This window comes from Pelodiscus sinensis, chromosome 5, assembly GCF_052426305.1.
Source record: "Pelodiscus sinensis isolate ZL-2025 chromosome 5, ASM5242630v1, whole genome shotgun sequence".
NCBI classification, from domain to species: Eukaryota; Metazoa; Chordata; order Testudines; family Trionychidae; genus Pelodiscus; species Pelodiscus sinensis.
This window is the reverse complement of record NC_143056.1, coordinates 7,786,951-8,075,308: the sequence shown is the minus strand read 5'-3', so window position 1 is coordinate 8,075,308 and position 288,358 is coordinate 7,786,951. Positions and strand designations below refer to the sequence as shown.

At 44.9% G+C, this 288,358-nt stretch overlaps 2 protein-coding genes across 12 annotated transcripts; both read left to right on the top strand.

The window, feature by feature from the left end:
• The first annotated feature begins 36,165 nt into the window (after positions 1-36,165).
• DDHD1 (DDHD domain containing 1) lies at positions 36,166-120,234 on the top strand. 5 transcript variants are annotated; one of them, XM_075926219.2, is made up of 14 exons: positions 36,166-36,814; positions 49,428-49,601; positions 58,694-58,795; positions 66,625-66,753; positions 68,726-68,873; positions 83,442-83,548; positions 83,841-83,947; positions 98,973-99,235; positions 105,902-105,977; positions 111,435-111,584; positions 114,949-115,201; positions 117,122-117,316; positions 118,475-118,516; positions 119,209-120,234. In XM_075926219.2, the coding sequence occupies exons 1-14, from the start codon at positions 36,235-36,237 to the stop codon at positions 119,388-119,390; spliced, it is 2,508 nt and encodes an 835-aa protein (XP_075782334.1). In that variant the 5' UTR covers positions 36,166-36,234; the 3' UTR covers positions 119,391-120,234. The 5 variants fall into 5 exon arrangements, with proteins under 5 accessions (XP_075782334.1, XP_075782338.1, XP_075782336.1 ...); XM_075926223.2 differs by lacking the exons at positions 118,475-118,516; positions 119,209-120,234 and adding an exon at positions 118,331-118,468; XM_075926221.2 differs by lacking the exon at positions 58,694-58,795 and having other exon boundaries at positions 36,167-36,814.
• Positions 120,235-161,162: 40,928 nt separating this feature from the next.
• On the top strand, positions 161,163-285,000 carry FERMT2 (FERM domain containing kindlin 2). Of its 7 annotated transcripts, none has more exons than XM_006116318.5 (17): positions 161,163-161,311; positions 175,735-175,903; positions 222,724-222,957; positions 247,808-247,942; positions 262,256-262,288; positions 262,716-262,941; positions 263,040-263,142; positions 263,552-263,659; positions 268,136-268,270; positions 269,442-269,491; positions 273,411-273,535; positions 275,058-275,164; positions 275,431-275,652; positions 278,985-279,005; positions 279,620-279,744; positions 280,337-280,478; positions 283,683-285,000. In XM_006116318.5, exons 2-17 carry the CDS (start codon positions 175,747-175,749, stop codon positions 283,854-283,856), a joined length of 2,097 nt encoding a protein of 698 aa, XP_006116380.2. In that variant the 5' UTR covers positions 161,163-161,311; positions 175,735-175,746; the 3' UTR covers positions 283,857-285,000. The 7 variants fall into 7 exon arrangements, with proteins under 7 accessions (XP_006116380.2, XP_075782333.2, XP_025037114.2 ...); XM_075926218.2 differs by lacking the exon at positions 161,163-161,311 and adding an exon at positions 173,961-174,121; XM_025181328.3 differs by lacking the exon at positions 161,163-161,311 and adding an exon at positions 175,131-175,149.
• Positions 285,001-288,358: the final 3,358 nt, after the last annotated feature.

Sequence of the window (288,358 nt, the reverse complement as noted above, 5' to 3'; positions counted from 1 at the left end):
CTCAGGCAGACTCCCCGGCTTGCCCCACCTCCGCACGCCGCTCAGAAAAATGGCCATGTGGCCATTTGTGTGTGTCAAACTGTGAGCAGGGGGAGGGGATAGCAGTGCTTCATGGCGGCTCCCACCCCCAGCACAATCCCATTGGCTGGTTTCTGGCCAATGGGAGCTGCCTGCTTCAAGAACAGGCTGCTCACGAAGCGCCCCTTCCGCCTCCGCCCAGGCTCTGCAGCCTGTGCGTGAGCAGGGCAGGCTCCTGCCTGAGAAACATGTTGGGCTGCTGGCCGGGAGTTGCCTAGATAAGTCTCCTGGCCAGAGCCTGCCTCTGGCACCCCAGCCCCTTCCTCCTCCCCACCCTCTGCCCCCTCACTCCTGCCCTTCTACCCCACATAAACCAAACCCTCTGCCCCCTCTCTTAAGCCCATAACCCCTGCACCCCAATCTCCTGCCTTGGGTCACAATCCAAACCCTTGCACCCCAGGTCACAACTGCCTCCTTCACCCAAACTCCCTCCCAGACCTCACAGGCCCTCCTGCACCCCAGTCCTTTACCCCAAGCTCCCTTCTGCACCCAACCTCCAGCTCAGACCCTGCACCTCCTCCATTAATCTCATGAAAAAGTGAAGCCACTCTTCAAAAATCTTGGAGTGGCCCCATATAAAAAATTATTGCCCACCCCTGCTGTAGACCCTGGGATATCTCTCCCCTTAGCCTAATCCAACATCTCCATTGCCTCTGACTGGTGTTACTGTGCAGAACAACTGCGAACCCTCAAATTCCCAATACTGTTAAACAAATGGGAGATAGTAAAGAATAAAATTGTCAGGCACGTAGAAGAACATAATTTGCTGGACAAAAGTCAACATGGTTTCTGGAACTCCTTGCCAGAGGAGGCTGTGAAGGCTAGGACTGTAACAGAGTTTAAAGAGAAGCTAGATAATTTCATGGAGGTTAGGTCCATAAAAGGCTATTAGCCAGGGGATAAAATGGTGTCCCTGGCCTCTGTCTGTCAGAGGCTGGAGAGGGATGGCAGGAGACAAATCGCTTGATCACTGTCTTTGGTCCACCCCCTCCGGGGCACCTGGTGCTGGCCATTGTCAGCAGACAGGATATTGGGTTAGATGGACCTTTGGTCTGACCCAGTATGGCCGTTCTTATGTTCTTATGATAAGCAAGCTGTATTCCTCTCACTGAAGCAAGGAACTGTGCAAAGATAATCTCTGCTGCAGCCACGGGTTCATAGGAGCTGAAATGCAGTGGATCCCATAAAGTCCCATGTGAGTAATTGCTGTGGAAACTCTCGGGCCCACACAGCCACCATTCCCCCGAAAACGTGAATCAAGATGATTCCTACTAGTCCTGCAAGATATTTTGTGTGATAAGAGTTTTAGAATTCTGGGTCAGCCTTTTTAATTTATACATCAGTACAAGTCCCATCCAGCCAACCCATCTCAATTTTCAAACAAGGGGCAGACACATTACCCGTGTAAGTTCCTTACTCAGTTCATCACGTCTTCCTAGGAAAATGAGCATGCACTAGCCCTTGTGACTTGAGCAAATTTCCCAAGCACGTTAGACAAACTCTCTGTCAATCATAAAACATTAAAATAAAGGTAACTACTGAAATCCAAGTTTAAGTGGCAGGCATTAGGTTCAGCAATAGTTACCTGAAGAAAGTTAAAAAGCAAACCTGCATTCTAAATCCTAAATTTTTAGTCCAAGCAAGTGTTGAACCAAACACCTTTTCTTGCCCTGACAAATGGTACAAGCAGGTGCCAGTTTCGATGTCCCTTCCCCCTCTTTTATATTTTCCTCCAGCGTGCTGGAAAGATCTTTGCTGTGATGTGAGGATCAGTCAGTCCCCACTGGTCAAGCCGTGTCCGTTGTGCATCTGCCTTCTCTCAGGAGCCTCTATTCTCTTCTTGATGGGAACTGATGACCCATTCATGTTGTCCGCCTGCTGAGGGCTGCTCCTTTGTTGTACCTCAGACTCTGGCGTGGAAGTTCCAGATCTCACAACTTACCTCAGTACCACACACAACAATGCTTCACAATGTCACATTCCATGATAGTGCAGACAGGGCAACAGGATACTCATGCTCAGCAGATCACATCTTACTCAATGATACCTCACAAGCTTGGGCCGTAAGTAAAGGCCCAACTTTGGGAAGTAAGTCCTAGTCCCGCCCCTTCCACTGAAGGCCCCCCCCCTTCTGTGCCCACCAGAACCCCCATTGTGGTTGCTGGCCCCTGCCCTGCACCCCCAGTTTCCTCCATTATGGTTGTTGGCTCCCCCTGCTCAAGGCTAGCGCATCCCCCCCAATGCTGGACAGCTGTGCAGCCCCAACTCCCCACCCCCCGGCTCTCAGAACCAGGCAGTCCCAGCTTCCCCTGAATCCTGCTCCGGTCCACAGAGCAGCCAGACAGCCAGTTGGCCCCAACTTCACCCAGAGCCCCAAACTTCTCAGCTGGATGGAGCATGATGGGCAGGGCCACCCAGATCTCTTTGGGAAGGCAATGCCTTCTCTTGCCTATATTATTCACCACTCATGCTCACAAGGCATACTTTGTTCAAAACACATAGTCTCACAGTGATTAATAGGTGGGCTCCGGAGTGTGACTTTGAGGTACAGTGTGTCATGGCATTGTTTGGCTTCCTAGTCTTTGACCCTGCAAGCCGATCTGCTCTGGCCAACACCTGTGCCCGTTCCAGTCCCATTGACCTCAAGGGGGCTCCATGTAGGCATGACAGTCCAGGAAAGTGAAACGGCTTTCCAGATGAGGTAAGTCTGTGTGGTAGGGACCATCTCTTCCTCTTGTGTATGTGGACAGCGTCCAGCATATTTTGGATTCTCTTAAGTCATAAATAATAAGAAAAATACCAACCCAAAACTTAGTCGTGAACTGGGCTTGAATCCCAAAAACCCTAAACGGGATCCAGCACTGCAGCTTCAGCCCACGTCAAGTTAAAATATTTGAAGAATTCTTCCAAAGGCATCAACTCCAGTCCAGGGCTCGTGGATATCAATGGAAAGATGCACACTGACTTCTGTGGTCTTTGGATCAGGCCTCACAATAGCAGCTGTATACTATTACCTAAGAGACTCAGGAATTTTCTGAGCTGGCCCACACTTCAGTTTTTAACTTGGTTCAGACCTTTGTAAACAATTGACTCTGGATCAGCGAAAAGAAGCTAAAAGACTGTCCTGAAGCCAACGTCTAGGCATGTTCACCACATCCTATATAAAGAGCCTATCCTATTAAGAAAGAGGGAAGCTTGATTTGATATATAAGTTTGCCTGGAGCTATTGTAGAGGTCATTTCACACTATGGATCGATGCAAGAGCTACTCGCTGTATTGCACTGATTTTTCACCTTGTTCCAATGCACACAACTCTTGACCCTTTAGACTGCACAATCTTCCCAGTGCTTCTGTTTTCTCTGCCAGTATGGCCCAGAAACAGCACCTGCACAATCTCTCTGTGAAGGTTTTATTCTTTTATCTTCAGAAGCAACGGTAATGTGGGTCCGTGCCTGGGATCCTGGCAACATGAGTTTACTCCTGACTCTGACCTGCTTTGTGATCTAGGATGAGTCATCTTACTTTCCAGTACTTTTGATTCCCCTTCCACTCTTTGCTTTATCTACTTACTGTGAGTGCCTTGGGGCAGAAACCATCTGCTCCACAGCACCTAATGCAGAGGGGTCCACATTTCAGTTGAGACTTCTAGGTGCTACTGTGACGCTCACATTATATGAAAGAAGAAAGGGAAATGGAGCAAGTGTTTGAAAATCTTTTTTAAGTAGATTCTGAAACTTCTGGTAATAATCTGAACTTTTGGCTTGATGACAAAACCTTCAAAGCTTTGCACATCTCCTAGAAACACATTCATAGCTCAAATGCTTTCTTCCTTAAAGCTCTCCAAACAGGCTTCTTTGGCAAATAGTTCCCATCATACTCACCCTCCCTTTGGAGGGCTATCGGGCCTCCTCGTGTGCATTGCTGTATCCATTTTTGCAATAAGTTGTAGGTATGCTCAATGGGTTTCAACTGCATTCATGTTATAGATCCTGGGCTACTGCTATTAATATAATTGACACCAAATTCTATAAGTTAAATACTTGCAAAAACCAGGCATTAAGGATATGTCCTATGCTAGGAATTACCAAAGACTGACAGTGAAAATTAAAGATCCTATAGATCGCTCAAGAGCACAGTGCAATGTGCAAATAACAAAACATTTGCCATCATGTAAGTAATAATATTCCTGTGCTGCACAGTTATATGCTTTTATATAGAGCCGTGGTCCCCAACCCAGTGCCCACGGGCGCCATGGCGCCTGCCGGGCCCTTTACATGTGCCTGCGAAGCAATCTGGGCTGGCCCCGCCCCCGGGCGTGCGGCAGGTGCCAGCCCCGGGCGCATGGCCGGCCCCGGCCCTGGGTGCGCCGCGCGTGCCGGTGCCGACCCTGACCCCCGCCCCCGGGTGCCCAAGCCCCGACCCCCACGCGTGCCCTTGCCGGCCCTGGCCCCCCCGGCCCCGGCCCCGGCCCCAGCCCCAGCCCCGGGGGTGCCGCGTGGAACCTGGGCAGCCCCTGCCCGGGATCGCGGCACATGCCGGTGCCGACCTCGGGCGTGCGGCGCATGCTTGGCCACGCCCCCAGTCACGTGGCCTGTGAGCAGCCCCGCCCCCATACGCACAGCGTATGAGCGGCCCTGCCCCCAGGCGCCCGGCAGCCCCAAAATGTTGGGGACCACTGATATAGAGAGAAATAGATATAAAATATAGAACTTAATGTTTCTTATTTTTTCTCTACTGATATTAATTCCTGCTCTAAACCCCAATTTTCCCTTTGAGATCACACATTATCAATAGAAATGTGATCATTTACACTTACAGCACTGTTCAGCTGAGGATTTCAAAGAGCTTTCCAAACATTTAGGCTCTCATCATGCATATACTTTCACAGGTGCCTGACTTTGGTCAGGTCTGTGCTAGGGGGCAATGTCAAACTAAGGTATGCAACTCCAGCTACGTGAATAGCATAGGTGGATTCGACGTACCTTAGTTTGAGTTCCAACAGAGTCTCCATCGGAAGGGGGGAGGAGCAATGGGAGAAACTCTCCTCTATATTCCCCTTACTCTTCTCACTCCAATGGAATATCAGAGTTGACAGGAACGTGATCAGTGGTCGATTTAGTGGGTCTTTACTAGACCTGTTAAATCCAACCCAGGTGGATTGATCCCCACAGTGATGATCTCCCCCTAAGTGTAGACAAGGCCATTGTTTGCATAAATAGTCCCATTCACTTCAACTGGGACTGCTCCCATGCATTAAGTTATTAAACTTTTGCAGGACTGCAGCCCAAATAAATATATCTTCGTATGTTCTTGTATATTCTTTCCCTTCAATATAGGATCACTTTACTGAAATGCAGTCACTTCTGTCATTGATTGGAACACTCCACAGAAATAGCAATTTAACAGCAAATGAAGAATCCCATTTCTAATGGAATCACGGGGTCCACTGTTAATAGCACAAGAGGGGCTGGCTAGAGATCCTCTGCATAATTTGGTGTCAGATCAGGACAGATCAAAACGTTTTTAGACCAGATGCACAACTATGTTTGTATCCACAGGGATTAAATACATTATAGCATTTATTTGATACTGATTGGTCAAGAAATGGTTAGAGGAGTGCAGATAGTCAGATGTTTTGTAGCTCATTCTAACTGAACAGAAAAAAAATTGTTCAGAGCTGAAATATTGCAAGTTCTTATTCCCAGGTGTGGATTCTTGTCTTGTGCTATTTCAAACTGAATTGGCAAATTATTTACTTTTCTGCAATCGCTACTGTGTATGTAAAAGAATTGTCAGACTCCAACTGCCACCTGGTGGTCAGATAAATCTTATTAATACCTTAAACTTTATTTCTACTATCTTATAGATCACCTTCATTAGAGAATCCTGCTAATATAATATTTTCCTTGGATTATTAATGGCCAGAATCTTAGGAAACTATTTTAATGGGATGGTCGGGGGGGGGGGGGGAGATACACATTCAGTAGCTTATAATCACAGATAGAAAAAAATCACATTGTAAATCCTTTGATCCTTTTCACCAGTGCATTCAGTGTCAGAAACAGTATTTTTAACCAACAGAAGTAGGAAATTCTTAAATCTATTTTTTTACATATATCTGGAAACACTGCAGTGGATTTGAAACAGAATTCAATAGCAAGGTTTAATAAGTTTAAACCAGCTGATTCTGAGAATTGTCCTTCTCGGCTTCTTATCTAGTAAACAGCTTTCCAGTCCTATGGGATTGTAAGCAGAAGGTTAGACACCATAAATTACTGCTTCTTGGAGCAGCTAGACCTGGAACCCACAAAGGGAGAGGCAATTCTTTATTTAGCCCTAAGTGGAACACAGGATCTAATCCAAGAGGTGAATAAAGCAGAGATGCTCTGTAATAGCAACCATAGTATAACATAAATTTAACATCCTTGTCAGGGAAAGAGGTCACACTATACCACAGTAGCATTTAAGAAAGGGGGGGGTATACAAAAAAGAAGCTAAATGGAAATTAAAAGGTACAAATCATGGAAGTGAAAAGCCTGCAAGCAACATGGTTACTTTTAAAATACACCACCATAGGGTCTCATATTAGATTTTAAAAAGAACATAGTAAGAAGACCAAAAAAGTGCCACCATGGCTCAACTACAAAACAAGACACGATTAGAGGCACAAATGCATCCTGTAAAAACTGGAAGTCAGATCCTACTGAGGAAAATAGAAAGGAGCATAAACACTGGCAAGTCACTGGTGAATTTCTGTGGCTTGGGCTATGCTGAAGGTCAGATTAGATTGTCCTGGGCTACATCTAGACTATAGGTTTCTTTTGGAAGAAGCTTTTTTCGGAAGAGTTCTTCCACACTGCAAAAGTGCATCGAAAAAGTGATCTGCTTTTTCAAAAGAGAGAGTCCAGACAGAATGGACGCTCTCTCACATATAAGCGGTGATTGCTATGGATGGAATGGCCACCAGGGTACCTGTTGTTTTTCCTCTTTCCTCTTCTTGCGAAAGGACTCCCTCTTCCCCGTCCACACATGCCTTTTTGCGAAAGAGTTCTTTCACAAAAAGGCTTCTTCCTCGTAAAATGAGGATTACCAAGTGTGGAAAAAACCTTCTGTTCTTTCAATTTGCAGTGTGGACATAACTCAAGTTTAGTCGGAAAAACAGCTGTTTTTCCAACAAAACTCTGTAGTCGAGACATACCTCATGAGATTACGTCTAGACTACAGGCTTCTTGCGCAAGAAACTTTTTTTGGAAGAGATCTTCCGAAAAACCTTCTTGAGAAAGAGAGCGTCCACACTGCAAAAGCGCATCGAAAAAGCAATCTGCTTTTTCGAAAGATAGCATCCAGGCAGTCTGGACACTATCTCACGTGTAAGCAGTGATTGCTATGAACAGAATGGCCACCAGAGCACCTGTGCTTTTTCCTCTTCCCTCTTCTTCTGAAAAAAACCTCCCTCTTCCCCATCCACACATACCTTTTTGCGAAAGAGTTCTTTCACAAAAAGGCGTTCTTCCTCATAAAATGAGGATTACCAATACCATAAAAACCCCTCTGTTCTTTCGATTTACTTGCAAAAGAACACAATTGCAGTGTGGACGTTCCTCAAGTTTTGTCGGAAAAACTGATGTTTTTCTGACAAAACTCTGTAGTGTCGACATATCAAAATGGTGCTTTAGGGCTTAAAATATATGAATCACAGTTATCATAGAATCAGAGAAGTGTAGGACTGGAAGGGACAATGAGAGGTCTTTCTAGGCCAGTCCTCTGACAGATTTTTTACCTGCTCTTAAAATCCTCCAATGATGGAGATTCCCCCAACTTCCCTAGGCAATTTATTCCAGTGATTAACCTGACAGGAAGTTTGTTCTAATATCCAGCCTAAACTTCCCTTGCTGTAATTTGAGACCATTGCTTCTTGTCCTATCCTTAGAGGTTAAGAACAACAATTTTTCTCCCTCCTCCTCATAACAATCTCTTATTTATTTGAAAACTGCTATCATGTTACCATGTCCCCTCTCAGCCTTCTGTTTTTTCCCAGCTTTCCTCATAGATCTTGTTTTCTAGACCTTCAATCATTTTTGTTGGTCTTTTCCAGATTTCTCCAATTTGTTCACATCTTTTCTGAAATGTGGCACCCAGAATTGGACATGATACTCCAGTTGAGGCCTAATCATCAAGGAACAGAGTGGAAGAACTACTTCTCATATCTTACTTATGATACTCCTATGAATATATCCCAGAATGATTAATTGGTTTTTTGTGAGGGTGGGGGCTTGCATCAGTGTTAAGCTGCTTACTCGTATTTAGCTTGTGACCCTAACTCCTTTTCTGCAGTATTTCTTCCTGGGCTGTCACTTCCCGTTTTGTCTGTGTGAAACCGATTGTTCCTTCCTCAGCAGAGTACTTAGCCTTCATCCTTATTGAATTTCATCCTGTTTACCTCAGACCATTTCTCCAGTTTGTCCACATCATTTTGAATGTTAATCCTCCCCTCCAAAGCACTTGCAACCCCTCCCAGCTTGGTATCATCCCCAAACTTTATAAGTGAACTCTCTATGCCATTATGAAGATACTGAACAGAACCAGACCCAAATCTGATCCCTTCAGGACTCCACTCAAGACTGTGTCAAAAGCCTTACTGAAGTCAAAATAAATTACATCTACCTCTTCCTCTCTATCCCCGAGGTGTATTACCCTGTCAAAGACGGTTATTAACTATACTAGCTTATTTGAGGAAAAATCATCACTAGTTTCACAATAAGATATAGTGTATGACTACTGAATTGTTTTAAAATCTTTCACAGAACCAGGATAAATATGGACATGCCAACAATAAAAATCAGGTAACATAGGCACATCACACCTTTTTGAGGAGGTAAACAGAAGGAGTGCCCTGCATAATTCTGTGCTAAATCATCACTAGTATTTCTGTAGGTACTGGATTTCCAACGTGTGCACAGCAGTTCCCATGGATTTCAGCTGGAGTTGTGGGGGCTCACTAGACCTGCTGACTAGGTTCCATGGTGGTCTAGAAGAACAGCATCACACCACTGACGGTGCCATCGCTCGGCTAGACACCTATGCACACGTTAAGTAAGCACTGCTCAAATCAGGCCCTGTTTGTATGCAGAGAAAGGTCGGCCTTGCACCACAAAGCTTGCAATGTTGTTTCATAGCAAGATACACTGGGTGAGAAGATAAATCAGTCAGCGGCGGGGAGATAACAAGGCAAGAAGCATGATTTCACCTAGACGAACAGTGTCGATAACATAGCTCACCACCTACGTAGCCATTGTTAACAGGGAATATTCCACAGGCAGCTGTGTTTTCAGACATAATTGCCATTGCATTAATTAGCATCTGTTGTCTCACGCATTGTAACCTACCACTCCGTTTTCCAGCCTTGACAAGTTCATTGAGTTGAGTTTTAGTGCCCTGCATTAGCTGCAGGGCTCTTTAACTGACTCATCCTCATAGACAGATATTCTCTCCAACTCCAGAATAAAAAAGGCTGAGATTGTCTCTCTACGGCAGGGGTGGGGAACTGTTTTTGGGTCGGGGGGGGGGCACTGACCAACAGAAAAATCAGTTGGGGGCCATGCATAAGTGAGAAGCAACCAAACCAACCCTCACTGACATGGCTCCTGACTGAGAAGCAGAAAAATGCTCCCCACATTCGCCTCGCACACCAGAGCCTGGAGGGGTCCAGTCTAATAGATTTTGTGTGCTACAGTCCCACAGTCGGGGGAAGAGCAGAGCACCAGTGTGGGCTCCCCGATGCTGGGGGGAGCCCTGAGCCTCAGGGACCGGATCCAGCCCCCAGGCCTTAGGTTCCCCACCCCTGCTCTAAAGCAGCAAGGAAAACAGGATTCGATGGCCCCATACAGACAGCTACACGTAATGGAAGCTCTTGCAGAGGTGTGTGTGTTGCCATGGAAAGCCAATTCAAAGTAAAAAGCCCAGATCCTATTTAGGCATCAAGGGCCTGATCCAAAGCCCATTGAAGTCAATGGAATGGTTCTCATTGTCCTCCCCGCACTTTGGCTCAGGCTCCCGGAGTTAGGTGCCAGACTCTCAGAAGTGCTCAGAAGAATGAGTGCTGGGCTTTTCTGAAAGCCTGGCCATCAGCAACCCAAGGGGGAATAGTGAATGGGACGGGGCATGGAGAAACTGGCCCGGAGCTCTTTTGAAATTGACCAAATTCTGGCTTCAGTTATCAGTGGGAGAATTGCAGGGCTGCCATTTAGAGGAGGTTGGGAGGGAGGATCCACGCCCCCCCCCCAATTTTGTACCAGGGGGTCCACTCACCCTAGCCCCAGCAAGGGCTCTTAACTGCAACACAGCCCAAGTGTGATGTGCGATGAATTTGGAAGCAGCCCAGCCCTTGGGGGAAGGGAGTTTGTTTATAAACAGAGGCAGGGCGACTAAGATAACAAAAGGCCCTCTTGTTAAAATAAACGAAGGTGTGACAGGTTGAATCACAGACCCCGTTGGGGTTGTCCTCTCCCCCATGTGCTGATCATGCCACTGACACTCAACTTCTTGCTCTCTGGGGCTCCCTACCACCCTGCCATCCTGTCCTACTCGGCCAGATCCTCTGAACTCCACTGAGCAAAAGTACAGAGTTAGAGCAACCATTCCCTGGAGAGCAAAACACACACTGAACCATTTCAGCTCCGGGAGAGGAACCCAACCTCCAAAACCCCAAATACAACCCTCTTACTTTGTCTTCAACTGTTTTTCCCCTTACACTTGCTTCCCATGGGGTCTTACCTACCAACTCCCTGCGTTTACTCAAGTCTGCCTTCTTGAATTCCACTGTCTTTATTTTGCTCTTCTCCCTCCTACCATTCCTTAGAATCGTGAACGCTAACATTTCACGGTCACTTTCACCCAAGCTGCCTTCCGCTTTCAAATTCGCATTCAGGTCTTCCCCGTTTGTCAAAATCAAATCCAGAACAGCCTCTTTCCTAGTAGCTTTCTCCCCCTTCTGAAATAAAAATTGCCTGCAGGACATTCCAAGAACTCGATGGATAATCTGTGCCCTGCTGTGGTTTTTTTCCCCAACAAATGTCTGGTGGAAATAAAGGATGCTAGAAACATAAATGTCACTTAAAATGATGGTGTGTACTTCACATTGGTTCCCCTGTTGACCTGCAATCATTGTATTTGTTTGCAGGGCATATAGGAGCCTAGAATCATAGAACACTAGAACTGGAAGGGACCTTGAGAGGTCATCAAGTCCAGTCCCCTGCCCTCATGGCAGGACCAAGCATGATGCTCACGCCAGTTCTTTGATGATTTTTGGAGAGAGGTGCATACACTTTTCAGGCCGTAAGATCTGCATGGGTGGATCCATGTGCTCATGCTGAGCTTGCTACAAGATTCACACACACACACCCATCAGCGCACTGCCGTGGACATTGGTGAGTTAGCTGTAGCCTTCCAAAAGAATATTCATAAAAGTCCTGCGAAGTTTCCTCTCCCACTTATTTTGCAGGAAGCACTCAGCACTTTGCAGAATTTCTTTCATGTCGTACAAAAAGAAGGAACATACCCTCTTCCCTGACATTTGGTGAAACAATATTCTTCATGGGCTTATAAAGTACAAAGGCCAGACCCAAGGCATATGATCATAACGCTTTTCATTAAATTGGCTGAGGTCTGATGAGTTTTACCCAAAGCAAAAGATTTAATCTGTGGTCACTGACCTTGGGGAAATTAGCTGTCTGAGCCATGCTGTTCTCTAATTGAAAATGAGCATTGTTCTGTGTGTAGAGCAAAGATCAGGAGGCTGTTTCAGGCCCTCATAATTTATATATGAATCTCACTCTTTCCCGCTTTGCGGATGATGGCCATAAGCCATTGACTGAGTTACAAAAAATGATTCCAGTGATGGAAAAACAGTAAGAGCTCAAGTGCCTTCTCCTCCTCTTCTTGTCATCCAGATTCCAAAAAAGGAGTCCTGAATTATAGCTTGGGCATGAGAATTTTATGTGCAAGTGTAACCCACACCTGGTGTTACTATAAAAAGAGACTAAGAGATCCCAAAAGCTTAAATTTAGTTCACCAACGTCTCAGTTTGTGCCTCTGATCATCAGATCTGCACCATATGCTGAGTCTGAACCATCTCTCCATTTGCTTATAGGAAATCCGCCGTTGGGGACTCTTCCTCTGCTTTGGATCTCTGCTAGGCAGGCGGCTCACTGATTAACCAGTCAGTTAACTCACAAGTTGAATGACAGTTCAGAAGAACTACGTAAAAGAATCAATGGACACAAATCTGATATTAGGAATGGCAACCTACAAAAACCTGTAAGGGATCACTTCAATCTTCCTGGACACACAATTGCAGATCTAAAGGTAGCCATCCTGCAGCAAAAAAACTTCAGGACCAGACTACAAAGAGAAACTGCTGAGCTACAGTTCATCTTCAAGTTTGACACAATCAACTCTGGATTAAACAAAGACTGTGAATGGCTCGCTAACTACAAAAGCAGCTTCTGCTCTCTTGGAATTCACACCTCCAGATCAGCTGCTAGAAGTGGCCTCATCCTCCTTGATTGGGTCCACCTCCTCATCTCCAGCCTGATCCTGGCCTGCATATTTATACCTGCCTCTGGAAATTTCCACTACATGCATCTGACGAAGTGGGTCTTTGCCCACGAAAGCTTATGCTCCTACACTTCAGTTAATCTATAAGGTGCCACAGGACTCCTCGCCGCTAGTTCAGAAGATTCTCTTTCAAGTCTAGTGTTAAAAAGTCTTTGAAGTAGGGTGCAGGTAGTCAAGTCATTGACAAAGTAGGTTGATTACAAAAATCTTGGGATTTTTTGCTCTGCAAAAGCTGTCAAATTCCAAAAAGACTCATGTACGCCAGTTACTTCAACATCAGTAACTTTTTATCAACTAACACTCCATATTTATCGAACACACAAGAGCAGCTGACTTTTCTGTATTTATGTTCACACAGCTTGCCCATTGTTCTCTTTGACCTGCTCATGTGCCCCTGCTCTGGATAAGGAGTCCCCTGTGTGCATGGCTCTTCCCTTGCCCCATGTGGAAGGTATAGGGAGCCAGGCAACATGATCCTTCTTCTCTGGGCAGCCAGCCAGATGGAGGATGGTAGGGCCAGGGCAAAAGTAAGCAGACGAGGAGCAAGACTGCAGAGCGACATGCAACATCACCCACACTAGCAACTCCTCCACCTGCAAAAATAACCTCCCCGGGTAAAAGTAATACTTTCCCTTTCTTATGTAGCTACCTCCCTGGTGGGGACCCCTTCTTTCCCTTTTAAGAAGGATTGCAGGGATACATGCTGACTAGAAATGTCCTGGCATTGCCGCTTCAGTGGAGTCGCATTGCCAGAACTCAGAAGAAGCAAACAAGTCACTTGAGATGTGGGTTTACAGACTTCCTGTACAAAGTTGGGCAAGTCACTTAGGTCCAGATCCTCAAAGGTATTTAGGCACCCCATTCCCACTGAAAGCAATGGAGGATGAGCACCTAAATACCTTGGAGAATCTGGTCTCTCTGGGCCTTAGTGCCTCCTGTCTCTGAAATGGAGGCTAGCACTTCCCACCCTGTTCTAATGTACTTAGCTTTGGGGCAGTGACTGTCTCCTGTTTATGTGTTTGTACTGCACCTGGCACAATAGGGCCTGATCTTGGATGGGGACTCTACATTAATAATAATAAATCTAACATCTGTCCACGTGTCCTGAAGATTCACTGAGAAGTTTTGCATTCTCTGGATTTATTAGCTACTCCTGGCAGAACCTGCTGGGCAGTCACAAAAGAGGGAAAAGGGCATTTGAAATAAATTAGTCCTGCCCCTTGCCAATCGGATCATTGTACAAGCGCAGGACCGCAGTTTAAAAACTATTAAATGCTATTAGGATTTCATCCATTACACCAACAGCAATATGGAATGAAACATTGGAGAGATGCAGGTTCCAAGATTTGCTCTATAGAGCAGACGACTTCAGTTCATTAAAATAGTCTCTGTTACTTGTTCACATTGCTCTGGACTTAAAGAAACAACATGCCACCTGGGGGTGCCTTCCCTCTTCCTTTCATGTATCAGAATCCAGTCCAGAGACATTCTGGAGAAAGATAAAATCCAGACTGCTTGAGATGCAGGGGAGAGAAGCAAAATTATTCCCTTCATGAACAAAACCCCCAAACTGACCTTTCTGATCGATGTCAGCCCAAACACTTTCAAACACAGGTTCTCATGGCAGCTATCTTTGCTCTTTGAGATTATGCCAGTGATAGATGAAGGTCGGGCGAGCTCTGGCATCTCCCCGGCAAGGAATGCTAAGTATTTTGAAAAGGCTCATCTTGAAGACTAAGCACCTGTCTCTTTGTGCCTAACCTCAGGTTTGTTGGCTTGCCGAGGAAACGCGGGCCAAGATGTTGAACCCAATTTAAGACATTGTGAAGGGGGGTGTTATTCAGAGGAAGGATGCCCAGCGCTGTCTAAAAAAAACAGGCCCCTTTAAGGTGTTTCAAGGTGAGCCCCCAAATCAGTAGTTACTCTGCAAATTGTGGCAGATTTTTGTTTGTTTGTTTTACAATTTACACTGTGCTAGCCTCTAGAAAGGGTAAAGCACTTTCTGAACTGTAAGACAGTCCCAAGTCCCCGAAGAGCTCTTGTTCTAGGAGCAGACGTGATGCAACTTGAAAGAGCTGTGGCAGGTGGGGTGGAAGGAGAAGCAGATGTAGGAAGCTTACCAGTATAAGGTCTTACTGTTAGTATGGACCAAGACTGACATATGCTCCTTACACTGCATACTGAGAGTGGCCCCATTTATGTCTACATATCTGACTGTGTGAAGTTAAGCATGAGTGTGACTCCTTGCTGGATCAGGACCTCGGTTGTAAGGTGAATTGTGAATATTATTGTGAATATTGTGACTATTACTGCTTCTTCTTCTGATACCAATGACATCAGTGAGGTCTCTGCTGAGCAGTAGGAGATTTTCATAAGATGCCTACATCTAATGCCAGTGTTATAATTGACATGCTAAGTACTGTGAGTATTGAGAAGCTTAATAACATGAAAAATCTGCATTTAGATGGCCTTATTCTCTTTTCACATTGATTTTTACATCCATGTAACACCAAGGCTACGTCTACACTGGCCCCAAATTCCGGAAAAGGGATGCAAAGCAGGTAAGTCAGAATAGGGAAATCCGCGGGGGATTTAAATATCCCCCGCGGATTTAAATAAACATGTCCGCCGCTTTTTTCCCGGCTTGGGGAAAAGCCGGAAAAAAGCGTCTAGACTGGCGCGATCCTCCGGAATAAAGCCCTTTTAGGTAGGAATAAGAGATCCTCCGGAAAAGGGCTTTATTCCGGAGGATCGCACCAGTCTAGATGTTTTTTTCCGGCTTTTCCCCAAGCCGGAAAAAAAGCGGCTGACATGTTTATTTAAATCAGCGGGGGATATTTAAATCCCCCGCGGATTTCCCTATTTTGACTTACCTGCTTTGCATCCCTTTTCCAGAATTTGGGGCCAGTGTAGACGTAGCCCAAGAGTGTGTCTACACAGCACCCTAAACTTGAAATAAGATACAGGCAGTCCCCGGGTTACGTACAAGATAGGGACTGTAGGTTTGTTCTTATGTTGAATCTGTATGTAAGTCGGAACTGACATCCAGATTCAGCCGCTGCTGAAACTGACCAGTGGCTGACTACAGGAAGCCCGAGGCAGAGCTGCTCTGCCCCGGGCTTCCTGGAATCAGCCTCTGATCAGTTTCAGCAGCGGCTGAATCTGGACGCCAGTTCTGACTTACATACAGATTCAACTTAAGAACCCCAGGCGTCCCCAAGTCAGCTGCTGCTGAAACTGATCAGCGCTGATTCCAGGAAGCCTGGGGCAGAGCAACTCTGCCTCGGGCTTCCTGTAGTCAGTGCTGGTCAGTTTCAGCAGCGGCTGACTTGGGGACGCCTGGGGCAGAGCAGCTGGGGTGCTGCTGGGTTGCTCCAGTAGCGCCGCTCCTCGGCACTACTGGACCAATCCATCAGCACTCCAGCTGCTCTGCCCCAGGCGTCCTGATTCGCCCGCTGCTGAAACTGACCAGCAGCGGCTGAATCAGGACGCCTGGGGCAGAGCAGCTGGGGTGCTGCCGGGTTGGTCCAGTAATGCCCAAAGCGGCACTGCGGGACCAACCGGCAGCGCCCCAGCTGCTCCACCACAGGCATCCGGAGAAAAGCCTGGACTGCTGGGGAGGGGACGTACTAGCTGCGCCTCCCCCCCCCCCCCCCCAGCAGACCAGGGAGACACGGGCGGGGGACCGAGAAGCACCGCGGTCCCGCCGCCCGGGTCCTCCGCGGGTTTTGCTCTGCGTCTCCCTGGTCTGCTGGAGACCAGCAGACCAGGGAGACGGGGAGCAAAGCGGAGCAAAGCCGCGGAGCATGCCGGCAGCAGGACAGCTGCGGCGCGTCTGGGCTGTCCGCTGCCCGCGTGCTCCGTGGCTTTGCTCCCCGTCTCCCTGGTCTGCAGACCAGGGAGATGGGCAGCAAACCCCGTTCGTAACTGCGGATCCGACATAAGTCGGATCCGCGTAACTCGGGGACTGCCTGTATGCAATTTGCACTATGCAAATTGCGTATCTTATTTCGAAATAGCTTATTTTGAAATTTGGCACATCTACACAGTGCCAAATTTCAAAATAATGCACTATTTCAAGCCATTCCTTATCCCTCATGCAATAAGGTTTACCGGGATGGCAAAGTAGTGTGCCCATTATTTTGAAAAATATTTCGAAATAATGGGCGGCTTGTGTAGATGCAGCTTGTGTAGACAAGGGGTATCCCGAAATAGCCATGCTGTGTAAACGTACCCCAAGATTTCATTTATTTCTATTGGCATGAGTGAAATCAGCAGTCCCTTTGACCTGAGCTATTAGCCCGTATTTGGGGTTTTGTAGATTGTTTCTCTTAGAAGGAGAAACTGATGATAGTGTTTCTTTGATTCAGTCTTGTTTATTGAAAAAGAACGTACAAAGTCCTGTTTCCCTGAACACAACAGGAATCAAGCATCAGGAAAAAGCTTCTTTGTTCATAGTTACAAGCCCTTTTCCAGCTAGTACTCTACCACAAAACCTCTTCCCCTCAGCTTTCTCTCAGGGCCACAGTGCCAGTACAACTCTTGCTATTTTCCTTGGCTTTCTGTTGTGTCTTTTGCCTGCTTCTGGGTGTGTCTGCTCACACAGCTACACCTTTTAAAATGTGGCTGTAAAAGTCTAATTCTAAGCTTGCATTAAGATCCCATGCCTTCCCCTTCCATGGAAAATTACCTGGTCAGACATTACCAGCCGAGGTGGTCATATGTCTTCCTAAGACTAACCACTGCTGGTAACCTGAGACTAAAGATGGCTTTATGTTGGCCATTTGCACAGGAGTGAATCTGAACTTAATGAATAAAAAAAATCTTGTAGAAGATTTCACTTCCAACCGCCATCCAGCTCCTCCAGAATGTATAACCATGACTCAGCTGTGTCCAAAAGTAGTGGGAATCACAGAATCATAGAACACTAGAACTGGAAGGGATCGCGAAAGGTCATCAAGTCCAATCCTCTGCCCTCACGGCAGGACCCAGTACCGTCTAGACCAGGAGTTTCCAAACTTTTTGACACAGGGACCTGTAAATCCATTCACGAGCTTTTGGAGGACCGGTAACATTCATTTGCATATTTGCATATTCAATAAGCAAATGATGAATATTCAAATAAGTTGTTTCTGGTCCTCCCGAAGACCCCAGTGCCAGTGTTAGCAAAGCTTTTGATATGGTCACCCACAATATTCTTGCCAGCAAGTAAAGGGAATATGGATTGGATAAATGGACTGTAAGATGGATAGAAAGCTGGCTAGACCAGGGTTTCCTAAACTTTTTACTTTAGTTGGAACCCGTTTTTTTCAGTACTCTCTTTTGTAGCCCAAAAATATAAACGCATATAAAAAAAAGAATGAAAAATGAATAAATTTTCAGTGTTTCACCCGGCTGCATCCTCCATCCAGCCACATGAGCACTTCAGGCGGTGGGAGCAGGAGCAGACTGGGGGTAGGGTATCTGGCTAAAAGGGAGGGTGCAAGGAAGGGGAGGGTTGCCAGCTGTCCGGTTTTGTACTGGACAGTCCGGTATTTTAAGGTTTTGTCTGGGAAAGAAATTGAGAAATTACCAGACATATAAAATGCCTGGTATTTTCTAATTAGGTACTTTTTATTATAATTAGGTGTATTAATCCTTAGCTGCCTGGCTGGTGGATGTGCTCACGCTGTCTGAGTGTGTCTACCTGCCAGGCAGTTCGCAACTACTCCAGGGAGGGTATTTGGGGGGGGGGAGGGGGCAAAATGGAATCCCCGGCCAGACTCACTCATCTGCCAGAGTCTGCATGTGCCCAGGTCAGTTCCACTCCCCCCCCCCCGCTTTCTCTTCCCAATCTCCCCAGTCCAGCCCTGCTTCCAGCAGCCAGTTCCCCCCGCCACCCACCAATCTCCTCCTCCCCCCCGACTAGCCCTCCCCCCCCCCCCCCCGTCCAGCCCTGCTTCCAGCAGCTGATTCTCCCGTCGTCCTCCTGATCTCCCCCGGCCAGCTCCCCCTCCCCCATGCAGCCCTGGTTCCGCTGCCTGCCCTCTCCGATCTTTACCGCTGGACAGCCCCACAACCCCCAGCCCTGCTTCTGTTCCCCGCCCGCCTACCCCCCCATCTCTATGGAACGGCTCCACTACCCCCAACCCTGCTTCTGCCGCCCTCCCCCCAACCCCGCTTCCACTGCACGCCCGCCCGCCCACATGCCCGGATCTCCACCAGGACAGCCCCTCTGTCCCCAGCACTGCTTCCCGGCAGCCGGTTCCTCCCCCTCTCCTCCCAGCCCGCCCCGATCTGCTCCCCTCCCAGCAGCCATGCTAAGGCCTAGTATTTTTTTTCCGCAGCCCGATACTGGGCTGCGGCCCATAGTTTGGGAAACGCTGGTCTAGACTATCCCTGACAGAAGTCTATTCAACCTGCTCTTAAATATCTCCAGAGATGGAGATTCCACAACCTCCCTGGGCAATTTATTCCAGCGTTTCACCACCCTGACAGTTAGGAAGTTTTTCCTAATGTCCAACCTAAACCTTCCTTGCTGCAGTTTCACCAGATTGCTTCTTGTCCTATCCTCAGAGGCCAAGGAGAACAATTTTTCTCCCTCCTCCTTGTGACACCCTTTTAGATACCTGAAAACTGCTCTCATGTCCCCTCTCAGTCGTCTTCTTTCCAAACTAAACAAGCCCAATTCTTTCAGTCTTCCTTCATAGGTCATGTTCTCTAGACCTTTAATCATTCTTGTTGCTCTTCTCTAGACTTTCTCCAATTTCTCCACATCTTTCTTGAAATGTGGTGCCCAGAACTGGATACAATACTCCAACTGAGGCCTAATCAGCGCAGAGTAGAGTGGAAGAATGACTTCTTGTGTCTTGCTCACAGCCAGTTGCAACACCTTCCAGCTTCGTATCATCTGCAAACTTAATAAGCATACTCTCTATGCCAATATCTAAATTGTTGATGAAGATATTGAACAGAACCAGTCCCAAAATAGACCCCTGCGAAACCCCACTTGTTATGCCCTTCTAGCAGGATTGTGAGCCATTAATAACTACTCTCTGGGAACATTTATCCAGCCAGTTATGCACCTATCTTATAGTAGTCCCATCTAAGTTGAATTTGCCTAGTTTACTGATAAGAAGATCCTGTGACACCGTATCAAATGCCTTACTAAAGTCTATGTATAACACGTCCACTAATTCTCCTTTTTCCACAAGACTCGTTATCCTATCAAAGAAAGATATCAGATTGGTTTGACATGATTTGTTCTTTACAAATCCATGCTGGCTGTTACCTATCACCTTATTATCTTCCAGATGTTTGCAGATGAATTCCTTAATTACTTGCTCCATTATTTTTCCTGGCACAGAAGTTAAACTGACTGGGATGTAGTTTCCTGGGTTGTTCTTATTTCCCTTTTTATAAATGGGCACTTTATTTGCCCTTTTCCAGTCATCTGGAATCTCCCCTGTCTTCCATGATTTTTCAAAGATGATAGCTAGAGGCTCAGCTACCTCATCTCTCAGCTTCTTGAGTATTCTAGGATGCATTTCATCAGGCCCTGGTGACTTGCGGACATCTAACTTTTCTACGTGATTTTTAACTGTACTTTTTTTATTTTATCTTCTAAACCTACCCCTTCCCACTAGTATTCTCTATGATAGGCATTCCTTCATCATCAGACTTTTTGGTGAAGACCAAAACAAAGAAGTCGTTAAGCACCTCTGCAATTTCCAAGTTTCCTGTTATTGTTTCTCCCTCCTCACTGAGCAATGGGCCTAGCCTGTCCTTGGTCTTCCTCTTGCTTCTAACATATTTATAGAAAATCTTCTTGTTTCCCTTTATTTATTATTATTATTCTTTTCTTGTTATCCCTTTATTATAAATAAATACACTTGATGTGTCCAAGGGAGGAGATGTTGGAAACACCAACATGTCTTACCATCCAGCAGCAGTATATCAGTGGTAGTTTGGATTATATTTTTATGTCGAAGGTTAAATGCGAACAGCTGACAGGTAAAGAGCATGCTTCACAATTAGGCAACTATACACTGCTGAAGAGATGTGGAGAGGAAACCCTTCTGATGTAGTTTTAGCCTTAGTAGATTTTCATTCCATAAGAGAAATTGGCAGAGGGGGTTTCCAAAAAGGCAGATGTTTTTTTCTGATTGCCGCTTTGTACCTGATTCTCAGAAACTTCATTAGCTCACATGGATACCAGTGGTACAGTAAAAGTTAATGTAATTTACAAAGGTTTAATCTCTGAGGCCCTTCCTTAGATTTTATTGCCCAGCACTTTATTATTTGTAATAACTCTATGCCATAAATACAGAGGATTTGTCCTGTTTGATGCATATCTGGTCTAGTGCTAAGGTAAATTAGAAGCGACCTGATTAAATCCCACAATGGAGACAGTCCAAGGTAGCTAAAATAGTCAACAAAGAGCAGAACGGGAGTATTCTGGATTTTGTAGAAATTAATAGTTTGGGTTTAAAGCATATAAGTGTTATTATTATAATGTATTATAATTATAACTCAGCTCAAAGCCAGGTCCTCACAGTCACCTGACCTACGAAATAGCTCCAGGCAAACTGACAATGTAGTGTGCCCTTGAGCATTATAATAATATAATATAACACATCTGCATACACCCTCCTTTGCATTTTGATGTGCTGTAATTAGACTTCTTATGTTAACCAATAAATATGAATGATTGTTTTAATCATAAAACATTCCCAGTTTGCCAGTGTCTGATAAACAAAAATCATCCCAAATGTTACTTACATATCATTAGGTGCTACTGAAGAAAGGTTTTGAAAAAGGTTGGGTAAAAACCTGCAGATGCATGCAAGAGTTGGTGTCCAGTGTTCCCTGTGTACTTGGGCAGGCACTCAAGAGAGATTCAAATGCCACCCAACTGATCAGCAGAGTAACCATAGCGGGCAGCATGTGTTTATATTAGTGGTGCACATCTGCACATGCCTGAGTGAGCATAACAAAATTTATTCCACACACAAATGGAAAAATTAGAGGGAACATTGTTGGTGTCCCCAATTTTCTAATGTAGGGTCCTAGTTCACCAAGATATTTAAGGACAGGCCTTGTTGACAAGCATATGAGTAGTCCTATTGAAGTCAGCGGGATGATTCCCATGCTTAATGTTAGGCACATTCTTAAGCCAGAAATCCATTCTTGGTAACTGATTAACTGAAAGCAATGAAGACACAGGAGAAGACAGACTAATCTCCTACAGTGGATGGCATTCTGACCCCATTGCAATGGATGGCAAAACTCCCTTCGGCTACATCTGCACTGCCAGTTTTTGCGGCAGAAAATATGCTAATGAGGGGCTCATTTGCATGAGTTGTGATCTCATTTGCATATTTTCTACTGATCCGTTTTTGCACTAGTGGTTATTGCACAAAAACAAGCAGTGTGGACATTTTCTTTTTGCTCAAAACCAGCTTTTTCCACAAGATCCTTATGCCTCAAAAAAGGAGGTATACCAATCTTGTGGGAAAAGGAGGTTTTACGCAAAAAGAAAACATCTGCACTGCTGGTTTCTGTGCAAAAACTCTGTCACATTACCGAATTGGAGGGAAGCAGCCAGATCGCTGCTGCACCCCTAGGTGGGGGTGTTGGCCCCAGAAATCTGTATGAAAGGGAGCCATGTGGGTTATTGAATGGGAGCTTGTTGTTTTCTAATCCTGTATACACTGTTTATGTGAGTATATAATGTCTGTGTGTGTAGATCTGTAATCTGTGTAGAAACTGAAGATTTCCCTGCATGTGGTTAAGCATTGGGCAGGGCTGAGCCTGTGGAGCCTGTGGACATGCTAATTACCTGTGGAACAATGGTTCTCAATGGGCCAAAGACACACCCAAAGAATGGGGGCTGTCCTGAGAGCAGCCAGCAGGGAACACAGAGAGGCTGAGGACCAGGTGACCTGCTACATACTAGAAGAGGCCAGGAAGGAGTATAAAGAGGCCATGTGGTCGATGCCATTTTGTTCTCAGCTCAGCACTTCATCCCAGAGGCAGCACTGCAGGGATTGAAGAGCCCGGAAGACCTGTGAACCCATCCTGATCGTAGGATGTGCAATAAGGACTTTTAACCAGCAGCTGCAACATCTCTGCTAGAGCCTGCATCGAGGACTGGGAGATTCGGTGCATGTAACGTACTGTACTTTAATAACCTTACTCTCATGCTTTTCTTTCTTGTAATAATAAACCTTTAGATATAGATTCTAAAGGATTTGCCCAGCGTGATTTGTGGGTAAGATCCAGAGGGTAAATTGACCAGGGATCTGTGGCTGGTTTCTTGGAACCGGGCAGAACTTGTTCGGGATAGGTGGGATTGGGTGCTAGGACCCCCCACCCGTGTATAGGCCTGGGGCCATCTGGGGCACGGATATTGCTGGGGTGTCGGAGGGGTTTTGCTCGGGAGGCTTCAGGCAGGCTGCTGAAGCGCTCTGTGGGACTGGTTTGTGGCCTATTTGGAGAGGTCACCAGTCTGGGGGGGCTGTAAGGAGCCCCGGATTTGAGCAATTCGACCTGAGCGGATGCCCTCAGCTGTGCCCAGACACGGCCCGGTCCTTCACAAACTCCCAGCGTAAAAAACAGATTGGCAGAAAATATGCAAATGAGATTGCAACTCGTGCAAATGAGTCCCTCATTAACATATTTTCTGCCACAAAAACTGGCAGTGTAGACATAGCCTTCGATATCAGACAGGCCAGTACCTTATTGATCGTGGTTTTTGATCCTTTTACAGTGCCAAACATTTCAGGTCCTGGGACTCGCGCAACAGTTGCTGGAGTCATACCTGAAGAATTATCTGTCTCCCCTCAGAATGCTGATTCTTCAGCCATGATTCCGGGAGGTGGCTCTGAAAAGTCTCTTCACTCATGGCTTCATTTCATTCCCAAAATACCCGGCATTTCTGATCTCTGAGACAGCCCCTGAAGCTGCAGAACCTACATTCAGCTCAGGCCCTCTCTAAGGGTACATCTACACTGCACGCTTATTTCGAAATAAGCAATTCTGAAATAGAACATCTACACTGCAGGAAAGCCTCAAAATTAGTCTGAGGCAGGCTCCCCTAATGTAGACGTGCTATCTCGATTTAGAGCCCCAGGAGGCAATGGGGAGGAATAACTTAGAATGGCCCTGAGGAGGGACTATTTTGAAATCGCAACAGTGGAGTGGCTACACACACCTTATTTTGAAATAGCTATTTTGGAAGAGGCGTTATTCCTTGCAGATTGAGGTTTACAGATCTCGGAATAAGCCGCCCATTATTTCAAAATTATTTTGAAATAACGGAATGGCTGTGTAGATGCTCGCATAGTTATTTCGAAATAACACTAGTTATATTGAAATAACGGTGCAGTGTAGTCGCACCCTAAATGAGTAATTTGGGGCGCTCATTTTGTTTCTTTATCATCTTTGCCAGCTCCAGCCTTTAGGTTTCTGCCACTGAGAATGTTCTGTCATGTTCTTCCCACATCGAGTCGATGAAAGAAGTGGTGGCTGTTTCCCTTTCCCCTCCCCTCTTTCCCACCATCTGCGTAGCTAGGCACTGTACAAATTCACCAGTGGATATGGAGAAGCTGGTGTACAAACCAAGCCCCCACAATCCTAGAATCCTAGAGCTGGAAGAGACCTCAGGGGGTCATCAAGTCCAGCCTCCTGCCCAAGGCAGGGCCAATCCCAACTCAACCAACCCAGGCAGGGCTTTGTCAAGCTGAGACTTAAAAACCTCTAGGGATAGAGATTCCACCAGCTCCCTAGGTAACCCATCCCAGTGCTTTACCACCCTCCTAGGGAAATAGTTTTTCCTAATATCCAACCTAGACCTCTCCCACTGTAACTTGAGACCATTGCTCCTTGTTCTGCCATCCACCACCGCTGTGAACAGCCTCTCTCCATCCTCTTTGGAACCTCCCTTCAGGAAGTTGAAGGCTGCTATCAAATTCCCCCCTCACTCTTCTCTTCTGCAAATTAAACGAACCCAAATCCCTGAGCCTCTCCTCATAAGTCATGCGCTCCAGCCCCCTAATCATTTTGGTTGCCCTCCGCTGGACCCTCTCCAATGTGTCCACATCCTTTCTGTAGTTGGGTGCCCAGAACTGGACACAGTACTCCAGATGCGGCCTCACCAAAGCCGAATAAAGGGGAATAATCACTTCTCTGAATCTGCTGACAATGCTCCTCTTAATGCAACCTAATATGCCATTAGCCTTCTTGGCTACGAGGCCTCCCTGTTGACTCATAGGGTATGTCTACACTACCCCTTGTGGTGTACCGGTAGTTTGGAATAGGAATCCTAGTTCGAACTACCTAGTTCGAGCCCCGTGTAGCCGCGCTGCACGGGGTTCGAACCAGCGGGGTTTTAAAAATGGCGGATCCCCGCTTATGCAAATGAAGCCCGGGAAATTCAAATCCCGGGCTTCATTTGCAAGTGCAGTATGCCTACATTACCCTCCTAGTTCGAACTAGGAGGATAGTGTAGACATACCCACATATAGCTTCTTGTCCACTGTAATCCCCAGGTCCTTTTCTGCAGAACTGCTATTTAGCCATTCGGTCCCCAGCTTGTAACAATGCTTGGGATTCTTCCATCCCAAGTGCAGGTCTCTACACTTGTCCTTGTTGAATGACATTCAGGGTATGTCTAGACTACATGCCTCTGACGACAGAGGCATGTAGATTTGGCTACCCGGCATAGGAAAATGAAGCCGCAATTTAAATAATCACGGCTTCATTTAAATTTCAATGGCTGCTGCGCTGAGCTGATCAGCTGTTTGTTGGCTCAGCACAGTAGTCTGGACACTCCGCGGTCAACATCAAAGGCATTTGTCGACCTCCCAGGTATGCCTCCTGGGATGAGGTTTACCTGGAAGGTCGACAAATGCCTTTGATGTCGACCGCGGAGCGTCCAGACTACCGCACTGAGTTGACAAACAGCTGATCGGCTCAGCGTGGCAGCCATTTAAATTTAAATGAAGCGGCAATTATTTAAATCACCGCTTTATTTCCCTATGCCGGGTAGCCTAATCTACATGCCTCTGTCGCCAGAGGCATGTAGTCTAGACGTACCCTCATAGCCTTAATTGCAGGCATGTTCTAAGCACGCCTACTGGATCAGAACTCCCCCCAGTACATGCCTGGTCACACTGGTGGGAATAGACTGAGGCGCTCTTCCAAGTGGGGTCCCATCTGATACTGGTGAAAATCATCTCCAATTTTGTCTCCCTCATGGATGGGAGACAAACCACCCAAAAAGGACTGGCCTACAAACGGACAATTGGCCTATTTGTGGATCCTTCTGGGGTGTAGGTGGCTTATTGGGAAGCAGCAGTGCATGTGCTCAGAGGCAGAAACGTAAGCGCTGAGGGAGTTCAGGAAGGTGTTCTGTGAATCACAGAGGAGCTGAAGTCTGGGGGAGGGAGGTGTAATGTTCGATACTTATGTACAGGAACGGGGCCTAGAGCTAGAGCCTGACAGGGTAGAAGATTCCTTTTGGTTTGTATCTTTGGAGGGTTTGTTTTCCCCAGGAAGAGATTTGAGATCACCTGGCTGGAAGGTTCAGCTGACAGAACGGCCTGATAGGCCACAGGGTGTGTGTATGTAGGAGAGGGGTAGCAAACTGAGGCAGAACACTCACAAGGCCATGTTGTGCTGCAAAGGGAGTGTTGCGGTCTGTGCCCCATCACAGCCACGTGTGGTTTCAATAAAGGGAGAGGGAGGCATTCTGTGTCAAAAACACGTATGTACTAGCAAGTTTGGTTACAGTCCCTGCATGCAGTCTACACATTTCGTCCAACTTTTAATGCTTCTCTGGAAAATTTCCAAAAATATACGCTCTTTGTTAAGTTCTGGAGGGGGAGGATATACAGGGTGGTGGGCGAGAGCTGTGGTCATGTACAACTACACATTTCCCCCTTCCTGCTACAGCCTTTGGGTACGTCTACACTACAGCGCTAGTTCGAACTAACTTAGTTCGAATTAGTTAATTCGAACTAAGCTAGTTCGAACTAACGCATCTAGAACTAAAAACTAGTTCGAACTAGCGTTTTGCTAGTTCGAACTAGTAAGTCCACATTGAGTGGACTCTGAACAGGGCTTAAGGATGGCCGGAAGCAGTGCCGGCAGGGCATAAAAGGAGGACTTAGAGCATGGAGATGCTGTCTCAGGCTAGCCGAGGGCTGCGCTTAAAGGGTCCCGACCCCCACCCCGGACACACAGTTCTAAGGGGTGCCCCGCTTGCAAAGAAGTTCTGGCTTGGAGTGCCCTGAGTGCCCACACTGGGCACATCACACCACTCGGCCATCAGCCCGGCTGCACTTGCCGCAGGCTGCCATCTGGGGAGAGGGAGTAATTGGGGGGCTGCAGGAGAGCTTCCACCCCCAGAAGCCCGCAGAGCCAGCCCAGTCCTCCCCATCGGGGGCTCGTACCCCATTCCTCCCTCACCTCCTTCCACTTACCCTTCCCTAGCCCCCCTTCTTATTGATGTACAAAATAAAGATAACGTTTCTTCCAACATTGACTCTGTCTTTATTGAAAAAAACTGGGGGAGACTGGGAAAAGGAGGTGGGAGAGGGGAAGAGAGAGGCTGGGAGAGGGGAGGGCAACTAACATGATCAGGGGTTGGGAACAGGTCCCAGATGAAGAAAGGCTACAGAGACTGGGACTGTTCAGCTTAGAAAAGAGGAGACGGAGAGGGGACAGGATAGAGGTCTCTAAAAGCAGGGGTTGGGTGGAGAGGGTGCATTCAGAAAAGTTCTTCCTGAGTTCCCATAAAGAAGGACTAGAGGACACCAAAGGAAAGGAATGGGTAGCAGGCTTGAAACTAGTAAGAGAAAGTTGTTCTTCTTGACAAAGCAAATAGTTAACCTGTGGAACTCCTTGCTGCAGGAGGCTGTGAAGGCTAGAACTAGAACAGAGTTTAAAGGGAAGTGAGATAAAGTCATGGAGGTTGGGGCTATGGAGTCCTATTAGCCAGAGGGTAGGAGTGGTGTCCCTGCCCAAAGTTTGTGGAAGGCTGGAGAGGGATGGCACGAGACAAATGGCTTGGTCATTGTCTTCGGTCCATCCCCTCCAGGGTCCCTAGGGTTGGCCGCTGTCGGCAGACAGGCTACTGGGCTAGATGGACCTTTGGTCTGACCCAGGACGGCCATTGTAAGCTCAGGGCTCAGTGTCGGGGGTCTCAGTGGACCCCCTTGATTTTCATGCACACCTGGTCCTGGGTGGCCAGGCTGGCAGCTCTCCTGCCCTAGACGGCCACTTTCCTGTGCCTAGTGCGGAGATCGTGGACGAGTTCCACGATGTCCGCACTAGCCCAGGAAGGTGCCCGCCTCTTGCGGTCCAGGGCAAGCTCCCGGGAGCCGCCAGCCTGGTCCCGGCAAGAGGGGGTGGGCTGGGGGGCATCGGGTGGGTGGCTCTGTGCCGTGCCAGGTGCAGGGTCTGCTAGCTGGGTGCTGGCAGGCTTGCACCTGGCACGGGCACCGTAGCCAGCCCGTGCCCCTTTAAGGGGTCCGGGGCTGGGAGGGGGGCATAGAGTTTCCCTGGTGTTGGCCAGAGTGGCCACCAGGGAAACCTGGGGAGGGCTAGCCTCCCACTAGTTCGAACTAAAGGGCTACACAGCCCTTAGTTCGAACTAGCTAGTTCGAACTAGGCGTTAGTCCTCGTAAAATGAGGTTTACCTAGTTCGAACTAAGCGCTCCGCTAGTTCGATTCAAATTCGAACTAGCGGAGCGCTAGTGTAGCACCTATTAAAGTTAGTTCGAACTAACGTCCGTTAGTTCGAACTAACTTTGTAGTGTAGACATACCCTTAGTCAGCAATCTGTGGACAAGTTCCTGTCTGAGGACACACATATGGGAATACTGACCATGTGTAAAGTTAAGAACATGCATAGATCTTGCAGGATCAGGGTCTAAAAGGGTAAATATTTATGCCAGGATTTGTGATTTTGTTTTCCCATCTTTATTTGCTACGGAATAGCAGCATGAGAGCACATATAACGTACACAAAACACAGTTAGCGATAGCATATGACATTATGTAAATGATCCTCTAATTGCCCTGTTCTTTCCTTTAAATGAGGAACCCTAGAACTATTCTTCTTTTGCTGTTTGCAGCAGAGAGGAAAAGAATTTCAAGCCAAACCTTTAAAAGAACATTTCAGCTCCAGTGAAAGCACTGCGGACCTTGATGTAACAACTATTAGGAATTATCTACTAAAACACCAGGGAAAACACAAGCTTCACAGCTTTGCCAATAGCACAAAACTCTCTCACAGCACGAATATGTGCAACAATGTCTTTTAAAACGTCTAGGCAGGTTAAAATTCCCTCTGCAGAGGTTTCCTGCTGTAAGCAAAGTTCTGCAGCTTTTTCAGAGCTTTGCCTAATTTGGTGAACAGTGTTCAAGAGGGTTCTAATTAATAATGCCCTCAATACCTGAAATATATCTGGATAGGTGTGATGCTGAAAAGGCAGAAGTGTTGGATAAATATTTCCCATCTGCATTTGGAACAAGGTTGGGCGGTGTACCTGTGTGGGTAGAATGATGATGAAATACTTCATCTTCAAAGGGTAACTAAGGAGGATATGAAACAGGAGCGCAAAGTTAAACATTTTGAAATCCGGAGGTCTAGATAACTTGCACTCAAAAAGTTTTAAAGGAGTTGACTCCCTAGCTAGACAATTCATTTTAAATAGAACTTGAAAAAGAGGGAAATTCCAGAAGACTAGAAGAAAGCTAGCGTCACCCCTCCTGTTGGCGAGCCCAGTGTGAGGTCATTCAGCATAGGGGAAACTTGTGACATCTTACACCACTGTGGGGGTGGGGGGAGGCTAAGCCTGAGGCTGCTTGGTGTGCTCTGCGTTGTGTATGTGTGAGCGCGCCTCAGACCAGACCCACTCCGACAAATCACCAGGAACAGGCTTTATTCTGTAAAAAACATAGAAGAAGAAAACAGTTCAGCAGCGCCTTCTCTCAGCATGCAGCCTGTGTGCTGCTTCTAGCACAGTCCTTGCTGAGACCCTACTGGGGGCAGGAACCAAGAAGTTCTCCCAACATGTGGCAGTTTGTAGTCCACAACTTGTAGTTCCCAGGGCTGCTGCTGAAACACACTGGACCCTGGGGCTACACACCCCTTAATTCGAACTAGTAAGTTCGAACTAGGCTTAGTCCTCGTACAATGAGGTTTTCCTAGTTCGAACTAAGCGCTCCGCTAGTTTGAATTAAGTTTGAACTAGCGGAGCACTTGTGTAGCGCCTATCAAAGTTAATTCGAACGAACGTCCGTTAGTTGGAATTAACTTTGTAGTGTAGACATATCCTGGATGAATAAACAAGGGTCTATTGAGCAGCCAAGAGGTGATATTACTCCTGTATTCATGGCACTGGTGATCCTGCACGTGGAATTCTGAGAACATTTCTTGAGACCACACTTTTTTCATTGTATTCCTTTGGTCATGCCAATTCTCTTCCAGAATATGAGCTGAGGAAGTGGGTCTGGCTCACAAAAGCTCATCAGCTATTAAAACATCTTGTTAGTCTTTAAAGTGCTACATGGTTTTTCCTTTTGTTTTAGCAAGATCAGACTAACATGGCTACCTCTCTATTACTTTTGAAAAGTTATTGAAATTCAGGCAGGGTCCAGAGATGACTTGAGGTCATGCATCCTAAGGTGTCTTTAGTGTTTAATTACATTTATCCACTCTCCTGCGTACCTTCTTTCATGCTGCCTTTTCTGTTAGAAACAGTTCCCTTTTTCTCAGCTCCTAAATGCATTGTCTGTACAAGAAATCAAAAAGTCTTCCAGGAAACTCTCCTAGATTGGTCTCCTCTTATGCAGATCTCTGCACTCTCTTGTACCTGAATTTGTAACTTGTTTGGATTTCATTGTAAGTTTGTATCTTATTCTGAATTTTGGAAAGCTCTGGGTAAATACAGGTAGTCCCCGGGTTACATGGATCCGACTTGCATCGGATTCCTACTTACAAACGGGGTGAGGCAACCCTGCCCTAGCTGCTTCCCCCCAGCAGACCAGGGAGACGTGAAGCTAGCACCCCCCCCCCCCCCCAGCAGACTAGGGAGACGCGGAGACGCTTTTCTCAGCAGACACCTCAGCTTGAGAATAAAGGACTGAGGGAAGTGAGGTGTGGGAGAATAAAACTGAGCTCTGGAGAAATGTTTGGCTAGAGTTTCCCCTACAATATGTACCAGTTCCAACTTACATACAAATTCAACTTAAGAACAAACCTACTGTCCCTATCTTGTACGTAGCCCGGGGACTGCCTGTATACAGTGCTATATAAATAATATGTAATGATAAATAAATACTGTCATGTATAAGTGTGTACATGTACATGTATTATATGGATATAATTTATATAAAATCCTTTCTCTACTTTTTAATGATTCCCTTTACTAAAATGTTCTCATGGTTTCTTTGCTAACAGAATGTTGGGAATCATTAAGAAAGGGATAGCTAATAAGACAGAAAATATTATATTGCCACTATGTAAATTCATGGCATGCCAATATCTTGAATACTGTGTGCGGATGTGATCTCCCCATTTCAAAAAAAGATGTATTGGAATTGAAAAAGATACAGAAAAGAGTAACAAAAATGATTAGGGGTATGGAACAGAATGTATTATGTGGAGAGATTAATGAGACTGGGATTTTTCATCTTGGAAAGGAGATTACTAAGGGGGAACTATGAGAGAAGACTATAAAATCATGATTGGTGTGCAGAAGGCAAATAAGGAAGTGTTACTTCTTCTCATAACACAAGAATTAGCAGTCACCAAATAAAATTAATAGGCAGCAGGTTTAAAAGAAACAAAAAGAAGTATTTATTCACACAATGCACAGTCGATCCATGGAACTCCTTGCCAGATGATGTTGTGAAGACCAAGGCTACAACAAGGTTCAGAAAAGAACTAGATATATTCATGGAGGAGACGTCCATCAATGGGTATTAGCCAGGATGGGCAGGGATGGGGTCCCTAGCCTGTTTGCTGGAGGCTGGGAGGGGATAGCAGAGGATGGATCACTTGGGATGTGTCTACACTGCAACGCTACTTCGGGATACCGGAGTAGCCCGAAATAGCTATCCTGCATCTTCACAGCAAGACTGTTATTTCGGGCTCACTATTCAAACCCTTGTAAATCTCATTCTATGAGGAGTAAGGGATGTTTTGGAATAGCACTTTGAAATAAATAATGAAATAAGCTATTTCAATATAGCATCAAAATAAGATACTCAATTTGCATAGCTCAAAATGTGTATCTTATTTCGAGTTACTGTGCAGTGTAGATGCACCCTTGGTGATTGCCTATTCTGTTCATTCCCCTGGAGCACCTGGCATTGGCCACTAACAGAAGACAGGATATTGGGCTAGATGGACCTTTTGTCTGACCCAGTATGGCCATTCTTATGTTCCACCTAGCCCCTTGATTATATCAATGGGCATCATGTTGTATGATAGCACCTTTGAGGTGCTCAGTACCTGTGTGAAATGAAAAATCTTTTCCCTCATAAAACGAGCAAACTCTCAGCCTGAGTTAACTGTCTGCCCTATTCTTTGTGGGCTACCCCTCAATCCAAGTGAACTGTGGCTTGGTATATGGTGAGATACCTTCGTGGCCTGCTCTCTGCTGTGGGGCAGATCGATCCAAGTTATGCAACTTAGCTGTGTGAATAGCGTAGCTATTCCATTTGTTGTGGTGTCTTTGCTATGTGTGTCAAAGGGAGAACATCTCCCGTTGACTTCCCTTTCACTTCTCAGGGTGATGGAGTATGTAAATCAATGAGAGAGTGCTCTTCCATTGATTTAGTGTGTCTTCACCAGACCCGGTAAATCAATGCTGTGAGCGTCAACCACTGGGAAACATACACATATCCTGTGTTTCGTTCCACACCAAGTTCTCCTAGTTCACTAGGTTGATGCCGCCCTTTTTAAGATGTCCTTTCAGAATGTCCACTTCCCTCTGTGAGCCTTTCTTCTGCCTTATACCAGAGTACGCAAGAATAAGGTAATGATGATTTATCTGAGATTTCTTCCCAGCACATGCTCAGGTTCCTGCCTTAATGATCATGACTGCCTATTTATCCCATAAAGGCCCATGGAAAGTGGGACTCTACTTGGAGTGGACTACAGGTCCAATCCACCCTATTCTTTGTTGCATGTAGCCAATTCCTGGGCAATGTAGACTACGAGAAGACCATGGCTAAAGGGCAGTTGAATGTCACCCCTGACTGCTATGGCCTCGCTCATAATCTAACACTGGAGGGATTGTGCACTTTACGTTCTATTCCAGGCATTGCCACTGACTTATGGTCCCAATGTGTTACTTGTCTGTGCCTCTGTTTCCCCATCTGTAAAATGAGAATGATCTGGCACAGAATTGCTGTAAGACAAAATTCACTAATGTTAGTCAAGTGCTCAGAGATCTTTGGGTAGATTGTGCTGTAGGCATGCAAAGCATTATTAATGAATTCAAGGAGTGTCATTTTGGTACAATAATTGTAATGATTAAGGAAAACAATACATACAGGAACACAGTTTTTAAAAACCCTCCAGCATTAGATTAATCTTATCTTTCTACATGTCTGCAAAGTAACTAACATGTTTGGCGCTTTATTACTAATACAGCTTGAAACTGGCTGACAGCAGTAGGATTCAGTTCCTCTGGGGCAAGATTTTACCCTCTCTCGTGTAATCCCTCCTCCTGTCCAGAAGATGGACATGGAGGAGAGAGATGGTGCCAGTTTTATTTGCTTAGACCTGGAAAGATTTTATTTTTAATCAGCAAATATTGGTAAATATCTATTTCACCAAATGCACCCGAACAGAAAAAATATTTTCATTGATAATTATCAACATTTATAGATAAATAAGGTAAAAAATATGCTGCGTGAGAATTTACAAGAGTTTAGTTTAAGGATATTTACTCCAGTTTGACATCCATATTGATAATTTGTGCTCTAATGGTTATAAAACTAACTTTTTGAATCCTAAAACCTACTGTAATTAAATAATTGTCTGATCTGCCTATTATGTCCTGCAACTGTGAAAAAATAAACAAAAATGTTTAAAAATGTTTAGTAATAGACGAGTGATACTATTCATCAAAATTACAAAAATAATTTTAAAAGATTGAATTCTGCCAACCTTATGTTTAACGGATTATCTTTGATTCACAGTGTCAAGTAAATGCTCCCCTCCTCTGACAGGCACATACCCAGCTAAGCTGGTACCAATTCCCCAATTCCCAGTTAAACAGAAAGGCTACGTCTAGACTGGCCCCTTCTCCGGAAGAGGCATGCAAAGCAGGCAAGTCAGAATAGGGAAATCTGCGGGGGATTTAAATATCCCCCGTGGGATTTAAATAAACATGGCTGCCGCTTTTTTTCCGGCTTGGGGAAAAGCCCGAAAAGAGCGTCTAGACTGGCGCGATCCTCCGGAATAAAGCCCTTTTCCGGAGGATCTCTTATTCCTACTTGCAAGTAGGCGCGATCCTCCTTGCAAGTAGGAATAAGAGATCCTCCGGAAAAGGGCTTTATTCCGGAGGATCGCGCCAGTCTAGACGCTCTTTTCCGGCTTTTCCCCAAGCCGGAAAAAAGCGGCGGCCATGTTTATTTAAATCCCGCGGGGGATATTTAAATCCCCCGCGGATTTCCCTATTCTGACTTGCCTGCTTTGCATGCCTCTTCCGGAGAAGGGGCCAGTCTAGACGTAGCCAATGATTGGGGGTATCAGACAAATGACTGTTACTTGTTCCCGTGTATCATGGGAGGGACATATCACGGGGTGGGAAGTCATAGAGATGGCTTATATTTGCTGCACCTCCCACCCCAAGCCGTTAAGCAGTAAGATGGAGGATATCAAGAGGCAGTAGGGTGGATGGGAAGGGGTCATACACGTTGCTTGTAACCCTCCACCCCAGCAGGTTAGGCAGTAGGATAGCTCACATATGTAGGTGGCCTGTTATTTGGTTCCCTTGTTAGGCAACAGGCTTCATAGCCAGTACTTCCCGCCGTACCACAATTAGAAATAACGTGGATGGAGGCATGAGTGTGTGGGTGCCCACTAATGCCCACCCGTTAGGTAGTAGGGATATGGGACAGTCGCTGGGCTTCCCCTCCTTAGGGCATATGTACCCTGCAGGGCTAAAGCAGAAATTAGTTATGCAATGTCAGCTATGTCAATTGCATAGCTTAAGTCGAAATAGCTTATTTCGGTTTTTGGCGCTGTCTACACAGCGGGAAGTCCAAGGTACAGCTCCCTGCCCCCAACTTCCCTTACTCCTCATTTCGGCTCAACATTATTTCAAAATTATATTGAAATAACTGCATGCAGTGAAGACGCGGACTATGTTATTTTGGAGTAACACTGCTGTGTAGAAGTACCCTTAAGCAGTAGGTGGATGGGGGGTGAGGTCAGAAGTCCAGTCCCTTTCCTAGGCAGTAGCTGGATGGGAAGTGTCACAGGATAAGTCCCTGCCATTGGGAAGTAGGTGCTTGGAGGGGTCACATGCAGGGAACGGTGGTCACATGGCTGGTCCCCCATCCTGTTAGGCAGTAGGTACAGGGGTAGAGGGGTCACATGGCTAGAGGCAAGGGGGGGTCACATGGCTAGTGCCCCCATCAGGTAATAGGTGCAGGGGGAGGATCACACAGCCAGTCCCCCCATCAGGCAGTGAGCATGGGGAAGTGGGGGTCACTTGCCCCCCGTCAGGCAGTGAGCACAGGGAGGGGGGGTCACTCTCCCTCAGGCAGTGAGCGCAGGGAGGGGGGTCACTCCCCCCTCAGGCAGTGAGCGCAGGGAGGGGGGGTCACTCTCCCCCTCAGGCAGTGAGCGCGAGGGGGGATCACTGCCCCCCTCAGGCAGTGAGCGCAGGGAGGGGGGTCACTGCCCCCCCCGTCAGGCTGTGAGCGTATGGAAGTGGGGGTCACTCCCCCCCTCAGGCAGTGAGCGCGGGGGGGGGGGTCACTCTCCCTCAGGCAGTGAGCGTATGGAAGTGGGGGTCACTCCCCCCTCAGGCAGTAAGCACAGGGAGGGGGGTCACTGCCCCCCCCCCGTCAGCCTGTGAGCATAGGGAAGTGGGGGTCACTCCCCCCTCAGGCAGTGAGCGCAGGGAGGGGGGGTCACTCCCCCTCAGGCAGTGAGCGCAGGGGGGGGGGTCACTCCCCCCTCAGGCAGTGAGCGCGGGGAGGGGGGGTCACTCCCCCTCAGGCAGTGAGCGCAGGGAGGGGGGGTCACTCCCCCCCCCCCCAGGCAGTGAGCGCGGGGAGGGGGGGGTCACTCCCCCCTCAGGAGGGAGCGCGGGGGCGGGGGTCACTGCCCCCCCCCCGGCAGGCAAGGAACGCGGGGGGGGTCACTCCCCCCTCAGGCAGTGAACGCGAGGGGGGGGGTCACATGGCCGCCGCACCGCCCCCGCGCGCGTGACGCCGCCGCCGCGCGCCGCCCCGCTGGGCTGGAGCCGGCTGCGGCAGGCGGGCCGGCTGGACGCGGGGCCGGGGGGCGCTGCCGGCGCGCGGCATGGAGTCCCCCGAGCCCGGCCCCTGGCCGCCGGGCAGCGACGCCGGCTACGGCTGCTGCTACGAGCACGCGGGCCGGGGCGAGGCGGGGCCGCCGCGGGGCGCCGAGCCCCCCCCGCCGCCGCTCTCCTCCTCCTCCTCCGAGGGCGAGCCCGGCCGCCGCCGCGAGCCCAGCCTGAGCGACGAGGCGGGCGGCGGCTACGAGTTCGACTCGGCCGAGTCCGGCACGTCGCTGCGCTACTCCACGGGCGGCGAGGGCAGCGAGGGCGGCGGGCTGAGCAGCGAGAGCGGCGGCAGCGGCTTCTCCCTGGCGGCCGGCGCGCTGCCCGAGCGCAAGCGGCCGCGCTCGGCGGGCGGGCGGGCGCGCTACGAGGTGGTGCGCGAGCTGGGGCCCGAGGAGGTGCGCTGGCTCTACCGCGAGGACAAGAAGAGCTGGAAGCCCTTCATCGGCTACGACTCGCTGCGCCTCGAGCGGGCCTACCGCGCCCTGGGGCCCGCCGCCGGCCCGCCCGTCTGCGTGCGCGGCGGCCTCTACGAGGTGGAGCTCAGCAGCGCCGAGTGCTACCCGGTCTACTGGCAGCGTGAGTGCGGGCCGCCCGCCCCCGGGGGGGAGCCCCCCTCTCGCCCGGCCCCCCGTGGGGGGTGTCCCCCCTCCTTCCCCGCCCCGGCCCCCCGTGGGGGGTGTCCCCCCTCCTTCCCCGCCCCGGCCCCCCGTGGGGGGTGTCCCCCCTCTCGCCCGCCCGGCCCCCCCGTGGGGGGAGCCCCCCTCTCGCCCGGCCCCCCGTGGGGGGTGTCCCCCCTCCCTTCCCCGCCCCGGCCCCCCGTGGGGGGTGTCCCCCCTCCTTCCCGGCCCCCCGTGGGGGGAGCCCCCCTTCCTTCCCCGCCCCGGCCCCCCGTGGGGGGTGTCCCCGCTCTCGCCCGGCCCCCCTTGGGGGGTGCCCCCCTTCCCCGCCCCGGCCTCCCTTGGGGGTGTCCCCCTCCCGGCCCCCGTGGGGTGTGTCCCCCTCCTTCCCCGCCCCGGCCCCCGTGGGGGTGTCCCCCTCCTTCCCCGCCCCGGCCCCCCCCCTTAGGGTGTGTTCCCCCTTCCCGCCCGGGTCTCGGCCCCCCCATTGGTTACTCCCCCCTGGGCTGGGCTCCCTTGGTGTCCATCCCCCCCTTCCTGGCCAGGCACCAGCCGTTGACCTCTCCCCCATCCCCCTCCCCCTCCCCCTGCAGACCTGGCACTGGCTCCTCCCCTGGGCTGGACACCAGCTCTTCTCTCCTTCCCCCCCCCCCCTTTTCTCCTGCCCCCGAGCCGAGCACCTGATCTCTCTCCCTGCCCCCGGCCTAGCATCTGCTCCCCTCCTTCGTCCCACCCCCTCTGGGCCGGGCACCTGCCCGTGTCCTTCTCAGGCCCCACCCGGGAGGTGGGGACTGGACCTTCACTCAGGTGCCCTCTGGTCTCCTCTTTTGTCCCTCTCAGGCCCCATCTGGGGAGGAGCGGACACTGGGACCTCCACCCTCCCCCAGTCTTCCTCGCCCCCCCCTTGTGGCTGGGTGGGTACGTGCCCCTCATTTACCTTCCCCCCTCGAGTCCCTTACCGTGGGGGTGGGCACCTCCCTTGCCCAAGGAGTGGGCAGCTGTCCCTCCCCCTGTTGCCCTCAGGCCTCACTTGGGGAGGGCACCTGCCCCTCCTTTGTTCCCCTTAGGCCTCAAGGGGGGGTGGGCACCTCCTCCTCCCCTCAGGTCCCCCTTGGGTCTAGGTGGACACTCATATCTCACCCCCTTGGGTCTGCAACAGGGACCTGGCCACCTCTTTGTCCCCATGAGGCTATGCCTGGATTATAGCAGGCATCTATGCCTGCCTCCTTTGTCCCGCTTAGGACCAGCTTGGGGTGAAATGGACCTGCTTTCTCCCACTTTGTCCTCAGGCCCTGCCCAGGGAGGTACCTGCCACTCCACTTCTTATTCCCCTCAAACTGTACCCCGGGGGGGGGAGCAGTCATTTACTGCTCCCTTTATCCCCTGCTCTCCTCAGTCCCCATCAGGGTGGTGCACCTGCCCTGTTAGCCCCTGGGAATGCTCAGGCACCCATTTCCCTATTGTCCTCCTCACTCCTTACCTAGCGGCCAACACCTACTCTGGAGAGCTTCCTGAGAGAAGAAAAAGCAGGCACCTGATCTCTCTTGCCCCCCTCCCCCAAACCCCACCTGGGCAGGAACATGGAGGAGGGAGGCTGACTCATTTGTATTCATGGAGGCACCCTCAATCTCACACATCCTGGACAGTACAGAATTAGGAGGGAGACTTGATACTCCTGTCTTTGCCCCCACATGTCCCCCACCCTTTGAATCATGGCAGGAGTGACATAGATGGAGAGGTAGGGTAAATCCCCTGCAAACTGGGGAAATTGCCTGTTTTCGCTTTCCCCTTTATTCCCTGCAGTGAGTGTACATAGGCAGTGCAGGTCATTTGAGGAGAAGGGTTAATCTGTTCTTTCAGATCATCCCCCCTCCACAGACACAGAGCTGTAGTGGACGAAGCACAACATAGGAGGCATTGCTTTCAATACCTACACATCCTTACTCATAGTGGAATTAGCGAAGGAGTATGGAGTATGTATAATTTATTTGGGAACTGGGAGACTCGTCCTTTCTGCTCCCCTACATTCTGGGCCTCCCCAACCTGGGTTGATAACACAAGAATGGCCATACTGGGTCAGACCAAAGGTCCATCTAGCCCAGTATACTGTCATCCGACAGTGACCAATGCCAGGTGCCCCAAAGGGAATGAAAAGAACTGGTCATTTATCAAGTAACCCCTCTCCTGTCATCCATTTCCAGCCTCTGACAGAGACTAGGGACACCACTCCTACCCATCCTGGCTAAAACTTGGAGGTAGTGTGGCTTGCACATGTATTCTGATACTAGTGGTATAGACAGCACCTTAGGCTTCCTAGCCTGAAGTCCAGCCCAAGATGCAATTTCAAAGGGCTATCTATACATTTATTTTTAGAGTGTTAGTACAAGCCCTGATAGCCCTATGTCTGTTGGGAGGCATTCTCCAAAATGCTGTCTAGAAAGTTATACCAGGGGATGAGAAGACCTTAAAGATCACTCATATTCTCTGTTTTGTCACCCTGCAACAAGTAGAGAAGACTTTCTCTTGTTTACTCTCCCCACCTACCACAACTTTAACACTTGCAACATCACAGGAGAGTGGGTGATGGACACAGTTGGCCACTGGTTGCAGGGAAGAGACTATGCAAGTCATCCTGCTGGGATTAGGGAAAACTGTTCTCTTCCACCTAGCAGCTGTTCCAGCAGTCAGGACAGGATCAAATGAGCACAGTTGTGAGGTGGGGCAGGGATTGCTTCCTGTTGTAGGGCAAGAGACAGTATATATCAGCAGTTGAAAGATTTAATTTCTTGATCCTGTGCCTTTTTGGAAGCTGATTCAGTCTAATTAAGTCTGAGCAGCAGATGTTTTAAATAATAACATGCTGCTCAGAAAGAGAGGGATTTCTGAGGTTTGAAAGAAGAGATTCCCAGAGGCCAGCACCTAAAGCAACACTGTACAAAAGAGAAAATAAGCTTTATAGTAATGAGAAGGTTAAGAATGGCGGATGCGCTCCTGTCCACAGAAAATGAACTGAAACACAATTCTTGGCCTTACCACACTGAAATAAGGGTAGGAGTTTGGATAAAGAGCACCTGGTGTTTCAGGGACCTTCTTCTGATCATCTGTTACTCTAGCTACCCCTTTTTACTCTCACATTTCCTCCAGTCTTTGCCCCAGTATGGCCTCTTGTCTTCCTGCTATTTCTGAGTCCTTAATTGTCTCTCACAAGCGATACAGCCTATCCACTTCCAGCAGGCCTGTATTACTTGGCTATATGGTGCACTAATGCCTACTGCTCTTCTCTGCTGCCAGGCTCCTGCAGGGAGCTGAGAGCTTGGTTGGTACTGCTGAGCTGCTAGTGGGGAGCTGAGAACATGGACAGAAGCTGGGCTTGCAGCTGGAGATCCCCTTCTGCCACCAGGTGCCAGCCTCAGCTGAGCCCAGTGCAAGGTTCACAGCAGGAATCCTGTCAGCCTTTCTTATCAATTTCATGGCTCCAAGATCAAGAACACATATAAGATCAAGAACACATATTCCTGCGCATCCAGAAATATAATCTACGCTATCATGTGCCGAAAGTGTCCGTCTGCTATGTACATTGGACAAACATCTCAGACACTTCGCCAAAGGATTAATGCCCACAAAACAGATATCAGACAAGATCACAAAGAGAAAACAGTTTCTTGCCACTTTAACCAGAAAGGACACTCTCTAAATGACTTAGCCACCTGCATTCTGCTACAAAGACCTTTTACATCTGCACTTGAAAGGGAATCCTCTGAACTGTCATTCATGTTAAAATTCGACACTTACCAACAGGGACTTAACAAGTCTTTGAACTTTCTCACCCATTACCAAGACAGTTTCCCCAATTATCACCTGTAATACCATTGACTCACAAACATCCCACTCTCCCTACCTTTAATATCAGCAATTCACAGACACTTACCTTCCTTCCTCCCCCTTCCCACCCCCCCGCATCCCCCTTCTGTTCTGCAATGTGATTTGTCCTTTTCATATTTGTTCATTTTTTTAAATTCTATCCTTTGGTATATATGGTTGTGACTACTTTCTTCCACTATTTGATCTGAGGAAGTGGGTCTGGCCCACGAAAGCTCATCATCTAATAAACCATCTTGTTAGTCTTTAAAGTGCTATATTGTCCTGCATTTTGCTTCATGGCTCCAAGGGGAGCCCTGAAATTGATAAGAATGACAGCTGATGTAAGTAGAGCAGTATCCACACAGATATTGCATTGCCCTAAATACACTGACATAAAAGTCCCACACCTCTCGTGGAGACAGAGTTATGCCACTGTAGTGGGGCACTTATATTGGCTTGAACCAGGCTGTAATGTAGACACTGACATAATTAGGTCTACATAAGATGTCTATGTCGACCTAATTCTGTAGTGTAGACCAGAGACTATTGTAATGAACACTGACAATTTATTAACTAATACATGAAATTTATAGCCCAAGTGACAGGAAGGACTTGATTAAAACTTTGCTTGCTAAAATATTTCTTCATTAGAAGTCTTCAGATATCCTACATCCATCTGAGAAGTCTGTTATAACATCAGAACCACCAGATTGAGTTACAGTTTGACCAGATTAATATTGAGACTGTTATCTTTACCCTGTGAGTGGAGATTTATTTAATGAATATTGCAAACCCAGCAAGTGTGTCATCCAATCAGTAAAGTTATTGGAGGAATCCTTTAGATAATTATGTAATTTGATGTTTCATTCCTTTTCTTCCATTGACATGTCCGTGAATATTTGATTACACATAGAAATAATTCATATGCCTCTTCCATCTGAGTTCTGTGGTGATTAGATCATTCAATCCATTCTCTTGCCAATGCAAGATTTTTCCTACAATTCATTTTTCTATTGCTTTGCTCAGTTTAATTTTCAAAAATCACAAGCAATGTACTTTCTGCCCGTTCCTTTGCAAGTCAGTTTGTTCTACAGCCTAATCATAGTGGTGACTGGATGGTTTATCTCTGATACTCAGCCTAATTTCCCTATTCTTAATTTCATCCCGTTTCATGTTCACACCCATCAAATATTTATAGATTGGCATTTTTTCTTTACCTTTGCTCCCCTTTGGTAATCATTTTGTAGTGTAGGCCCTGTTACACATTCCATTTTTTAATGTCATAAATCAGTCCTGCTGATAACTCTAGTTCTCAGAATGTTCTTTAGTTTGAATTCTAATTTCAGGTTGCTTGTCAGGGTTGCACATTCTGTGAACAGATATCTATCTAGCAATAGAAATTTATGACTTGAGACAAGAATTGTGTCGTGTCAGGAGAAAACCAATATATTATTTTTTTCCCCGCCCCTTTGGACATTGCCTACTTGAGCATGAGAATGCGGCTTATATTTTAGGAGGGAATACTTTTACTTCCCTTAAAGTAGACCTACAAAGAAGAAACCTATTGGCATTGTTCCTTTTCCCCTCCCCCCCCAGATGTATAATGTATGGCAGGGGCCCCAAATCTTAATTATTATGAGAGAGAGAGAGAACGAGAGAGAACTTATTTTGAGCTTCTCTTTTTCTATGAGAAATGTAGGTTTCATCTCCCTTGTCTTTCCTGGAAGATTGTATGGACGTCACAAATGCCAAGGAGAAGCCTGTGGAATTAAGAAAACATTATTTTAATGAGTGAATAAAAATTTCTGTTTTATTTTGTTAATATTTGTTTGCCTCAAGTACCTAAACAAATAATTCATTGAGGGAGGCAGTGTAGGTTAAAGATCCCTGCATTTTCATTTAAGGCCTTTGAAAATTTGCTTATAGCCTAATTTTCATGATGGCATAGTGATTTAAACTGCAAATGTAGGAGAGATGCAAATAACATTAAGTTCTTTGTTGCTGGAGTTAATATTTGAAATTATTAATAGGGGAAACCACCAAACACTAATTTAACCATACATTTTTATCAAATTCAAAGACTGAGTACTTACAGGCAGTCCCCGAATTACGCGGATCTGACTTACGTCGGATCCGCAGTTACGAACGGGGCTTTTCTCGCCCCGGAGGACACGGACTGCAGGACCTCGAGGTCCCGCTGCCCGTGTACTCCGGGGCGAGAAAAGCTGCTCCGCGTCTCCCTGGTCTGCAGACCAGGAAGACGCGGAGCAAAGCCACGGAGGGGCTCGGGCAGCGGGGCAGCCCAGGCACGCCTGGGCTGTCCCGCTGCCGGCTTCCCTCGAGGCTTTGCAAAGCCGCGGAGGGGCTGGGGCTGCGGGGCAGCTCAGGCTTCTGGTCAGTTTCAGCAGCGGCTGAATCTGGAAGCCAGTTCCAACTTACATACAAATTCAACTTAAGAACAAACCTACAGTCCCTATCTTGTACGTAACCCGGGGACTGCCTGTATACAATTGCCTAAATAATAAGCTATTTACTATAACCAAACAGTAACAACATTTAGAACCATTTGATTTAGACACTTAACAAATGGGCTAAACATGGGGGCCCTTAGACCCATATTGGTAGACTCCAATATGGTTAGACAGGTATTAGTAATGAATTGTTTAAGAGCTTACTTTTTATACCCTTTCACAAACAAGTGATGTCACTGCCAATTATTGACTTCAGCTAAACCCTAATTTGTGACAGTTCATCCTTATTTCCAGCTTAATCTTTATTAAATTTATCACCTCCTTATTCCTAATGGCGTTCCTTCACTTGCTGTCTAACAGTTTTCCCGTTGCCTGTGAGTTCCCATATGCTTTAACACAGGTGTGTGGGCTAAGTAAGGAACTAATTTTAAGACAGATTATTTGTTTTATTTAAAACCATCTGCAGTCATCCCTATCAATCAGAGGCCTTTTAGAAACACAGCCTTATCTTCTTATTCTTTGAGCCAGGCATCCTCCATACTTTATTCCTCTGCTCCTATCACTTATTTTCAAGGACTTCCTTCTACTTGCTAGTCAGAGCTTTCTTTATAACACACATTTTTCTTAACCAAATTTAAGCTAACTTTAATTCCTTTATTTTATATTCTTCCTAAAGAAGTATTGAAACCTGACTGTATAGCTGCAGCCAGTAATAATACTTAATCCTTACAACTCCATTGGCTACAACTCTTGTTCCCGCCTTTTTCTTTCGTATGTAACTGCAGAAGTAATTATTTGTGAATTTTTCTGTTAAAAATAAAATTGAAATGTGTTCACTAAAATTTTAAATTTCAGGAATATTGTCAAGTAGAAGTTCATATTTAAAAACAAAAATCCCAATCCTTTTTCTTACCTGTAACCAGGGAAACCTGGGAGGTTGGGGCCGAAATACGGTTGGGACCCCTTTAATTGCCATGTGCACCAAGAGGGCTTCTGTTGGGCACTGCTTCCTTAATTAGAAAATACCTGCACAACGCGAGTGCTCCCAGGGTCAGGGGAAAGTGGTGAGTGCTCCCAAAAAAAGGTGACGGTATGCCATACCGGTGTGTACCGTCACAAAACAAGCACTGCCTATAGCTAACACCTTGGGTCATAAGATTGGCCATATTGGGTCATACCAATAGTCCATCCAGGCCTGTATCGTGTTTCTGACAGTGGCCAGTACCATATGCTTCTGAGGATTATGAACAGAAAAGGGCAATTTTAAGAGATCCATCCCCTGTTGTTCAGTCTCAGATTTTGGCAGTTAGAAGTTTAGTGAAAAATCTTGGGCGTGGAATAGGGATGTTAAGGTGCTGTCAATTGGCTAATCAAGTAGTCAATAGAATTTTTATTGAATACTTGATTAGTTATTTGGGGAAAGCAGCCCGGCTTAGCCCTGGCTCATGCCAGATCTGGGACCTACCCCTGCTGCAGCGCTGCATTTTAAATGTAGTAAGAGCTGGACTGCCCACCCGGCTCTTAGTACATTTTAACAGCAGAGCCGCAGCAGGGGTAGGACCCAGACTCGGCATTGAGCAGGGCTGCTTGCCTGGCTGGAGCAGCCTCTGTCCGTGGCCAGCCCTCTGAGACAGAGGCAGCAAACGGGGAGGGAGGGGGAGTAGTCGGCTAGATTAACTGATAAACCCAGGCTTATCCGTTAGCCGACTATTCACGTCCCTATCATGGGATTGCTTTCTCGTCTCTTGTCCAACAGAAAGTACTTGCTCTTGGTATTAGCAGGAAAAGGTCATTAGAGACTTAGGATGAATGGTTTTGGTGGAGTGTAAGGGGCTGAAATCTGATTGAAAGGTTTCTAGGATAGTACTGAAAGAGAGGAATTCCAGACAGTTATTGCAGACAGTGCATTCAGTGAACTTGGAGATGGGGCAATAGTTGAAAGACAAAGGGGAAGCAGCATGGAGGAGGGAGCAGGGGAGGCTGCTGTAAAGCATCCTCTGTCTTCAGTAGGCCCAGGCTTTGTGGGATGCCAGGGCAGCCTCGTCTGCAGGAAGCTGTGCTCCACTGTGGACACAGAGACTGCTGCCATCCCACTCTGCTGCCTCTATATCAGAGGCAACAGCGTGGGGCGGCAGGAAACCTGTTTTTAAACCGGCTCCTCTCGTGTACTGGCTCCCACCTGCCACCTTGTACGGCTGCCTCTGGTACAGAGGCAGCAGCGTGGGATGATAGGGGACTCCCCAGGAGTGCGGCCAGGAGCGCACTGGTTGGCAGCCCCACCTCGAGGATTATCAAATAATCGTGTAACCGCTACGTGTTGATGAGGTTACACCGTTATTCAATGAATTGATATCTAAAATCCCTAGTGGAGATGAGAAGTGAAGAGGAATTGCAGTTTGGGCAGAATTTGTCCTCCAGTTTTAACTGGATGCAGTATTCAATTCCTGCCTTAAAGTGTTGTGTATACATGCAGTCTCATGCGCTTCCAGTGACCTTAATGAATTTTGCACTCATACTGATAATGGAGTAAATCCTTTGGAAAGGAAAAGTTGTTTTTAAATACATATGGGGTACATCTAGACTACATGCCTCTGGCGACAGAGGCATGTAGATTAGACTACCGAGCATAGGAAAATGAAGCGGCAATTTAAATAATCGCCGCTTTATTTAAATTTAAATGGCTGCCACGCTGAGCCAATCATCTGTTTGTCGGCTCAGCACGGTAAACAGCTGATCGGCTCAGCACAGCAGCCATTTAAATGAAGCGGCGATTATTTAAATCGCCGCTTCATTTTCCTATGCCGGGTAGTCTAGACGTACCCATAAATACTATTTTAAAAATCTTTTCCTTTCATAAGGACTTATGAGCCATTCAGATTGGTGTCCATAGGCCTTTATCCCTTCATTCATACTAACTATTGATTAGTCATCATTCTACCACTGATTTGATGTTTCCTGGGTTTATTTTGCTTTTTATTCTTTTAATCTCCGTGGTGGCAGGTTTGTTTAGTCCTAATTGCTAGAAATGCCTGCCTTAATTGTCAGCCGCAGCTCTTTGGTTTTGGTATATGGCTCTGTGATTTTAAAAATTGATTGTTGTGTAATGATTTAAAAACAACTATATATCAAAACAGAGCTCTTACTGGTACATTAAAACGAACGTGCTCCCTGCAGAGAGAGCTTTCTTACAACTCCTCCCAGAAACACATCTGCTGTCTATGAAATTAGGTAACTTTTTTGTGCAGTTTAATTTCTTTTGTTTAGGGGAAAAAACAGCTTTAGACTAATACAGTTTGTGAATAATTGGAACAAAATACTTTCTGGTTTATGTTTCTCTTTTTTCTTCCACTTGTCATTCAAATTTATTTTTAAAGTTTGTGTGTGCATATATACTGTATTTTTGAGAGAGTTTGTCTGTTTGTCCAAGATCTCTTAAACAGTAAGAACTAAGATCACCAAATTCATTGTACAGCTTCCTCTTGTTGTAACTTAAAGCAAGGTGAGGGTTTGATCAGGAAAATGGGATGCCTCTGGAATTGGATTGCTCATCATAAAACCATTCAGAAAAGTGCCAGAATTGCCAGGCAGATGAAAGTGGATGGCTGGGGGTGCCCCCCCTTGTTCAGGACTGCCCCCGTCTTAAGCCTCCCACCCCCCAAACGTCGCCTCCCCAATTTGTAGAGAAACATTGCTAGCTGTTCCCCTTTTTCAGGGAACTTGGGGAAAGCACACACTTCGCTGCATTCCTCAGTCTGGCTGCGGAGTGCCTTTGGCAGACATACCTGGATCTGGTCCAGCTAGAGGTCATGCACCCCTCCTCTGACTGTGCCCGCTGTAGCTGCAGTGATCATGAAGAGGTACTTCTCACATGGCCCCAAGCTGCTGTGGTGAGAGAGGACTGGGGTAGTCATCTCTCCACAGGACAGCCTGCATACTGAACCCCTTGTCGCCAGACCCACCTTTAAATGAAGGAAAACAAAAATTAAGGACCCAAATAACGCTGAAATGAAAGTTTTGGGATTTCACCATCCGTTGGTAGAAGCTGTAACAATTTTTTTTTTCATTTTTTTTTTTGTGCATATCCTAATTTGAGTGCAATATACAAATACATTTCTATATGTTTTATGGCTTTTTGAGGCAAGACAAGTCCATTATGATTAGCTATATCCCCACTACTAAGGCACAAACCACAGTTAAAGTAGAATTAGATATATCCCTGCTACCAAGGCATTGCTGGGATTTGGCTCTAGGAACTCTTGCATTCAGAGCCAGGGCATAGCTCTATGGACTTATAGCCACCCACAAGACCATTAGAACCTATCAGAAAAATCTTTCTATATATAGACATTTTTTGGAATTTTGCTATTTTCCTCATTTTTTATATTCCTGTAGTTAAACAACCAGGTTCCTTTGGGGGAGGAGGGGGATCAGGGGAACCTTGAAGTGAGAAAAGCTTGCATTGTGTGGAACCTGAAGCTGTCTGTGGTGAGGAATTGGGACTTAAAGGCTTGCTGCTCCCTTACAAGGCTACTTGCAGTTGTCCTAGTCACTAGCGGGCTCTGTGATGTCAACAATTCAGGCACCTTAGGGGGTTTCTCTTGTTGTTGTTTGAGCATCTGACAACACCAGGTGAAGGAAGCTAGGTTCCTCCCAGGCCACCTTCTATAACCCTCCATTCAGGGTACTCTGGAAGCAGTTTCTCCCTTTGTTGCCCCTGCCATGAAAAAGTTTTTCAAATAGCTTTTCCAATGTATGCGCTCTATAGTAATTCTGTTAGAATGCTGGAAAGACCTAGCCTTCTTGGTTCTCCCATTCACCCATAAGAATTATACCCATATGCTGTTCATGTATTGTTAGCTGGAAAGCTTTAAAAAAAAAAAACAGCCCCAACCTAAGGGGTGCTTTTGTAAATAAGAAGGGGAAAAAAGAACAAAGAATAAAATATAATCTGTAGAAAACATTACTACTGTAGAAAACATTACTACTGTTGGTTAGAACTTATAATGACAAAGGTTAAAACTTAGTGGTGATAATTTTACTGTTCTTGTCTGTGCCTCCTTTTGTTTGTTTTTTTCATTTCGCCCCAGCTGTTGACAGTCTGTCCAGAGAAGACCTGATTTCTCCAGTCCTTCCCCAAAAATCTCTTTACAAGGAGGGCCTAGCTCTTTTCAATAGTGAGCCAAGTTCATTGTTGGTCTTTTTCTGAAGAACTTGTGATTGTCTGGAGTTTAGCTCCCATTCATACAGAATATGTCCAAATTTGTTTAATTGTAGCTCTGGCCTGGGCAAAATATAGCTCACGAACCGGATCTGGCATGCCAAGTTCCCAGATCAGGCCCATGGACACAGCGGGAAGCCCCAGACAGGTTCTCCTGCTTGCCCCTCATACCACTCAGAAAAGCAGCTGTGGAGCTGTTTCTCTTTCAAAACTGTGATCCCAGAAGGGAGGGAAGAAGGCTTCATTTGCGATGTGCTTTGAGGCATGGATGTGCTCTTGCAGAAGAAATTTTTGTGCAAAAACGTTTGCGCAAAAGGCTTCTTGCACAAGAAGCATGTAGTATAGATGTAGCCTAGGATAAAAACTGTTCACCCAGTATGTAAAATTATCCTTCATTTTGGTGTAGGGGAGAAGGATGTGCTTTTGCTTCCCATTTCTCTACCAACTCCCTTGTCTTCCACAAAACACTTCACAGGTGATGCCCCTAACTATAGTGTCCCAGTTTTTCACTTTGACAATATTAGCTTGCAGAAAGGAAAGAGTTGCAAATTGCTACCTGCAGGTCTTTCACTTACATTGGGCAACAACCACTTCTACCTATGATACACTTGGATGCAACTTTCAGCATAGACCACTGATATTTTGTGTGCGAACTAGGAAGATGAATGTCCAACTATTCATTTTGTAAATACAAATAGGTTCATGCAGATTTAGAGGTTGGAGCGAGACTAAAAAATTGGCCCTTAATGAGAATTCAGTTTTATATTTTAAAAGAATTTCTGGCTTCCTTACTGAGGAAATCCCTAAAAGTTACTGTGTAAACTGGACCATTTTAAAAATACTGACTTGGGCCCCAAAGAAAAAAAAATACTTTTTAGTAATAAGTCAACAGCAATTACCAATTATGGATTCCAACAATGGACTTAGATTGTCATCAGAATGAAACAAAATTGTAATTCTTTTACTTATTTAGTGCCATTTCTGGTATGTTGAATACTAAATCCCTCCTGTTTCCCTTTTAGAAACGGATAAAATCCCTGTAATGCGTGGGCAGTGGTTTATTGATGGTACATGGCAACCATTAGAAGAAGAAGAAAGTAATCTAATAGAACAAGAACACCTCAATTGTTTCAGAGGCCAACAAATGCAAGAGAACTTTGATATGGAAGTATCAAAACCTGTAGATGGGAAAGAGGGTAAGTTACTGCTGGACTGTTTTATTTATTTGTATTACTGTGGTTATAAAAAGATTTCTATAAATATGAATGTTTAGTATATTCTGCAATCTTTTTAATATTGCATGGTGACTAGCAATTATTCGCTCTGGTTGCATTTTTCAGTATAGCTTGATGGTTCTAGGATTTATCACTGAATCTCAAAAACTCACAGCATTCCGTGTAAAACTAAACTCATGGGCGACTTTCTTGTCTTCTCCCCGTTTTCCCTTGTTTCATGTTATGACTTTTTATTATATCTGAAGGTCTCATTTTAGTTTCAAGTTTTCTGTCCATGGGTCAGGAAAAGAGCTGATGACCTCAGTCTAAACTGGCTCTAAAAGTCACACAAATTCCCATAATTCTGCCCTGAAGGACCAATCATTTTCACAGATCATACATTTCGTTTTTCGTTCTGGATTAGTCTAGAACTTCAGAGTAGTTGAAGTTGCAGTAAATTCGGTATATATTTTAATGACCAGGCTAAGAATATGGAACTGATGTTTCTCAAGTATGCGAATCAAAATCATTTCACGTTTTTAAGGTCACCCCACTGAAATTAGAGGTGTTGAACTAGTTACCATGGGCATTAGAATCAGTACTAATCAGTACAGAATAAGTACAGCACAACAAATTCAGTATTCTTAATTTACTAGTTTTTGTCCTTGCTTGTAACTACTTGTCAAGTTCTCACTAAACCAATAACTGCAGTTACAAGGACTTCAAAATACAAATTACAGTAAACTTCTGATAATCCGGCACCTTTAGGACCCAGGGGGTGCTGGATTATCAGATATGCCGGACTATCAGAAGGGGGGGCTATGAGGGGTCTGGAGTGGGGTGGGAGGGGATGCCACCCCAGACCCTTCATAGCCCCCCCTTATGATAGTCCAGCTCTGCTCCAGGCGTCCCAGGATGCCTGCAATAGAGCAGCTGGGGTGCTGCCGGGTTGGTCCCGCAGCGCCGAGGGGCGGCGCTACGGCACCAACCCAGCAGCACTCCAGCTGCTTATGGGGACCCCTGGGGCAGAGCAGCTGGGGTCCTGCCGGGTTGGTCCCGCAGCGCCATCCTTTGGCGCTGCGGGACCAACCCGGCAGCACTTCAGCTGCTCTGCTCCCGGCTTCCCCAATTCAGCTGCTGGTCAGTTTCAGCAGCAGCTGAATGGGGGAAGCCTGTCCAGCTGAATGGGGGAAGCCTGTCCGGTGCCGGACCATCAGGAGTCCCGGAGCATTGGATGCCAGACTAATGGAGTTTTACGGTAATTAGGGCTTTAGTATATTTTTTTATTAGAATAACTTTACTGTTAAACTTTTTTTTAAATACACATTTGAAAAGCTTTGGACATAAATTAAAGCATTCCTCTCAGGAGTTAGTTGGGAAGGTATATTGTGTGTGTGAATTTAATGAATGTTTTGTATATGTCTGCTACAGTTGATAACTAGGGTCGCTAGATGGTTTCAACAAAAGTACCGGACGCACTTGACATTACATCACAATCAACATTACATCTTATTTAGAAAATATGGGACATTTATATTTTCTCAATTTGTTTCCTGAACAGAAAGCTCAAATACTGGACTGTCCGGTTCAAAACCGGACACCTGGCAACCCTATTGATAACAATAGTGTACTACACTAAGCAATATTTTATCCTCTCAAGGCTTGTATGTAGCTCTCATTAACACTAACTGATGGTAAACTAGACGTCTTAATTATCACTCACTGCTAGGGTTGCCAACTGTCTAATTGCACAAAACTGAACACCATTGCCCTGCCCCCGCTCCACCCTTTCTCCGAGTCCCTGCCTCCTGCTAACTCCATCCACCCTCCCTTTGTTGCTTGCTGTACTCCATCCTCACTCGCTCGCTCATTTTCACCAGCCTGGGGCTGGGATTTGGGGTGTGGGAAAGCATGAGGGGTGTGGGTTCTGGAATTAGGCCAGAAATGAATGAGAGGTTCATGGAGCTGGGGTTCGGGATTGTGGGTTCGGGGGGGTGGAGATAGGTCCCAGAATCTGACATGTCTCTTGGATCTTAGGTGAAGGCGCAGCAGGTGGCTCTGCATGCTGTCTTGGCCTGCAGACTCTGCCCCTACAGCTCCCATTGGCTGTGATTCCCAGCCATGGGTGCTGCAGAGCTAGTGCTTGAAGCAGGGGCAGTGTGCAGAGCTCCCTTTGCCCTGACTCTGCCTAGGAGCTGAGGGACAAGTCACGTGGTGACAGGTAGACAGCTTGCCAGCCCTGCCAATTGTACATTTAATGGCCTGGTCAGCAGTGCTGACCGGAGCTACCAGGGTCCCTTTTCAACCAGGTGTTCTTGTCAGAAACCTGATACCCAACAACCCTACTCATAGCTACGCTATTTATTGAAAGCACTGTAGAAATGTGATACTAACATGCAAAACAGTAAGAAACATCCTAAAATCGCAGCAAAAGTGTAATAGAAGAAAACCAAAAAGAATGATAAGACTTAATTATTTTCACACATATACATCCGAGTATTAACATGTATTTAAAAAATAACCTCTGTTATCTAAAAAGCACATTGTATACCAGACTTCAGTAATCCAGATGGCTGAGGCTAGCATACAATCATGTGCAGCAGGTGGCTACAGGCTGAAGCATTTCAAGGCAGAAGTCCTTCTCTATCCCTGTAGACAGGAAGAAGTTTAGTTCCTTTTAACTGTGTTTGTTTAGCGCCCTCACCCCAATTTGGCCTGAAAACCCTGGGACAGCCTGTGCGATCCTTTAGCCTAGTGATTGAGGCACCTTCTCACTGTCATTTCATTTGCTCTTCTGTTGCCGTTGTCCAGCTGATCCTCTTCAGAAAATGAACCAATAGTTTATCGAATGTTTAACTCACTCCATTCTACTGCAGTCCCACAGTGCTATACTTGCAGACGAGTCACACTTAAGTATGTGCCAAGTGATGCTGCTCCCCCTCTTCAGACATGAATCGTCCACCCCAGTAAATGCTAGTCCCCAAAAATGTCAGTGCTAAGGGGAGAAAATGCATTTGTATTTGCTGTGCTGCCGAAAAGCGCCATATGCACCAGTGGTGAATGGCGTAATAGCTAGTCCAAGTGCCACTCTCCGCATATCTGGTTTTTTTCTTAGTTCTGTGGTTCCCCATCAGGGAAATGTCCTTCCCTTTAGGCAAAGGAAGCCTGACTCAAGTTATCCTTTGCCTAGTTCTCATCCTGGATCCCAATCCTTCATCAGGGAAAATAAGCAGCATTTATGCAGGTATGTCAATGGTTGGTCCTGGGCAAGTAAGAATTGCCTTGCTAAATCAGGTTTAGCTGGATATCCTGTGTCCTGCAGTAACCAGTACTGGATACTTTAAAAGAAGGTGCAGGTAACCCTCTAATGGAATAACCTGCCCATGGAAGGATTGCCTTCTTTTTTTAAATCCTCATAAATTAGAATCACAGACATATCGGACAGTAAGGAACTTCAGTAAGTCACCTGGTCCAGCCCCATGTATCAAGGCAGGACTAAGTATTATCTAGACCATCCTTGACAGATGTTTGGCTAAACTGGTTTTTAAAAACCTCCAGTGACAGTCCACAAACTTACTAGATAATTTGTTCCAGGTATTTAACTAGCTTTCCAGCTAGGAAGCTTTTCCTAATGGCTAACCTAAATCTTGCTTAAAAAAAAGTCTGCCTCTACTTCAATTAACTAACTATATACCACAAATCAAGCACAAATTATCTTACTGTATAGTAGCTTTATTTGAAATAGAGATTGATATTTGGCCATATGGCTAGGGTAGCCAACCCTCCTGGTTTTGCTGTGAGACTCCCAGAATCAGGCTCTGTCACCCGGAGGCTACAGAAGCCAAACCAGGAGATTTCATGCTGCAAATGGCGCAGTGGGGAAAAGGTAGACCCCCTGCTTGCTCTGTCTCTGTGCTGCTCCTAGAAGCAGCTGGTATGTCCCTGCAGCCTGGGGAGGGTGTGGAGAGGGAGACACAGGTCTCCAAGCTCTATCCTCCCCCAATACCATCTCAACTGCTGACGACCAGAAACTATGGCCAGTGGTGAGAGCAGCCATGGAACTCCCTGGTCTGCTCCCCAGGGGCTTCTGGGAGTGGCACAGGGCCAGGGCAGGTAGGGGACCTTCTTAAGCCCCACTTCACTGCCAGCTGGGAGCCATCCAAAGTAATCACAACCTAACTGGAGCCTGTACTCCTCATCCCCTTCTGCACTCCAACCTCCTACCCCAGCCCGGTGCAAGTGAGCAAGAATGGGGGACAGAAATGACGGGGGTGGGGAGGACGGAGGAAGAGTGGGCAGGGCCTTGGAAAGAGGGTGAGGCAAAAGTGTTTGGGTTTGTGTGATTAGACATTTGGCAACCCTTTATACAGAGATCCTTAAAACATGACTGTTTAAAACACTTCCAATGACTGTTGAAAACCTCCAAAACTGTGCATAAGTTCTGTTTTGTTAAACAGAAATATGGTGATTGTTAGTTTGACTTTTTGGTGGTATTTTAAAGAGACAATGTTAAATTTTAAGGCTCCCAAATTAACTTTTAAAATTTTGGTTTTGGATAGTCCATGTAACTCTGTAAGGCTTTTTTCCCTCCATATAGGATTTATTCATTCTTGTACTATAGATTGAACCGAGAAATTATAAATATCTCTAACCCAGCATTCATGAACCCAGCAGTTGTAAATTCCTATGAGCATAGGCTGGAAGATGAATCACTGTGGATTAAGGATGCGGTTCTTAGTTACAATCTTCCAGGAATTTGTGATGCATCACTTTTTAAGTTAAAGAAAAAATCTTGGGTGTGTCTGTAAATAATTTGTTTATATCTGATAGTAATAGTAATGTAGCCGTGTTAGTCTGGTGTAGCTGAAGTAAAATGCAGGACTATGTAGCACTTTAAAGACTAACAAGATGGTTTATTAGATGATGTTTGATCTATTTGATCTCAGGAAGTGGGTCTGGCCCACGAAAACTCATCATCTAATAAACCATCTTGTTAGTCTTTAAAGTGCTACATAGTCCTGCATTTTGCTTTATATCTGATTGTTTTCTAGAAAAACTGGCTTTTTTAAAGGACCTACACATGCTTTTCTTGTACTGTATATACCCTGTAACTATATTTATAGACCTACTGTGTAATAAGTCAAGTATATGCCAAAATTCTTGAGGGAGGCTGAAATGAAAAATTTTTAAATTTCACATTTGTTATTTATTCTGTGCAGCAATACTTAATTGAAAAAAATGCTTTCAAAATCAGTACAAAAATCTGTAAGGTCTTAAGTCGCTGATAACATGCAGATGGACTTTAACTACATTTCTACACAATGAATTCAGAAATCACTTTTTTCTTTACATGCTAGCCAGGGCTAGAGTTAAAGTTTAGGGTTTTTTATGTAATAGATGACGTAAAATGAGTGCAGAGAGCTGAGTTCTTTAGTGCAGTGGGTTCTCAAAGTTTGGTCCCTGGACCACTAGTGGTCCATGTTCGCCTCCCAGGTGGTCCATGATTTGAGCTCAGCTCTGAACCCAAAAAATGTTCCCCACCCTTGCCATAAATAAAGAAAACATTTAAACCTTTTTTGTTGGACATTAAATACAGTAAAATATTCATTTAAATGAAGTTTGATAAACTAACAGGAGAAAGTTAAAACTCGATGACCTTTCAAGGTCCCTTCCAGTTCTAGTGTTCTATGATTCAATGAAAACGCTTAATCTGTTTAATTTTAAATTTAAGTATTTCGCTAGCCACATCACTAGCAAAATGGCTTGGGCATAATTATGTAATTAACAGTCACTTTGCATTAGCAGCTGGTGGTATGTGGAAAGATTTGCCAGGTGTCCATGGGCCAAAAAGTTTGAGAACCACTGCTTTTGTGGTATACATGCAGCCGTCTACAGCTCTTGTAGGAGAAAGAGAAGCCTGAATTCAGGCCCTGGCAGGTTTTAAAAAGTAAATCTATTGTTGGAAAGCTCAGTGTGGTGCTAATATCAGATCTTAAAAAGAAAAAAAACACATTTCTTTCTTTGCAAGAGTGGTGGTGTCTGACCTGAGGGTTGAACATATTTCAAGTCTGGGATTACAATCAGTATTTTGGCAGAAATTCTTTGTTCTGTTTTTGTGCCTCGGGTTTCACAAAGGGCACTGAGAATGGGTTTAGCTCTTGCTACAGATATCCTGGGTGCAGGGGAATCCCTGGGAGCCATAGAGTTGCTGTATTCCAAGAACTGCAGGATAGGTCATGTCAAGGATTGACATTGGGGTGTATTGGCTGGAGGGAGGGAATGGGGAGAATCACTGTACAGTGGCATGCTCCAGCTGGGCTCAGCTGGCAAATGGTCCCTTAGAAACGGTAGCCAGCTGGCACAAGTTAAAGCTGCTACTCTCTCCTCTGCCCTGCATTTGAGCAGCTGCCCTGTGAAGGCGTCACATACAAAAGGGAAAGGACTGCAGCTGCCAAGTATATTCCTGACTCAGACCAGACTACTTGTGGGGCAGCCGCAGAAGTGATGGGAGTCAGTTGACAAGATGATGTCCCTTGTGTGCCTCCAATGGAGCAGAGGTCCCCAAACTGAGGGGCATAGAGAAACATTTAAGGAGGTACAGCAGGATCCCTGCCAGCTCTGCTGTGGCCCTAGTACCTTGCCTTGCCCCAGCCTTCCCCTCTGGGCCTGCCCTCAACCTAGCCTCCTTTCCTAGCCCCAGATCTGTCATTTGCTCAACTGCAACCTCACCCCTGTCCATGTGTTGTGTCCCTCCCCCGCCCTCCAAGCTGCAGTCCCAGCACCAAGCATGGAGTCTGGGGGATGGACAAGGGTAAGGGAGTCACAATCCCTGAAAATTTGAGGACCACTGATGTAGAGACAGGTAATTCAAACATATTTCAAAATGCTGGGCCTGGTTCAGATAAAACATTTTCCATTTATAATTAAATAAAAATTGTGTTCACCCTCCCCAGCCACAAGGTTGGACACCACTGTTCTAAAACATTTCACTTAACCATTCAATATTAATTGCTTTTGTGGCACTGTCTGTGATCTTTTAATAGATGGTGTTTCATGCGTATTCACATTTACTTAGAAAGTAGGGAGGCTAGAAGTTGACCTTGAAAACAAACAGAGTACAAAGTAAATACCCTTATATTGGATCAAAGGTGCAGAAAATCATTCTGAGGCTATCATTTAAATTAATTGTGAAATATACTATATTTGAAATTGAATGAATTTCGTGTTAGAAACCTGCACTTACTATGTATTTGGTTTTGTTATGCGCTTGCATGTTTAAAATGCAGCTGTACTCCCATAACTAACTCTCTAAAAATTGCATTCTGGGCTACCTGGGTGGTTTGCCTCAGTGGCTGCAGATTAATCAGGTCAGGAACTTTTTTTTTTTTTTTTTTTTTTTTGAAAGGAGGATTTTTTTGTTTACTTGCTAGCCTAGCAAATTCAACCTGGGAAAGTAAAACCAGGTTTTTCTGGCTAGTATGTGATCACCAGGCATTGACCGATTCTGTAGATCAAATTCTTTCTTCAGTTGCAAGAATACAGCCTTTATGAGCTTGATTCTCTACTCTGATAAATCAGCATTATATCTCTAACTCTCCAAGTGGTGCCTCTCCTCCCAGTTTATACTGGTCTACATGAAAGGAGGAATCAGGCCCATTGTTGTCCGTGGAGTTGTGGTAGTTGGAGTGTAGAGATTTTTGTTAATTCAGGGACTAAAATAGAGAATCCATTTCATTCTCTCAGAAATTAATCACACATTCTTAGACATTGGCTTTCTGGAACTAAAAGGGGGCTGACTAAAAGAGAGATTTCTTTAAGGCTTGTCCATGGTAGCTGGGTTGTAAATTCTAGAGCACAGTAGCATCTATCACATTTAGTAGCCCATGTGGATCCTGCTGGTGCTCACTATAAATTTCTTAGTGTATGTTAATTAGTCCCGCTGCAAGCAGTACTAAGTTAATACGCAGTAGGGAACTTTTAGTGTGTGCTAGCAAAGTGCATATAGACTAGTTTGTGTGTTATGCCTCAGCTAGCATTGGCTAAGGTACCATGTAGGCAGGCCCTTAGTCACTAAAGAATCAGTACATACAGAACAGTTGTGCTGAGTCAGAAGATGCCATTTGTACACAGTCACTTTTTGGGAAAGAGACTCATTTTCAGACTAGCTGCTGGAAACCCCAAATAAATGCAACAAGCAGTTAATCAAAAGTAACCTTTAAGGTACCTGTTGTTTGCCTGTTTGACCGGTGTGCGAGAGCAGTTTGTTCCAGATCATCGAACTTTCTACCCAGTGAGGTACCAGAACTTTCATTCCTCTCACAATGTCCCTTCCATAACTGAACAGCGCATGTGCCTCCCTGTGGGGGCAAGGTAACTCCATCAAATGTTGCAAAATAGTCCTAAGGCTTGCTTTTCAATAGTCGTGCTTTAAATTCTGGAAGGAATAAAATGAAACCCTTACGAAAATGATGGACTTGCCTTACCACTGTGGGGAAGTTCTAATGCTGTTCAGGAATGGAGGGGATATCTCAAGCATCATGGATGCTGGGCTGTCTTAAGCGGTTTATAGGGCGATCTAATGGACCAAGGAAACTAGGATATTCCAGCTTAACTAACTTCTGATCACCATGTCCTCGTACTACTGAGAGAGGCACCCAGTAGCTGTCCTTTAAAGTTACTAACTTGTTTAATGTTTGCAGGTTGCCTTTAAGATTCCTGCACACTATTCATTGCACAAACATACTAAATTTTGGTTTTGCTCATGCCAATACAAGGACACACTGATTGAGATTGATAATCGCATTGTGGCATGGTTTGTCTTTTCCTGATGATAGATGTGCCATACCCAGGATAACACAAGTGTTTTATGAGAACTGAAGAAATAACATTTGGCTAACATGAACTGACATTTTTGCTACAAAATCTGTTTTTAAAAAAGAAAATATATGCTTGCAGTATTTTTGAGTAATATTTGCCTGATCTGACCATTCATTTTAGTGATGATAATACTAATGAAAAGAGAAATGATACCCCTTTTTAAATTTTACTTTGAAGCTCAGTGTTTTTACTTTTAGTTGCCTACCACCTCCCTCCCTTCTCCCTCCCTTCTCTGTTCAAATGGAGAGGATATAAGGAGAGTACAGATGCTACATGTCTTAAACGAAAGCGTTCCCAAGGTACAGTAACTGTAGATTTTTTTTCTTGTAGTTTCCTTCTAGCTTAGGAAGCTTTAAATTATAGCTTGTATATTCCAGTGAAATGTGTTAGATTTCTGTGCATCCATTTCTTCTACCACACCTATGTCATCTTCCCTCGGAAAGGGAGGAAAAATATTTGGACTATTCATAGAAAAGTAGAAGCATTGTGACTCTTAGAGAAAAGTAGAAACTAACTATATTTGTGCTAGCACTTTGTTATAATGTTTGTGACAGTCATGAAAAATATAAACATTTGCAGCATTGTTGGTGTATATAGTGCTTTTTACTCATTAAGACAGAGTCACTGCACCAAAGAGCTTAGTCACAATTGGATGAAACCTAGAGATGAATTATGTCAGAAAAAATAGGAGCTAAAGAAAATAAAGGTGGACATTAGATAGGATTGCTTTTTTGTATAATATGCATCATGTTTTTCTCATTTTCTTTAAATCATTGTAAATTGCTTTGATGCTTTAAAATATAGGTTTCTCTGTAGGTTTTTTAACTTCATTGCACTGTGTGAATTTTTCCCTTTTATTTAAATATTTTGCAATGAGAGTCAGCACTGACATGAAGTGAGGCTTCTGGCAATTGAAAGAGAAGGGGGATGCTGTTGCTCTAGGGATCAGGAAATTATTCCTCAGAAAAAGAAACTTGGACTTCAACTAATTGAACCCCCATGAGGTAAAATGAATGCACTTCATAAACAGGATGGGTCCTTGAAAACTGTACTGATTAGGGATAGGTTTTCAAGTCCCGTTCAGCATTGGCCCAGCTCTGTTCCCTTTTAAGCCAATGGTAAACTTCAGACGACTGCATGGGGAGAAGAATTAGCCTTATACTTGTTGATTTTGAAAAGCTGCCCTAAAACCTACAATTTAAATGTGGATGGTACTGTAAAGTTATTGTTGTTTTCTGCATGACCTGGACATAGAAGTGTTTAAGTATGTCTGACCCAAGAGACTATCATTTGTCACATAAAATATTGCAAAATCTAACTTCTTTAATGGCATTTTTCCTTAAGTCCAAAATGCAAATCTATGAAAGCAAACTGTTAATATTTAGCTCTCATATACTACTCTTTATTGATAGAACTCAAAAGCCCTTTACAGAGTTCAACAAGGATTCCCATATATGGGGATAAGAGTTGACCTTTCTAACTTCACAAAGTCTTTTGGGATTACTTGCAGTATGTAAAGTAAAGCATGAGTAAATCTTTGTTGGACTGGGTCCCTAATCATTTAATAGTTGTACTTTTGTCCTGAATTTTTAACCTGTGTACTAGAAATAAAGTGCTAATAGTAAAACTGAGTTTACCCAAACATGTGCCATTGTAATCTTCAACAGATACTAATTAAAAGTTGCTGTTAAAGTGGCATGTTATGACACTAACAAATTGATATGCTGAGGAATAAAATGAGGTACAATATAAATATGAGAACAATGTAGAACAGCCCAATTTACTTAAGAATGATAGTCTTTTTTAGGTTAAATAGCAAAGCTTTTTTTTTAAATGCTGCATTTTAGACCTGCAGAGATTTTTAGCTTCAACTTTATGTATCAAGACTTCAGATTGTCCAGACGAATGATCAGATTTTACCTCTAGTGGAACTCATGCTGCTGTCTCTGGGAATTCATGCATGAAGAGCAGAATTTGGTTCTAAATTTCATAATGCATCTCCATCTCCTTCAACATATTGCATGTGGTTGGTGATGAAGCCTGTTACTATTATCCACAAAAATCCCAAAATGAATTATTTTTATAAGAAATATATAGTATGTGAGCATGTAGAGATAAAGATTAAAAATCACTTTGTTAAAGGGTCCTCCTATATCTGATCAAAGAGGGTTTCTTTCTTGCAACAGTTGTTACATGAATTGCTACAGCACTTCAGGAGTTTATCTGGATTGAATTTTGTAGATTTCATTGCCGAAATAAAAACTCTACACCAGGAGTTGGCAACCTACAGCACACTTGCCATGATTGGCGCACGAGCTGATTTCCATTGGTGCACAAGCCTCCCCGCCACATCCAGACGTCGACCCCGTCAAGTAGTGAAATGTCCTGGAAAGCCCTGCCGGACATTTCACTGCTCGATGGGGACCCCAGCTTGCGGTGAAGTGTATCCATGCACTGCCATTACGCCCCCAGCGCGGCACAGCAGTAACAGCCTCCCCGTCCCCCCAGGAGGGACTGTAGGTGGTTCCATCAGAGCTTTGCTGGCAGGCAGCTGGGCTGGTTTCCAGTGGCACACAGTTTCTGGCCACCACACCACCCACTGCCCCCAGCCGTGTGCTGCGCGGCCCCCTCACTCCCCATGTACTGCCTCCACCACATGGGGCCTGCACTTTGGCTGCGCCGCCACCTCCCATGTGCAGGAGGCCACTTGTTCTTTATTACAGCAGCCACTGCTGCCAGGGGAAGGGACGGCCAGGCCTGAGGCAAAATGCGCCAAGGAACCGCTCTTGGACACCTTACAGCTGCCACCTGAGCCCTGGCAGGAGTTGCACAGAGCCCAGCTGGGGCACTGCGGGATCGTGTGCTGCCACTCTCTCTCCCCTGCCCCTCTCTGGCCTAAGGGAAGGCCCAAACCTTAGTCCTCCTGTGTCCCTTCCCATTGCCAAATGGGGCTGGAGCACCAGAGGAGTGAGGTGTCTTAGTTGGGGGCCACATCAGTGAGGGTTGGGGGTGGGGTTGCAGGAGTTTTTTTGCTTCTCACTTGTGTGGTTCCCAACTGATTTTTCTGTGGGTCAGTGGCCCCCAACCCAAAAAAGTTCCCCGCCCCTGCCATAAATAAAGAGAACATTGAAACTTTTTGTGTTGGACATAAATTAATATTTTACTTTATTTAAAATGACATTGGATAAACTAACATGGGAAAGTTAAAACGCTTAGTGTGTTTAAAAATGAAACCTTTCTCCCTAGCTGCAGCACTAGCAAAATGGCTCGGGCGTAATTATGTAATGAACAATGAGTTTCCATTAGCAACTGGTGGTCTGCAGAAAGGTTTGCATTGAATCAGATAGTCCACAAGGTGCGTGTGTGGTGGAGAGAGCCTTTCCTTCCCCTCTTCCCAGGAGGGTGGCACGGCTTGGGGCCAGAGAGTTAAATCTTGGCATGCCTCTTCAGAGAGGTTGCTGACTGCTGCTCTCCACTTAGGGCCTGGCTAGAAAGTCAAAGATGAACGGATGCTTTTCAAATATTTATTTGTAAAGGTATTTTCTGTAAGGGAACATAGTGCGTTCACATGTGATGGACTCCTACAATTCTAGTGAATATTAGTGGTCGTGCTACTTGCTGCTCATGGTGAAAACAGGCCTCAACCTTTAACATCATTGTTTTTACATACCGTGCTAAATATGCAGAGACATTTTGTTGCGCTTCTTGCTTTTTTACAATAGATGTGTATGTGACTCTTGGTTTCTCTTTGACAGTTGGGAAGAAACAAGGTGCCATTCAGTCTATACATTTTTGCAGAATAATGTAGTAGTAAATGTTGGGGGGGCTCATTCTCCCCATGTAGAAATAACCCAACTAATGTTAGTGGAAATGTGTGAAGTTTCTGTGGAATCCTTCCATTAAGAGAGCAGTTTTTATCCTAGGAAGAGGTCAAGGATTCTGCAAGCCCAAGTCACCATTTCTCCAAAAGCAAGAGACTTCCACAACACAGGCCTTGCCACTGCCCTGTTGCCTGACCCACACCCCAACTTGGTACACTGCCTAAACATAATGGTGTGTTTATATAAGGGTCATGTTTCCAAGTTGATCCCGAGCTTCTTCGGAGACTCATTTCAGCGTGATGTTCCATAGCATGAACCTTAGAAGCAGTGTCAGCGATCGCAGACTTGGCACGCAATAAATATGATTGTGGATTTTGGGAGGGAAGAATTCCACAGGGATATCTCAGAATATTGTCTGTCTCTGTCCCCAGCCCTCCTAACCTCCTGATCCTACTCAGAGCCACAAGTGCACGCACAGGGAATTCTGTGATGTCATGGTGAAGAATGACATGGCACCTCCTTTCCCTTCTCCATTCCAAATAGAGCATCCTGGACACAGTGCCATCTCTGCTCTTAGAAACAAAATGAGCATGGAATCTTTGAGATTACAGTGGCCAACTTTAAATGGAAGTATCATTCATTAATCTACTGAATGACTGAATAAAGTGGCCTTTTGCACATGCTAACGGTCATCTTAAATCCACGTACCTTCTCTTCATTTTTTTTCTGCCTCACTTTAGCATCAGATTAAAACTTCTCTGTGCTTTGGAGCCAATAATCCAGAGTAACTATGTAGTTTCACTTAATTGTTGCCAAAGCAGTTTTGTGCCATGGGTATGTTTTCATCCTCTTAATTAATTGCTAACCTTTCACTGATTTGATTTCTCAGACAGCGTGAGACCAAAAGTTAAGCAGCAGGAACGGGCATGAATGCTCATTCTTGTGAATCTGTTTTGTAATATAATTGACTTAAATGCTAAACTGCAGCCGTGGAGGCAGAATAGTTTTTAAGCTTACCCAGAATGAATTCTTGAAAGCTGAAAGAAATCCTCCTCAGTGACCTCAAATAGGAAATCGAGGATACCTCTTCCCCTGGCATAAAAAACCTGCTTTGCCTACGTTTAGGCCAGGCTTTTTATTGAGGACTGGTGATATTGCTAAATCAGACTTGTTTGGCTCAGGGTCATTGCTCTTTCCTCTCCTGAAAATGGATCTTCCTGCCTTAGGGTTTGTCTAGACTGGAATTATCTTTGATTTCACCCATTAGTGTACCTACTCAATAGTCTAAATCCCTGGGATAGACAAAGAAATCAAAGACTTTCATGTGGTAACCTCACTACCAGTTCTCTATTTTCTTATGTAACCCCTAATCTGGGTTGAAACCTCATCTTTGTTCCTATCCTGTTTTCTTGGGATGGGGGGGAATCAATTTAAATTTGTGCAAGAAAGCTTGTTTATAGAACTCGTTTTTTATTGCAGTCTGTCCATATGGGTGAAAGGTCTAAGGCCCCTCCCACAGTCAGGATCTGGCCCTCCACATATTGGCCTCTGGACAGGGGCCAGAGGAAATAGTCCCAGAGCTCATCAGGGCACTCAGGCAGTCTGCCTGCCTGCCTGCCATGGTCCCAGACACATCACTCGCAGAAGTGCCATAGCTGGAGGCTGCTAGCAAGTATCTCTCTGTGTACCCTTTGGGTAGAGGAGGGGCAGCAGGTCTTCATGTCTCCACCCGAAGCACCATCCTCACAGCTCCCATTGGCCAGAAACCAGCCAGTGAGAGCTGTGGGGAGATGCGGGGGTGCAGGAAGATCCGCTACTCTCCTTCCTCCAAGGGACGTGCAGAGATACACTTGCCGGCAGCTTTGAGCAGTGAGGGGCCACCATGGTATGCAGGTGGCCCTTGTGTTGCTGACCAGCAGTCACTTATGGTAAGCAAAAATTATTGCCCACCCTTGGTCAAAGGCCTTCCTAGACAACTTTCCACGTCCTTGTTTGTTTACATCCCATTTCTAAAGCATTTCGAAAACGTTTGTCACCCCATTCCCTAAAGTAAGGAAATAATTTGGAGTCTGTGCCATCTACTGGGTATGTGGAGTCTGGCTCCACCTACTGGATCAGTGTTTTACTGGCGCACTCTCCATCTCAAGCTCATGTTGACACTCCTTGTCCTCCTGTCCCTCTTGTGCGGACGCTGCTTTTCTCTCCCCCTTCCCCTCCCCCTCCTCCTCCTAGCTTCTCTTGCTCTAATTGTTGATCTGCCTATGATCTCTGCTGCAGTGCTGCATTCAGTCCAGATGGCAGACGGCTGTTGCCTCTGTCAGCCTCTTCCCTGTTCTCCTTTCGTGTTTCCAAGATTTCCTCTTCCTGCTGGTCTCTGCCAGTGGGCTGAATGTTCTTTCTCTAGTCCTCAGAGCAAGTCGTGACTAGACGTGTCTTTTTTTTTCCTTCAGGGTTGAGTTGCCTTCCTCTGTATATCTCAATTAGCTGGCTTTGTTGAGGTGTCCATAACTCATTTTACCATCTCTCTTTTCTCTCTTCCTTTCCTGAGAAGACAGATTTTTCTCTCTGCTATTTCTTTCTACACTTCTTGCTTTTGCTGCTGTTAGCACTTCACTGGGAATTCCCCAATGTCGTAGCTGCCACTGTATATGTCTGTTTCAGGATTAGCTACATCCTCACCATCCCTCAGCCTTCATCAAAGTTTTGGGCTTCCTGGCCACCTCTCTCAGATGGAGAGGCCTCTCTTTCCTTCCAGGCTTAGGGTGCAGTCCCTCTGTACCTCATTGTGATTTCCCCAGCAGGCCTAGTCCAGCAACCATGGTTGACCTTTCCCCATGGGCTGCAGCAGTGTGTGTGAATTACCAACCAGCTTTCATAATGCAAACTACATTTATTCTTAGGGCAAAAGCATTACAGAGGAAGCATATGGGAACTTTGTTTTCTGTACATTTAAAAAGCATACCAGGACTCGCCCATCTCATGGGGTGCTCATAATAATCCTAACCATTTCCACCCTTTCAGTAAAGGTTGGGGTCTCCTTAGGACCCAAAATCCTGTCTGTGTGTTGAATCAAAAAGAAGATCCTGTGTGATCCTGTTTAGGCTCAGAATTTTATATCTAATGTCCTTCCTTTGAATGTCTCTGAAAAGAACTGTTGGAACCAGTATATGCAGACCACCCCTGGAGGTGGTACTCTTCTGGGGCTGTTTGTTATCCTAGGGATTAAAGCAATCCCCCCTCCACACCCTGGTAACTCTTCTCCACATCCCACAGAATAGCCTACAATCACTGGCCCATGAAGATACATAACTGTTCATAACGTAATAAGGTATGGCTCTAAAGTCATTGCATATAGCTGTAATATCGGTTGCAGTTAGCGCTCAACGTTCAGTGCTAGTAATGGATCCATGAAATAATGTTCATTATTACTACTATTTATTATTTGTATTATCCCATTTTAATCCAGCCCACTGCCCACCCCACTGGGACTCTTCAGCATGGAGCAGCCCTGGCTCTCTGTGCTGAGGGGGAGGCTTCGCGTGCTGCTCCTGCCCCCAGCACAATCTCTCAGCCTCAGAGAGGCACATGGAGCAGCCAGCCACTTTGAGCTTGGTGCTGCAGCAGGCAGGGAGCCTGCTTGAGGGTCCTGCAGGGTTGCTGGCCAGGAGCCACCTCCATAGAAAAGTGCAGCCTTTGACCACTTTCCAAAATCTTGGCGTGGACTCTCATAAAAAAAAAAAAAAATTTCCCATCCCTGCCATAGCACCTAAGAGCTGTAAAAACGGTGAAAAAATATGGCATGAGTATAAAGGCTTACCTAAGGCTTGAGTTGATATGGGCACAATTGTACACCTACCACTGCATTGTTTTGGGACATGAATATATCACGGCTCCCTGATGTCTCAGTGGTGCGGCTATCAGCCAACACTTTCTTCTTGTAGGTATAGATCTTAATTTTTGTGTTTGCTCCTGGAAAGCTTTGTAGCATTCGTGTGTGTGCGCGTACATGCTAAGTGTATTCTTCATTAGGGAGACTCTACTCTACTCTTCCTCACCCCACCCCCAAAATAAAAGGGAGTGGGGGGATTTCTAAGAGGAACTGCCCAATTTTCACAGCTTGGTAGATCCACAATATATTTCAAGGTAAGAAGAAATAACTTTATATATGAATGCAAACAGAAACCTAGTGTTCAGACGTGCCTTTGTGCATCTCTCTCTTATCTGGCTTTTGAAAGCCAAATTTTTGGGTGTAGTTTTTTATATATATATATAATTTTAAATTCAAGGTTTATTCCTTTTTGCTGCAGCTGTTCACAGTTTAAAGTTGAGTCGCAACCACGTGGACTGGCACAACGTAGATGAAGTATATCTTTACAGCGATGCAACAACATCTAAAATTGCAAGAACTGTTACGCAGAAATTGGGATTTTCCAAAGGTAATACTTCTCAGAATTTGTAAATAATTTTGTAACTATTAATGCCTTAATTTTTTTTTATTATTATTTTTTTTTTTTACTTAATGCTGTGAGAAGAACATTCCAGGTTCCATCCATTATCAAGTTTGAAATTTTTGATACATAGTTAATTTTTGTCATTGCAGTTTTATGAGGGAATAATTCTAAGGTCTTATTACATTGCCAGGAACATTTGTAATGAAGTATAAAACAGATTTACAAGCACCTTATTACCAAATAACTGATATGGTTTCATATAACATTAAAAAGAACCTTAAGATTGCAAAGTAAAGCATTCACAAGTTAAAGAAAAGAATGAATGTTTTCTGTGCAACCTTAATTTGACACCCTCCCCCATGTAGGTACTACAGTGGTCTTTCATTACATGATTACATACTGTTTTCTTTCTGACTGGACTCCTGACTCATTCACTGCACAGAATGTCCCTGCTGTAGGGATGTGTAAGTTCTAGAGCAAAGGAGGCTGATGTCCATAGGACTCTGACTCATTTTGTTGCTGTAATTGAAAGATGTGTGTTAAATGAGACAGGAGATTCACCAAGTGAAAGGTGAAGGCAGGTGATTGCTGCCCTGGATAGTTGGATTCTTTTCCTGCCCCAGCGGGTTCTTTTATTATTCTGGGCAAGTTGCCTAAACCAAAATGTGCACAGGTGGCCACCATGTGTCCTTATTTTCTGAATGTCTGGGGTCTGTTTTACAAAAGAAGTGAATGGAGCTTGGCCCTGAACACAAAAAGTACTACAAAATGCTAAGAACACTGCAAAATCAGAGCCTAAGCATCTCCAATTGGGCAACCAAAACTAGTTGATAGTTTTGGCTTTCCTTTCTGTGCCTCAGTCCTCCAAGTATAACATAGGGATAGGAAACGTTCAGATCACATCAGATGTGATTTTGTGTAGAAAAGGCCTAGCAAAAATGGAGATTACAGGTTGAACCACTTGAGTGTCCAGTGCCGAACCAGAGAATTTGCTGAACTACGGGAGGTCATTTAAGTGTAAATTACTGCTAAATAACAGCACAGAGCACTGAGAGCCAGGACTAGAGGCTGTAAACAAACTTTATGGGACCATAGGATACTTGGCCACACCCATGATAAGTGGACATCTGGCTAACTAAAATCATGATGGACCACGGATGTTGCCAGTCTAGAGAGGTTCAGTATGTATTCTGAAAATAACACGCTGCATTGGAACTAATCCTTTCTGCTTATTGATATCTGCTACCCAAAACAGGACATGGATCTTCCAAAAGCTGGGGGCGAGATAGCCCTGACTTATTCAGCTGGAAGTATAATTCAGGCATTTTTTCAGATAGACTGAGTTTGCAGAGTTCCTGGCTAGAGCTGTGTGGAGGAGACATTTGTTTCACAAAGGATTTCAGGATTCCAATTCAGAACAAACCTTAAACATTTTGAAATTTTCAGCTCCGTTCATGGATGAAGGAGGGACTTGTGTATCAGTCATGGTGATGATACTTTCTTGCCCATTGTTCAGAAAAGATTTTGCCAAGAATCTTTACGTATACTGACCACTGAAGATGTGTTGTAGAACTAGAGGAAACGTAATGATTAACTTTTTATATGCTTAAGTTATCTGTATTACAAAATGAATAGTGCATTATTCAGCTGCTTTACATTTGTTTTCCAAAACAGCTGTGAAATTAGCAAAATCCTCACTGGCAATGACATGAGTAACTAATCAGTGTCATGGAAATTGTGTATCCAGATCTGTTAGGCCACTTTGAAAATCTGTGTATTGTGTGTGCTGATTTTTGAAAATGTTTTATTTGCAAAATATCATTTGCAATCTTCCAGTTTGAAGCAGGTTCCTCTTCTACTAGTCCCGCCTCTTGTAGTGTATATAGAGGTGTCATACTTCATGAAATAAAACTGTGATCCAGAATAATGTGGGGTTTTTTTGTTTTTGTTCCTACAGCTTCAAGTAGTGGGACCAGGCTTCATAGAGGCTATGTAGAAGAAGCTACATTAGAAGACAAGCCATCGCAAACTACTCACATTGTGTTTGTTGTGCATGGTATTGGGCAGAAAATGGACCAAGGAAGGATAATCAAAAACACAGCTATGTGAGTACTTTATTATATGTGCAATAGCAATTCTAACATTAATATGAGGCTCTAATAGACATATCAGGACTCTGCTGACATAAATCAAGTAGTTTATAAATGACAGCCGAGCATTCAGTGTCATTTTCCCTGGGGCCATCTCAGATGTGCTTTTCTCTGGGGCCATTTATTTTAATACTGTGGATGTGCAAATGTTCACTGCACTTTTTAAACTTTAGTGCCTAGTTAGAGCAGTGCCTGGGAGAAGCCCAAGATTTTAAGGTTATGTCTGCACTACAACCTATGTCAGTATAACTTATGTTGCTCAGGGATGTGAATATCTCTCCCCCTCCCCCCGAGTGACATAAGTTATGATGACATAAGTGGTCAACAGTGCTGTGTTGACAGTGGAGCGTTTTCCCAGCAAAATATAACTTAAGCCATTTATGGAGGTGGTTGGTTTATGCTGATAGGAGAGCTATTTCCCACTGGCATAAAGTGTATTCACTAGACACATTTCACTGGTGCTGCACTGTTCGTAGAGACATGGCCTGTTTAGTCCTGGGGGAAGGGCAGAGGATTTCTAGAACTGGAGGTTACCGGCTTACTTGGTCAGGTAAGGAGAGAGGTTCCCTTGCTTCATATCAGCAGGAGTATCATTGTGTCCTTGACTGGCAGAATAGTAGGTGAGCTTGAAGGGATCTTGGCGTGGAGAAGGAGTATAAGGAATCAGTCTGGGTGTTGTCGCTGACATTAGAGGGCCAAGATTATTCTGCGTAGAGATGTGCTGGAATGGGAAGCGCTTATCCAAAGCTCACTAATGACAGCCAGACCTTTCCTTAAGCATCTTTTGATGAAACTGGTGAGGGAATGTTATGAATTTGTGGAGATGTTGAAGTGTATGTACACACGCTCATTGACAGTCAGACTTGCTGTGGTCAGTGGTAGCCGATTTCATGACTCTTCCCTGGTCTATGAAGGCTGGGCCTAAAATCATCTATTGTGAATGGGTTATCAGCATTTTGTCTCTTCAAAAAGTGTACTTGACTGTTCAAGCATGTTGTGCCTCATCTATTCTAAAAGTGAAAGTGCAGTTTTGTATTAGTCTGATGTGGCAGCTCAGTATAATACTGAGGGATCCATGTGAGAAATGAGTAGAGGAGTCTTTTTAAGGGAAGAGTGTAAGATTGGTTTGCTTATTAAAGGTTTCATTTAGTTTGGTAATAAAAATGTAATAGCAGAAGCCTCAGAACTTGTTTTCCTGGCCAGTCTAATAATTTAGCTGAGATTCCCAGACATAATTTTGTAATCAAGCTTGAGCTCATGGGCTCTGGGAAGATCTTTGGAGAAGCTAGGTTTCCGCTATGTTCAAGGGCTGTTGGGCATGAGGGAGAGACATGTTTGGGACTCAGAAAACTGATGCATGGAATTTCAGTTTGGGGGGCTCTTTGCTAGACAACATAAAAAAATGTTGTGGAGTCTTAGTGTTGGGTAAAATCACATTTATTTTAATAATTTCATTTCATAGAAAGATAAGGCTAGAAGGGACCTCGAGAGGAGTCCAACCCTCTGCACTTAAGCAGGATTAAAGTACACCAAGGGACTAGCTCTGACAGGTGTTTAACCAGTTTTTAAACTTTTAATGACGATTTAGAATATGGACATGATAGTTATGGTTTAGTGAAAAGCATGAACCCACACAGATAGGAGTTTTTGTCATTATCGTTTTTCTGAGTGAGCTTGTTCAAGAACATTGTAATCATCTGGCTTCATCCATGTAGCCATTAACGAGGCATACAATGGATATTTGTGCTGACATTTTTGCACAAATGAGTCACCTTGGTTTGTGCTCGATTAGAAACACAAAGGTAGGTGAAATCAGGTATTGCCTACTGTAAAAAGACGAAGTAGACAAAGAAATATTGTAAGAGTGTCCGGGTTTTAAAGACAAAAGTGTGGAGGAGGGTGGTGATAAAGGGGAAATAGTCCAATATCCCTTCCTTTTAAATGGGTGTGGCTCAAAAGGAATCTCTGTCTGCAGCCATGCTCTGTGCACACTATAGGCAGACAACAGGCCTGTTAGAACAGCACAGAGGGTTGTCACTCTGAGTGGCGATCTTCCCTTTGCTGCATGAAACGTGGAGCTCATCATCCATCTCAGACCTGGCTGGCGGTGGCCCCTCTGTAGAGTTCGGGGTACGTTATAGAGATAGGGTGCAGGAGCGGGTAGGTCAGTGGCCAAGCCTTTACCAGAGAGTACACACACACTGTTTCTCTACAGCCCTGCAGATAATCACCAACAAGCCTAATACGACCTCAGATTGTATCATTTCCCATAAGTCTTCCCTCGGGAGCATCCCAAATATGCTGCAACTATAAAAGGACTCTGTGGAGATGGTTCCAATGAAATTAGGGAGGAGATGTTCCTTGGGTCCACCACAAACATTTTTGGTCCCCACAGGATTGTTTCTTTGGGTGGTAGCTGGGTTGCTCCCCCCCCCTTTTTTTTAAAGAGCCAGGGAGAAAGGTACCACCCCATCTTTTTTTGAATGGGTTGATGTTGGCGATCTCCACAAGGAGATTTCTTCCTCAAGAGCATCCTTCTATGAGTTTTGCCATTGTGGGAGCTGGAGGATGATCTTGGCAGAAATATAAATTATAACTTCTGCTTATATCTGGTATGCCTTTCTATAAATCTCCTCTATTTTTATTTTTAAGTCAGATTCAATCTACACCTCTGCTCATGGTTTAAAAAAAGCAGCCTTACTGCTCAGGTTTTTTTGAATTTCTGTTTTTAAAAGTTTCGAGTTTTTTTCACACTGATCTATTTAGAGGATGTTTTAGCTGTAGATTATGGATGGGTCAAGGCTCCTGTAGTGTGCTCTATTTTCAAGTCACTGACTCTGACAGTAGTTACCATTGCTTGGTTAGGTGGTGTTCATTGCAAAGGTCAAAAGAAAATTCAACTTTATAAAGTTGGTTTTAAAAGTTATGTATGTATTGCAGTAAAATATGGAGTGCAATCTTGTCTTTGTTTTGTGAGTTGCTCAAAGGCAATGCTGATGGGAGTCATCTTGAAAATGGCTAGATAGGTTATAGATCACAGAATCCTACAACTGGAAGAGACCTCGAGAGGTCATTGAGTCCAGTCCCCTGCCCTCATGGCAGGACCAAGCACTGTCTAGAAAGTCACTGTCAATGGAAAGCAGTTCCAAATAAAATAGTCTTCTGAAAGATATGTGGCATGATGTATCTGTTAACTTTTTTTCTCGCTGTAATATTTAAACACGTTTCTTATCTAAATGTAGCACAGTAGCTAACACAACAAGCTGTTACTGTCAAAGCTGATATTAGCTACAAAACTAATGTAAGAAAGGACAATATTTTGTGCTCAGGTAGAATAATTATTCACTTAAACAAAATATTGCAATATGTTCTGTCTGGGTAGCATAGAAGATTAGATTTTTATTGCTTATGTAGGAAAATGTTAAAGGTTTCTGATTTCATAAAGATAGTTATTGGCATAATTTTATTATGTGGTTTGCATGGTAACACTGGATTACACTGCAAAGATGTGAGACTGTAAAGATGTTCTTTAATATTGTCTTTCTGGAAAATTCATCCCACCTGTTTTTGGATCTCCTAAGATTCCCTGTGACCCAACCTTTCTCTTCCTGGGATTTTAATCTTGAAAAATCCTAAATAAGGAAAATAAATCTGTTATCCTGTTAATTTGCCTACACAACTTTTTGGGCCTCTTTGGATGGATATTTTTGTGTTTTGTTCTTTTAGATTAGTACCTGCTCATAGTGTTCAGTTTTGCTGAAGCTGACAATGGCTCTTGCTCTTTTAGGGTAGTAGTTTTTTCCCTTGGGCCTATTAACTGGCATTTTTCCCCCTCAGGAAAAATTGTATTTTATCTTGATTATTTCTAATTTTTGCAGGTTGCTTCATTCCCGAATTTAACTTTTTCAGAATTTTGATGACCTTTTTTTGTCTACATTTGGCAATTTTACTGAGAGAACTATTCTGGAATAAATTTTCCAGAATTGTTATTTTGGTAGATTTCCAGGTGTTAATTACTTGGATCAAAGAGACATTGTGTACCTGGTATGTTTTTCTTCTATCCCTTGAAACAACTTAAGTACATCAAGGATGCTGTCAGTTTTAAATTTTCATTTTGGCTTGACAGGACTTCTGATAGTTGTCTGTCTTTCATAAGGACAACTCGACCTTCACTGGTAGCTTCATTTAAATTTCCCTTTTTAACTGAGATATTCAGATAGTTAATGGTGTTTTAAGGTTCTCAACTGGGGATTGTCTTGCAGACTCAATGAAGTGAAATGTTTGGTACTTAAGCTCTAGTAAAGCTAATCAGGATCTAATTGTCAGTAAAGTGGAAAAAATGATAGCAGATGAGAAAAGCCTCTTAACTAGTTAAAAGTTCTTCCAGTTCATCTTAGAATGTCCACTGCAGCTGGTACTGAACAGTGTTTCCCACATAATTTTAAATGCTTTCATGAAATTGTATATTAGATATCTAATGCATAACTGCATGATATAAACTAGGGATGTCGATGAGTAGTCAACTAGACGATTAACCGACCAGCCTAGGCTCATCGATTAATTTTGTCTACTACTCGCATTTCCAGACCCCCTTACAGAGGCAGCAAGAGGGGGGAACAGAAGCCGGTGCTGGGGAAACCAGCTTAAAAGCTAGTTCCCCCGCAACACCAGCTCTTTGGTGGTGCCTACCCCCACGCACGCTGTTGACTCTTAGAAGCAGTAGTGCAGGGGAGCTGCTGCGAGGCCCACTGTCCTCTCAGCAGCAGCCCTTGTCCGCGGGGGGTCCGAGCTCCCCATGGACAGAGGGAGCTGGTTTTTAAACTGGCTCCCCTGCCATCCACACTGCTGCCTCTGATACAGAGGCAGAAGCACAGGTTGGCAGGGGGCTCCCTGGTTGCGGGGCTAGGAGCACACTCACTGCCAGCCTCACCCCCTGGGCCTATTGAATAATCGCGTACCTGCAAAGATTTCATGCAGTTACACAGCTATTCAAATACCCGCTATCTAACATCCCTAATATAAACCAAGAAGGAGCAGGGGCATTTTAAGTTACATATATTTTCCGCATTACATTTTAGCCACATTAATTCAGTTTATCCTACACTGTCCGTTTCTGTCCACTACTGAAAAGTATTCTTTAACTGATGTGTGAGAGGAACCTGATGTACTGCATGAAGAATCTCTGAGGAAGTATTGGAGCAAACTTACTTGATTAAATAATGAATGACTAGGTTTCAAACTTTTTGGAAAGTGGAGCTTTCTATGCAAAATCTGCTTTTTAATGTTTTGGTTTTGAAAGAACTGCCAAAAGTGAAAAAATATTCCTGGTCAGTAATTTCATTTCTCACAATGAAAGCTTCGTTAATCTGGACAGTCTATATTAAGGATAATTTCCCTGAGTGGTTAGAATTTTACAGGATGTGTATTAGACAGTAAATCCTGAGGAGACCAAAACACATTGGGGGAGAAAATTTACTAATAAAATAAACTGGATATAGTCGGCTTCCACTCTCCCTTTATTTCTTGTTGTAGTCAGATGCCTCTCATGCTGTCACTTGGACTCATGGTGCACGTCTACACTGCAGGAAAGACTGATGCTGCTACTGTTGATCTTCCGGGGTTTTATTTAGCGGGTCTAGTGAAGACATGCTAAATTGAACTCAGAGGGCACCTCCATTTGCACCAGTGTTCTTGCTCCTCAGGAGGAGTAAAGGAAGCCAACAGGGTTATTTGCTTCCATCGACCTCCTGCTGTGTAGACAGTGATTTAAGATGCGTTGATTCCACCTACCCATTTAATGTAGCTGAAGTTGCATATCTTAGGTTGACTTCTGCTCCAGGGTAGATCAAGCCATGGAGAGCCACAGTTCAGTCCCAGTGGAAACCTACAAGAGAAAATTTCAGAATGCCTTGGAAGGTTGCTTAGATAGGATTCAGATTGTGTTCTCTGCGCCCAATCATCCACATTCACTTGTAGGACTTAGAGTAGAAGCTTTTCTGGACATTACAAGTAGGTTGATTAGATCTCTAGAATATCTATATTGCTGAGGACTTATGCCTTCAAAATGTTAAATTTCATCTCTGCAAACTGAGGTGATCAAATGGCCTTTAATGAAGGACACTTTTGAAGATTAGTAGAATCAGTGATGGTCATCGCCACTTCTCTCATTCTGAAAATTACTTAGACCTATCAAGAAGCCTTTGTCTCCAGCAAAGTAAATGCTTATTGATGTGTCTACTAAAATACTTTTTTAAAAATCCTTTCTGTTAGAGTCATTGAAAACGGCATCTGGTGACCAGAACAGATTTCTTCAGATGGTAGAACAAGAACTAGAAATGTTCACTTGCATTTTTTTATAAAGTTATTTTTATTAGTAGTAGTGTTGGTTTTGGATTAGGGTAGTGGCTGGAGTCCACACACCAACTTTGCTAGTCACTGTGCAGACGTGTCGCAGACAGGCATCTCCTGTCCCCAAAAGCTTGCAATCTAAATGTAAGATGAGAGAACAGGTGAACACCACAAACAGAAGGGGGGAGCACAAGGTCAATGAGACTATTCTGATCCTCATGCAAGTTAGCCTAGCTGCGTGAGTCCAAGCTCCCCTGTCCCCTTAGATTCCGAGTTCAAGTGATCAGCCCAAAATGCTGCCCTTCCTGCGGTGTCTACATTGTTGACTTTAGTGTGCAAACTCCAGTGGAGCTAGCTGCAAATCTGTCTGCTGGGGTAGGGTGGTGCGCGCACCCAAATGAGCCAGGTATTTCACTTCCTTGGCCTTTTCTAGCATTCCTTTCTCCACCAGCCAGTCAGCCAGATAGTGGAAACACAACCAAGAACAGTAGAAGTCTAAAGAATGTGCTGGGCCCATGATGGTCATCTCTCTTCCCGCAGAAACACCTCCCCAAGGTTTTATTAACCAAGGTTTGAGTCACATTAGCATTTATACTTCTTGCGGAATTAATTACTGGTTTTGCTGTTCTATCTATACTTACATGTGCAGGTTTCATTCTGAAGAAAAAATAGAAGACTTTATGGTCCTTGATAGATGAAGCTTTCTCTAAGCCCTGTGCATTAATATACATGCACAACATTCCTACAAAGGATGTTTTATTCCCACTTTACAGATGAGTAAAATGAAGTACCCAGAGGTTAATAATTTACTCCTGTCACCCTATGGCCAAGCCGAGAATGCAACCTTAGGTCATGTCTACACGGCCTCTTCATTGCACTGTAACTTCTTCACTAAGGTTGGGAACTCCCCCCACCCTCCTCACACACACACTTCTCCCCCCCAGCGCATCAAGTTATAGTGCTGTAAAATGCTAGTTTAAACAAGCTCCCAGTGCTGTTAGTGACTCCCTTTGTTTAGGTGGTTTACATAGAGGGCTTGAATGAAAGTGCACTGTAATTTTATTCAGGATCAGAGGGGTAGCCGTGTTAGTCTAGATCTGCAAAAGTGACAAAGTATAAGCTTTCGTGAGCAAAGACCCACTTTGTCAGATGCACGTAGTGGAAATGTCCAGAGGCAGGTATAAATATGCGGGCAAGAATAAGGCTAGAGACAACAAGGTTAATTCAGTCAGGGATGTGTCCCAAAATATTTATTTTCAGTACGCCATTTCATATACATAAAATAATATCTGTGTAGCAAAATGTCTCAAGTTTTGCATTGCATCCATTTTTAATATTCTTTTGTCTTTGTATATAAAATCTTAAATAAAATAATCACTTCCACCTAATTTGACTTACAAGATGCTTAACCAGATCATTTGTAATTGGAAAAAGAAAATGTTTACCTGTTTTTGGATCAGTTTCTGTCGCTTCATTCTGGTATTATCAATTCAGTCCCTTGCTACAGAAAAGTACTATCTAATAAAAAAGTGTAAAATTCTCAAGTCAGTTGAACCAGAAGGAGCAAAAAGAAGCCTTATGATAAACAAATTATTCATTTGTTCATTTTATAAACCTTGTGTTATGCATCCTGATGTACACCCCTGTCTGTCTAAGGCAGGGATGGGCAATAATTTTTGGACGAGGGCCACTTCACAAATTTTTGAAGTGGTCACAGGCTGTCCCAGAAGGGGCCAAATAGCAGGAGTTGAAAGGGCTTGTGCCTTCCCTGCGGCTCCCTTAGCTGGAGATGGGAGCTGCGAGCACTTTCAATTCCTGCTTTTAAAAGGACTTGTTGATAGCACATTGCCTGGGACCTGGTTCACAGGAGCCTTTTTAACTGCTTCTATTTAAACGGCTCGCGCCTTCTCTAGGGCTGTTGCCTGCCAATCACAAGGAAAGTATGAGCCCTTTAAATAGAAGCAGTTGAAAGGGCTCGCGTGTCCCTGACTCCCAGGCAACGGGTTAGCGTGGGGCTAGGAGCTGCGAGCCCTTTCAATTGCATCTATGTAAGGGGCTTGCACCTGATGGGTGGCTGCCAGGCAAAGCATGAGGGAGCGGTGCCTGGAACAACCCCACGGGCTGGATCAGAGCCGTATGCAGGCTGGATCCAACCCACTAAGTGGCTTTTTCCCACCCCTGCTCCAAGGAAATTTTTTTTTATTTTTGTCAAAATTAAAGAGGGAAGCTCCTTTATGCAGATGAACCCTTCATTGAACCCTTGCATTGACTGCTTAGGCTATTTACTAAGCAGTTTCAGTATATGAGAGAACTGTATGTCCAGAAGCTTTAGCTGGCACTGCTGCTGTGGGACAGCGAGAGTAGGGATTGGGTCCACTTTCAGGACCTTTTGAAAGTCTGTGTATTTGTGGCTGTTTTTGCCCTCGTGCTGTAAACATTGAGATGGATAGCACATGAATGCTTACTGGATGGCAAAAATAACAAAACAATACATCGTAGCTGGTTGTAAATTGACTTGCAATGTTTTTAGTGGCTTAAATGTTTAGTCACACGCATATGGCCAATGTGTAATCTAGCTGGGAAAAATATTTACACCCGTTCAGAGGAACTTGATTGCAACATGATCTGAAATGGTGAAAGTCGAAATTAAAAAAAAAAAAGCAAACTAGAAATTCAGGATATTTTTATATAAAATGAAAGATTTGAGAAGTTATAAATGAAGAAATTGTAGTTTTTGCTTAGTTTCTTTTTTCCATGTTCCTTTTGTATATATATATATATTTTTAACTGACAGGATGATGTTTATCATTCCTAAAATTTAAACCCAACTCTTCTGCAGTGACTGAGGCACTGGCTAGCCTTATCCAGAATTGGAATTATCTGGACCACTGACTTCTGGTGAAGTTTTCAAATGTGCATAAATCCTTTTGAAGATACGTCTCTAAAGACTTGTCTATACTACAGTTACAGCTGTAGCGTAGACTCTTTGTGGTTCAATAGAAGGGGCTTTCCATTAATGTAGTTAATCAGTAGTTAATCAAGAGGCAGTAGCAAGTTTGATAGAAAAATTGTTCCACCAGCCTAGCCATGTCTATCCTGGGGATTTGCTCAGTCTAAGTATGGAGTTCAGGTTATGGAATTTTTCACAGCCCTGAGTGATGTAGCTAGGTTGATCTAGTTCTTAAGTTGTAGACCAGATCTAAATCTTGTTTAAAAATGAAACTTAGGTGCTTTAGTAAGCTTTGCCTTTAACACAAGTTTGGACTTGTGTTAATAGTGACTGGACAATGTCTATACAGCCTTAAGGTGATATTAATTTTTAAAAATCCAGAAATAAATATCAAACTAGAAAATGTGCTTTGTTGGTATCCTTGAGAAAAATGAAAAAAGTAATAGTGTGGGGGGGTGTTGGTTTTTTTTGGTGACCGCTGACAGAGTTGCTCGCGTGGACTTGTTTCACCAAATTTGGGTGTGTCTGTAATGGAGACTAACTAGGAAATCCTCTTCATCAGCTTGCCCAAGGGTTGTTTTAGTAATATGCCAAACCCTTCCAAACAGGAATAGAATCCTGCGCACAACTTGGGCCTCTGGAAACTCAGTATTCCATGATGCGAAGGTTCCAATTTGCCTAGAGTATGCCCCATTGCTTCTGAAAAGAAAGAAGAGATCCACGGATACATGAAATGAGATTGACTTTTGTGGCCCCATAACCTTCCAAGCATTGGGTGAATTTTATCAGACAACTAAACATCTTTAAAAACCCAGCAAAGGTTAGTAACATAATTGGTCAAAAGAAGCCTGCAGAATCTGACGACATATCATCCCAGTCTTAAAGGGCTCTGATGTACTTTTTAAATTAAGACTTTATTCCTGTTTATAATTGTATTGCTTTTTATATTTGCAACTGCTACCATTGTGTGATTCCTTTACCTTCTGCTACTGTTAGGACCCAGTTATTTCACAAAGGTGTTACTCTGCTATCCTAATTTCTTGTACTTATTGTGTGGAATTCTGTGCGTTATGCATGTTTGATGCTTCTGTGCTTTATCCCATTGTTTGAAACTAGGAGCTGATTGCATCCTATCTGTTTAATATTGATGTTAGTATTCCTGAACTTATTGTTAGTAGGGCACTAACTAACTGTTCAGTTTCTTGGAGGAGGCGAGAACTTCTCTAGTCTCTACTGAAGGAGTGTTTCCAAGAATTTGTCTTTAGATTTTAAGATTTTTAACTTTCCATATGTCTTGTGCTGTCTGGTGAACTTTTTGTTTAGTCAAGTGTATTTTCTTTTGATTTGGTTACTTAGATATCTCAATAAAGGTATTATAAATATATTTATTGAATTTCTTGCATTGTCTTGGTAATCTTGAAAATGGAAATTCTGTGGGGCTAAAGTTAGTCTTCCAAATAAGATTATTTGGAGACGTCTTGTGAGCAATAGCATAGTATGCTTATCTGCTAGTGTTAGCTCAGTTTGTAGTTGAGGTGTTTGTGGTCATTCTGTATCTCCTTCTTTCTCCTTCCCTTAAGAATGTCCCCAGGAAATCTGAGAATTTCCTTTCTTCTCTTGCTCTATTTACCCCCACTGCATTATTCTTTTGGCATCATATCAGAGACATCCTTCAGAGGAGGAACTAATGGAGCTTCCTTCAGAGCCTGTGGAGTACCACTTTGAACAATGTAGCACTTTAAAGACTAACGAGATGGTTTATATGGTTGTGACTACTTTCTTCCACTATTTGATCTGAGGAAGTGGGTCTGGCCCATGAAAGCTCATCATCTAATAAACCATCTTGTTAGTCTTTAAAGTGCTACATTGTCCTGCATTTTGCTTCAGCTACCCCAGACTAACACGGCTACATCTCTATCACTTTGAACAAACATTCTTGCTGAGTAGATTACTTTATTTCCTTTGTGAGCTGAGCATACTGCTGTTCTTCTTAAGTACTTACCTTCCGGTAGGGCTGAGGACCATCCAATAGGTGCGAGGATCAAGATGCTAAGAGTACAATGGGGTTCCTGGTTATTTATGTCTTTAGGTCAGCCCAACAGTTTGTAAATGAGTACAGAAAAGGCAGTTTCCCTTCCTTTTCATTCCCTCCCTCCAGAAACCGAAATAAAAATCCTTTCAGTCCAAATGAAATAAAATTGTTATATCAAGTTTATGGAATAATTAGCTTCAATCCCTATTGAAGTGAAAAGCTTTATAATTTCTGAGAAGTGTAGTATATACATTTTGGAGTGTGAATTTGTTGGGTTTTTTAATGTGTCCAAATATTAATATGTTGGTAGAGAATATATTTTTCAAAGCGCTCACATATTACCTACTTTACCCTCATAACCTCTCAGTGAGGTGGGTGAGTATTACTTGTATTTTACAAGTAGGGAAACTGAAGCAGAGAGATGGAAGTGACTTGCCCGAGGTTGTGTAGAATCTCTCCATAAACCTCAGAGAGCTTTGAATCAAGCAGCATGTAGTGAGTGAATGGCAGAGCTGGAATAGAATTTGGGATTACCTGGTTTCCTGCTCCATGTTCATTCCAGTGGATGCAGTTGCTTCTAAATCTATAAGAGCAGCATACCAATAACTCTGTAGGTATGCCTGCAAAGCAAAAGTGACAAACATCCATTATACCTTTATATTCAGGATAAGCAAGGTAGGTACATCAGAGAACCTAAGGGGGGAAAAAAATTCACATCATTCATCTGAACCAGTGTTTCCTGTGTTGGGAACCCTAGTGGAGATAGGATTCCAGCAGCTTCTGGCTTTATTGCTGCTGGTTAATTGATGTGCTACTTTTTTTAAAAAAAGAAGAAACACACAAACAAACCTACCCAAACTGGAAACTGACAGACTTGTCTATGCTCGCTTGAATTCTAATACTGCATCAGTTGGACTAGTGGTAACACCAGTGAGTTGTTTTTCTGAAAATTGCCTAGTTGTAGTCAAGTCTATAATAATGGTTCTGCTCCAGCTAAAGGCACTGAAAGGAGTTTGCTTTAAAACAAATATACATGTGGGAACACTGAACTAAGCCTCATTTCCTCTTTTCAGAACAAACTAATGCCTGGAAATGGCTTTTTCTAGTTCTGGACTACTATACTCTTAAAACCTGTTTTTTGTGTGTTTTTACTTTTTTTTTTTTTTAAGGAACACCATCAACATAAATCACACATCTTTCTGAATTTTAACCTGCTAGTTTTCTCAAGAATGCCTAAGATTACTATAACTAAAAGAGAGTAAACAATATAGATTCCTTTACTTATTTGCTTGTGCATTGTATAGCATTATATATATATTTTACTGTCATCTTTTATAGGTGATTATCCAGCTTCCCTTTTTTCTTGAGAGTCTTTCACACAGCAGCAGAGGGGGAGACTTTTTTAAAGTAAATTATTATAAAAGCCCTAAAAATGGCATGAGCCAGACACAACTTAGTACTTGAAAATACTTTTCCAAAACTAAATACATTTGGGTTTTTCTATGCTCAAATATGCCCTAAAGAAAAGGAAGCTTTAAAGGAAAGTTAGTCTATTGCCACCAGTTTGAATATTAATAAACACTTGTGTTGCTTGCTTTGAGGCCTTTCAAGCCTTCACTTCTCAATTGACAGTCTAACTCTTCAAATTACACGTCATATTGTAAAAATCTAAATTAGCTGCTTTATGTATGAGACAAATCACTTGGGTGAAATCCAGGGACCATTGAAATCAATGGCTTTGACTTCATTTGAGGCCTGGATTTCACCAGTGGGCCTGATCCAAAACCCATTCGAAGTTAATGAGAAAGCTCCCTCTGACTTTGGAGTCTGGGTCAGCTTTAATATAATTCAATAGTAATATCAAAGACTTCATCTCGTGGTAAATAATATGCAAAGTTTTCCATTATACAAAAATTCAGTATCTCAGTACAGGTTTCAGAGGGGTAGCCAGGTTAGTCTGTTTCAGCAAAAACAACAAGGAGTCTGGTGGCACCTTAAAGACTAACAAATTTATTAGGACATAAGCTTTTGTGAATTGCAGCTCACTTTGTCAGCAACATGATCATATAAGAACTTCCAGACTGGGTCAGAACAACGGTCCATCTAGCCCAGTATCCTGTCTGCCCACAGAGGCCAATACCAGATTCCCCAGAGGGAGGGGAAACAACAGATAATCATCAGTGATTCCTCTCATGTCACCCATTTCCAGACAAACAGAGGCTAGGAACACCATTCCCACCCATCCAGGCTAATAGCTATTGATAGACCTAACCTCCAGGAATCTATCTAACTCTTTTTTTTTGAGCCCTGTTAAAGTCCTAGCCTTTGTCACATCCTCTGTCAAGGAGTTCCACAGGTTGACTGTGCACTGAGTGAAGAAAAACTTCCTTTTGTTTGTTTTAAACCTGCTGCCTGTTAATTTAATTTGGTGACCCCCTGGTTCTAATATTGTGGGAATAAGTAAATAACTTTTCCTTATTCACTTTTTCCACTTTTTTTATGGGTGAGATTCATACATACATACAGAGATGGAAGTGTTATCTCAGTGTTAATGAGCCTAATTCAATCAGGGTGAATGTGGCCCACTTCCAACAATGACCTGCACTCAGTTACAGACTTGAAGTTCCAATTCTTAAGCAAAAAACCTTCAAAAACAGACTGCAGAGTGAAACTACTGAGCTGGAATTCATATGCAAATTTGACACCTTGAGAATGGGTCTGACTAGAAATGGGATGGCTCTCATTACATAAATAACCTCTTCCCTCCCCATAGTTATTCTCACCTTCTTATCACTGTTGTAAGTGGGCCATATCCACCCTGATTAGTCTCATTAATACTGTTACAACATTCCTATCTCTGTAATATGTAGTATGTATCTCTGCCATCTTATTCTTTCACAGCATGCGTCTGATGAAGTGAGTTGCAACTCAGGAAAGCTTATGCCCTAATAAATGTGGTAGTCTTTAAGGTGCCACTGGACTCCTTGTTGTTTTAGCTTAGTACAGTACATTTTAAGGTGACATGGTATTTAAAAATAACAGCATGAGATTTCTATTAAAATGTATACTGTAATAATTGAAAAGTAGCTATGAGAACTTTGATTCACATACATAAAGTAACTTAAATTGAAATATTGTAATTTTTATTTGATGTAATATGTACCTTAGCAAACATACATATTTTATTTTTTAGGATGCGAGATACTGCAAGAAAAATAGAAGAGAAGTACTTTTGCAATCTTGCCACACATGTTGAGTTTCTGCCTGTTGAATGGAGATCAAAACTTACTCTTGATGGAGGTACAGTACCTGAAAATGAAACTTTTAGGCATGCACAAGTGTTAACAAAATGGTGATTTATATTGGAAAATGTTGTCTTTGGTTCAAATATGGGAGAAGTGAACACTTAGGTTGATTTTAAGTGTTAATTTTAGTACTTAATTCCTTTTAAATGTATTGTTAGTAATATTTTTATAATAGTATTCTCAGAAGTATGTAGCCATAGTATAAATGTTTTCACATGTTGTTTCTCCATTTACCTTGTACACTTTTATCATGCTTTTGAGTCTAACACTTGAGTCTCTCTTTTTAGACACTGTTGATTCCATAACTCCTGATAAAGTACGTGGGTTAAGGGACATGTTGAACAGCAGTGCAATGGATATAATGTATTACACAAGTCCTCTTTATAGAGATGAAGTAAGTGTGTTTTATGTATTTTACCCTAGAGCAAGACAAGTAATGGCTGAAATGAAACTGCACTTCAGAATTTAAAGAAAATTTCACACCTTCTAAAAGGGGAAGGCTCATTCTTGGGTATCCATGAACTGTTAAAGACTCATTAAATATGATGATATTTGTCTTCAGTTTAGTTAGTATTAATAATACCCAGAATTTTGGTAGGACCTTTGCAACATAAAGGGGGTTTCTAGTTTAACACATGTTGCAACAATGTGGTAACAAAACAATAAACGGAATGATGAGGATGCTTGCAGGTTCCAGCAGTAAGAGTATGGCTCAGCACTATGTGGTAAGACAGAAACCTTGATGCATTTTTGTAGGTGTCGTGGCAGGTTCCGTTCCTTTGAATATTTTCAAACTAGATACAGTAAAACATGTGCTATATGGCACTTAACTATCTGGAAGACTTTAGAAACCGGCAAATTTCCTAGGGCAGTGTTTCCCAAATAGTGCTCCGTTCAGCAAAGTGGAACTAAGGATTTCACGAAAAAATTCTACTCCCCCACCATCTGCAGAGCCCGTAGGCAGCTCCCATTGGCAGTGCGCGGCTCTGGCCGCTCCACCACCCACTGCGGCTGCCCCAGCACGGCGTGGCCCACTCCCCATCCTGCAGGACGGCCCCTGTCCCATGGGGGTCTCTGGAGCCACGCAGCCTCCGCCTCCTCCTCCACGTGTGCAGGCAGCAGCTTTTACAGTGGCCGCTGCTGAGAGGGGAAGGGGTGGCCAGGTCTGAGGTGCCAAGTAGCCGCTCTTGGCCTTCGGCGTTTTTAAACATCCACCTGTGTGGAACTCGGCTTGGGTTCTGCTGCCCTCCACAGGGCACGCTTGGGCTCTGCTCCCCCCACCCCAGGGAGCACTCAGGCTCGCTGCCCCCTGTGCACTGCCACGCTCTCTCCTCCACACTTCTTCCCAGCCTGCTGGGGAAGTGGCAGATTATGGTCTGGTGGGGAAGGTTGGGGGTTTCTACACACACCCGTGCCCTGCCAGCGGGAAGCCTGACTTGGTGCTGCAGCTGCATGGGCGGTGTGGGGGGAGCAGGAGTGGAAGCCAGGTAAGCATCCCCCCTCATGCCCAGATTCCGCATCCTCCTTCACTCCCCCCCTCTCACCAAGACCCCGTATTCCCAACATGCTCTGACACCCTACCCCAAGATCTCTCCTGTACCTTCCTTCCTGGCCAGACACCCTACCCCAAGTCCTCTCTTGTACCCTCCCTCCTGGCCTGACACCCTTCTCCAAGCTGGGCTGGGCAGCTGGGCCCCTCAGATAACCAGAACACCCTAATCCCTGAGCATGCCAAATAACACAGGTTTTACTGCATCTGTTTTAGCAAAGAAGCTTCTAGTTAGACTTGCAAAATCACTTACATGATCATAGAATAATAGGACTGGAAGGGACCTCGAGAGGTCATCGAGTCCAGCCCCCCGCCCTCAAGGCAGGCCCAAGCTCCGTCTACACCATCCCTGACAGATGTCTATCTAACCTGTTCTTAAATATCTCCAGAGAGGGAGATTCCACCACCTCCCTTGGCAATTTATTCCAATAATTGACCACCCTGACAGTTAGGAATTTTTTCCTAATGTCCAATCTAAACCTCCCCTGCTGCACTTTAAGCCCATTATTCCTTGTCCTGTCCTCAGAAACCAAGAGGAACAAATTTTCTCCTTCCTCCTTGTGACACCCTTTTAGATATTTGAAAACCGCTATCATGTCCCCCCTTAATCTTCTTTTTTCCAAACTAAACAAGCCCAGTTCATGAAGCCTGGCTTCATAGGTCATGTTCTCTAGACCTTTAATCATTCTTGTCGCTCTTCTCTGTACCCTTTCCAATTTCTCCACATCTTTCTTGAAATGTGGCGCCCAGAACTGGACACAGTACTCCAGCTGAGGCCTAACTAGTGCAGAGTAGAGCGGCAGAATGACTTCACGAGTTTTGCTTACAACACACCTGTTGATACAACCTAGAATCATATTTGCTTTTTTTGCAACAGCATCACACTGTTGACTCATATTCAACTTGTGGTCCACTATGACCCCTACATCCCTTTCCGCCATGCTCCTTCCTAGACAGTCGCTTCCCATCTTGTATGTATGGAACTGATTGTTCCTTCCTAAGTGGAGCACTTTGCATTTTTCTTTATTAAACCTCATCCTGTTTACCTCTGACCATTTCTCTAACTTGCTACGGTTATTTTGAATTATGTCCCTATCCTCCAAAGAAGTTGCAACCCCACCCAGTTTGGTATCATCTGCAAACTTAATAAGCGTACTCTCTATCCCAATATCTACATCATTGATGAAGATATTGAACAGTACGGGTCCCAAAACAGACCCTTGAGGAACTCCACTTGTTATCCCTTTCCAGCAGGATTTAGCACCGTTAACAACAACTCTCTGACTACGGTTATCCAGCCGGTTATGCACCCACCTTATCATGGCCCTATCTAAGTTATATTTGCCTAGTTTATCAATAAGAATATCATGTGAGACCGTATCAAATGCCTTACTAAAGTCTAGGTATATGACATCCACCGCTTCTCCCTTATCCACAAGGCTCGTTATCCTATCAAAGAAAGCTATCAGATTAGTTTGGTATGACTTGTTCTTCACAAACCCATGCTGGCTATTCCCTAGCACTTTATTACCTTCCAAGTGTTTGCATATGATTTCCTTAATTACCTGCTCCATTATCTTCACTGGGACAAACTGACCGGTCTGTAGTTTCCTGGGTTGTTCTTATTCCCCTTTTTATAGATGGGCACAATATTTGCCCCTTTTCCAGTCTTCTGGTATCTCCCGTCTGCCATGATTTTTCAAAGATCATAGCTAAAGGCTCAGATACCTCCTCTATCAGCTCCTTGAGTATCCTGGGATGCATTTCATCAGGACCTGGTGACTTGCTGACATCTAACTTTCCTAAGTGATTTTTAACTTGTTCTTTGTGTATCCTATCTTCTAAACTTTTACCCTCTCTCTGCTTGTATTCACTACGTTAGGCACACCTCCAGACTTCTCGGTGAAGACCGAAACAAAGAAATCATTGAGCATCTCTGCCATTTCCAAGTTTCCTGTACTGCTTCTCCCTCCTCACTAAGCAGTGGGCCTACCCTGTCTTTGGTCTTCCTCTTGCTTTTAATGTATTTATAAAAGGTCGTCTTGTTTCCCTTTATGCCTGTAGCTAGTTTGATCTCATTTTGTGCCTTTGCCTTTCTAATCTTGCCCCTGCATTCCCGTGTTGCTTGCCTATATTCATCCTTTGTTATTTGTCCTAGTTTCCATTTTTTTATATGACTCCTTTTTTATTTTGAGATCATGCAAGATCTCCTTGTTAAGTCAAGCTGGTCTTTTGCCATATTTTCTATCTTTCCTACACAGCGGAATTGTTTGCTTTTGGGCCCTTAACAACGTCCCTTTGAAATACTTCCAACTCTCCTCAGTTGTTTTTCCCTTCGGTCTTGCTTCCCATCGGACCTTACCTACAAGTTCTCTGAGCTTATCAAAATCTGCCTTCCTGAAATCCATTACCTCAATTGTGCTGGTCTCCCTTCTACCTTTCCTTAAGATCATGAACTCTGTTATTTCATGATCACTGTCCCCTATACTGTCTTCCACTTTCAAGTTCTCAACTAGTTCCTCCCTATTTGTTAAAACCAAATCCAGAACAGCTTCTCCTCTGGTAGCTTTTTCAACCTTCTGAAACAGAAAGTTGTCTCCAATGCAGTCCAGAAACTTATTGGATAGCCTGTGCCCCGCTGTGTTAGTTTCCCAACATATGTCTGGATAGTTGAAGTCCCCCATCACCACCAAATCTTGGGCTTTGGATAGTTTTGTTAATTGTTTAAAAAGGCCTCATCCACCTCTTCCACCTGGCTAGGTGGCCTGTAGTAGACTCCTGGCATGATATCACCCTCGTTTTTTACCCCTTTTAGCTTAACCCAGAGATTCTCTACACAGCTATCTCCTACGTTCATCTCCACTTCAGTCCAAGTGTGTACATTTTTAATATACAAGGCAACCCCTCCTCCCTTTTTTCCCTGTCTGTCCTTCCTGAGCAAGCCGTACCCTTCCATACCAACATTCCAATCATGCGTCCCATCCCACCAGGTTTCTGTAATACCAATGATATCATAGTTGTATTTATTGGTTAGCAATTCCAGTTCTTTCTGCTTATTACCCATACTTCTCACATTTGTATATAGGCATCTAAGATACTGATTTGATCTTGCCTCCCTGTTGTGCCCTGACCCTCCTTTCTCCTTGCCATTATAGGCCATAGTCGCCCCCATTTCCAACCCATCTCCCAGTCCCACACATTCAGCACTTCTCCTGTACAATGATGATTTCCTGTACAATGTGCTGTGGTATGTGATGGGGCAAGGTAAGTTTTCAGTGATAAATATGATCTTACAAAAAGCTGTCAGTGTGGTAAAGACACATTAAATCATTTTTCAAAATCCTAAATCTTGTAATATGTTGAGTGCAGTTTGTTTATGTGGAGCTTGCTTCAGTCTGATTTAACTTTTTAGGATTAGAATGTATAGATCTTTGTCCCATGAAAAGAATCAGAAAGGTAACTAGTTGCCACTTGTCTGTATTTAAATGTATTTTATTTTAAGCCACTGTTAGCAAAAGCATTTTGGGGAGAAACATTTCTGTCCTTTGTTATGCATTCTCATGCTGCACTGTGCCGTAGGCTAGGGATGTTAACTAGCAATTAATTTACTAGTCAAGTAGTCGATGGAATTTCAATCAACTAGTTGATAGGCACTTCCACATTCCGCCTTTGAAATGTACAAGAGCTCTAAGAGCTCCCTCCTCCCTGTTTCAAAGGGATGGCGCCGCACAGAACCCAGGATCAGCTGTGTGGCACTACCCCTTGGAAACGCTGCCTCTATCTACTGGATAGAGGCAGCAAGAGGGGGGAAGCGACTAGTCGATATCCGATAAGCATTTGCCTATTGGATAGTCAACTAGTCCTATATCCTTACTTCTGAGACACTCAAGATAAAACTTCCTAATTTATTCTTTGTTACATTTAAAGTATTTTTTTAAAGAAATTGTGTAGCTCTCATTTATATTATATTGCACTTGACCTGTAATGACAGGAAAGTGCCTTCTTTTTACTCGTTTTCAGTAAACTTGTAGTGCAGTGGTCTCCAACCTTTTTACACCCAAGATCACTTTTTAAATGACAGACCAAGCCAAGATCTACCGCCCCGCCCCTTTCTTGAAGCCCTGCCCTCTCTATTCTCCTCCTCTCCATCACTTTCTTTCCCCAATCCTTATACTGCTACTTTAAAAAAAATTCCCACTATTCTTCGCAGCTACTCACCTGTGCTGTTGCTCGGTGAGTAGCTGCTCCTCAAATGAGGAAATCTAATGTAAATGTACTGCGCAGGTGCGCAGTTCAGAGAGGGCTCGAGCTACTCTTAGAGCCTCCGAGATCTACCGGTAGATCGCAATCTACTGGTTGGTGACCACGGTTGTAGTGCATAGTATTAAATAGTATCAAGCTGAGCACTTTGTTGAAATAACCGTATTTTTGTAAATGTTTTACTACATTACTGTTTTGTGGTGGCTTGTTCAGAATACTTATTCTATCTTAAATTGGTCTCCTTGTTGCATTTTTCTCTTTTCTTTGTATTTATGTGGGCATTTCCTGTTGGGAAGTACTGTTCCTGTTTGCCTGTAACATTGAGTGGTTTCTCTTCAAGCACCTCACACTTATAATGCTTTTCATCCAAAAATCTCATTACGCCCCTGTGAAGTAGATTAAGCAATGAGTAGGGATCAGTTCAGCCATGTCCGCGTAGGAATACAGCAGTTATTTACCTAGCAAACCTATATAAACATTCAGAACTGAGTGAAACCGGTGTAACTGCTGGTTCATAACTTTTGACCCTTCTGTAAGCAAACTGGTCAAATGGATTCATGGCCAGTAGCCACCATTTTATTTCCGCTCTCTTCTCACTTATTGGAACAAGTCATGTCTCATAGGATATGACTACACTGCAGAGTGCATTTGGGAGCATGGGCACATGGGGGGGAGGGATTAACTGCAGCATATGTAGACAAGGACTTCAGTGCAAACTATGCTAGCTCACCCTGGATCTTCATAGGAAGGGACTTTGAGAGGTAATCAAGCCCCCCAGTCTCTTCCACTCATGACAGGACCAAGCACCATCTAGCTCATCCCATAGCTACATTGTCTAACCTGCTTTTTAAAAATCTACAATGATGGAAATTCCACAACCTCCCTGGGCAAAGATTTTCTTAAAGTCCATTGGAAACCTCCCATATTGTAATTTGAGCCCATTGCTTCGTGTCCGATCATCATAGGTTAATGAGTACGTTTTTCTCTCTCCTCCTTGTAACAACCTTTTAGGTACTTGAAAATTGTTAAAGTCCCCTCTCAGTCTTCTGTTGTCCAGGCAAAACAAACCCAATTCTTTCAGTCTTCCCTCATAGATCATATTTTCTAGACCCTTAAATCATGTTTGTTGCTCTTCTCCGGACTTTCTCAATTTGTCCACCTCTTTCCTGAAATGTGTCATCGGAACTGGATACAGTACTCCAGGTGAGGCCTATTTCCATTTTTTATGACACTTCTGCTAATACAACCCAGAATGATTTTTGGGTGTGGTGTGTTGTGTGGGCATGGGTTTTTTTTTGTGTGCAACAGTTGTACACTGCTGACTCCTGTTTAGCTTGTGATCCACTGTGACCCCCAGATCTCCTTCTGCAATACTCTTTTTTTAGTTAGTCATTTCCCATTTTGTATGTGTGCAGCTGTTTGTACCTTTCTAAGTGTTGTATTTTGTATTTGTCGTGATTGAATTCCTTCCTGTTTACCTCAGACCATTTCTCCAGTTTCTCCAGATCATTTTGAATTGTGATCCTATCCCAAAGACTTGCAACCCTTCCCAGATTGGTATTATCTGCAAACTTTGAAAACATTGATGAAACTATTGAACAGAACCATACTGAGAACTGATCCCCACTCCCTCCATTATGCCCTTCCAGAATGACTGTGAACCATTGATAACTACTCTTGGAAATGGTTATCCAGCAAGTTATGCACCCACAGTATAGAATCTCTATCGGGATTGTGTTTCTCAAGTTTCCTTTTGAGAAAGTCATTTGAGACTATCAAAAACCTCACTAAAGTCTAGATATACCACATCTAATGCTTCCTCCCTATCTGCAAGATTTGCTGCCCTGTCAAAGAAATCCATGCTGTTTTATCACTTATCTTTCAGATGGTTGCAAATTGATTCCGTAATTATTTGCTTCATTATCTTTTTGGGTACACAAGTTAAGCTGAGTGGTCTGTAATACCCTGGGTTGTCCTTATTTGCCTTTCTGTATATGGACACTGTATTTGTCCTTTTCCAGTCTTCTGGATTTTCTCACATCTTCCATGACTTTTCAAAGATAATAGCTAATGGTTCAGATATCTTTTCAGTCAGCTCCTTACATACTCCAGGATGCATTTCATCAGGCTCTGGTGACTTGACATGTAATTTAAGTAATTTTTAACTTGTCCTTTCTGTATTTTAGCTTCTGATCCTACCCCATTTTCACTGGCATTCACTGTTAGGTATCCAAACACCACCAATCTTTGTGGTGAAAATAAAGCAGTCATTAATCAGCTCTGACATTTTCCCTATTCATTGAGTAACAGTCCCTACCCTGTGTCATGTTCTTGGATTTTAATGTGAGCAAGCATTGTTGCATCCACTTGTGTATGTTGGCCCCAAACTTCTGTGCAAAGTGGGCCAAGTGAGATGTCTAATGAAAGCTTATGCATAACTGATTCTGTCTATCCTATTCTTATACTTGTATGATTTTTCCATGTAAAGATATGAGTATGGACTCTTTACTTATAGTTATATGGTTCCTGTCTGGGATACAGTAGTAGGTGCTGACCACCTATTGTGAGGAGTGGCTGTTCAGTGGATAGCTATGCTAAACAGCGATACTACATGAACAATGGCTCCCAGGGTTGCCAATTGACACCTGTGGAATTTGGCTAGGAACTTGCAGACCAGCAGGTACACAGCATGGCTGCTTACCTAAAGGAACATGGACAGGTCATGTGATCATCTCCAGTTTGGGAGGTGCCGTCACTCAGGAGAACAATGGATTTCCTTCCATATGGGCAAGATGATAAAAGGATCCTGAGGGTTCCTTCGTCTTTGTCTTCAATCCTGCTCTTGACTTCAGAAGCACCCTTGCAATGAACAGAGTGCCAGGAAAGATTTGTTGACCCATCCTAAGGTAGGATGTACTCCTGAGACTTTTAAGCTAGCAGTTTATTACGTCTCTGCTAAAAGCCTGCATCAAGAACTTGGTGATTGATGTATGGAATGTGCTTTCTTTAACAATCCTGCTCTCCACCATTTCGTTCTTTTTATTAATGAACCTTTTAGGAGTTTAGTGGAGGAGTTTAGATTCTAAAGGACTGGCCCAGCAGCCTCTTTTGGATAAGATCCAAGGTATCAATTGACCTAGGTCCTTTGGGACTGGGAGAACCTGTTCGGCGTTGGTGAGATTGGGTTTTATAACCTTTCATCTGTATATCTTTAGGAGTGGTGCTGGTTGTGGCACAAGCAAAGTTGGGGTGTCTCAGAGGATTTACTTGTGCAACTTCTTGCTGGCCAGAGTGGCAGCTGAAGGGCTGTTGTGTGTGACTGGTTTGGAGTCTTATAGCAGTGGTTCCCAACTTTTTTGATACCAGGGACTGGCAAACCCATTCACAAACTTTTGGTGGAACAGTAACATTTTATTTGCATATTCAATATGCAAATAAAATGTTACTGGTCTGCCAAAAGCCCCAGCCTTCCACAGTTTCCCAGTGCCAGACCTAACTCCTAGAGCCACCCCACTCCTCCACTGTCCCCCAGCACAAGTCACTGACCCCAGAATCCCCTGCATCCAACCCCCCCCCAGTGCCAGCCTCCCGCCCTCAGAGTCCCCTACCGCCAGCTCCCCCACCCCGCCAGCTTCCTGTTTCCAGAACCCCACTGCACCCAACCCCTCCAGAAACTCCCCCAGTGCCAGGCCCCAATATTAGCTCCATCCCGAGAGCCCACCTAGTGGCAGCCCTGCTCCCCATAGCTCCCCCACTGCTAGCCTGCCCCCAGAGCTCTTCAGCATTAGCCCCTCCCCTGGAGCTCCCAGTGGCCTGCCCTGCTCCCCTCACCTAGCCCTGAGCTGCCTCCCAGAGGCCAGCTGAGCACTGCTGTCCTGGTAGCAGCTGCCCTAAGGCTGCTGTGCCGGGCTCCCTGCAGCCCTCCCGCCATGCAGCGAACTGCTTTTCCGTATCTAGGACCCCACTCCTGTCCTGCCAACCCTGGCAACAGCCCAGCCACCGACATGCGCACAGGTTCAGCAGTGTCCATGGCACAAGTGACAGGCGGGCACACGTTTCTGGTGGCTCAATTGTTCCTCCTCAGGCCATTAACAGTTGACACAGGGTCACTCAGCCCATGTGCATCTCGGGCTCGTAACACCCACCTGACAGCCATGTGGTACTAGCCTCCCCTGACACCAGCTGGTTTGAGTCGCGGAGCCCAGCTCCGCCCGCACAACTCTGATCAGTGCTGCTGGCTGTGGCACCCCTGGGACGTTGGGAAGTGGCCAGACACGCGGGGCGAGCTAGAGCCAGTAGGGGATACCCTGCAGGGGAAGCCGGGCCTAGCCGGAAATCATGGACACCCAGAACGCACGGGAGAGCCTGTATTAACAGGCTGTACTGCTTGAACACACTCTCTTACCTTTTCTAATCACAGCATCATCCTTGCTCCAAGCAGTCTTACACTTTGGCAGCTAGATGGCAGCTGTGATCAACTCTGGGGCCTGAAACATTTCACCAAAATGTTTCTTACTGCCACACAAGCACATTTACCTGTGGCGTACAGAACTTGGAGGACATCTTGAGCCTTTGCAGTTTTGAATCCAGTTGGTACAGTATAGGAAGCAGCCATCCCATTTGTGCACTGGTCTCTGCTTGGAGACTATTTAGTTCCTTCGCCACTGGGCCCATGACCATTCTGCCAAGAAGGCCAGCTCCGTTGGATTCTGCCTGTAGAATAGTTAATAGACTCAGTTAATTAAGTTAAATACAGCATGGTCAGGGTTAATTAAGTTAAATACAGCATGGTCAGGGTGGTGTGTTTTTTAACAAAGAAAAGTATAAAGCAAAGAACCACTACTTACGTGTTATTTTTGAGTGCTGCAAACACATCTCTGATGCTCTGGCCCTCAGCAGTTAACCGTACCAGGTAAGCAAGAAACAGAGGGATCCTTTCTTTAAGAAACCCAAACAACTAAAATACTTGAATTGTATTGTTTTCTGTGTTACAGAAACACTCACAGGCACCCGTCAAAAGCAAGGCTTTGTTATTCTAGGTACCGTACCAATACATAGGAATATGTGGTCCCTGCCCTGGAAGAACTTAGTTAAATTTGAAACAGCCTGTGGTTTAGATTTTTTTTTTTTTTTAAGACACATCAATTTGGGGATTTTTTGCCTCTAAGTATTTAACGTTTCTGTGGCTGAAGAATGAGAGCAGCACTTCACAGAATATTGCTTTAAAAAGAGAAAAGCATCAAAGAAGCCAAATACAAAAATGATACATAGACGACTACAGAACGGTGCTCAGTTTTGTTTCCCATTTTCATGAGAATTAATATTTAAGCATATTTAAACTTTTTTTAAATCAATTATGAGGAAAAGGTTAATTGGTTGGGTTTATTTAACGTCCTTAGATAAGAGTTAATAGTAAGTGAAATGGAAATAATTATAGATTCCAAGGCCAGAAAGGAACACTGTTGTCATAGGTTAATGTTCTGTTTATTAGTAGCTGTAGTTAATTGTAATTAATTTTTTTAAATTGGTCTCTGAAAGGAAAGTCAAGGAGAATTAAAACAGTACTTTTGATATTTCACATGAAAAAATAAGGCCATTGATTTAAGAAGTATAGGAGTTTGTACTGACTGCATTTTATAGAGAGGAAGATGAGGTGTACAAGAAAAAATAATTGATTTCATGAAATTAAAATACATTTAACAAGATGAAGAATTTTCTCAGACCAACCTGTTCTTTTGCTCGCCGAATATTTTGTTTCAAGATTGAGAGCTAGTGAGGGTTAAATTAGATTCTTAATTTGTGGCATACACTGATTCCCACCCAATCGTTTCCTAGCTGGGACGTAATATGTAAGCTGCTTTTTCTTTTCTTTTCACGTACTAAACACTGAAAAATTCAGTTACATAATCCCAATGCTGATAGAGAACCTTGTAGTCAGAGGAAAGACAATGGTGCTTTACAGATGCAATTAGAGGAAGTTTGTTTTAATTATAGCTGCAAAATATTTGGTTACCTAGTTAATTCATGACACTAATAATAATGGTGACTGGAAATATTACTGCTTAGTTGTAGTAGTAGTAACTTCTACTGTGCAAATAGGTTAGGTATACAGTGATTTACGGTTTAGAAACAATCTCCGTCAGCTGATCTGGTTGAATTACAACCTTGTAATCTAGTCATGAGGCTTCTCTTTTGCTTCTGAAATTACAGCTGCTCAGAAATCTGTGTGCAGAGTTTCTGTCTACCATACATATATTTTGGCACATTAGTTTAACTCCTCCAGTCACAGTATGCTTTTAAAACTAGATAGAAACATCATTTCAGGTTGAATAGCTTGGTACTTCAGATGTGTGTGGCAGGAATATCCCTATTCTACCCCAAAATCTGTAGAAAATGACAACATTCATGAGCCACATTATTAATTTCTCAAGTCACTTAGCAATGCCAATGTCTACGAAAAAAAGGGGTTACCAATAATATTTTTCTTTTTTCACAGAAGATCTCTGCCTTCCCAGAAAAATAATATTATATTTAGGAATGGTGGGATGTGAGCACAGAACTGTTAGGAAGTCCTAATTCCAGCTGAGACTTTTTTTTTCTGTGCCCTGGGATAATTCCCTCTGAATCAGTTTCTTTATATGCACTACTATTATTTTGTTTTCAGTAATATCCAAAACGTGTTAAACTCGGTGCAAACATCAGAATAGGCAGTGACCTGACCTAATCCCAAAGAGCTTACTTTGGAATTGAGATAATACCTACTTCACAAGGCTGTTGTAAGGCTTCGTTAGTTGTTTGTATAATGCTTTGAAGTTGAGGATGTTAAATAATTGTCTGCAAGTGAAACATGGTGCAGATATTTGTAACACCAGCTGCGATTCATATTTATATGCAGTAGTGATTCAGAGAACATAGCATTTGAAAAATGTAAGTTAAAAATGCTTTATTTCTTTCTGATGGTTTAGAATCACATTTCTGTTCTTTCTGGTCAGGATGGGCAGGGCTGGCATTTCATTGAGATAAAGTAATTTAAGACAGGACACTGGTAAATACTGGCTTTAACCAGGAAACAGAAAAATAATTTCTCCAAATTTGGATACATCCATTCAAAACTGAGGATTAGGCTCCATCTGTCCACTACATCAAAGTTGGTCTTCTGTTCTAGAAAGCTGCATGGCCAGATGGACCTAAAGTGATGAACGCTGAATGCTTCTGGTAGCTTACTGCTTCAAGCCCACAACTCTGCGTTGTTGTAGATTTTCATATAAGCAAATGCTTTTGACTTTTGTTTCAATAATATTGAAACCTGAAATGAGTCCTTGAGAAAATACCAAACCTAAATGTATATTGCATAGAGTAGTATTACACCCAGTGCAGTTTTACATTAGTCCACAAATCTGCTGCCTTATTGAACACCAATTTGAATGTGAAACTAAAACTAGGTGTAATATACTATGAATTAACCAACAGTTTTTAAAACAGGAATTGGTTTGAACTAGGACTAGCTAGTTTTACACAGAGCAGAGAAAATATGATTTACGTGAGAAAAACCACATCTGGTATGTACTAGGCCATCTTTGGCGGTGGGGGGAGGTGTTCTATGCTTGCTCATGTTCTTTGCCACCCTTTAAGTCCTGGAAATATCACTCCAGTTACTCACTGGCTTGGGTTTTAAGTAGGACTGCTTTTGTTTTGGTCTCAATCCTTAACCTCAGTGGTTGTCAGTTTTTTTGCCATGGTAAGTTTTCTCCATGAATCTTGTCTTTGTGATTCATGTATGCACACATGGGATTTGAGAGTGGATTAGAAGTTTCTGATAGTATATTGTTCCTGTGTTAGTTCAACCTATCACTTTAAGAATACTCAGCAAGTTAGCCGGATTAGTCTGTAACTTTAAGAACAACAAGTAGTCCTGCGGCACCTTAGAGACTAACAAAAATATTTAGTATCATGAGCTTTCATGGGCAAAACCCACTTCATCAGATGAGTCAGAGAGGAATAACGGAAACCCAGAATTTATAACAGAAAAGGAAGTGGGGGGGGGGGGAGTACCTGTCAGTTGTAGGACCAGTGCTAATGAGGCTAATTCAGTGGGTTGGAAGTGTCCCATATTTAGCTTTTCATGTAAAAATAAGGTGTTATAAGGCCAGCCTTCTCTGCATTTAATGCAACATCCAGTTAATGTCTTTGTTCAAGCCCCAGGAAATAGTGTCAAATTTGCAGATGGGGGGGGGGGGTCAGTTCTGCATTCTCTCTGTCTGTCTGTCTCTCTCTCTCTGTCTGTCTGTCTCTCTCTCTGTAACTGACTAGTGAAATTCCTCTGTAGAGGAATGGCTACTTGTAAATCCATGGTTGAGTGCCCAGGCAGGTTAAAATGTTCCCTTATTGCAGTGGTCTCCAATCTTTTTAAGCATGAGATCACTTTTTGAATTTAAGTGCAATACAGGATCTACCTCAACCCCAAATACACTGGCCCTGCCTCCTTTGTACCCCTTCTCCAAGGTCCCACCCCTGCTCATTCCATCCTCCCTCCCTCGCTTTCACCAGGCTGGGGCAGAGGGTTGGGGTTCAGGCTCTGGTCTTGGATTAAGGGATGTGGAGTGAGAGAGGGGTCTAAGCTGAGCTTGGGGCAGGGAGTTGCGGTGGCAGAGGGGGCTCTAGGTGCAGGCTCTGGAAGGGAGTTTGGGTGCTGGGGTGCTCAGGGCTAGGGCAGGGGCTTGAGATGCAGGAGGGGGTTCATGACTAGGGTAGGGGTCTGGGATGTGGGCATCAGCCAGGCCCTTCTTACCTCAGGTGGCTCCTGGGGGGTAGTGCAGTGGGGCTAAGGCAGGCCCTGTCCTGGCCCAGCACCGCTCCCCAAAGCAGCCAGCAAACTGCATCCCAAGTCCTGTTGTGCCCTCTCTCTGCTCTGTGGAGATAGGATACAGGGTGGGAGAGGAGGGGGCACTGTGACATTAGCGCCCTCCTCTTCCTTCCCTGCTCTGCCCTTCCCTTCACAGAACAGTAGGAGGCTTCTGAGGGGACAGCTCCAAGACAAAGGGCAGGAGATGCAAAGTAGTCTTGGGGGTGGGCAGCTGAAGTGCTGGGCTCGATAACCTCTTGGCCAAACCAGTTAGGATCACCTGTCAGACTCCAAGATCTACTGGTAGAGTCCGATCTACTGGTGGTGGACCACTGCCCTACAGGTTTGTATGTTACCATTTCTGATGTCTTATTTGTCTCCATTTATCCTTTGTCGTAGAGACTGTCCAGTTTGGCCAATATACATGGCAGAGGGGCATTGCTGGCACTTGAGGGAATATATGACATTAGAGGATGTGCAGTTGTATGAGCTCCTGAGGTTGTGGCAGGCAGGAGCTGATAAGTGTAGGGAGGCAGCTTTTAAGTCCATATCGAAGGCAGCAGCGCTGGGGGAGCTGGCTTTTAAGCCTACGTGTACCAGCTCCCACGGAGCTGCATACTCTCCCTCCGCCCTGTGTGTAAATATGTAATGGCTGAAAAATTCAGCGGTTACACATTTACCAATATAAACGCATTTTAACATCCCTAGCAGGAAGAGGGAGGTTAATAATGATGAAATCCTAATACAATGTTTTCTCTCTTAAAACAGCTAGTAAAAGGCCTTCAACAGGAGCTGAACCGGTTATATATGCTGTTCTGTTCTCGAAATCCAGAGTTTGAAGAGAAAGGAGGGAAAGTCTCAATTGTGTCACATTCCCTTGGATGTGTAATCACTTACGACATAATGACTGGCTGGAATCCAGTTAGACTCTATGAACAATTGCTGCAGAAGGAAGAGGAGGATCTTGAAGACCGTTGGATGAGCTATGAGGAGCAACATTTGATTGAAGAACTTTACATAACTAAGCAACGGTAATGTATTCCAGATTCTCATTATTAAGGAGAAATCTGCATCCCTAAATGAAACGAGTTTTCCAGAGCTTACCATTACTTTTTACAGAACTGCCTGGCACGGCTACTCCTGTGCTGGCATTGAATTAAAATGGTAAGTGGAATTCTCTAACCACAGGACCAGACACATTAGTGAAGCTGTCAAAGGTAAGGATAGCTGGGATCAGTGACTGGAATTCTGAGCCCGTATCCTGCGCACTGTACAGGATTCAGACTGCTCGCCAGCAGGATCATCTTTTCATTGCCAGCTGATCAATGTGGGAACCACTTCCAGCAAGGGACAATAATGCAAGACCCTCCAAAAAAAGACGTTATTGACAATACTGTACCCCAGCAAGGTAACTAGATGTGTGCTGAAGCTGAGACTGCACACTACCCATAGGTGGGGAATGAGCCGTGATACAATGTGGAGTTGTAATTGGTATTGGAATCTTAGCTGGGCATGAACTGAGTTTCTAGAATTTAGGTTTTTTTATATTTTAAGGACACTAAGTATTCTAAACCTATTCAGGTTTAGGGAGAGGTCGAGGAATAAAGGTGGTTCTTTGAGCAATTGTACTTGTCCCTTCTACTTAGGTGCATGAACGCTCTGGTGCAGTGTCAGTTTTTCCAAAGCCGTACCTGTGAGCTGGTATAAGTGCCTTCTGCTGCCTTGTGCTGTATGCAGCCATAAAGAGCATGTCCTTCCTTTTTCCCCATGATGGTTATTGGAGCTCCTTTTTTTGTCCGTGCAAGTGTTTTCTTTTGCTCGCTGTAGTTATTGTCGTTAACACTCATTGTTATAGAGCAGTTTAGCTTAGTTTAGTTTAGATTTTGGTTTCTGGAAGTTGTTTGTTTGATCGCAGCTCCTATCTGAGCACCCATCTTGATATTAGAGTCATTTTTCATTCTTTTGGGTTGAAACCCTGCCGCTCACGTACCAGTTAGTGACCTGCTTCCAGCTGTCTTGAGTACTTGGGGGGAGGCTCATGTTAGTGGTAGGTGCAGTATTTGCAAGGTGGTTAAGCACTGATCCCAAAAGGACAGGACAGCTAGACTAAAGTACATGCTTAAGTTGGAATTGGAGCTTCATCCTCCATTGGAGCCTTCTTGCACAGTCCAGGTATCAAGTGCCTCTGCATCAGGCAGCAGTGCTCTTCCGGCCTTGGTTTTATCGAGAGACCGATCAATTTCACTGGTGCCAAAGAAGGAAGAACATTGGACACCTTAAGATCGGAGGTGCAGAAATTGAGCTTCTTCCAGGAACTCAAAGGTACACCTCAAAAGAAGGCATTCTCCAGAACAAGCCTCAGAATGGCAGTTTATTGGCTCTGGAGCCCAGTTCAGGACCAGCTCACCTCAGGTTCTAATGCCACAAGACCGGAATACTTTCCCAGCACCGTCCACTATTGAGGTGTCGGTCAGTACCGCCTTCCCTGGCCATTCAAGAGTCTTGCTTGGCTTTGGCACTAATGGTTACAGCTTCAGCTCCCCACCATGAAGAACTGTCTGATTCGTCTATGATACTGACTAAATGGTTCCCTCAGAGGGAAAGCCACAGACGAGCTCTTTTAACCCAGTCTCCATAATCAGAGCCTAGCTCTGGTACTGAGTGGACAGTTCCTGCATGGTCTGAAGCAGTGGGTTCTTCGGATTCCAAAGTAGGTTTTTATGTGTCTTAGTTTGGACATGTCCAGTAACCTGCATGCAGTGCCTGCCTACTCTGATTTCAGCCTCTGTTACAGCAGCGTGCAGACCACAAGGGATCGTTGCCCACAATTGGGAGTCAGGGCTTTAGTTGGCTTTCAGGGAACCCATGGGAGTTTCTCTCTAGTTAAGAATGGCCTCACATCCTTCCCACACTACCTCCTTGGCCCAGTCTTGTTGGTGAGGCCAGCCATGTGCGGGAACAAGATTCCTGAGTTTTTCTGAGAAGAGTTGAAACAAGATCAGTCCTAAAGGTCATTGGTATGTTCTTCCTCATCCCATATGAGGTTAACATGGTGGAACCTGTTTCCATGCCACTGGATGACTACAAAGCTCATCAGAATTTGTTGCGAGCGACGCATTTGGTTCTAGGCATCCATCTGGAGAAGGCCCAGGAAAAGTACAACAGGCTAGTGGACATTTTTAACATCAGAAGGCCATCAAGAATAGCTTTGCCTATTAATGAGTCTGTTCTGGCTCCTAGTCAGATTATTTGGAAGACCCCATCATCCCTGCTACCTACTTGCAAAAATAGCAGAGAAGAGCTACTACGTCCCCTCTCAGTTGCCTAGGAAGGTTGTGGAATCTCCATCTCTGGAGATATTTAAGAGCAGGTTAGATAGACCTCTGTCAGGGATGATCTAGATGGTATTGGGTCCTGGCATGAGGGCAGGGGACTGGACCTTTCGAGGTCCCTTCCAGTTCTAATGTTCTATGATTCATGTGTTTGAATATTTTTACAGTCCTGTCCCTCAAGGCTCCCCAGTAATATCTGCAACTCAAAAGGGGGAGGCAGGGCCACCAGGCAGTAACACCAAAATAACAAGATGATTGAGAAACTAGACTTGTATGGAAGGATTTATTCCACAGAAGGATTACACCTTCGTATTGCAAACCAGCAAGCTGTGCAGGGGCACTGGGATTTTACCTGATGGGATACAATTTTGAAGTGTAAGGATGAGCTTCCAGACAATATGAAACAAGAATTTTAGGTGCTGGTGGAGGAGAGCAAGTTGATTTCTAGAACAGTTCTTCAGGTTGGTCGTGATGCAACAGGCCCTGCTACTCACTGCCTGGCTTCCATCATCATCCATATGATGGTCTTCATGGATGCTATCCTCTGATCTCCTGCCAGAGCTTCAACAAACAATCCAGCACTTCCATTTGAGGGGTCATCGCTCTACTCGGAGTAACTCTGAAGTGCCTGAGGATTTATACTCAACAAAAAGGAAGGTCCTGTTCTGTTCTCAGACCCAGTAATTTCTGGGAGTTGTAGTTCAACCCAAGGCGTCATTGTAAAAGTCCACCCTTACCTTCTATGCTTGCTGCTGGTTTGTCAAGGCTTATTACATTCTCCTAGCACACATTTTGATGAGTTAGTCAAGAGCAGAGTACCAAGTCCAATAGGGCCATCTTTGCCTTCTCCAATGTTTTTGTAAGTTGCCTCTCCTGCTTCCTTCATGCTTGGGCCCATGTCACCATGGATCAGTGTGTTCTAAGTATGCTGGAAGTGGTGTGCACCCTTCAGTTTCTTTGTCCCTTCTTCTTATCCCCTTTCCTTCCCCATCCTTCTTCTGGGACCTCTTTCTCAAAGCAGTGTTGTTGTAAGAGAGACAGTTGCTTTTTCTTGTGGAGGGTCTAGAGGAGGTCCTTCTGTTGCTCTGAGGAAAGTGGTTTTACTCCTAAAACTTCCTGATCCTGAAAGGAAAGCGGAGATGGTCTCAGACCTATTTTAGATCGGAGAGAATTAAACCAATTCCTAAAGAGGTTGATATGCTGGATGGTGACTGTAACTTCTGTTGTTTCTTCTCTTGAGCCAGGGATAAGTTTCCCTTGATGTAAAGGATGCTTACTATCAGTGGTTCCCAGTATGTGTTCACAGTGCTGGCTTGTGGTGTGTTGGATGACACCTATGTGTTTAGATAGCGTGACAGTGGTCTCAGCCTTCCTCCATTTCTCCCACTGTCTGTATGACTGGCTCGTAAAAGGGTGCTCCCAGTTATAAATGTTTTCCAATGTAGACATTGTCTGTCAAGACAAATAACGGACTGCTCCAATAGACATGGAATAGCTATTTCAGGATACTTCCGATGTCCCAAAATAGCTCCCCAGTTTCAAGAGCTGCCCCATCCCCAGCAGAATCCCATAGGATGGTTTCTGGCAGAGACCAGCCAATGCGAGCTGCTTGTTGGAGTAACAGGCAGCCAAGAAGAACCACACCCCCTTCCTTGACTCAGTAATTCATGAAGCACTTGGCCAGGCAAACAGGCTGGCTGGCTGGCTGGGAAACATTTTAAACTCTGTAGGCAGGCAAGCTAGTTTGGCAGCTGGCAGGTAAGTCTCTTGGCCACAGCCTGCTTCTGACACTCCAGCCCCAACTCTCTGGTCCCCCCCACCCCACCCCTCAACATACCCAAATCCTCTGTCCCCCTCTTATGCCCATACCCCCTCCAAGATCTGGCACCCCAATCTCCTGCCCCGATCACAATCCCCTTCAATCCTAGGTCACATCCCATACCCCTGTACTCCAGTCCCCTGCCCTAGGACACAACCCCCTCCTTCACCCAAACTCCCTCCCAGACTCCATTCTTCCTCCTGCACCCCAATCCCTTATCCCCAGCTCCCCTCTGCTCCTAGCTTCCATCCCAGACCCCAGACTCCTCTGTTAATATCATGGAAGAGTGCAGCCCTCTACCACTTTCCCAAATCTTGGAGTGACACCACCCTCCTCCCCAAATTATTGCCCACCCCGATCTAATGGAAGGATACTCTGTCTTTACACAGCGGCTAACCAAGGTTCCCTGTAAGCTGCATGGTAGCACAGACCTGCAGCTGCTTAATGAGCAGTAATAGTGGCCTTGTGAAAATTGTTGTACCCCAATTACTTTGTTTTTCTTGTTGATTCTATTCTTAAATGTTCTAAATTTCTGTAAAGTTCTGTAAGTGATTACAGCATAAGATACCTCTCAATGAGTATGAGTGGAGATAAACGTTCAGTTTCTTTGCTATGACTAAGTCATATTCTTGAAATCTTGTGGACTGCTGAAAATGTTGCTTTTCAGTAAGCTCCAGTGCCCAATGCCCATTTTTTGTTAGTATTATGCAGCAGAATAGGTGTGTTCCACATTTTATTCATGAAATGTACTTTACCGAATAGAAGAAATGACTTGATTTAATTTTCAAAGAACATGAGATACTGTTGTTCTGCTTTGAATTGAGCAAAGCTGGTGGGCATGAGCGCTGCTTAGCAAAACAAGGGACCAGTTAAATGCCCCAATGATAGCGGAAACAATGGACTACACTGAATGCAGGTACGGGCAGAATTTGGCATGAAACCCAAGAGGTTTCCACGGGGGATCTGATTAACACAGGATGAGGGATTCATGACTAATTCACTCAGAGGGGTGTCCCCTTGGGGTTGCCACTCGGTGTGTTCCAGTCATGCCACTGAGCCTCTCTACCTGCTTTGTGGGGTGCCTCAACACCCTGTCCAACCGCGCCAGAAACTCTGGTCTCCCCCAACCAAGGCACAGAGTTGGAGAAACAGTCTCAGCGGAGCAATGCTGACAACGAATTAGCTCTGGGAGGGCTCAGCTATAATTCTGTTGACAGCAACCAGGAACACAACCTCCAAAAGGGACCAAAACCCCAAATGAACCTGTCTTCTCTGTATGAAACTTTTATATATAGAGTAACACTCATTAGGTTGACCCTCTTTATCAGTGAAAGAGAGAGATGCACAGTGGTTGCTCCCTCCAGGGAACAATTATTTACACTTGGCTTAATAATAAACAAGAGTTTTTATTATGTATAAAAAGTAGTATTTAAATGATTTAAAGTGAAAACAGACAGATCAAAGCAAATTATTAAGCCAAAATAAACAAACGCCAGCTAATTATAATACACAAGATAAATTATTTCAATGGAAATTCCTCACCCTTGTACTTATTCCAGGTAAAATCCTTCAAGACAAAGTTGATATTTTTCTCTGGCCTTGGTCAACAGTTTTTTAGAGTTCTTTAAACCTCCTTGTTTTCGGGTTTCCTCATGTGTATCCACTTAAAGTAAGGAGACAATTTCAAAAGCCAGCAGAAGACAATGGACTGCTTTGCAGTCCTTAAATAAACTTTCCCTAGAGTGGGAATACTTTATTTTATGTCCCCGTTCCCATGCAAAAATACCAGATTCAAGATGAATTCGAGCATCAGGTGGCATGGCCACATGTCTTTGTAGGACCAGCCACAGTTTGGACATACTGGAAAAACAGACCCATTTACAGATCATTGTCTTGACCACTTGGCCATTAAGTTTCCTTAAGTACTACTAATGGCTTTCACTAGAAGACTTAGATTAATAGTACACTTCATATTTCTAACTTAACATACAAGAATGAATACAGGCACAGAAATACAATATACACATTCATCAGATCATTACTTTAAAAATGATGTATTACATGGTATATTTTGCCTAAAGCGTCTTCAAGTTGTGCATATTCCTATTCATAAGCCAATTTTCATAAAGCATGAGGGGAACCCGTGATAGGATTGTTTTGATTGCAGCAGTGAGTCTGGAGGGGGGGATGGGGGTGAGAGAAGCAGCAAAACACCCACAGAGGCCGATAGAGAAGGAAGCCAAAACACAATGCAAGGATGTATGTGTTACATTACCCGGAGAAGAGCAAGAACTTTTGGGTAAAGCACTGGCTGAAAAAGGGTTGGGACTGGGCAAAGAAACTGTCTAATGTTGCTTGATTCTTACTGCGCGCAAGGAAACAGAATGTGGTGCATATTCTTTGGAAATATATAGGACTATATCAAACAAATATCTGGACTCCTACATCAATTTCTTCTCCTAATGGAAACAGCCATTACAACCTCAAAAATTGGCTAACTGCTTTTTCTACACACCATGCCTAATGAAGACACTCCTTTTTTCTAGATTGAGAGAGATAGAAGAAAGGTTAAATGAATTAAAGGCATCAACCATATCCAAAACACCTGCCTTAAAATTTAAGGTATGTATGGTAAAGGTGGATTTTTAACGAATGAATGAATGTTTATTGCATTTGCTGTAAAGTTTTGCTTTCAATACACTCTATCCAAGCTTCTTTTCTGCTTGTACTGAGGTAATTTTTATAGATTATAATTTAGTAGTTGCATATCAGTATAAATATACATTCACATATTTTTGTTCTTTAAAGTGTATAATATATTTATATCTAAAATATATTCTGTATACGAGTTATATTACTATTATTTGTTTGTTTATACCATGTGTGGTGGTGAAATCCTTTTTGTCATGTACTTTTGACACTTACCTATACCCTGCCCACTAATCATTTTGCCCTGGGACTGCTTCTAACATACCAAACCTTTCAACAACTTCAAACCTGGCTGAATTTCCTCCAGTTATGGAATTTTCCCCCAGATTACACTGGCCTGCTGAGACACAGGACAAACAGTTTTTAATAATATGTTTAGACAGATATTTTATAAGGCAGTAGAGTCAATTACTGGATTTTTATGCTGTTGGAAAGAGGAGATTCCCAGCTTTCCAATTTGGCTGCACAAAACTTTCTAACTGCCTTATAGTGTCTTGAGATATTGTACCTTAGAAGTATGGCATTATATATAAAAGAAAATTAGCTCATTTTTCAGTGTTTTAAAAATTATAATTTTTTCTTCCTTCTGCTTTTGTCTCTGCTTTTGTACTCTTTGGCCTAGGTTTTCAAAGACATGTAGGCATTTTATTTAGGCTTAGCAGATTTAGGAGCCTCATTTTTTTTTCAAAGGGGATTTAGGTACATAGGAGACTAAAGCCCATCCACCGTTGCTTTAAGTTCCGGAATAAGTGAGGTTTTCAGTATTGGGCAGAGCAGTGTATAAACAGCTTTAAAAATCTGTGCTTAATAAAATGTCAATATCAGCTGATAGAAAAAAAGAAAAAAATACTTACCAGTAATTCAGTTGTCCTAACTCTCTTCTCTTCACCATCATTTTAAAAAAAACACACAAATTACATCATGCTATTATCTCTACCATGTTGGAAGCAAGAGGTAGACTGATACTCTTCACCTTTCAATTCTGTACAAAGACCCTTCATGCACCTATGTTTAGTCTGAAAGTTTTCAGAATAAGAGCCCTTAATGAAAGGTGCGAAGTGAGGGGAGGAGGAGAAGGAAAGAGGAGAGAAATATGACAAACCAAATTACTCTTGAGTAATTTTCCCTTGTCATACATCCTCTCTATTCCTCATCCTGCTCAATCTTCCATAGACTGTTAAATAGTCTATCAAAGCATTTTTATACCATTGCTTGTCACTAGTTTCAGAGTACCTTCATTCTGATGGAGATCAGTTTGAGGAGGAAAGGCTTACCTTTAAATATGAGAGCAAGATGCTTCTCCTAAAGCAAGTTTTCACAGGATGCTTCTACTGAAACTTCTTACAACTTCACAGTGGCATATAAGTCCAGATGGTTGTATGTGATTATCGTGGCAACAAGTAACAAATGTGTAGATATCATCCATCAAAGTCTTGGCTCTTTCTACTCAGACAGGGCATTCCTTTATTCTCTCGTTTATCCCTAAGTTATTGGACTTGATGTGGTAATGACTGAATGAAATACTTCGGCCTGTCCAAAGAAGATAGGCCGCACATCAGAGTAGATGATCATAATGGTCACATCTAGCCTTCATAGATGATTGAATGGGTCTGTATTACTTCATCGAAAATAAATGGCCACAACGACTTTATTGCCCTCTGTAGGACCTGAAAAACAGAGTGCCTAAGATCAGGGAAAGTCAGTAGTCCTACTTGAGAGACGTAGAGGCTTCCATGACCTTGAGCAAATAGATCCGATTCTCTGTCAAGACAAATTCAAGAAGAACTTCAGAAGCTACACTGACTAGTGATTAATGTAAAAGGAAGCAGTGCATATAACGGCTCCTTTTGGGAGGAAAAACCTGAAGATTTGAAGGGTCTTTGGTTAGTGCCACTAACTCATCATCCTGGCCGTGGTTATGTTCACCAAAGTAGGGTCTTTGAAGTTAAGAACTTTAGACTTTTTTCCCGCAGGTAACCCTAATGAGGGATTCACAGAAACACTCAGGGCAAGGAGTAGTAGGTCTTACTGAGGGACCAGAAGTTGAATACCAGAACTCTACTAGTATCTCACCACACACACAAAGTTTAAAGATGCAGTCTCGTTTTGGCCTTGTCTGTGGAACAACAGGTATGGAAAAGGAAGAGGAGGCTAAGGAAGACCTCTCTGTTTCTTATCTGAAGAATGTTAACAGTGCTGGGAAGGGTATGGTGCTAGCCACCCTATGGCATTGGAGCATGTCAGTGGTCATTTTTGCTTCAGTGGTCAAAGATAACAGCATGATAGACTGATTTTTTCCTTTAAGAAGTGAAAGAGAGGAGGGGCATACCACGATTACTTCCTGATCCCAAACTGCTGATTAGTTAAACTCTGTTTTTGTTAACACCATTACCCAAGCTATTTCAAAATTCCATGGCACTTTTCACAGACATTGTTATGGTCAGTTAACCGTGGCTGCCTGAGCTAATTTCAAGATACTAAAACTCAACTTCTCTGTAGCAGCAGCATCTCTCCAAAGATGATAATGGTATGGAAAAGACACCGATAAATTGCTAGTGCAAGTGAAATGCAGCCATATCTGAAAAGACTGCATTTGCTTCAGACTTCTTGTAGCAACACTCTGCCGCAATTCAGAACAGAACTGCCTAGTTAGTTGCCTATGTAGTACTAATCTGCTAGCTTTGGCCCGTCATTTCTTGTCCTCCATAGTTGCATGGTGTTTCTGATGCCGTTGAAGGACAATGAGGCTACACTCTAGAGCTAGCTGCAGTTTCGTGCTCAACTGAAATTTTCCTCAGTAAAGTTCTTTGTGATCCTTCTGGATGAAAGGAAATAGATAAACATAAGATGCAGTTCTGGTTACCCTCCCATTTTAACTTCACCTATAAATATGCCCGTCTGTCCCCTATACTTGCACACATTCTGTTATTGAAAATGTATTATTGTCACACCTTCATTTTCTCCTTCAGCTGCTCTTCTAGTCTGGAAGAATTACACAAAGTCTTGAGTGTTTTTGTGGCGATTTGGGTTTTGTTGCTAAAGTAGCTTAGCTCTGCTTCTTGTGTATCACACTTCCCCAGTAATTTTGTTTGTCTTCTGAATCACAGCTGATGTTATAATCGATCTTTGGAGCACAACATTAAAAATAGGCATTGCTTTTCTGTTAAACTATGCCATTGAAAACTGGCTGCTGTATTTCACATAAATAGGTAATATCCCCACTGCTGCTTCAACCTCTGGCCTAACAAAATTAATTCTACCATGTTTTTAAAGACTGTGGCCTCCTGACCTTAATAAATCATCATATGGTAACTTTCCAAATAAATTACATGCTTGATCATGAAAAGCTCTTTTTTTGATTCTGTGGAGATTCACTTTGGGGTATTAATCATAACCATTACATGGGATGCTATCTACAATTGATTGTGTCTTCAGTCTATACATATAACCTAGCTGAAACACCATGTCAAAAAGACTTCTTCCTGTAGAAGACTATATAGTAAAGAACACTGATCCAAGAAGGAAGCTCCTGCCCACCTGGACAGTGATGAATTATTAATGGGCTTGAAGGAACAGGAAAAGCTTTCCTGTGTCTTGTAACCACTGGATCCATTTACCTTTTGAAATCCTTGTCTAGTCTGCGTTTCATCTATACTAAGTTTCCTGAAAACTCCTTTAAGTATCAGCTATCCAGTATCCCATGAGTTACAGCAGCTTTCATGAGTCCTTTTTCTGGACAGGAAACAGGAATTGCACAGACCCTGAATGTAGGTGCGGCAGATTGGCAGGGTTGAAGCTTACTTATATGATTAAAGGATTATGGAATTATATCTTCCTGTATTTCATGATCACTGCATTTTTATTGTTGCTGTTGAAGATGAAGTGAAGCCGTCATCCAATTAAGAAATACAGGATTTTATGAAAAACACTTAAGAGCTGTTCTGTAATTGACTGGAGCAGTAATGTTTTGTGGTTTGCAAGACGGCTGGCATTGTTGTAGAAATAAAGTCCTTGTATTAAATGGCATTTGAAAAGAACATTCTTGTTGAAGAAAAAACCTTGTTCAGAAGTGTTACCAAAGCCTATTTAGAGGAGGAAGAATTTTTTAAACATTGCTGGAGTCTGGTGAATGAAATGGACCATTATTTGCCATGTCTCGCTCCATGTGATGCCTTAGCATATAACAATTACTCCAAGAATCCAAGCGTTCAGCATATTCACTTAATAAAAATGCAGCCATGTCTTTTGTCCACTCAGTGGTATTGCCCTCATAATGATTCTGTTGTAATGCGCTGCCAGCTTATCGGGAAAGTTACAGTGAAGTTCTGATAAATGAATTTTTCTAATAAGAAAATATACTAAAGGTTGAAAAGTAATTTTGACTTGTGAAAATATATTTGACTACAGAGTTTTACATTTGATGTTTCTAGGGGACTGGATGTCTGAGGATTGGTAAAGGGATACGAAGCCATTCACCTCTAGGTCACTGTTGAATCCCGGCCCAGGTTGGTAGTGACCAAAAGTCGTTACCACTGATGCATGTTCAGTGACCTGTGTCAGACAAGTTAGCAGTCTCAGCCCAGTTTTCAGGGGACAGGTTTGCAAGTTTAAATTACTAGTGGAGACTGAACTAACCTCTCAATGTCAGAGGCAGTCCCTCCAAAACAAGATCGTAGTAGATTGGGTCCATAAGAGGGGAGCTTGGAAAACTACTGTCTCTATTCTGTACGTAACGATTCCCAGTCTTTGTCATACTGGCACCTTTTCACGAGAACCAAAACATTCACTCAACCTAAGATGTTTTTAAGAGATTTTGCATAACACTGGTGGGGTGTGGGGGTGTGTGTGTGTATGTGCGTGTGAATACAACAAACGTAATGTAGATAGCTTTTGATTTTCAATATAACTTGCTTTTCTGCTTCCTTGATGGTCTGTGTACCAGAAACAGACATAGAGCACTTAAAGTGAAGTTAAGTAGTTGTGGTAAAGCTTCCTGCAATTTCATGAGAAATCAGACTTCAGCATTACAACCTTTATAACTTTTCTTTAATATCTTCCAAAATCAGCTCCCTCATTCCACCCCTGTAACACTTATATGCCTCTTTCAGCTGCAGTATCATACTGAACTGAGAGAGTATGCAGTTCCCCAAATTTGTCTTGCATTGTGCAGTAACATGTAAATTTTTTATGTTTAAGGGAGATGGAAAGTTTGCCTGTATTGTATTGTAGACTGTCACTTTTACTACTACTACTTCATAACATGTTTCTGAAGTCCCTCGGTTGAGACATTGAGAGTTAAACCAAACCTCACTCTGCATTAGAAAGCTGCATTTACTCCATCTATTAATATAAAATGAAATGTCTCCTTAGGTTGAGAATTTCTTCTGTATGGGATCTCCATTAGCAGTGTTTTTGGCATTGCGTGGCATCCGTCCAGGAAACAGTGGAAGTCAGGATCACATTCTGCCCAGAACTATTTGTAACCGGTTGCTAAACATTTTTCATCCAACAGATCCAGTGGTGAGTTTTTATTGCAGTTACAAGCTTTTACCTCAAGACTCTTTTTAAATAAAGTTTACTGAAGGACAATAAACAACAATATGTAAGACGCGATCTTCAGAGTACTTACATCAACATAGGTATGTTTCTGCGTGCAACATGGTTTTGCAGAACAGCTTTCTGCCAGTCGTCTTCCAATATCTTGAGGCTTTTTTCATTCCAAAATAAATTAATACTAGAAAATGCAATAATGTCTTATGCAGTACTTATCCTTCTTTTGGAAATAGTTTACTCAGTAACAGAATGATATTTTATGCATAATTTGAACACCACTAACTCACTAGTCAGTAATGCTTAGTCTTAGTAGGATTCGATTTCAGTGAAATTGACAAAAAAAAAAGTTTGTCAATAACCTTCAGCATATCTACAAGGATCGAGTGTCTCTGGCCTTGCATCCCCCCTTGCACCTTGTTCCCTTTGACTATGCAGCGAGCCCTCTGCAGCCCAGCTGTCAGTACTACGAACCCACTACAGCCCTGGTATCAGTGCTACCCTAATCCCATTCCTTTCCTCCCATTTAATTTCTAGCAACTGTACAAATAAAAAGGGTTAAAATCCAAAAACATCTTAATCAAAATATATTTTAATTGTCAAAAGTAGAAAAAATGGAATACAGCCAAGCCTACTAATGATAGAATGTTACATTCCCAGAGAAGCTGTGCTTTCCAGTTAAAAACTCTGGTACTTCTGTGATAAAACTTGTCTTTGTCTCATTAGTGTGTTGCTAGCAGTTTTTGTTGTTTTTAATTTTCTCTGGTGCTAAATAATATCTCGCTGCAATGGAGCTGCACTGATGTATATCCTCTAAGGACCTGAGCCCACATCTCTAATTTACTAGATAGTAAAATGTCCAGTGGAATTTGTGCTGTCAAAAAAAAGTTCAATCAGTTTGTAATTGACCCTCTTATAAGTTGTAACATTTTTTACCTCGAATGAGAAGGTGCAAAACCTTGAAAGTAGGAATAAGGGATCTTCCGGAAAAGGGCTTATTTTCTGGAAAATTGCATCTACACTGGCGCTTTTCTCCGGCAAAAACCCCGAGCCGGAAAAAAGCGGCAGCCGTGTAAATGCAAATGCCGCGGGGGATATTTAAATCCCCCGCGGATTTGCAATTCCGAAGTGTCTCATTAGCGTCCCTTTTCCGGAAAGGGATGCCAATGTAGACACAGAGTGTTATTACTATGAAAATTCCACTGCCATGCAACAGTACAATTTCAGTTGAGGAGAAAAGGTGGATGAGGTAGCATCTTTTATTGGACCAACTTGTGTGAGTGAGCAAGACAAGCTTTCAAGCTACACAGAGCTCTTCTTCAGGTCTGGGAAAGGTCAACAGCTGGACAGAATGGAACAGAAAGTTTAGCATAAATCGTTAACCCATATTTTAAGGCACCATTCAAAGTGAAATGGCCTGGTAACACCACTGTAACTGTAGGACAATAGAGTGTCCTGCTGGAGTGGTAGAACACATGTAATAGGCCACTCAAATACCCGAGAACCTGCTTCAATACAGAAATAAAACCCCTTTCTACTGCGCAACCCTGGTTGTCACCATTACCCACACTGGCATCCTCCAACTACAATCCAGACTCAATGGTGACCCCATCCTGAATGAAATCTTTCCTGGGCTCATTTTTCTGGCCTTAAGCAACCTCCCTTCCTCCACTCAATCTCTAAGCTCCTCCCCACAGACCAAGACACAATAATGCAAAGCAGCACCAGATCCTGCCAGATCAGATGCAAAACTTGCAGCTCTCTAAAACCCCACAACATGACTTTGAGATCAAGGAGTCCTGCACATGCCTGTCACAACTTGTAGGGTACCTCATTGTCACAGAGTCCACTCCTCCTGGCTCTCTGGCCATCAGCTCCTTCCAGGTGCTGTGCTCTCTTCTGGCTGTCTCTCCACACATACAGCTCCAAATGCTGCTCCTTCATAACATGATTCTCCAGCCAAGTCACTTATACGTGCTTCCCTTTCCGGGGTACCGCAGTCTTTCTTCAGCAATCCTACCACTGACCACTAGTGCCACTTCCTCAGTATCTATCGGGGAACCCAGGCCTGCCGTTTCCTCTGGCTTCCAGCTCAAGGACCCTCTAGCCAGCAGCCAAAGTCTGTTCTCTCTTGGACTTTCCTGCTGCTCCCTGACCCCTCTCCATACCATCTGGCACATCCCTCTCTCTGCGTTCGCCAGCCTCCCTCCGGCCAGGGATTAACTATGGGTTACCTGTCCCTGCAGCCTCCAAACACTCCACCCTTCTCCATGGGAAAGACCACAGCCTCTTCCAGCAACCCCTTTCTGCTAGCAGCTCCCTGGCTTTATAGAAGCTCCACCTGTTTCCACACATGTGAATTTCCCCTACTTGGGACTTTCTCCTCATCCTTAATTTTCCTAGCTTCTTGCTACTCTCTCACATGAACCACCACAGGAAAATGGGAAAAGACAAAAAAAACCTGTGGGTGAATGCTTTTCAAAGAATATAATCACTCTGGCTCTGACCTCTGTCCTCATTCTCAAAAGAAATCCACACAGCACTTGCAAAAGATGTGCTTGGAGTTCGGTGGTGAGGTACAAGGAGATGCCAGAAAAGTGGTAAAACTTACTGTCACCTGTACTGTCCAGAAATGGCTTCTGTTGAAAATACATGTAATCAGACTTCTATCTTGCTCATCAGACTTTCAAAGCTTGCTACTTAAATGGTATCTACAATTTCCGCATTTGCACAGTACGGAGGTTTATTCAGATTGGATGAGCAAAATTAAGTAGCCAGTTTTAATGGATTGATGTGAAACGCAGAATGAGTTTATCCATATGGAAAGGATAAGTCTTTCCTGTATGGGAATGACTTATTATTAACCTTTTCACTTCTGAAGGAATATAGTACTAACAGTGCTGCAGAGGAATGTACTGGGATATGTTCATAAGCAACGAGGCAACTAGTCAGTTTTCCAGGAAAGTGAAAATATATCTATTCTACTGGCTATCTTCAGCATTAGTCAGTTTCTGGCTGTTGATTTGCTGTGACTTTCAGATTAACAAGATTTCTTTTCTTAACAGTGTGACAGGAATTGGGAGCAAGGAACTCCTCCTGAGTTCTAATTCAGACTGTCCCACTCACTTTATTGCCTCGGGCAAGTTACTTTAATTTCTGTGTGCACCTCTTCTGTGAAATGAGGTTGCTGCGGTTGATCCATTCATCCATAGGGGACTTATGAGGAGTCGTCGTTAGTGCTTGCTCAGTACTTTGAGGATGAAGAGCACTAGATATTGGTAAGTCTAGTTTTCAGTGTCTCACTGCTCAGGACTTTCCTGAATTTATCTTGCAGGCCTACAGACTAGAACCTTTAATTTTGAAGCACTACAGCAACATTTCCCCTGTCCAGATCCACTGGTACAACACTGCAAACCCTCTACCTTATGAGCACATGAAGCCAAGCTTTCTCAACCCTACAAAAGAACCTACCTCAGTCACCGAGAATGAAACCATCCCAACCATACCAAGCCCAGCTACTTCTCCGGTCATGGTTCGACGCCATTATGGGGAGTCGATAACAAATATAGGCAAAGCCAGTATATTAGGTAACTGCTCATTCTTTTCATATGTATGTAACTTTTTGCAATTAGGCTTCATGCAATAACATGTTGATTGTCTGTAGAGCCTTATTTTCATACAAAGCTTCATTTTTTCCTTTGTGATATTGAAGGGGTAACAATAAATATTCGGTAGTGATCTTTCACCAGTTCTTCAACGGCACATGTGCCGTGAACTTAACACAAATAAACTTTTATTTAAGGCAATGGGACAAATATATACATTACAGCCATAGCCAAACCAGAGGCACCCGTGGCCCTAGCAAGGGACTGTCGTGACCGGGAGAGAGGCACCTTCTCAAAGATCACCCCCCCTACTGTCCCAGCAACATGGACCAGCCATAACTGTGGGAGAGGTGCTCCTCTCCCCAGCCCAAGCCAGCCTCACCGGAGCGGTTTCTCACCTAGCCCAGAGCTGCTGCAGTGTAAGGACAGGAGGAAGCCCCCTCTCCTGGGTGAGCCTGTACCCCAAATCCCTCAGCCCCACCCCAGAACCTGCACCTTAGCCAGAGCCCTCATTCCCTCACCCCAAGTATGAGCCCCTCTCACACTCCAAACCCCTCGGCCCCACCCCCACCACAGATAGTCCATGTGCAGAATGAGATGTGCACCAGCGCAGAGATGAGATTTTGCCCATCCTATTGATGCACATAACTAAATTTATTCCGCACATAGACAGAAATTAGAGGGAACACAGTTGGTGAGTGGCAGTAAGGTCCTTAGTAATGAGAAATGTTCAGATTCCATTCAACGTCATATAACGTGTCTTTCCATATTGAAAACTCTAACCTCAATCTTTTCCTGTCCCTTTGTTGTTTAGCATCCATAATCCAGCTTATGCACTGGCTTCACTTTAAACATATGAGCAAACTTTTTCTTTTGATGGGCTATTCATGTGCTTAAACTTAAGTATGTGCTAAAGTGTTTTGCTCAGTGTGGGCCTATGCTGTTTGGGTTTATTCTAAAATAACTTGAAAGAAGTTTAAACAGAGTAGCTTGCTATAGAGTTTCTTCCCCTTCTGAGCAAGTAAAATCTTTATTTCCTATCTTCTTCAAGAATTTGTCTGATTTATATAATGTTTCTAAGGAAGATCTGACACATCTCACTGTGGGGAGGTCTACACCACAGGACACTGTTGACCTAAGACACACAACTCCACTACATGAATACATAGGTGGTGTCGACATACCTTAGGTCGTGTTTCCAAGGAGGTGTGAATGAGAGAAACTCTCTCATCGACTCCCCTTATGCTTCTCTTTCTGGTGGAGTACCAGAGTCGATGAGAGTATGATTAGCGGTCAATTTAGTGGATCTTTACTAGACCCGCTAAAACAACTTGGGGGAATCAATCACTGCAGCTCCCTTCTGCCAGAAAGTGTAGACCTGTTCTGCATAGCTTTTTTTCTCCCCATGTTAAGTATTTAAGTTTGTTTTACTCTGAAAGGAGCTTTTTAACATAGCCACAAGATGGCAGCAAAGTCAGGAGAAGTATCTCTAGAAATGGTACAAGCAAGAAATTGAAGAAAGACGTGTCACAATGTGATTCTTCTTTCAGACAAAAAGATACTATATTGTAAAGTACCGAAGATCAGTGTGTGGCAATACGAATGAGATCTTAAAAGAATGTGTCTGCAGAACAGGAACTAAAATAGACCTTTTCAGCACTGTATTTCTTTTGTTTTGGTTTCCCTAACTACAGTTTTTTAATTATCTTGTTGTATGCTAGAGTTGAGTCTCATGCTGCAAAATATCCACTTAATTTAAATAGGCTGTTGTTCCCACCCTGGAAAAACAGGAATCGTGTTTTTCTTTCTCCATCATTCAGCTGTAATTAATGGTTGTCACAGTCACTTCAATTTGTGGTATTTAACACTAACGGTGCCTGTCCTGTTTTGTACTGAATACAGGAGCTGCTAGTATTGGGAAGGGCCTTGGAGGGATGTTGTTCTCAAGATTTGGACGATCTAGTGCACCCACATCACAAACATCTGAGTCTGGAAAAGAGGGATCAGAAGGCGAAGAAAAGAAGCCAGTTGTCTGCCAGTCAGCTGTTGGAACTCCGACCTTCCCACATAGCAGCTCTGGCTTCCTTGACCCTACACGTTAGTGCACCTTTAAATTCAGTAACTAGCTTTAACTTCCTTCTTCTCTCTTAGAAATGGAGGCTCTTTTTAAAGTTGACTTTGGATACATGTAAAGTGGGGTGGATGGACATGGAAATGTTTGTGCTATAATAACAAACATATATATGCTCCTGTTTCCTGGGCAGCTTTAAGGTATTAAAAGTGGAGTTCATTCCCATTCATTAAATATTTTTCAGCTATTTCTAGAGTTAAATTTTTTAGCTCTGTTGTTTTGTTTTTTTTAATTTATTTAGCACTTAGTGGTATATTTTGTAATCCAGTGATCTCTAAAATATAATTGTAAAAAATCAACATCAAAGCAGAGTAGTCTAATTTACTCTTTACAGTAGGATACATCTCCAGTATGTGTCCAGCACTGACACACATTTTTGGTCATGTACAAAATACAGAGAAAAATAGTCCTTGCGCCCAATAGAGCTGGTCCAAATACAGGACAAAATTTTAATAAAAGTTTGCATAAAAATGAGAGCACTTCCAGTGACAAAAGTCAAAACATTGATAAAATTAATTTCAAAGCTTTTCAGTCACTGTGTTTTCAAGGCATCAAAAATCTGATTTATTCGAATGTGAACTTCTAACAACTTTTCAGTGACTTATTTCATCTTCTTTGACTTCACACTCTGAGGTGTTTGCCCTAGATTAATATGCACAACATTGTCCTGTCCAATCAAGTTCAAAGAGATGACTTTAAATAATTGTAGGAAGTCCAACCTCTGGATATGCAGTCAGTTGCCTCGCTCTGACAATTTTAATGTTGGAATTGAGTTTTGTTTTTTCCTTATGTGAAAAAAGTGTGTGTTATGGTCAACATGGCCTTGGTTTGGGCCCATGCATCTTAAATTATCTCAGTGATAATGGTTGAGTCATGAGTATAAGCCGTGCTGCATCTTGTGATAGTGTCACGGGGTACATCACAGCTTCCTGATCAGAGCTAATTTCGACAGAAATCTGAGTGACTCTTCCTTCATATAGGGCAGAGGTGCAGTTTTAAACTTACAGAAGATATGGAGGAGTAACAGTGATTTTGGTTCAGTCTTCGTGGGGGGTCCTTTTGAGGAAACTCAGCAATTTAAACCTCACCACCCAAACCCCACATCTGCCTGTTGTTTACCATAGATGGAGAATCCCACAGCATATCCCAGCAGAGCTGCAAAAAGGGTGACTAAGTCCTTACTGAAGTGTTCCTTCTAAAAGACCTGCTGCTAGGGGTGTGAGTGTTGAACTGGTTGGCGCTGAAGCAGCTATCCTCCTGCCTAGGGTTGGGGGCTGCTCGTGGCAGACAGAAGCTGCTCCAGCATCCTGGTCGGAGTGCGTGTGCATGCTCGCGTATGCCACAATTAATTACAAAACAAAGATACACTCTAAACCAGGTGTGGGGGACTTCAGGCCCAGGGGCCAGATGCAGCCCTCGGCTTGACTGTATCCGGCCCCCATGTCTCAAGGTCCATCCCCCCCAGCATTGGGGGGAACCCACACTAGTGCTTCAGCCCCCTGCCACCACCCGGGGTTGGAGCACACAAAGTCTTTTAGGCTGGGCTCCCCTACACTCTGGTGTGCAAGGGGGATATGGGGAGTATCTTTCTCTCTCTGCCACGGCCACAGTGAGGGTATTTTTTCCACTTCTCACTTGTGTGGAGCCCCCGACTGATTTGGGGGGGGGAGCAGTGGCCCCTGTCCCAAAAAAGGTTCCCCACCCTGCTCTAAACCCTTAGTTTGTACATTCTATCTACAGGAAAGTAGAACCAAAACCCAACAATGATAGAAGAATTAACGTGGGGGGAGGGGTTCTTTTGACACAGTATTGGATCTAGTAACACTGCCTGTTTTGTTCTGTTTCGTTTTGTTTCTAGTGGAACTGGAGCACAGGATTGATTTTGAGCTCAGGGAAGGTCTTGTGGAGAGCCGATACTGGTCTGCGGTAACATCGCACACTGCATATTGGTCATCCATGGATGTCGCTCTCTTTCTTCTAACCTTCATGTATAAACAGGACCAAGAAGATGCTGACAAATCAAATTTAGACCCTGTTTGAATGTTGGGGTGGTTTTTTTTATTATTTTGAGGGGGGTGGGAATTTTACAACAAATGGCACAAAACTGCTATTTTACTGTTAAAACGTAGTCTCTAAGGCATGGAAGCTTCAGGTTTAAGAGCATGTTTGGATTTTTCCCTGCTTCTAAACAACAAAAATTGATTTGTAATTAAAAGCACTTTAGTTTTAAACATTTGCCGTGCTAATTAGACCTTAAAATAAATTTTAAGTCTCATGATTTTGATTTAATAAACAACCGAAACAATGTGTAGCATCATATAAGCACTGTTGGCATAATGTGCTTTGGTGATATATGTGCTAATGACCATAATTGCTGTTTAGTTCATTAAAATATAAACATTAGTCAACTAAGACTAAACTAACTTTCATTAACAAAACACATGCCAGATGCAAACCTAAAACTGCCATGTTCCTATGTTTTATGTACCAGTAAATAATAAATGTTGGTGTCATTTTTCTAGGACTTTATTCAAATCTACAGTATTACCCACAGTTCCATTGAAAGACCATTCTTACTACTGACTTCAAGGGTGTACTACACATAACTTGTTTAGCAACTGCTGAAAAAGCATGAAACAAATATTTGAAATACTGTAATTATAATTTATTATTACCTCTAACTAATTGTTTCATTTATTCCAGTGTACAAAACATTACTTTTTTACTGGTTTCTTTTAATTTAAGAACCACATTTATTTTCTACAGTGTTAAGACTTTTTCTCAGATATGCATATCTTTGTACTATTCAAATGAATATATGGATACTGTGGCACACTTTAGGTATTTTTTTCATGAAAAATAAATCTTTGTGGTTTCACACAAATGACACTAGTTACATTCTTCTCCAAAGGTAAGTAATCTCTTTCATAAGTCCCTGCGTATAGACTTAATTTGCAGTAGCCCATTGTATTACATTTACTGCTACTGAAACCGTGCTCTAATGTATTAAGAAAAAAGAATGCAACTTAAGACAAATTTGGTGAGCTCAAAAGCTTTGCCTAATTGATATCAGAAGCAGACCGAGTGATACCTTTTATTAAAAGCCAAACGAAAGAGTTCTGCAAGTGTTTCATTTTATGAAACTCAGACCCCCAACATGTGATTTCAGTAAAGATTGCAATTGTAGTTGGATCCAATTTCCAAGGAGCTAGGAGAAGACTTTCATGATGAAAGAAAATTTTCAAATGAATCACTCAGTCAATTCTGGGACCATAAACTAGCATTTTAAGGCTTTGGGGCAGTAGTATTAAATATATAGCATGTGTACGGATTATGTGTTTCTGACCTGCATAACGTATTTAGAAAATGCAAGTTATAAGCTTTCATTTTTTATTTAAAAAAAAAGTTTGTGGTGGTTGTGAACAGACACAAAACCCAGTGTAAAAAGATGCAGTTAATGTTGTCTTGAACCTGGAGACAGCCTGAAGTACTAGGTATGTATATCTTGACCTTTGTAAGGCTTTTGATACTGTCTTACATGACCTCCTCATAAACAAACTAGGGAAATGCAAGATAGAAGGATCCTACTATAAGATGGGTGCTTGACTGCTTGGCAAACCATGCTCAGAGAGTAGTAACCATTGATTCACAATCAAGCTGCAAGGACATACCAACTGGGGTCCTGCAGGGATCAGCTCGGGGTCCAGTTCTGTTCAATGTCGTCTTCAGTGATTTAGGTAATGGCATAGAGAGTGCACTGATAAAAGCTGGGAGCATTTGCAAGTGCTTTGGAAGATAGGATTAAAATTCAAAATGATCTGGACAAACTGGAGAAATGGTCTGAAATAAATAAGATGAAATTAAATAAGGACACATTCAAGCAGTTCCTTCCTAAATGGAGCAATCAGTTGCACACATGCAAAATGGGAAATGACAGCCTAGGAAGGAATACTGAGGAAAGGGAACTAAGGGTCATAGTGGACTACAAGCTGAAAATGAGTCAGCAATATATGTGTTGCAGAAAAACAAAACACCATTCTGGGTTGTATTAGCAGGAGTGTGGTAAGCAAGACACAAGAAGTAATTCTTCTGCTCTATCCTGCACTGATTACACTTCAGCTTGAGTATTTTGTCCAATTCTGGACACCACATTTCAGGAAAGATTGAATACATTAGAGGTAGTGCAGAGAAGAGCAACACAGATTATTAAAGCTCTAGAAAACATGACCTATGAGGCAAGATTTGAAGAAAATAAGGTTTATTTTGTCTCGTGAAGAGAAGCCTTAAGAGGGGGGACAAAATTTAAGTTAATAAAAGGTTGTTTCAGGGAAGAGAGAGACATTTTTCTTCTTAACCTCTGTGGATAGGGCAAGAAGCAATGGACTTAAATTGCAGTCAGGGCAGTTTAGATTGGATATCAAGAAAAACTTCCTAACTCTCAGGATGCTTAAGCACTGGATTAAATTGCCTAACGAGGTTGTGGAATCTCCTTCATTGGACATTTTTAGAAACAGGCTAGACAAATACCTGTCAGGAAGGGTCTAGAAAATATTGAGTCCTGTCATGAGTGCAAGGGACTGGATTTGAATCCTTTCCAGTCCTACAATTCTATGAAACAATGTGAGTTGTGCCAACTGTGTCCCATCCTTCCCTTTAATCTGTCTTGGGTATTAATTCTGAAGACACTTTGGTGTGAGCATTAAATGTTCCATTGCTACTTTATTGGTGGAATTGGGAATGGAAGCCCACAGACTGGAATTAGGAATTTGGAAATAGCTACAGAGAAGATGGTGAGAAGAGTCGCACAGACAGTAATTAAAAATAGAACTGGCTGGGATAATTTAGTTGGGCTTGGTCCTGCTTTGGGCTGGGGGCTGGACTCAACCTCCTGAGGTCTCTTCCAGCCCTAGGATTCTATACCTAGGCCCCCATGGACCAATGTCTTTGGCACCAGCTAGGCTCTTTGTGAGCCTTCTCAGTGTCCATGTGCTTTTGATCAGATATTTGACAGCAGGGCCTGTTCAGCCCAGACATACATTCCAGCCATCCTCATGCCCCACATTGAGGATCTATAGAGTAGTGCAGGCAAACCACCCTCAGTTCCTTCTCAGATGCCTTAGCCTGAGTTGCCTAGCATGCCTGCTTCCTTCTTAACCTTTAGCTTAGCCTTAGGCCTTTCTAGTATTCATGTCATTATTTCATTTTTCCTATTTTGTGTATAGTTTTATAGTTCCTTAACTTTATTTGATGTTGTTTTCTTCTGTTAATTTTTTCCCTTTCTGCTGTCTGGGGTTGTCCTTGGGGATCATTGGCATCATTGCTGCCGTATGCTAGGGTTTCTGGGATTGAAGTACTTTTTCATCTCCTGGGAATCTCTCCTGGTCACTCAGGTACATTCCTGGTCCTTTGGTGTCTGGGTGAGAAACATTCTAGCTTAAATAGAACATCTGATCACCTTTTAAGAGTAGAGCTAGAGGGGGAAAGAGATTAGGTTTCATCTCTTTACGATGCAGCGCTGGCTTTGCCCTGCCTTGGATCCGGGCTAAGATATGCCCCCTCTACATCAGCCTCTGAGAGAGCTCTATACTCCATTTGCCCAGATCTTTGCAGGATGAGTTGGAAGGCAGCCATTAACATTCTACGAAGAATGTTAGTTCTCATAAAAAGCTTACTTCAAAGCCATCTGTTTTCTAAGAAACTAACCAAATTGAAGATCTCATATCCTGTACAAGACTCCAGACGTATCCAGTATGGAGGCGCTCTTCTAAAACGTCAAAGTCAATACCATGGAAGCAAAGCCAAACCCGAAAGAGACTTTTAACACTGCATCAATAAATATAGCAATCTGGGCAGATTTCCCTACCTCCAGTACTCAAACAGGTGTTGCAGACTACTTTGGTACATCTGAAACAATCAACAACCATGGTACCGATAATATCCACTAGGTGGAGCCATTGAGGCAAGCAGCATCCTCAATAACATCTTAGACGCCTCAGACAATCTCAATGCAAATCCACCTAGCTACCTCAGGGATTTAGATTTTTTTTTGTTACTTGTTTGTCTCAGATGAGTCAGTCGCCTTTGCTAAAGGGAGCAAAGCGGCCCTTGGTTCTAAGGTCTTGTGGGTCACTAAGAATGGATTTTTTTCCTTGGTACCATCTACTTTATATTCTGACCCAGGATGATAGCTACTTTTGCTCCCATTCTGTGTGATCCTTCTCTTGGGTCTTGGAATCATTGTGGATAGTTCTCTGAGAACATCAACTCAATGTGCAGGGTCAGTCAAAACAGAATGTTGGAACTCATTAAGAAAAGGATGGATAAGACAGACTATTACACTGCTTCAGTATAAATCTGATGCACCCACATCTTTAATACTGCATACAGATCTGGTCACCCCAAGTCAAAAAAAGATGCATTCAAATTGGAAAAGGTACAGAGAAGAACAAAAATGATTAGTAGTCCTGTGGCACCTTAGAGACTAACAAATATATAAGATCATGAGCTTTCGTGAGTAGAACCCACTTCATGACATGAGTTGGAGTGGAAATAGCAGAAACCAAGATACATATAACATAAAAGAATTACCTGTCAATTGTAAGATCAGTGTTAATGAGGGTAACTAACTGGGCTGGATGGGATGTATCCCATTCATAGCTTTTGATGTGAAAATGTGGGTGTTAAAAGCAGGGGAAATTGGCTTTGTAACACATTAACCAGTTAATGCCTTTATTCAAGCCCAGGTTAACAGTACTGAATTTTTAGATGAAATTCTGGCTCTGCAGTCTCTCTCTGAGGGTATATCTAGACTGCATCCCTCTGTCAGTGGAGGGATGCAGATTAGGCAGGTCGACATTGCAAATGAGGCAGGGATTTAAATATCCCGTGCCTAATTTGCATAAAAATGGCCACCACGTTTTGCTGACTTGGCACTTTGTCGTCAAAAAGCAGCAGTCTAGAGGGGGATCTGTCGAGAAAGAAAGCCTTTTTCAACAGATCCCTTATACCTCCTTGCATAAGGGATCTGTCGAAAAAGGCTTGCTTTCTTTCTCAACAGATTCCCCTCTAGACTGCTGCTTTTTGCCGACAAAGTGCCAAGTCAGCAAAACGTGGTGGCCATTTTTATGCAAATGAGGCACGGGATATTTAAATCCCTGCCTCATTTGCAATGTCGACCTGCCTAATCTGCATCCCTCCGCTGACAGAGGGATGCAATCTAGACATATCCTGAGAGGTGAAATTCTTTTGTAGAAGAATGGCTAACTTTAAATCCATGATTGAGTGACTGGACAGGTTAAAATGTTCCCCTAAAGTTTGTGCGTTACCATTCCTGATGTGTGATTTGTGTCTATCCTTTGCACAGAGACTGCCCAGTTTGGCCATGGCTGGCACTTGATGGCATATATCACATTAGAGGATGTGCAGTTGTATGAGCCCCTGATAATGTGCCTTTTGTGATTAAATCCTGTGATGGTGTTGCTTGTATAGTTATGTGGACAGAATTGGCAATAGAGTTTGTTGCAGGGGTAGGTTCCTAGGTGAGTGTATCTGAGGTGTGATGTGTGACTGCTGGAAAGGATTTGCTTCAAGTTGGAGAGTTGTCTGTAGGCGAGGATTGGCCCGTCTCCCAAGGCATTCCATATAAGAAGAGATTTAAAAGACTGGGACTTTTCAGCTTAGAAAAGAGATGACTATGATATAGGCCTTTAAAAACATGACTGCTGTGGAGAAAGTAAATAAATCTAGATAGTCGCCAAATGAAATTGAGAGGCAGCAGATTTAAAAAAAAGGAATTGTTTCCTCACAGAATGCACAGTCAACCTGTGGAACTCCTTGCAAGAGGATGTTATGAAAGCCAAGACTGTAACAGGGTTCGAAAAAAGGATTACATAAATTCATGGAGGGATCAGTCCATCAGCTATTAATGAGGATGGGCAGTGCTGGTCCCTACCCTCAGTTTTGTCAGAGGCTAGGAATGAGTGACGAGATGGATCATTTCATGGCTCCCTGTTCTGTTCATTCTCTCCAAAGCACCTGTCATTGGTCACTGTCAGAAGACCGGATATTGGGCTAGATGGACCTTTGATCTGACTATTCAGGTTCCTGTAGCTGTGTATGGTTCTTCTTACATCATAAGGACACTTTCCTTGACATGTTTCCAGAGAAATCTAAGGGCAAGACAAGCTTACATCTCTTCTTACTCACATGAGCAGCATTGGATGACAACTTCTTTATCTGATTACCCTTCAGTAACATGGTCCAAGATATAGCTGGAATGTCGTATCATCCAACTGCTAGTGCTTCTCCTACTAGAGAGGAGTTTGATTTTGCAAAGTGCATCTTCTAGTAGTTTTCTTCAGAAATTGAGATGTAGAAAATCTTTTGGGCTGCACATCTAGCTCTCTAACAATATATGACAGTTTTTAGCAACCTGTTGTTGTGTGCTCTGTCAGTTTCATATGGCTCTGGCTGCAAGACTTTCACCACTGTCATGGCTGTTAAGTCAGTTTTCCTGGTATTCCGGTTAAATATTTTCTTTTACACAGTTCCTTCCCTTTCTCCTAGATCAACCTTCTTGGGCCACACTAAGCAATTCATCTTCTTTGGTTATTTTCTGCCTTTATTGCCTATATATCTAACCTCAACATCCTTTATTTTTATCCTGTTAGTTGCAAAGTCGTCCAATTAGGTTAGTCCTTATTTCTGGTTCCTTTAATGAAGAGGTTAAACAAAAAAAGGCCTAATGCTCACATTTTTGTTACTCTCCCAATCTTGATGTCTTCCTCTCTTGCGAGACATTGTCCTTTTGTTGGTTCCTTTGGTCATCAGTCAGTGTGACTGCCCAAATCCAAACCAATTTGAATTTATTTGTCCAGTAAGAATTCATGACACCATATGAAATTATTTTCTAAAGTCAGGTATAATATGTATTTATTGGAATTTTTTTCCACTGAATTTGTAACTGTTATAGAGCTGGAAGAGACCTCGAGAGGTCATCAAGTCCAGCCCCCTGTCCAAGGCTATCAAGCAAGCAGTCAAGTTTCTATTTTTTTCTGATTCCAATAATTGCTAGACACTTGCATTTATTTTTATCTCCCCTCAGCATTGCTTTATTTAATTAGGATTTACTTTAATTTATGTGATGTTAATTTACAAATCTTCCCATTTTCTCCCTTCAGTTACTGTATTTCTATGATTTACTGTCACTAGTTCCATAAGCTCATTACATACTTGCCTAAAGACCCCATGGTGATGTATCCAGACCTTCTGAGTTAATTTTTCCAGGTATTACCCTACCAAGTGCACTCCTTATCAACAGCTATATTGAGCAAATTCTTGTTCCTTGTTGAACCTGTCTTCTCTGCCTTTCTTGTGAAAGATTTTTTTTAAGCAATTCAATCTCATCCATGTTAGTATCTTTTAGATAGCTTATTGAATGGCTCTATTTTTTTCTCTGTCTCATCCTTCACTTGATGAATTTGTAAAAAGCCCTTTTTTTCCTGAGCATTAAACTTTTATTTTTAGTTTCTCTCCTTCAGTGTACATGTCCACTACAAGTTACAACTGGCCTTTTGGTTCTTAAATTAGTCTCTCCTAGTGTCTTTGTCTGCTTCTTGTGTCTTGATTTGTCCACTGGAATTGTAGCTTGTATTACGGTAGTATCATTTTAAGGATGTCCTCTGTCTTCAAAATTCATGGAATCAAATAGTTCACAGCTACATATGTGCTAGATTCCTTATTTCCTAAAACTAATTGTGTATTATATGAAACCTATTCCCTGAAGCCCTGATTCAGCAAAGCACTTAGGGATGTGCTTAACTTTAAACATAAATTTAGATATTTTGCTCAGGTGGGACCTATATGTTTGTGTGGAATTCAAGAAGCTAGAGGGATTAAACGTCCCTTTGACACTCATTCTCAGTCAAAATTCTGTCCTTTTGGCAAGCAGCAGATCTGGAATGGTATCTCCTTAGCCTGGAGTCTTTGCCCTTTTTGAAAGCTTCAGAGGGGTAGCTGAGTTAGTCTGTAACAGGAAAAACTTAAACAACTAATAGACTAGTAGCACCTTGAAGACTAACCAAGCATGTAGCTGGTATCATGAGCGTTTGTGGCCACAACCCACTTCTTCAGATAACTGGAGTATTAGAAATCCAGGTCCAAGAATAAATAAGGAGGGGGTGGAGGGGGGAGAGAGTGAGTAGATGGTCAAAGTAGTTACAAGAGGCTGATAAGAACAATTAGCACCTCCATTGTTTAGTTGGTTGGTTAAGTCATTAGGATGTGGAAGGTAGTGTGGGAGCCAGCCGATGTCTCTGTTCATTCCATTCACATAACAATTAAACTTGTGAAGTTAAGTTCCAGCTGTTCCCTGTGTATTTGGCTTGTGGAATTGGCCTGAAACAGCACTGTGACTTGGAGATCCATTAATGAATGCCCAGGCAGGTTCAAGTGTTTTCCAACAGGTTTCCATGTGTTGCCTTTACAGGTATCTGATTTGTGTCCATTCATTCTTTCCTGTAGCGACTGTCCAGTTTGGCCAATATACATGGCAATGGGGAATTGCTGGCATTTGATGGCATTGATCACATTAGTGGATGTGCAGTTAAATGAGCCTCTGATGTAGTGGCTGATATTGTTGGATCCAGTGATGAAATTGCTTGTGTAGATGTGTGGGCAGAGTTGGCACCAGGGCTGACTGCAGGGGTGGGTTCCTGGATGACTGTGATGGAGGTCTGTAGCGTGATTACTGGAAGGAATTTGTTTGAGGTTAGGGCGTTGTCTGTAGGTGCCCCCTTTCCCTTATTTATTCTTAGATCTGGACTTCTAATACTCCAGTCATCTGAAGAAGTGGGTTGTGCCCACGAAAGCTCATGATAGCATCTACATGTTTTGTTAGTCTTTAAGGTGCTACTAGACTATTTGTTTAAGTTTTTCCTTTTTTGAGGTTTTGTACTTAATTTATAAATCTAATTGTTTCGTATTGAGCTGTACTTGCTGCAAGTACAATGACGAAGCCATTTAAAAATACAAAAAAATCTGACACTGACAAAGCCTCAACAATCTGTTTCTCTGCCAAGAATTGGTACTCCAAACGTGAGGAGAGAAATATCTGGACAAACAAGTTTGTAGCAACCTCTGAAGGTCAATGAACTCTGTTGCTTTCAGGAAGTAAATGCCAGAATAAAAATCTTTCTCTGAGAGCAATTTGCTCTCCCTCCCTCCGTATTTGTAGACACTTTGGTAAGAGTAAGAGTCAGTGAGTCTCTTGCAAATATGAGTTAGTCCCATGTGTGATCTCTTGTGATTCTGAGTTTCTCAATAGTTTATCTAGAAAGGGGCTTCTATTTTTGTTCTCCGGTTTTGTGGTTGTCAACCACAAATGGATTAACATCTCTTAATTTCTTAACTTCTCTCTTCATTTCTTTAATTTCATTTTGCTGCTCTTGATGTCATTATGAAATTGTATTTCTTTGGCCATAAATTTGAAAACTTTTCAGTATTACCTTATCTACAGGTAGCAGCTATTAATGGTAACATTCCAGGTGTGTGAATTCTTCCTTCAGTTCATTACATTTATTTTTTTAGGTCTTGTGCCTCCATTCAACAGGGAGAAATTGGCTGCCAATCTGAATATTTGAAGGCACTGTGGGTGAAAGTGATAATAAAATAGATTTCCTGGTTTTAAGGAAAAGGAGTGAGATGCACAGGGTCAGAATTTAGAGAGCTTGGTAGCTAAAGTTCCACGGGAAGAAAAGCCAAGAGGAAAATTTCAGGAAAGTTTGGCAGTTTCTCAGAGGCAATATTAAAACCACAACAGCAAACTATCCAGATGCAAAGGAAAGATGAGAATAATAAGAGGCAGCCCATACAATGCTATCAGGAGCTCTTTAATGACATGAAAATCAGAAACGGAATCCCACCAAAAGTGGAAATATGGACAAATTGCTAAAGAGGAGTGCAACCGAATAGTGCAAGTCTATAAGGACAAAATCAGAACAGTTAAGGCACAAAATGAGCTATGCCTGGCAAGGGACATAAGAGGAGAAGAAAAGGTTCTAAACATACATTAGGAGCAAAATGAAAGGTGAACAAAAACTAACCTCCCAGGGTAACAGACCCTTTGGTTTTTTTGTACATCCGTATTGAGCCTGCCATTTGCGCCACCTGAATACTGCTCTCCTGGTTTGGAGAGTAGTTGCCACACTCAGCTTGAGACAGAGCTGAATTCATCTGCTCTTCTTATTAGTGACTTGAGTTCATCACCAATCTCCCAATTCACCTGTGCTAGTGTGCAGAGCCCCGCCAGACCCTCAACAAGATTTATTCCTGTTAAGTCTGCTGGGAGAGCTGTGACAGGTAAAGCTAACTTACTACATCTCCATTTGACCGATTTTTCCCATTTTCAGACAGGAAAAGTGGCACCAAATCAAAGAGGAGGAATCCCTCTCTGGCAGACAAGCATGTGGCACCACATCTGATCTCTTGACATCTTGTCTACAGCAACTCACCTGCTTCCGGACAAGAGCGCTGCTTGCTTTTTTCCCATGCACGGAGTGATTGATACTTCCCACTCGTAAGAACGCCGTTTTTGGCTTCCTGATGGTGCTAGTGAGAGAGTAAACACAAGAGCCCATCAATGCACTTGTCTCATTGTCCACTTGATTGCAGGTCCAGACCAGCTTAAACAGGCTACTTTCTGGGCTCAAACTATGCAACAGCTTGGCCTGATTTCCTTCCCGGGTTGTGACGATGGGGTACTGCTGCAGACATTAACTCATGTGATAGCCGAATACCCGACTCGTCACCGGGAGGGCAGTTTACAATGCCTGGCCTCGCTTGATTCATTTCCTGTCCTCTGGTTACGGCATCTGCATGCTGTGCTCTTAATATCTACCAATGAAAAGAAAAAGCTGCCGCTTCAGTATTTAAACGAGTCACCTTGCAAGAGTGAAGCCCAGGAATTGGTTTGGCAAGTGAAGCCCAGGAAACAGTTTGGCAAGTCAATCCAAACATATGTTGTCAGTAACCTTTTGGCCACCGCACCCCACCATGGAGCTTGCTTTTTCCAAACATTTCATGGCAATGTTTACACTTCATGCAAAATCCTTATTGCTATTTTTTCATATTCCTGTCTGTAGTGCCGAAGTGCCTTAACATCAGTCCAACTGTGTGTATAGGCATCTGGAGGAAAAAAATGCTTTTTCTTTATCAATCAAGGTGTCTCAAATTTGAGACCAGCACTTTCTTGGGACGAGCCAGAGCTAGAAATTACTCTACGAAGCCACTGCATCAGAGGCTAATACAACAGCACATCCTCTAATATGATCGATGCCATCAAGTGCCAGTAATGCTCCTCTGTCATGGATATTGGCCAAACTGGACAGACTCTACGACAAAGAATAAATGGACACAAGTCAGGAATGGTAACACACAGAAACCTGTAGGGCTGTGGTTACCGACCAGTAGATCTTGGAGCCTCTGATGGGTGATCCTGACTGGTTTGGCTGGGAGACTATCAAGCGCTGGCACTTCAGCTGCCCCTCCTACTGCTGTCCAGCTGCTCCTGCCCGGAGCCTCAGAGCTGCTCTGAGAGTTTCCTGTTTGTTGTGCAGGGTGGGGGAAACAGAAGCAGGGGGGTACTGATGTGTCTCTATCCCCCTCTCCTGTACCCCATATTCACAGAGGAAGGAGGGCGGGGCCTCAGCAAATGGGTAGAGCAGGGGTAGATCCTAGACTGATTTAAATTCAAAAAGTGATCTTGTGCTTAAAAAGGTAGGAGACCACTGCTGTAGGGCAACATTTTAACCTGTCTGGGCTATCACTAATTGATTTAAAAGTGGACATTCTTCCACGAAGGGATTTCACAAGCCAACTACAGCGAGTGCACCATTGAGCTTCATATGCAAATTTGACATGGTCTTCCTGGGCCTGAACAAAGACATTAACTGGATGGCCCATTATAAAACCAGCCTTCCTTACATTTAACACATCATCAACATCAAAAGCTAAGTATGGGTCACTTCCAGCTCACTCAATTAGCTACAGCCGCACTGCCACGACATATGACAGCTCCTTTCTCCCTTCTTTTTCTGTTATGAATTCTGGGTCCCCCTTTTTTCTCCACTCAAGTTCATCTGAGGAAGTAGGTTTTTGCCCCTGAAAGCTCATGATACTGAATATTTTTGTTAGTCTTTAAGGTGCTACAAGTCTACTCACTTCTATGAAACCACTGAAAAAAGCCTGCACTCTCAGGAGAGCGCTTGGATTTTTAGCTCGGTTGTTTCACATAATGCAGGAATTTAGTCACTCACTAGTCCAGGGGTGGGCAATAATTTTTGACTGGGGGCCACTTCAAAAAATTTTGAAGTGGCCCTGGGCTGCCCCGAAGGGGCGGGGCCTAAAAGGAAAGGGTGGGGCCAGGATGCTTCCAGGCTTCCCCACCCACAGACCATGATTCGTCTGGGGGTAGGGGAGCCCCTTCCCCCCCCTTCCCACTAAGCACCCATGACCCTAGCAGGGCGGGAAGAGGCTTTGCATGCTCCCCCACCCTCAGGCCAATTAGGGCTGGGGCAGGGGAAGCACACGAAGTTTGCGGATTACACTGAGCTAGGGGGAGAGGTAGACACACTGGAGGGCAGGGATAGGGTCCAGAGTGACCTGGACAGATCAGAGGATTGGGCCAAAAGAAATCTGATAGGGTTCAACAAGGACAAGTGCAGAGTCCTGCACTTGGGACAGAAGAATCCCAAGCATTGTTACAGGCTAGGGACCAACTAGCTAAGTAGCAGTTGGGCAGAAAAGGACCTGGGAATTACAGTGGATGAGAAGCTGGATATGAGTCAACAGTGTGGCCTTGTAGCCAAGAAGGCGAATGGAATATTAGATTACATTAGGAGGAGCATTGCCAGCAGATCTAGAGAAGTGATTATTCCCCTCTATTTGGCTCTGGTGAGCCACATCTGGAGTTTTGCATCCAGTTCCAGGCCCCTCACTATAGAAAGGACGTGGATGTTTGGAGAGGGTCCAGTAGCAGGCAACCAAAATTTCTCCACATCTTTCTTGTGTCTAGAACTGGACACAGTACTCCAATGGAGGCCTTATCAGTGCAGAGTAGAGCGGAAGAATGACGTCTCGTGTCTTGGTAACACACGCAAACCTGTAGGGGAATATTTTAACCTGCCTGGGCACTCAAGCATGGATTTAGAAGTAGCCATTCTTCTACCAAGGAATTTCGCCACCAATGACAGAGAGAGACTGCAGGACTGAAATTCATCTACGAATGTGACATTGTTACCCTGGGTTCGAATAAAGACAACTGGTTAAAGCATTACAAAGCCTTTGATGTTTGCATTTTCACAGCAAAAGCTATGAATGGGACGCATCTCATCCAGCCCACTTCTTTTCTCTTACATATATCTTGAGTGGAGTGGAAATAACAATCCATCTGATGAAGTGGGTCTTACCCCTGAAAACTCATGAACCTATATACAGTAAAACTCCAATAGTCCAGCATCCGATAGTCCGGCATCAAAATGGCAAGAGCTAGTCACTGAGCTTTGGCAAAAAATGAGTCACAAGGTAACAGCGGCAGCTGCTGAACTGAGCGAAAAGGATAAAAAAGGGTTAAAAAAACTAAAACATTACAGTATACTGTATACAGTATGTACAATAAAAAGGGTTAAGAACACTTTATATACAGTATATACTGTATACAGTATATACATTACCAGCTTGTAGTACCTCCTGATACTCCGGCATATCTGATAATCCGGCACCACCTGGTCCCATAGGTTCTGGATTATCAGAAGTCTACTGTATTTTTGTCAGTTTCTTAAGGTGCCACAGGACTACTCATTGTTTTTAAAGTTATTGACTAACACATGACCCCTCCGAGATTTTTTTAAAAACCCATAGTTAACCTCTGCGTCCAATACCCAACTTGCTGTAATGTGCGCAGAAGGATACCTTATCTAAAGAATGTTGACGGTATTTCTCCTTATTAACACACCCTTTCCATTCAGGATTTATGTTTCGGTTGATCAGAAGTTGCAGTTGGGTTCCTTTGTTCATGACACACAATGGTAGGACAAGACAGGAGTTGTTACCAAAGTGTTGCCCCGGGCAGCACTAGTTTCCAGTTATGAGACGTTCCTGCTTTCTGTTTAAGGTTTTTGGTTTTTTAATTTGCAAATAAACTTCAACTAGTGGGCAGTATCCCCAGAGAAGTTCATGCGTTCAATGCAATAGAGAGAGTGGGGGGTGATAAAATAAAAATGTTATTTCTAAAGAGGTTTATGCTGTGCTGCTGCCAAAAAAATCAACGTGGGTCTTAACAGTGGGAGTTGAGCCATTCCTAGCATAGGTTTGTGGCACCAAAGTGAAGGGTGCCATGTACCAACACTGCTCACTCAGTTCTGAAACAAGTCTGAAGCCCAGGCTGGCTGCACCAGTGACACTAAAGCACAGTTTACATCAGAAGTAGCGTCTACGGCCAATAGGTTGGGTCAGATTGACTACCCTCGTGTAGCTACTGCCTAGTGTCCACAAGGCCTTAGTCTTAAATCAGGGAAAGTAGGAAGACTAGCTGTGCTGCAGAGGGAGGGGAGTTCTGACTTTATCACTTGTGAAAGGGACAGAATTTGAGGTGTCTGTTTTAAAAACTAGGAGGGGAAAAGTCTGATTTAAATAATGGCAAACTAGTATCTGGACTCCTAGGGTGGCCAATCAAGTCCATTTAAAATTTGTCTTAAGTTTAATCAGTGAAAAAAAATGAAAATGTCATTTACCACTGGAGCAATTTAATGGGAGCAGGAGGTAAATCTTCAGTGTGTGTCCCACCAGGTTGCTTTGGTCAGAGGTCTGGATGTGATACAAATGGGCACCAAGAGTAACAAGTGCAGCCCTTCCCCCTCCAAGTAGGATAAATGGTGAGCTTCCACAGTGTAGATCTCAGGGAGAAATTTGCTTCACCTATAAATGGGCTCAAGTGTCACATGACACCTGTCACCTGATTTCTGCTGAAGTCAATGGCACAGCTGCTAACCCGTAAGAAGTGTCTGTGCAGGAGCATGGCTCTTGAAATTAGGTCTTAGTTCTAGACCCTTGTAGGGCAGCAGCTCCTCCTCTTTCCTGCCAATGGGCTAGAAGTGCTGGCTTTGTCTCGTCCTCCTCACCCCATGAAAGCAGTGGATTGGCTGGGAAAGGGGTGGGATCACATCATGGCCAGTGTTTCCCAATTGGTGCCCCAGGGTTCCCCGAAGACCCAGCACTTCCTTGCTCCCGCTTAAAGAGACAGAGCTGCAGCAGGGCTTTTTTTTTTTTCCCCTCTCTCTCCCCTTAACCAAACGTGGCAGGGCCCTAGGGGTTCCATGGCCAAATAAAATTGGGAAACACTGCTCCAGGCCGATGCAGCCAAGCTGTCTGGACACTCCAAGTGAGCGCACCCATTCTGGAGAGGTCTTTGAGGGCAGCTCACCATGAAGGAACTGGGGGAGGCACAACCCCACAGCATCCCCCATGGAACTGGGTGGGGACTTGGGCCCTCCACTATGGTTTTTCCTACTTGAGGGATTGTCTCGTCCCCATCCCTCGTTCATTTTATTTTCTGCCCCCTCAGGCTTTTTTCTGCAGGGAAATTGGACCAAAATTCCATGCAATGACCACCTGAACCTTAACGCCTTTCTTTGGCATCGTGGAAACGTAGCTCAGAGGGGCTGAGGCCACAAGGGAGCCTTATGGTCCGGTCTCACTGCATAGCAGAGGCCTGAGTCCTGCAGTACTGCGTAGCTCGCTACCGAGCACTGGCTTTCGTTTACGAGTGAGCAGGCCAAAGAGGCATTACACGATTGGCACTGCTTAAGATTTTGTGGTTGCAAACATAAGGACTATATGACATTTCTTTTCAATGCATTTTGATCCTGGAATGCCATGCCAATCCTGATGTATGCAAATTTATGCTGATCTATTCATAGTAGTGCAGTGTATATGGTATTTCCTCCTGCTGTGCGTCATCAAGGATTTGAAGACCATTTCCAGCCACATGGGGAAAATAATCCTCAATGTAAAGTTTTGCAATAAATATTTTTGTCAAACTTGGATTTGTTGCACAATTTATACTTGTTAGCATTTTAGATATATCGTTTACAGTTCATCCTACATTGTGAAACTTCATATGGAAAACACTATCTGGATGGGAGACATGTTTCCAGCTAGTAAAAAGTCTTATTTTTTTCTTAATGGATTTAATGTGTATGTAAAAAGTATGAATATTTCTACATAATTGAGGTAGTGTTGAAAAGCAGAGGTTTATTGAATACATACATATCTAAAGCATGTGCTATATATACTGACTTTTATCTGCTCCAGGTTATTGTATTAATTAACCTGTTAAAACAATTATCTCTGATTCACTTTAGAGAGACCCATGCGAACTATGCTTTTTCTTCAGGGTTGGGTATAATATAATGGGTGAGTCATGAGTTTTCACTCTGGCCCTATTTTTGGACGGGCAAATGTTGTTCAATGTATTGTCTGATAGCTTATGCTTTTTTCATTAAGTTAAAGAGCACAACCTTTTTTTTGGCTTTCCCCACCCAATGGTTGACTCACACCCAAAGCATGTTTCTGATCAGGAGGTCCTGTGATTTTTTTTCCCCTGACATAAGGTTTTTCTGTTTTCATGTGTATAATAAGCGTTGAGAATTGTTCGCTTAACCTCAAATGTTTTAGGTCCCAGGGCCAGGGACTCTCCTGGGAAACAGACTTCCTTTTGCGGAGCAGAAAGTTGTGTAACTAATTCTTGTTCTCTGAAGTACGTTCTAGAAATCCACCCTGTCCTCCTCTGGAATTACTTTTCAGTAGCTGGTACCGACTCTGATTTTCTCCCACACACTTCAAGTAGTACACAGGGGTCTTTTTTCTCTGCAGCCCAGGAGATCTGTGTCCTTTGGTTCCCAAATTCCGGCATGTAAACATGGTGTTCAGTCCATTTACAGCAGTCCTTTAGAAGGTGGTAAAGCCAACCAATGATGTTCGGGAAACCAGCTGCTGGCTTGACTAAAGAATTGTAGAGAAACAGTAGCCCATTTTCAGGGATATTTTTGAGGAATTAATTTCACCTTCTGCTTGTAGCTCCACAGAAGTCTCTGGGCTTCGACATTTGTCTTAGTCAGCTGGGAAATGAGGAACATAGAACATACTGTGCTAAATTAAATGATTAACCCATCTAGTTTGGCACCCTGTCAGCAGCAGTACCAGGGCTTGAGAGAAAGAGGGAACCACATTCCACAGCGTCCTGTTAAGCAAACAATAAATCTTCTAGCCCAGGGCTGGGCAATAATTTTTGCTGGGGGGGGCGGCCACCCCAAGAATTTGGGAAGTGGTCAAGGGCCACACTTATCCATGATATCAGTGATGGAGGTTGGGTGCAGAACAGGGATGTTAGACATCAGGCAGTTGAATAGTCACGTAATGGCACGAAGTCGTGGGGGTTACTCGACTATTAGCCCCTGCCACCCTGCACTGCTGCCCCTCTATCAGAGGCAGCAGCGTGAGGTGGCAGGCGGGAGCCAGTCCGCTAGAGGAGCCAGTTTAAAAACCAGCTCCCTGTAGAGACCAGCTGCCTGCCGCCCCGCTCTGCTGCCTCTGATACAGAGGCAGCAGCGTGGAATGGCAGCAGCCCCTGTCCGTGGGGGTCTGAGCTCCCCCAAGAACACAGTCTGCTGTGGCTTGGCAGCAGCCCTTGTCCGTGGGGAGTCCCAGTTCCCCACGGCCAGAGGTTGCTCCTCCCATGGAGCAGCCTCATCCACAGGGAACTAAACATCCCCACGGACAAGGGCTGCCGCCGTGAAGCAACTCCTGCTCGCGGCGGGCCCAGACTCGCCGCAGATAGAGGCTTTTCCATTGAATGCGGAGCAGCCTCTGTCCGTGGAGAGCTCGGGCCCGCCGCATGCAGAGACTTCTTTGTGGCAGCCTCCCCACCCCCACCCTATGCTGCTGCTTTTAAGCCGGCTCCCCCCAACACTGGATCCTGCTTCCCCCCTGCTTTGCTGCCTCTGATACAGAGGTAGCGAGGGGAGGGGGAATGCAAGTAGTCGGCTTGATTAACTGATAAGCTTCGGCTTAGCGGTTAATCGTTTAGTGAACTACTCGTTGACATCCCTAGTGGAGAAGGGAGTTTGGGGTAAGGGATTGGGGTGCAGGAGGGAGTGTGGGATCTCAGAGGGAGTTTGGGTGAAGGAGGGGGTTGTGACTTGGGGCAAGGGATTGGGGTGCAGGGTCTGGGAGGGGGGATTGGTGTAGAAGAGGATTCTGACCAGGAGGAGGGGGTGCAACAGGGAATTCAGGGTCTGAGAGGAGGTGCGGGTCAAAAGGTGGGAGAAAAGTATTATTCCCTTTTTACAGATAAGGAACTGAGGCATCACAAAATGACTTGACTAAGGTCACACAGAGAATCTGTGGCAGAACCAGAAAGTGAACTCTGGTTTCCCGAGTCCCGGCCCAGTGCCTTAAACACAAAGCCATCCTTCTACCCCGGATGCCTTGGATCTGTTCAAAGTGCTCTGCCTTCTACTAGAACTGGCCAAGAGCCCAGATTTGTTTTGCAGGAAATTCTGCTATTTTTTCATGCTCCAAAACCAGAAAGCGTGCAAAAAATCCTAGAATTTCCCACACAACAAAATTCAGGAGAGGGAAAGATCCATTTGGGATGGATCAAAATGTTTTATCTCTATTTGGGCGATTTAAAACGTGGCAAAGTCCTTTGAAATGACATTTCACTGAAATCTACAGGTTTTTCAAAATGTTCCAGAACTGGCCCAAATGACATGGTCGTCCAAGTCCTCCACACATTCCCGATTAGCCTTGCTTCTAATAAGAACTTGTTTCTCTTTGTTCTTGTACCAAGAGACTTGAGTGGAGGGCTGGAGCGGTTCTCACCAGCTCCTTTGTGATGTTGCATATTTCCTATTCCCTCTAACTTTTTTTGTCTTTTTTGGGCCCAGGTCTAGACTAGAAAGTTTTAGAAAAAAAATCAGCCAGCACCTACCTCCTGACAATGTGATTCCAGTGAAGCACATTCCTGTGTTGAGGCAGGGTATGTCAGCAGAAGACATGCAGCATTATGAATAGGCATCCCTTCCTGGCACGATGCATCTCTGAGCTTGGAGAAAGAGGTACAGTTGCTGTCTGGAAGCTTGGATTGCTATAGCTCCGTGTGAGGGTGACCAGACGTCCTGTTTTGGCTGGGACCAGTGTTCCCTGTGAGCTGAGCACTTGGGTGGCCACCCAGCTGATTAGCAAAGCACCCATAGCCACCTGCAGCTGATAGCTTGTGTTTCTGCTGGTAGTGTACATCAGCACGTGCTTTGGTGCATATAACAAAATTTATTCTGCACATAGAAAAAATTAGAGGGCAATACTGATGGGACAGTCTCCTTTTTAAGCCCAGTCCCAGACATCTTGGCTGGTTGTCCCCCCCCTCCCACCAAAAAAATGGGCATTTATCCCCTTTGCTCTTGCTCATCAGTTAACAAGAGCGAATGAAACAAATGCCCAGTTTGCCAGAATTGGGGTGTGCCTGCAGAGGAATGCTCGGGAGGGTGCCAAGCCGCGACAAGAAGCGCTGGGCAGCACGATTCATGCTGTTCCCCCTGGGGCGCAGGGCGAGCGGAGACTCCGAGTGGTTTGGGCCGACCCTCAGGCCAGCTCTGAGTGGGGCAGGGTTCAACCGAGCGGCATCGCCTGGCAGCTCAGGCCAGCCCCACGCCGTGGCCCATTTCTACTCTGGGAACCACAGCCGGCCTAGCCAGTGGGCCGGCAGGCAGGTGGTGGTAAATCTGGGGCAGAGGGGTCGCCACCCCGGCGCGAGGGGACCGAGCAGGCCCTGCTGTCGGAGGCTGTCCTAATGGATGGTTTCACGAAGCTGGGCTACCCTACCTGTGCTGAGGCAATAGATGGGACCCGCATCCCCCCTGTCCTGGTCCCGTCCAGTCAGAAACACGGGTCAGACGCCAACAGTCCCGTGGCTGCCTGCGAGAGCGGGGCCGGTGTTGGGTGGGGGAGAAACAGGGGGGCAAATGCCTCCCCAGATTGGCCTGCTGGGGCAGGGACGGGGGCGCTCCCTCCCTCCCTCTCTCTCAGGCCACGGCCGCACTGGCTGGGCCGCTGGGGTCTCGCCCCGCACACAGCAGAGCGGCTGGCATGAGAAGTGGATGGTCCCAGCCCTTCCGCTCCCTGCCTGGGCGCAGCTGCCAGGGCCAGAGGCCAAGTGAGCTAGAAAGGTGCCCAGCGCAGCAGCCGGGCTGCCTGGGGGAGGTTGCAGTGACGGGCCATCCCCTACCCCAGCCTCCTCCTTCCTCCTCACAGGTACCTGGGCCCGGGGGCAGGGGCAGAATTCAGCAGAGGCAGGCCCTTGCAGGAGAGGGTGCAGGGGTGAGGCCGGGGGGGAGGGGCGTCCAGTTTCCCGAAATGGGAAAGTTGGCAGCCCCACAAAGTGGGCATTTGAAATGGGAGGTCGACCCCTGGGCAGCTGAGTCCAAGACTTCAACCAGCCAGGGCACCGCTGAAGGGACAGGTGCATTGTGGGTTTGTTTTTGGAAGATGCTGCCAGAATGCTACGGCTAGAGGGCTTATGGCGCTCGGGGAGGGGGATAACGATGCAGCAAAGGGGGAAGGGTTGGTTGGCCGGACACAAAATGAAGCATTTCTGGGGAATTGAACCTTTAGGCCGGGGGCTGCTCTCCGAGGGCTCAGACATCGAGCCGTCCCTCTCGCGGGGCAGGAGAAATGCCCAGCTCCCTTCTTCAGCAGCTGGATTCCAGCTGCAGCCGCCTGTTCTTGACTGCGATTATGCCACGCGGCTCTGACACGTCCAGCCGGCTCTCCAAGGCCACGGTCCGTGGTTTTGCCGGTGATCACAAGTTCTTCCAAAGCAAGCCCGTTCCTTTAAGGCCAAAAGTGTCACAGGGAAAGCCAAGAATGTGCAATAAACTGCTCTACACGCTAACTTAAACCATCCCTTGGTCGGGGATCAGGCCTCTGGAGCCCTGACAGGCCAAACCCCTTCCAAATCCTCAGCAAGCCTTGAGGTTCTCCCTTGGACAAAAGGCCCTGTCCTTTTGCTGGAGCAGAAGGGAGTCTGCTTAACCTTTGCCTTTACATCTCAAGCTCTTCCTTTCATTTGCCTCTCGCCTCTCTTCTAGGACTGCCCTGGATTAGTCTAGGGGTGGTACATCTCTGAAGCTGTTTATAGTCTCAGCAACCTGCCAAAAGCATCCCCCGCCCCATGTACAGCCCCCTCCTTTTTAGCTCCTGCGCTCTACATGTGGCGGTGATTCACAAACCTCACATGAGCAAAATTGCAGTTGTTGATTGTCTGTTTTCTGGACGTCCCCCGCTTCCCCCTCCACAGATCAGAAGAGCAGAATGGGCCTTTGTGTTCATCTCATGCATGACACGGGCCCTGGGGCTTCCCTGAATGGATTCCTGCCTCAGGTCCAATAACTGGAGTAGAACGAGAGCAGATCTTTTAGAAAAAACATCCCAGCTGGGTTTACAAAAGTCCACTGATAAAAATCTACATTAACCCTAAGTTGTTCCAGGGGTTAATGATACTCACCGTGCATATTTTTCTGTTTTTTTGAGGTAACAACTACACCAAATACCCGATCCACCAAACCTTTTCTTTTTCCACGTAAACTGCTGTCATCCATGGGCCTACGCTAGTGCGGCTGGAAGTCTCCTGACACAGAAAATAAAATTCAAAGCTTCCCCACCCAAAATTTGGCCAAAACTACCACTATGAAGGGAGATAGAAATGTAGCCGTGTTAGTCTGGGGTAGTTGAAGCAAAATGCAGGACAATGTAGCACTTTAAAGACTAACAAGATGGTTTATTAGATGATGAGCTTTCGTGGGCCAGACCTACTTCCTCAGATCAAATAGTGGAAGAAAATAGTCACAACCATATATACCAAAGGATACAATTTAAAAAAATGAACACATATGAAAAGGACAAATCACATTTCAGAACAGGAGGGGGATGCGGGGGGGGGGGGGGGAGGCAAGGAAGGTAAGTGTCTGTGAATTGATGATATTAGAGGTGGGGAGAGTGGGATGTTTGTGAGTTAATGGTATTAGAGGTGATAATTGGGGAAACTGTCTTGGTAATGGGTGAGATAGTTCAAGTGTTTGTTAAGTCCTTGTTGGCAAGTGTCGAATTTTAACATGAATGACAGTTCAGAGGATTCCCTTTCAAGTGCAGATGTAAAAGGTCTTTGTAGCAGAATGCAGGTGGTCAAGTCATTGAGAGAGTGTCCTTTCTGGTTAAAATGGCAAGAAACTGTTTTCTCTTTGTGATCTTGTCTGATATCTGTGAAGGGAAGATCTGATATTTCAGCTTCATGTTAGGAGAAAATATTCTGGTGGTGAAATCTGTTGAACTCTCTTTTGTAACCATCTCCCCAGAGACACAATGCAGCCTGAGATTGTGTGCCTTCCCTTTTGTGATTCTTCCACCAAGACGTGACGTGGGTGCGTCTACACAGCCGCGTTATTTCAGAATAACAATGCGAGCATCTGCACCGCAATTCCGTTATTTCGATATAAATTCGAAATAATGGGCGGCGTATTCCGACTTCAGTCAACCTCATTCCATGAGGAATAACGCCTCTTCTGGAATAGCTATTGCGGAATAGCAGTAGTGTGGACGCTTCACTGCTGCTATTTCGAAACCACTGCTCCTCGGGGCCATGCAAAGAAATTACTCCCCAGTGCTTCCTGGGGTTCTAAATCAAGGTAGCGCGTCCACGTTAAGGGAGCCTGCCTCAGTCTAATGTTGAGGGTTCCCTGTAGTGTAGACGCTCTATTTCAAAATAAGCGTGCAGTGTAGACGCACCATAGAAAATAGTCTTTCCCAAGAGTTGTCCAGTCTCCTGCCCTTGACTCTCATGTCTGGCTTCCTTTTCCATGCTCCTGTTGACAGACCAGGGCTCCTGAGTCTAGTCCCCAGGCAGGGCCGGCCTTACCACGAGGCGAACTGAGGCGGCCGCCTCAGGTGCCAGACTGTGGGGTGGGGGGGACACTAGGACCCAGAGAATTAAGACCTTTCAAAGTTTTGGCCCAAGCGAGGGGGCGTCATTTGAGCTCCCCGCCTCAGGTGCCAAAACGTTGTGGGCCGGGGGCGACATCAAACAGCCTGTGGAAGAGGAAGAGGTTTTCATCGGAGCAGCCGGGCCTAGAGAAGGCCTGTTCTGCAGACTGTCGCTTGCCTTTGCCAGACGGCACATCAGTCTTGCCTAAGACATGGGGCCACCGTGCTGAGCCACTTACAGGCACTGGGCCCGCTATCCTGTGAGGCCTGTGCTCTAGCTCTTCCGTTCAAAAGCTGTGGAGTTCCTGCAGCTGCAACAGCTCCCGACAGCCCACAGTGGGTGGAGCTGTAGAAAACATCAGAAAAAACTCCATGTGCTGTCCCATTCCCCGGGGCCTGGTCGGTGAGTGGGAGCTGCCTGTGCCCACCTACCGGAGAATTGTTATTTCCTAGCACTGTTCCTTCTTCCTGTCCTCATTAGCCTCTGCACCAGGAGGAAAGATGCCCTCTGAGGTGATGGCACTCGGCCTCAGGATGGTGAGCTCAACCCAGCTACGCCCCGTAGGCACATCGCTTTCTCTCGGTGGGCCTTACTTTCCCATCTGTAAAATGGGGATAATCATCCTTTCTCCGATGCTTCCTTTGGTGTATGGAGCTTGAGAGTTCCTTAGGGCAGGGACTGTCTCTCATTATGTGTACGTACAGCACCTTGCACGCTGGATCCCGGTCTTGGCTGCAGTGTCTGAGTGTGACACGCTCACGCATGGTCATAACGTGTCATTTCTTTCTTGCAGATTTCCTCTCCTCCGAAGGCTTCGCTCGGTGATCCCGTGGTGCGGCATCTCTCATTCGGGTCTTGCTCTTTGCAGCTGTTCCACCCAACACCTTCCGTCCACCAGACACAGTCAGCTGGTATGTGACACGATTTCCTCCTTCCACCCCTCCTGCCCACCTGATTTGTGTGGAACCTGTTTCCTCTTTCGCTGTCAGGGAGGCGGCTTCCTTTACTAAACTGTCTGGCCCTACAGCCTCTTGGCTATAACTCGGATCCTTTGTGTAATAATCCCTGTGTCACTATCTAAGGATTTTTCTGTATGTGCGTAGCCAGAAAATCCTGGCATTCCTCTTGTGTGCACACCAGCCATCCTGCTACTTGAGCACTCTCCTCCAATGTTACCTTTAAATAACACTTGCTTCTAGCTGGTCGTCACCGTTTAAAGTTATTGTCTGATCTTTTTTTAAGTCCATCAACTGGTTCTGTGGGCCCATGCCCTAGAAGGGGGATTTGTTTCTTATCAGTTCACAAATGCTAGTTGCTCTGAGTTTTACATTTTATCAGCCCATCTCCATTTGTCTGCCAGTCTCTTTTCTCAGTTTATTATTTCATCCAATTTCTAATATCCTTACTCTAGTTTATTAGGGCACATCTTCACTACAGGCTGGATTGATGGGTAGTGATCAATCCAGTAGGGGTTGATTTATCGTGTCTAGTATAGAAAACAAAAGGAAGTTTTTCTTCACTCAGCGCACAGTCAACCTGTGGAACTCCTTGCCAGAGGATGCGGTGAAGGCTAGAACTTTAACAGGGTTCAAAAAAGAGCTAGATAGATTCATGGAGGTTAGGTCCATCAATGACTTTTAGCCAGGATAGATAGGAATGGTGTACCTAGCCTTTGTTTCTCTGGAGGTGGATGACGGGAGGGATCACATGAGGATTACCTGTTGTGATCCCTCCCTCTGAGGCACCTGGTGCTGGCCACTGTCGGCAGACAGGACACTGGGCTAGATGGACCTTTGGTCTGACCCAGTCTGGCTGTTCTTATGAAGCAATAAATTGACTGCCAAGTGCTCTCCCATCTATGCGAGCACGCCACCAGAATAAGAAGCATGTGTAAGTGGTGTTGACGGGAAAGCATTACCGCAGTGAAGACACAGCAGCAAGCAGACCTAAGTACAGGCAGTCCCCGACTTACGTGGATCCAACTTACGAACGGGGCTTTTCTCGCCCCGGAGCTCACGGGCGGCGGGTCGCCACCTGTGTCCTCAGGGGCGAGAAAAGCTTCTCCCGGTCTCCCTGGTCTGCTGGGGGGGTCCAGCAAAGCCGCTGGACCCCCCCCCCCCAGCAGACCAGGGACACCTGAGCAAAGCCGACCAGGCTTTTGTTGCGGGACGCCTCGGGTAGAGCAGCTGTGGTGCTGCCGGGTTGGTCCTGTGGGAACCTACCGGGCAGCGCCCCAGCTGTTCTGTCCCAGGCTCCAGATTCAGCAGCTGTTGAAACTGATGAGGCTGATTCCAGGAAGCTGGGGGCAGAGCAACTCTGCCTCGGGTTTCCTGTAGTCAGCCCCTGGTCAGTTTCAGTGGCAGCAGCTGAATCTGGAGCCAGTTCCGACTTACATACAAATTCAACTTAAGAACAAATCTGCAGTCCCTATCTTGTACGTAACCCGGGGACTGCCTGTACATCGACTTCAGCCACATTATCCACGTAGCTGAAGTTGCGTAACTTAGGTTGACAGCCTGCAGGAGTGTAGGTTCCCCACTCCTGACTTAAAGGCCCTGGCTACTGCCACTTCTGAGGTAGCAGCTGGGAGCTCTGGACCCTTTTGAATTTCTGGGCTACAGGGCAATTCACACACACACACACACACACACACACACACACACACACTCACTCACTCATTCACTCCCACTCCCCCACACGTGCGTGGCCCACACAAAAAATCCCCCCGCCCCACATACACACTCACTCACTCCCCTGCCCTCCCCACACACACAATCCCCCGCCCCACACGTGTACGCCCACACAAAAAATGCCTCCGCCACACACACACACACACACACACACACACACACACACACTCCTGCCCCACACGTGCGTGCCCACACAAAAAATCCCTCCGCACACACACACACACACACACACACACACACACACACACACACTCCCGCCCCACACGTGCGTGCCCACACAAAAAATCCCTCCGCCCCACACACACACACACACACACACACACACACTCCCGCCCCACACACGCATGCCCACACAAAAAATCCCTCCGCCCCACACACACACACACACACACACTCCTGCCCCACACGTGCGTGCCCACACAAAAAATCCCTCCGCCCCACACACACACACACACACACACACACACTCCCGCCCCACACACGCATGCCCACACAAAAAATCCCTCCGCCCCACACACACACTCCTGCCCCACACGTGCGTGCCCACACAAAAAATCCCTCCGCCCCACACACACACACACACACTCCTGCCCCACACACGCATGCCCACACAAAAAATCCCTCCGCCCCACACACACACTCCTGCCCCACACACGCATGCCCACACAAAAAATCCCTCCGCCCCACACACACACTCCTGCCCCACACACGCATGCCCACACAAAAAATCCCTCCGCCCCACACACACACACACACTCCCGCCCCACACACGCATGCCCACACAAAAAATCCCTCCGCCCCCCCCACACACACACACACACACACACACACTCCCGCCCCACACACGCGTGCCCACACAAAAAACCCCCCCCCTCCCCCCCACACACACTTATGGATATGATACAGCATCTGAGGAAGAGCTCAGCACCCCGTGGCCAGCCAGCTGCCAGGGGAGGACTAGCAAAAGCTCTGTACCAAGCCAAAGGTCCCTGGAGCACAGTTGCAAGATGGCCGCCTTTGGAGTTATGAGGGGCTTGTTTCCTTGACCCTTGATGAGCGGACTAGTCTAGAACTGTGACAGAGAGAAATTCTTCCCCCTCTCACTTCCTCCCCCTCCTTTACTATCGGTGTCCGTGTGTATTACCATCGCCCCTGCCAGGCCAAGTCACAGACCGTTGTGCTAGGAGCTGTACAAACAAAGACCAAAAAACCCCTCCTGCTCCGAAGGGTTTGGAATCTGCAGCCTCCTCTCTCACTGCTGAGCTAAAAAATTTTTTTCCTGCTTGTGGCATTGTTCTAGTGGCACCCGCGTTCCTGCATTCCCGCTGAGAATGCTTCATGGTACATCTCCTACTCTGCTCCCCTCGCTGCCAGGCGTTCGGGGGGCGGGTGGAACGTTCCCTTTGGGGGTGGGCTGGAAGCCAGAGATTTATTCAGCACGTTTCGTGGCCATCATTTCGGATTGAGAGAGCCCCCAGCAGCCCGGAGTGAGAACGCTGTGTGACACTGAATTCCGTTCTCTTCCGAAGGAGTGAAATCACCGGAGAAGGCAGCCCGGCGTGCCTAGAAACAGACCCGAGTTGGCAAGGGCTCCGGGATGTGTAGGAAGGATGGTCCAGTGGTTAGGAAGCTCACCTGGGCTTTGAGTAACCCGGGGTCACTTCCCTGCTCTGCCAGACTTTCCTGTGTGACCCTGGGCAAATCACACAGCCTCTTTGTGCCCAGTTCCCCATCTATACAATGGGGCCCTTCCTTACCTCCCAGTAGGGCCGGATTAAGGAATGGGCTAGCCAGGCAGCTGCCCAGGGCACCAACCTATAGGGGGTGCCTGATGGCAGCTATAAGGGGCGTACAGCGCCCCCTATAGCTGCCATCAGGCGCCACATGCCTGGCTCCTGGATCGTGGGCTCCAGCAGCTCCCAGTAGTGGCCGCCCGGGGCAGGGGCCACGTTAACTCCCACACAGTCGGCCAGCAGCGCCCTTCCCCCCGCAGCCTCGGGGCCCTGCACTCGGCCCGCCCCAGGTTGCGCGCCAATGGCAGTAGCCCAGGGCCCGTGCGTCCTGCCGCCGCCAGCTCTGCACGCCCTCCCCCACGCACCAGATTGGGGCGGGGCTGCACATGCGCCCTCCCCCACATGCCAGATGGGGGCGGGGCTGCGCGTGCGCCCTCTCCCACGCGCCAGATGGGGGCGGGGCTGCGCGTGCACCCTCTCCCACGCGCCAGATGGGGGCGGGACTGCACATGCGCCCTCTCCCACGCGCCAGATGGGGGCGGGGCTGCACATGCGCCCTCTCCCACGCGCCAGATGGGGGCGGGGCTGCACATGCTCCCTCTCCCACGCGCCAGATGGGGGCGGGGCTGCATATGCGCCCTCCCCCACATGCCAGATGGGGGCGGGGCTGCGCGTGCGCCCTCTCCCACGCGCCAGATGGGGGCAGGGCTGCACATGTGCCCTCCCCCACATGCCAGATGGGGGCGGGGCTGCGCATGCGCCCTCCCCCACACGCCAGATGGGGGTGGGGCTGCGCGTGCGCCCTCCCCCACATGCCAGATGGGGGCGGGGCTGCGCGTGCGCCCTCCCCCACATGCCAGATGGGGGCGGGGCTGCGCATGCGCCCTCCCCCACACGCCAGATGGGGGCGGGGCTGCGCATGCGCCCTCCCCCACATGCCAGATGGGGGCGGGGCTGCACATGCGCCCTCCCCCAACCCGGGGCACAATTAAACTGTCTGCCCGGGGCGCCGGAATGGCTGGGTCCGGCCCTCCCTCCCAGGGCTCTGGTGAGGCTGAACACCATAAAGACGACAGTGGTGGGGGCTGTTATAAGCACACGTGGTGCTAACAAATAGCTCGCAGGCTTATATCCTCTGCAGTGGGGCGGCTCTTCAGCATGGGGACCAGTTTATTCAAGAGGAACTTTGAGGCTGATACCAACAATGGGGGTGTGATTTGGGGCAGAAAGGCGAAGGGGTCAGTTTAAAGCTTGCTGAAGGCTGACAGGAAAACGGGAGAGAGACGGTGCTGATGGTGCAGTGATACGTGGGTGTCTGGCGTCTGAGGCGGGGGAGGGCGGGGCCTTTCCAAACCGCCGGCCTGGCCCCGCCCACACTCCACCCCCAGAACGCCTCTGCTGTAGGCATTCTGGGGATGGAGGGTCGATGCCCCCAGGGCCTGCCCGTTTGGTGCTGGAGAGCCTGGGCCGGGCCCTCTTGCCTCTCTCGGCACTTCAGAGCTACAGGTGCCAGGCCGGGAAGGGCCACACAGCGCACCCTGCTGGGGAGGCTGGGAAGAGGGCGCATCCACCCACGCCCCTCCCCATGGTTGAAAGGGGGGAGCACGTGTGTGGCATGCTGCCCTGCTTCCCCATGGGGGTGGGGGGGGAGAAGGGGCGGGTTCTCAGCAGAAGGGGCGGGGCTGGAGGTGGGGATGGGGCCTTGCCTCCCCCAGCCTTGCCTTCACCGACCGCCCGTGCTGTTATGACGGAAACTGCTAAGCATCTCTAGGAAAATACCTGGGATCGATCTTTCAGCAGGGCCTACGTCCCATTTTCAAAGTGGCGGTTGGCGCCTCAGCCCTTCTGTGCTTTCTGACGTGCCTACGTCCGTTGTGGGACTTGGACTCCGAAGTCACGGGGCGGCGCTTGTGAACATGTTGCCCTGGGGGGATAGGCCTAGTTGAGCAGCACTCGTTTGGCGAGGGCTGGAGGTTGGGCTACGCTAGGTCCAGGATGAAAGGAAGGGATGACGGGATGGCTCCGGGGGCTGGTAGTGAGCCTTTCCCCTGCGGTCCACAGGTCTCCTCCTTGGCTGCTCTGACGGGGCCTGTCCAAAAGGGGACACGAGTTCCAGAGTAAGCGACAGGGGTGGGGGGTTACAAACAGTCGTCAGCAGCTGGGCTCTCTGCAGAAAAGGTGAGGATGGAGAACGAGTCCTAACCCGAGCGGTCTGATCCCTTCCAGCGCTTTGGCACGCAGGGTTGATTGAGGGCACCGATCACCTTTCCTGTGCCCGACCGTCATTCACTCGTCTTCGTGCCGTGGCCGTGCCGGAGGTATGTGGCCTGGATTTTCTCCAGCAATGCGGGCACCCTCTCCGACCCCCTGGCGGAATGTGCTGCTCTTATCGTCAGCAGCAAAACATCTGAAGCCCGTCTCTGCTCTCCCAGCGGCTTCGTTCCCCTCCTTCGCATTTTTCAGCTGCTTTTGGGCTCGGCCCTCCTGGGGCGCGCTGTGTACAGACGGAGGCGGGCGCTTAGCAGCAGCGTGGAGAAGCTGGGATGCAGGAGAGCAGCGGTGAGGAAACAACCGCTACTGTGCCAGGGTGGATACAGACAGTTTGAGCAGGGGTGAGGAGCCTTTTCCTTCTGAGGGGCCACTGGCTCCCCTCCCCCGCCCCGAAAAAATAAATTGTGGGCCACACACAGCCCTGCATGGGAGTGGGGGTGTCGAGGCTTCCCCTAGGCTCCGGCATGGACCAAAGGTTTGGGGTGTGAGGGAGTGAGGACTCCGAAGGGGGTATAGGCTTTGGGGTGGAGGTGGGGATGAGGGGTTTGGGATGTAGGAGGGGGCTCCAGCTGGACCCAGGGGGTTTGGAATGCAGGAGGGGGCTCAGGGCGGGGGGGTGTAGGTGCGGGATCTGGGTTGGAGTTAGGGGCTGGGGCAGGCTCAGGGTTGGGGCGGCGGGTGGGGGCGCATGCTCTAGGAGGGAGTTTGGGTGTAGAAGGGGGCTCTGGGCGGTGGCAGAGGGTTAGGATGTGGGAGGAGGTTTGGGCTCAGGGCTGGGGCTGAGGGTACGGACTCTGAGAGGGAATTAGGGTGCAGGAGGGAGCTCAGGGCTGGGATTGGGGTGCAGGGCACTTACCTCAGGCAGCTCACAGTCGTGGTGCAGCAGGGCGAAGGCAGACTCCCGGTCTGGCCCAGCCCCATGCTGCTCCCAGACGCTGGTGGTGTGTCTTTGTGGCGAGGAGGCAGGGGGAGCAGGTGGCACGGCACGCTGCCCTCACTTGTAGGTGCCAGCCCCACAGCTCCCATTGGCCATGTTTCCTGGCCAATAGGAGCTGTGGGGGCAGTGCCTACAGGCAAGGGCCGCCAGCCAGTTCTCACAGATCCGCCCCAGTAGGGGGAATGAAAGCTCTGTCTTGTGGGCGGGATGAAATGAAGCTGGGGGGCAGGTCTGGCCCACAGGTCGCCCACAGGTTCCTCCTCGCTGGTTTAGAACGATGGAGGCTCCATAGCGAGTGCCAGGCTGCACAGAGACCCGTTCCGCACTGAGGACATTTGGAAAGAGAAGCTCCGCCCCTGGGCGAGTGATTGTGAACGTAGCCCAACCCTGCAGACCTTCCTGCCGACCGCAGCGTCTATGTCACTGACCCGGATTTTCCTAACGTTGTTGGCGTGTCATTAGCTGGGACCTTTCTGGAGCCACAGCCTGCAAAAACTGGCATGCAAATAACAGTGTTCAGGCTGGTCCATGGAAAGGTGCGGTGGGATGGGGGAATTTGTACTAGGTACAGCACTGGCATGGCCAGGTACCTCTGAGCCATCCTCTTCCAGCCCCACCAAAACAGGGTGTGTGGGGCAGTCCCTAGCTGGATATGTTCAAATAGCCCTCAGTCTGTTCTTGGCTACCCTCTGGCTGTGGCCCGTTCCCCCTTCCTGCTATTGGATGAGCACCAATGTAGCACACAGCCACCTGAACTTCATCAGCCCGTTCACGTTCAGGTGATGGAACGTTCAGGTCAGCTGAGGATCCAGGCCTAGCTCTTGGCTGTGCTCCAGACAGATCTCCCCTCTACGGCCGTTCCTGATCCAGGATGTCCTAGGCCACAGGTGTGCTGGCCAAGGTAGCAGTGCTTTTCTTCAGACGTGGTCACTGTGACAGCTCTGAGCATGCTCCTGGGTGCTGTGAGCTGGGAGCCCAGGCTAGCAAGCTGCTCTGTAAATACAGGATATTGAGTTCTAGGGAGAAAATGAGGATCTGCACCTACACGGAGCCCTCTCTTGGCTGGCTCTGTTCCTTCTGGTGCATTAGTACTTGGAAAAGCACTGGGCTGCGCTCTTAAAAGCCCGATTCCTACTGTGGCCTTTCACGAGAGCACACTCGGCCTTGCCAAATGCCTGCACTTACAAGAACAGCTGTTTGAGTTTCCTCAAACTCATAAATTCAAGAGCAGCTGGGGAGTGGATCCATCAGCAAGAGATTCCATCTGACTGCAGGCAGGGGGACAAAAGCATCACGACCAAAATCTCGTCCACAATCCTGAAACTGTATCCAGCAGGATTATGAGTGCATCGTGTAGCATGCCCGCCCCGAGGTTGTGGGACTTCAGCAGCATGTCTTGTAGATCTAAACTGCCAGGAGAAATGTTCCATTTTCCTTTTACTGGGCCCAAATTACAGATGGGCAGAGCTTGACAAATGGCGGTGACATCTATTCGCCAGCCTCACACTGCGCATGCGCAAGACCCGCATTGTGCATGCATGTGCCACCGGTGAACGGGGTGACCGGCTGAAATCTACTCGCCATGGGCAAGTAGAAACAGCGATTTGTCGCGCCCTGCAGATGGGACAAGAGCTTTTCAATACTGCCTGCACTTTCGGAGCTAAAACAAAACGTCCAAACCAATTTCTGAGTGAGTTTCATTCCAGGATGTTTGTGTAAAATGCAGCCAGGTAAGGTTGGCTAGTTTAGATCAAATACAGGCTTTGTTTTTGCCACAAAGGGAAGATGGGTTGTGACCATTCACAGCAGCTTATAGACCTATTCTGGCCCAGTGTGAATAAAAACGTCCTCAGGGGTTTGATTGAAATGGCAGTACAAAGTGACATGTGTTACAATGTGAAAAAGTCCCCTTCAGCAGTGAAAAGACAGATGCATTCCCGGTATGGTCCGTTCCCATCCGTCCCAGTTTTCTCATGCCCTGGCTGGGAACAAAAAGTGAAGCTGTCCCAGTCAATGCTGCCCTGCAAGCTGACCGAAGGGCATGTGTTAATTAGCATAGAGCAGTGAACAGTAAATTAATTGTCTTGAAGTCCCCATTTCAGAAGATACACAAGGTTGATTTGAGTAATGCAGGAGAGAATTGTCTGTAATGATTTTTACCCTTGTCCTACAGATTTAAAGAGACAAGCTAAGTGTATATTAATTACCCTGGTTAGCAATCATTTTGTGTATTCTTAAAATCATAAGGAGGAAAGTTGGTTAAATGACTACTTAAAAGTTAAAGTATATTATTTGATCGATCTTTGTAGGTATCGGCTCTACGGCATAACAAGTCCCACTGTGTGTTAGCAATGGAGTGGAAGAGATTAAATAGACCCAGAGTGGATAAAAATAGATGATTTTAAAAAATGGATTTTAATTGAAATCAGATTGTTTTGATTTTATCTAAATGATGGGGGGGGAGGGCAATTTAAAAAGAAACCTGTTTAAAATTGAATCTGAATTTAATAAAAAAAAAGGTTTATATTGTAGTTGTAAATGTGAAATATGTTTTGATAAGAGATGTTTGAATCCAACATATTTAAAAACAGTGTGTAGAGCTGTGGCACCTGAGAGACCAACAAAAATGTATAGAATTATGAGCTTTTGTGGATAAAACCCCCTTCATCAGATGAGTTGGAGTGGAAATTACAGAATCCAAGATATATATAACGGGTACATGGTAAAATGCTTTTGTTCTTATGTATATCCCGGATTATATTATTTCCACTCCAACTCATCTGATGAAGTAAGTTTTACCCACAAAAGCTCATGATTCTGTATATTTTTGTTAGTCTCTAAGGTGCCACATGACTACTTGTTTATAAATTTACAGACTAAAACAGCTACCCCCTGAGACTTTTCAAAATATTTAAGGTTGTTTTGGTTAACAAAAATAAAATTGATATGCTGTTTGTGTATTTAAATTCTAATGACCATCCTAATGCAGTTAGACACAAATTGTGACAAAACGTTCATTATCTAGTAAATACAGGCAGTCCCCGGGTTACGTACAAGATAGGGACTGTAGGCTTGTTCTTAAGTTGAATCTGTATGTAAGTCGGAACTGGTGTCCAGATTCAGCCGCTGCTCAAACTGACCGCCAGTTCTGACTTACATACAGAATCAACTTAAGAACCCCAAGCGTCCCCAAGTCAGCTGCTGCTGAAACTGATCAGCAGCTGATTCCAGGAAGCCCGGGGCAGAGCAACTCTGCCTGGGGCTTCCTGTAGTCAGCGCTGGTCAGTTTCAGCAGCGGCTAAATCAGGACGCCTGTGGCAGAGCAGCTGGGGTGCTCCTGGGTTGGACCAGTAGCGCCCAGAGCGGCGCTGCGGGACCAACCGGCAGCACCCCAGCTGCTCTGCCACAGGCGTCCGGAGAAAAGCCTAGTCTGCTGGGGGCGGCGGGGGCGTACTAGCTGCGCCCCCCCCCCCCACCCCAGCAGACCAGGAAGACACGGGCGGCGGACCTAGACACACCGCGGTCCCGCCGCCTGGGTCCTCCGTGGCTTTGCTCCCCGTCTCCCTGGTCTGCTGGAGACCAGCAGACCAGGGAGACGGGGAGCAAAGCCTCTGAGGACGCCGGCAGCGGGACAGCTGCGGGGCGTCTGGGCTGTCCCGCTGCCGGCTTCCCCCGCGGCTTTGCAAAGCCTCGGGGAAGCCAGCAGCGGAGCAGCCCAGGCTGCCCGAGCCCCCCCACAGCTTTGCAAAGCCACGGGGAAGCCGGCAGCGGAGCAGCCCAGGCACGCCTGGGGTTCCCCGCTGCCCGAGCCCCCCCCTCGGCTTTGCAAAGCTGTGGGGAAGCCGGCAGCAGAGCAGTCCAGGCGCGCCTGGGCTGCCTTGCTGCCCGAGCCCCCTCCCCCCCCCCCGCAGCTTTGCAAAGCCTCAGGGAGGGGGGGGGCTCGGGCAGCCCAGGCGCCCCTGGGCTGCCCGAGCCCCTCTGCGGCTTTGCTCTGCATCTTCCTGGTCTGCAGACCAGGAAGACGCAGAGAAAGCCCCAGAGTACACGGGCGGCAGGACCGCGAGGTCCCGCAGTCCATGTACTCTGGGGCAGCCCCGTTCGTATCTGCGGATCCGACATAAGTCAGATCCACGTAAGTCGGGGACTGCCTGTATACAATCTATAATTCACCAGTTTTAACATAAGAATAATGTTAAAATTAATGTACAATTAATAAGAATCTGAAAATGTTATGCCACATAACTATACATTTATTTAAGCAATTATTAGTGAAGGTCCTATGGATCAAAATATTGTACCAAATCTACTAAATTGACATGTTTTAATGGTTATATGAATCAAATATCCCTTTCTTTAGAAAACAAATATCCGAAGTACAAATGGAAACACTGAATAAAATTGATTATTTAAATTGAGGTTTTCCCCTTGGTGATGTAAATATTTAAATTACCTTTATTGAAATCAATCCATTCTGATTTTAAAAGCATTGGAACAGAATGAGAGGCACAATGTTATTTTTCTTTTACAGACTCTTGTGGTTTTTTTATGGAACATTTCCATAGTCTCTTTGTGACTCATAAACCTCCTCACAGGACCTAATAAAGGATAGTTAATCAGCTGGTGCACTGACACTTCAGCGGTTTATTGGAGTGCATTCTGAAAGGCAGCTGTAAAGCAGATTGGCCCTTGCCACACTTGGATTACTACAAGGCTATCGATGCTCTCTGGAATCCAGAAGGCCTTGCTAAAGGGGATGAAGTTTTCCTTGTGTATTCAGACCCCTCCCCCAGCTGGTGATGCTACTACAGATATGCAAAGTCAGGCAATAGAGCCCCCAAAATGCACTCTCGTTCCTGAAAGAAGACACGTTGCATTTTAACGGCCAGACCCTCAGCTGGCATAAAGCAGAGCCAGCTCTGTTGATTCTGACGGAGCAATAAGACTGTAAGAACAGCCACATTGGGTCAGACCAAAGGTCCATCTAGCCCACTATCCTGTCTGCTGACAGTGACCAATGCCAGATGCCCCAGAGGGAGCGAACAGAACAGGGAATCATCAAATGATCCCTCTCCTGTCACCCATTTCCAGTCTCTGACAAACAGAGGCTAGGGACATCATTCCCACCCATCCTGGCTAATAGCTATTGATGGACCTAACCTCTGTGAATTTATCTAGTTCTTTTTTGAACCCTGTTAAAGTCCTGGTCTTCACCGCATCCTCTGGCAAGGAGTTCCACAGGTTGACTGTGCACAGCACGAAGAAAAACTTCTTTTCCTTTGTTTTAAACCTTCTACCTCTTGTTGATTTATACCTGCTGAAGCAGCACTTAAATACTTACCTCTGCACTTGCTCACTTCTATGGTACCAGTTGAGACTATGGAAACTGCTCTCTGTTCTAAGGAGCTATTCCCCCACTTCCCCACCTCCTGCCAAGCTGTTCTGAGGGGATGGACCAATGACATACGTTCGCTGCCGCACCGGTCAGAGCCACCCTTACCCCTCTGCAGAATATGCAGCTTCATAGGGCACCTGAAAATGTAGGGCACCACTGGGTCCTAATGCCCCCCATCTGCCTCTTTCTATTCCTGCTCTGTGGCCCTGCTTCCTCTGCAGAGGACCCGCTTAACTTAAAAGTGCCAGAGCCTGCCAGAGCTATGAGCAGGCTGAAGCGTATAAAATCACATCCCGGAAAAATCATCCGCCCTTCCCCCCTCCTGCTGCCGTCGGGCACGGGGACACCCGTTTAAAAGTACTGCATGGGGCCCCATAGGTCCTAAGGACGGCCCTGTGACCGGTCCTCCCAGTGGCATGCCAAGGCAGAGGGGCGTTGCTGAAGGAGCTGCCGCTGTAGAGGATGGGGCTCTTACGTTCTGTGGCGGCCTGAACCACCTCTCCCAGGGCAGGAGGAGGAAAAAGCTCAAATGTACCAATGCCTCAGGACAAGAGCCTTGTACCGTGCCCTCTTCTGGCGACAAACCTTAGGGAGTTTGTTTACAACAGTAGCGCAGGCCCTTTGAAATGTTCCATAAATGGGGGCATCTAACTACATCCTGGTTTACATCTTTGGCAGATGAAATTCCTAGAGAGATTTCCCAGGGGCTGGGTGAGAGATGCCCAAGACTGGGTGGAGACTGGGGTCGGGGGGCAGTTCCCATTGCTTTGCAAACATTAACGCAGGGGTGGGGAATAATTTTTGCAGAGGGGCCACGTCATGAATTTTGGTAGGTGGTCATGGGCCGGCTCCACCCCCAGAAGGGGTGTGGCCTGGAGTGGAAGAGGCGGGGCTGGAGACTGTCAACCCCCCCACGCCCCCGCAGAGTTGTCTGGGGCCGGAGGCTTTGAATTAAAAACAGCAAAGGGCTCATGGCTCTGGTCCCTGCTGGGCTATCGCCACGACTGAGAGCTGTGAGTTATTTAAACAGGATCCTGCTGCCTGAGCCACAGCTTGGAAATTCGGTGGCACCGGCAGCAGGATATAAATAGAAAGTGGCCAGATGCCGTCCATGGGCCAATGCAAAGTGTGAGGCGGGCCAGATCCGGCCCCACGGCCACATCTTGCCCAGCCCTGCATTAACGCATCTGACCAGGCAAGAGCGCGCTGCCAGTATAGTAACCACCTACAAAAATACAGACCAGGGACATGTCGGCTGCAAAAGCGGGAGGGCTGGAGACTTGAGAATCTTTCCAAACATCCCTTCAACCAGCTGCCCCCAGGAACTCACTGTCAAACCGGACAATCTGTTAAGCCGCGTGTCTCAGGCTTGCAAGGGACTCCACTTTGAAGTGAGTGAAACAATATTATTGAGCAAACATGGTTCAGCTGCTGATGTGGCATTTTAATGTTAGTTTGCTAAACATCCGCACTGCGAAAGTGCTCGCCAGTCAAGCTGCTAATTTGCAGAGCATGTTTATTCTGTTAAAAAAAACCAACACACACAACCCAACGTTTGTCTGTTCTGATGATACCGTGCAACCTGCTGAATTGCCAAACAGTCACTTATTAACTCTGTCTAAAGGGGAACGGCCAGGGTTCAATGTTACATAAAGCCTTAAACCAGAAGACACCCACAAACTTTTGTGTGTCATTCGAGATCAGTGGTTCTGTGAAACTGACTCAGACAGTGAGTTGTTAAAGGGCCTGTACTGTCAACGCGAAGAAGAGCAATAACCTTGTGGTTAAACCACAGGACTGAGAGGCAGGAAATGTGGGGTCTTGCCACAGGTAGTTTTGCTGCAGGCTTAGACAAAGTAAATCTAATCCTCTCTGTGCCTCTGTGAAAGTGGGGGTTGCAATTCCTACGTCGTGGGCGGCTGTTATCGCATTCAGGCCCTAAATCACGTTGGGATCTCTGGATGAGGGGGGAGAGCATTTCAAAGTATTAAAAATAATCTTTGAGTATGAATCTCCTTCCCTTAGATAGGCCATTAATAATGGGGAAGCTTAAAGCTGGAATCTGTCTGCAAATCAAATTGGTCTCCCTGCAGCCTGGCTGTGCTGGAGCCATTAATATTCGTGCACGCTATATTACATGCACAGCGCTGACCTCATTCCACTCCTGAGTGGCGACCGGACCTACCGGGCCCTTTGGTTTTTTTCCAGTTCTTAAAGAAACAGCACTTTGCCCGGGTGAACCGCTGCTCCAGTGGTTGATTCTTTGGCTCCTCTCATTTTGGCAAGCCCCCATGACTGACTATTCTTCTACTGTATATCTGAGAGTTTGTCTGTCTGAGAGTCGGTTTGTTCAAGAACTCCTCCTATATGGTCAGAAGTAGGGCCACCAAATTTGGAAGGCAGCTGCTTCTTATCATAACTTAAAGCAAAGTCAGGGGTTGGTTGTTCCAGGACAATGGGATGTGCCTGGAATTCGATTGTTTCTCATAAAATGGAAAGGGAGGGAGGTCTGCTAGCAGGGACAGTTATACTGTATAATGACCACAGGGGGGCAGCAAAGGGCCAGAGATGGGGATTGGGACAGCCATAACCCCATTGGGGCAGCAGGGGGCATGGGTGAAGAGAGGGACAGCTCTTTGCTATGTACTTGAGAGAGTTTGTCTGTCTGTGTGTCTGTCTGTTCCCCAGCCAGGGGACATGCTCCCCTCCTCCAGCTGTATTTACTGCAGCTGCAGCAGCCCTGAACAGGTGCTTCTCCCCTGACCCCTAGCTGCTGCGGTGAGAGAGGGCTGGGGTTGTCCTCTCTCCCCAGGGCCCCACCCCGGAGCAATGATTTAAATGAAGAGAAACAAAAATTATTTCAGTTAAGGACCGAGCAATGCCGGGTAAATCCTCTGGTTAGGAGATGTTTTAGTGCCGCTACATGAAAGAGGTGGAGGGAGATTAACAGCCCCTATATTTGCTCCCTGTATTTTTTGGTTCAGCTTTGGATTTGAAATGCTCCCATTCATATTTCCTCGCCTGCCCTCAGGAACCAGAGGCTCCATCCTCCCTTGCTCCCCCATGGTCCCCTAAAATTCAAATGTCATGAATACAGTATCAGCTCTCCCTCCCAAGTCATGGCTTTGCTCTGCTCTTCTCTTGGCCAGACTCCATGCACCAAGGGACCCTTCAGGATCATCCATACAACTCCTTGGCAAAGTGGGGGCCCCTCACTCTGTTGATGCTCCTAGAGCTTTCCGGCAGCCCATCTGGGACCGGAGCTTGTATCCAGCCACTAAGGTCAATGGAAAGATTCCCATTCTTAAGATGAGAGCTTGTGGCCTGCTCTTCCACCTGTGCTACATGGGACCTCCAGGAACTGGGCATTTTCCACTGGAGGAGTCCAGGAGATGTTCACAAGTCCAGTGGCTGTACTACCGCTCCTGGCATGCACTGAAAGAACACCTTAGAACCCACAGGATGGGTCCTAGCTATTCTTCAGGGACCTCTCAGATGGACGGATTCGACAGTCCTTACCCCCATGGACAACGTGTCGGTGGGAGAAGGGAATAGTTTAACTGTTGTCCATGCTGTAGGATGTTTTGCACTTTTAAGTGTGGTATCTCCCAGACTGCGGGATTTTCCATTCCCCTGCTCTCTAGGACTGCAGGACTGACCCACTCCGTGAACAAGGATGAAAAGGCTGTTGAAGCCTGAGCAGCGGCCACCCTTCTGCATGCGAGGCTGAGATCTGGACAACAAGGGGCCTCTCCTCGCATGGAGCCAGGGATGTGATCAGGTTCTGAATACACGTACAACATCAGATCCATAGGGTCCTGCTCGAGGCAGCTCTGTCGGGCAAATGTAACAAGGAGTCCCAAATACCAGCACATGGGCTGGATCTGGCCCACTAGGGTTAGCTTCTGTGGGCCCCCACCACTACATTTACCTGCACGGCCGCTGGTACCAGCAATCACAGACCCCACTGTGACCATTACTGGCCAATGGGAGCTGCAGGAAGCAGTGTCCTGGTCCACATCACTTCTGACCGCTCCCGTTGGCTGAGAACGGTGAACCAATGGGAGCTGCAGGAAGCAGTGTCCTGGTCCGCATCACTTCTGACCGCTCCCATTGGCTGAGAACGGTGAACCAATGGGAGCTGCAGGAAGCAGTGTCCTGGTCCACATCACTTCTGACCGCTCCCGTTGGCTGAGAACGGTGAACCAATGGGAGCTGCAGGAAGCAGTGTCCTGGTCCGCATCACTTCTGACCGCTCCCATTGGCTGAGAACGGTGAACCAATGGGAGCTGCAGGAAGCAGTGTCCTGGTCCGCATCACTTCTGACCGCTCCCGTTGGCTGAAAACGGTGAACCAATGGGAGCTGCAGGAAGCAGTGTCCTGGTCCACATCACTTCTGACCGCTCCCGTTGGCTGGGAACGGTGAACCAATGAGAGCTGCAGGAAGCAGTGTCCTGGTCCGCATCACTTCTGACCGCTCCCATTGGCTGGGAACGGTGAACCAATGGGAGCTGCAGGAAGCAGTGTCCTGGTCCGCATCACTTCTGAATGCTCCCATTGGCTGGGAACGGTGAACCAATGGGAGCTGCAGGAAGCAGTGTCCTGGTCCGCATCACTTCTGACCGCTCCCATTGGCTGGGAACGGTGAACCAATGGGAGCTGCAGGAAGCAGTGTCCTGGTCCGCATCACTTCTGACCGCTCCCATTGGCTGAAAACGGTGAACCAATGGGAGCTGCAGGAAGCAGTGTCCTGGTCCACATCACTTCTGACCGCTCCCATTGGCTGGGAACGGTGAACCAATGGGAGCTGCAGGAAGCAGTGTCCTGGTCCACATCACTTCTGACCGCTCCCATTGGCTGAAAACGGTGAACCAATGGGAGCTGCAGGAAGCAGTGTCCTGGTCCGCATCACTTCTGACCACTCCCATTGGCTGAGAACGGTGAACCAATGGGAGCTGCAGGAAGCAGTGTCCTGGTCCGCATCACTTCTGACCGCTCCCATTGGCTGAGAACGGTGAACCAATGGGAGCTGCAGGAAGCAGTGTCCTGGTCCGCATCACTTCTGACCGCTCCCATTGGCTGAGAAAGTTGAACCAATGGGAGCTGCGATTGCCAGTACCTGAGACCGTACCGGTAAATATAGCGGTGGCAGCCTGCCTCGGCCGAACTCTGCTGGACTGCTGCCATGTTACAGCCCACCCCTGCCCGAACTGAAGAGACAGGTGGGGTGACTCTGTTATGGTCATCCCTCTCGAAATGTGGCTTCCCAGCCCCAGGTGTGCCTGCTGCCCGCCATGACAAAAGCTTGCTCTGGAATGCACTAGATTGCCCCAGGCATCAGATGGTTTCAAAACCACTGAGAGGGTGACTGGACCGTCTGGAGTCACCTACAACGTCTCCACACCGACCCCACCTCTAGATTACACAGCTTGGCTCTACCTTGGGCTTTACCCAGCCAGCAGAGGTAAACATTTCCAGCCACTGCAATTATTGATAGAAGCTAGTCTGCCTCTTTCTTTGACTACAGCCACAAAAAAAAGCATTTCTGTTTACACTGGGAAACTGTCCCGAGTGCCTAGCTTCTCTCCTCTGCAAACACAAGGTTTTTATCACTCCGTAAGGAGGCCGCGCATGGAGAGGAGGAGGGTGTTTTACGTGTGTGTTTTGTGGGAGCCACTTGTTAAAATTGCAAAAGCCCCACTCTGCAGACAGCAAAGGTCGCAGCGGAGACTTGGATTCTGGCTCCCAGTTTATGCCGAAATCTGCAGGGCAAAGCTGAGAAGTGACCTGTCAGTCTGCAGGGACAAATCCGGCGTAGGCTCCCGCTCTCCCCAGAGCGTCCTTTCAGGTGATTTATGTAAACAGTTGGAAAGTTATTACATGACTGTCATCTGCCTAGCCTGGAGCTAAATGCGTGTTCTGCACAGGCGGGTAGCCAGCGAACAACCCAGGGAAAACTCCAGTCCAAGGCTGACAGTGCGAGGAGGGAAAAAAAGCCCTGTTCGGAAGATCTCGGGCAAAAAAAACCTTATACTGAAAGAATGGGGGCGGAGGGAGAAAAAAAGTGATAGAGGAAACAGTGGTTTGGTTAAAGTGTCTTGGCTGTGCTTGCGTGTGTGTTTTAAACTGCCGTGCTTAATAAGAACAAGTGGTCCTGTGGCACTGTAGGGTACGGCTAGCCGGTATCCCGAAAAAACTCCACCGCGTCCAAGGAATGCCTTTGCGCTTCCACTTTTTTTTTTGCAGAAGAGCAAATACACTCTTTCGGAAGCCCCTGAATTCCTCGTTCTACAAGGAAGAAGGGGGCTTTTGAAAGAGAGGTTTTTTCCGAAATTTGGCCCAGTCTAGACGGGCCAAATTTCGGAAAGACTTCTTCCAACAAAAGTATTGGAAAAAGATATGCAAAATGCGCATTTTGCATATATCTTTTTTCCCGATAGATCTTTGCTGTCTAGCCGTACCCTTAGAGACTAACAAATACATAGAATCATGAGCTTTGGTGGGTAAAACCCACTGCTTAATAAGATGAGCATTCAAATGGATATCAAGGATTTCATGTTAACATCTCCTTACACATTGATGGGCGGAAAGAAGGGTGCAAATCTCATGGTGATGGATGCTGGATTGGATAGAATAGAATTTCACTTCCCTTGTTCAGTGGAAGCGTCTTTGTTTCTGTGATACTGGGGGAAGAACACGTTGATTTTTACTCCAGTGCAAAGGCTGCCAAAGCCTCTGGTTCCTATTACAGCATTCTCACTGGAGCGGGTTGAATAGCATTTATGAATAATGTATTTGAAGCATTTTTCCACTGGCTGCCTAACAAATTGTTTACAAATAGATGTTTTCCACTATTCAGTCAGCTCTTTAGGTGGTGGAATAATAGCAAATGATTGATGGAATTTTTTCCCTGTAGGTTGGTGAATAATTACATTGATATTTTTCAAGTAATCCAGTCCTGTCCTCTCTAAAGATTTCAGTGTGCATCTCATAAGAGCGGGGGGGCGGAGGGGGAGGGGGTTTCTTACTGCCCCAGCTCCTGCAGATGTGAGAGTTTCAACTTTTATTTTTTTGAAAGTCAAATAAGCTCTTATGCTTGTGAAGAGAAACTTGAAACTAAGCATTGCTGGGGGAAAAATAAGAATGCAAACAAAACACCAGTTTTGGGTTTTTTTTCCAAAATAGGGGCTGGCTTTTCTGGTGACCTTCCAGCTCTAATTTTAATTGGCCACCCTGTAAGGCATGCTCTGAATCAGCACTGAGCTGCATCTCTGCTATTTATCTTCTCCTAATAAATGGTCATGACTGGCATTTAAACACTGGGTTTTGGCCAGAGAGCTCAACAAACTGATTACATACAGGGATTACATCATCAAAATGCAGCTCTCTCTGGAGTGGAAAATGGTGGTCTTTACATGCAAGCACACACAATAATACAAGACAGACTTTGAAAAATACTCCATAGTAATAACTGTAGATAGACGAAAGGTGGCATTCAGCCAGAAGACTGAAGCGAAGACCCCCTCTACTTTGAAGAATTCCATGGAGGTATTTCAATAACCACAAAGCAGTGAGGACCTCAGGTTTGTATTTAAATTTAGATCGGTACCTCCACTAGCAGAATAAAACTCTAACCTCAGAGCGGTGGGTCTCAAACTATGGTCCAAGATGGCTGGTGAAAGACTGCTCGCTCTTTTGCCTTGATCCCAGCAAGTAGTATCATACTAACATTACTTTTCCATGTAAATGGCTGTTGTTTCCCTGGAGATGGTATGCTGTTGTAAAAAGAGGGATGGCAGTCCCATGGGATTGTGAACAGGAGAGGAATCTGTCCACCCAACAATCTCCCTGAAGAGATGGTTAAAAAGGTCGAGAATCCCTGTGCTAGATCACTGTGGCTGTGTTGCTTTAGAAGGAAGTGTGCAAAGTGTTCAAACATCAGCACCAAATATGAGGAGACCGTTTCAGATATGAGAGGTCTCATTATGTAGCAGACAAAGACGTGACAGGACCAATGCTTGGAAGATTAAGCTAGATAAATCACATATGAAGTACAGTTTTTTTAACCGTGAGGTTCATTAAGTACTAGAACAGCACAACTACTTTGGCACTTTGCCTGTAACGAGTTGGCCATCCCTGTACGAGAGCAAGTAGGGAGAAGGTAGATTCTCTCTCATTTGATTCCCTCACGCCAAGGTAATGTGCCTTTCAGTGCTCAGACCAAATTTAAGCCCAATTCAAGAACTAGGTGATGAGATTCTTTGGCCTGTGTTATGGAAGAGCTCACATGAGATGATCATAGTGGTCCCATCAGGACTTAAATGCTGTGATCCTGTCGACTGTCCTTTGATAGAATTAATCAGGTCTGACCCAAGATGGTTTGGCTCAAACCCACAACTCGGCTCTCTTCTTAGTAACTGCAACAGACCCACTCTATAGCGATTCTGACTTAGGAGCTGGTGTTGGAAGCACAAGTTCACGTGGTTTCTATATGCTGACCTGCGAAAAGGAACTAGACTGAAGGTGAACTTAAACAGTAAAACATCTGACAAATCTAAAAAGCCTCAAGAGCTGTTTGAACAATTTGTTATGAAAATGTTCTTGGTGGCATATGGCCAACTCTTCTGTTCAAGAAGCGTCCGTGACAGTTTATCACTGTCTGACACATATCGTTGAAGAACCTGGGTGGGTTTTCATGAATTGTCTGTAGCACGTGATACTTCAGTACTTTGGACAATGTATGTGGTCACCTCAGTCAGAGAGCCTGGTTTCTGTTCCATATCTACTATATATTTGAGTTTTTCTGTCTCTGTTCAAGAACTTGTCCCACATGGTAAGACCTAGGACCACCCGATTCGGTATTCAGCTTCTCTTATCATAACTTAAACCAGGGCTACGCAACATGGGCCCATTCATTTGCAGCCCGCGGTGCGGTTTGGGTTTGTGCAGGGCTCAACACGCGGTCCGTGGGTGGGATCCTTTGAACATGGCCTCTACTGGAAACATGCTCCCTGGCGGAGTGAGTACTGAAAGACGCAAGCAGACGGGCTGGCTGGGACAGATGGGTAAGGGTGTCAGCATTTCTAGCCCCGAGGAAGGAGGTGCCGGGAGCGCCAGGGCATTGTGAGAAGTGCTTTATATTCATGACCGTCAATGTGAAAGAAGCTATTTGCATATATATTTGCACGTATATGCAACCATACTTAAGTTGCGGCCCTTGGCATGTGCTGGGAGTATCACTGTGGCCTCCAGGGCTTCCAAAGTTGAGTAGCACTGATTTAGGTCAGGGTTTGGTTGTGCTCGGAAAATGACATGTGCCGGCATGGGATGGCTTCTCATAAAACGGAAAAGGAGGACTCAGCTATATAATGACCACAGGGGGGCAGGAGGGGATATGGGATAGAAAGCAGGGACAGTTATAATGTATAATGACCACAAGGGGGCAGCAAGGGGTCAAAGATGGGGACCAGGACAGCTATAACCCCACTGAGGTAGCAGGGGTGGAGAAAGGGAGAACAATCCACTATGTATTTGAGGGAGTTTGTCTGTGTGTCTGTCTGTCCCCCCATCTGTTCCCGCTGGAGCTGCAGTGGCCGTGGAGAGAGACTTCTCACTTGGCCCCAAGCTGCTGCGGTGAGAGAGGGCTGGGGTAGTCATCTCTCCCTGGGGCAGCCTCAATACTGAACCCCTCATCTCCAACCCCACCCCAGAGCAATGATTTACATGAAGAAAACCAAAAATGATTTGAGTTAAGGACCCAAGAAACACTGGTGAAATCTTCTGGTTATAACTAATAACGATGCCTGAAGAAACCATTCAAGCTTTGAAGGTGTCAGACAGAGCCCTTTCTGGGAGAGAGCCCTAGAAGATGAGAGAGCCGCCCTACGCAATGTGGAGTATTTAAAATATGCTTCTGACCTATTGCACATGAAAGAATATTATTATATTTGGCTGAAGCTCTCAAGATCTTCAGATGAAAACCACTATATATAAGCTAAGCTTCCTTATTATTCTTTTATTGACAGACTCATTTAAATATAACTGGGTTCCTTCCTAACGAAGACACCAGCCAGATTTATTGTCTGTCTAGTAGATACATTTATTTTCTTGTGTCTGTTTTATTATTAATGATTTGTACCAGAGTGGCATTGTGAGGGAGTGGAGAAAGGAGGGCCCAGTGTCCCAGGGGTTAAAGAAAGTCCCACCCTGCTTTACCTGTAACCAATGCCTGCCCGGTACCATGGCAGAAAATAAGTTCCTGCTCCTACCCTCTGGACAAAAGTTGGGGGGTGGAGAACCCATGGAGAAACCCCAATTATGGAGAATCTGAGCTCTTGGGGCCATGCCCCAAATTTAAGGACTAAAATAAGGAGTCGATTGGAGTTCATGGGCCAGGAACATGGGGACCAGGGGCCAGCTCACCCCTCCCTCATTTCCCACCTGCCTACTCAGCGACCTAGCCACTAGGCTATGCAGCTTCCGGGGCCTGGCCAGAGGCATCTAGAGGTCCCATTGTACAAACATAGTAGGAGTCTATGTGCTAAATAGATAACCCAGACAGGAAGTAGAATTATTCCCATTTTACAGATTAATTTACAGAGAGATGAGTGACTTTTCCAAGGTCACACAAGAAGCCTGTGACAGAGCTGGGTATAGAAACAAGAATCATAGAATCATAGAATCATAGAATAATAGGACTGGAAGGGACCTCGAGAGGTCATCGAGTCCAGCCCCCCGCCCTCAAGGCAGGATCAAGCTCCGTCTACACCATCCCTGACAGATGTCTATCTAACCTGTTCTTAAATATCTCCAGAGAGGGAGATTCCACCACCTCCCTTGGCAATTTATTCCAATATTTGACCACCCTGACAGTTAGGAATTTTTTCCTAATGTCCAATCTAAACCTCCCCTGCTGTACTTTAAGCCCATTACTCCTTGTCCTGTCCTCAGAAACCAAGAGGAACAAATTTTCGCCTTCCTCCTTGTGACACCCTTTTAGATATTTGAAAACCGCTATCATGTCCCCCCTTAATCTTCTTTTTTCCAAACTAAACAAGCCCAGTTCATGAAGCCTGGCTTCATAGGTCATGTTCTCTAAACCTTTAATCATTCTTGTCGCTCTTCTCTGTACCCTTTCCAATTTCTCCACATCTTTCTTGAAATGTGGCGCCCAGAACTGGACACAGTACTCCAGCTGAGGCCTAACTAGTGCAGAGTAGAGCGGCAGAATGACTTCACGAGTTTTGCTTACAACACACCTGTTGATACAACCTAGAATCATATTTGCTTTTTTTGCAACAGCATCACACTGTTGGCTCATATTCAACTTGTGGTCCACTATGACCCCTAGATCCCTTTCCGCCATGCTCCTTCCTAGACAGTCGCTTCCCATCTTGTATGTATGGAACTGATTGTTCCTTCCTAAGTGGAGCACTTTGCATTTCTCTTTATTAAACCTCATCCTGTTTACCTCTGACCATTTCTCTAACTTGCTAAGGTCATTTTGAATTATGTCCCTATCCTCCAAAGAAGTTGCAACCCCACCCAGTTTGAACTAGGAGTAAGAACTCCTAAGCCCCTGTCCAACTCCAAACCAACCCTCCTTCCTGTTACAGTGCCCCTGAATAATTGTGTATTCAGAGTAATGAATGTGCTTGAGCATAAGGATAAAAAGTGCTCCTCTACTATTTATCTGTGAAGCCGCAAAGTTAAAAGGGGATGAAGGTGACTGGCTCAAATGAGCTGGCATGTTCAAAAATGACTTTTTAAAAAAAATTACTATTCCCCAGCTCTTGTCAGCAATACTATGAACTGGCAAGTGCTCTCATGCCAGACAGTCACCAGGAAATACGTGGAACAATTTCTTCCCCCCCATACAAGGTTTAAGAGTAGGGTTTTCATACTGCTGGGTAGCTCTGTGGATATGCTGCTGCACCCTTCAAGTCTGCATCCCAGTCAATCACAGGAACTCAATGCACTCAATGCAAAAGAGTGTCAGCGCTGTTGCAGTTCGCTGAAGAGCAGAATATAAACAGGCTGCAGAGATCTTCTGGGCATACAGAAAGCAGTACTTGAGGGTATCTGGACTGGACTAGCAGTAATTCCCTTGGAGGGAAAGGGACCCTAGCACTGAGTGGTCAGCAGGGGCATTGTTAGGGAAGGAGGGTGTGGCAGCAACATTTTGAGTGACAGCCGGGAGATATTTATCAAATCTATTAAACTACTTATAGCTGCAGAATTCTCTTCTATTGAGTTTCATTTCTATGAGTTTGGGGTGGGTGCTTCTGGGTGTTATCATTCCCATGCCTAAGCTTTTTATTTGCTAATCTAATATTGCACTTGCTACTGCCTCAAATTATACTTCCAGTGCTATTTTTTCCCCTAAAAATTTCTGAGGGAGTGAATTTTGGATTGAAGCTCAATTAGTTAGAGTCTGTAAAACACTAGTGAAATCCTCAGACAGAAGGTGTTATGTAAGGGAAATAAGTACACAAAGGGTTATTTTAATAATAGGTATTAAAAGCATATCGGCAGCTACACATTATAATAGCAGAAATGCCACAGAGAAAAATTGCTCCTGTCTTCTCCTTTCTAAGATTTTAAAAAATGTTGCCTTTATTGAAGAGTAAACGCAGCTCAGATAGAGGAGCAACAATCTAGGAATGGGCAAACAGTGCAGTGTTCATGATGGTTCCTTAGGATTCAAAACAGCTGTTTACTTTGAGCAGGTCCATGGCCTGTTAAATTTGCTACTCATGAACATTTGAGCAAACAAGATTTTAACTGCATTGATGTTTAGGAAGTTGCTCTCCTCTGCACAAAAATATGAATGTAGGTATTTATATCTATTCCTTACACAATTTTCCTGCCTCACCCATGCAATCAGGGAGCAGAAATTACACCGACTTAGGCGATCAGACACAGACTGCAAATAGCCCATAGCTTGTGCATGGTCCATCAGCTGAAATTTATTTGTATGAACTAGGATGTACAATTATAAATAAAAAAGGAGAGAAGTAGATATATTTACCTAACAAATGAACTGTTGCAAAGAGTTCAACTAGAGCCAGTCATCATAGCTGTTTTCTAAATAAAACTTCCCAGAGCCAGAGAGAAAGCATTCTGCCTAGAGTCTCAGAAATAAAAAGCAGAAGTCCACAAGAATGGTCAGGCGTGGTAGCTAAACTGAAAGCAGATCTGGTAGGTATCATTGATGTCTAAATCTCAGACTTGTGCATCGGCACCTTATTTGGCTATCGCTGCTTTTCAAGAGCAAAGGGTTGTTACAGGGAGAACAGCTCGTAGCTACTTTACTGCTGCTGACGCAAGTTCTCCAGCTTTGCATTGCCTGTGAGCTTCAGTAGAGGATTTGTGATAACGCCGCCTCGGGTCGCTCCTGCCTACTGGGGTCCTATGTGTGGCCCGTGAGACATTTTGTTTTACTGTTGCACAGGTGCAAAGTTCTCAGATTACGCTGCTTTCAGTCTGCATATTTTTTTTCTACCAGTATTCCTAACATGACAGGCACTTAAAGCAAGAGCACATGAAGGGAGGTGCATGCTGATTTCACACAACAATAACTGTGAGAGCTGTGTGCTCCCTCTAGACCCGAAGCACTGCTGTGGTTCAGGTGGCACACTCCACAAATTCTAGGTACGCAAGCGCAGTTGGCAACGCTACCTATCGCAGGAGATGAACTTCGTTACGATAATCTTGTGGCCTGCTCGCTAGCCTAGGTTGCCCATCACTGCATTAGAGGCTCTCAGAAAACTAGGAATGTGAACGGGTAATCAGTTATCTGATAAGCATCACCCTAACCCAGTGATGCTTACCAGATAACAGTTAACTGGTACCTGGGAACAGCCCCCACCCGTGGCCTGCCACAAGCAGAGGGCTGCTCCAGCTCCAGGTTCCCCCACTGGGTTTCCCCCATGCGCATGAGGGGCTGGAAGCAGGAGCCAGCTGCCTGTGCATGGGACTGTCCCCTCCCCATGTGGGGAGCTGGCAGCAGCAGCCCAGCGGGGGGGAGAAGGGGAAGCAGGATCCCGCTTAATCTGATTAACCAGGATTTTACATCCCTACAGAAAACAAAGTTGTTGTTACGCTGCAGGGGAAACAAAGGACTAAACGGTTATAAACCTACGTGGGTTTGTCTCTACTACATCTCCCAGCTTGGGTCTGGACTTGTGTCAGCACAGCTTGCACTAGCAGGCTAAAAATAGCCATGAAGACACTGCTTTTACATTGCCATTCAGGCTGGAGTTTGGCGCTAAAGCGCACCCCTCAAAAGTGAATGTCAAAGCACCATCTACATGTCTCTTTAGCACGCTAGCATGAGTCCCACTACCACAAGTCTGTGGACCTGGCCTGTGAGGCTTGCCCTGAGATGGTGTGTAGACGTACCTTATATGTCTTAATTTATAGTAGTGAAAATGCTATTCCAGATCAAAGCCTCCATTCACATCAGTGGGAAAACATTTAAAGGTGCAGGATCAAGCCCACACTTCTTTAGAAAGTATATTCTTGAGGAAAAGCAAGATCTTTGTGGAAGCTGGTGAGGACAAAGTTTCTGGACACAACAGGACCCGTGAGAGGTGTCAGAATCCCTCCCCCCCCCCCCCATGCTCCCAGCTCCTGTTTCCTCTTATGAAGAACAAATGCATTCTATCTAACATCCACATAACTGATTTTATGTATTAAAACTTAAGCCCATCAATCTGACATCCTGCTAGGCACACCCCAGATGACATTTCCTAGTTGTCTTGTCGGGACTTTAAAGCCAAAAGGAACAATTAGATCTAGTATGACGTCCTGCATAACATGAGCCGTAGATAGAGCCCTGCACGGATATAAAACTTGTATCTGCATCCAGTCTGCAAACACAGTCTGAGGATATCTGCAGGTTTGCCGTGCTCTAGCCATAGAATCTTATTTCAAGGTGAGTTTTTTGCCTACTAAAAAATAGTTTAAAGATTATTTTCTTTATACCCCTCAGAATCCTCTAGGAATGACAGCTAGATATTGTTTATTATATGTTTATGATTTCTAAATATCACTGTACATATATGGGGTGAGCTATGTGCCTATGTTGTATGAAATGTAATCTTCTAAAATATAGATTTGCACAATGATCTCTAATATGACAAGAATCTAAAGTAATGATAATCTATCTGGCTATTCCTATACGTACGTATGTGTGTGTGTGTGTACATACACACGTCACTTAGAATCCAAAAATATGTAAAACAATTTAGTTCACTCTTTAAAAAAGAAAAAAGTCACCTCTAGAACTAAGTCTAAGCTTGAAAAGTTGCAGCCCCAACCATTTCCCCCTGCCTCCTGACCCCTATAACCAACTGAAAAAATACATTTAAAATTAGAAATGTAATAAATGTCATTTTCTGAAAGCTGTTGATTTTGAACATGGAAAAATGATTTTTAAAAACCTGCTGAAAATGAAAAACTGGTTAATTTGGAGGTTGGGGGAAACAATGGCATAAGCATGCTTCCAAAATTCCCACAAACACTTCAGGAATAAAATTTCAAGTAGCTCTATAGAAAACAACCACTCTTTTGGGATCAGTCCATAAAACCACTTCCCTCTCCCCACTTAAATCTCTCCTACAGATAAAATTCTGCCATACACTCACAGAAAGCTATTTTAGGATTTTCTAAACTGCTTGAACTATACTGGTTTTATAACAGCATGTCCTTGTCTTTCACCCCATATTTTTCAGTCAGTCCTTTATTTCCCTAAGTTTCAGAAGGGTAGCCGAGTTAGTCTGTAAGAGGAAAAACTTAAAAAACAACAAATAGTCTGGTAGCACTTTAAAGACTAACAAAATATTTATTTCCCTGAAAGTCAGGTTGTCACACCAGTCTGTTGGCAGCCTAGACTGGCCAACATTTCAGTCCCTCACACCCCAAACCCTTCAAAACCAACTTGAACCATGGATCTCTCTGAATGATTAGAAAGAAGTAAATCGCCCCAGGCACAATGTGCATATACCACAGCCTCCCAGGCCTCACCTCCATGTCCTGTCCTACCCCAACCCCCCTCCTCTAACCTGGAGGTCCTCGGGCCCCTTTGCTTCCACTTTCCCTTGTCAACACATCCCTGACACACTTGCATGTCTTCCTTCCCTGTTCCTATGTCCCCAACATCCTCCTATCCCTAGCTCTCCTTTAACCTCCTCCCGAATCCCCAACACCCTCTTCCCCTTTTATGGCCCCCCAAATCCTCAGTCTCCCCCACCCCTATGCCACTTTTACCCCCCCACATGTCCCCTAATTCTCCCAAAGCTCCATTGCCCCTTCCTATCCCCCCTGTATTCCCCACACAGCCTCTCATTCCCCCCCTGCCCTTATGACCAACAACCCCTTGCCCGAACCCTCTCTCTCCAGTCCTATATAGCATCCATGACCCCCCAATCTCCTATGCCCCTTCCCAACCTCCACATCATAGAATCATAGAATAATAGGACTGGAAGGGACCTCAAGAGGTCATCGAGTCCAGCCCCCCGCCCTCAAGGCAGGACCAAGCTCCACCTACACCATCCCTGACAGATGTCTATCTAACCTGTTCTTAAATATCTCCAGAGAGGGAGATTCCACCACCTCTCTTGGCAATTTATTCCAATATTTGACCACCCTGACAGTTAGGAATTTTTTCCTAATGTCCAATCTAAACCTCCCCTGCTGCACTTTAAGCCCATTACTCCTTGTCCTGTCCTCAGAAACCAAGAGGAACAAATTTTCTCCTTCCTCCTTGTGACACCCTTTTAGATATTTGAAAACCGCTATCATGTCCCCCCTTAATCTTCTTTTTTCCAAACTAAACAAGCCCAGTTCATGAAGCCTGGCTTCATAGGTCATGTTCTCTAGACCTTTAATCATTCTTGTTGCTCTTCTCTGTACCCTTTCCAATTTCTCCACATCTTTCTTGAAATGTGGCGCCCAGAACTGGACACAGTACTCCAGCTGAGGCCTAACTAGTGCAGAGTAGAGCAGCAGAATGACTTCACGAGTTTTGCTTACAACACACCTGTTGATACAACCTAGAATCATATTTGCTTTTTTTGCAACAGCATCACACTGTTGACTCATATTCAACTTGTGGTCCACTATGACCCCTAGATCCCTTTCCGCCATGCTCCTTCCTAGACAGTCACTTCCCATCTTGTATGTATGGAACTGATTGTTCCTTCCTAATGGAAGGAACATCCTCTCCCCATGACTCCTTTCATTCCTCCCACAGCCTCATGATTCCTCCCTTCCCCCCCATTACTCCCACTTCCTCCTCCTATGCCTTCTCTCAGCCCCAGAGCCATCCCCCCAGCCTCCTCTCCCCATCAAAGCTCCTGCCCCACAGCCCCTTCCCAATCCCCATGCACCCACCCCTGCCCCATACCTCCCTCCCAGTTCCTGCCCCCTCAGCTCCGTCTGAGTTCCCACCCCTGCCCCACAGCTCCCTCCGAGTTCCCACCCCCATAACCCCTTCCCCACAGCTCCCTCCCCCTGCCCCCACAGCTCCGTCCGAGTTCCCACCCCCATAATCCCACCACCTGCCCCACAGCTTCTTCCCAGTTCCCACCCCCGCCCCCATAACCCCCACCCCCTGCCCCACAGCTCCCTCCTGGTTCCCACCCCCGCCCCACAGCTCCTTCCCAGTTCCCACCCTCTGCCCCCATAACCCCCACCCCCTGCCCCACAGCTCCTTCTCAGTTCCCACCCCCCCGCCCCCCATAACCCCCGCCCCACAGCTCCTTCCCAGTTTCCACCCCCCGCCCCCATAACCTCCACCCCCTGCCCCACAGCTCCTTCCCAGTTCCCACCCCCCCGCCCCCACAACCGCCGCCCCCTGCCCCACAGCTCCCTCCCAGTTCCCATCCCCCGCCCCCTGCCCCACAGCTCCCTCCCAGTTCCCACCCCCATAACCCCCACACAGCTCCCTCCTAGTTCCCAACCCCCGCCCCATAACCTCTGGCCCCTGCCCCACAGCTCCCTCCCAGTTCCCACCCCCATAACCTCTGGCCCCTGCCCCACAGCTCCCTCCCAGTTCCCACCTCCCACCCCCATAACCTCTGGCCCCTGCCCCACAGCTCCCTCCCAGTTCCCACCTCCCACCCCCATAACCTCAGGCCCCTGCCCCACAGCTCCCTCCCAGTTCCCACCCCGCCCCCATAACCTCTGGCCCCTGCCCCACAGCTCCCTCCCAGTTCCCACCTCCCACCCCCATAACCTCAGGCCCCTGCCCCACAGCTCCCTCCCAGTTCCCATCCCCCACCCCCATAACCTCTGGCCCCCGCCCCACAGCTCCCTCCCAGTTCCCATCCCCCACCCCCATAACCTCTGGCCCCTGCCCCACAGCTCCCTCCCAGTTCCCACCCCGCCCCCCAGCCCCATATCCCCCGCCCCGCAGGCAGGCTCGGGGGTCCCGGCGCCCCGCGGCAGGCCCGGATGTTGGCTGCGCGCCCCGCGCTCCGTCCTTCGCTTCCATAAAAGGGCAGCGGCTCCGCGGGGCTGGGCTGGAGCCGCCCCCCGCCCGCCCGCAGCGGCCCCTCGGCAGCGGCTCGGGGGCAGGGGACGCGGCCGGGCGGGCGAGGAGCAGCGCGGGGAGCAGAGGCGGCTCCTGCGGGAGCGGACGGGCCGGGCCGAGGTGAGCGCGGCCTGCGGGGCCGGGAGCCGGGAGCCGGCCGCTGCCCGGCCCTGCCGCCGCGCGCCCCCTCCTCGCGGGGCGCAGCCGGGGGGAGGTTCTGAGGGGGCCAGGCCCCCCCCATTGGCCGTAGCCGGGGGGAGGTTCTGAGGGGGCCCGGACCCCCCCATTGGCCGTAGCCGGGGGGGAGGTTCTGAGGGGGCCAGGCCCCCCCCATTGGCCGTAGCCGGGGGGGAGGTTCTGAGGGGGCCCGGACCCCCCCCATTGGCCGTAGCCGGGGGAGAGGTTCTGAGGGGGCCCGGACCCCCCCCATTGGCCGTAGCCGGGGGGGAGGTTCTGAGGGGGCCCGGACCCCCCCATTGGCCGTAGCCGGGGGGGAGGTTCTGAGGGGGCCCGGACCCCCCCATTGGCCGTAGCCGGGGGGGAGGTTCTGAGGGGGCCCGGACCCCCCCCATTGGCCGTATCCGGGGGGGAGGTTCTGAGGGGGCCAGGCCCCCCCCATTGGCCGTAGCCGGGGGGGAGGTTCTGAGGGGAACAGGACCCCCCCATTGGAGGCAGCTGGGGGGGGGTCTTGAGGGGAACAGGACCCCCCCATTGGAGGCAGCTGGGGGGGGTCTTGAGGGGAACAGGACCCCCCCATTGGAGGCAGCTGGGGGGGGTCTTGAGGGGAACAGGACCCCCCCATTGGAGGCAGCTGGGGGGGGTCTTGAGGGGAACAGGACCCCCCCATTGGAGGCAGCTGGGGGGGGTCTTGAGGGGAACAGGACCCCCCCCATTGGAGGCAGCTGGGGGGGTTCTTGAGGGGAACAGGACCCCCCCCATTGGAGGCAGCTGGGGGGGTTCTGAGGGACACTCCCCTGGGAGCCCCAGGGCTTGATGCTTTCCCTGGCCGCATTGTGCAGCGCCGGAGGATTTGGGACTCCAGCCCGATGTGCAGTGTGTGGGGCTAGATCGGCATGCTCATCCTGCCGCCGCCTTACTGGCGTTTGCCGCCTTCGACAAGGCGCTTCCTAGCAGCCCGTACAACGGGGGTGCGTGGTGAGAGCAAGTAGGAGAAATCCGAGCGAGGTTCAGAAGTGTTTGCGGGTCACAGACGGGGGAGGGCGAATAATTGCACGGTGGAGAGGTGAGGGGCTTGCGAGTGCTAAGGAAGACCTTGGAAAATGCTAGTGACTCCAATGATGGAGATGACAGTAAAGTTGCGAGAGCTGTTTTTAATTATGCAGTGTCTGAAGGAGAGCTCATCCTACTTCCCACTCGCCTATGCTTGCATTTTCATTCCTGGGTTTGTGTAGCCGGAAGGTATGCACTTGGTGGCAGTCAAATGAAGTGTGCTTTTCTGCTAGTCTCCATTGCATTACTGAGACTTTAAAGGGAGCCCTGTTACGAGCTGAGATTCGCTTCTTTGCGGCCGTGGGTGGGAGCTCCAGTTCCCTGTGCATATCCCCCTTGACTCAGATTGTCTTTTCTCACCTTTGCTTGCTTATCCTGATCAGATTGAATGATATTTTTCCACTAGGGAACTCTTATTTTCTGGATTATGTGTGAGGGAGAGACCCATCCCCTGAGCAAGCCCTTCTGTTAGCTAATGAATGCCATTTCCTTTGCTCTCACAGGAAGAAGGAACCATGGCTTTGGACGGTATAAGGATGCCAGATGGCTGCTATGCAGATGGGACGTGGGAGTTAAATGTCCATGTGACGGACCTGAACAGAGATGTTACCCTGAGAGTCACAGGGGAGGTGCACATTGGAGGGGTAATGCTGAAGTTGGTGGAAAAACTTGGTAAGTTGTAAATAGGGGAAAAGGTGTGGCTCTCCATATAGCTGAGTGGTTCCTCTTCATGTATGGAGGGGTTTACACATCTGTCTCACTAATGGAAAAGATTTTTTTTTTTATAAATCTGGCTTTCAGAGCCTAGGTTTTTTAATAAGAAATCGATTGTACCCCAATTGTCCATAACTAAAATGACCTAGTTTTTATTAAGGATAAAATAAAATGCAGATAAATGAACATTATATATATTTAACCATACTGGTATATTTTAAAATCTTAATAGTGAAATTAATTTTTTTAATCTCTTAACTCTGGTAAATAATCTCAATTTACTGTGACTGTGATTAGCTGCTTAACAACAGAGATGTCAATCTGCTAGTTAAATTTTTGATAGATGGAGAGATGTATGTGCATTCCTTTGCTCTGTATGCTTAACACACTCCAAGAGGTAAATTTTTAATTTTGTAACTTCGAGATGAAATATGCAGTAGAAACTCAGTTACGAACAGACCAGTTATTTGGAACTGGAAGTATACAGTCAGATGGCAGCAAAGCCAAAAAAAGGCAAATACAGTATAGTATTGTGTTAAAAAAGCTTTAAAAATTGACATGGTAAGGAAACTGTTTCAATGCTTGTTTCACTTAAATTAAGATTGTTAAAAGCAGCACTTTTCTTTTTCATGGTAAAGTTTCAGAACTGTATTAAGTCAATGTTTAGTTGTAAACTTTTGGAAGAACAACCATAACGTCTTGGTCAGAGTCACAAAAATGTCAATGTTATGAAAACCTTCACTCCCAGGATTTTTGTCCATCTGAGGTTCTGATGTAGGTGAAAATCCATTCATATTGCAACTAGAAGGTTCACCAGTTTCTGTATTTATAAATAATAATATTTGGAAAATTCTGCTTGCTTTGAGTGGTGGGTGAGATCTGTTATGTATGTTGGGTTTTATGGTTTGTTCAGACAAATTACCTCTGACCATGAAACCTCATGGTAAAAGGCAGACAAGAACATCTGTGGCTGGGCCGGTGAACTTTTAATGAGAATTTTGTAGGAATGTATTTTATATGAGACAAGGTGTGTTGCAGTAATATCTTTTAATGGACTGACTTCTGTTGGTGAAAGATTCAAGCTTTCAGTGGTATGCAATTATTAAGCATATTAAAATGTTCATTCTTTTCCACCTACTGGTATTTTGAAAGGTTGGTACGCCATTTGACTAGATTTGATTGTTATGGAAGGTTCCAACTATATATGTAGTACATTAACTTTTGTAGACTGTTTACTTGTTTCACAACTATCACTTGTCCAATTTTTTAATAGACCATATCCTGCAGCTTGCCTTTATATTTGTTTTCTGATAGTCAGTGGTTTGGGTGCTGGTGTGCTGAGACAACTACCTGTATGCTGACCAGCATTGTCTCTTAGTTTCCTGGCATAACCTGTCTGTATCCATTTGTTGAGTCTTATCTCTTTTATATTTAGATTGTCAGCTCTTGGGGGCAGGGACTGTCTTTCTCTTCTGTGTTTGTACAGCACTGAGCACAACAGCTTCCTGATCTGACTCCTAGGTGCTATGACAGTACAAATGATTGGAAGGATTACAATAATACAGTCAGTTCAACAGAACCACTCAATTGAATAAAGGCTTCAATTAGGACCAAATCCTCTAGGATCAAATAGAGACTAGTACAGAGGGCGGCATCATAACATCCAAATAACCTAACTCACATCTGGACAAAGGGCCCACTTACATGGGATACATTAAAAATAAAATCTGGCTCAAGTTGCATTTCAAAGAAGAAATTAGTTTTTGTATATTGGGTGAGTGCCATTTTACAGTATATTGTGTGTGGAAAACTATAGTTTTAATTAAAAAAAAACCTTCAAAAACAATAATGGCGCGTTAGCACCTTAGAGATTAACCCAAAATATATAGATTAATATCACAAGCTTTCATGGGCACAGTCCACTTCAGATGACAGTTTATTTTAATGTTAAACTTTCTGCCTTAGTAAGATTCTGTGAAATCTAATGGTCAAAATGAAGAGCTAGGTTCATACTCTGAAACTTTCATTAGTGATCAGCTGTCTTTTTTTTTTCTTCAGCAATATAGTTCAAGAATGTTAGTAGAATTGTTCAATTAAAATATTAATGTTACCTAGCACATAGCTATGACTAACTATCTGAGCTGACTCTTTTGGCTCTTCTTGCAAGTCATACTAAAACAAAAAAGATCTGCATAGCTTTTTTTTTTTTTTTTTTTTTTTTTTTTAAAGCCATCCTGCCCAAAATGAAGATTTTCATACCAATGTACTAATGATTTGAAATTGAAGGAAGGAAAAGGCAGATATAAATATACTTGCTTCAAAAGGAAGCAAGTGTTTGCATCAGGCGTTCTTGTTGGTGAGAGAATTTCAACTCTGTAGAAAGTTTCAATAAGCTATTTTTGTGCCCCAGCTACAAAGAGAACTACTGAAGGTGACTGCTCCTGTTTTTAGGAGTCCAAAAAAAAGTCAATTAGCTTCTAGAAAACCACTGACTATCATGTAATGAATAAATAATGTTTCCTTCTATTTTTTTATATTGCATTGATTAGAATTGTTATAAAGTTATAAGAGAAAAAGCTGTTTAAATACAGTAGAATGGTTTTAAATCCCCAATTCAGGAGAGCCAAATTGACTTCAGTGGCTCCTTAAAATTCAGCATGTACTTCAGTGCTTGGCTAAAATCAGTAACCACAGTGGTTGAAGTGATTCAGAACATGCTTAGAGCTCAAGCAATGAGTTGTCTTTTGTGTAAACTGCATTTATTCAGAACTGCTTTTTTTTCCTTTGTATTAGAGTTTTGCTTTTGTTTTGTTTTTTAAGAGTGGAAACTGCCATTCTTTTTTGACCAAAGAAAAAGTTATGGCTTTTATATTTGAAGATGGGCTTATTTCTGGGAGGTTCACACATACCCACTAAGGGACGAGATGCATGTCCATCTGCAGGATTTAGGATATTAAGTGGATTCTGATGCCCACCCAGAGTTCCATTGAAGTTAAGGCGGCTGAGTACGGATGTAAGGGTGCACCAATCCAGTTGATCTAGTAACAGGATGGGAGGGCCTCATGGAAAAGACTTGCCTAAACATCAGCAAAGGAGCACAACTAAGCATATTGTAACTGACCTCAAGTGGGTGCTTGATAAGTCTTTGGAGAATGTGGCTGAGTGCAGGGTCCATACAGAGTTCCTCAGCGAAAGAAAACTAGTATCTGGGAGGTCTGGATGTGTGCTTGGATTCTCAGTAGGATTCTGTCTTTGGGCAGCAGTAAGGGAATTCTCCTCTTCCTTATTAGCTGAAAACCTGTAGGTCTGAGTGGCTTTTGTAAATTAGAGTCATAGAGCTGGAAGAGACCTCAGGAGTTCATCAAGTCTAGCACCTTCCCCAAGGCAGGACCAATCCCAACTAAAGCAACCCAGCCAGGGCTTTGTCAGGCCAAGACTTAACCTCTAGAGATAGAGATTCCACCCCCTCCCTAGTTAGCCCACTCCAGTGCTTTACCACCCTCCTAGGGAAATAGTTTTTCCTAATATCCAACCTAGACCTCCCCCACTGCAACTTGAGACCATTGCTCCTCTTTCTGCCATCTGTCGTTACTTAGAACAGCCTCTCTCCATCCTCTTTGGAACCTCCCTTCATTTTAGGGATGTTAGTAGTTAACAAGTAGGGGCTGGAGCAGCTCCCTGGCTGCCATGAGCAGGGGGCTGCTCCAGCCCTGTGGGGCTCTCCACCAGCAGGAGCGCTGCAGCCCAGTTGGAGTAGCTCTTGTCTATGGCGGCGGGGGGGCGGGGGGGCAGGGTTGCTTCAGCCCAGCTGCGGGCTATGGTGAGCAGGGGAGCTGCTGCAGCCTGCCTCCCTGCCCCCCCCGGCCACACCCCTCTTCCTCCCCCCCCCATTTAATTGGTTAACTAATTACATGGGACTTTCATTCATTTCTTGCTTGCAAGTGTTGAGATTTCAGATTTGAAAAACTCCCTCGGAGTATGCACAGAATGACGATTAGCCTTTTTCCCAGGCAACAGTTTAAAAAAAAAAATCCAGCAACCCTGGTAACTCAAGTGAATTACAGGTTGAACCTCTCTAGTTTGGCATTCTCTCTGATCCAGCAATATCAGTGGTCCGGCATGACTTTAATTAGCCAGATGCCTACTTTTCATTAGTGTGGCCTAGTTTCCCATGGTCCCATAAAGTTTGTTTACAGCCACCAGTCTTGGCTCTCAGTGTTGTGTGCTGTTGTTTAGCTCTGATTTGCCTCCAAAATACCTTTTAAGAGCCCATTAGGCAGTGGAAGTGTTTGATAAAGCTGCCAGACAATATTAACTTACCATGGTTTGGCAAATTCTCTGGTTCTGCACTGGTCAGCTCCTGAGTAGGGATGTGAATGGGTAACTGATTTCCCAGTAAGCGTCAGTCTTACCATGTGATGTTTACTGGTTCTCTGGGAGCAGCCCCCCACCCTGCAGCCTGCTGCTCCAGCTCCACCGGGGCTGGGAGCCAGTAGCCCTGCAAGTAGCCAGGCTGAAGCAGTCCTCTGCCTGGGATCCCACTTAGTTTAACGTAATGCTTAACTGGTTAACTAACATTTAATTGGTTAACCCTGTGGCTCCCAAACTCTGAGCATATGAATCCCTTTTTGATCTATTAAAATTTTATGGATTCCCCAAACAATATAGCTGTTTTCAAATATTCTATTACTTGATAATCATTTGAAATGTGTAATAGTTCATGTTATCTAAACAAATATAGTAGTATTGAGAGGAACAATCAGTTTCACATATACAGAATGGGAAGCGACTGTCTAGGAAGGAGCACTGCCGAAAGGGATGTAGGGGTCATAGTGGACTACCAGCTAAATATGAGTCAACAGTGTGATGCTGTTGCAAAAAAAGCAAACGTGGTTCTGGGCTGCATTAACAGGAGTGTTGGGAGCAAGACACAAGAAGCCATTCTTCCACTCTACTCTGTGCTGATTAGGCCTCAATTGGAGTGTTGTGTCCACTTCTGTGCACCACATTTCAAGAAAGAATGTGGAGAAATTGGAGAAGGTCCAGAGAAGAGCAACAAGAATGATTAAAGGGCTAGAAAACTTGACCTAGGAAGGAAGACTGAAGGAATTGACTTGTTTAGTTTGGAAAAGAGAAGACTGAGAGGGGACATGATAGCGGTTTTCAGGTATCTAAAAGGGTGTCACAGGGAAGAGGGAGGAAAAATTGTTCTCATTGTCCTCTGTGGAAAGGACAAGAAGCATTGCGCTTAAACTGCAGCAAGGGCAGTTTTGGTTGGACATTAGGAAAAACTTCCTAACAGTCAGGGTAGTTAAACACTGGAATAAATTGCCTAGGCGGGGTTCTGGAATCTCCATCTCTGGAGATATTTAAGAGCAGGTTGGATAGACCTCTGTCAGGGATAGTCTAGACAGTATTGGGTCCTGCTGTGAGGGCAGGGGACTGAACTTGATGACCTCTCGAGGTCCCTTCCAGTTCTAGTGTTCTATGATTCTCTAATGCTGTGTACTTTACTTATGTACAGAGATGGCTGGTGCTGTAGAGCGGATGACAGTGTGCGCATATCTGGTTGGATTGATGACAGTCTCAGCCTTAGATCAGATTCCACATTCAGTTGGCTCCAGTACTTCAATTTTAATGCAACCAGTGTGGAAATTCAGTCTCCCAAACATACGTTGTTGGAAAAGGCATCAAATATTTTGCAGCCTTGTAAGAAAGTTTTGCATACTCAGTAACAATTTGTAGCCAAAAGTCAGTCAGCTTGTTTGAAGACAGGCTTCAATGAGTGGTCACATGATAGTTCAGCGAGACTGTCTTGTTCTTGGGCTGTCAAACTTGTGTCTCTGTCAATAGCAAGGCCCAAAAATGGGCTTCTCATCCAGTTGTTTGTGTTGGCAACAAGAAATTACGCACACAGCTTTATTTTGAGATTTTTGCATGTGCTTTCCGATTTCGCATTTTACACTATCTGTGAGTTGCATTTCTGAGCTGGTCAAAAGATTGGACAGATTTAGGAAAGAATCATAGTTGGACTGATCAAGATGTCCACAAACCCTATTTCTTGATCATAGTGTCAATTTTGTCATGGACATGGAAGATGATCACAGCTTTTCCCTATAGACTTAGATTAAGCCCGTTTAGGGAGCTGTGAAGACATCAGCTAAGTAAGCCAATTTAGCTAGCCAAAGAAACTCAATGAGGTGATGAGAAATGATGGTCCAGCAAAAAAAAATCCCCACTTCATCACACAATTCAAACAGGCACGAGAGACCCTTTCCTCACAAAACCCAGCAAACTTCTATGTGAAAAAGTTGGCTGTGATCACTGCCGATCTTGTCACACAAAGCAGCAAATAGTCTTGAATTCAGTGGACAGGCCTTGATGAAATTGACTATTTTCACCCACTCAACCAAAACTGTCCTTAGGTCAGCAGGCGTTGTTTTTTAAAAAAAAAAAAAAAAAAAAAAAGCTAGTGCTTTCTTGTGAATGAATGTAGCTAACAGTGCCACTGTTTTAACTTGAATGATTACTCCGGTGTACTGGTTGGTCATTGCATGAGCTCCATCACTACTGATCTCCACACATTTTTGACCAGTCAGTATCATGCTCCCTCGTGAAATCACTCAATACATCAAAAATAGCCTCGCCAGTTACACATGTGGGCAAAGATTTGCAAAAGAGAAGGTCCTCTTGGGCCTCTCCATCGTATTCATATCTGATGACTGGCAGGAGGTTTGAATGGTGTGTGATCTCTGTTGACTCATCAGTTTGCAAAAAATAGAAGCAACTTTTCTGCACCCCCCCGTCAGTTGTTCCTTAACATTCTGAGCCATCTTGTCAATTCTGCACCAAACTGTTATTTGAGAGAGACCTTAAACCAATCTGTTTGCAAGCCTTGTCTCCGAGCATTGCACTCACCATCTCTTTTGCTGCGGGTAATATCAGTTCCTCTCCAGTGGTGTGTGGCTTTCCTGTCCTGGCTCTGAGTTGAGCCACCTGATAAGAGGCTTCCACTGCCTTAGCATTGTCACTGCCTGTAGCTATGTGCTCAATTAATTTGTTACTTTCCTGAAATTCTTTGAGGTTGTTCTTAAAAAATTAAGTTGGCTTAAACATATTTTCCATTTTCAGTTCGATGTGACACCGAAGATTAGCTGGTTTCAGGCGCTCATTTGGCAGACCCTCCTTACCGAGTAAGGTTCAGCTTCGTTGTCAGCCCATGTAAACTCTAACACCAAGTATACATCGCTATATGTTCGCATATTCCCTTTACTTTGTGTTTGTTTTGAAGTGGAACTTGACGTTCCACAATGGTCTCCCGGTTCCTTTCTTTTCAGAGTCCCTGTCTTGATTCTCTGATCCGTTTTTGCTTGCCCAACTAAACCCTTCCTCGCCACTCTAATAGCTTTTTCAAATGGTGTCCCTGGCCTCTGTCTGTCAGAGGCTGGAGAAGGATGATAGGAGACAAATCGCTTGATCATTGTCTTCGGCCCACCTCTTTGGGGCCTCTGGTGCTGGCCGCTGTCGGCAGACAGGATACTGGGCTAGATGGACCTTTGGTCTGACCCAATACAGCCGTTCTTATGCTAAAGTGGGGTGACGTATTCACGTAATTTGATCATGGAACTAAATATTTAATATATATAATTACACAATATATGAATATTTATTAATGAAAATACATAAGTGCTTTTATACACTGTACATTTATTTTAATTTCTGTTTTAAACTGTCCATGCCCTCCCCCACTATAGTTCCATCACAGCCCAGCAAGGGTCCATGATAAGAATGTTAAGTATCGTGTAATTCACTAATCGAATAGTCGATGCATTTTTGCATCAGCTATTCCATTAGTCGATAGGGTGGCCCTGTCCCTTTGAAATGCCGCCACGGTGTTTCAAATGGGCAGTGCCGCACATCTGATCCTGGGCTCCATGTGGCGCTCCGTGTGGAGCGGCCCAGGCTCCGTGTGGTGCTGCCGCTTTGAAGTACCCCCCTTTATCTGATAGAGGCAGCAAGGGAGGGAAGCAACTTGTCGACTAGTCCTTAGTATCCCTAGTCCGTGGACCACAGGTTGGAACCACTGTGTTAACTGATTTCAACTGATTTTTACATCCCTAATCCCAAGGATGCTGGAGTAGAGAGGTTCAGCCTGTATAACAATCAGTTTGCTTCCCTGTTATTACTGGTCCCTACTTGGGTTTAGTCATTTATTTAATGTGAAACATGTCATGTTTTTTACACCGTCTTCTCTGAAAAATGAAATAAAAATATGGACACTTCAACAATACAGCATCTACTGCAGAGCCCAGACTGTAATATTCTTCTGACCAGCTTTATAATAGGACCCTACCAAATTCGTGGCCATGAAAAATGCATCCCAGACTGTGAAATTACAGTGCTTTTACCCTATACTGTACAGATGTCAAGGGAGAGACATGTTTCTCAAATTGGAGTTCTGACCCAGAAGGGAATTGCATTGGGATTGAAAGGTTATTTTAGGTGATCGGGGGTCATGTTGTTGTCGTCATCCTCCTTTCTGTGCTGCTTTCAGAGATGGGTGGCCAGAAAGTGGCAGCTTTTGGAAGGCACCCAGCCCTGAAGGCAGTTTCTGCCTCCCTACCCCTGAAGCAGCACAAATGTAAAGGTGGTATTACTGCACTCTTCCCTGCAATAATCTTGCAGCTCCTCCCACAACTTCTTTTTGGGTCAGGGCCCCTACAATTACAATCTTATGAATTTCAGATTAAAGTAGCTGAAATAATGATCAGGGCTTGACAAATAATACAGTCTACTTGCCACAGGTGAGTAGATTATAACCCGGAAGAGCTGGGTTCAGGCGATCTGGCGAGCCCTGATAATGACATTTTATAGCTTTTAGAGCTTTTAGAATCCTGTGATCATGTATCTTTTTTTTTTTTTTTTTTAAGAGCTCTAATTATAAATACTCTATGAAAGCATGAATTGTGGTACAGTAAATGTCATTAATAAACCCAAATTCATATGCTAAATCAACAGTTGTGACATTTTATGCATAATATGGCAATAAAATTAGATTAAACTAAAATCTTATTCCAAGTTGAGCCCTTGCCACAAAGGGCAGTTAAGTCCAGTTTTCAGCCTGGCTGTGCTCTTTTAATGAATTTGTATCCATCCTGTTTACAAAACATCAGTTGAGTAAATCCTCAGAATACTAAAACCTTGAACATCTGCAAAATCTGTTCTCTTCTAGGAAGCAACTGAGCACATCTTTACCATAGGTGCTGTAAACATTGCATACTGATTCTTCCGTTTACTAGAACCACGATCTCTTTGTGGATGATGGGACTTGCTGTCCAAATGTCATGAGACTCATGTTGGCTGCTTTTTCAGTGGTGTTTGAGAATCTCGCAGTACTTTTTTCTTTCTGCATATAGTTAAATGTAGTGTGAGAGCAAAAGGGGGAAATGAACTAAGATTTGAGAGAACTTAATGATGCACTTAAATACTTGCACGCATTTGCAGTTGGGCATGTTTTAATCTGCAAGAACCTTTTGGAGATGGTTCATATGGAGACTTAAGTAAAATTAACTTTTCTTTGTGTTTGACAGAAATAGGAAGTGGACAATAGGGATGTAAAATCCAATTTCATTATTTAACCAGTTAAACATTACATTTAACCAGTTAAGCAATTAAATGGGGCCTCACAGGGCTGGAGCCTGCAAGGGGGGAAGAAGGAGGGCTTCTCTACCCTCCGCTGGTTAACTGTAACCAGTAAGGATGATGCTTACCAGTTAATCATTCACATTCCTAGTGGACAAGTCAGGTTTGGCAAATGACTGAGTTAAGACAGACAGACAGCTTAAATGAATGCTGATTAGATTTATAAACTGTACATACAGAATTGTACAAAGAAAAGTCGTTGGATTTCAATTTTTTGTCATGGTGGGATGCATATGCACGTTAGAATCAGACGGTCTGTGTTTCGGGTGGGAATGAGGAAGTGAGTATTAACTGTCTAATAGGAACAGTGTTTTATGTTTTAAAAATTAGGGAGTGGACTAAAGAGTTCTTTGGAATTTTTGGTTCTTTGCTGGGTTGAAAGTAAAAGTTTTAACCTTGAAAACGTCAGTGTGATTTTTCCTTCAGGCAGACAGATGTGATGAGGAAAATACTGATGGGGTGTGTGTGCTGAGGGTTGCGTAATAATCCTGTCTCCTAGTCAGTGTGGACAATGTGGCTCTATATCTGCCAATGTCAGTTTAAATGCCATGCTGTTGATTGTGTGATGACTGACATTTTGGGCAAGAGAAAAAATAAGACCTTCTAGGGCATTGCCTTTTTTTGTGGATCTGAACGATGGGTTGTGAGTGTATGGGGGCACTGGGTTTTTTTGTTTTGTTTTGTTTTGTTTTTTTACCTTCACGAAACTTAGACTCTTCTTGATGTGTTGTCAGCCACTCTAGAGGTTGTCACATTTCACTGGTGCTATATTTGTACAGGGCTTTTTCCAAAACGAATGGTTTAAAATGTAACATTTTCTGCCAGTATAACTGATTATACTCCTTTTGTGTGTTTAAAACTTTGAAATGTGACCTCCAATTCAGGAAATCAGTGAAGAATACAAAACCAAATCTGGGAGATAAAACTTTGTTCTTTTTGCCTATTACATTACCGGTAAGCTTAGTTGTATCTCTTTAGGAAGATCAATTGTGCCATTCAAAGCATTAGTGTACTTGATGTCATGTCCATTTTTGCCTTAATGGAGCACTTAGAGGGTTATGAATAAAACACCAAGAAAGTGCAACATTATTGATTTACCAATTTAAGTATTTGAGGTTTTATAGTACTTAATAAGTGCTTGCAAATATTAAGACCGTTTATTCAGAAGATTATCTTGAACTTGTAATACATTTTCTTTAAACAATTATGCAAGATTGGGGTTGGTGGTGGTGGTTGTTGTTGTTTTTAATTTAAACTGATAACACCTCAGTTTTTCTCTTGCATGAGCTACTGAATAATTTTTGACTGTATTGTTTTTTTCCTATTTTCTGTAGGATATGTACCATTTATCTTGAATTTCTATAAGACCTCGCTTAACTGAGATAAAGCATACTTTCCCATAGTACGAGAACAGTGGGGCACTAGAAATCTAAAAAGCAACACACACAATTTAAGGCTATAAAAGGTATTTATTATACGTTGTGTAAGTGAACTGTGGGACTCTTCCCTGGGAGAATGAGCCAAATTTTTTTTTTTTTACGTAAAGTTTTTAGCACGGTCTAGCAGTTAGCACATCTATACTTTTTAACTTTGGACAAGTGCTTTTTTTTCTTTAAGTTGCAAGAGCTGCAGGCATCTTACTTCTGGTCATAAGTTGATCATCAGCATAGTTTTTAAAGCCATTTCCTTCTGACTTAACAGTCTTAAGCACTGATTAAACTGTTATTTTGTATCCAAAAATATTGTAAACATAAAGAAAACTGCTGTAAATGAACTCTGTAGATATGCTTGCAAAGAACTACTTATGTTCTAATTGACGCATAGTAGTGAGTTCTCGGTATAATGTGATAAATGGCTCAATGTGTTAAAATTCCATAATTTCCTTTCTAAACAGGAAATGACTTATGCAGTTTGGCATGTTCAACTCTTCTAGCTATACTTGCTGCTAAACTCAGACTCAAAGGCTTGAGTTGTCCTTGAGCAAAAAGCATTCCTGAATGATTCAGTACATGTAATGATCTGGATTTCCTTATATATTTTCATCTCATTTAGGTCACTTTTAAAGTAACAGTGGTTTTAAAAAAAAATGCTCTGTCAAAACGTAGGTTAAGCACCACGAAGGGTACCTACTGATGGCCATGAATGGCGTTTGCTACCAATGATCAGGAATGGGGAAGAGAAGATTAGTCTTCTTTCAAAAACTGCCATGTATCATCCATTTTCAGTGTAATGGAATCTTCTAAAATACTTTAAACTGTCAGGTAGTACTTAAGTAAACATTTTTTGCTTTCAGGCAAGAAAAAAAAGTACAGTTTCCAGACAGTAATGGCTCTAACATGAATGTTAATATTTGCCAACTTTGCTACTTTGCTTCTGACCCATCTGAATCTTTCCCTTGCATTGCACACTTCAGTTTCTGGAATAAACAAGACAAGCTTTATTTTTATAACCACTAAAAGAGATGAGAAAATAAGTGTACCTTTACTGTAACCAGTTAATCATCCGTGCTTGGGGCTAGAGCCTTCAAATGGATCCGTGTGGGCTGGGCTCTGCTCCCATACAGAGCCCTTTTGATGACTTTAGTGGATGGCCTTACAGGCGTAAAGATTTGCCCAGTCTGGGTTTAAGTAATGTGGTAAGAGAGGCTACAAGGGGAAATGTTCCACTATGTCCTGATATCTTACAAACTGCACACTAAATCTTTTTTTTTTTCCTAATTAATCAGCTTCACAAAACTAGGAATTTTTGGCAACACTAATTGACTTCACTGGTATCTTCTGGTTGTCCTTATCAATTAAAGGTTGTATATACACTGGTATCTGTTTAGGTAATCAGTCCCCTTTTTTTTTAATCCGATTGGAGCCAAACAAGTTAAAATAAGTGCCTCAGAACACGTTCCCCCCCCCCCTTCCCTGTACTACACCTGCAGATGTGGGAGGAGAAATCCCACAGATCTCAGTTGTCTACTTGCATTTTGGTTCCTTTTATTTTTAGCAAGCTATCAAATGCTATCTCTTTAACTTCAAATTCACTGCCTGCTTGGAACAGTCACGTCTAGTCTCGTAGTTTTCCTGCAACATAAAGACTTGCAGAAGGAAAACTGGGAGCTGATTGGCTTAAATAGGTTGTAACAGCCTCTGTCAAATACAAAAGCACTAGTTTGTTATACCACAGACAGGAAATTGTTGGGTTACAGTTTAGACCCAACCCAAATCTGTAGTTTCCTCTTAAGATTTTCAGGTTTTTGTTTTACGTAATGTGTTAAGAGAATCTGATTCATTTTTAATGAAGGGTGTTAGGCTTTTTTAAAAAAAAAAAAAATTTTCAAAGCAATCCATGTTCACACATTCCCGCTTTTCTCCCTTTGCCATAGCCTCCAGCACATTCATTAGATTCCTAGTTAAGTAAAGAATCTCTATCAAATTTGCAGAAATACTAAGGTGGGTTGTTTGGGGTTTTTTTAATACTTTAGTGACTGGTATGTTTTTAAACGGTTATTATTACCACCAAATACACAAATGAATTTTCTGTATTTCTTATCTTGCTCTGTGTGTTTAGAAATGTATATAAAAATAGTTCATTAGTGTGACTATACAAATACATTTGTACCTAGATGTATGTGGCTGGAACTTGTCTGAAAACTAAGGCGTAGCCATCTCCTTTGTGGCATACTCTTGGATAACTTGATTCATAAGGCTTTATATTTAATAACTCTGTAGATGTGTATTACTTTGGCTTGTGCAGGGCAGCTATTTTGCTGATGCTTCATCATATTGGATCCCATGCTGGGAAAGTAAATTGAAATGCATATCCGCTGTAGAAATAACGAATGACGGGGACTGTGTGTGTGAATAAAAGTTAAGCGCAAAAAAAAAGCTGGGTGGGGCTGGCTGACTGTTGGACTTTTGCGAATAGAGGTGCCAGTACGCTCTGTTCTTTCCAGGTAAGCTGTGACTGGAGGTGCCGGTACTGTGTACCGGGCAGTACCGTCATAAAAAAAGCCACTGGTGACGGCTAACCGGTACCCAGAATCAGTCCTGCCAGCCCCACACGGGGCTGGAAGCAGCTACACTGGAGCAGTTCCTGCCTTTGGGGGGGAAACTGCTGCAGCCTGGCCGTGGCTTCTCCACCCATCTTCCCATGTTTAATCGGTTAAACTTTAAGTTTAACCAGTTAAATGGCTAAAGTGGTATTCTGCATCCTGAGCCACTGATAAGGGGAGGAAAACTAGCACTAAGCTGGGACTTCCCTTTCCACACCCATGCAAAGTCTTTTTCTCCTTCAGTCAACTGAGATGCACACAAACAAGAAGTTTGTGTCTGGACTCTTGATATCTAATCCTAAATTTTAACATTGTGACTTGTTTTCTCATGGGCGTTTGGGAGAAGGAGACTTCAGTTCTCCTGGGAATTGGGTGGAAGGCTTATTTTACACTTGCACTGTTCTTCAAAATTCCCATTACAACTTCATTGGTTTGTAGCAATGGCTTGAGCACCAGGGTAGACCGGCTCCTAGTGTTTTAACTAGAGCCAGTTGTGATATTTTATTAGAAAATGCTGAGTTTTAGTGGAACTGAACCTGTCCTTGTGAAAAGCTTTTTGTTTTGATGAATTTTTCTGGTTGCTTTTGTTTTTGAAGGGGGGGGGGGGAATGAGGGAGAAGATTCAAAGTTTTTTGGGAACCTCTATGTTCTTTAGTACTGTATAAATGGAAAAGGTGCCAAAAGGGAGAAGAGACTGGGACTAGAGCAGTGATCTCCAACTTCTAAGTGTAAGGTAACTCTTTGAATTTTTAAGGGTAATTCAGGATCGACCTCAACCCCAAACAGTCTTGTTCCATCTCCTTCTTGTGCCTGCACCACTCCTTCTCCAAGGCCTGGCCCTGCTCACTCCATTTTTCCTTCCTTCCCCCAGCCTCACTCACTTTCACCAGGCTGGGCCAGGGTGTTAGGTGCTGGTTCTGGTCTTGGGCCAAGGGGTTTGAAGTGGGGCAGGGCTTCTGGGGCAGGGAGTTGGGGTGCAGGATGTAGGTTCTGGGAAGTAGTTGGGTGCAAGGAAGGTTCAGGATGCCGGCTGTGGCTGAGTACTGCTTATCTCTGATGGATCCCAGGCAGTGGTGCAGCAAGGCTAAGGCAGGCTCGCCCCCACTCTGACGTTGCCCTACTCCCAAAAGTAGCCAGCATGTCCAGCAGTGGCCCTTGGGGGGAAGGGGCAGGTGGCTGTGTCACTCACTCACTCTCTGTCTGCAGCTCCCTTTTGCCAGTAACAGATAGGGAGCCACAGTTTGGCTCCAAAACACACAATCCTGCTGGTGTTCCCTGTAACTTTTTCTGTCCATGTGCAGAATGAATTTCATTCTGTGTTTTGTTGTTGAGATACTGTGCCAAAAAAACCCCTAGATGTAATATATATTAAAATTACCGTAGGGATAATGACTCTAGCCACAACAGGTTAGAACTCGCTACTCAACGAATTACATTTTATGCATTAAAGAGAAATAAAAATTGTGAAATGCATAGACCAGTCCAAAACCTAAAATAACACCCTGTGAAAGAAGTAACAACAACACAAATGTGTGCTGTGTCGGGAGGGGTGTGTAAGACTGTTAGAGTACCCTGTTTCTCTCTTTTTTTTTTTTTTTTTTTTTTTTTATTGTATTCCTTTGGTATACAGGCAGTCCCCGGGTTACGTACAAGATAGGGACTGTAGGTTTGTTCTTAAGTTGAATCTGTATGTAAGTCGGAACTGATTCAGCCACTGCTGAAACTGACCGCCAGTTCTGACTTGCATACAGAATCAACTTAAGAACTCCAAGCATCCCCAAGTCAGCTGCTGCTGAAACTGATCAGCAGCTGATTCCAGGAAGCCTGGGGCAGAGCAACTCTGCCTCGGGCTTCCTGTAGTCAGCGCTGGTCAGTTTCAGCAGTGGCTGAATCAGGACGCCTGGGGCAGAGCTGCTGGGGTGCTGCTGGGTTGCTCCAGTAGCGCCGCTCCTCGGCGCTACTGGACCAACCCAGCAGCACCCCAGCTGCTCTGCCCCAGGCGTCCTGATTCAGCCACTGCTGAAACTGACCAGCAGCGGCTGAATCAGGACCAGAGCAGCTGGGGTGCTCCTCGGTTGGACCAGTAGCGCCCAGAGTGGCGCTGCAGGACCAACCGGCAGCGCCCCAGCTGCTCTGCCACAGGCATCCGGAGAAAAGCCTAGTCTGCTGGGGCGGAGGGGGGGCGTACTAGCTGCGCCCCCCCACCCCACCCCAGCAGACCAGGAAGACGCGGGCGGCGGACCGAAACGCACCGCGGTCCCGCCGCCTGGGTCCTCCGCGGCTTTGCTCCCAGTCTCCCTGGTCTGCTGGAGACCAGCAGACCAGGGAGACGGGGAGCAAAGCCTCTGAGGACGCCAGCAGCGGGACAGCCGCAGGGCGTCTGGGCTGTCCTGCTGCCGGCTTTCCCCGCGGCTTTGCAAAGCCTGGGGAAGCCGGCAGCGGAGCAGCCCAGGCGGCCTGGGTTGCCTCGCTGCCCGAGCCCCTCCACGGTTTTGCAAAGCCTGGGGAATCTGGCAGCGGAGCAGCCCAGGCGCGCCTGGGCTGCCTCGCTGCCCGAGCCTTCCCCCCCCCCCTGCCGCTTTGCAAAGCCTCGGGGGGGCTCGGGCAGCGAGGCAACCCAGGCGCGCCTCGTCTGCTCCGCTGCCGGCTTCCCCGAGGCTTTGCAAAGCCGCGGGGGGGAGGAGGGCAGCGGCTTGGCTCCGTGTCTTCCTGGTCTGCAGACCAGGGAGACGCGGAGCAGCTTTTCTCGCCTGGAGTGCACGGGCTGCGGGACCACGAGGTCCCGCCGCCCGTGTACTCCGGGGCGGCCCCGTTCGTAACTGCGGATCCGACATAAGTCAGATCCGCGTAAGTCGGGGACTGCCTGTATATGGTCATGCCAGTTCTCTTCCAGAGTATGAGCTGAGGAAGTGGGTCTGGACCACCAAAGCTCATCACCTGTTAAACTATCTTGTTAGTGTTTAAAGTGCTACATAGTTCTTCCTTTTGTTCTCTCAAGGTGAGAGCTGCACATTGCCCCTTTAAATATGCTGAGCATGTTCACATGTAGGAGTAGCTACCAGCAAGCTCTCTCCAGCCTGAGCCCTGTCATCTCCAATTCTCTCCCCCCACTCCACTCTATGGAGATGGAATATAGGGTGGGAGGACATCTTGACATCAACGCCCCCTTCTCCCTCACCCATCCTGCACAGTGAGCAGGAGGCTCCCAGGGGACAGCGTCAAGGCAGAGAGCAGGAGCAGCAAGGCAGTAAGGGGAGGGGAACAGGAACTTGAGAGCCTCCTGGCCAAGTCCGGGTCGTTGCCGGCTCTGCTCCCACAGAGGCTTCGCTGCGGGTGCTGCAGCCTACTCTGGCTGCTGGGACCAGTGTGTGCCAGAACAGAGCCCTACAGCTTCTAAACGGCAGATACTGCAGCAAGAGGGCAACAGACTCCCCGGGCAGGCAGAGTTAGCATTAACGTATCGAATAAACTCCTTAACGTCGCCCAGGAAGGGGACAGATGGCGTCAATTCCTGACAAAACATATTTAACAAGATGACCAACACTAGTTAACGGTCTTTTGGCTCTTGTGTGATGTGGCATTTGTATTTCCCTTCTTTGCAAGTAAGTGGAGCAAGATCTGTTCGGGTATGTCTACACTGCGCACTTATTTGGGAATAAACTCTTCCGGAAGAAATACTCTGAAATAGCTCAGCTCAGCACTAGTTTGATCGGCATTTGCTGTGTAGACACGCTATTTCGAAATAGGGTGTGCACACACATTGGATGCTGAATTGCATTTAAGGCCACCCTGAAGCACTTCAGGCAGGGCATCAGGACAGTTTTCTCTTTCCGTAGCTGCTGTCTGAGGCTCTGTGAGGCTGGAGCTTAAAGGGTCCTCTCCCCATCCTGTACAGCCCTGTCTCTCATGTTCTTCTCCTTTGCCTGCCTCATCAAAGGACAGCAAAGTCTTTTCTCTGCCTGCTGTGGTTGCCCTTGCAGATGCCTCCGCTCTCTAGCCATGAAGCCGGACCTGCCTCCCAGCAGTCGACAGCTCTTACAGGTTGTGCTGCATCTCCTGCAGCAATTTGACCAGGCTGCTTTCCTGGCCCTGCAGGAACACAACCCCCAGCTGGTTGGGGAGTATTTCCTCCTTCCTTTGCCGGCACAGCTCATGCAACTCAACACCACCCACCGTCCCCTGCACACCGTGCACCACCGCTTCTGGCACCTGGACAGCAGTTCCGACGGGTGGAACTGAATTTTTATGGAGCAGTGGGATGACCTGCAGTGGCTCCAGAGTTGCTGCATGCGGAAGGACACCTTTCTGGAGCTGTCCGAGTGGCTCGCCCCTGCCCCCCAGCGACAGGACAACCACATGAGACCCGCCATCCCCCTGCAGAAGCGGGTCACCATCACCATCTGGAAGCTTGCCAGGGGAGATGGCTACTGCCTATTCACTCTTTTCTCTCCCCCTTCCCCCCCCCCCCCCCTTTGCTGCCCCTATCAGAAACAGGCAGCAGGGGGAGGGGAGCAGTACTTCAAAGCGACAGCACCGAGTTGAGCCTGAGGCCAGACCCCGGACTCCGTGCGGCGCTGATGCTTTGAAACACTGCGGGGGAGCCTGGAGTCGGAGGGGAGTCCCCAGCTGACCCCAGGCGCCACGTGATGCTTTTGCCTTTAAAGTGTAGCGACAGCCCTAGAGATGTTTCTACACTTCAAAGGCGGAGGTGCCCTATCAACTAGTCCGGGAGGCCTTGAGGGAGAGTTTCACACAAGGACCCCAGTGACACTCTCCCCTAGGCCTCTCCACAAGGGGCCTGTGCATTGCCCCTCTTTGCCTTTCCTCCCACCCCTTTCCCTTTCCTTCCCTTCCCCTGCCCTCCCTTCCTCCCCTGTAGAGACCATAAACTACACTTTTTGTTTTTGAAAAATAAACTCTTTGGTTTTATTTGGGGTAAATGTAGCTGGGGAAAGAACTTTGGAGAAGGGTGCTGAAAGAGGGAAGAGAGGGGAGGAAAGGCTCAGGGCTGGAACTCCTTAACCTTCATCCACACCTGCTCCTGGGTGTGGATGTGGTCCTTGGTGCCCAGACTCTCGGATATCCAGCCATAGATGTCAGCATTCCTGTGTCCGGTGCGGAGATCCTGGAGGTTTGCCTACTCGCCCCAGACCTCATTGAGGTCCAGGGTCTCCGCACCGGACCAGGAAGGCATGGACCTCTTTCATCCCCTGGCAGGGTCCTGGGAGCTGGCTGCCTGCTCAGCTGCAGCCGTGGAGGGCTTGGACAGAGCAGGGGGGTGGCTCATGGCCACAGGGACAGCAGTGCAGACTTCTGCTTTGTGGCTAAGGGCTGTCAGGGCCTTCTGTGTGCCACAAGCCCATTCCCTTGAGGCTGTACCTTTAAGGCCTACAGGGGAAGGGGTACTATAGAGTTTTGCCGTGTGTGGACAGAGGGGCCAGCAGGGCACCTGAGGGAAGGGCTGGAGGCCCCTTACTTGGAATAATTCCAGCTGCATTGTCTACACATGCCCTATTCCGAAATAGCTATTTAGGAATAGACATTATCCCTCATAGAATGATGGTTACTGACTCCGAAGTAAGCCACCCATTATTTCAAACTTATTTAGAAAGAATAGGCTTGCTGTGTAGACACTTGCATAGTTACTTTGAAATAACGCTGCTGTGTAGACCTGCCCTCAGTGTTTTAGTAAATTTAATCTCTAGGAGTTAAGTGGCTAGTAGAGCTGTAAGAGTTTACCTGGTTAACTGATAAGCTAATGCTTATTGATTTCTGTTAGCTGTTAAATTCTGCTAGGACCTCAGAAGAGGGGCCTGGTGTACCCCTCTGACAGCCCTCCCTCACTACCCCTACATCCACAGGTATAACTTTTATCCATTTAACAGAATTTTATTGGTTACACTGTTGTTTTATTTTTGTACCTATTTTACATTTGCAATGGCTAGTCCTTTAACATGCAAAAATGTTTCCTTTCTATTAGGGATGTTAAAATGTGTGTATTTGGTTAACTGTGTAACTGCTGAAAATTTCAATGGTTATGCATGGGGTGGCTCCTAGCCCACACCAGCTGCTGTCCTGTGATGCTGCCTCTGATAATAGAGGCCCAACTTAAATGTATACCACAAATTAAAAAACACAGTAAGAGAACCAAAAAAGAGCCACTGTGGTTTAACAACCAAGAAAAAGAAGCAGTGAGATAAAAAGGCATTATTTAAAAAGTGGCAGTTAAATTCTAGTCAGGAAAATAGAAAGGAGCATAAGCTTTGTCAAATTAAGTGTAAAAAAAATAATAATAAGGAAAATAAAAAAGAAGTTTGAAGAACAGTTAGCCAAAAACTCAAAGGAATAGTAAAATGTTTAATGTTCAGGAAGCCAGAAGCCTGCTGCACAACCAGTGGGGCCACTGGACAATTGAGATGCTAAAGGAGCACTCAAAGATAAGGTCATTGCAGAGAAACCACCTGAATTGCTTGCGCCTTCATGAATGAGGATGTTAGGGAGATTCCCAAACCTGAGCCATTTCTTTTAGGTGACAAATCTGAGGAATTGTCCCAGATTAAGGTGTCATTAGAGGAGATTTTGGAACCAATTGGTAAACTTAATAGTGACAAATCACCAGGACCAGATGGCATTCACTCAAGAGTTCTGAAAGAACTCAAATGTTAAACTGCAGAACTATTAACTGTGGTTTCTAAATCCGCTTCTGTACTTAACGATTGGAAGATAGCTAATGTGACACCAATATTTAAAAAGGGCTCTAGAGGTGATCCTGGCAATTTCAGACTGGTAAATCTAATGTCCGTACTGGCCAAATTAGTTGAAACGATAGTTAAGAATAGAACTGTCAGACACATTGATGAACATAATTTGTTGGCAAAAAGTCAAAATGGTTTCTGTAATGGGAAATTGTGCCTTATTAATCTACTAGAGCTTCAGGGGGTACCTGAGTTAGTCTGTAACAGGAAAATCTTAACAACAATAGTCTAGTAGCACTTTAAAGACTAACAAAATATGTAGATGGTATCATGAGCTAAAGTGGGCTCAACCCACTTAAACTCATGATACCATCCACATGTTTTGTTAGTCTTTAAAGTGCTACTAGACTATTTGTTAAGATTTTCCTGTTACAGAGTATTTGTTTTTTAAGTTTAATATACTAGAGTTCTTTAGGGGGAGTAGGGGGACAAACATGTGGACAAGGAGGATCCAATGGATATAGTGTTCTTAGATTTCCAAAAAGCCTTTGACAAGGTCCCACATCAACGTATCTTAAGTAAAGTTAGTTGTCACTGGATAAGAGGGAAGGTCCTCTCATGGACTGATAACTGGTTAAAAGACAGGAAACAACGGGTAGGAATAAATAGTCAGTTTTTAGAATGGGGAGAGCTAACTAGTGGTGTTACCAAGAATTTGTACTGAGACAAATCCTATTTAACTTTTTTACCCTCTTTCTCCAGATCATTATAAACAGTGAGGTAACAAAATTTGCAGATGATACTAAACTGCTCAAGATAGTTAAGAACAAAGTGGACTGTGAGGAGCTTCAAAAGAATCTCACAAAATTAGGTGATTAGACAACAAAATGGCGAATGAATTTTAATATTGATAAATGCAAAGTAATGCACATTGGGGGAAAATAATCCCAACTAGACATACAAAATGAGGGGGACTAAGTTAGCTATAGCCCCTTAAGAAAAGGATCTTGGAGTCATTGTGGATAGTTCTCTGAAAACATCCATTCAGTGTGCAGCATCAGTCAAAAAAGGAAACAATGTTAGGAATCATTTAAAAAGGGATAGAGAATAAGATGGAGAATATTTTATTGCTTCTGTATAAATCTATGGTACACCCATATCTTGAATGCTGCATACAGATGTGGTCACCTCATTTCAAAAGAGATATATTGGCTTTGGAAAAGGTTCAGAAAAGGGTAACAAACTATTAGGGGTGTGGAATGGGTGCCATGTGCAGCCTGAATGGGTGGGAATGGTGTCCCTCACCTCTGTTTGTCAGAGGTTGGAAATGGGTGAGAGGAGAGGGATCACTTGATTCCCTGTTCTGTTCACTCCCTCTGGGATACCTGGCATTGGCCACTGTCAGAAAACAGGATATTGGGCTAGATGGACCTTTGATCTGACCCAGTATGGCCGTTCATATGATACAAAGGCAGTAGCGCAGAGCGGCAGCCAGCTTCCCAGCAGTGGGACCGGGGGTTGTGTTTAACTGTTTGGGTAACCAATTAGGGATGTGAATGTGTAACTGTGTACTCGGTTAATCGATGAGCCTGGGCTCATAGGTTAATCGGCATAGTTACATGCACTCTCATGGTATCAGAAGCAGCAGTGCAGGACAGTATCAGGGGCAGCAGCATGGGGGGAGGTGGGAGTGGCCTCCCACCATCCCCTCCACGTAACTTCTGAAATTTTTTCAGTGGTTATACAGCTAATTAAACACCTTTTAACGTCCCTATAACGGATAAGCTCATGCTTATCCGTTACCCATTTAAACCTCTAAACTCTTACATCCCTATTTTCTATACTTGATTTTTAAAATATCTGTCACATTTGTGTGAATTTATCCTCCTCCTCCAGAAAAAATCCCGTGCAAGTAATGTGCCTAAATTTACTAATAAAGCTTCTTGGGAAAGCTTGTGTTGAAGTACTGTGAATTGGATCATTCAAGCGCAATACAATACAGCTCTCTGTTACAATGAGAGTAGACCGCATTCTTGTTACAAAATGTCAGGTCTGATTTTTCTTTTAAGTTTCTAGCGTTGGTGGTTGCAAAGATATAATTAACAAAATACATAGGTTTACATTTTTTGTTTGATCTACAAACTGATTATAAAAACATCACCAAGACAGAACTCAGAAACTTAACGTTTAAGTGGTCACAAGTAGCATTCAATGCTTTATTGCAGAACTAAGTACAGTGTAAACTTTTTTTTTTTAAATCAAGGTTTACTTTTTTAATCTGCAATATAGATTGTACCATCCTGGTCCAACACCCTCGGCATCTGACCAGTCCTGAGCCAGGGAATTTGCCAGATGAAAGCAGGTCAACACCAGCCCCTATGCTGCCGTTGACCACAGGGCTCCGCTCATGTGGCCATAGAGGAGCTAGCCATGTCCAAGCAGGGATTGGGTGGCACTTGGGGCCAGGGTGGGGGGAGAGGAAGGCAGGGTGGCTACCATCTTCTTCCATCGACCTAGTGTTGTTTATTCTGGGGGCAGGTGAGCTTAACTACATCACTTGGGAGCAGTATGTGTGTGTATTTTTCATATCTGAGTTATATAGCTTTGTCAATTTTTAATTTTTGAGTGTAGACTTGGCCTGAGTAGTACCCATACTCCCTCTGCAAATAATCACCACTGCTCAAGGAGTAAGGTACTCTGCACACTGAGGGCTTGTCTTCACTACCAGGTGGATTGATGCTGCAGCAATCGATTTGCTGAGAGTTGATTTACCAGGTCCAGTGAAGACTAACTAAATTGACTCCCAGTCGCTCTCCCATGGCCTTCAGTACACCACTGGAACGTGATGAGTACGGAGGCGCCAGGAGAGCGTCTCCTTTTGACCTAGTATGGTGTGGACCTTGTGGTAAGAAGATCTAAGCTACATCAACTTGAATTCTGTTAGGATTGACTTCCCCCAGTACAGGTTGAACCTCTCTAGTCAGGTGCCCTCAGGACCTGACTGGTGCCAAACCATGGGAGATCAATATCGTCTAGCACAGGGATGGGCAATAATTTTTTTGGGAGGGGATGGGGCACTTCACCAATTTTATTGCAGAACTAAGTATAGTGTAGGGCCAGCTCCAAAAGGGGCAGGGCCTTGGGAGGAAGGGGTGGTTCCCTCTAGGCATTGCATGCCTCTGGTGTGGGGAGAAGGCTTTGTGCACTCCCCATTGGGGCGGGGGAGTACACAAGATCTCTTGCAGCCCTCCCTGCTGGGGCACACGGTGTTTAGAGGGAACCGCCAGCCATTTTGAACTTTTCCTTCTGGTGCCGCGCACCCCTGGTGCAGGAAGAGACTTTGCACACTCCCTTCCCCCTAGACCTCGATTGGCACAGACTTAGCAGGGCGGGCCACATCAAATGGCTTAGTGAGCCAGATTAGGCCCGCAGACCCTATCTTGCCCACTCCTGGTCTAGCAGCATTGCCAACACTTCCACTCCTTACTGGGATGTTAGAAGACATTTAGGGGTAAATTAGAGCTAACTAACAACACAGAGCACTGAGAGCCAAGACTGGTGACTGTAAACAAACTTAATGGGACCACGGGAAACTTGCCTTCACCCATGATAAGTGGACATCCGTCTAACTAAAATCATACCGGACCACCGATAACACTGCTGGTTATTCCCCTTCAGCCAGATCTATACTAGACCCGGCAGCTCAGCCTGAGGTACGCAACTCTAGCTACATAGAATATATAGCTGGAGTCAGCTTACTTTAAGCCAAGCTTGGTGGTGTCTCCACAGCTAGAGACCGATAGGAGTAATCACTCCCATTGGCTTCCCTTATTCCTGGCAAGAGCAGGAGTACCAGATGCCAGTAGGGGCACCATCTAAATTCAATTTAGTGAGTCTTATCTAGACTCGCTAAATCGAACTCTGAAAGATCGATCACGGCAGCAGCGATCTTCCTCAGAGTGAAGATGTGCCCTTTGTCAGGTAGTGAGGGGAAAGTGCACAGTTGGCTGCATTCTTCACTCTTACTGGGATGTACAGGGGGCAGTTGAACCTGGACCTGCCCCAGCTAGGAGTTGTCCACGAGCTGCAGTAACCCTGGAGAGGCGCATCTCACCTGGCCCCAAGCTGCTGTGGTGAAAAAGGGCATGGGTAGTTCTCTCTCCCTGGGGCAGGCTGTATACTGAACCCCAGCCACGTCCCAGAGCAACGATTTTTTTTTTAATGAGGAAAAAAAAATCTGTTTTTAAGTTAAGACCTGAGCAACACCAGGTAAGTGAGCCAGATTAGGCCTGCAGACCCTATCTTGCCCACTCCTGGTCTTGCTAATACTTGTATCACATTAACACTTTTGTTATGGCAGTTCAGATCACTTGGCTTCTCTGCATTCTTAGCAACTCATTTCATATAAAATATTTATTGGGGATCCTCAATCAGTGTATTAGCAAACGGCAGAACGCGTTTCATTAAGCTGACTAAAATAAAAAACTGCAAGTGAACACTTCAGGATCTTCATTTGCTACTTGTGCTTGTTCCTGATTACTATTACCCCAGGCTCCTCAAATTGAAATAAAGTAGTCTGAAATTGAAAACATTTATTCTTCATCCGTGGCAAAGACCAGTGCAGGGGCAGAAAAAAGCTTTTTCTTTCTTTCTTTCCCCAACTGCAATGACACATCCGGCCACTGATACCCTTCAGTTCAGTGGTTTTATTGATCACCAAAGAAACACAAAGGGTTACTTGAGGATGATAGTTTTGCGTGCACGTCTAAAAAATACGATGGACTGGTCAATAAATACTTTTGTTGCATCATGGTATTTATCTCCTCATTTAAACTTCTGCCTTAATACTGTGGGTTGAGAATCTGAGAGAGAGAGTGAAGTACTTTTTCGTATCTTCACTGCCATTAAGGTAGACTTGTCTTTGGGTATGTCTTTCTACAGGGTCTCCTTAAGCTCCTTCTGCATTTCGTTAGTAGCAGTGTATTAGGTTTCTACTTTGCAGAGTTGGTCAATTGAGTTTTCAAAAAAAATCTATGACAAATTCAGGATATTTTAACCAGATTCGTTTAGTTTATCTAAAATGAGTGAAATAGTCTTCAATCTAATCCCATATGTCTTCCCCACTTATTTACAGTTCTGTGGTTTACTCCTTTGGCAACTATCAGAGGGGTAGCCGTGTTAGTCTGAATCTGCAAAAGCGACGAGGAGTCCTGTGGCACCTTATAGACTAACTGAAGTGTAGGAGCATAAGCTTTCGTGGGCAAAGACCCACTTCGTCAGATGCATGTAGTGGAAATTTCCAGAGGTAGGAATAAATATGCAGGCCAGGATCAGGCTGGAGATGATGAGGTGATCCAATCAAGGAGGATGAGGCCCACTTCTAGCAGCTGATCTGGAGGTGTGAATTCCAAGGGAACAGAAGCTGCTTTTGTAGTTAGCAAGCCATTCACAGTCTTTGTTTAATCCAGAGTTGATTGTGTCAAACTTAAAGATGAACTGTAGCTCAGCAGTTTCTCTTTGAAGTCTGGTCCTGAAGTTTTTTTGCTGCAGGATGGCTACTTTTAGATCTGCAATTGTGTGTCCAGGAAGATTGAAGTGTTCCCCTACAGGTTTTTGTATGTTGCCATTCCGAATATCAGATTTGTGTCCATTGATTTCGCCGTCTCCGTCTCAAGGAATACTTCCAACACGACACTGAACAGTGCACTGACACACAGATACCTTCCCACCAACAGCACAAGAAGAAGAACTCCACATGGACTCCTCCTAAGGGCCGAAATGGCAGTCTGGACCTCTACATAGAATGCTTCCGCCGACGTGCACAGGCAGAAATTGTGGAAAAACAGCATCGCTTGCCTGGTAACCTCAGTCGTGCAGAACGCAATGCCATCCACAGCCTCCGGACAACTCTGACATTATAATCAAAGAGGCTGACAAAGGAGGTGCTGTTGTCATCATGAACAGGCCTGACTACCTAAAGGAGGCTGCCAGACAACTCTCCAATACCAACTTCTACAGGCCACTTTCCTCAGATCCCACTAAGGAATACACTAAGAAATTGCACCATCTGCTCAGGACACTCCCTAAACAAACACAGGAACAAATCGACACACCTTTAGAGCCCCGACCAGGGTTGTTCTATCTATTACCCAAGATCCACAAACCTGGAAATCCCGGACGCCCCATCATCTCGGGCATTGGCACTCTTACTGAAGGACTGTCTGGCTATGTGGACTCTCTGCTCAGACCCTACGCCACCAGCACTCCCAGTTACCTTCGTGACACTACGGATTTCCTGAGAAAACTACAATGCATGGGTGATCTTCCAGAAAACACCATCCTAGCCACCATGGATGTAGAGGCTCTCTACACAAACATCCCACATGCAGATGGAGTACAAGCTGTCAGGAACAGTATTCCTGATGATGCCACAGCACAACTGGTGGCTGAACTCTGTGAATTTATCCTCACACACAACTATTTCAGATTTGGTGACAACATATACCTCCAGACCAGTGGCACTGCTATGGGCACCCGCATGGCCCCACAATATGCCAACATTTTTATGGCTGACCTGGAACAACGCTTCCTCAGCTCTCGTCCACTTACACCCCTTCTCTACCTACGCTACATCGATGACATCTTCATCATCTGGACCCATGGGAAGGAGACTCTGGAAGAATTTCACCATGATTTCAACAGCTTCCACCCCGCCATCAACCTCAGCATGGACCAATCTACACGGGAGGTCCATTTCCTGGACACCACGATACAATTAAGTGACGGTCATATCAATACCACCCTATACCGAAAACCTACCGACTGCTATACTTACCTGCATGCCTCCAGTTTCCATCCCGGACACACCACACGATGCATTGTTTACAGCCAAGCACTGAGGTACAACCGCATATGCTCCAACCCCTCAGACAGAGACCTACACCTACAAGATCTTCAACAAGCATTCTGTAAACTGCGATACCCACACGAGGATGTGAGGAGACAGATTGAGAGAGCCAGACGTGTACCCAGAAGCCTCCTGCTACGGGACAAGCCCAAGAAAGAAACCAACAGAACACCACTGGCCATCACCTACAGTCCCCAGCTAAAACCTCTCCAACGCATCATTAGTGATCTTCAACCCATCCTGGACAATGATCCCTCGCTTTCACAGGCCTTGGGAGGTAGGCCGGTTCTTGCCCACAGACAACCCGCCAACCTGAAGCATATTCTCACCAGCAACTACACACCGCACCATAATAACTCGAACTCAGGAACCAATCCTTGCAACAAACCTCGGTGCCAACTCTGCCCACATATTTACACCAGCAACACCATCACAGGACCTAACCAGATCAGCCATACTGTCACTGGTACATTCTCCTGCACATCCACCAACGTGATATATGCCATCATGTGCCAACAATGCCCCACTGCTATATACATCGGCCAAACAGGACAGTCCCTACGTAAAAGAATCAATGGACACAAATCTGATATTAGGAATGGCAACATACAAAAACCTGTAGGGGAACACTTCAATCTTCCTGGACACACAATTGCAGATCTAAAAGTAGCCATCCTGCAGCAAAAAAACTTCAGGACCAGACTTCAAAGAGAAACTGCTGAGCTACAGTTCATCTTTAAGTTTGACACAATCAACTCTGGATTAAACAAAGACTGTGAATGGCTTGCTAACTACAAAAGCAGCTTCTGTTCCCTTGGAATTCACACCTCCAGATCAGCTGCTAGAAGTGGGCCTCATCCTCCTTGATTGGATCACCTCATCATCTCCAGCCTGATCCTGGCCTGCATATTTATTCCTGCCTCTGGAAATTTCCACTACATGCATCTGACGAAGTGGGTCTTTGCCCACGAAAGCTTATGCTCCTACACTTCAGTTAGTCTATAAGGTGCCACAGGACTCCTCGTCTCCTTTGACAACGACTGTCAGAAACAGAGGACAATATTTCAGTCACAAACTGTCAGGCCAGTTCTTAAACTGTTCAAAATGCTCACCCATTAAATTCCACAACATAGCATATCTTGAGAGAGCTTCATTTAGAGCAGATGAGTAAAACCCTTCTAATTGCAAAGTCAACTTCAAGCATCTTACAACGTCAACATTTTTTTTCTCTACTAAAGTACCAAGATCTTTGGCTAAATGTATGTCGATTAAACATTCAGCCATATTCAGTGAGTTTCCTGCTTTGTTCTCTACGAGATTTTTCTTCTCTTCCATGTTTACAGGATTGTGGACATCTAAGATGCTAAACAAAAAAGTTGCTACTGTTGAACACTGAGCATATCTTGATGTTTGTCAAATGTACGTCCTCATTGCCTGTTGTCACATTTCACATATGATTAACTGATTTGATATTTTGTGGTAGTGCTCAAAGTCGGGATGTGAACGGATAATTGGTTGCCTGGGTGATGCTTACTGGATAATGGTTAACCATTACCCAGGCGCAACCCTCCACCCAGGGCCTGCTGAGGGTGGAGGGCTGTTCCAGCCCTGAGGGGCTGCTGGCTCCATGGGAGTCGGCAGCTTCATGTGTAGGGTGGGAGGGTGCGGCAGGAAGGGGGGGGGAAGACTGCAAGCTCCCAACCCGCACAGGCTCACAGGCTGGGAGTTGGCAGCCTCGTGCAAGGCCAGCTCAGAACTTCAGGTTTTTAAAATTTTTCTTGCACCCCTTCCATCTGATACAGAGGCTGGCTCCCCAAGAATGGGGTGGGAGCCTGCATGTAACCGTGAACCTTAACCAGTAAGCCCAGGTTCACCAGTTAACCATTTACACAGTTATGTTCTCACCCATATCTTTTTATCTCTGGCACGTTTGAAAGAATTTGACTTAAAAAAGCAATTGAAATATGAGCAAAGGAAATGCAATATTTTATTCAAATAAGTGATTTTGCCCATCGTACAGTCAATCAACTTGCTTGTTTTACTTCATTTGTCTACAGAGTTATGTTCGCTCAAAATAAAAGTTCAGGCCAGGTTAAAAAATAAGCACCTCAGTATCTGGCACTATCTGTCAGCATGGCTGTCTGCATGTGCCCACTCATGTTATGAAACAGTGGCATAACTGCCAGATCTAATCTTTTAATGATATATTTCTAACCGTCAGAGAAACATTGAAGTGTGGATCCATTCCAGTAGCCTATATAACTTTACTCTTTATTAAACCCACAGGTGAGAGGAAAGAATCCAGCAGTCTTTAGCAAAAACTATTAACATGTAAAAGATCCAGATTTTTCACTCACTAAGTCTGCAGTAGCGTTCTTGGCATTTAAAATGTTCAGCCTGTAGCAGCAATGAAATCTCTCTAGACCAGGACTCTGTGGTCTGGCAACAACATGGATGTTGCCGGACCAGAGGGTCCTGGTGGGAGGCTGGCGGTTGGGAACCCTGCAGGCTGGCAGGACAGCAGGCTGCTTGCAGCCAACTGCCAGTGTGGCTTTGAGCCAGGAAGCCGGGTTGAGCCAGGGCAGTGGGGCTGGCAGCAGCGAGGAGCAGGCAAGGAGTGGGCGGGGGGCACTGGCAGGGGAGCCAGAAATGACCTCCCCTGGTCCGGTAAAATCCCTCACTGAGATGCTGGACCAGGGAGGTTCCAAGTCTTGGCTCTGTTGCATTTTTCACATTTTCTAACCCTGCCAAAGGATGCAGGAATCTCTTCAAAATATTCTCAGATGGCATCTTTTTATGACCTAGAGATATAAACTTTCTCTTTCGCTCACACGTATAAACTTACTATAACTTATTGATGCAAGAAAGCCAAGAAAAAAATTAACCTGTGTATGAACACAGTTCAGTTGCTTTTATTAAGTGATAAACTGTTTTCACTCTGGATCTAGAACTGTTCACTGTTCTGTTGTGCATCTTGTTAATATCTTTCAGTCTGCAGTGGCTTCTAGGCATGTGAAGGTTTAACCAGTGGGGCAGGAGCAGCTCCTTGCCTGCCGCAGGCAGGAAACTGCTCCAGCCCTGCAAAGGGCCCACCATGGATAGGGACTGGTGGGCCTGGGAGCCCTGAAGGCAGGGGCTGCTCTGTTCTAGCCCATTAGCTGAGGCAGCCCCCTTGCTCACTCCTTAATCAGTTAACCAGTTTAATTGGCTAACCAGTTAAACATATTTAACAAGATTTTACATTCCTAGTGGTTACTTATGTTACTGACAGATAGCTGTGCTTCCGATCCTTATTGGGGATCCTGTCTGGGGATGTTTGCTGTTTTGATATCTGGCTGCGAAAATCCATGCCTTAGACCTACCCCACACCACACTATGTTGCTCATGTTCGAATTCGTAGGTAATTTCATCAGAAAGAGCCTGCAACTCTCCCTCATCCCCACCTCTTTCCCATTCCGTGCAAAAACAGCTCTCCTTCCTCCCCCTGCACTTCTCAGCAAGGAATGCACACAGTTTAGTTTGCCTCTTTTTAAAAGAAGCAACCCCTCCGCACCACACACTTCATATATTATGCAGGCACTGGACTAAGTCTTTGATCAGAAGGCACTTGAACTTTTGAAGTCAACGTGCCTGATTTGTTGGCTGATCCCCGTGACTCTCTTAAATGTTTATCTTGTTGTGGCCTTACATGTTGTCCATGAACCTTAGAATATTTCAGGAAGGCAGCAGTAATGTTTATCACCAACTCTCCTAGAACCACAGAGTATTCAGACGTAATAATTCTAAACTCTGCAACTAACAATGCTGTTACTAAGTAAAAACCATCATTGTTCCTTTGGCTCGTATTGTAGCCGACGCTAAACCCCCCTCAGACCACCTAGGATCCTCTTGACAAAACCAACGTTCTAAACAGGCACAAGCCTAGCTTAAAACTTAAAAGTAGAAGAAGCTGATTTTTTTTTTTTTTAAGTCATTCTATTTAAAAGGACTTTTTTTCCTCCTGTCTCTGTCACTACAGGTTGAACCTCCCAAATCTGGGTCTCTTTGGTCCACCAACATCCCGTGGTCCAGCAGGGCCACATATGTTGCTGGTCCAAAGAGCCCCAGAGCAACGCAGGGGCTGGGGAGCCCTGGCTGGACCAGGTGGCATCGAGGGAGCCCCCCGGCCTGGCCCGGAACTTCTAGCATCAGCAGGGCCAGATGGCAGCTGGGGAGCTCCCGCCCTGGCCAGGGAAACCCCGTGTTAGCAGGGCCACGTGGCTGGGGCCAAGGAACCCCCAGCTGCAGTGGAGCTGCATGCAGCCAGATGGTCCCAGCCAGGGGAAACTCCTGGTGGCAGCAGGGTTAGGGTGACCAGGAACCCCTGGCTGAAGCAGGGCTGATGGGGTCCCTGGCTGCCCGCCCGCCTCCATGGAATCCCCAGCAGGTGGCTCTAACAGCTGGGTGGGGTGACCAGGTGGCCCTGTCCTGAGAGCCCCCGATAGCAGCAGGGCAGGCAGTGACTGGGTGGCCCCAGCTGGGAATTGGGGGGAACACCTTGCAGCAATAGGACCAGCAGCAGCTAAGCAGTCCCCGCCAGGAACCTGGGGAGACCCTGGGGCAGCAGGCGGTTAGCAAGGTGGGGAGCTGTGCTGGGCCAACGGTAGAGCAGGGAGCCCCAGCAAGGGAGCACTAATCTCCGCTGGTCCTGGACCAGAGAGTTTTCTGGACAGCTGAACTCCTGAGAGTTCCAGAGCAGGAAGGTCCAACCTGTACGTAAACTGGAATTGGTCTACCGCTTAGCTGTGCCTGACATGCTATAAGAAAAAGGTCTGTTTAAAAAAAAGTCTCATACGATACAGGCAGTCCCCGAGTTACGCGGATCCGACTTATGTCGGATCCACAGTTACGAATGGGGTTTTTCTCGCCCTGGAGGACGGGAGCGGCGGGACGCCCAGATACGCCGCGGTCCCGCCGCCCGTGTCCTCTGGGGCGAGAAAAGCTGCTCCGCGTCTCCCTGGTCTGCTGGCGGGGGGCGGTGAGGGGGGAGTCCCCCCGCCCCCCACCCCCCCAGCAGACCAGGGAGACGCAGAGCAGCTTTTCTCTCCCCAGAGGACACGGGCGGCGGGACAGCCCAGACACGCCGCGGCTGTCCCGCTGCCAGCGTCCTCCAAGGCTTTGCTCCCCGTCTCCCTGGTCTGCTGGTCTCCAGCAGACCAGCAAACCAGGGAGACGCGGAGGACCCGGGCGGCGGGACCGCGGTGTGTCTCGGTCCGCTGCCCGCGTCTCCCTGGTCTGCTGGGGAGGAGGGGGGGGCGCAGCTAGTGCGCCCCCACTCCCCGCCCCCCAGCAGACCAGGCTTTTCTCCGGACGCCTGTGGTAGAGCAGCTGGGGCACTGCCAGTTGGTCCCGCAGTGCTGCTCTGGGTGCTACTGGACCAACCCGGCAGCACCCCAGCTGCTCTGCCCCAGGCGTCCTGATTCAGCCGCTGCTGGTCAGTTTCAGCAGCGGCTGAATCAGGACGCTGGGGCAGAGAGGCTTGGGTGCTGCTGGGTTGGTCCAGTAGCACCGAGGAGCGGTGCTACTGGAGCAACCCAGCAGCACCCCAGCTGCTCTGCCCCAGGCGTCCCCAAGTCAGCCGCTGCTGAAACTGACCAGCGCTGACTACAGGAAGCCCGAGGCAGAGTTGCTCTGCCCCGGGCTTCCTGGAATCAGCCGCTGATCAGTTTCAGCAGCAGCTGACTTGGGGACGCCTGGGGTTCTTAAGTTGAATCTGTATGTAAGTCGGAACTGGCGTCCAGATTCAGCCTGTTGAAACTAATCAGCGGCTGATTCCAGGAAGCCCAGGGCAGAGCAACTCTGACCAGCGGCTGACTACAGGAAGCCCAAGGCAGTTTCAGCAGTGGCTGAATCTGGACGCCAGTTCCAACTTACATACAGATTCAACTTAAGAACAAACCTATCTTGTACGTAACCCGGGGACTGGGTAAAAGTGGTTTTTGAAATTAGTTTTTGTAAGTGGAAATACGTAAGGCTGGGTATTAACTTTTTATATGCCCTGAAGTGCCTCTGAATAAAGGCCTTGATCATGTAACTTGATACGTATTTGTGGACTTCCCAGAGCCCCGCTAGAAGCCATTGGGACACCAAGGGGTACAGGTTTCTGGGATGCAACAGGCTTCAGGAATGGGGTTGAATGCAGGGTGACTTGAGCTAGTTAAGAGACACAGGGCTCTTCATGAGCAGCCTTTCCCCCTGCACATCCCACAGAATTTCCAGGTAATAGAGCAGCAGGGCCCCTGCTTGTCCATATGGAAATAAGTAAGGAAACAAGGTAGGGAAATGACGTATGAGGAGGCATGTGGAGTTTCCAATCTCACCTGCTGGCTACTTTGATGGAGGGGATCAGGTAGGCCCATTTGACTTGGCCACTGACTATATATGGGAATATGATGGAATATCTGAATACTGGATTGGATGCAAACTTTGTTACATGCTAATAATATGAATTGACATTCCTCTGACTTGAGAGGATGATTAGACTGACTACAGTGGTGCTTTCAAGGGTCCATCTTGTACCTAATGTTCACAGATGCTGCACACCAAAACTAGGAAAGGTTATTGGGTTTCCTGTCACTAATTCTCTGGACAAATAATTGGGCTAAGATGCTGGCTGCTGCAGTTTATATCTGTGGTGGGCAGTCTGTGGCTCGAGGGGTCATGTGGCCAAAAGATATTTTGTTTACTGTTGCCCGCACACAAGGTTGCCAGATTCTGCATAATTTTTTATCCGCATAATTTTTTTCCCACCAATGTTACTAAACGGACACGCATTGAAAGCAAGGATACGTGAAGTGAGGTGCATGCTGATACCACGCAACATTGTGAGAGCCATGTGCTCCCTCTGCATCCAATCAGAGTGCTGCTATGGTTCATCTGGCACACCCTGCAAATTCTAGGGATGCAAGTGCCGTTAGGAAAACCACCCCATCCTGGGAGACTGTGTTGTTGTGGTCCACTGAGATGGAGGAGGGCCAAGTGGCCCATTCACTAGCCTAGGTTGCCCCTAGGTCCCACGCTCCCTGTGGGGTTTCCTTTTGAAATGAACAAGGGGCCCACTGAGGCTCTTGTGCATTGCAAAGGCTCAGGTGCCACCGGGAATGCTTGGCTTCTGCTTTTGAACTGTAGCAGGAGTCGATGAAATTCCATCAATTATGCAATTAGTTAGTTAGTTAATCCCTATAACTGATAAGCATATCGCCTGGCTCTTAATATGTTTAAAAAGCAAAGGCACAGGGAGGGCATATTCCCAGCTTGCACCTGGTCCTCCAGCCACGCCTCTGTCTTTTAAATGTTTTAATAGCCTGGCAGGGAGCTAACCCTGCTGCAGCTCTGCAGTTTCCCCCCTTTATTGACTAATCAAGTAATGGATGGAAATTCCTTCGACTACCTGCAATTTATTGAGTAATCAACTAAACCTCCCTAACAGACATACCTGCAGAGATTTTGAAACCTATGTACTCACATTTATCATCTGAAGAAGTGGGTTGTACCCACGAAAACTCATGGTACCATCTACATGTTTTGTTAGTCTTTAAGGTGCTGCTAGACTACTCATTGTTTTTAAGTTTTTCCAGTTATAGACTAACTTGGCTCCCCCTCTGAAGCTTACAGAAACATAGTTCACCATGCCACTTTATTCAGATTCCGTAAACCATTTGGTGAGCTCAGCTGTCTCATGAGGATAGCATTGTTTTCTCCCGAGGCCTACGCATAAAATGTACCATAGTTCTACTTTTCAGAAATGGCTACTTGAGGTAATGTTCGCAGCTGTTACCGTTATCCTAATACGCATATCAGTACACTAGTGGCTACCAGTTTCAGGCACAGCATGCACAGGAGAAAAAAACAAAGGGTACTCTTCCAGCCCCTGGTTGTTATGATATACTCAGAACTTCATTCATAGCAGCACACAAAAGGATGACATTTCCATTTTAAACATGGGACGTCCCAGGCAATAAGAAAATAGTTAATTTAATGCCAGAGTCTTGTATACAATTTACTGAGAAGTCATGAATTTTCAGAGTGCCTACCAAATAACATTAATACCTCCTCTAGAAGCAATAAAAATCTTTTGTTGAACTGGAGAGGAAAAGTCTTTTGAATATATACTTTTGCTCCCTAAACTTTCGACAAATGGAGCAAATTTGCTGAACTAAATTATTTTTGAACTATTGGTTTTCCTGGAATAAATAGAAAGCATTTTGCTATTGATTTGTAGAAAAATGAGATCATAGCCTTTTTTGTAGGGTATATAATGGAATATGACTAGTTCTGGAACCATGCAAGCTAATGAACCAATCAATATAACTTCTAAATCTCCAAAGTCCACAGAGAAACATGACTCTCATGGTAGAACTATTCATGCTCTGCCTTCACCCCTCTCCCTCCCCCAGCAACAATTGGAACTGAAGCAAGCATTTTAAAAGGCCTCTTAATTTATATTTTGGTAGGTTATGCTTTGTGCCTCATGCAAAAAATTAGCTTCATTTTGAAGTACCTGCAAAATGTACCCAGTGTTTTTTTGGATTTCTCTTTTATTTAGATCTGTACTCTGAGCTTAATGTTCTACATGCTTTTAATTCTAGGTTTGTTTTCTAATAGGGCCATGTCTACACTAGGAAATGATTTCAGAATTACTAAATTTGACTTAAAAACTCCCAATTTAACACATTCAAACTCGCGTACCCTAACTATGGGGAATCATTGAAATTAGTCCGAGTCAGGCTCTGTTAACGTGGACATACTACCTCGGACTTAAAGCCCCAAGAAGCACAGGGGAATAATTAGTTTGAATTACTTTGAGGAGTAATTATTTTGAAATGGTAGTGTGGATGTTCCAGTGCTGCTGTTAATGTTGAAATTACTATTTTGGAATTAGCATTACTCCTGATGAAATGCAGGAGTACAGTTTTTGAATTCTACAGCCCCTTTCTTTTGAAATAACAGGCTTGGTAGTATGGATGCTCCGCTTATAAATACAACTGGGAGAGGAGGGGAGATATTTTGAAATTAAGTCCTAGTGTAGACCAGGGCTAGATGAATGCTGGATATGAACTAGAGCTAGCTTAAAGGCACCACTATCCGTTCTTATTGTGATGATGGATGGGATAGCATGCCTACAACTGCTGTGGCAGACACCAGTATGAATTAATATTAAAAAATTCCTTAGCTATTAATTATTCTATGCAGTAAGTCATCTTTTGTTCTCCTATCATAAAGTTTTTACCCTGGGGGAGGTCTTTAAAATTACTGTGGTAATTATAATGCTTGTCACTGCTAGAAAATATCTAGGCTTCAAGATGAACAGCAGCAGTCTACCACTAACTCTAGATACGGATGGGCTCGCATCCTTTTCATTGTGCTTCTATAATTTTTCAATCCTCGGACTGAATCTTAATGGGCAAAAAGCATGGTTCTCTTTTGTGTGAATGTGTGTGGGGTTTTTTAATCCAGTTTTTAAGAGACTAATCTGTTTGATGTCAAGTAGCACACAGGCTACAACAGAACCAGTCAATACAGATTCAGACACTTAAGTTTAGCTTGTCTTTTTAATGGGGGGGGGGGGTGGAGAGAATTGGACATCCTGGAGTACCTATCAGTGTGCCTTAGGCAGAAACCACCTGTTATGAATAACAGCAATACAGTATATACCGAGCTGCTAGCCTGGCTAGCTCACTTGGTAGCGCATCAAACTTTTAACTTGAGGATCCAGGGTTCAAGTCCCTGGTCAGGCAGGTGAGCCTTTCTCCCTGGGTTGCAAGCCTCCACCTCCCCACTGGGTCTTTATGCAAGACGTTCCCTTCTGTTTGCCAAGCCTGGTCAGTCATGAAGAGGAGCTTCAAAGGGGAGGAGGACCATCCAATCTGAGCCTGAGGCAGCGGAGGTCACAGTTGTGACCGGGTGATGGTGTTGCAGTGCTTATATGGGGGCACTTACATGGGTAGATGTGGGAGCCAACTGCTCATCCTGCTGCTGGGTGTGCTTAGGGCAGCTTTGAAAAACCCCTTTCAGGAGTGAGCTACCATGCAGTGTGATCTACCTGGGCTTGTTAAGCACTTGGGGTGCCTCTGTGACTATAACACTGACTGTGCACCTATTGATCTTAGAGATGCTTGCTGAACATTTATGATTGCACTTTGTCGCTGTGCCTAGGAGTTCTCACTCTGGCACGCCACAGCACGTGTTGTAAGCTAATGACGATTAACCGTTTTCCAGACTTGTGTTCTGCGGCAAAACCAGTGCAAAGAAAACTCTGCTGTTTTAAAAGCACGTACCTTTAAAAACATAAGTTCTGTTCATTAATACATTAATGAGGGGAGAACATTCCTGTCCATCTTACCGTCCCATGCTGACCTGTGAAAACCATGGTTGCTGTCACTGTGAAGCTGTCATTGTCTTTAAGGTTCCCCAGTGGGGCAGGGGAGGGATGCAGGGGTGTGCTATAACAGAGTTCTCCATGGAGCCCATGATTGATCCTGAGTGAGACTACAGAGTTTGCTGGCTACTGGAGAAGCCCCGCTTCATCTCCCTCTGCTTTTCCTGCTGGGAAGCCTAGGTCTTTCTGCTTGGGCACTGTGTTTATCTTCTTAGCACAGCTTTTAGGTTTTCCCCTGTAGGTTTTAAAAGCTTAATTATCCATTGGCGGGGGCGGTTCTGTTTTCTCTCTGCCTCTCCTCACAGTTAGTGATCCAGCTGTGCTACACGGGCTTGCCGGATGTCCCTGGCCATGTTATCATGGGTGCCATTCTTTCTTCTCCTTATCTTGCCTCGGGCATGGCAGGGGTGTGGAGGGGCAGCTCCACCAGGCTGCACCAGCAGCAGCTGCAGATGAAACACACAGTTACCGTTGTCCATGTAGTCAAAATGGAAAGTGAAGACACCGACTGCCCTTCCTTTGCTCCTGTAAACTTTTTCAAGAGTGTCAGTGAGCACGTCTTGATTTTGGAGTGCTTGTGTGCAGTGCCACTCCCAGCAGGTAGTCCTGTAGCGCCTTATGGTACGTCTACACAGCGGCGCTATTTCGGGATACGTCCGGTATCCCAAAATAGTGTTTTCTACGTCTTAACAGCACACCCGTTATTTCAAAATGCAATTGAAATAACGGGGTTGCTATTCCGATGTCCCAGTAAACCTTGTTCCATGAGGATTAAGGGACTTGTTGGAATAGCAGTCCATCTTGAAATCAAATTGCATAGCTTATTTCAAGCTAGCGCCGCTGTATAGGCACACCCTGAGAGACGAACAACTACATATATACATTGTATCCTGAGCTTTTGTGGGTGCAATCCACTTCTTCAGAGGAGAGCGGAGAAAGGAGAACAAGGAGGGAATTGCTCAGTTGCATGAAACTGTGTGGCAGTAGCAATAAATGCTGTACCAGTTTCCACAGGTTGTGGTGACTAGCTGATTTCTTGCTCCTGAGGGTAACAAAAGCAGAGAGAGCACAGTGAATGCTGGCATCCCAAAGATGCCTGTATGCCGTGAGCCTGTGTTCTGCAGTGGTGCCTGATGAAGTCATAATTGATGAGTGTGGGAGAGATCTTGCTGTGGAGAAATAGGGCTGCCACCCCAAGAAACCTTTAGGAGAGGAGTGCAGCATACCTCCATGAATCTATCCTGAGAGAGATGTCTCAGGAGCAATCAGGGGACACCCTGAGAATGTAAATAAACTGTTCCACCTAGATCCCTTCCCTAACTCTAGAAAAAATCAGTCACACCTGGCCCCTACATGGAAAGGAAGGAAAAGACGCTCTCCTCACACCTCTCACTCTGCAGCCCCACAGGAGAGGGAGGGAGGGAGGAACCAAGGCTCTGGGCTTACCCCAATGGCTGGATTAACTCTTCTGGGACCTGGGACTAGTAGATTTTATGGGGCCCGCTAGTCTCTGGGGTGGAGCTAAAAATGAGGAGTTCAGTGTGCAGGAGGGGACTGCCGGATAGTGAGCTCAGGATGGGGGTGAGAGGTCTGGGTTAAGAATGTTAAAGACTAGTCGACTATCCGATAAGCAAATGCTAATTGGATAGTCAGTCGACACACAGACAGAGGCAGTAAAGGGAGGAGGGGTAAGAGGAGGTACTTCAAAGGGCAGTGCCGCACAGCTGATCCCGGCTCAACTGTGTGGTGCTGCCCCTTTGAAAGGCCGAGGTGGTGTTTCAAAGCGGCAGCACTGCGTGGAGTCCGGGGTCAGCTCGGGAGTGATCCTGGGCTCCTCAAGGCATTTCAAATCGACAGCACAACATGGAGCCTGAGGTCAGTGAGGGACTGAGTCCCCCGCTGACCCTGGGCTCCATGAGTGCACATCCGCTTTGAAAGGCCCAAGAGCCCCTGCTTGTACATTTCAATGTTGGCACCTGCATGCAGCCTGGAGTCAGGGGGACTTCCTGCCGGCCCCAGGCTGCATGCAGTGTTCCACATTCCTCCTTTGACATGTACAAGAGCCCTGCTGGGTGCAGAAGTGTCTATCCTCTAGTCTATGAAAATTCCATCGACTACTCCACTCGTAAATTAACCACAATTTAACATCCCTAGTCTGGGTGGGAGGGCAGGGTTCAGGAGCAGGCTGGGACCATGGCATGTGAGCAGGATGGGGGCAGGGGATGTGGTGCCTACCTGGCGCAGCTCCCCGGGGGAATAGGTATTTCCACGGCTCCGTGTGCGGCAAGGAAACACTCCCTGCAGGCACTGTTCCCCTCCACTCCTGTTGATTTGAGAATTGTGGCCAATGGAAGTGGCAGGTGGTGGTGCCTGCAGGGAGCACTTCCCTGCAGCGCACAGAGCCCATGGGCTCAATCCAGCCCTGGCTTGCCCTGTTCGCGCCCACAAGGCTTAGGGCTCCCCTTGTCCGTTCCCCTCTCCTGCTGCACTGGGATGAACCACTGCTGATGGACCAGCCACAGCAGCCCCACCGCTACAGGATGGGGGAGCCCTGAACCTCATGGACCAGGGCAAGGCTCGTAGATACCCACAGAAATGTGGACATAACTACACAGCAAAGAAACTGTCTGCTGGCTTGTGCTTGTCTCTTCCTAAAAGACAGTCACATATAAATCGCTGCTGTGGTCAACACTAAATTGAAATGTACCCTCTAGCACCCAGAGTTGATAAACATTGATGATTTGTTTACAAAAAATTGAATTTTTTAAAATTTAAAATCGTCACTAAAATACTAAAGTTCTCATTTAAAAATAAGTTATAATTAAATCTCATCACAAACACGCTATGTCTGCACTTAGTCTCATAAAAATGACTTAATGGCTCTACTCTGTCCAGCCTAACTAGAAGCTCTTGCTTCTCGAGCATTCTGGGCTTTCAATTTCTGTTTCTCAGCAGGCTAAAAGGTAACACTTGCAAAGAGACACAAGCTGCATAGGATTGTTTTTGTTCTGTGCTATGTGGTGGTGGACCTTGCTCAAGCACGGCAGAGGAGTTAGTTAAGACATTGTCTTAAAGACAGAGACAATATTAGGGATGTTAAATATCGGTTAATTGAATAGTCAGTGAATTCTTATCGGTTACTCAACTATTCTATAGTCTGGAGGGGCACTGGCAGCCAGTGTGCTCTGGCCCCACTCCCGAGGAGCCTCCTGCCACCCCACGCTGCTGCCTCTGATAAGAGGCAGCAGCATGAGTTGCCAGGCGGGAGCTGATCCATGAGGGGAGCCAGTTTAAAAACCAGCTCCCCTCACGGACTGGCTGCCTGATACAGAGGCAGCAGCCCCTGTCTGGGGGATGGGGTGTAGCTGAGCTCCCAGACCTGGCGCGAGTAGAAGCTGAGCCGGGCTGCCTGCCCGCCTGGCTCCTAATACACTTTAAATGCAGAGCTGCAGCAGGGGTAGATCCCAGACCCGGCACAAGCCAGGACTGAGCTGGGCTCTTGGCCAGCCTGCTAAAAAATTTACTGGCGGGGCAGGGGTGGAATGCGGGTAGTCTATAGCATTAACCGATAAACTATTGCTAATCAGTTAATCTACTAACTATTACATCCCTAGACAATATATAGGAAAAGGTGAAGGCAGCATAGAAAGAAACAGTGGAGTGGGCTAGAAAGGAAAAGGGAAGAAGTTATTCAACATGCACAGAGCTTCCTATATTACCCCTTGCTTTTGCCACAGAAAATCTGTCAAGGCGTCTGGGCTTAAGAGGAACCCTATCCGGGAATATTCTGAAGAAATTTGTTCCCTGGGTAAAAAAAGAAACCATGTGAAGTGTAAACAGTACAAGAAGATGACGCAGTGCTAGTTGAAAGAATGAAACAGCATAAGGAAAACTGCTTATTAGGAGAAAATGATGTGGATGAAGATGTGGATATGGCTGAGTGGATCAGCTGGTTAGAGACTTGAAGAACAATGCATTGCAAAGTGAATTATTTAAGACTCTCTCTCTCTCTCTGTGCCTTTTAGAAGAAGTGTGATTCAACAAGTAAATTTCCAAGCTGTTTGCTGTTGGGTGGTGCTAGAAAAAAAAGTTTAGCTTAACTAATCCTTAAGTCTTGTTTAATTAGTTAACATCTAGTCACCTAAGTATACAACAAAGTTGCAGTAAGAGAAATCTAGAGTTGTCAGTTGCCATTGAGTGTCATTTTCTTATTTTACATTACATAATACATGCCCCTTATTTTGGAACATGATGGGGATGCCATAAGAGCTATTCCCTATTTTACTTCAGCTTAACTCAGTTTTTCCAAAGGAACCCCTTTCTGTATTCATTTTCTCAAAAAACAGAAGTGCCAGTGAGTTCAGTGGGCTTACTCCAAAAAATTAAGTTCACTTTTAAGCACTGTCAGTGTGAGCTTTTTTGGTGACTTAATTTAAATTGGGGGGGGGGGGGTATGAGTGCTTTAAATCAACCATTTAAAATTGCCTTGATTTAAATCAGTCTACCCCGGTAGCACTGAAGTAACTACACAAATGTTAAGATTCAAAATGCTTTTCTTTTCAGTGCCAACTTCTTAAACTTTCAGGATAGCAGAAGCTGGACTTCGTGTCCAAAGTTGATTTGTAATATTATGTCAGTTTTTTGAGAGTAGCCAAGGCTTGTGCAAGTTTGCATGCTTTTCTATATTTGGTTTTGTTTAATTTGATTGTACAAAGCTGCTGAAGAGTTTCACTGACATTCCCAATTTCTGGCAGCAGTATTATGCCAGTAGGATTTTTTTTTCATGCTTAAAGAAGCTGTCCTGTTATATTCTCTGAACCTTTATACAGTAGACTTCCGATAATCCAGCACTTTTGGGACCTAGGGGGTGCCAGATGATCAGATATGCCGGAGTATCAGGCGGTACTCTGGCAGGGGGCCTGTGACAGGTTGGGGGGGGGGGGTTGACAGGGAACGGTGCGGCATGGGGCGAACTCTCCACTGTTTTGCAGGGAAGCAGGGGAAGCCCCACGCAGCCGCCGGTGACAGGCCAGCTGGGGCTGCAAGTGGCAGCGGCAACTTGGGGAAGTGGTGGGGCAGAGCAGCGGGGGTGCTGCCGGGTTGGTCCCACAGTGCCGCCCCTCTCCTGAGCGGTGCTGCAGGACCAACCCGGCAGCACCCCAACTGCTCTATCCACAGCTTCCCCAAGTCCGCCGCTGCTGAAACTGAAGAGCGGCGAACTTGGGAAAACCGCGGGCAGAGCAGCTGGGATGCTGCCCGGTTGGTCCCGCAGCGCTGCCCCTCACTCCCCTACTTGGCGCCCGGCAGTACCCCAGCTGCTCTGCTCTGCAGCTTCTCCAAGTCCACTGCTCGTCAGTTTCAGCAGCGACAGCAGCTGACTTGGGGAAGCGGCGCAGAGCAGCGCAGTTGGGGTGCTGCCGGGCACTGAGCAGGGGGGTGAGGGGTGGCACTGTGGGACCAACCAGGCAACACCCCAGCTGCTCTGCTCTGCACCGCTTCCCCAAGTCCGCCAGTGGTCAGTTTCAGCAGTGGCAGCAGCTCCAATTGTCCAGCTGGCCAGACCACTTCCGGGTTCCAGTTGGTGCTGGACTATCAAGAGTGCCAGACCACTGGATGCCGGACAATTGGAGTTGTACTATATTCTGTGAACTTTCTTAGTAATCCTGAAATCAAGATGGCATGAAGGTATAATGAAGAAGGAAAATTCATTGTAATGCAGATTCTTCTTTCATCTCTCCTTGCCTGAGTATCCATTAGCTTCAGAAGTTCAGAAATATGCTTGTGGAAGTGTATTTTGTAATAAAATTCCTAGAATGTGTTGTTCAGCGCACAGTATTTGTACTGTCAGTACTGTACCTTTTTGAGGTAGGCTATTTTTAAAATGCCTATTTTGGTGCTGGCTTGCTTTGGTGCTTTTCTAACCTCCCGGATTTTACAGGAGATATGAACTATCGGCTCTAACTTGTATCTGCCAAGTCCTTGCATTAGAAGTATGTGATTTTAATATAACTCCAGAGGACTGACAAAGCCTCCCTGTTAATGTAGGTTCTGTAGCACAGTTTTACGTTAGGACTTCAGACTTTTATCATCAATGAAAAGAAAGCTAGCAGAAGCCACTTAAGCATGAAAGGGTTCTTCATCACATCAGAATTTCACACAGGACTTTGGGGGAGGGAATCCTATGGCCTTTGTTATACTGGAGGTCAGATGATTACACTGGTACCTTCTAACTAGGGATGTTCAATTTTGATTATTTGGCATTTGGCTAATTGAATAGTTGATAAGGGCATCTCCGCTCTTTAAATGTAGCAACAGCCCCAGCGAAAGCGCTGTGGGGGGCATTGGGCCAGTGAGCGACTCGATGGCCCCATGTTCCCCGCAGCATTTCAAAATGGTAGTGCCACATGGAGTCCGGGGTCAGGCTCCACATGGTATTTCAAAGCGGCAACATCGCATGGAGCCCGGGGTTGGGGGAAGCCCCAGCTGTCCCTGGGCTGCAAGTGGCATTTCAGAGCGGCAGCGCCGCGTGGAGCCCAGGCTCTGGCCCCAGGCTCCCCATGGCGCTGCCGCTTTGAACCACCCCCCGCCTTATCCCCCCCCCCCCCGCCTCTTTTTGGTAGAGACAGCAAGGATGGGGGGAAAGCAATTAGTCGACTAGTCATTCACATCCCTACTTCTAACTGTAGAATCTCTCAGTCTATAAAATACACAGGTGATCAGACTCTTTAATATTTTCTTTGAGTGACCTTCTAATAGAAGCTTTTTAGGAATCTCATGTGTACACATAGATGACTTTTGATGGAAGCACTTTTTTATTCGCAATAAGAATATATGTGGCAGACTTTCATTTCTGACTAAACTTTATGCCGACACGTAGCCCACTGTCTTCAAAAAGTGAATCTCCAAGGGCAGTGGAGCAGCCTTCAGCACAGCACTTGACAATACGGGGAACATTTTTGTCCTCAGTCTTGGCGAGGGACCTGACCCAGACATAATTTAGAGATGCCTCCGAAGCCTCTCAAACATTCTTTTGCTCCAGTGATTCTCGGTGGCAGAGCACACTATGGTCAGGTTGCTTACATTAAGATAAGGGAGGGGTTAGAAGTGTGTAACCAGCACAGATGTAAAAAAAAAAACTTAGTTAAATGTAACCATTTCAAAGCAGTTCATGGTAGCACTTGAATTGTAGTTACTTTTATCTTTTAAAAGTGTAATGGGAGAAAAGTGTTTGTCCTGTTTGAAGCATAGAAGAATCAGAGGTATTGTAATGCATCAAGTGGGAGTTGGACTTCTATTAGCTGAGGAGTAGCAGAGGTGTGTTTTGAAACAGGGTATACTCTATGTTGTTAGTCTCTTTCAGGTACTGGGTGATTTCTCTATCTGAGATGCATTCAGTTTGGTTTGGGATTGTGGGTTTACAGCAATTGTTCTTCTGTTTGAAAACGTGATACTTTTGTATCATGGGTAACAACTGCGACTTGAAGAAAGACTCTTTATTTGATTCATTTTAAGAGCACTTCGTGTAGAATCAGTTACACGTCTGTTCCTGTGTAGGTGGTAGTCCAATGGGGGGGGAAGGGGGGCTCCCTGCCAGAGGATGTTGTGAAGGCCAAGACTATAACAGGGTTCCAAAAAGAATTAGGTAAATTCCTGGAGGATAGGTCCATTGGTGACTATTAGCCAGGAAGGGCAGGGATGGTCTCCCTAGTGTTTCTTGGCCAGAAGCTGGGCATGACCAGCAAGGGATAGATGATTACCTTTTCTGTTCATTGCCTCTGGGGCACCTGGCATTGGCCACTTTCGGAAGACAAGATACTAAGTTAGAGGGACCTAGCTCTGACCCAGTACAACCGTACTTATTCGACGTGTTCCACTTTTTGGTTGTGTGGATCTCTTGCAGAACAACATGGGAGAGAAATGTAGGAAATGACTGTAAAACCTCAAATGAACAAGGGGGACGAGAAGTGGATGTGTTCAATATGAGATCTGGGACAGGGACTTAGGAACAGAAACCAGGTCTCCCTGCCCCGCAACTTTTTGGCTGAGTGATCCTTAGTAATTCACTTAATATTTTTGTGCCTCTCTTGTCTTGTGTCTTTACTAATCATTAAATATCGTGGTGGTACCTAGAAATCCACTATGCTAAGTGCTGTACAAATACATAATAAAGGTGTCCCCTTCCTCAAGGAGTGTCTTCCAATTTAAGTAGAAGAGAATAGACAAGATGCGCATAACAAAGGGAAGCATAAAAGCAATGAGAATGTTTTGCTCCTGCAGAAAGCAAGTACTCACAGCACACTAATTTGCTAGCTGCTTAGGTGTTGCCAGGAAAAAAAAATGCATACCCTTCCACTGAATTTCTACAGCATCTGAGATTACTGTCTCATTGGCTATGTCTACACTACAGAGTTTTTCCGGGATACCAGAGGCATCCCGGAAAATCTCTGCCGCGTCCAGGGAACGCGTCTGTTCTTCCAGACATTTTTTCAGAAGAGCAAGACTCACTTTTTAGCATCCCTCTCTTTCAGCATCCCTGTCTGTAAACCTCATTTTACGAGGAAGAAGGTATGTTCCGAAAAATGGTTTTTTTCCCCAACATTTGGCCCAGTGTAGATGGGCCAAATGTCAGAAAAGCCTCTTCCGAAAAAAGAAGCAGAAAAAGCTACGCAAATTGCAGTTTGCAATTTGCATAGTTTTTTGCGGAAGAACAGTGTAGTGTAGACATAGCCATTGTGTGTGTTGTGGCAACTAGGTGCTGTTGGAATACGAATAATTTATTTGACTAGATTTCATGTTAGAAAGACAAGGTGGGTGAGGTAATATCTATTATTGGACCAGTTTGTTTTGATGAGAGACCAGCTTTTAAGCCACTCAGAGTTTCTCTTCACATCTGGGAAAAGTACCAGCACTGCAAACAACAATTGACTTCAGGTTGCCGGTTAACTTTTTTGTTAATTTTTAAGCAGTAGTGAAAACAGATTTTAATGTACTTTTAAAACTTACTTTCCCCTGTAGATGTCAAGAAAGATTGGTCAGATCATGCGTTATGGTGGGAAAAGAAGAGAACCTGGCTCCTTAAAACTCACTGGACCTTGGATAAGTATGGCATACAAGCTGATGCTAGGCTCCAGTTCACACCTCAACACAAATTGCTCCGTCTTCAGCTTCCAAATATGAAATACGTGAAGGTGAAAGTGAACTTTTCTGATAGAGTCTTCAAAGCTGTCTCTGACATCTGTAAGACATTCAGTAAGTATCAGATACTTAGAAAACTAAGAGGCTTTCTTCTGGTATCTATACAGCTGTAAACGCTCAGTCAGTTTAAAGTGGCATTTATCTGGAGTGTCAGTGTAGAAGAAAATCAAACATGAATTTAACTTTTTTTTATCCTGTCTTGAATTACACTGTCTTGATACAACCTGATGTTAGGTTTTGTTTTTTGGTTTTTTTTTTTTTTTTACTGTTAGTTGGACAACAGTCCCGGAATAAAATAACTTGGTTGTATGAAAATCCAGTCCAATTGGCATAATTACTTCACTGATGGTGAGCAAGTGTGTAGAATTTCAGCTATCTTAATTGGTAGAGAAGTATTTTGCCCATCAAAATTAAACCTGTTTCAACAAATACAACTTGAGGAAACAGTCCTTATTAAATAAGGCTGTATTCAAACTTTGCCATTTTTAAAAAAAAAGTTGTTGGAGTTGCCTTTTAAATTGTATGTGACATTATATATTGGATAACTTAAAACACAATTTCAATTTAAAAGCATGATTGTTTATCTGCCAGGCTCATAGGTTCTCTGATGGAGAATCAACTTAATGACCAGATGAGGATATTTCACCACAAAAATGTCTAGTGCAGCACTGGTTTCATCTTCCCTTGTCCTGCTGAAAGTATTTTAGCTTTGCTTGGCCTGGTGTATATACAGCAATGTGACCAACACCTGTTAATGGCATTGAAGAATACATCTCTTCCCTCCTCCCCTTGTCTGGGAGTAACTACCTCTGGTGTGATTGCACTTCACTTCAGAGCTCCTATGGGAATTCCCTGTACCAGTCCTGGTTATTAGGTGTTCATAGGTCTCCAGGCTTTAATCCTTCTCTTTTCACTTGCCAAATTGGGTATATTCTGTTTTGGAGGAAGCAAGTGTAAGAGATGGATGTCTGTACCTATCTAACTTGGGTTTTGTAGCTAGTGACTCCCTCCTCATAGCAGTCAGTGCTGTGTTGCTTATGTGGGAGGATTGCACTGTTTTCCTTCACTCAAGGGCAGTGTTGGTTCCAAAAGGAAATGAGCATCAAAGTGCTATCTTCCTACCCAGAGTCTGCAATTCAAGCTTTGTCATAGTAAATCTCTTTCCGTTTTCAAAAAAGATACAGATTACTTTTGGCTGACCCATTCATGTCATTACGCTGGATTTGTTCAGCTATAAGAGAAGTAATACAACATGGCCCTCAATACATAAAGAATTTGTGGAGAACATTATTATTTATAGTAGCCATTTTATTGCTATTTTAATAGAAACTGAAAATTGCCACTTTTTAAAAATAAAGCTAATCAGCCTTATTTTAGAATAGTGATAGAAATGTAGCCATGTTAGTCTGATGTAGCTGAAACAAAATACAGGACTATGTAGCACTTTAAAGACTAACAAGATGGTTTATTAGATGATGAGCTTTCATGGGCCAGACCCACTTCCTTGATCTGAGGAAGTGGGTCTGGCCCACGAAAGCTCATCATATAATAAGCCATCTTGTTAGTCTTTAAAGTGCTACATAGTCCTGTATTTTGTTTTATTTTAGAATAGATTTCCTTTCCTTTTTAATACCTTATCTAGCCAAGTATTAAACCCTTTCTTGCTAAAGATATCACAAGCTTCTGCCTTGTTGCTAATGAGTTTTTGTAGCAGTGAATCACACCAGGAGATTCTTATGTAGTCAGTCACCTAAGGAAAGATCTCTTCTTACCAGTTGATGCCACAGAACATTCAGAACCTTAAAAGGGCTTACATCCGTGTTTCTCAAACTGTGGGTCCCTACCCCCAGGGGAGTCGTGAGCAACTTAGAGGGGGGGTTGCAGCAACTTAGAGGGGGGTCATGAGCAACTTAGAGGGGGGTATCACAAAGTTTGAGAACCCCTGGCGTACATTATAGTACTTATGTTGTTGTTTTTTGTAATATTTTTTTAAGAAGAAATACTCAAACTAAGGGAATTCTGAGTGTTGGGAAATAACTTTCCTCCATCCTATACTCTAACCCAACCGCAACCTTCTGTGGGAGATGTAATTCTTTATTGCAACTGGATGCTTTTCAGTTACTGGGAGTGTTTCCCGCTTCTGTTCTCCCCCCACTTCTACCAAGCTCTAGCTTTTGAGTACTGAGGCATGTTGTTGTAGCACTCCTCCAAGTCCAATAGTCCAGTGTTTCTCAACCAGTGCTCTGAGTACCCTCCGAGGTACTTGAGATAAGTCTGGGGGAAGGGAATGAAATTTGGAGAAAACTGAATTTTTGTTTTAAGTTTTGTAGCACTTTATTATTTTTGTTTTACACCCCAAAAACATTTTTGTTTAAGTTGTTTGAACAGATGTGTTGCAGTGGTACAAAAAAAAATTGTGTGTGTCTGAAAACAGCAGGTACTGGGGGTACTTATAATTTTTTTTAAAGGGATCCTTTATAAAAAAGGTTGAGACACACTGCACTAGACCACAGAGGATGCCCACTGCGGAAGAACCTGGTTATTTTGTCTTGTCAAATCTGCCCAACATGTGTGTGTTATTGAATGTCCTAGGAGAGAGAGCTAGGTATCCCCAAGCATGGATTTAAATTTTCTTACTCAAAAGTCTGTAAGACTAAAAGTTTCCCTGGGGTGTGAGAATAGGGTCTTATTAGAAAATTGATCGCCCTGCTGTTCTTGACATTGGTCTGCCCATCTTGTGACCAAACTAGTTATTAGCTAGCTAGATGAGGCGAAGGTACTGCGTTTAATTTCCCTAGAGGTTGTGCGTAGTAGGAACTACCCAGGCTCCTTTGGCAAGCACTCTGAACAATAGGGCTGAAAACATTAAGGATTTCCACCAACATCCTCTGTTCTTCCTCTGAGATTCGCTAAGCATTACAGCTCTTTGAAACACCCCTTCTCTTAGGAGGGACATAAGAGTTGTGAGCTTAGGTGGTTCCTCTTTTTAAAGAGTCTTTTTACCCTAACTGCTATATCAGGCTTCAAATTTAGGCTTCCCATGCTGGCTTCCCACAAAAAGAACCCTATATCTAGTTTCAGTTTGGAGGAAGAGAGAAATGGTTTTCCTTTGTATACCAAGTAGTAAGTCCAAACATTGGCTCGAAACTTTGAGCGATCTGCCATCTCCCTTCTATTTGCATCATAGCAAGTCTGAAAGAGGCTGTGGGTTTTTTTGTTTGTGTGTTTGTTTTTACACCCCAGTGGGAAGCCATCTTTTTTGGCGACTTGAGTCATTTTCCATAATTTCCCAAGGGTATCCTGTTTGTATTTTCCTCAAACTTTCTTTGCTTCCCCAGAATATCATCTCTCCTTTTCTCAGATCAGGAGAGAGCATTTTAGATTGCCTGTTTCTCTAAAAGGAGTTGATGGGTTAAACATTTCCTAGCATGCAGCTCTCTGCTGCTGCCAATCTTTGTGGTATCTGAGTGTGGATGGGGGAGTGGCGGCTGCTTGCAGCCAGTTTTTTGCTGATTATTTTGAGAGATGTCCAGTGTAACCCTGAAAACAGCAGATGGCAATCACACCACTGGACTGAGCTTTGTGCAGCATCCCTTTTTTACCTGACTCTTTAAAACTGGAGCCGTTTATAATCCAGTGCTTTCTGAATCAGAGTAAATGAGAAACTGTTTTAACGATTAAACCAGTACCTTGCATTTTGGCTGTAATGGTGCACTCTCTTTTAACGCTCAGAACACATGACTCTGCAAATTCAGTGGATCTTAAATATGGAATGATTGTGTGACTAATCCTTGATGCCATGAATCATCATGAGCAAACTAGTTAAGGAGTTACATTTTTAGAACTTTGCATGTAAACAGGAGTATTGGTGGTGAATTTATTTGAGTTAGGAAATACCAGAATAAAGGTTTCACAGGTTTGTCCCCTTGTGTGCATGCATTATCGTGCAGTTCTTAATTACGCGATCATACTATTTTTTTTCTTCTGTTCAAGTCAATGCTCACTTAATGAGCAGGTATTGAGTGCTTCTGTTTTCTCCTTGTTCAGTGTGTGTCCATCCTTTATTGATTACACACTGTACAGGTTTTTCTCTCAAGGCAGAAATATTGATTTCCTCATAAAGGCTTCTGTAATGGTAACCATTGTACAGGTAGAACCTCTCTAGTGTGGCACTCTCTGGTCCGCAAACATCCATGGTCCAGCATGATTTTAGTTAGCCCGATGTCCACTTATCATGGGTATGGCCAAGTTTTCTTCGGTACCATAAAGTTTGTTTATAGCCACCAATCCTGGCTCTCAGTGTTCTGTGCTGCTATTTAGCTCGAATTTACCCCAAATGTCTTCTGAGAACCCAGTAAGCAGTGGAAGTGTTGGCAATGCTGCTAGACAATATTGATCTCCTGTGGTTCAGCAAATGCTCTGGTTCGGGACTGGTCAGGTCCTGAAGGTGTCAGACTGAAAAGATTCATCCTGTAGTAATTGAATGCTTCACAAATATTAATTTATTTTCATGGGATCCCTTGAGTTGAGGGGCTATTACTACCTGATCTTATAAATAAGGACCTGAGGCATGAAGATAAAAGTCGGAAGTATCCACTAATTTTGGGCACCAAATTTGGAATGTCTTGGATCTGATTTATTCATCCTTATCTCTCTCTCCCACACACACATACACACTCCATGTTCTTAGCATTGTAGATAACTTCATGTATTTGGAGCACCATTCTGTCTCTTCCTCTTATTCTCTGGCATTCACTTACCACCTTCCAACTGGGACCTGTCTGAGCTGCCGGTCGTGTTATAGCAGAATCCCGGTTTACACAAACCACACCTTTAGTGTGCAGGTGGTGGAGTCTGCACTAGAACTCCGGAGGTTGGTCCTCACTGGTGATTCCAGACTTACTGACCTCTTGCACAATGATCTGAGGGATGGTTTGTGCTTCTTATCCAGTTCCTCGCCCTTGTGTGTCCTGAATTGCTGCCAGTTGAGGGCAAAGACCCCCAATGGACCAGCCTGTATTCTGCTCTGTTCCAGAGCCCTCCAGGGAGCCATGAGCACAGGTATATGCCTGACTCTGTTTGTGAACTCTGACACCTGTCTCTTCTGCAGTAAGAAGGAACTGGCATACCTAACATGACCTATGAAGGAAGGCTGAAAGAATTTGGGTTTGTTTAGTTTAGAAAAGAGAAGATTGAGGGGGGACACGATAGCTGTTTTCAGGTATCTAAAAGGGTGTCATAAGGAGGAGGGAGAAAACTTGTTCATCTTGGCCCTCTGAGGATAGAACAAGAAGCAATGGGCTTAAACTGCAGTAAGGGAGGTTTAGGTTGGACATTAGGAAAAAGTTCCTAACAGTCAGGGTGGTTAAACACTGGAATAAATTGCCCAGGGAGGTTATGGAATCCCCATATCTGGAGATATTTGAGTAGGTTAGATAAATGTCTATCAGATATGGTCTAGACCAGTGGTGTCTAACCTTTTTACACCCAAGATCACTTTTTAAATCTCCGAACAGGCGAAGATCTACCGCCCCTTCCTTGAAGCCACGCCCTCTCTATTCTCCTCCTGTCCATCACTTGCTTTCCCAGCCCTTACTTATACACTCTGATAAACAGTTTATTTTTAAATTATGCGATATATAAAATTAAAATCACGTGTTTATAGTTATGAAATAAATGGGCTGGTTTTTATTCATGCTATTTAAATCTAAAATGAAGCATTTATAATTATACCTTTTGTGGGGACAGAGTTCTGCGGCTGGGGGCAGGGGAGAGGGAACAGAATTCTGTAGCTGGGGACAGGGGAGTGGGGACAGAGTTCGGGGAGTGGGGACGGCGTTCTGTAGCTGGGGAGTGGAGTCTGGGGAGCGGGGTGCCAGTGGAGGCAGAGAGTCCCCTGCATCTGCCTCCTCCCAGGATTCCCCTCCAGAGGGAAACCAGTGTGTGCCTGCCCCGTGGCCGACCCCCGCCGCGCGCGCGCCTGCCTCCCCCAGGGCTGTCTCACCCCTCCTGTGCGGTGCAGGGAGCCGATGCTCCCTCCCGCAGTACACCCAGCAGAGCAGCTAGCGCACTTCCGGAATCGCCAGAAGTGGTGCTAAGCTGCGGGACTTCTGTCCATCCCCGGAAAGCCGACACTACCTCCATTTTCACTTGAGGTAGGTAGTGGGGCTTCTCGGGGGTGGGAGGGAAATGGGGGCAGGGCGGACAGGACGCCTCGTGATCGACTGGTCGAGGCCTCGCGATAGATCTGTTGGTGACCACGGGTCTAGACAGTATTTGGTCCTGCCATGAGGGCAGGGGACTGAACTCGATGACCTCTCGAGGTCCCTTCCAGTCCTATTATTCTATGATTCTAAGGTGTATCTGGTGGTAGGTCCTCTTTTTGGCTTCTCCAAACCCTCTTACAGAAATTTGGGCTGCACTTTTTACCCTTACTTTCTTATTTATGCACACGCACCTGTGGCCCCACAAAGTTGCAGGACCTCTTCTAACTCCTGCTGACAAGGGTAGCACAGCCTTACCTAACGTGTGGGGAGCAAGTCCTCTGCCTGTGGCACCATCCCCGTCCCAGCTGGGAGCTGCAGCCCTAGGCCTGTGTTTCTGCCTTGTGGGCCCACATGGCTCTTACCTAGACCTGGCTCTAGCCAGAGGATGGGGCCTTGGAGATACAGCCTGGCCGTGGTAAGAGCCTTGCAGCTGAGGAGCTGTCGACCCTCAGGGGAACTGCTGAAGCCAGGGCAGAAACGCACTCCCCCCAGTCCCAGCAGCAGGACTGGATTAAGAAAGTGGTATTTCCTAACTCCTTGAATGCTTGACTTTTTGCCACCTTACTGAATGGTGTGCATTTTTAAACAGTTTTTGTCTGTGACTTTCTAGCTTTTTTTTAAGAAAGCGAACTGAAGAAACAAATTCCATCACGCCGCATCAGCTGATGCCCATCAGGGTCACCAGCAGGGTTTTAAGTTTTGCCACTTAAACTAATGGAGTAAGTGAGTGCAGTAGTCTGTTATCCTCTGGGGACCTCATGCCCTCTTTGCCAGAGGGTTTCACAGATACTTGCTGACGGCAGAAGATCAGCAGGACTCAGAAATTCCAGGTTCCACGTCGGCCTCTTGAAGGGAATGTGCTCTGTTTCTCAGGTACTAACTCTTCTGCCCATTCCTAGAGCCCTCTTTATACCTGCAGATATCCACATCTGTAGATCGGCTGCAGATGCACATTTGGGCTCCCCCCAGCTTAATCCCTTCTGCTTCTCCTCCCCCATCTGCCCTGGGCACAGTGTCTCATTCCAATGCAAACATATTGCCTGGCCATTCTCAGTCTTCCCCATTCCTGGCCCTTCATCTGGTCTTTGCCCAGACTCAGTCAGACCAACCCCCCCTCATGCTCTGTCCCTGTTGGTTCTGTCTTCCCTCCTTCGACTTGAGCAGCTTTCTCTTCTACACTGTCGATGCGAGCAGGTAAGCACTGAAAGCACAGCAGAGACCGACTCCTTGCTTTTGGTTCTCCTGTACTGATCAGGAGCTGGCAAAGCCTGAAGCAGACAGGGACTGCAAACTGGTAGGCAAGTCCTGCTTAGCCCGATGCTGGAGCCTACCCAGCATGGATGGGGGAATCCTTAGGTGGGAATCAATCTGCGAAGCTCTAGCCAGCCTGAGCATGTGCAAACTGGCTTCTTTCAAAAGCTTCTCCTGGGCAGATTTTCATGGGAATGATGAAAGGCAGGCCCCTTGATACAGAAGTGACTGCCAGAGTTCTTCAAAGAAATAGACGCCTGAGGTTTTTTCAATATAGTCAAAACAGAGGCAGCAGCACAGGGGGGAGGGGGCAGGTGGGAGCTAGCGCTGGGAGCTTTCTGTCCCGTCCCCCCCCCCCCCCCCCCCCGCTGAAATTTTCAGAAGTTACACGTTTACTTGATTGAACACATTTTAACATCCTTACAATTTAGACTGTAAGCTCTTTGGGTCAGAGACCGGGACTGCTGGGCATTACACAACTCTATTGGTGCTCAAGGAGAAATGACTCCCTATATAAAGTAGCCACTATCTTCCTGCTAGCTGAATGCTTCGCATAACTATTCACAGAAATAGCTGCATTGCATAGCGACTTCATTTAATTATGGGGCCATGGAAACCTTGCGTATTCCCATGCCCTTTTACAGCTTCCTTGCAGGATGCTCCCAATTACCTTGGTGCTGGCTCCAACATTTGCCAGCATTCTGGTGGAATAAGAGGCCTAAGTCAGGAAACTCCTCTGCTGCCAAGTGGGCACATGCGAGAGGAAAAGCAAATACAGTAAAACTCTGTTGGTCCGGCATCTGTTGGTCCGGCACTCCTGATGGTCCGGCACCATCAGGAACCCGGAAGTGCTCCGGGCAGCTGGACATTGGAGCTGCTCTGCCCCCAGCTTCCCCGATTCAGCCACTGCTAAAACTGACCAGCGGCTGAATCAGGGAAGCCGGAGGCAGAGCAGCTGGGGCGCTGCCGGGTAGGTCCCATAGCGCTACCCCTCGGGGCTGCGGGACCAACCCGGCGGCACCCCAGCTGTCCCCGATTCAGCCGCTGCTGAAACTGACCAGCGGCTGACTCCAGGAAGCCCATGGCAGAGCAACTCTGCCTCGGGCTTCCTGGAGTCAGCCGCTGATCAGTATCAGCAGCAGCTGACTTGGGGACACCTGGGGCAGAGCAGCTGGGGGGCTGCCGGGTTAGTCCAGTAGCACCGAGGGTCGGCGCTACCGGACCAACCCGGCAGCATTCCAGCTGCTTTGCCCCAGGCGTCCCCAAGAGCAGCTGGGGTGCTGCCCGGTTGGTCTCGCCGCGCCAAGGGTTGGCGCTACCAGACCAACCCGGCAGCACTCCAGCTGCTCTGCTGCAGGCGTCCCCGATTCAGCCGCTGCTGGTCTCAGCAGCGGCTGAATCAGGGACGCCTGGGGCAGAGCCAGACTATCGGAAGGGGGGCTATGAGGGGTCTGAGGTGGCACCCCCCCCTAGACCCCTTATAGCCTCCCCCCCCCCTTTCTGATAGTCCGGCAAATCTGATAATCCGGCACCCCCTGGGTCCTAAAGGTGCCGTATTATCAGAAGTTTACTGTAGTAAGTTGCAAAGGCAAAGGACTTCTCCAGTGTGCCTGCTGTTCCTGACCAAAGTTGTTCTGGCCCTGGAGCGGTAAAGTGAGGCTGACTATAATATTATAATCTTCCCTTGTGCAGAAGATATCATTGGGGGCGTGAAAAAATAAGAGGGCTGAGCCAAGCAGGGTAAGGAAATGCTCTGGGAGTGTTTTGCAGCCTTGCAAAATTCTTACCCTTCAGTTGTCCAGGATCAAAATTTATCATTCTTGGTGGAGGATGAAATGTCATCAGTTTGCCTTCCAAGCATACTCGTTTCCTGGGTCAGAAGAAACTGAACATTATAGGATGTCACACTTCTCCATTACAAGTGTGTTTGGCTTCATACTCCCCTTTCTCTTGAGCCTCCGAAAGGGAGCAAATAATTAGGAAGTAGAAGTGCCTAGAAGAAAATTCCCTTTCTCCTTTCTCCCCCTGAAGCAGTAGATAAAATTGGAGAAGGATGATCCATGGGCACAGGGTGGGAAGCTGGGCAGAAAAGGCACATAAGGGGAACACTTTGCATATTTTTCAGACAAATGTATTCATGATATTCTTTGACAGAACTCAGACACGTTGCTACTAAGATGTGTGCCTCCTGTATTATGCATAGGCACTAACTTACCCCTGTAATACAGCTTGGTTAGATGACTTCAGTCTGCTCCTGCTGAAGTTTTCAGTGCTGACATGTCTGCTGTTTTATTAGTTCGTGCCCTCTCCCAGCAGATTGCAACACATTTAATCTAATATAATAAGCTGCCATGCATTGTATGATTGATGGGCAAGGGGAAAGCGTAAGAGGAGTAAAATGTGGTTCATTCCTAACGAACTGCTATTGCATACAATCACTAAATGCAATCTGATATTGTGTGGCTCAGGCGTTTTGAAGGACAGTGATGCAAGCAGAGCTGTGGAACACAAATCGGACACAGTCAAGTTGGTCTAGACACCAAATTTGACCTACCGTTTTAAAAATGGGTGTCTCCTCTAGTATAGAATATCCTTTGACTTCCTCCCCGCCTCAAAAAAACAACCCTGCTATTTTTATAAAATGTAAATTGCTTGGTGCTCCTGGAAACAAACATACGCAGTTCCAAGAACTTTGCCCATTCTTGTTGATAATACACAAATAAACAAACATGAAGTAGGTTTTTGCGGAAACTGGAAAAGCTTTATTTGCAAACACTTTAAGGCAGGGGTGCCCAAACTTTTTTCAAAGAGGGCCAGATTTGATGAAGTGAACATGCATGAGGGCCGACCATTTTGCCTGACATTCTTTGAACCATTAAAATTAAATGCAAATTAACTATTTTATGCAAAGTTTATTGCAAACGGCATACTTTTCATTTCGTCACATGGATGACAAATCTAAACAGGTGTTAAATCACTCTGCCTTTCATATCTGAAGGCCAGATGAAAAAAAATCCAGGAAGCTGAAATATGTCAGGAACATTGTAAAGTACATTACATATTATTGGTAATAAAGGTTGTCTGTCAACTTTTAAGTTCAAAAATTATGAACAGGAACATAACACCAAGTATACATGTTGTGTCCAAATATATTTATAACTGATTTAGACCAACTGACATTAACTGAGATTTTACAATGTATTCATCTCAATACATATGGATTTGTTGGGGGCCTTAAAAGATAGATATTGCCAAATTACCTGTGGGGCCGTATTAAACCGGAACACGGGCCGCAATTGGCCCCCGGGCCGGACTTTGGACATGCCTGCTTTAAGGAGTACTCACAATGGAGAGTTAATATAAAATCATGTGGTGGGTGAGAATTGTCTTGCTTCTGTTGCAAACACACAAAGGAGTCTTGCCATTGATCTCTAAAAAGCATGTTTTAGCTTTTGTCTGTCTTGGGGTTTTCCAACACTGGCTCATTTTCTACCTTTTCTTAAAGACTGAAAATGGCCTAACTGATCAGAGATGCAGTTCCTTCCCTAAAACTGCTCCAAGGGCAGCCTTGTCCTGGTAGTCTTGTCTTCCAGCTGCTTTCTGGAGACAAAAATAAAAGGCTTTGCCCTCCACAATTCCACAGAGGTAATTCCATTGCAAAGTGGGAAAGGCTGGAAAGCCACAATATTAACCATAGCCTTGTTCTTCCATTTCCTGTTCAATAATAGGACATGTTCCTATTGCATCTAGTGATCACTTCTTGTGCCATCACTGCATCTGTCTTCCATTGGTTATGGCTGTAAATATACTCTTAGGGTATGTCTAGACTACATTGACAGAGCCATGTAGATGAGTTTACTAGACATAGGAAAATGAAGCGTTGATTTAAATAATCGCCGCTTCATTTACATCAAAATGGCCACCGCGCTGTGCTGACGATCAGCTGATCTGGCTCAGCGGGCAGTCTGGATGCTCCATGGTCGACAAGGGAAGCCTTTGTCGGTCGCTCCGGTATGCCTCGAGGTATACTGTAGCGGCCGACAAAGGCTTCCCTTGTTGACTGTGGAGCGTCAGCTGTGGATCAGCTGATCGTCGGCACAGCGCGACAGCCATTTTGATGTAAATGAAGCGGCGATTATTTAAATCAACGCTTCATTTTCCTATGTCTAGTAAACTCATTCCTTAACCTCTTTCTTCTTTTCATTTCTCTCTGCCACATTTTTTCAGGTAGTCAGGACCAGATTCAATGTTTGCCCTACATCCTTAAAGGTCATTGGGCACTTGAAGAAACCACAAATTGCTGGTTCTGTTTTGGAGGCAAGGGAACAGTTGACTCTAGCTCAAGTAAATATCTAAACAGTTGGCCAAATCCACAAGCTGTAATAAATGTAACTGAATGCAGTGAGCTGTTGTGCGCATCTGTGATGTGTGAATTCTGAGGCACACTGTCACACACTCACTGGCCCCTGTAGACCCTTCTGGCGCACAGTAAAAGTTCCACGGTGCATAGTATCCTAGTACTGTTTGATATGGGTGTATGTTAACATGAACTGAGGAACTTTTTTCGTGGGCCATCGTCTATGTGGACTAGTTAACGTGGGACTAGGTGCATGTCAGAATTCACACACCCTTTATGTGCATCATTTCTCTCCTCCTCCCCCCCCCCCCCCCAGGGTGTATATAAGCACTGTCTCTTACTATCTCTGGTGCTAGTAAATCTCCTTAAGAGTATATTATGACCTGTTGTATATTATTAGATCACGCTACAGCTTATATAGCTACAGTCTTATCTCAAGTGACTTGAAAAGCAATTTTTTTGCCTTTGGCATCTACTGGAAAACTTCATCCAGTACTATTTTATTATAAAGACAAGTCCATAATTTCATAAACTTACTCCATGAAACATGATCTATAGAACTTGCATTCAGAAAAGCAATTTTAAGTCTGAAATAGTGATCGGGTAGCTCTTGAGGTTTCATTTTTTCTAAAAATTGTCATGCTGATGTGTAACAGCAGTAACTTTTATGACTCACTGGTTCCAGACATTGGTGACTTAGCTGAGAAACATTCCCACTTCAAAACATGCTTCCTACTTTAGAGGAATGACTTCAGCACTAAAGTGAGGATTTCTCCTAGCCACTGACTGTGCTGTATTGTAGAGCTTTGAAAAAGTTGTAGAGGTTTTTGAATGTTTAAACATCTGAACACTGTCTCAGCCTTTAGAGATCCCAAACATGGGGAACTTGAATACATTTGTACTGTGAAGATCTGTTTCCCGCGTTTATTTTTCTGAGGTTTAAGCTATCGGAAGCTAGCATAAATGTTAATAATTTCAAAGTTTTTAGAGTTCTTTTTGGTATATACTCAGGCTGTGGAAATACGTCTTTAGATGAATGTTCGTCTATTTTTAACATCACTTAGTTGGATTTGTGCATGCACATTTAGACTAAAATTCTGTACGAAATAGAAATACCTTGGGTAATTGTATCCTTATGTAAAAGTAGCTCTTCCCCTCCCCCCCTTCCTTTTATCTGATGAGACGCGTGTTTGCAGAACTTCTAAGATAAGACAAAAATCTTATCAAGCATGTTAAAATCTGCAACTAGAGAGTTCTGTTAATCGTCTCATGGCTGATAACCTAACTTCAGTCAGGCAGTTCTGATCGGAGGACCTTTGTTTAATTTATTTTTGAGTCTCCTTTCCCAAGCCCTTTAATCACAGATGGCATGGATTTTTCAAAGCATTGCAAATGTGGGCCTAAAGACTCCGTTTAAAAACCAAAACAAAACAGTCCTTTCATCTCTGTCCCTTCCTATTCCTCAAACTGCTTCCTCAAAATCCTGGATTGGGCAGGGGTGATCAGTGCTTTCCAATGTTCCCTAATATAGGCACTATCAGACCGGGAGGGGGCAAGAGCTAGGAGGGAGGGTAGTATAGTAGGAATACCCTGCCATTTACTCTTTACATTTAAACCAAGGGGTTCTGCTTAAACCCTTCCACTGACATTAGCTACTTTGGCATGACCAGCTGGTTAGATAGGCAGGTCCCACATGACAAAGACATCTACAGTCTAATCCCAACGTGTTTTTTTTTTTTTTTTTTTTTTTTTTTTGTTGGTTGGTTGGTTGGTTGTTTTTTTTTTTTTTTTTTTTTTCTGGGTAGAGTATATCCATAGTTCAATATGCCAAGTCCACACATTGAAAGTAACGTTTTCTTTGAATCCCAATGCTCTGGGACTTTTTGGGGTGGTGGTCCATGAAATTACAAATAGTGGTAATAGCACTAAGTACTATTCCTGTCTAATTCCTGTCTAATTTAAGTGTATGGGTGAAAAGAAGTTCTCACCACAGGGCTTGAAAAGAAATGGAAGCCTAAACAAAAGGCAAAGACTGAGGAAATGTCTCCTACACTGCACCTGTAGCTCCAAATAAGCTGCGCAATTTGAGCTATGCAAATTGTGTAACTTATTTTGGTCAGTTTCTAAATAGATTATTTTGTAACTTGGCACTGTCTACACAGCGCCAGATTTTGAAATAATCCACTATTCCAAAATGTCCCTTACTCCTCGTGGAACGAGGTTAACAGGGACGTTGGAATAGCGAGCCTGTTGTATTTCGAAATAACGAATTGCTGTTAAGACACGGGATAGCTGTTTTCAGGGTAGCCCAAAATAGCCCTGCAGTGTAGACATAGACGTACTGTTGATGCAGCATCTGGTCAGCCGTTTCTGGCTCTTGGAAATCATGAAGCAAAAAACAGTCATGCCACTTGACTCAAAGGCTGAAGAGGATTATAAAAGCATGAGCATTTTAAGTGGGTGGGACAACTTCCTTCCTACATTTCTGAAATAAGCATTCTCTGAAATGTTTATACTCTACTTTTTTATAAGCAAGACCTTTCTCATTTTGAAGAATGAGCACTCTTCATTTATCTTTTGGTAATCACACTTTAAAAAAAAATCCAGTAGCATGAATTATTCTGCTCAAGCCGAATGTGTGATTGCTAAAGGGATCTGGATAATGTGAAACGTGTAACAGGAACTGGCCTGTGACCATCTCTCTCCCCCTCCTCCCCATTAGTTTCCTCTGTCAGGCTCCTGTGTCAAATTGTAGTGTTCTAAAACACTATCACCTGTTGCAAACTAGTTATAGACATTTAGAGAAGCAAATGAAGACTTTTAAACAAATAGAAACCTATGTCCAGTTTTTCAGTCCACAACTTTTTCATATTTCATGTACACTACAATATATTCTTACAGATTGTTTTAAGTGCCACATTATAAAATATAATCTTGCAGGATTTGCCAGCGTATGATTGAATTAATGTCAAGGCTTTCATAGATGTACTTGAAAGGATAATAGTATAGTGTAAAGAAACAAACCTTTCTTAACTTGTTATATCTAGATATTTTGTATTTTTAAGCCAGTCCTGAGAGAACATGGTCTCAAACAATCCAGTTGTTTCTTGTGCACGATACTTAAAAAAAACCCCACAACCTCAGTGACAAAACTGCAGATCATACTGTAAACCTGGCATAACTTAAAAAAAAAAGTAATTTCTTTACAGCTTCCTCACAGATGATCAGTGATATTTATTCTGAAGTGTTGTGTTCCTTCAAAGTGACTTTATGCTGAAAGTGAGATCCAGCTTCCACTAAAATGAAGTGAAGAAATCCAGTTGACTTTAATTATGCACTTCCCAATGAAATCATGCCTTTGATTATATCCCATTCACTGGATATATTTAATAGCAAACTATTCCAGCCAACCAGCCTCTACAGGTGTCAGATCACCTTCAAACAAGTTTTAGGTTTAAACCTATTTGAATGGCTTAAAGTGTTTTGTACCACTTCTACCCATTAAGGGAGTCTCTCTTGTTTTATATTGTTGAAATAAGTACTGGTATTTGGATCTGGAGTGATATAGCAACTCCTTGTCCCAGATTTCAGTCAACTACAGCACTGCCATCTGGTATTCCTTAAACTCCTGGAATTTCTTTGTTTTAGCTACAGAAACTAAACACCATGTTTGCCAAGACTGTATCTTTATTCAAAACATGTTTTACAATCCTGTGTAAATGGTATTAATCCTATGTGGTAGAACACAGATACTCCCCCCCCCCCCCTCCACTGCCAATAATTTACTGAATAATTAAAAAATACTTAAATAAAATGTTATTGATTTGATTATTGCTTTTTAGGTCAGATATTTTTCTTAAAAATAAGTATATCTCCATGTATAGATCTAATAGAGCTTGAAGAGGTCATTGAGTCCATTCCCCTGCCCTCCCGGCAGGACCAAGTACAATCCCTAACAGATTTGCCCCAGGTCCCTAAATGGCCCCCCTCAAGGATTGAGCTCACAATGCTGGATTTAGCAGGCCAATGCTCACACCACTGAGCTATTCCTCCCGCTGTAACATGTGGCGATATACCTATCTCATAGAACTGGAAGGAACCTTGACGGGTCATCGAGGCCAGGCCACTGCCTTCACAGCAGGACCAAGTACCATCACTGACATACTTCTAATAAGTTAAAATCACATAGCTAGATCTTTTTTAAAATAAAGATTCTTTTAAATTACTTGGTTTTTGATTTAATAGTCACCTGGAAGCTATTACAGGTTCTGAGGTGGGGGGGGGGGGGGGGAAGCACTTAAAATGGCTCTTTTATGGGCTAAAATTCCCAACATTTCTGAATAAGCAGTGCTAAATTTGAGGCTGCTGATAAATAGATATAATGGCTATGGAATTTGTACTGGTAGTTTAATAGTGCTACCAGTTGTCAAACTTTTAAGAGTAATACAATTACACCATTTTAGTTGTGAAATTAAAAAAAAAAAAAGCTTTTAGTGACCTGTTAACACACTTGTAAGGCAGCTTCCTAAAATTTCTATATGTAATCTCAGTAATACCTCAATCTGAAGATAGTGTCATAAAGAAGTGGGAGAAAACTGTAGAAACTTGCTTTGAAATCAGATTGTCTAAGCTGGTTAATTTCCAAAAATGAATTGCTTTCAGAAGACTGTTGGCTTATAGCCCTCCCCCTTCCCTTTTTTTTTTTTTTTTTTTTTTTGGAAGCCTCTGTCTCTTGAATCACATTTTAAATGATTTGTTGCTCCAGAAACTAATGCTCACTTTCAGCTGAAATAGTACCATTTGTTAATATATTAAAAACAAAATAAGAATATAAAGTTCAGTTGCTTTGCATTTTAGATTAGCTATCTCTTGCAGAATAATCTTAGATATTCCAACAGATTTTGCATAGTTATACTATACACAATTTGTTTAGTATCTTCCCTGAGCTGACAAAAGCATTTGATGGTCAATAGAAGAATTATGGATGATCCTCAGCAAACTTGGTTGCCCACCGAAACTGGTAACGATCTTGCATCCCCTCATGAAATAAAAGAATAGTCCGGTATTTTTTAATGGAGACCTCCCTGACCCCTTTCTAATTTCAAATAGAGCCAAAGCTGTATCCTTGCCCCGTGTTGCTCAATCTCTTCTTCATCCAAGTTCTCAGCCATTCTTCAAATGGGCTCAGCAGAGGTATAGAAATCAGATACAGACATGATGACTCTGTCTTTAATCTTATAAGACTTAAATCAAAAACAAAATTAACAAACTATTAATAAGGGAAGCTCTCTTTGCGTATGCTTTTACCCTCCTAGCACATGCATTGTGCTGAAGCATCAAAATTGTTTGGTCTTACAATCAGCCTGCAGAAAACTGTGATGTTGCAGCAATCATTTCATCATTCCATATCACCATCCCCCAGTGTATCCATTGGTGTAATCCAATTAAAGCAAGCTGGCAGTTTTCTCTATCTTAGCAGCAATATCTCCAGTGATGGATCTCTCAACAAAGAGATCACAGACAGGATACAGAAAGCTTCTCACTCACGAGGAAAGCTATCCTAATAAATGTGTTAGTCTTTAAAGGACCACTGGACTCCTTGTCGCTTTCTGCAAAAACAACTAATGCTGCTATCTCTCTGTGAACCATCTTGTTAGTCTTTAAAGTGCTACATGACTGCTTTTTTTTTGTTTTATCAAGATCAGACGAGCACGGCTACCTCTCTCTTACTTCTCTGAAATATGTAAGTCCTGAAATCTCACAACATAATCCTCTCAATAAAAATAAAACTCTGTAATGCTTTTGTGCTCACGTCTCTCCTCTACAGTTGTGCAACCTGAATGCCACTATACAAATGGCATATCTAACAGCTAGAGGCTTTCCATGTGTGGTCTTTGCGCACCAGTGATGGGATACTCTGATAGGACAGAATTACCAACCTTGAGGTTTTCCAAAAGTCAAATTCCATAAGCATTGAGGCCAGAGTGATAGAAGCCCAACTACACTGGGCTGGACCCATCATTAGCATGATCATCAGCTCCCCAGAAAAAATAATTTCTATAGAGAACTGGCACAAAGCATCGAGGCTGTCCCAGAAAGCACTACAAGGGCAGCATACAGAACAGCAGACACTTTAGTGCAATAAATCCCGATGATCTTGAGAAGGTTGTGCTAAATAGATCAGCATGGCTGCACGCGCGACTCGGCACTTTCTAAGCCTTTGAAGACAGCAGAAATAATCCATTTTGTTAATTGCTAGGGCAGAGTCATACTGTTGCTATAGCTACCACGATGCTCACCAATGACTGTCTGCCCAGTATGCTCATAGAATCAGAGAACGCTAGAACTGGAAGGGACCTTGAGAGGTCATTGAGTCCAGTCCCCTGCCCTCACGGCAGGACCCAGTACCATCTAGCCCATCCGTCATGAGCATTCATGTCAGGCTTTGGATTTCAGAATCGCTCCAGAATCCACAAAAAGAGAGCATGAAAATGCCATTGTCAAACTGAAGGACTACCCTCTCACACAATAATTTGTCAGTATAATTACCTACCTATGCAACCTAATTTGAGTAAGACACAGAATATATGAATTGCTAAACTTGGACAATGTTAAGGTATCTACAGCAAGTGTGGGTGGTGGTGGTGTTTTTTTAAGTAAGAATAAATGTGCGGAAGCTTAAAGCCAAGGAAGGGGGACGTGGTAGAAGTTGAATGATTTTTTTAAAAACCTTTTTAAAAAGGATTAAATATGTTAAAAATAAGTAAAACTCATGAATACTTTTCTACCATTTTCCATAGAAGCTGTTGCAGTATTTACCACTAGGATGCATGGTGATCTGAAACAAGTCTTGAATGCTGTGGCCACACAATGACAATGTTTGAGAATGCCTTGCGTATGCTAAGCAAATTGGCCTTCCTAGATGTTTGAGACCATCTAGCATGGAACATGGCCTTGGTTGGGTTTTTGTCTAAATCAGGGCCTGAAAATAAAGTGAACCAAAAAAAGCCCACATCGTGCTTATAATTAACAGAAGCTTACACCATAAGGAGCTTATAATAGTGGGTTTCATTCACACAGTAGGTTGTTGGAGCCATTACAGTGTTATTTATATGTGCTGCAGGGGACTCTTAATCCTTAAATTGACATGATGGAACAGAACAGCTTCTTCATAAATACTGAAGTCTGTATTTTGGAGGGCTTTAATAGTCAAATTATTGGCACAAGAAGCCCCAGCAGTTTAGAGGAAACATGATCTGTCCTATCACTGGGTCTGTAGCTAAAACAAAAAGACGTACAAATAAAGTACAAGTACTAGGTATCAAAAGGCAGACCAATAATAGCTGTCTTACCTAGGGAAATGCAGTAAATATTGTTCTCTTTGTTTTAACTGCATTCTTTTCATGGAGTACTGCCTGGGGAAAAACCCCAATGGCATCATAATAGCACTATATTTAAAATGCAGGACACACAAAATGTGAGTAAGTCTTTTGTCAACACTGACTTTTATGTTGGAGAGTTGGGTCTGAAAGGAGCTGTTCTGAGTTTTAAACGCTTAGCCCTGGTGTACGCTACAGACTTTGGTCAGTATAAGTATGTCATGAGGGGTGTTTGAAAATCCGCACCTCAGAGCAGTGCACTTCTAGTCCCCTAGCCCCTGGCACAGACAGCACTAAGTCCATGAGAGGGCTTCTCCCCTCGACATAGCTACTGCCTCTCAGGGAGGCAGAATATATACACCAATAGGAGAACCTCTTCCATCAGTGCAGGGAGCATCTTTGGTAAACTGTGCTGCTGCAGTGCTGCAAGGGTAGACAAACCCTGATCAGATTAGACCGCTATATCCAGTAGGGCAGGGGTGCCCAAACTTTTTTCAAAGAGGGCCAGATTTGATGAAGTGAACATGCATGAGGGCCGACCATTTTGCCTGACATTCTTTGAACCATTAAAATTAAATGCAAATTAACTATTTTATGCAAAGTTTATTGCAAACGGCATACTTTTCATTTCGTCACATGGATGACAAATCTAAACAGGTGTTAAATCACTCTGCCTTTCATATCTGAAGGCCAGATGAAAAAAATCCAGGAAGCTGAAATATGTCAGGAACATTGTAAAGTACATTACATATTATTGGTAATAAAGGTTGTCTGTCAACTTTTAAGTTCAAAAATTATGAACAGGAACATAACACCAAGTATACATGTTGTGTCCAAATATATTTATAACTGATTTAGACCAACTGACATTAACTGAGATTTTACAATGTATTCATCTCAATACATATGGATTTGTTGGGGGCCATAAAAGATAGATATTGCCAAATTACCTGTGGGGCCGTATTAAACCGGAACACGGGCCGCAATTGGCCCCCGGGCCGGACTTTGGACATGCCTGCAGTAGGGCAAGAACATTTCTAAGGGGGGGAGTGCTGGCATCCTGCCCACTTTCCCCTCCCTGTCTCCCCTGGACTGACAGCTGGGTCCCCAACATGTATAAAGGCAGCCAGGACCCTGGGTGTGCTGCAGCACCTACCGTACCCATAGTCCCTGCACCTGTGGATATATCCAGTCTTCACCGGAGTACGGCAGCTCTCTGATCCTCAGCTGTGATTGACTGTTGTAAAGCAAATGCTGTGCAGTTAGCTCAGCATGTCAGTGATTGTTACTTTTTATCTTCGTGTTTCCTAGTGCAGGAAAGTGCCCAATATACATGGAAATCACCCAGAAGCATAAGAAACGGCAATGTCTCATTAGAGCAGGGCTGGGGAACCTCAGGCCCGGGGGCTGGATGCGGCCCCCCAGCTTGCCTGGATCCAGCCCCTGAGGCTCAGGGATCCTTCCCGCATTGGGGAGCTCGCACTGGTGATCCAGCTCCCTGCCACCCACCCTCCCATAGGGCTGGAGCACACAAAATCTACGAGCCTGATCTCCCCACCCCACCGGGCTCTGATGTGCAAGGGGAATGTGAGGAGTGCCTTTTCCCTTCTCAGTCAGGGGATTCTCACTTTGCTTCTCACTTGTGTGCGGCCCCCCGACTGATTTTTCTGTGGGTCAGCAACCCCCGACCCCAAAAAGAGTCCCCACCCCTGCTGCATTAGAGCATAATGCAGATGTGCCAACTCGTGTGGTAATGGCTAAATTCCAGTTTTAATTATAGTGCTGTGGCGGAAGGGTGCTTGAATGATGGTCAAAGGTAAAACTTACTTGATTTCTTAAAAGTTAAACACTGGAAATCTCTCCCTGAGCACCCTATGCAGGGCTAGAAAAAGAGACTGTGGTTGCTTTCCTTATTGCTCGAAGAATTCCAGGCCTTACATGGGGCTGTCTCTGTATTACCTGTAACGTAAGATCTGCTGAATGCAGAGTGAAAAGTAACCAATGGAATTCAGAGCACAGATAATCAGAGCGCTTCTGCAGCTGAAACTCCACTTTCCATGCTTATTACTAATCTTCCCTTGACATATTTTATAGTTTAGATCTGCATGTTCCATCTTTACATTAAAATGGCTTCATGTCTGGATGAATGCTTTCCCAGCTATTACTCAAATATCAATCCCATATCATTTGTACTAAATGGAGTACAGGAACCCCCCCGAGTTGCGACCGCCTGACTTGTGACCCCCCCCCCCCCCCCACACACACACACACACACAGCTATTTTTTAAAGTGCGGAAGGGGCTGAAAACCCCTGACTTACGTCCTCAGTCAGCATTTATGACGGCGCACGGCGCCTGTCATCAATAAGAATTCGAATTACGACGCCTCCAACTTGCAACTCTTCCCTGGGAACCAATCGCGTCGCAAGTCAGGGATTGCCTGTATTTTTTTTCTGGGTTCAGCAAAGGAATAGTGGACTTCATTTTCTTATAGAGCTGTTACACAGTAAGAGTTGGGTGAAACAAGTACAAGTAAAGCAAAGCGCCATCTTTGTTGAAATGGTCCTTTGGTTTAGTTGTTAGTGTTTATATTTTGCTGGTGGTCACTTTGGGCTGGATTTTAGCTGTGCCTGCACTACTATTATTTCTAAAATACTCCTGTGGCACAGCTCCACCTAGGATGGTATTAGTGTGTGTTGCCAGCATTTTAATAACCCAGCTTAGCTTAAATGTAGATGACAGGTTAGTTAATCTACTGTCTCATCGATAACTCTGGTGCAATTCTGCAATCAGTTAACAAGGGAGACGTTATTGGCTAAAGGAAAAGATCCTTAAACATTAACAAGGGAAGCAGAAAAAATATGTTTCAGAAGTTTACTTTTAAAATCTAATCATACCATAGAGCTCCTTTAAGATCAGAAAATGAAATATATTGACATTTGTTGAAACAAAAACTTAAATTTGCACTTGTTTTAAATCAAACATTGCTTATTGAAACAAAGGTTGGAGCTGGGGGAGGGTGTTTTTTTTGTAACCAGATTACTAATGGTCAAATTAGATCAACTTCTCTCTAATTCAGAAGCATCCAGTATCTTGATTGCATGCATAGATAAAAGAACACCTTTTTCTTTCTGTACTTTGGAAGAGGTGTAAATCCTCAGTTATGCAGGCAGAGTAGAGGGCTTGCCTTTCCTTTTCAGTCCCACGTGGAATACTTGTCCCTGTACATTCTTGTCCGATTCATCATAATGAAACCTCTTTTTATGTTATTATTTAGATATATGCAATATAGGTGCAGCTATGTTGGTGCCAAGCTGTTAGATCGACTCGGTGTGCGGTAATGTCTTTTATAGGACCAATTTCTATTGATGATAAATCTTCATGCCTCACAGAGCTCTGTGATTCGAAAGCTTGTCTCCCTCACCAACAAAAGCTGGTCCAATTAAAAGATGTCACGTCACCCACCCTTTCCCTTTTTCAGATGTTAATTCCCATGTATTGATCCCAAGGGGCTAAGTTGACAAAGGAACTTAGGTGCTGCAATGCTGAGCTCCATACCGCCTATCTGCCAGGTGCCAAGGAAATCACCTCAGAACAATACTATGATTCACGTAGCCTGATGTAGGCACATTCTCTTGCTCTGGCTCTGGAGATCTTGAGTGGAATTAGGTGGCCTCTGAGCACATCTTTTGGCTTGGGCCCTGCAAGCGAGTTCAGCAGAAAAGTGCCTGTCTCCCCTGGAATATGAGTCGCTCTAAAGCAGGGGCCAAGTGATTACGTCCTAGTAGATAGCCAAAGTGAATGCTCACAGGCAAAAATATAGGTGCCAACCGATGTTTCCTCTATTTTTTTCCTCCCTCCATCTGTGTGTGGAACAAATTTTGTTCTGTGCACCAGTGCATGTGTAGATGTGCACCACCAGTCGAAACACATGCTGCTGACTGTGGGCACTCTGCTAATCAGCTGGGCAGCATTTAAATTTCTCCTGGGTGGCTGCCCAAGTGCTCACTTTACAGGTGCTGACTGAGTTTGGGTGTCTACGGGTGGTTGAAGTGGTGGTTGAACAAGGCTTTTTTGAATCTCAGTGGTAGCTAAAAATTGGATGTAGGTGCCTAAGTACCTGTGTGAATCTATCTCTAGGTCTTTCCAGCAGCTAGTGAGAAATATAGTGCCCAAAATGTCTCATTTGCACCAGAACAAAGCCAAAACTCATAGCAATACATGTAAGGCCTGCATATTTATCATGGCCATGATTTCATAGAGGTGGATGAGACTTTTTATATTAAACAACTAACAGAATCATCCAAACCAGGGGATTTGATGATGATGGGAAACTTCAACAATGCAAACATGTGTTGGGGAAAATAAGAGCAGGGCACAGATTATCCAACAAGGTGCTGAAATGTAGTGAAGACTTTTTTTGAATTTCAGAAGGTAGAAAAAGCTACTAGGGAAGATGCTGTCCTAGATTTGATTGTGACCAGTAAGGAGGAACTGGTTGAGAATTTGAAAATGAAAAGCAGCTCGAGAGAAAGTGATCATGAAATTACAAGAATTCATGATTGTAAGGAATGGTCAGAGTGAGAATATGCCTTAGAGATTGTGGGAAATCTATAAATCCATGTTACATTTTGCTAATTTACAGTCTCTCTCAAATTAAGGCCTAATCATCTTTTATAAAATGTCTATATATATTCTATAGGTATTGCGTTTTGCTGTTTTAACAACGTGCTCTTAAACTATTAAAGACAGCTATTATCATACTTTTATAATAGAAAATAAGCACAATGGCCAAGCTTTTTAAAAATTAGTTCCTCAAGATCAGTGTTTCTTAAACTGTGTTCTGCGGTTCACCGGTGTGCCGCGGAGAACAGCAGAGTTCAAAATGGCCACCCTTAAAGGAGTAGGCGACTTTTTTTTTCCTCTCAATAACTCCCCCCCTTCTCCCCGATCCTTTTTTTCCCCTCAACAAAAAAAAATAGTGTTCCTCAGTCTTAAAAAGTTTAAGAAACACTGCTCAAGATAGTTTTCTAAATCAGTATTTTGACACCTGTATAAGCGGTTGTATTTTTTTTCATGTGCTGCTCTGGCAAACCATTTAGGTGCCTAAATCTATATTTAGTCACTCCTCTTTTAAAATCTTGGCCTGTAGCTGGAACGCTTTGTATCATACTATGAGTCTTATTGTTTTTCCCCCCACAACAACTAGTCTGACTTACAGGTATTCGACTGTTTCAGCTTAATGTATTGTACCCATTTATGTGACAGATGTAATTATCTGTACAAATAGCACATTCGGTTCAGGTGATAGGATTCAATCCCAGAACAACACCTGGACTAGCTTAGAAGAAATTCATCCTTAGTCTGTTAGTAGTCAGAAAAATCAAAGGGGTTTCTATCCGGAAATCTGGCCAGGAAACAATCGCAGGTTTGTTTCTGTTTAAGCCAAACAGAAGAAGGGAGGGGAGAGGGGGAAAAGCTAATTTTGAAAATTGCATTCTGAGAAGAGTTACCAAAATCAAAATCTTTGGGGTTTTTCCCACGTACGCAGTCTTGTTTGCAGGTCTGAGGTTAAAACGTGCAAGTTACATTGAATATGTCAATAGTGGAAACAGGCTTTTTTCTTTATTAAAATGGTAATTTTCTCCCCAGACATCAGACATCCGGAAGAACTCTCTCTCTTGAGGAAACCCAGGGATCCAACAAAGAAAAAAAAGAAAAAGATAGATGACCAGAGTGAAGATGAGGCGCTTGAACTGGAGGGACCATTAATCACTCCAGGATCGGGTGAGCCTAGGCTTCTTTTGGAGTTATTTGGGAGAAGGAGGCTGGGAAGAGAGGAGCAAGAGGAAGGGGAGGGAAGATCAAGTCATTCTACTGGAGCAGATGTTAAAGGGGAAAATTTCACGCCTAATCCATTTATGCCTGTGCAAGAGCTGCATTGCAAGTCAACCTTGCAAAACTCATCTATGTGACTGAATTCCAGCTGCTTTTACATATGCAAAATAATGGAACAAGGTCAATTTTTTTAAACGAAATTGAGCCAGATTCTTTTAGTGTCTAAAGCATGTAATTGATAAGTTTTCTCACCTTGTTACAGAGGGAGAGTTCAGTGTCACGGCTCAGGGGACTATAAGGGGACATGCAACCAGCAGCAGGGGTCAGGCCTACCTCTGTGCTCACCAGCTGCGGCAGGAAGCTGAGTGACCTGTCCCCTGTCCACTCCACTCCTCCGACTCCCAGCCACTTCTCTCTCTCTCAGAGGAGGGGATTTGGGGCAATTGTGAAACCAAGCCTGCACTCGCTAGCGGAGGAAGTGGAGAAACGAGGCTGGGAGCCAGGGGAGGAGGGCAAGCTGGGTCCGGGTCACTCCCGCTCCCTTCCCCTCTCTCCATCACTATGCTGAGAGCAGGGGTGGACTCGACTCATCCACCTCTGTTGATGCCAGGCCCCCCACTAATTGCCCAGAACATGTAACTTGGGAGAAGGAGTTGAATGGAGAGGGGGTGTAGTAGGAGCGAGGGCTTGGGAAAAGGGATGGAGTGGGGCAGAAAAAGATGGGATGTGGGCGGGACCAGTGGGCGGGTTGTCCCAGGCCGTGCTCCCCACCCCAGTGACAGCCCTGGGCCTAATCAGTCTTTTGAATTCCTGCGCTTTTTCTTGTTCCATATTACCACTAAATCTAGCTGCACTTGTATGTAGAGTGACTTGCATGTTGTCTCAGATACTGTGTTACTGCAGGAATTATTTCTTTGTATGAATTATGAACATTATGGACATTTCTCTATTCTAAGCCTATTCCAAAAAATCTTGAAAGAGTTTTATTTTTATTAGTATTGTTTATATAAATGCACAAGCTTCAAACTTTTAATATTAAAAGTACCCTAATGCTCATTGTTTGTTGTATTATTTCTAATGGTGGAATAGTTTGTACAGTGGTTTACAGAAACAGAACAATGCCACTACCGAGAAAGCCTACTTACCAAGAGTGGTAAATTGAGCCAGACTTACAATCTGTTCGAAAAATTAAACTTGTCCCTAAGATCTGCTTGCACCATGGTGGTGTTGGAACACCAGTAGCTGAAAGAAAGTATTGCACCAGTCATGAGAACTGTAAACTAGAATGGACATTTACAAACACTTTCAGTACAGTCTGACTCTCTGCATATTTCAGTACTGTGTGTGTTCTAAAGATGTTGCTTATTAATCAAGCAAAAGAAGAGAAGAGGAGATAAGAAGTTACATTGATTTCAAACACATCTTGTACCATCTTCCTTAATTAGTCTTAATTTTACCATACCTGGACATAATGCTGCCATTAACAGAATCACTAATGATTCTGGACTAGCAAGGGAATGAAGTGAAAATAGATTTTTCTCCTTTTTGGCTCAAAGGGATTAGCTCCCCTGTGGAGTTAAGGCATCTCTGTATCTTTAATTGCTGCCTTTAGTTCAATGTATGAACCTATGCATGTTTGTGATTTCCTTTTACGCATTTAATTATAAAGTTTCTATCTCATCAAATAGAAATTGTTTAACCTCACAGTAATTAACAGCTGTGGTTCATTTTGCCCTGGATACTATTTCTGTGTTACTGAGTACTAATGTGAAATGAATAATCATTTAAGGCACACCTATCTCTGTTTATGGATTTAGAATACATTTTGCACTTTGAGATACCTTGACCTGTAGATGCTGAACTTATAGGCAAATCATCATAAGCAAAGCTGAAAGTGCTGCTTATAACTTTGCCAAACTTTAACCGTTCAGTCTGAAATTTTCCATTCTGGCATCTGCTTTGGTCAGAAATATATTTGCATTTCAGCTAAAGTGATAATCTATTTTAGAGCATCAGATTAGGAGAAGTACCTTCTTTTGCCCATGTTGAAAAGTGTATAGCCATTTTGTAGAGAAACTCTAGCACCCCGCATGTTTTGGAGCCAGAACTTGAAATTTGGCCAAGGTCATGGCTTTGGGAGGACTGTGATTCGTGGCATCCCTGAGAAAAGCTGCTCAAATTTGTCCTAGTTATAAGCATTTGAAAAATCACAGGTAAGACATGTTTAGTAGAGACTTGCTAGGACTTTGCAGCTTAATTCCTTGAAAATTCTACCCATGCTGGACATGTTTCAGCTCAACGCTGCAGAGGACTAAAAATAACTTCCTTGTAGTTGCAATCCCAGCAGCTCCAGACTGTGGTGAGTCCAGATCCAGAAATTAAGAGCAAGGAGCTTGTTTCTTCTGAGCTCTTAATGCCCCCCTGCTTTGTTGGCATCCAGGCAGGGAAGTGGAAACCACCTGATTTGAAGTGAGAGGACAAGAGCCAGTAATGGAGAAAGTAGATGTAGGACAGAGCTACTCAACATGCAACTGGTAGGCCACATGCGGCCCACAGCCCATTTGTTTGCCGCCATCAGTGCGGTTTGGGTTTACATGAGGCTCAAAACATGATCCACAGGTGGGATCCTTTGAACATGGCCTCCACTGGGAACATATTCCACAATGGCGAGTCAATAGAATGATCTTCTGTTGAGATGTGTTTTAGTAGTTAAATTCCTGGACTGTCATTGCTCATTGAAAGTGCTGTCATGTAGGTGGAAATCAGGTAAATGCTGCATTTTATTAATATCAGCAGAACTGATTTAAATAGGGCCTGAGTGTTGAGTAGTCTTTCCTTAATCTTTGTATTCATGCCCATCAGTGTGAAATAAGCTATTTGCATATATTTGCATATATATTTGGATGTACATGCAACCACACTTAAGTCACAGCCCTAGGTATGTACTGTGAGTATCATTGTGGCCCCCGGGGCTTCCAAAGTTGAGTAGCTTTATTTAGGAACTTGGGAAGATCCACCTGGAGGCTAGCAGGAGTTGAAGAGGGGAACTGGGAACCAGAGGATGAGACTGGTTGGACAAGGAGACTGAGGCTGGTATCAATGGGTAGGCGGGAGGGGAGTCAGGATACAGGGAGTGTCTGGCTGAAGCGTCAGACAAGGAGCTCTAATTGAGGAAGGCACCTAGATATTGGATTAAATATCTGGGGGAGAGACTGAGTTTTGGAGCCAGTGAGTATGGAGAACAGGGGAGGTGATTAGAGGCTGAAGAGGGGGCGAGAAAACGAGCTGAAGAGTTTGTGTCTATGACAATACACTCCACACCCAAGCTCAGAACCGTACTGTGAAAAGTCAGCTGTCTGAAGGAGTGCTGTCTGATTTGTTGCAGAAGTGGGAAGGCTTAAGATGAATGAGGCAGGGCTTGCAGGGAGGGAAAAGGATGGGTTCATAGTTGAGGCAGTTGAATGTTGCTCTGGGCAATTAAATTCTACGCCTGCCTCTGCCACAAAAATCCATTTCATGCTTTTGGCAAGTCACTTAAACCAGACTAGTCACTATTGTGTGTTCCTCATTTTCTGGGTGTTTTACTTGTGGCCCTGTTTATTTTTCAGGAGCACTGAGCATCCATAACTGTAACTGAAGTCAGTGGGAGCTATGCTTTGAACATATGCAGCGTTCTATAATCCTGATTTTCCAGGGTCTCCAATTGGGTGCCCTAAATTAGCATGAGACACATGGAATTAGTCTTCTCCTCCTCGGTATCCTTCCTATATATTAACCAGATGGGTAATAGTTTTATTAACACTGTTGTGACCTGGCCACTGAAATGTAGTTACTACATAGGGTTGGTTAGAATTCGTTCTCTGAGTATATTGATCTAACTTAATAGGAGGCTGTGGGAAAAGCACACAGGAAAGCAACTTGAAAGTTGAATAAGGGCACCTTAGAAGACACTTGAAAGACAATGAGGCAATCTGTTAGCTTCAGGGATTGTCTCCCAGGTGTTGTGAACCTTTATCAGGGGCAGCAGCATGGTGGGGAGGGGCAGGCTGAAGTGAGTTTTTAAGCTGGCTCTCCACTGATGCCAGCTCTGCCCTCCCCCTTTGCTGCCTCCCACAGAAGCAGTGGAGGTGGCGGGGAGGCAGGCAGGATACTGGAGCAGCCTTTGTCCCTAAAAAGCTGTCCCGGCTCTCTGTGGATCCGCCCACTGTGCCTCTGTGTTTTAAATGTATTTAAGCTGCTAGCTTAAAAAGTAGAGGCGCGAACGGGGATAGCTGATTCCCATCTCCCGCTGCTCCCCCCCCCTGCACCTCCCTGCCTCCCTATGGAGACAGTGCTGGAGGGAACCAGTTTTTAAGAGAGCTCCCCCCCCAGCACTGGCTCCTACTCAGTCCCCTCCCCAAGAGAGAGGCAGCCAGGGGGGAGATAGGGAGTTAGCTTATCCGGTAGTCGACTAGTTGCTTCCATTCCTATTCTGCAGGCCACCAGCCAGCCACCCATGATGATAAAATAGGGGCAGGAGGGGGTGGAGGAGTGGAGTCTGGCCAGGAGGTGGGTTGCATGGTCTGTGGATGGGGGGGGCACTTACCTGGTCCTTTGCCTTCTATCACTCCTAGGTGAGCTGTTTCCTGGTCTGCCACTCCCCCCCCAGACGGGGGAGGGGGTTTTGCTTCCTTCTTTTTCAAGCCAGATCCAGCCGGTGAGGCTCATCCCCCTCTCCTCCGCAGCAACACTGGCTCTTCAACCTCACAGGGAGGGAGGCCGCAGGCCTGAAGCATCAGCGCAGGTTTCCTGCAGTGGGAGGGGGAGCAAGTCCTGAGTCCACGGCCCACCTGCAAGACGGTTGTGGACCACTAGTAGTCCACGGACCACACTTTGAGAACCACCGATCTAGTCTAACCTCCTGCATCACACAGGTAGTAGAACGTCCCGGAATTAATTCATGCCTCAAGTCCAGCAGTTGTGATTCACCTAGAGCATATGTTTATGGGCTTGTCTACATGGTGCTGCAGTGTGGTCTCTGAGTGTGTGAAGTACTCGGGGTTCTGGTGCATGTAAGTGCTCTATGTAGACCTTGCTGGCACAACTGAAAAGATACCTGGTCTGTATTGAATATTGTCCTGTAGGACTATCCCAACACACACTAGGTAGCTTTTCATTCTCTGCAGCAGGAGACAGAGTGTAACACATTACTGGACTCTACTGCTGACACTTCATGGACCACACTATGGGGCCGTGCAGACAAGCTCTTAGCAAAACATCCAGTGTTGATTTCAAAACTTCCAGTGATCCATCACGACCGTTAGTAAGTTGTTCCAGTAGTTAATTGCTCTCACTGTTAAAAATGTGCACCTTCTTTCTAGTCTGAATTTCTAGTATAGCTTCAGCTTCCAGCCACTAGATCTTGTTGTTCCTTCCTCTTCTATATTGAAGCACCATCCATCAAATTTCTGTTCCCAAGTCAAGTACTTAAAAGCAGTAATCAAATCATCCCTTAGCCTTCTATTTGGTAAACAGAATAAAACGAGTTCCATGACTCTCTTACTGTCAGGCCTGGTTTTCAGTCTTTAATCATTCCCATGGCTTTTCTAGGAACCATCTGCATTTTTTCAGCATTTTTCTTGAAGTGTGAGCAGCAGAATTGAACATGGTTTTTCAGTAGCGGTCACACTTGTGCCAAATACAAAAGTAATAGAACCTCCCTACTCCTATTTGAAATTCCCGTTTATGCATTAAAAAATCACGTTAGCCCTTCTGCCCACAGTGTCATGCTGGGAGTCCATAATTAGTGGGGTATCCACAGTGATCCCTAGGTCTTTTTCAGAGTCACTGCTTTCTAGGGTAGAGTCCTACCCCCCTTTTGCATGTCTTCATTGTACCTTATGTTATGACAACATTGAAATGCATGCAGTTGTTTTATACCCAAGTTGTCCTGCAATCCAAATTATTTTTATCAGTGACATGCTGCCGTCATTATTTGCCACTCCAACAATCTTTGTATATACACACTTTATTACTGGTTTTGTTTTCTCTCAGGTCATTAATAAAAATATTAAAAAACATAGGGCTAGGAATTGATCCATCTGGGACTTCCAAGAGAAACACATGCATTCATTGATTCCTCATTTATAATTAAATTTTGGGACTCCTGTGCCTTGCCGACTTCGTATGTTAGTGTCTTAATCAACGTGTTGAGCGGAACCTAATCAAATGAATTGTAGAAATCTTAAGTATGACATCAGCCAAACTTATAATCCCATCAAAATGATAGTTTGACAAGATCTGTTTTTCATAAGCCATGTTGACTGGCACTAATTATATTATTTCGTCTGGGTTCAAAGTCTTGCTGAAACTCCTATAAATACCCAGATCATTCCATTTACTCTTGTAAAATATTGGCATATCATTAGCTTTTTTCACAGTCCTCTCAAGCTTCCTTAATATTGCAAGACTTACTGAAAATCAGTACAGTAATTCCTCATTTAACACTATAGATGCGTTTCTGAAAATGTTCATGCTAAGCGAAAATGTGCTATCCAGGGTCAATTTTCCCATTAAGAATAATGGAAAAGGTGGGGGTTGCATTTCAGGTGGTGGTAGCAAAGTCAATTTTTTGTTGGTGCTGGGTTGTCAACACCAATATTAGATATCTAGCAACACAAGATAAACCGCGACGACTTGTGTTCCTGGTTGTTAAAACACAAAGATAAACACGTGAGTGCGCGGAGGAGCGCTGTGACCATGTGTATTCATCCGCTTATGCGTATTACCACTGTTTTCACCAATTTATACTGCCGTGCGAAGTAGTCTGCCACTTGATTATTTTTGTGTTATTTCGGGGCAGTCGTGTTATTCGAAAAATGTTCCCTAAAAAAAAATTATGCTATTGCGAAAATGTGTTAAGAGGGCACCTGTTAAACAAGTAATTATTATATTAATGGTCCACCGAGTTTCCTGCCCAATTCTTTTTAAACTCTTGGGATGCAGGTTATCCAAATCTGCTGATTTAAAGATGTCAAATTTTGGTAGCTGCTATTTAACATGTGTTTTGGCAACAGTTGTAATGGCAAATATTTTATCATGGTAGGTACATCTGGTTTTTTTCAAAATTTAAAATAAAAATATTTATTGAACTTATCCCCTCCCTGCATTATTGACATCTCTTCTGTTTCTATCCCCAAGGTTCCCTTTGTTCCTCTTATGCTTTACAAAACAAACAAAAGAACCAAAAATGTTATTACTGTCCTTAACTCTACTAGCTTCTGTTACTTTTTTACTCATTAGTTATTTTCTATAACTTCTAGTTTACACTAATTCCTATCAATTTCCCATTTTTTTCTTAGTCTTACAATATAATTTTAACTCCTGTCATCTGAAGAAGTGGGTTGTGCCCACAAAAGCTCATGATACCATCTATATGTTTTGTTAGTCATTAAGGTACTGCTAGACTATTTGTTGTTTTTTAAGTTTTTCCTGTTACACTCACTCAGCTACCCCTCTGAATATAATTTTTATTATTGCTGCTCTCACTTCCCTTAGCCAGGGTTTTTGTTTTTTGTTTTTGCGGGGGGAGTATGCATATAGGAAAACGTTCTTAAACCATTCCAGTTATCATTTGTGTTTGTCAGTCTCATGTTGCTATTTAAACATGGATTCATCAGGAGGCAAGAAAAAAATAATAAAATAGATTGCACCAAAAAATGTAATTGTATTTCCTACTCTTGGAGTGCTTGACTTTGCAACCTTAATGTGTTCTCTGTGTGTGTGTGTCTGTGTGTGTCCATAACCACGCCTGTGCATGTGGTTGCAATTTTATATCCATGGTAATCCCTGATGGGTAGATGGTGTCTCCGCCCAGGTTCTGAGTTGGGGAGAAAAGAAAAGCGGCTATCCCCTATGGGCTGAGGTGTGGCCGAAGAGCTGTACTGCAGCTGCTGTTACTACCTTGAGGCTGCAGTAGCTTCTGTTCTCGCCATTTGCAGTTCTAACAGGATGAAGCCAGCTTTTCGGTGTAATACTTGATGCCCTGGTCCCTCTCCTGGATTCTAGGAGCGTTCTGAGAAAGGATAACTAGGAGTTGTGATTCTGTGGCAGGCTTGGAGCGAAAATCCCCTTTGCAGGTTCCCAGTATCCAACAATGTGCCACTCCATCTACAGCTCTACTGTCACAGCTCTTCCATGCCCACAAAAAGAAGGGGAGGGGAAGAAGCCATGCACAAGGGTTGCCTTGAAGGCAGCGATCCTATGAATAACAGCACATACTCAAAGACTAACAAAACATGTAGATGGTATCATGAGCTTTTGTGGGCAAAACCCACTTCTTCAGATGAAGTGGGTTTTGTCCATGGAAGCTCATGATACCATCTACATGTTTTGTTTGCATTTAAGGTGCTACTAGACTATTCGTTGTTTTTTAAGTTTTTTTCCAGTTACAGACTAACTCTGCTACCCCTCTGAAGATTTAGCACATACTTACTCTGGCAGTAAGTATGTTTCCTGTAGTGCATATTTGCACTGCACATTGAAACAGTTGTGTAAATCTGAGTGTGGTGTATTTTATAAAGATCTCTTTTTTAGCACGTTGGTAAACGATATCCTAGGGTAAACTATGCAAGTTTGCAGCTTTAATTTGTGGTAATTGGTCATGGTAAACATTGGTCAGGGTAAACCTGAACCCCCCATTGTGGATTCCTTTCAGCCAGCTAATGTATTAAGACTAATAGCTGGCCTTGCATGCACTAGGGCAGGGCTACTCAACTTTGGAAACAAAGATACCACAGCACACACCGAGGGCCACAACTTAAGTGTGCTTGCATATACATGTAAATATGTATGCAAATAGCTTCTTTCACACTGACGGGCTTGAATATAAAGATTAAGGCAAGACTACTCAACACACAGACCCCATTTAAGTCAGTTTTGCTGTTATTAATAAAATGCAGGATCTACCCGATTTCTACCTATATGACAGCACTTGAATTGAGCAATGACAGTCCAAGAATTTAACTACTAAAACGTGTATCAACAGAAGACCATTATATTGACTACTTTTTTTGTTTTGGCTCCCACCCCCGGACTGCGTGTGGAGTCCTGTGTAAACCCAAACAGCGTTGCAAGCTGCAAACAAAGCCCTGCACTAGGGTGTTAGCATGTGTGAAGAGGCACCTGTTTTCCTAATGAAAGCAAAGCTTTTGATTGGGAATATTTTCCTAAGAACAGCAAAGAATTCATTGCTCGAGACACTTTAGGGAGGGATTTTCTCCAGTGGTCAGTGTTCGCCTGTGTCTGGTCCCATGGAAATCCATGGCATTTACAGGCTTGAAAAGGAATCTGGCTAGTTCTGCTGTAGCAGGATCTCCTGTCCAGGAGTAGCTAGGAGGTGTATATGCCCAAAATCAAGGGGTATGACTGAATACAGGGAGTGGATCTGTGGAATTAGATGGCACCGATTTTACACAGTCATTCTTCTGACCAGTGAAGCACTTTGATTCTATTTTAATTGAGTGCCTGGGGCAGCAGCGTAGCCTTACAAAAGTAACTGCATTGCTCTTCCATTTCGCAGTGGTCATGCTGTTACAAGAAGGAATGAAAAGCAGTGAACAGAGGACTACTGGACTAGCTTTACAGAAACAATAAAGAGCTAATAATGGAATTTAATCCTCAGACAAGAAAAACAGTGGGCAGACCTATGCTACTGTTCACGTTGACTTAACTTAAAGCACTCAGAGCTATGTGGAAAAAGACCCCTCCTTGAGCTAGCTAAGTGCTGTCCACACTGGCACTCTCCCTCCAAGTAGCTTTCCACCTCTTCTAGAGAGTAATTCTGCTGCTGGGAGAACACTCTCCCTTCCGTCCGCGTAGACCCATGTGTGCTAGACACACTAATACAAGTCCTTAGTAATACTTTTAATTTATACTAAAGCAATGTCAAACTCATTTGCCTGATTTGCAGACATAATTGTCATAATATTCGCTAGGTGTGTAGTTAGTGTACCTCAGTTGTGAAAATCAGGGTCTTAGTGTGATAATTTAAATGAATAGCTCAGTGAAAGAAATGGAGATAGTTTACTTCTCGGAGTCATGTCCAGAGATCTGCATACGCAGGATGTATCGACACAGCACTTGAAACTTGAAATAAGATATGCAGTTTGCACTACGCAAATTGCGTAGCGTATTTTGAGTCTATTTAGAAATAGGCTATTTCGAAATAAAGCGCTATTTCAAGCCATCACTTACTCCTCATAGAATGAGGTATACAGGGATGACAAAATAGTGCGTCCACTATATTGCGAAATAGCGGATGCATTCAAAAGACATGGGGTAACTATTTCAGGATACCTCTGCAACCCAAAATAGCATTGCAGTGTAGAAATGCCCTTAGGAAGCAGCTCATAGAATCCTTTCCTTGCCAGCTTGTGAGCCAGAAAACTTTGTTTCTTAAAAGGAAAAAAAAAAACCTCCTCCCCCCCCCCCCCCCTCCTGAATCTGACCTAGGGGCTGGTTGCAAATCTTAAATAAGAAAAGTGTATTCTGAAGTTTTTTTTCACTGATGAATTAGAGAAAGGACAGTATATGGCAATGACATCTGGATTTGGAGTATACAGGATAGCTTTTAAAGAATTCTGGACCTGAAACCGCTTTGAATTGAGGAAAATATCTTGCCTTATGAATGAAGGACCTAACTGAAGATTTAAAATAGACATAGTTTTGACACAAGCCCTATCTCTCCTCTCCTTTAATTTCTTCACTTTTGTCCTTTCTCCATTCATCTTACCTTACTTGTTTCCCTCACCTAATGAGTAAAGTAACCTCTGTACCCTGATAGATTGCTCTTAAACAGGTAGGAATGTTTTTTGTTTTGTTTCTTTTAATTAACTTTTCAGGGAGCTGCATACTCTGACTCTTAAATTCCACAGCTTTGCCAGCAGCGGCAGATATAGGGCAGGGCAAGTATCTGCCGCTGCTTCCCTCACCCCCCGGAGCCGCCTCCGCTGCTGCCCTTCGCTGCAAGTCCACGAGTGGCTCTGCTAGCCAGTGGCATGCACGCCGTGGCGGCTCGTTGACATGGAGGTGAAGGGCAATGCCTGGCCATGGTACCCGGGTGTCCCATTGCTCCACCCTTCTGCCCCGCCCAGAGAGAGGCTGGGGGTGGTGCGGTCTCTCCCCCGGGGGAGCCCAAACCCCTTTCCTGCCACACCTGGGGGCAGAGCGACCCACCTGCTAGGGAGACCCCGTCTCCTCCTGCCGGTCCCCACCTCCCCCCACTCGTGGGCGCAGCGCAACCCAGCTCCACAGACAGTGCCCCCTCCCCCAACACACACGTCCCTGGGAACAGGGGGAGTTGTCAGCTACCCCCGCCCTGCCAGGAGCTGTTCGAGAGGCTGAAATGGTAATTTTGGCCTGAGTCAGACACCCCTGTCCGCTGGCCCTCCCTATCGCACATCTGTGCGCCATCCTCTACGTAGCCACACCCTGCCTGCCCCTCAACCCGAGTACCCACACGCTGCCAGCCCCCCCAAGTCCCAACACCCACACGCTGCCTGTCCCCCAAATCCCAGCACCCACACACTGCCTGTCCCCCCCAAAGCCCAACACCTAATGCTGCCTGCCCCCAGTCCCAACAGCCACATGCTGCCTCCCCCCAACACCCAACGCTGCCTGCCCCCCCAAACCTCAACACCGACACGACCCCTGACTCCCCCAAGTCTCAACACCCACAGTCCACCTGGCCCCCACAAGTCCCAATGCTGCCCAGCTGCTGAACACCCAACGCTGCCTGGCAAATACCAGCCATGGGCAGCCAAAGAGAATCTACTGTGAGCCAGGAACATTTTGTAGGTCTTTTGATTTTATCGATTGAAAACAACCTGTGTAAAGAAATGGACTTTACTGACATAATTGAAGAATGTGCTGCCAAAAGAGCTAGACAGCTAGACTAGACTTAAACACAAATTAAAATGTTGAATTATTAATGCAGAATTATGTTTAAGAATGAATTACAATATAATTAAAGTAAAAATTATCCAACTAAATTAAGTTTCTATCAAATTTACCCAATTCACATTTAATATGAAAAATAGCTTTCAATGTGCGCATTTGACGCCTTTTTTCTATTTTCTCTCCAAAAGGGGGCCCCAGGAAATTGTGCTGCTCTGGGCCCTGCAAAACTCTAATCCGACCCTGTTTGCCACACTTTAAAAGGGAGATATTTTTTCCAAATAATCCCCCTAAGGATTAATGCCTGTAATTGCAGCATAAGCAATATTCTGAAGTTGGGACTTCATTTGGTCTGTGTGCCATGATGAAGGCCAGCCTGCCAAAACACTGGCCACTTATTTATGAACATTGTCTTGAACGACAGTAAGGAGAGAATTTTTTGTCAAACCATCATGTTTTCCTGAATGTGTAGTGAGAGAAAATCTTTCCATGTACTGTTGAAAGTTCTGCAAGAACCAGGAGTCTTAAGCCAAACAGTTTAACCAGAAGACTCAAATTCTCTCTGCTCTCACTGGGACTTGGATGAAAAGTCTGTTATTTAGCAGCTTTAATGCTGAGCTCAAACCTGCTAAACCCTCACGCTTTGGAGGAATATTCATTTCAGATTTACTGTTTTCTATAGACACACAAAAAAGCCCCAGCCCCACTTAATACACATTTAATCTGATTCACATATTTCCAGTGAAAATAAGCAGCCTTTACAGAGTGATCTGTTGGTTTGTTTGAAATTCTGCTTTTTTGAGCTTTTCCACGGGTTGGAGAGAGGCAAAAAATACAGATCGACTGCATGTTTCTTCCCTTTAAAAAACCACTGAGGTGATCAGAACACACTGTGGTAACATGAACAAGTATCCTGAAAACTACTAAATAGGAATTGCTTTGCATTTAGGTAGCTGGACTCTTTGCCAGCATTAAGTGCAGTAAAGAGGCAAGGCAAGTTGTAGTGGTGTTAAGATGTCTTAACTTCCAGTGTCTCTGTAATTTAATAACAGTTGAGATTGTCATTCAGTAGTTCAGCGAAGCGACTCCAAGACACTGGTGTACAAAGCCATTTAAAAAAAAAGTTTTTTGTGTATTCAATTTACTGTATCTTCACTAGTTGTCAGACAAAGAATCAGTTTCAATAGATCATTTTCAGGTTTACACTTTTTGTTCCAAAGTGTATACAAATAAACACAATGGGAAGAGGTGGTCACGCTGACAAGAGCAAATGATGATCATGCCCGACAGACTTTGATAATTTGTTACCCAAAGGTGAAGAGTCGAAATGTCAAAACTTTGGTGATTGACCAATACACAACGCCCAGAGTTACTGAAAACTTCCCTTGAATAGAATTTGAATCTGGTAAATTTTTCAAGCCCACAATGGAATAATTATCAGCTATTTTTAATAGGCAGGCCTTAAGGTTAGGCGACCACCCACTACGCTAAAAAGTAAGCAGTACATTTCTTAAAGTTCAGTCAGTAGTTAGCAACAGCTCACGTGTACAGAGCTGTCAAAATTAATTCAGGTTTAAACAGGGTAGCTTTGGTTTCAAGTAGCGATGTAATAGTGTAGTTGATTAACCAATAAGCAAAAGCTTATAGGCTAATGCTATAGACGACACACATTTCCCCCACGCCCCCTTTGCCAGTACATTTTTTAGCAGGCTGGCCAGCAACCCGACTCAGTCCTAGCTCATGCCAGGTCCGGGACCTATCCCTGCTGCAGCTCTGCATTTAAAGTGTACTAAGAACCAGGCGGGCAGGCAACTCAGCTCAGTTCCAGCTCGCTTGGGATCTGGGAGCTCAGTCCCGCCCCTTCCCCCAGACAGGCTCTGCTGCCACCCCACGCTGAGCAGCAGTGTGAGGTGACAGGCAGCCAGTCCACAAGGGGAGCTGGTTTTTAATCTGGCTCCCTTCATGGACCAGCTCCCACCTGGCATCCCATGCTGCTGCATCTGATACAGAGTCAGCAGCATGGAGTGGCAGGGGGCTCTTCAGAAGTGAGGTTGGAGCGCACTGGCTGCCTGCCTCATTCCTGGGGACTATAGAATAGTCAAGTAACCGATAAAAATTCATGAGGTTAATCAACTGTTCAATGAACGGATATTTAACATCCCTAGTTTCAAGTCCAACTTGTGGAAACAAATGACTGTGATATAATGTAGCCTGAATAGTCTACGTCTTTTACAGTTGGGCATGTTTTTCGTCTTCTGTCTCTTTGTTTCTGACTTTTCTCATTGTCTCCCTCTTGCCTTCTCACCTCCTTTCTTTCCTTCTCTGTAGGCACTGATGTTCTTTATATCGGCCCAGTGAAAGGTGAGCTCCACCTCATTGGGACTTTTGTCCCCATCTTCTGTGATTTCTTTGACTGTCTTCTTACTTTCCTGCTCCTCTAAACTTTGATATTCAAAACTTGTATGCAGCCGATTACCTATTATTTTTCTCCAGTAGTATCCATAATATGCTTGGTGCTATAGAAATCTAAGAAGGCACAGTTCATACCCGAGAGTGGAATTTTTGAGAAATTTCATATAGGTTAGATAGAAAGTGGCTTTCTCTCTCTCCTGTTTACTAAGAATAGTTAAAATAGTTTAGCTTGTCGTAGGAAACCAGCATTGCAGTGTCTTTGGGGGGATTTTTAAGTCACAGGATTTTAAAAATCTGTTTACTCTATTAGTTTTGCATTGAGTGTACAGAATTTGAACAAAAGCTAACTTCAGATGTTTGTTTGCTGTTCTGTTAGGAAGCATATATTCAAGTCCAGGACTTTATAGCAAAACCATGACGCCTACCTATGATTCTCACGACGGAAGCCCTCTGTCTCCAACTTCAGCTTGGTTTGGAGATAGTGCTTTATCAGAAGGGAATCCTGGTGTACTTGCTGTCAGCCAGCCAATTACATCCCCAGAAATCTTAGCAAAAATGTACAAGCCACAAGCTCTTCTCGATAAAGCCAAGATCAACCAAGGGTGAGCTAAAGGCATATTAAAAACATAAGTTGCAGTCTTAAAACAGTTACAAAAACTCAACCAGACCTTTTCTGTTATCTATTGTTGACAACTTGCAGATGGCTGGATTCCTCCAGATCACTCATGGAACAAGATGTGAAAGAAAATGAGGCCTTGCTGCTTCGGTTCAAGTACTACAACTTTTTTGACTTGAATCCAAAGGTACTGAGTTATTTCTGTCTTGTACATATGGCCAAACGTTCAAAAAGTGGAGACTAGTATCTGCATTCAGAATGCCTGCATGTCCATTTGTACAGCCAACTGCTCAGCTGCCAGTCTTTGAAAAACTGACCATGTGTCTTTCAAATGGTACATATAATGTATCTGTTTGTTTACATGTCGAGACTGCCAAATGAACAAAATCAGGTGGTTGCATGAGCATCTGTTAAGGAAAATCTGGTTGTTTCAAAGTCAAAGAAGTTTAGAATTTAAATTTCAAGTAGAAATTTGGATTCAAACATATCTAATTAAAAGAACAAACATCAATAGACTTATTTTTTGAAATGTAAGGGGCCCCAGGCCTTCTTTTGAAGGTGCTTTATATGTGTGTGGTGTCTCTGTTTCATTATAGTATGACGCAATCAGAATCAACCAGCTTTACGAGCAATCTAAGTGGGCTATTGTTTTAGAAGAAATAGAATGTACGGAAGAAGAAATGATGATGTTCGCAGCGTTGCAGGTAAGAGACAGAGTTATTTTTTAATTGAAGTCAGTTGCAATTTTGTAGCTTTCTGTAGGCTTTAAATCAAGGAGTGGATTGAAGTTAAAATGTACTGCAACTAGTTCATAAAAGCCTTGCTCTAGCTTTGTCAGGAAGCTGAACTTTCTGTTCTAGGGAAACTTGGCTACTTTCCTATTCTCTGTTTACTTAAACTTTTAAGGTAATTTAAATATTTACTACTTATTACTTCACATGAAAAGGAATTTAGATATCTTTCCCCAAAGATATGTGTATCTTATTTTTGCTTTTAAAAAATACAAATAAGTACATTAGGTGACTGAACTGTGTGTTTCTGGCTCTTTGCCCCTCGAACAATTGGTGGTAATCTGTGGGTTTCCCAGAACTTTTAATTTATCTGCTATGCAGAATATTATGTGCAAATCTTGTATAAGTAATGCACATGTAAATGCTTTTACCATTCATTTCCATACAGGCTCGCCGACGGGGCAGTTGCCCTGCAACCTAGCGATTCAAAAGGGTCCAGAGCTCCCAGTGCTGCTATTTCTGCAGCCGGTACCCTGAGCCTTTTAAATCCTTGCCAGAGCTCAGGGCTCCATGTATGTCTGAGGCCAGCAGGGTGCGGGCACAGCACAGTCCAGGTGGCACTGAGGGCTGGCTGCCCCTTCCACAGATGCACCTTCCAAGCTCCTTCCAGCTGCCACTTACAGCCCCTCGATTTCGTATCGGTCCCTCGGTTTCCATAAGACTGATTTGTAAATTGTGCCGAAGGATGATCCCAAGTCTTTCTGGCAGCCAGATTCCTCCTCTCTTCCTTGGTCATTCAGGCTATGTCTAGACTACATAGAATTTTCGAAAGAGGATATGCAAATTCCCAGAGGATTTGCATATCTTCTTCCAATCTCACTTTCAAAAGAGGATCTTTTGAAAATGAAAGTAGTCTGAACTTGGGGGAGAGGGGTTCGGGAAAAAAAAAGTTTTGAAAAAACCACTCTTCCTTAAAAAATGAGGTTTACACAGGGTTTTTTTTTCGAAAAAGGGGTTTTCTCCTGAAAAAAAACGCGGCCACACTACTTTCACTTTTGAAAGATCCTCTTCCGAAAATGAGAATTTGCATATCCTCTTTCGGGAAAAAAAACGTAGTTTAGACGTGTCTTCAGAAATCTCCGTTGTTTAGCAGCTCCGGGGCAGTACAAACGTTGATCCATAGCCATCTGAGACATTCATGGTTTCAGCTTTGTATACTTACTTGTGGTACTGTTGTGACAATTATATTTGCTCTGGATGATAATACTTAGTCATACGTTTCTGCCTTCAAAAATACTTATTGAATGAACACCAGAAAAAATAGCTCTCCTTTAGAAAGATCACTTCTATTTTAGGGTTTTGTACTACTGCCCATTACGCTAGTGCCTGCTGCATAAAATAGATTGGCAATAACAAAGTCCCTGGTGGACTTCATGGAATTTCTGGCTCTCTTTCGTCGTTAAGTTTATATACAGCTCTGCTTGGGGGTGTAGCATGTTGGTTTTATTTTGTTTTTTGGTGGGGTGTAAAAGGGAGCAGCACATGCTATGAATGCCATTCTAGTTATGATTTAAAAAAAACTTTTATCAAATGGATTTTGCAACATTTCCTGAAGCTGGTTAGACTCTGGATTTGTCTATACTCCTTTGGAAATCCATTCCTCAGCCAGTTCCCCTCAGCTGAGATGCTTTGTGTGATTTCTGCTGGACTCTTGATCTGTGTTGTCCCAGAGACACGCAGCCATCTTGGAGCTATGCAGAAGAGACGTGGTCTCTAAGCCCTGGTCTATACTAGGGGGTTATTTTGACATAACTCCCCTTATTTCAAAATAGCAAGCGGAGTGTCCACACTATCAAGCCTGTTATTTCAAAATAAGAGGCTGGTTATTTTGAAATAACTCCTGCTTTCCGCGAGGAATAACGCCTGTTTCGAAATAGCGGTACTGTGGACGCTCCGCTGCTGCTATTTCGAAATATCTACCCCTCAGAGTAATTTGAAGTAATTACTCCCCAGTGCTTCCAGGGGCTCCAAGTCGAGGTAGTGCAGCCACATTAAAGGTAGCCTGCCTCAGACTAATTTCAAAATCATTTCCTAGTGTAGGCATGCCCTAACGTAGCTGGGCCCAGATCCAGTACCTGCTTTGAAGAATTGCTTCTGGTATTGTAGATTTGTGGTAGCTCTGAATGCTGTTTCTGTGCCACTATCTTTAAGGAGCATGAATACTTTTCTGAAAGCGCACTGTGCTGCTTTTATTGCAGTGCAATACAAATAAGGAATTTCAGATTGCAGCAATTGCTGAAGTGGTGAGCCCAGCTGGGTCTTTTTGTTATAACAATGAAGTGGATGAGCAATACAAACACTCATATAGTGTGGGTAGATGGCAAATACTTAGAACTCCTAGAGTTTGTTGCTGCTATTTCACTGCCAAATGAAATCCCACAAAATTAGACAATATGGCAAAAATAGCAGGTCAAGTAAGGCTCAAAACTAGTTTTGCTAAAACAAACCTCTTAGGCATCAAGCCATAGTATAATTCAGAAGACACAAGTATAAAGAAAGTAGAACAGTTTATATACCTGGGCAGCATCATATTGGCTAATGGAGACTTCAAGAAGGAAGTGACATCCAGGATAAGAAAGGCATCCCCAGCTTTTACTAGACTCAGCAAGATATGGAAATCAAAGATGAACAACACTAGTACAAAACCAAGGATTTTTAATGTAAATATAATCTCAGTGCTAGCGTACGGCTGTGAGAGCTGGACATCTAACAAAATATTAGACAGTAAACCAGATGCCTTCGAAAATAAGTGCCCAGAAAAGTCTTTCTGGTTGGAAAGACTTCATGCCCAATGGAAAGAGCTGAGAAATCACTGACCAGCCACTCATTAAGATGTATTTGAGGCATTCACAGTGCATGCCAACCCACAGATTCCCCATGAGGCTTTCCAGTGGAAACCATCATTTCTTCTCATCGGTTGGTGCTGAAAGAGAAAACTAAGAGACGGAGCAGGGAGGGCAGAACATACCCTAGAGCAGATGGAAGCAGCCGCAAATGACACACAGGAATGGAAGAGACTGGTTTCCCGCCTGTGTAGTGAGAAGGATGTAATAATGTGATAAGATGAGCTATTTGCATTCAAATTTGCATTTCCCCGTGGCACCTTTCTGGTATAGAATGAATAGCTGGATAAACATTCAAAAAAATCTAAGGAAGACTGTAACAAAAGCTGAGCTGTGCCAATGTCTACACTGAAGACAACTCTGGTTTGTAACTAGGTCATGCAGTACTCATCCGGCCCTATTACATAGTCCGTGTTTGAGAAGTATCTGCTCAGCAACCTTTCCACAAAAAAGGTCACATGTCAGCTGGGCTCACATGCTCACAGTTGTCATACAATCTAGTTAGTTTTTTTCCAGAATAAACTGGGCCAAGAAGAGCAGCTAGCCATCCCATGCTGCCTGAGAGAGAGATCTCCCAAAATTCACAGACCAGCCACATTGAGGCAAGGTGTTCTAAGATGCTCCGTCACACAGAAAGCTAGAAGGGATGGTTATCAGCCAAACTAGTTTCATTAGCAGCCCTACAGAAAAATCTCTTATGGCTGCACAAAGAGCTTTCTGCCTATGTTAACCATGTTAACTGGACCTAAACCTGTGTAGGGCCAATGATACTGTTCGTGTACAATGAACTGAGTAGGGAAGGGTGGGTTTGTGATTAAGGGCCTGGATTGAGACTCAAATCTGGGTTCTGTTTCTGACTCTGTCTTCGTTTCCCTGGGATCCTGGCCAAGTCCCTTCTGGTGGAATTTTAGAGGCATTTAGGATTGGTCTAACTCTGCTCCCATTGAAATTAATGATAAATCTCCTATTGATTGCAGTGGGAACCAGGGGCAGCCCGTGAGCCTAGGCGAGCTAGGCAGTTGCCTAGGGCGCCGCTGTCCCGGGTGCCCCGTGATGATGTCATGGTCATTGACGGCCGTGCAGGCAGGGCCTAGCTGCTGCAGCCGGCCTCGGGCCGCTCCTGGTGGGAACTGAGCTAAGTCACCCATATTCTTTGTGCTTCAGAACTCCACTAGAGATGTTAAAAATACTGTAATAGGGTGAGTGTGTAACCGCTGAGGTTACACGGTTGCTCCCAGCGAGGCCTTTTGGGAGTAGGGCCACCAGCCCCTGCCAACCCAGCTCCCAGGAAGGAGGCTTCATTGAGTGTAACCAACATCTTTTTAAATAGGAGCATCAGGCAATAACTGTATCATCTTCCAGTTACTGTAACATAGAACAGCAGAGCACTCGTCTCAAGTCTCTCGCCAGCCTCGTCTCTGAATATTGTTGCAGTGATCATTCAAAGTGTGATCCCCCATAATACAATACTATACCATAGTTTTCTTTTTGGTTTTTCCTTACGAAGTATATTTAAAATCAATATGGTCTCTAATTTGTATTTCAGTACCACGTCAATAAGCTATCGATCATGTCCTCAGAAAATCACTTGAACAACAGTGATAAAGAAGTTGACGAAGTTGATGCTGCCCTTTCTGACTTGGAAATTACTTTAGAAGGTGGTAAAACGTCAACGATTCTGGTAAGAGTTAATGACTTCTTGAAGTTGAATACACGCGTGTGATCAGGCAAGATTGTAAGTTTGCTGGTGAAGCAGCATTCCTACCTTGGTCCCTTCGTATTTGTCTCCTCTCTATATTAAATAGCCCTAATCTTTTTAACCACTCCTCAGGTGGAAGTCTTTCCCATGCCTCTAATCATTTTGGTTGTCTTTCTCTGGACACTGTTTCTGCTTATTGGGTTTGAGAAGAGTTGATTAGAATTGAGCATTGCAACCCTTTTTAAATCCAGTACATTAATATGAAGACACGCTAGCAGGTATAGTATTTTTGGCATTGTGCTCTAACCCTTAAGGCAATTCTGTGGCCAACACCTGTTATTGAGCTGTCCTGAGATGATTTCATTGAGCTGTCCTGAGTATTATACCTCCTTTCTCTGGCCTGATAATTTACAGTTAATTTAGAATCCACTGGCATGTATCAGTAGCTCAAATTGTTTGTTCTAATGTGTATCCCTTTACACTGAATGTTACCTGTCATAATGTTGCCCAGTGAGCTAGCATATATAGGTCTGCCTGTAGAAATAAATAAACAATACATCTCTGACTATAGCAACAAACTGTGAGGAATGAAGATTTAGACTCTAGTCCAGACTAGACCACAAGCAAGTCAGACTGGCCTCATTAAGCTTTAGCTTACTCCAGTGAAAAACCCTAAAACGTGAGCCATTATACATGTGAAATACAGCAGTGTCAAGGAAAACTCAGATGAAAGGCATGAATTTCTGTTTCTTCTACTTGCTTAGAAACTATCCAGTTCTGAATATAAATAGTTTTTCTTCCACTATTCCGTAATTAGTGGACAATGCTCTACAATGCAAAAAGCAACCACCATGCAGCTTCACTTGTAACTTTCATAACAAGTAATTGCGAAAATATAATATGGATGGTGGTTTTGCCCTTGGGTAGTATAATAGTGTAGTCTGTGATCAGTGAGCGCTTGACGTTTGACAGTGAAGTTTTATCAAGTTTTTTCCTCCTCATAACTGAGGAAATTGCCTTTGAGTAATTGCGTGGCATTGTCTTGTAAATTGAATCACTGTTCCCAATGCCCTCCCTGTTTTTGGACCCTCCCATCCTAGAACTGACTCTTGTATCTGGCAGACAAATCAAATGAGTGATCTTTTATTTCCAGGGTGACATCACTTCGATTCCTGAGCTTGCTGACTATATTAAAGTATTCAAGTAAGTACTAATGGGAAGAAGTGCTTGTGAAACTAATGTCAATGAATCATTAATCACTGTTGTCCATAACTGCTCTTCTATCCGACTGTCTGGATTCTTAGCTGCACATGACTGTTTCAGTTTTGCCATGTGTGATATAGCATTTAGCACATTGACTTCATAAGCACAATCTAGCTAAAATGTGATGGTGCTTTAGATATTAAAACCTCCTGTTTATTTCCCTAAGGATGTAAAAGGTTAACTCGTTACCTGGTAAGCACTCGGCTTAATGGAATGCTTACCAGGTAATAGGGATGTGAAAGTGTAACCATGGACACGGTCACCCGATGAGTTTGGGCTCATTGGTTAATCTTCACACTGACAGGCAGCCTTCTGGCTCCTGCCTGCCCCTTTCCCTCCCTGCTCTTGCGTCTGTATCAGAAGCAGCAGCAGGGGGAATGCAAGCAGGAGCCAGTGTGCGCAGGGAGCTGTTTATTTAAGATTGTGCCAGTAAGATAATCAAGCTATCCTAAAATTAGAACCGTGTGTCACATAACTAGAAATCTTACTCGGTGCTTTTCTTGGTCTGAGAGACTAAATGAATAACAAACAAGTGGCCTTCTAATCTGTCTGTTCTTTTCTGGTTGCCAGCGGGAGCAGGCTTGAGTTAACGGCGGTGCTCTTCCCTGCTCATGCCGTGCTCTTTTAGTTACAAATTGGATCATGCTAGGTGGAAACTGGGAATAGTGATGTTTGGATCTTGACTAATATTTTGGCAGTCATGGCTGTCTCTTGCTATTCAGTGTCTGCTGCGCTAGGGAGATGATGAAAGTTCTGCAATCTGTGCATCAATTTCAATGAGACTTCAAGGGTTAGGAAGAGCAACTGCATCAAAACAGTGTTGTAGTTTACCTGTTTTTTGTATTGGGTTGTTTTCTTAGCCTGTCACTTGCTTACTGAAATTTTTTGACCATTTTTAATATATATTTGTCCAGTTAGCTATAGTACCTGACAGACTGTGTCTCTGTGATATGTTTTGATTATTACAGCACAGTTTCAGGGCCCATGTATGTATGTGGATTCTTTTTAAGAGGGAAAGTTTTAGTTTTTTATACGGTTTGACATACTTAATTGTTAATAAAAAGGCATAACTTGGGAAGCTAGCTGGCTGGCTAACTAAAGTTCTTATTGTAGGACAAACACTTTTAATCTTTTGGAAGGCGTTAGTCTCACTAGACTCCCTTGAATCCAGGTGCCTGAGGAAAGAGGGGCATGAATATTTAAATTGAATCTTTAATACACAGGAGTTAGATAAATCTTTAAAAATCTATAAGGCAAAGCACTAGGTGCTGTAGGATCCAGAATTTTCCAGACCTTGCTCTAATCATCCTTTTTGTCTGCCTTTGAGTTACGTCATCTACTTCATGTTAAATAGCTGCATTTCAGTTAGACGTGTTGCTGCAGTTTGGGCAAACTGTGGTTTAGCGCTGCTTCTTTAGCCTTCCACTACAGAAATAGCCAAGTGCATTTTGAGGTGCTGACAGTGGCTTCTGCTCAAGCTGCTACTCCTTGACAGGCAGCAGATGATGTAGATTGAAACCAACATTTGTTCCTATGGTCATCTGGTTTCCTAAAGAGAATGTCTTCAATGTAAAGAACTCTCCTCACCTATAAAGAGACTAAAGTATATTGTGAGGAACATGAAAAAAAAATAGGGCCAGGCAGTATGTTATAAAAAATACATTTAAATGACGGTGTTTATAACTTGGCCCAATCTTGGATGGGACACGTCCTTTGCATTCTTTGGGCATGTTTCACAGGGTAGAAGTTGACAGAAGCACAAGACTTACCTCACCCTTAGCAGCCTGATGACTAAGCTTAGTAGCCAAAGGGCCCCTCCTTGCCCCTTGCAGTTTAAAGGAATTAAATGAGTGTTGCAAAGGAAATGTGGTTCAAGACACTCAGACAAAAGATGGAAAAACCTGCTTGCTCTTCTCTGGCCAGAAGCTGAACATCTGAAAACTGATTGAGGGAGAGACTTAGAAATTGAGCCTTCCCATAACCACACACACACGGCTGTTGTCGTGTCTTAGGGCACGTCTAGACTACATCCCTCTGTCGAAAGAGGTATTTAAATGAGGCAAATGAAACACAGATTTAAATATCCCGCACATCATTTGCATATTTGCGTCCGATCGCTGTTTCGAAAAAAGATATTTCGAAAGTGAAACCGCAGTCTAGATGCGGTTCTTTCGGAGGGGGAAAAACCCTTTTTCAAAAGATCCTGTACTCCTGAAAAAATGAGTATGGGTTCTTTTGAAAAATGGGGGCAGGGCGGGGTTCCAAAAGAACTGCATCTAGTCTGCGGTTTCACTTTTGAAATACCTTTTTTCGAAACAGCGATCACATGCAAATATGCAAATGAAGTGCAGGATATTTAAATCCGCGCTTCATTTGCCATTTCAATTTGCCTCATTTACATCCAACCGGTGAAGGCAAAATATGAATAAGATCAAATACCTGCTCATCCAGAAACCAAAATTTCACTTAAAGATTTGGGAACAAATCATTGAGACAGCTGAGCCTTTGGCTATATTTTTTTCTCCCCCAGCTCTGGGCTTCCTTGTAACTCTTCCTCCACATTTCTGGACTTTCTTACTCCCTACTCTCTTTAGACTTGACAGTAGGAGTCCGTTGTCTTCATGCTGTTTCCTGGGCACTTCCTCTTTACATTTCACATGTTGGGAATTGAACAAGTGCAGTTCAAAGTTAATTGAGAGCCATAGTTCTCTCTAGCCTTAAAATGGAGGACACTGAACTAGCAGAGAAGTAGCGGGCCCAACAACAGATTCTAAAATATGAGGGAGAGGAGTGTTGAGTAAGAGGAAGGGCCTGGTGGGAAGTTAAAAAGAGAAAATCATGAGAGCTACACTAGGTGGTGAAATGGGAAAGCAGGAACGCAGTGGGAGGACAAAATAGGTGCATTGGTGCTTTAAATATTATGTGGGACTGAACCTCCTAAACCTTTTTTGAAGTTCACCTATTGGCAACTTAAATACTTGCTCCGCTGAAGTAAAATGTAAAATCTGGTGGGGTGGGAATTAACATTCTGTAGGTTTCACCCCTGTGGATGGCAGCTTTTACATCTCCCTGTGGCTTGGTGGAACAGAATTTCCTGTAGGGCTTCTGTGGACCAGTAGCCATTTGCCTGATTGAGCGGCCAGTTGTGGTTCCAGCGTCCATTCCTCCCACAGAGAGGGAACCGAACCCTTTCCCTGAATAGACCCTTTTGTATAGGCAAGCAAGAGAAACAACTGTAGTAAGTCATGTGAAATCAGGTATCTAGAAGAGACAGCATATGGTTGGCTGCTGATTTTTTTGTTAAACAGCTATCATGATTTTTAATTAAATATCAGAGCATTAACTTTCAAAATATTAAACAATTTTGTTTTTAGTATACGAAAGAAACAACCTTTCTCCATGATTCATGGACACTTCTTTCTATAGGCATTAGTAGGAGTTACCCTGACTCTTGTCCCCTTTGGACATCTGTGGATTCAGGAGTTCAAGCTTGTAACCTTGTTTTATTTTTCTTGAACAAAATCTTCTCTGTAAGAGTGTAATGAAAAGAAGCATGCAAGTAATGGTGCAACTCAGTTAATGATCCAGTAGGATCACTTGTGCACCAGTTTGTTTACTGTACATCATTATAATGTGTGGGTTTTAAACCCGGCTGAAGCAAGATTTAATTGGGGAGGTGAGCAAAAGGGGAAAGTTACATATCTGGCTTTCTGAATGCAAGAACTTGAATACGAGGGCATGTTCAAGATACAGAAGATCAGCTGAAGGAGTCCATCTACCACAGCTTCCCTTTAACTAAACACTATTATGCAAGGAACTTGTAGATTTAATGTAGTAAAATCCTCATCTTGTCTGGCAGGCCTAAGAAACTGACACTAAAAGGTTACAAGCAATACTGGTGCACTTTCAAAGATACATCCATTTCCTGCTATAAAAGCAAAGATGAATCCAATGGGACTCCGGCTCACCAAATGAACTTAAGAGGTAAGGATGTGTGTGCCATTCAAGTAACATTATTCAACCAAATCTATTATTGTCCCCTTTTATTGCCACATTCCTTTTATTTTGTTGAACGCTTCAGATGTCAGTCCAGTGTTGAGTTTTAAAGGGAAAATAACAGGTGTCTGATATAAAAATACATTACTAAATAAGTGATTGCAATAATAACATAAACAGTGCTGTGTGGATTGGAAGCCTCATGATAACATTAGCCTGTTTTCACACAGTAGAAACATTCAAAGTTCATTGTTGAGACCCATATTTGTTTTAATTAATGGTACATGTGTCTGGCTTTTAAAGTGAAGCAAAAATAAATCAGTGCATATAGACACTATATATTTTGTAATTCTGTTTTTTGTGATGAACTTACTGAAATAAATACCCAACACTTAAAAACAAGTTGAGACTTCAGCAAATGGGTTTTAAGTAGAAATATTTTCTCTTCAAATGCAGTCTTTTTTCACTCTCCTCTGTTATGTAAGCACACGAGCTGTGCTCAAACACAGTCTGCAAGACTTGCACGTTGCATTTAAAATTCCTAAGGCTACTGGCCTTTCTTGTATTCAGAGGTAAACTATTCCAGCTCAGATGGCTATGGAGCAGCAGAAACTACTGACAGATTTAATTTCTTACCATGGAAGCAACAGACAGGCTGCCAAATGATCTCAGACTATAGTTACGGGGATGTGTAGCTTGGAATACCTTTTTGGGAGTTTTTGACGTCGCTACTTCTGACTGCATTTTAAAGGAATCTTGGAGACCAATTTGAAACGAAGCCCACGTTAGCTTGGATGTTTTCAAGAAACTGGTGCTCTCAAAATGCCTAATATCTAATATAAATATTTTAAGATTTTTTCAGCAGCCAACTTTGAGGGAAAATACCACCTCGCCACTAAAGATATAAACAGTACACCCTGAACTCACATAATTTTTACAAGATGATAGCTTTAGATTAGTGACATCCTCTTGACATTTGGTTTTGCTACCATAGGAGAATTACTAGTCTATTACTATTTAAATTTTGGTCTGTTTGAGGGGAAAAGAAGAATCGAGCACATTTTACAATCCCAAATATAATTGAAACTTGTGTAGTATTTTATTATTGTTCTCCCTCAAAATAGATCTTGCTTTTCATTGTTCCTTCTATCAGTGTGGAGATGATTCATCATAGAATCTGAAATGTTGTAGCTTAGATTGTAACATAAATAGCTAACTAAATCCCGCAATGTGGTCGTCTTTTCTCTGCAGTACCACACCCTTTGCAATCAGGGAGATAGCTCTGGTTTTGGATGCATGATATGGGTTTTGTGCCTGACATTCATATTTTTCCCCGCTGATATTCCTTAATTATTTACCTCCTTTAAAAACAAAGCATAGTGCACAGTCTTCAATCAGGTTGTGATGTATCCTATCACTGGAACATTTTTAATACTATTGCACTGGAGTGGTCATTTTTTTAGAGCATGTGTATCTACATACAAACTAATCACTAGCTCTTTTATTATAGGGTGCGAGGTTACTCCTGATGTAAACATCTCTGGTCAGAAATTTAATATCAAACTTCTGATTCCAGTTGCGGATGGTATGAATGAAATCTGGCTTCGCTGTGATAATGTAAGTCTGTGATTGGCGTTGTGTTTTCTCTTTGCTCTAATGTACTCCTCCACCATGCCTTATGTCTTGATAGGGGGGATGTAATGTGCAAGACTGGCCCTTGCTCCTTTTCCTTATGATCTGTTGTTATATCCCACACTTTGATTAGGTTTTTGATTCTTGTAGTGTTTCAGTTTGATTCCTGTACTGAGAAATTCCACAGAGCTTTGTTTAAACAGAAAAAAGAGTTGCCTTCCGATTGAATGCCCCTTTCCCTTTAATCGCAGGAAAAGCAGTATGCACACTGGATGGCAGCCTGCAGGCTAGCCTCCAAGGGCAAGACCATGGCAGACAGTTCGTACAACTTAGAAGTTCAGAATATTCTATCATTTTTGAAGATGCAGCATTTGAATCCAGATCCACAGTTAATTCCAGAACAAGTCACGACTGACATTAATCCAGAATGTCTAGTTTCACCTCGCTACCTGAAAAAGTACAAGAACAAACAGGTACTGGCATTTTTTTTGTTTTCCAGAAATCTTGCTTTTGACCCAGAGAATGAAATCCTGGCCGTGTTGTTGATGACAATCGTTCTGTTATGTCAGTAGGGCCATGTCTACACTTAGAGATTATTTTGAATTTTAAATTCGACTTACGGGTATTTGATTTTACATGTTCAAAGTTCCGTGACTTACAAGTTCGGGAATAGCATTATTCCTCATGAAAAGCAGAGCTGCAGAGTTTGAATTCCACGGCCCCTTATTCCGGAATAACAGGCTTGGTAGTGCGGACACATCGCTTAGAAAATCAAACTTGAGGAGCTAATTTTGGACTAAGGTCCTAGTGTAGACCAGCCCTAGGTGACTTTTGTGGGGTTAGGATTTCATCCTAAGTACATAAAATATGTATGCACTTTAACAGAATTTGACACACTTACTGCTTAAATCATGTGTAAATCTAATTTGTTGTTTTGATCTAATATCTTGGTGCATGTCATCCCTGTGATCTTAATTGTTTTATTCAGCGTATGAACAATGGGGAAGGAGTCAGTTTTATGCACATTTTTGAAACTTTTTTTCCATGTATCATATTAGGAGAACATCTGCACATTAATACATTGGTCAGTTCTGTGTGTCTCTTAATTTTAATGTAATGGGGTGTTTGTGGCAGAGTAAATCATCATAAGGAATTGATTTTAGTTCAGTTTACTTGTACAAAACTCACGAAGAAATCTTTGGGATTCATTTAGGTTCCCATTATTTACAAAGTTTTCCATGCGGGCTTTGATGTAATATATTCTCTATGTATTTTATTTACACTCTTCCAACATTTGTAAATACTTTAAATAGCAGCCATTGAAAATAAGCATTTTTAAAGAACTATGACTTAATTTTGAGTGGTAATCTATATCTAGTCATTGCCTGGTAAAACCAGTTTATTTCTACCACAAAACAAATACATGAGTTGCACAACGTTACACAATATCTGGCTAAAGAATAACTGAAGCATTGCTCAGTGTCTCTCTAATGCTTTAATCAACTCAAGATATTGATGGTTAATCTGTAGTTAAATTACTGCATCTGAATCTGATCTCTGGAAATCAGAAGGGGATTTGCCATGCAGAGAAGTGGGAAAATGTAGCTATTTATTGGCACAGTATGATTTCCTGGCAGTGGAATTTCATTTTCTATAGCCTTATTGTTCTCTGAATAAGCCTTTATATCCATGGGGATGGGGAAGGAGTGCACATATAAACCGATTATAACATATAATGCATTGTAGGCTTGAACATACTAAAATAGACACCTGGGAAAACATTAACTTGTGTTATTTATCTAGTGTGTTTATATCTTAGTTGAGAAGCAATAGGTGCAACACTGAAGGTAGAAGATAGCAGTCAGAGAGGTGTAAAAAAAACCAGCCCAACAATTCTGAGAAGCCAGAGAATCCCATTCAAAGATTAGTTGAGTATAAATAGAGCCTTTCATTTAGAAAGGCAGCAAGAATGCTCTGCAGTTTTTGCTCCCTTTGCATTTTATTACTTTCCTCCTCCTTGGTCTCCTGGAGGTTGTGTAAGACTGCATTAAGGCTGTTTATCCCACAGCATCATGTGAGGAGGGGGTGGGGGAATGGAGGATATGCTGCCCTCAGGGAATTCATGGAATGTAGTTTACCAGCTAAAAACACCAAGCTATTGCAATATATTAACTTGAGGGCAATTTGGGGAAGGGGGGGAATCTTCTCATCAAGTGCACTCTTATCTGAAATGTACATTTTACAATATCCATTGATCCATGAAAGATAAATGTCTTCACAGACCCATACAGTGTCATTATTGGATTAGGGATCTCAATAGGTCAATATAGATGTTAATGTGTCTTTGATCATGTTGGTTATTGTATCAGCTGGATACAGTTGGTATGCTTAGGGAGGTGGTGATAGATACAGCAACATGGATGATTGTTTTACAAACCAATCTCTAACTCAGTAAGCACACAGCTGCTGCCCATGTCACATCCTCTCCTCAGGTAGCGTTGGATGTGGCCCACAAGGTACAGGTTGAGAACCACTGCAAACCGATTCGTGCTTTTACTGTAAATTGACATTTGCAATATCATAGGATTGCAAGTGGCTTTAGGAAGTAATAAGACAGAAACATAAAAGCAAATTGTTTAGACTCATAGGGTACGTCTAAACTACATGGCTCCGTCGACGGAGCCATGTAGATTTGTTGTTTTGGCAAAGGGAAATGAAGCGGCGATTTAAATAATCGCGGCTTCATTTAAATTTACATGGCTGCCGCACTGAGCCGACAAACAGCTGATCAGCTGTTTGTCCGCTCAGCGCGCTAGTCTGGATGCTCCCCTGCTGACATCAAAGCCCTTTGTCGGCAGCCCACGAGGAACCTCATTCCACGAGGAATAACGGGGCTGCCGACAAAGGGCTTTGATGTCGGCAGGGGAGCATCCAGACTAGCGCACGGAGCGGACAAACAGCTGATCAGCTGTTTGTCGGCTCAGCGCGGCAGCCATGTAAATTTAAATGAAGCCGCGATCATTTAAATCGCGGCTTCATTTGCCTTTGCCTATGTGTCTAATCTACATGCCTCTGACGACAGAGGCATGTAGTCTAGACACAGCCATAGTGTTTAAATAGTAATGTGTGAATTGTTTTTGTGGCATGTACTCTGCCTAGAGCAATGAATTTATGTGGTCTTACATCTAAGAAACACTTAGTCCAATATAAACCGAAGGCTGCATTTACAGTGTACGGTCCTTAGTGTAGTTGTATCTTCAGGAAAGAGGATGCATAAAACAGATGGTGATTTTAACTTTCGAGAATCTTTGTAGTCACTGAACCGTATTGAGCATATTTTATTTTTTTTAATGCAGTCTCCAAGAAGAATATTTTCTTCATATTGGGAGTAACAGATGCTGCTGTTTTTCTAAATAGTTTTGCTCACACTAAAGCAGGGGAAACTTGATTCTCATTCAATCAAAGACTTTGAAAGAAGGGAGAGGGAGGGGATTTTCACTCTATTCTTATCTTTGGCCACTGATGGAATTTGGAAATGCCTATAAAACGTAAATCATTCTAGATGAATGAGACATTCCTAATTTTTGATGTCTGTAGAATGAGGGATGGTTCTGTTTCCTTATTCCCTTTTTCGAGCTTGCATTCACTTTTTGCTGTTTTTCCTTCCTAAGAAAATTTGCACGTGTTTTGCTTGAACTTCAATTTGCAGATAATTTGCACTTTTTTCTTTGCTTTGTTGCCATATTTCTGATTGCTTTTTTTTTCTTTCTGCTTCCTTTTCTTTTGTTCGCATTGTCATCTACAGCCAGGCTATATAAGAGATTTGGTAAGTGACAGTAAAAATAAATGTAAAATAGTTTAAATCCTTTTACATGGAGTGTAGTCCTAAAAACAGAACACTTAGAGGAACATAACTTTCAGTTTTAATGATGATCCCCGGTGATTTTATGCTGTTAGCATAAGAATCCTTTATACTAGAAATATACATTTCAGGAGTTGATTCTCTCATTGTGCATTGAATGGTGTCCAAATCATTTGCATCTAGATTCATGTCTGGTATATAAAAGTAATACCCCAAAACTGTATAGTGGTGCTCAGGTAAAAGCAGTTCCATATTTATCCTTTAATTAACCATAGCAAGAATGGCAGCTATTTTCTGTGACATACTCCATTTCGTGTCTGATAGTGTATGACATAGCGACTCCATTTCGTGTCTGATAGTGTATGACATAGCGCTGCAGTTGAGAACCTGCAGAACATCTGTCTGAGTGTAATTGACCTATGAAAATTCCCAACGGGGAGACCTAATATTTTATGCAGGGTGGTGTGCGTAGGGGGTTGTTGGTTTTCTTGGGGGGGGGAGGGGTAGAGTGGGAAGAGGAGAGAGTATACCATCTCAAGCATACAATGGTAGCCTGAAGACTGTCTAATTACATTCAGATCACAGCGAGGATATTGGAGGCCCATCAGAATGTAGCTCAGATGAGTCTAATTGAAGCCAAGATGCGATTTATTCAAGCTTGGCAGTCTCTACCGGAATTTGGCATCACACACTTTATTGCAAGGTCAGTGGTTTTGTTAAGTAGTAAGGTAAAAATTCATGTATGACCATGTGGATTATTGTCTTTTTTATGTAAAGCTACCATGAGAGATTCATAGCTGGGAATAGAATGTCAATTGCCATTTTAAAAGTTAACCAGTTAAACACTACGTATAACCAGTTAACCCTGGAGCAGCCTTTGCTGGCAGCACGGCGGGCCTAGCTGAGCTGGAGCAGCCCATGGCGGGCTCAGATGCGGGCGCTGTTTCGGCCAGGCCGGGCCTCCAGTTAACCCTTCACAATCCTAGTTGAGAACACTATAGATGAGACAGAAATAACTTCTGTAGAATGCTCCAGTTTGTATAATTATGACTTCACACACAATTATTTGCATGCAAAACTTAGAATTCTATTTAAACATCGTCAGAAGAATTTTAAGCTATTTCTGCATTTATCGATCCTCTCTATAGCTCTGAAGTAATACGTTGCATCAGCACTTGCAAGAAAAATGTAAATTACATTGGTTCAGCTGGTTTTATGAGTCTTTTCAATAGCTGAACATAGAACATTTCTGCATAGGTATAAGCTTTTACCTTTCATATACCCAAATGTCACAGATTCCAAGGAGGCAAGAAAGAAGAGCTGATTGGAATCGCCTATAACAGACTGATAAGAATGGATGCAAGCACAGGAGATGCAATTAAAACATGGCGATTCAGCAACATGAAACAGTGGAATGTGAACTGGGAAATAAAAATGGTAAGACCACATCTACAGAGCTGGGGAGATGGTTTTATTTGCCCAAGTGTCCATTGTAAGGCATCTTTTTTATAAAAACTACATGTGACTTATAAGAACACACATAGCCTCAGGGGTTCTCCTGATTTTGTTGTATGGGACACTGCTTGGTTTCATAAACTATTTCTCTTTCTCTCATTTAAGTCCAAGATTTCTGTTTAAACTACTTCTATTTTGTGTAATATTTTTTTAGTACAATTCAGTCTTTTGAGAGCTAATTCATTTATAACATCTTAAAGAGGGTTTCATATGCTATAAGGAATCTAATTAAGATTATACCACTTAATTGGAAATAACAGTCTCACATATTCCCCAGGTGGACTTGGTGATTGTATAGATTGGGTGGCTGTGTGTCTTGGTAATCTAATAAAGTTTTCTGATTTATTTTTTTATTTACCCTATATTTAGGAAGATGTTGTTTGGCTCTATTTGTATAATCAATGTTTACTATTTGGGAACCACTCAGTGAAAAGTCTCCTTTTGACTTCACCGGGAAAATCTTTAAAAACTAGTTGGTAACCCCTTTTTTTTTAATTTTTCTTTGCTAAGCCCCAGGTAGATCCTTATTACAAAGCAGATGTTTCCAGTCTGTGTGCAAATACGCAGTCCAAGATACCTGGGCAAAATCAAACTTCTGGGCTAAGAGAGTAATATTGTTCTGCTTACCACATACAGTTTAAATGATCCAGGTTTTGTTTTGTTGATTTAGTCTTCACTTTTTTATTTGCAACCCAACTTAGAGTTTTGTGCAACTAATGGCTGTCAGCATAAGATGCTGTTGGTAGGGATGTGAACAACTAGTCGCTTCTCCTTCCCCCCCCCTTTGCTTCCTCTATCAGAAAGAGGCAACAAGTGGGGGAGGGGAGGAGAGTGTGCTTCAAAGTGGCAGTGCCGCATGGAGCCCGGGGCCAGACCTGGGGCTCCACATGGTACCGCCACTTGGAAACGCCATGTGCAGCCCAGGGCCAGCTGGGTAGTCAGCAGCTGGCACGGGCTGTATGTGGCATTTCAAAGCATCCGTGCCATGTGGAGCTCAGGGTCTGCCGCTTTGAAACGCCACGGGGAGCACAGAGCCAGCAGGGGACTGCATGAGTTCCCCATTGGCCCCATACTCTCCACAGCGCTTTTGCCTTTGAAGTGTAGCAACAGCCCTGGGGCGTTTCTATACTTCAAAGGCGGAGGCGCCTTTATCGACTAATCGATTAGTCCATGCAAACTGCATCAACTATTCGATTAGCCAGTTCATCTAAATTTAACATCCCTAGCTGTTGGGTAAATATTGAGCTGATCCTCTAGCCAGCTTTAACTCGTAAATGTATAAATTCCCACCAGCACTTTGCAGGTGCGATGCAGATATAAAACTTCCCACTGTAGAAGATTATTTGAAGGTCACATGCCTTTGAAAACCCAAGCACAATTAGAGGCTGAGAACTGAAAATTAGGGCTGTTGATTAATCACAGTTTAATTACGTTGTTAAAGAATAAAATAACAATTGAAAACTATTAAATACTTTGTCTGTTTTTCTACCTTTTCAAATGTACCCGTTTCAAATACAACGCAAAATACAAAGTGTACACTGCTCACTTTATTTTTGTGTATAGATATTTGCACTGAGAAAATTATAAACAAAAAAATAGTATTTTTCAGTTTATTTCATTCAAGTATTGTCATGCAATTGTAATGCTGACAGGCGGAACTGAACCTGGGACCCCTGGTGCTTAATGCATGAGCCTCTACCACATGAGCTAAAAGCCAGCTGGCTCGCAACTGAGGGTATGTCTAGACTACATGCCTCTGTCGTCAGAGGCATGTAGATTAGGCTACCCGACATAGTAAAATGAAGCGGCAATTTAAATAATCACCGCTTCATTTAAATTTACATGGCTGCCACGCTGAGCCGACAAACAGCTGATCAGCTGTTTGTTGGCTCAGCGAGATAGTCTGGACGCGCGGGTGGCGACATCAAAGGTATTTGTCGACCACCCAGGTAAACCTAATCCCTGATCAGCTGTTTGTCGGCTCAGCGCGGGAGCCATGTAAATTTAAATGAAGCGGCGATTATTTAAATCACCGCTTCATTTTACTATGTCAGGTAGCCTAATCTACATGCCTCTGGCGACAGAGGCATGTAGTCTAGACGTACCCTGAGACTGTAAAGCAAACTCATTCTTCCTCTCTGTCAGAAGTCTCAGTGCCACTAGATGGGACAGCACACCACACTCACTAGGTGTGTGGGTTACACAGTCTCTTTATTGTGAAAGTGCAATTTACAAATGTAGATTTTTTTTTGTTACATAACTGCAGTCAAAACCAAAACCAGGCAAAACTTTAGCACCTACAAGTCCATTCAGTCCAACTTATTGTTCTGCCAGTCACTAAGACAAGTTTTTTACATTTTCTGTTTTATTTTTAAATGACATTATATTTTGTGCATAATTCTACATTTGTAAGAGATTGCACAACAGTACTTGTATTAAGTGATCTGAAAAATGCTATTTTGTTTTTACAGTGCAAATATTTGTAATAAAACTAAATATAAAAGCAAGCACTGTACACTGTATTTTACATTATAATTGAAACCAATGTATTTGAAAATGTAGAAAACTTTCAAATACTTAAAATAGTATTCTGTTATTTAACTGCATGATGAATTGCAAGATTGATCATGAGTTTTTTAATTGCTTGACACACCTACTCAAAGTATGTTCCAGTAGCTTTTTAATTTTGGGGAAGTTTGTATTTTTTTATCCAGTTCTTTGAGTCTCAGTATTCCAGAATGTTCAGACCAGATGCTTTGCAAGGAACGTGTTGGCTTCACTTATCTCAGAGTTTGTCTGGTGTGGGCTAACCTCAGTACTGGCATCAAGAGTTAATAAGTAATATATCACTGAAAGCAGATTTTTCTGAAAACTCAAATGAGAAACTTCTAACAGAGCCACAATAGACTTCTTGGGAAACTAGTAAATGGATTGGGGGGAATTCTATCCCCTAATAGTCCTTTATCCAACATTTTCTCTCTTCAGAAAATAAACACAGAAGATTAAATATGAAACTTCAAACAGTTGTTTGCTACAAGGGAGATTTATTCTGTCAGGGTAAAGAAAGTTGGTTTAATTTACTTTGACCATCTTGTTTATCCTAATCCAGTGTGTTTTGCACTATAGGTTACCGTAGAGTTTGCAGATGATGTAAGGGTGTCCTTCATTTGTACAGAAGTGGATTGCAAAGTGGTTCATGAATTCATTGGTGGCTACATCTTCTTGTCAACGCGAGCAAAAGATCAGAATGAAAGTTTAGATGAAGAGATGTTCTACAAACTTACCAGTGGTTGGGTGTGAGTTTGATGAACTATATACTGAAAGAAACCCCATGGCCATATTAATATTTAACTTTAAAAGCTGTTATTTGAAATATGCTGCTTAATAAAGTAAGCTTGAAATGTATCTTTTTTTTATCATGGAAATTTTTGCATTACCAGACCAGTTAATGTATGTGCACTAATGAGCACTTCCGTTAATCTGCTATGACGAGGCAGTGTGTGGGCTACATAATGTAGCAAATTCTGCCTTTGGTCTGTAGACACGAGACCCAACAGGCAGGTCACAATCAGATTTGACTGACGTAAGCTAACCAAATTATAAAGAGAACTCTAAGCCATCTACTATAAAGCTATCCAGGGCTTAAACTATATGAAGTCTATTTATCATGTTTAATGCATGTTCTTTTTGTTCGTTTTTTTTATACTGTAAATTTGACCTCATTTTTTTGAAATCCTCCTTTCTTTGGGTAGAATTTTGATCTCTATTTTTACACTACATGAATCAGAACAATTGCAAATGCCTGATGTTATTTTGAAGATAGTTTTTTGGGGCCTTGAAGAACAGTCCTCTGTTAGTCTGTTTTAGTTAGTCTATTTGTTAGCTTTCCTTTTGATAATCACTTATATTGTCCTTTTGTTTTATTTTACACCGTATTGTATTACAACACTTTTAGTATTCACCAGCATATTCACTGTCTGCCTATGATATGCAAATTTTTTCATTACAATATGAAGTAAAGGTCTATGAAGTATAGGTTTTGTGTAACTTATGTAAAAACACAAATTTTATAAAATTGTACAGTTTTTTTAACTAGTCTCACAAACCAACTAGAATATTGCATAGATCTAGTGTATCAGCATTAACTAGATAGTGCTTTTAAAAGATATGGATAGCAATTTAAGGGGGGAAATTGCCATACAATACATTTTTATCTAAGTTAAGTCTGACTTAATTGTTGTGCCACAATGTCCTTATTAACTCTAATGCCTGGGGTCAAGATGTCCCCGTATGTTGCACCAATGCAGAATTAACACTAATAATAAGGGAGCTCCTGCCCCACCCAATGCCAAGGAATAACCAGTATTGTGCTCAGATAGTCTGTGGTTTAAAGACTATGTATAAATGCATTTTATTTTAAATAAAAGCTAACCCTTTTATTTAAGGTTTTGTTTCCACTTCTCATTCCTGTGCTTTGTGTAGTGTAATCTTAATTTCAGACCATACTTATGAAATGTACCAGCACATCCTGTAGGATTTCACGGGTTGTCACTGTAGCCGATATCTTCACAGTTGAATAAGAAATCAGATCTTGTGCTCTGATCCCATCCTAGCCCATAAGCCAAGTGTTATTTGAGTGGGTCAGAAACTAGAAGTGGTAGGTAGCACCCTTCTTCTCCAAACCACTGCTGAACAGATACTGCAGCATGGTATTGGAGGAGAGGGGGGATTTTTGCTGATAGAACGTGGTGGTGTCTTTCAGACGAAATGGATGTCTTTGCTACACTCACGATCAGCTTGTCACTGCTTCAGCGGTCACTCAAGTTGTGTCTCTAATTCAAGTCCCATCCCTAGGACTGGGTGCACAAGGGTGCAGTGAAGTTTGAGCTGGCTGGCCAGTCATAGGATTCAGCCTAAAACCCGAGTCAGAGTTGGTGAGTTGTGCTAATGCAACCTATCTGTAGGTGGCTAGCTCCATTCAAATGCCACTGATCCTCCAGTGCCTTCCTGCAGTTCTCCTGTGTGACAGGCACAGACGAGTCCTCCCACAACTTATTGGCCAACAATTCACAGGGTCGCAGCTTCCACAAACAACCATGGGGTATGTCCCTAAAAGGCCTAACATCACAAATGGGTGGGTACCGCACCAGCGTGGATACAGCAGCTCTAGTGTTATTTCCCACTGCAGCCACACACTCAAGTTCGGAGCGACTCCGGTGCAGAGAACGGCGTTAACTCTGGAGCGAAGACGTACCCTGAGGATCCTGCAGCATCAGCCAATGGGTTATGTGTGTGAACCCCACCGTGCCACCTCCCTAAATACCCCCTGCACTTCCCTTGGGCTGTCGTGGTCTTTTCTGGTCTTACATGGACACGTTGCATTGCTGCATGAGGTGACGGAGCTGCTGCATTTCAGAGAGTCACCACTGATCCTTGAAAACCGCTGATCCATGCTTTGTGAGTGTTCATTATAGTTTGTGACGTGCTAGAGCTCTCAGTTCCTGCCTGCTGCTATGTTTACAGCCACCAAAGGCTTACAACACTATTCAGACACCCACCGCACCCTACCCCAGCAAATACCAGACCTTCTGCCCGAAACTCCCAGTTCTGGTGGCTGCTGCTGCTTTCCTCCTCCCAGGCTCCCTGGCAGCCCCCAGTAAAGAGGCTGAACTGGAAACCATGTGCAATACCCAACCTCTCCACAAGCACAGGCAGCCAGAGTGGAAGAGCCCTAGAAAGATGAAGGATCTGGGGGTGAGCGTGGATCACAAATTAAATACAACTCAATCGTGTGGCACAGCTGCAAAAAAAGGACTAATATTTGGGGGTGTATTAGCAGGAGCGTTCTATGTCTTTCCAACCTGTGTGTGCCATGCCACGTGCACAACCGTCGAAGACTTTTCCCTAGTGGTACCTGCCAGGTCAGCTCTGGCGCCCCCTGTGGTGACTCCTTGCGGCGGCATATATCTATATACCCCTCGCAACCAAACTCCCACTTCAGTTCCCTCTGTCTGCCAGTGTGACAGTCAGTGGAGCATCTCACTTCTTGCTGCGCGAGTAGTCAGCCCCGAGCATGGCACAACTCTTTGTTGTGTAGCTTAGCTCTTTGTCTGAAGAGTAGTTCGTTTAGCGGGCATCCTTCTTCTTCCTGTTCATGCTCTTGGAGCGTGCAGCGACCCAGGGTTTGGCAAGCATATGCCCAGAGGATACTCACGCTGCCTGTTCGAGGTGTCTCCGAAGGGGGGGTCACCTGCCAGATGAACCCTCTGCAGATGCTGCACTTTAAGCTGCAAATTAAAGAGACGAGGAGTCCTGTGGTACCTTAGAGACGAACTGAAGTGTAGTCTCTAAGGTGCCACAGGACTCCTCGCCGCTTTGCAGATTCAGACTAACACGGCGACCCCTCTGAAATTAGAGAGGGACCAATGGCTTAAACTGATCCTCATGGAGTTGGCGCTTAGGCCTCAGACAGCCACTCCCGATGCCGTCGGTACGCGGCCTCGGTGCATGAGACTTCAGCACCTCCCCCTGAAGAGCGTAATTGGCACCGTTCCCTGGCACGGAAGATGGGCTCATCCTCCCAGCACTGGTCCCATTCCCTGGTGCCGTGCAAGAAGAGGACGGACCAGAGCCGATGCTCTTTCAGGAGGTCTAGTGAGGCCCCAGAGTTGGCCCACACTGTGCCCAACCTACCAGAGCCGAGTGCTTCAGCCCCAGCACCATTGACTACAGTCCTATGGGCAGGTCCGTTGCGTTTGGTGTCAGTGGAAGAGAACTTCAACTTTCCCTCCGCGCTGGACATGTTTGAGGCTGGGTGGAACCTCACTGAATTGACGGCGACGGCCTCGTTCAAAGCACCTGCCCTCGATGGCACCTGCAGCACTGGCGGCTCCAGCCTCAGTGGCGCTGGTGAGACGGCCATTTGCACCCTTGTTTCTGGCTCTAGTGGCTTTGGCACATGCGCCTTAACTGGCACCTCAGGCACCAGCTCCGCCTCCGCACTGACTATGGCTCTGCCACCTGTCCTGGCACCAGAGACATCTTCAGCACCACGGCACTGTGGGAACCCCACAGCCATAAGTGTCCCCGCCAGTTCACCCCGGTACCCATCAAGGGTCCCTCTTAATCAACCCAACCAGGGCTGAGGGCTCCACGCACGAGGGTGTCTGGCTGGGAAAGAGACATTTCTCCCTTAGCGACAGCTCCCTGCGGAGGACAGAGCAGCGAGTCTCTCCCGGCCAGTCCGCTGTCCTCCGCAGGAAGCTGCTGGTGTCGCTGAGGAAGAAATGCCCCTCCCCAAGCGTGGAGCCCTGGGCCCCTGGTTGGGCGGGGCTCATTAAGCATCTGCGGCGCGGTGCTGCTGCATAGCTTAGAACAGGGGCGGGCAATAATGTTTTGCCCACCGGAAGGGGCGGGGCCAGGATTCAAATAGATGGGGAAGCCCCTCCCCCCAATGGCTCCTCCTAGGCACCCATGGCCCTGGCAGTGAGAGGAGACTTCGCATGCACCCCCACCCCCAGGCCAATTAGAGTCTGGGGGCGGGTGAGCATGCAAACTCCTCTCCCCCCGCCCTTCCAGGAGCATGTGGAACTTCTAAGTGGGGCCAGGGCAGAGGAAACTTCACACACTCCCCTCGCCCCCAGGTCCTAATGGGGGTTTCCACGGGCCAGATCAACCCGATTGATGGGTCGGATCCGGCCCACGGAGGCTCTTCTGCTTACCCCTGGCTTAGAGAAAACCTTGGTACTGATCTTCGGCACCGTCTGGGTCGGCTCCACCGGGCTGGCATCATGCCCGAGGTT

Bases quoted from the DNA above. Each gene is read 5' to 3' on its own strand.
- FERMT2 (XM_006116318.5), top strand. From the start codon at position 175,747: ATGGCTTTGGACGGTATAAGGATGCCAGATGGCTGCTATGCAGATGGG. The intron at 263,143-263,551 runs GTACTGAGTTAT...GTTTCATTATAG, and splicing joins TTTTTGACTTGAATCCAAAG to TATGACGCAATCAGAATCAA. The intron at 280,479-283,682 runs GTAAGACCACAT...TTTGCACTATAG, and splicing joins TGAACTGGGAAATAAAAATG to GTTACCGTAGAGTTTGCAGA.
- DDHD1 (XM_075926219.2), top strand. From the start codon at position 36,235: ATGGAGTCCCCCGAGCCCGGCCCCTGGCCGCCGGGCAGCGACGCCGGC. The intron at 83,549-83,840 runs GTACAGTACCTG...CTCTCTTTTTAG, and splicing joins AAAACTTACTCTTGATGGAG to ACACTGTTGATTCCATAACT. The intron at 118,517-119,208 runs GTGACTAAGTCC...TTTTGTTTCTAG, and splicing joins CCAGCAGAGCTGCAAAAAGG to TGGAACTGGAGCACAGGATT.